Below are 226,454 nucleotides of genomic sequence, written 5' to 3' on the forward strand. Positions count from 1 at the left end.
TGCTCTGCTGAACTCCAATGAAGAGCTGCTTTCCCACTTACTGTTCAACCTCTGTCAACAAAAGCTGCCCATCCTATCACAAGCAGGCTGTGTGGGCACACACACACATGCCCTTGAGAGCTCCAGACAAGAATTAGCACAGCATCCCATCAGAATATGCATCGGAGCTTTGACATGCTGTCTATTGACATTTCACGTGCTGCGAGTGCGGCAATCTTCCTCGAGTTGATGAGATGAAGATTCTATCTGTCCTTCTATGTGGCTTTTCTGTTTCTGAGTTTTATGTAAACACCTCCTCTCTCTCTCGCACACACTCTCTCTCTAATTCTCTCTACGTACGCAGTGTATATAACTCTCTCTTTCTCTCTCTAATTCTCTCTACGTACGCAGTGTATATAACTCTCTCTTTCTCTCTGTCTCACTCTCTTGCTCCCTCTTTCAGTTGATGTATGGTCTTGGTGACAGGTAAAACAAACACTGGGCCAATCGATGCTGTAAACAGGATCTGAACGAGGCTGTAAATAAGGTGTTGTGCCAGGGGACCAGACGGCCAGGAAGAGGGAGGCTGACGAGGAGAGGAGTTCATTTTTCATTTCCTGCTTAAATATCTCATTTGCCTGTCAATGCAATCAATAAAATCACACGGCATACGCTAAACGTCTCCCCCTTTTTATTACCGTCGCAATCACTCTGCAGCGCTGCGGTTCCAGCAGGCCTGAGGGACGCAACAATCACATCGCGCCACTCGCATATCGCCCCGGAGCAGGAAGTCAAACGAACATTTGACTTGATTGTGCCTTTCGGAACTTGATTAATGTTACTGTAGAAATATGATGCAGCCTATAACCATGAGGTGAATAGGATTCATCCCAGCACGACTCAACTTCTGCGTCTGTCTTACAACACTTCCCACCAGGGACCCTTGTTGCTGCTGCTGTTGTTGCTGGGGGGAAAAGAGACAACGTGACACCAGGGCTACCTCCAGGGAAGGGGGTGGAGGTGGTGGGGGTGGAGGTGGTGGGGGTGGAGGTGTTGGGGGGTTTGGGGTGAGTCAGCTAATACCAACGCACAAATACTTAGACGGCTTACATGAAGAATTCCAAATGAAAGCATATGTTCTGCAGTGACAAAAGTGAGAAAACATTGTTGGGCCTCGGGAACAGAGGGAAAGAGAAAGATGGAGAGAGAGAAGAGAGGTAGAGAGAGATGAGAAAGATGGAGAGAAGAAAGGTAGAGAAGAGAAGTAGAGAGAACAGAGACCAAGGAGGAGGAGGAAGTCTCCTGGCTGGAGGATGACTGACAGGAAGAGAAAGCCAGCCCATAAAGAAGGCAGAAGATGGAGTGGAGGAGTTACACCACACCTTCTCTGTTTATGGGAACCCCCTCACTGAGCCTCAATTATTCTCAGCACACACCTCATCCCCCACAGACTCCAAAGATGTGTGAAATTACTAATCAAGGATTCCTTCTTGAAGATTCCCAATTAGAGATCTAATTTTCCACACCACTGGGTCGCCTCACTTCGACACGCGGCAGAGGCCATGGAAACGTTGGAAGTGGAGGAGGTTGGAGGAGTTGCCATAGATACATATGGCTGGAGGTGGCGTGTGTTTTTTTTGCTGAGAGAAAAATCTTTCAGTGGCTCCAGCTGGATGTGCTTGGATGCGTTCAGAGAGGAATGCCAAGTCCCAGACACAAAGAATGACACTGAACAGCTGACTGGTCTCTGGCACCGGCTGGGCAGAAGCTGACATCATCCTGATACTAAAACCTGTATTGGATTACCATGACAACACCGCAAATCAAATCAGAAACGGCACGCTGTAATTAAATACCACGATTCTTCAGTAGGACGTTTACCTTTATGTCTATTCCAACCCAGCATCCCTCCTGTACAGCTGTACACTCGACTGGGCCATATGCTGAGGAGCGAGTGTTTCAGGACAGTGCGGAGAGACACACTGTCCTACAGAAACACTAGTATTGATGTGTGCCTGGATGCTCTGCAGAGACAAACAGCTTGCTAGTTCCTCCTGGTTGACAGTTCTTCCTTACTGGGTGTGATTACTGTGCTGGCAGAGCAGCAGAACACATGTTAGGTCTCCGCTCGGAGGATACAGTCTATGTTTAGACCCGCTGACACTGTGTACACACTGGCTGGTTGGGGAGGAAGGGTTACCATGGGGACAGTGTGTGTCTGACGTTCTGGTGATGCTGGGTGCACCTGCTTTGTCCCGGGGCTTACCACTTCCTGGTAATTATTTCCTGTTTCCTACTTCCTGTTTACCACTTCCTGTTTAGCCCTCTTTGTGTTTACCCCATGCTGTTTTCTCCTTCCTGTTGACCCTGTCGTTCTACATATTAAGCATGCCCCTCCTTGGCCTAGCTCCAGCACTGGTTCAATACACAGGATCGTAGAGAGAACCCTAATCAGGGGCAGGGCAGCGACAACCAGACAAGCCAGTCGATTGTGCTGCTTTTCAAATGGCGTCATCGCTTTCCTTTCTCCACCGTCTTGAAAGCCGCTTGACCCAAATCACAAATGGATGCGACAACGCAGGGAGGTTTGTCCTTTTGACTGCTCACTTTCCCCAGCAGACACGCTGCTCATTTCACAGTCTGAGTATCTGTGGCCTGCAGCACTACATCACAGTCTGCTCCTGGCCTGCCCCCTCAACATTCTAAGTTAGCAGACCCTAGGTCCCCTCAACACACACACACACATACACACACACACACACATACACACACACACACACTCACATACGGACGCACACATACACACACACACACACACACACACATACGGAAGCACATCACAGTCTGCTCCTGGCCTCTGCCCCCTCAACATTCACTCAATTTTTTTCCTTCTCAAAACGACATACAAATAGTGCATGCAAAAAGTCCAGCTGAAAATCAAGGATCAAAAGAGTGAAGGAAACTTCTGTATTTACCAGGCAAAGTACTAAATAGCATCTCAACTAGCAGGCACACTGCCAACTTTCAAATCTCAACTACAGTATTACATTCATCACTGCAACACGAACATCTGCACTACAGCATTAGTTAGTACAGTGCAAAGACATGAAAAGCTCATTCTGAACGTTTACATTTTAATCAACTCTTGGCGGCTCTGCAGATGAAAGGCAGGAGTACTGCAGATGAGAGGCAGGGGTGCTGCAGATGAGAGGCAGGAGTACTGCAGATGAGAGGCAGGGGTGCTGCAGATGAGAGGCAGGGGTGCTGCAGAGACAGAGGCAGGGGTGCTGCAGATGAGAGGCAGGAGTACTGCAGATGAGAGGCAGGGGTGCTGCAGATGAAAGGCAGGAGTACTGCAGATGAGAGGCAGGGGTGCTGCAGATGAGAGGCAGGGGTGCTGCAGATGAGAGGCAGGAGTACTGCAGATGAGAGGCAGGGGTGCTGCAGATGAGAGGCAGGAGTACTGCAGATGAGAGGCAGGGGTGCTGCAGATGAGAGGCAGGAGTACTGCAGATGAGAGGCAGGGGTGCTGCAGATGAGAGGCAGGGGTGCTGCAGATGAGAGGCAGGAGTACTGCAGATGAGAGGCAGGGGTGCTGCAGATGAAAGGCAGGAGTACTGCAGATGAGAGGCAGGGGTGCTGCAGATGAGAGGCAGGGGTGCTGCAGATGAGAGGCAGGGGTGCTGCAGATGAAAGGCAGGAGTACTGCAGATGAGAGGCAGGGGTGCTGCAGATGAGAGGCAGGGGTGCTGCAGATGAGAGGCAGGGGTGCTGCAGATGAAAGGCAGGAGTACTGCAGATGAGAGGCAGGGGTGCTGCAGATGAGAGGCAGGGGTGCTGCAGATGAGAGGCAGGGGTGCTGCAGATGAAAGGCAGGAGTACTGCAGATGAGAGGCAGGGGTGCTGCAGATGAGAGGCAGGAGTACTGCAGATGAGAGGCAGGGGTGCTGCAGATGAAAGGCAGGAGTACTGCAGATGAGAGGCAGGGGTGCTGCAGATGAGAGGCAGGGGTGCTGCAGAGACAGAGGCAGAGAGGCAGAGATGAGTGGTTCTCGCAGGAGCGATGGTTGTTCAGCTCATACCACACCAACCTGACATTTTGCTACTTTCTCTTTTCACCTCATATCCTTTAATTTGTGGTTGTGTGTGTGTGTGTGTGTGTGTGTGTGGTTGTGTGTGTGTGTGTGTGTGTGTGTGTGTGTGAGCAATCCAAGCAGCAGTCCAAACTGAACTGATGAAACCTCTCACAATTTTTGTTCAACGATTTAACATCACCCCCCCCCCCCCCCCCCCCCCCCGACTAGCTGGGCGACTAAGAGATGGCTCACATGACCATGCAGGAGATTGTACAGGGGATCTGGGGATCTGTTTAGAACACCAGGAAATACTTTACATCTCCAGTAACTTAATAAAAGTGTTAGTGAGCAGTAATAGGGTTAGGGTGGGAGGACTTGGAGCAGCCAGATGAGGATAATTGGTGTTAGGGATGGAGGTCAAGGGTCAGTGCAACAACACAGCTGGGGGGCAGAGGACGGAAAAGACTCAGAGGTCATCCCTCTCTCTCTCGTTCTCTCCCTCTCAAATGAACCAGAAATGAGGGGAATAAAAGGGAAGGGGTGAAAAGAGAGGAAGCGGGCAGAGAGGGATTGCGCCGGAGGGGAGGGCGAGGTTAATGGAATTGGAGTAAAGCGAGGGAGGGGGCAGAGGGGGTGGGGAGTGGGTTGAAATGGCATGTGAATTGAAAATGCCTTTTTAGCCGTCGAATCGATGCACTGATTCCCTGTCTGAGAGGCTGTCGCTGTCAGGGAGGGGGGAGGGCGGGGTTAGAAGGGGCTGGGGGGCTGGTAGAGGGGGTAGGGGGAGGATGGGGGGTGGAGGCGGCTGGGAGGGGGTAGGGGAAGCCCAATAGTAGGATCAACCCCTTTCCTATTGACTTTTAGGAAATTTGATTGTGAACGTCAACTGTCACATTTCTGTGGGGTCCCAGACATACAGAAGGCTGTGATTGGTTCAGCAGACCCAATGACCAATCACAGCAGCTTTACTCGTAAACGTTATCCCCCTTCAAAGACCAATCAACGACTGAAACTCCCAGGTTTATTGTAGTGAGCAGGCTTGGCCTGTAGAAGGTCAGAGAATGATTAATTTGCCCCCAGTAGTAGAATTAGAGGGTCTAATCTGTTAAAAGGCTAAACAATAAATTTAATCAACGCCCAAGGACCCCCCAACTGAGAATGCGAAGCTGCGAGCTCAAATAAACAAGTCACAGTCACACACACAGACACGCACAAACGCACCTCCCTCTACACACGCACACACACACACAGACACACACACGCATACACACACACACAAAGCAATTGACGCATTTTTTGGCAGTCTTGTTCTCAGCATCAACTTCCTTATGAAGCATTGATCCTGCATAATCATAAGACGTTCAGGAACACAAAATATGTTTTATGAAAACAAATGGAACATCTGTTGTCACTGAAGCTATTAGCACCCATTGTAAGAAGTGGATCATCACTTGGGTGACAGAGGAGAGAGAAGAGAGTGTGTGAGTGTGTGATTGTGCGTGCATAAATATACACACCGAGTCAGATGTCTGCGATCTACTCGCAGATGTTGACTGTTGCAATATTAAAGTGCCTTGTGTAAATGTCATTGAGGTAGAGGGGAAAAGAGAGAGGTAGAGGGGGAAAGAGAGAGAAGAGGGGGAAAGAGAGAGGTAGAGGGGGAAAGAGAGAGGTAGAGGAGGAAAGAGAGAGGAAGAGGAGGAAAGAGAGAGGAAGAGGGGGAAAGAGAGAGGAAGAGGGGGAAAGAGAGAGGTAGAGGGGGAAAGAGAGAGGTAGAGGGGAAAGAGAGAGGTAGAGGAGGAAAGAGAGAGGAAGAGGAGGAAAGAGAGAGGTAGAGGGGGAAAGAGAGAGGTAGAGGAGGAAAGAGAGAGGAAGAGGGGGAAAGAGAGAGGAAGAGGGGGAAAGAGAGAGGTAGAGGGGGAAAGAGAGAGGTAGAGGAGGAAAGAGAGAGGAAGAGGAGGGAAAGAGAGAGGTAGAGGGGGAAAGAGAGAGGTAGAGGAGGAAAGAGAGAGGAAGAGGGGGAAAGAGAGAGGTAGAGGAGGAAAGAGAGAGGAAGAGGGGGAGACGGGGAAGGAGAGAATGAGAGGAAGACTAGGGACAGGGGATAAAGAGGGTGAAGGAGGAGGAGGAGTAGAAAAGAGAGAGAGAGAGAGAGAGAGAGAGAGAGAGAAGAGAGAGAGAGAGAGAGAGAGAGAGAGAGAGAGAGAGAGAGGGAGAGAAGGAGGGATAGGGGAGAGAAGGAGTGTGATGAGGAGAGGGGACCAACATTTCAAATGAATATTTCCCCCCAAATGTCTCTTTCATGCCTCTACAGAGCCGTTTGCTTGCTTGTCAAGATAATTTCACTGTCCAGAATGAACTGCATTGTACTGTGCACATGATAAATAAAGCACTTTGACTTTTGACTTTTACCTTGACCTTGACGGGAGAAAGAGCTAGCGAGCGGAGAAGGGGTAGAGATTGAAGGAGAGAGAGACAGTGGGAAAAGGAGGGGCAGAGATGGAGGAAAGAGAGGGAACAGGGACAAACGCCAAGGATCACTCTTACTTCCTGTCGTTCACATGGCAGCTGGCTAATGCAGTATTCAGTAAGCCATCTCCCAAAGCATAAGGGCCTTGACACTGCCACCCACACTCACAAACAGTCACATGCACACATACACCCACAGTCACATGCCCCCACAGTCACATGCACACATACACACACACGCAAACACAAGCACCCCCACACAAGCATCCACCGAGACATACACACGCACATACTCACCCACACACCCTCGCAAACTCCACACGTGCACAACTTTCCTACGCTTTCATAAACTGTAACACGTCCTTGCATTATGAATCATTTTCATTCATGTCCAACGTTTCTTACGGAAACATTTCCCAGCAAAGCAGAGAGGCGTACAGAGTGCCCTCTGCATCCTGCCTACACTTCAGGCTTTATGTTGGCGACTGCAGCGTTTTGTGTCATAAGTGTGCACCAGTGTAGAACCAGACTAACCTTGCGCAAGGCCGATCCCTGCTCCTCTAAAGAGCTGTGTGGTTCCCCCTGCCTGACCAGCACGTGTGGAAGCGGGTGATCGGCGAGCCGAGTGTGTTGTATAGCCCACAGAAATCATGTTTAACTACTCAATAATAGAAGGCGTTTTTTGGAAAGCTCTTATTAAATTTTAATGGGAAGGAGTAGAAAGTGGAGGATCTGGCATGAAATCAACCTTGACACATCATCTGACACTAGTAGAGATACTCTTCCCCTCTCTTTCTCGGCTGGTTTAATTATTCAGAGGTTGAGTGGAAGAATGCAATAAAGTCTGCATGTGAGGTCTGTTCTTGTGGCTAAGAGGAAGAGTTTCCATGGTCCTGTAAAGGTGGAAGAACAGTGGTGTATCCGCACACACTTGTATCTCAACCGATACTGTGTGCGTGCGTGTGTGTATTAACTTGCCACGCACTGGCTCCTGCCTTGGGTCACTTCCAAGACCTGATTCTAATTGATGGAATGGTTTTGATTTAGCTTTCCATCTATATCCATCTGTGTCATGCTCAATATATCATAATTTCCTATGCAAACCACTCAGGGATAATGTGATTAATGGCTCAATGACAGTTGCATTGTACGCTATGATCCATTGGTTTTCAGTGGCTTCTATAGGGGGCTGCAGCTCTTCTGCCCTCTGGTGATAGGGAGTAAACCCTGCAGGACAGTTGGTGTTCGCCTACACTGTTTATGCTGTGATCCAGTCCACACAGTATGCTAAAGGAGGGATGGAGGGAGTCAGGTGGCTGAGCGGTTAGGGAATCGGGCTAGTAATCTGAAGGTTGCCAGTTCGATTCCTGGCTGTGCCAAAAGACGTTGTGTCCTTGGGCAAGGCACTTCACCCTACTTGCCTCGGGGGAATGTCCCTGTACTTACTGTAAGTCGCTCTGGATAAGAGCATCTGCTAAATGACTAAATGTAAATCTGATTAAAAGAGATTAAAACAGAGGTTTTATTTTGTAAAGCAATATTTATTTCGCACAATATTTTTAAGCTTCCGATAAAAACAATCTTCAAACTTGAGACAGTGCATTCCAATATTGAAAAAAAGCTTTCAAGCGAAAAGACCAAAAAAAGAAATACACGACATAATCAGATCATTCAAAAGGTATCTCAAAAACACAACACGGTATATCAATAGTAAAATGAAAACAAACAAGAGCAACAATCATGAAAGCGCATTCCAACATTAAAGTTAGTATAGTGACCAATAACCAATAAAGGAAGTGTTTTTTTTTTAATTCTTTTTTTTTTTTAAGAAAAACAACTTACTACGATAACTAAACAATGATGCAGAAAGCCCATTCACATCCCACTTGCACTCTGACAAACACTGCACACCCACTCAAGAATACACAAACACAACTTTAGAAAAAAAATGAAACATCAAAACCCGAGAAATGTAATAAATACTAGAAAGAATCACTGTCTTTAAAGCTGAAATGTGTATCACTTAATAAAAGACTACATTTGTGCGACATCCAGGTAAAAATCAACAAATTGATCAAATCCAGTAAAAACGAAAAGTTATAAATTCATCAGTGTGACATTCAATGATTAAAACTGTTAACTGACTTAGTCACAATCATGATTCAGACTAGGTCAGAATCACGTTTAAAACTTTTCACCGAACGAATCACAAGCATGTTTAACAGTCTTCTCTGACTGAGTCAGAGCCGTGTTCACCACACAGATATAGATAACATCAGACTCTCAGGTGTTCTCAAGATAACCAGTGACCCAACAGTTCCCAACTGACAACCCAACACTGAGGGCTCCTGCCCAACGGAATGATACACCATGCTTCAGTCAGCTGGTGTTTAACACCAACCAGGTTACTGTCTCTCACTGACGAGTAGAGCTTTCCTCACTCTCCATCTCCTCTCCATCCCCCTCTCCTGTGCCCTGTATCTCCATCTCCTCTCCATCCCCCTCTCCTGTGCCCAGTATCTCCTCTCCTCTCCCCAGCATCAGTGTAGCTAAGCCAGGGTGTGTCTCCAGCCCCAGCCTGCTTCCTGGAGAGTACGCCTCCACCACCAGGGCTCCACACACCTCCAGAGCCTTCGCAGGGTATGGCTTGTTCTCACACATGGCTTGTAACTTCCCTTTCTGCCTTAATGTTGTGAACTTGATTCTATGCTAACCCCCTTGACCCCCCCAACCACCAGCCCCCAGCCCCCCACCCAGCCCCCCACCCAGCCCCCCACCCAGCCCCCCACCACCAGCCCCCCACCCACACCCGCCATTCTGAGACCAAACAAGCAGTCAGGATCTCACTCCTACTGCATCGGTCTGGTAAAGTGATTACACCATATGTACAGTACTATGTGGACTCCCATAACATTGATCCATATCCTCTACGAACACTCTGCTCTGAAATTCAGGTTCGTTAAATGACAAGATGCTTCTGCCTCCAAGTGCAAAAGCACAGCAGATGGTAAATACAAACAAGCTGCGTTAAGGTGAAAACACTAATAGCATTGTTTTTTATAACAGCGCTGTAAACCCATCAATGCCCTTAAAGGTCTCACTTAAATAGACGACTCTAAATTTGTTCTTTCGGAAGTTCCCGTCATTTTGAGACTGCTTCACTTTGGACACTAGAAAACTCTTGGCGGACTGAATAAGCTTGTATCTCTCCTCCCACTATCTCCCCCCTTCCTCCTCCTCTTCCTCCTCCTCCCAAGGCTAGCTCTGTTTCGGGGTAACAGTTTGGTGCGGCGGTGCTTTGAGGCTGGTTGCCGAGGCGGACGAGGAGGAGGAAGAGGAGGAGGATGAAGAGGAGCTCCGTCTGGTCTCCACACCTGTGCTCGTCATTTTGAGCTTGCGTCGTTTGGCGAGCGGGGCGTTGTCGACGCTCTTCAGAAAGAAGCCCTCCCTCTTCCCCCGGTTGAAAGCCTGGCACGGGAGCACAACAGCAGGTTGGACGCACTGTAGTTGTTATAGTTGTACTGTGCCTGGCAGCTGAGATGTGGTTATTGTTGCGCTGTGCCTAGTAGCTGAGATGTGCTCATTCTACACTGTGCCTGGTAGATCCAGACCCTTCCTTGACTGACCACCGAAACACTGTTAGAACCTGCGTTTTGTCTACATCCATCTGTATGTCGCTTTGGATAAAAGAGTCTGCTAAACTGTAAACCTGAAGTAATCAGGGACAATACAAGATGAACAGCTGACTCATCCACACACACAGACATACCCACACGAACAAACAGTTTTACACACACACACAAAACCTCCCCCTCCACACACACACACGTGCGTTTCAAGCGTGTACCTTGTAGGTGGCGTTGACGTAGGTGCGGACGGTGGGCCCGCTGGACTCCAGGACGTCAGGGGTGCACAGGGGAGTGGAGGATGTGATGACCTCCCCCTGCAGCCAGCTGTTCTCCCTCAGGTCAGACAGCTTGAGACGCCTCTCTGGGTCCACCGTCAGCAGGCCTGGAGGAGGAGGGGGAGAAGGAGGAGAGGGAGGAGGGATAGAGGAGGAGGCGGAGAGAGATGATGGAGGAGGGGGAGAAGGAGGAGGAGAGGAGGGATAGAGGAGGAGGCGGAGAGAGATGATGGAGGAGGAGGGAGAGGAGGAGATGTATCAGCCTGAAAGAACACCATAAACCATTTCATCTCCCTCTGGCTCTCTTGGCTGCTCTCCGTACCTTTCACCAGCTCCTTCGCCTCCTCCGACACCCCCTTCCAGGCCTCGCCGGCCAATGAGAAGTCCCCCTCCTTAATCTTATGCATGATGTCAGCAGCATACGATGATGTCACCCCCCTCTGCTCACTCTGGAAGGGCACCTGGCCTGACAGCATGGTGTACTGGAACACACACACACACACATTACCACACACACACACACACACCCACTGACACGTTAATGATTGTGACTGGAGGTAATGAGAGCTGGAGGAGGGGGGGGGTGTACCAGGATGACCCCCAGGCTCCAGAGGTCACACGCCTGGTCGTAGCCGGAGCTGTGGAACAGCTCGGGGGCTGCGTACTGCAGCGTGAAGCACGGGGTCTGCAGGGGGGCACTGCCCGCCGGGCACAGGCGGGCAAACCCAAAATCGATCACCTTCAGAACCGAGTCTTCGCCCTCGTCAGCAAACAGCACGTTCTGAGAGGACGGGCAGAGACAAGAGAGGAGAATGTGATGGGAGGTAAAGGGGAGAGAGAGGAGAGACAAAAGTTGAGAGAAACTCGTGATTGAGACCAAGGCCAGAGAGAGACGAGAGAGTGGACTGGTGAGAGTGGGTTGTAATGGGTGGGCTGTGAAGCGCGGGTAGATGACCCACGCGTGTGGAGGCCTGGGCCCACCTCTGGTTTGAGGTCCCTGTGGACCACCCCGGCCTCGTGCATGAAGCTGACCGCAGACACCAGGCTCTTCAGCAGCTGGCTGGCCTCAGCCTCCCCAAACAGCTTCTTCCTCTTGATCCTCTCCAGCAGCTCCCCCCCCCCCAGCAGCTCCATCACCAGGTAGGTGTGGTACTGGGGGAGGGGGGAGGCACAGGAAGAGAAAGGTGAGGGAAGGAAGAACAGAGGGCGAGGAAGTGAGCAAGAGGGGCAGAGGGAGCGGGAGGGGAAAGAGATGAGCGACGAGAGAGAGGGGCGGGGGGGAGAGAGCGGGGGGGGGGGAGAGAGCGGGGGGGGGGGGAATATAAAACAGTAATGAGAAAATTGTCAGTTGTTGCATGATTGCTTAAGTTCCCAACTGAATTCTCTGTACCAGATATTAAATCATTAAAAATGAAATCATCCAGTCTCCTAGTTAAGAGCTAACAGTGGAGCCTCTCTCTGAAGCATGTCCGGGTGTCTCTCTCTGTATACCTGGTCTGTGTAGACCTCATGCAGTTTGACGATGTTGGGGTGAGCCTCACACTGTCTCAGGGCTGCTATCTCCCTCTGAGTGTTCACCTCCATTCTGACACAGGCAGGGGAGACAGACAGACAGGAGAACCAGGAAAAGACAGACAGACAGGAGAACCAGGAAAAGACAGACAGACAGACAGACAGAGAGGCAGAGGAGAGACATGAACGGACAAGAAAGGTCAACACAGCACCCCAGTGCCCTCCTGCTTCCCAGAAGTCATAGCGACACATTAAAAGGCATTAGAACACGTTGGAGTGTGAAAGGTGTCATTAATCACGGCGGTGCGGCGCTGACGTGGCGTGCCGCCAGCCTCCCCCACCCGCTCACCTTCGACTGATGATCTTGACGGCGTATTCCTGGCCGCTCGGGCGGTGTCGACACTTCCTGCAGACGGAGAAGCTGCCCTCCCCCAGCGGCGCCCCCTGGAGGCAGAGCTCGTACTGCAGGAAGAACTGGGAGTCCTGGAGGACACGGCAACACCACGGCAACACCACGGCAACACCACGGCGAAACCACACATGCGTCAGGGACAGGAAACCGAATGTTTCAACGTCTGATGCAACAGGAAATGTCCACATCTATCTCTCTCTCTCTCTCTGGCTCCTCTGATTGCAGAGATTTCCAGAAGCAGCACAGAAACAGGTCAGAGCTAGATCTGGATTCAACCCACACTTCAACCCAATCCCAGGGTGATGTTTCGCATTAATAACCTAGACTGGGGCTGTGCTCAATAGTCTAATTTCTCCAACGATAGTTTCATAATAAACCCCAAACAATTTTACACCTCTCATAATAACATGAAAGATCTCTTGGTTTTGTAACACACAATCGTGTTTTGCGCCGTTGCCATGGATACGTAAGATGTGCAATCCGTGCTGCCCCCGTACCTCTAGCATGGCACTGCGGCGGACGTTGGCCGAGCCGGGGCGCTCAGCCCCCACCTGGGCCTCCATGAAGTCCCCCATCACCACGTTCTTGTTGAACAGGATGGAGGGAGCCACAAACGAGTAACCCTGGGAAACAAGAGGGCACAGTTGACCTCCGACCCTGAGCCCAGGAGCATTCCTAGGTCAGAGCTAGTATCATTTCTCAAGACATTTCTCGTGGACACCAACATGGGGCTAGGCTAACTGAATGCATTACTGTGGATGGTAAGATTAGCTAACTTTGGTCTGTATTGGTGCTGGGGCAGGTCAGGGGTGCTGGGTGTGTGGCAGACCTGGAAGAGGCGGTCGGTGCTGGGAGGGGTGCTGGCGGGGGAGTAGACAGGGTCCATGCCGGTGAACTCCTCAGCAAAGTTCCCAGTGTCCAGCTCGCTCCTCAGCTCAGGCTTGAAGGGGCTGGCCAGCTTCCTCTCCGCCAGGTCCGACCAGCTCAGACCCTGCAGACGCACCACAGCATGGTGAGGAGAGTGTGTGTGTGTGTGTGTGTGTGTGTGTGTGTGTGCGTGCGTGTGAAAGTGTTTACGACTGCAAATGTTTGAAACGAGTGTAAACAACAGAGAAGGCTGATAGGCGAGGAGATGCAGAGCGAGCACCTTGAAGAAGGGATGCCCCTTGATGTCCTCTGCCCCGCGGGGCCCAGAGCCCAGCCTCTTGTGGGGGTCCTTGACCAGCAGCTTCCTCAGCAGGTCCTGAGCCAGGGGCCCGATCATGGAGGGGAACGGAGGCTCGCAGCGCAGGATACGCCTGGGAGGAACACCGCAGGGGAGCAGGGACAGAGGGAGCTTAGCGGATAGAGCATCTGACTACAGATCATGGGGTTGCTGGTTCAAATCCACTTCCAACCCCCTTAAGTCCCATACCCCTCCCGATCAAGAGGTCCCAGGGTTCAAATCTACCCCCTATCCCTACCTCCATATCAAGAAAGAGGTCTAGGAGTTCAAATGAACACCCCCGAATCAAGAGTTCTCAGGTGCAAATCTCCCCCTTATACATTGTGTCTGCTAAATTAATACATGACCCTACAGCCAACAGCGACAGTCATAACCCAGGACTCATTAGATGGCTTTCATCACCCTCAGGAACAACATGACAGGAGAGCACCATCTGAATGTTTAATCAGGCTAACACAAAGGGATACAGCGCCACTAATTCAGCTGTTATTATACACATTTGTATAGTCTGGCAGTTCCATAAAAGAGAAGGGTGAAAGGCCCCATCAACCGCGCCACAATGGATGTCGTTGGTGCTCATAAAGGGCCCCAGATGATGACAGAGGGGGAGGACGGCAGTCAGACTGACAGAGGGACACGGACAGAGAGGGCGACACATTACTCACTTGGACACCTCGCTCTGGGAGTTCCTCTCTCCCTCCAGGGTGAACGGAGACGCACCCGTCAGGAGTTCAAACATCAGGATCCCCAGGCTCCACCAATCAACAGACTGACAGAGAGAGAGAGACAGGGAGAGAGAGAGACAGAGAGAGAGAGAGAGAGAGAGAGAGAGAGAGAGAGAGAGAGAGAGAGAGAGAGAGAGAGAGAGAGAGAGAGGGGGGGGGGGGGGGGGAAGGGGGGGGTCAGAAATAAAATATTAAAATTCCATTGGGGGCGATTTAAACAGAATATTATTAATTTAATCAACTTTTATGAGTGTAAAACACATACAGCAGCACATGACAGATGTCTGGGTGCCACGCCTGCCCTACCTTGCCATGTCCAGACTTGCCCCTGATGATCTCTGGAGCCATGTACTCTATGGTGCCACAGAAGGAGTACGTCCTCTCCTTCTGTTATGGAGGAGAGAAGAACTTTACTGGACATCCAGGATTTACATTTTGTTCGTCTTTCACCTTCCACTGCACTGAACACCCACCCCCCCCCACACACACACACACACACACACTCCTAATAACCATTCACAAAGACCCACCTCCTCTTCCAGAAACTCTTTGCTGAGTCCAAAATCAGTCAGCACCACATGTCCATCGCTGTCCAGAAGGATGTTCTCTAGTTTGATGTCCCGGTACACGATCCCCAGCTGCCCACAGGAAGCAGGAAGTCGTACAGAGCCCAACATTACATTCATTTAGCAGCAGACGCTTATAATGACATTGACCCTAATCAAAGTGGAGGCTCTGGGGATGAACCGGAAGTGAAGGTCATAGGTCACAGGCGAGAGGTGGGATGCCCACCTTGTGCAGATGCTCCAGGGCCAGGATGATCTCTCCGATGTAGATCCGGACCTCGCTCTCGGAGAAGTGATCCCGCTGGTACAGGTGTGTGAACATCTCCCCTCCACTCACGTAGTCTACACACACATTTACATTTAGTCATTTAGCAGACGCTCTTATCCACAGCGACTTACAGTAAGTACAGGGACATTCCCCAGAGGCAAGTAGGGTGAAGTGCCTTGCCCAAGGACACAGCGTCATTTTTGCACAGCTGGGAATTGAACCGGTAACCTTCTGATTACTAGCCCGAATCCCTAAATGCTCAGCCACCTGACACACACACCCACACATTTAAACACGCCCCCCACACACACCAACACACCAGCAAATGAACACACACGCAGAGTACTTAAATAGACGGAAACACCCAACACACAGGGGCAAAACAGAAACACCCAACATTCACAAACAAAACACACATTTCCTCAGGCTCCATGACTGGGGGGTCAGTCACACCCGGGACTCACCTAGGATAAGGTGGAGCTTGGTCTGGGTCTGGAAGGCGTAGTGCAGGGTGACCAGGAAGGGCGACTCGCGGATGTGCTCCAGCACTTGCCGCTCAGTGCGGGTGTGCTCGGCTGTCTTCGCCTTCTGCACGATGGCGGCTTTCTTCAGAACCTTGGAAATTACATTTCACATTTTATTCATTTAGCAGATGTTTTTATCCAAAGTGACATACTAATACTGCATATAAGTACTGCCGAAGATCAGACCTGAAGTACATAGTTGTAACTGTAATTCTGTGGTCAAGGAATGACCTTTATTTACTAGCCCCATCACAAAGTATCCACAGCTACCAGGCTTGATGAGCAAAAATGAATACTGCTGTGCTGCAATAACATCTCAACAGTTGGCTCAGACTAACTCATCACTTGACCAGATGAGGTCTGTCCTTTAGCCGTCACCAGAGACCCCTGGCAGGGCGACCCACCTTCATGGCGTACAGCTTCCCTTCGTCATGTCCGCTATTCTTCCTCACCAGAAACACCTTCCCATAGGCTGGACAGAGACAGAGAGAACACAGGTTACCACAGCAACAGTCTATTTGTCTGTTGCTGTTAGTAACTTGAAAACATCCACGTTTAAGGTCCACTTCCTGTTAATTTGGGTGTAGGCCTAACTCTAATTTGGTTAAAGAGATCTCACCTCCTGTGCCCAACACCTTGAGAAGCTCGAAGTTCTCCATTCCCACTCTCTCCGTGTGGCCAGTTAGGTTTGCTGGCATGAGAGGAGGACATCGCAGTATCAGTGCTCGACTCAACACGTATGGAAAAAATTATTGCTCTAGCAATAATACAAAATAACACGGGTTATCTGTTCATTAAACATGACAAAAAAACTGGCAGTATCTTACACACAGTAGTAACCTACCATTCGTAATTTCATGTTTGACAGTGCAGGCTTTCCTCCGCGTCCCCGTGTCGGAGTCCTCGCTGCTACTACTACTGTCCGAGCAGTCTCCAGACATTATGTCCAAATCGTTGTTTACACTCAAATAAACAACTAGTGGATGCTAAATTAACCGATGTGTGGACAGCTCTCAAGTAAGACAAAAAAGTATCGGTTGATCTGTATTAGTTTGACGGAAAGCGGTATTGAGTTATAACAATGATTGTAAACATTGTTTTGCTGTATTGTTTCTTAATGTAATCCCTTTGACATCCTGTTGATGTTAATCTTTTGCTTTTCACTCCGGTGTCCGGGGGCTGGCGACCAATAAAAATCCACCAAAATCATAAATCGAAAGACTGGAGTCAGCGAGTTAATGGTCTGCAAGACTATGACAGTGTCTAGCTATCCTTTAGCGTTAGTAGTTCTGCTAATAAAACAATGTATGTAGCAATCGGTGGATTTTACGTCCTATTATTACAACAATCTGCTGATGCTAACGCGTTACCTGTCAAACGAGCTGTAACGTTAAAGTTAGCTAGTCTACCGACTTTAGAATGCATTGTAGCTGTTAGCTATACCATCTAACATCGTTGGATAGCAAACTAATAACATCAATCTGTGCTATCCGACAATACTGCGTTTTGGCCTGAATTGATATATCTAAATCCGTAACGTTAGTTAGGCCAGGGAACGCGGTAAATGAGCTACTCTAGCTAGTAGTATTACGCCTTGCTATTTACTCAGAAACTGAGTCTACCGCCTTAGCTGTTTGTCCAATAATATACAGGCAACAAGCTTTGTGCCACACTAAACTACAGTAACTTTGTTGCTAGCGGTGACACTAGACTAGCTAGTACTTGGTACGAATTGCAATTTAGCTAGCTCTCTAACCAGCAGTTGTCTGTTTATCAATTTACAGTGCTGTTGTCCTTTCCCAGTGGCATGTCGAGATTCACTTTATTTTCTTATTTCGTCCGGATAAGAGGATGTATACCTAAATGTAGAAAAAATACACTCCATATTTTAGGTGCATTTTCATTTAGCGCTATAATTGCGGACTGAAAAGTAGCAGTGGGCTAGTTGGCAGATGTGTATCGTAGCTAGCTAGTGAGCTAGACAGGTTTGAGTTTGAGGACTATGTTGTACGGATGCCTCATTGGCACAGTTTTCCAAGGACTTTCTAATCTAGAGAAGTGTAGGACAGCACCCTGTTGTAGAAGTAGCTAATCATATAGCATTTACTGTCAATTGGTACAGTCGACGACGACGTCGTCGGGTCGTGATATGTAGGCTGAATTATTGGTAGCCTATTTGCGATTCTGTTATCACCAACAGCAAAAGTGCGAATAATTTATTCAATAAGTCCGGTTTTTGAAATCACCTGTCTTTACCGAACTGTTTCCCATAACTTAGACTCATCTGAACTCTATTTATTATTAAAAGTATTAAACATATGTTTCAAACTTGGAACACAAATTTCAAACATTCTTCCTCCTCACTTGCTGTAGGCTATTTGTTTAAGGCCCAGACCTAACGAGATTACAATTGTCCTACAACACCAAAGCTTCAAATCCTGACCTGCTAACTTTATTCCATCGTCTCACATACACTGCATTCCTCTCAACAACTTCCCCTCCCTCCCATACCTCATTTATTAATAAAAAAACATTTAGATAAATTTAAATGTGGTCCTTTCCTCAATATCTGAAATCCTTAACTCAATGCTTCACAGCTGGGATACGTCACAGTGTGTCACCGTAAATAAACTGTAACCACAGCTGAAGATGATTGACAGTGAGTAGCACAGCAGCCAGTGAGTGTCCATGTCACCCCGTTTCCGACTTTACCGTGTAAGCAGCGCCACGACTGCTGGGTCAGCAGTTCGCCGCATTAATGTCTGGGATAAGCAGCACTTTGAAAGGTGTCAGGACAGAGGACAATCCTCACAGACCTGCTCACAGCTTCCACTGCATTACACACATCAGTCACCAGCCTCCGTAATCCCAGTCCCCCCACGCACACTCCTGCAGCTATAGCCCAGAGAAACGATGGGAGGAGAGCGTGTTATGAGCAGAATGAGGAATGGGAGAAAGAGATACAGCTTGTTAGTAGAGGATGTGTGTGTAGGGGTGCTGAGAGGAGAGGAACGGTGTAGGGAAAGTGGGTGTATGAAAGGACTCGGGAGTCAAAGACAACAAAGTGACAAAATCCCACGAAGCAATTAAAAACTTTCAACTTTAATATGTTTTCTGTCGTAGTAGTTATGTAGTGCAGTTTAGTATGTCCTTTACTTGGTTACGTAGCAGAGCATTCAGCATTGTCTTTCTATAGTCAGCGTTACACTGCTGTTTGCATTTTATGAAAAAAGAAGAAAAAAAACATCGTAATACTTGTTTTTGAACTGTTCACATTTTCCATTTGAGTAATTAAGGGTAACACACTATACGTGTTTAATTGTCTGTTTTGGAGCTTCAGTCATGATACTGTGCTGTATTCTTCTGAGCAATACACTGGTGAACTCGTTGCATAATCCGTTTATGTGATCAACATTGTATCCGTCTTAATTTAATCATTGAGCTGGTAAAACAAAGTAACAATTTGGTCAATGAACATTGTATCTCATTGTACCTTAAAAGGAAACATGTATTAATCAGAATTGTTTTGACTCTTAAACTTAAACAAGTCAAACAAGTCTATCAGTCAAAGAGGAAATTATTTGGGTTTGGAGTAAGATTACTGTTTATTATGTAAGCCTGTGTGTCATGTGTGTCTTATCTACTTAAATGTGAATATAATCGACCTCGTGGTATGAATCCTTGTCCAAGTGTTTTTGGTAATACTTTGTGCCTTACTCTGATAACTGATAGTGATACTGTTGACTGATACAAAAATATATATGCTCTCAAGTGCAACTGAAACAGATTACAGGATTCAGCTCCTTCATTTCAGAGCGACACAAGTCATATACGTACACTTACGAGTATCTTAAAGGAATGGGATGTCATAGAAATACATGATTCATTTGATTTTCTGTGTTGCCAAATGCAAACTGTCAACTGTGCCATCTGTGTCCCCTTGACAACCTGTTGGAACCCTCTAGACATTTCCTCTTTAACTGCTACTCCCAGCCTCAGCCCCGCCCGCCCCTGCTTCGCTGGACACCTGGTTGAGCATGAGGAGGGTCAGCACGGGGTTCATGTACTCCATGAAGGTCTCCTTCAGCCCTTTCTCCAGCAGGTAGCCCTCGGTCTCAATCTCTGTGTTCTCCTGCCCAGCCACGGCCTCCATGGCAGTCTGCAGGTACCGCAGGCTCACGATCACAGAGGCCTGGAGAGGAGGTGGAGGAAGAAGAGGAGGTGGAGGAGGAGGGGAGGGAGGAAGAGGAAGGAGGAGGGGAGAGAGAGGAAGGAGGGGAGGGAGGGAGGGAGGAAGGAAGAGGAAGGAGGAGGAGGAGGGGAGGGAGGAAGAGGAAGGAGGAGGAGGAGGGGAGGGTTGGGAGGAAGAAGAAGGAGGAGCATGGGAGGGAGGAAGAGGAAGGAGGAGCAGGAGGGGAGGGAAGAAGAGGAAGGAGGAGGGGAGGGAGGAAGAGGAAGGAGGAGGAGGGGAGGGGAGGGAGGAAGAGGAAGGAGGAGGAGGGGAGGGGAGGGAGGAAGAGGAAGGAGGAGGGGAGGGAGGAAGAGGAAGGAGGAGGAGGGGAGGGGAGGGAGGAAGAGGAAGAGGAGAAGGTGGAATAGAATAATGATCAAGAGAAGGAGAAGGAGGGGGAGGAGGAGGGGAAATAAATGGAAATGTAGAAGAGGTGGAGGTAGAAGAGGAGATGGGGTGAGAGGAGGAAGACATTGAGGAGGAGAAAGGGAGAATGAAGAGGTTGAACACATGTAGGACGTATACCTCAAAATCTAACCTCACACAACCTTACCTTGAAATCGCCACCACTCAAACACCAGCCAATCCAGATGTCCCGCTTAAACATCCCTTAAACCTCACAGTACCACACAAGACCTCATCGACTTTCACACCCTGTCTAACGGCCGCACAGTACCTGAATCAGGAAGACAGACAGCACCACAGCCCCGATGGTGTTCATCAGGCCCATGTAGTAGTTGACCAGGGCCTCCCTGCAGCCTCGGATGTAGAGGTTGAGCTCCTCGGTCTGGTGTTCGTAGTTGTAGTGGGCTGAGTTGTTGGTGAGTCGGTACTGGATGCAGGGCCGGGGGGAGCTGGGGTTGCAGCAGCTGAACGGGACCCCGTCCACAAGGTAGCGTCCATCCACATTGCTCTTGATGCGGCTGGAGAGGAAGACAGAAAGAGGAGAAAGGAGATGGAGAGGAAGACAGAAAGAGGAGGAAGGAGATGGAGAGGAAGACAGAAAGAGGAGGAAGGAGATGGAGAGGAAGACAGAAAGAGGAGGAAGGATATGGAGGGGAAGACAGAAAGAGGAGGAAGGAGATAGAGAAGAAAGAAAGAGGAGGAAGGAGATGGAGAGGAAGAGAAGGGGAAAAGGAGAAGGGGAGGAAAAGAAGGAGAGGAGAGTTCATTACTTCACTCCACCCCAGCCCTCCTTCCTCTCCCCCCCGCTGCCTCCCCACCCTCCTCCTTCATGCTTCACTCACTCCTTCACTTCCTTGGAGCTGAAGTCCAGGTACCGGTTGCTAATCCACTGGACCTCGAACCAGTCCCTGTAGTCATTGTTCCCACAGCAACGGAACTCCATCTGCAGCCGGTCGATGGTCTGCTTCTGGAAGCATCTTCCGGGGGTGTCGGTGTCCTTGTAGAAGCGGATGCCGTTCTTCAGGCCTATCTTCAGGGAGGATTCCAGGTTGCCCTTCATGGCGTAGCTCATGATCACTGCCATTAACATGAGGAAGCTGAAGAAGAGAGACACGCCAAAGAACGGCTGCAGGAAGTTCTTCCAGCGCGGGAAGCGACCGGCGTCCAGGGCATCCTGTCGGGGTTGAATGATGTTCAAGACTTACTTGGATGCAGTAGTAAGATCATTCCACCACCACCACTTAACTGTACTTAACTTAATTTAAGATTCGTATATGTTTAGTGTTTGCACCTCCTTGCCACAGTAAATTCCGTGTTTGTATAACATACATGGCGAATAAACCGAATTCTGATTCTGATTCTGATTCAGAACTTTATCAAGCATGGAGAGAAGGCTCAATGGTGTGATGTCACTTCTCTGCCAAATATCAGTGTTACATGACGTACTTGAACAAAGAAAATACATGAAATAATATGAATTTTGGTTAAGAAATGGATTAACTCCCAAATGATTTCAAGTCTAGTTAGTCTCCATAAAAACAACATTCCTTTACTGTCAGAGGTCTGCATCCATCTCAAGCCCTAAACCTGAACAAATCAGATGAGGCCTGTATCTTCACCTTCACGTGACTTGGAGTTCAGGTCAAGGTCAAAGATTTCCCCTCACCTGACAGATGCGGCCAGCAAAGTAGTTGATGCCCAGAGACGCCAGGCCCACGATCATGAGGGTGTTGGGCACGGCGTGGATCTCAGTGTTATCCATCACCTGTAGACAGACGCTATGCATTGGTTATGCGGCAAAACTGCACAGCGATGTTCCCTCATCTCATTATTTGATTCAGTATCCCAGAATATGCTCGCAAAATACCCCCTTTGAGCAAAACGTGTCACATTATCAATGCAATAATCTCGGTGTGTCATTTATTTTTCATATTTCTTTGTCAGGACTGTAATAGACGAGGAAGTGAAATCGAAAAGCTCAGTGGAATTGTACTGGTAACGATTAGACATTATGAATTCCAGAGAAGGGATCAGATGAACCATGAGTCACATCCGACAGCTCGGGCTGTCTACCCTCTCTAAAGACCACACAGTTTCAACAATTCATCATCTTGATCCAGGCACAGTGTTTCTGTTTATGTCACAAGTGTACAGGTCGATGGGGAGTACAAGTTATTCTTGTACTCATGGCTGCCTAGAAGTCCAGTGCACCATTGGTTGGATTAGCCGCTAGTCATCTGATCATTTCATTTAGGTCAGTTCATTTCAAGGATTGTTCCTAATCCCTATTATCACTCTGTGCATCATATTCTCACTGGCACAAGGAGATTGGTTGTCTCCCTTTCATATCTATTCAGAATAAACACTGTGCTTTGTGAAACTTATTTCCCAATGCGCTTCATAGTCTGAAGAGAAACAAAACAAACAACAAAAGTGCCTTTAAAACCTCATAAAATATTGCAGAGGACTTTCAGACAATTCCAGTACTGAGATTCAGAACTCAAATAGAAGATGAGATTCTGAATATCTGATGTACTTGAGGTACAGTACCACATGGGAGCACTCCTAAAACACAGACTAGACCCCTGAAGTATTTTCAAGTCTAGAAGTTTGTGTGTGAGTCGGTGTTTGAGTTTGTACTAAGTGTGTACAGGTGTGAGTCTGTAAATGTTTAATGGCATGTGGCCGTACATATCTGAGTGAGTCTGTAAATGTGTGAGTGCGTGTGTGTGCGAGAGTGTGCAGGGTACCTCCGCCCTCCTGCGTAGTTCTGTTTTAAGGAAGCATCCCAGTGTGAAGGTTAAGGCTCCGGCCAGGGTGGCGAACCAGGACAGCAGCCACAGCCCCTGGGCCAGCTTCACCCTCTTCTCAAAGGGAAATGCCATCTTCATCAGCACCATGTTGGCGTTGGGGTCCTCGGGGGTGTCCGAGGGTCGGGGGGGAAACTGAGAAGGTCTGAGGGGATGTACGAGACTGCGGAGGCTGGATTGAGGAGGATTTCTTGGAGAGGGAAGACAGAAGTAGGGTCAGGAAACAAAAAAAACGTTTGGAAGCGTAAACGTACAGGAAGCAGAAGAGGTTGAAGAATTTTAGTTCTTCAAAGAGAAGGGTCTGTTTTTTTCCAGTGAGAAAAAAAGAAGTGGCATCCAAAAGCGACGACGATTAAGGATGAAATAATGTAGTGGAAGCAGTAGAATTCAGAACAGAGTCGCCTGTTGAGTATCCCAAACTGTATTTCCTAGTTTTCTCGAGGTGGTGGTGTCAAAGTTCATCCGATTGATCCCCCTAAAAAGTGTTCAGAAGAAGTCCAGAAGTCCACCCCCCTCAGTCCTCTGTCCTCTGTCTTTGCACCTGTGTGCCCATGCTTGGGTGAGACACACTGGATTTGGCCAACTCTGGACGTGTGCTGGGTCTTACTGGTAATCCTCACCTATCCTATTAAAGTGACCTTCCCAATGGGAATCTGGGCCATTGTTTGCTCAGCAAAGCCTGCTACCCTCACACTCCAGGTGTGAGACCTGGATGAGCTCTGACACATCAAATTGAACCTGACAGGTAGACGGACATGTCACATGACACACAGGTACTGTTATGTTTGTAAAACTGTATGTAGAGATGCTTTCAGATGTGTTTCACATATCAAGATCATCCTCAACCAGTGTACTCGGTTTGAGATGAACAACTTCGATGACAGGAGAATTCCAATTGAAAGGCTTAATGACGGAATCAATTTCCCTGAATGGTGACTATGGGAGATAATGACATGCAGGACTGGACCGAACATCTCCTGATTTTAATACTCTGTTCCAAACCATTTCCCATAGCTCCTCTTCAGTTTAATGAAGCCGTGCAGGAGAAAGAGAGGGAAGTAAAGAGGGAAAGTGTGGATAATCTCCTCCAAAGCTCCTGGAAGAGGCTCAGCGGGGTGAGTTTAAGCCTCCAACGTGGATAACTATCCATGGCCTCCAGCTTTCTGTCTAGTCCTTGGCTGGTTCTGCCTGGTCTCTAAACCCTCTACTGCTACCCTGGTTCACTGTTTTCCTGTATCTGCTTCTTCATATTGCTGTACTGTGTAATCTTTCCCTTTAGTGAATGCATTATACAGCAATGCATCCCCAAGACCATCCCCAAGTGTAAATGTTCATTGTGCAGGGTACTACAACACTGTACCTTGAAGCAGACTGCCCTCTGCTGGTCGACAACAAAACCTCACCAACCTCATCGCAACTGAGTAGAGAAAGTTCAGACAATCTCAAAGACAACAGGGCTGATTTAGTTTTTTTGTTTTATTGATGGTTTTAAAAGATGCATACATTGCAAGTACATACGGAATCGTTAAGAATAATTTTACAGTTTAACAGTTTTAATATAAGTTTTGTGTGTCCAGAAATAAATACATAAATAATGACAATGTTAAGCCTTAATGACAAACACCAAACAGGAATAAATATTCAACTTTATTCAGATCTCACCATACAGGTAAAGCTTGAGGGTCGGTAGGCACTATGCACTTATATTACACATTGCTATACATTTGACAAATATTTAAATCAATTTCTCAATGCCCTTGTTTATATCAAACAGTAGGTGGTTAATGTGGGATCACAAGGGGTAAATACAGTTACATAAGTAGTTAAAACCAAATTACAATTTGCATGCATTGAAATAATAGGTGGAATAAGAATAAAGGTTTCAGTTTTTTACTATACATTTAAACAAGCTCTCAAAGATTAAAAACCTTGTATCTTTCTATCAGATGGAATCATGTACCAAAACACCTGGGACCCGTGTGAATGTGTCTCTCGTTTCCTCTGCATCATGTTCACCCTGGACGCACAGGCACGCCCTGACAGACAGATGGTGTACTCTTATCCCAGCTAACGTGATGGAGGTTCCTCAATGAGAGGATATCTCAGGTTTACTGACAAGAGATTGACTAGGAACTTAGCCCATTCTAGATCTATCCATAGTGTTTGTTTAGAAGACACTGTTTATGTATATGTCAGGTATACCTTTCGATGAAAGCCTTTGCTAAATTAATAAATAAAATGTAAAGACATAACCCAAGCGGAAAACATATAATACTGGAAGTGTCCTTACAAAGTAAAAATACAAACATACTTACATATATTAAATGTGTCCATAAGTATGTAAATATACCAAATCAGTACATTTTAAGTACACTTCCAATTAAAGAGAAAATAAATGAAAAAAAGATTCAAATAACAAACACATATTAAGTTCTCAATTAATGCATATTCATTAGATTTAAGCATACTCTTTTTCTCCTTGGGCATGTACATTGAGAAACAGAGACTGTACCAAGAAGTTCACAGGCGTATCTAGCGCTGGTTGAACAGCCCAGTACAGAACAAACACTGTGCATAGAAGTCCTCTCCTCTCTCCTCAACAAAAATGGATCCTGGCAAAAACACACACCAATATCTAGAAGTACTCACTAGAGCTCCTCAAAGGGTTTGTTATCTGTGAGACAGAGACAGGATGGAGGCTTGGTCTCTGGCTAGTATGAGATAAGAGTGAATTATAGGACAGGAGCCGCAACTGGGAAGAAGAGGAATCAAAGAGCCTTTTGTTTGATGTTACCTCAGGAGGACTTCAAAGCTGCTCTCTGCATACTGCTCTCAAGAAGACCTCAGGACACGTCTTTGATGGAGTACGGAGCCAAAATAGTGCGGAGATCAGGATCTCTTACACAGCCAGCCTACATTTACAGATATTTGCAAGGGCTCACCTGTCTGCTCAACAAGGGTTAGAAATACCATCTTTTTTTCCCTGAAGTGTTCAGCTCTGTGAAACTCTCTCAGCCATGCGGCTAATTAGACGCCCCTGTGTTATCTTCACGCCCAGACACCAATTGTGAAGGTTAGTTGAAAATAAAGAAATCAATTTCCTGCGTTTTATTCCGTGAATGAGATGAACCTGCTGCCGGCGTGACCCTGTGTCACAGCTGCGTCCTCTCCCCATTCAACACCTCATCTGAGACACCCCCTATCCAGCCGCACTCCCCCCTGCCCCGGCCCCGCTCCCCCCTGCCCCGGCCCCGCTCCTCCCCGTCCCCCTCCCCGGGCTGCAGCTGGGAGATGAAGTGGTTGAGCATCCTCTGGGCCGACTGCAAGTTGACCAGGTTGGTCCCGTCCTCCGCCCCCCTGGCCTCCAGCCCTCCCTCTCCCCCCAGGCCCCGGTCTCCCCTGGTCCTCCAGTTGTGGATGATCTCGTCGTCGTCAAAGTCCTCCATGGCTCCCTCATCGGGGTGGTGGAGGTCCAGCATGGCCTCCGTGCCCCTCAGCAGGCCCTGCTCCCCTGGGCGGTGATGTGGGGCTCGGCCCGTGGAGATCTCCTCCAGGCTGGCCGACAGCACGCGGACAGGGGAGCCTAGTCGTCGGATGGTGGAGACCCTGTACCCTCCCTCGCATTTCAGACTGGCGGGCGGGTTGTTGAAGCCGACGGAGCAACCCTCTGTCCCTGGGCCTTGGGCACTCTCAGGGTGCATGGTGAACTGGAGGTGTGGTATCTTCAGGGAGGTCGGAGGGTTTTCTTTGACGACATCCTCACTCCCAGACCCGCTGTCGGTGTCGCCCTCCCCCTGACCCGCCCAGTGGCCCTGCGCCTGCCTCCAGGGTAAAAATGCAGTGTCCCCATGGAAACCAACACATGACCCCCGCACTCCGCACCGAGGAGCCTCTTCCCCCATTTCCGACCAATCGGATTCCTCCTCCTCTGGAACAGGTCCCAGGTATTGGTCCTCGCCCATCGCCATGACCTTTCCATAGTTACGGCCGTCCATGAACTGGGGGGGAGGAGGAGCCACAGGGATGACAAATTGATTGATGGAATCGGACTGGAAATGCTTTTCAAGTTCTTCCTGCAGGACTGGCGTTACCTAAGGGGGGAGGGGGGGGGGTAAATCCATTCATTACATTTACAGTTAACATTTTATTTATTTAGCTCACGCCTTTATCCAAAGCGACATACAAATAGCACACATACAAAGTGGGATCCTTCAAGCATCAGAGTGTAGTTCTAACAGTATTTCTGGTGGTTAGAATCAAGGAACAGTCTGTATTTACCAGGCACAGTGAAAAGCAACACCATCATTTGGCCAGAAAAGGTCAAACCACAACAGATTGTCAACAAGGTTATTTGGGACTACCCTGACTCCATCTGAAATCAAATGAATTAGATTTGATTTTCAATAAGCCAATCAACAGATCAACAGTCGACAAAAACAAGCAGGCCAGGATCACAGGTTCCATCACTTCAACTTGTTATGCTGTTAACTAATATCTACTGTGTGTATGTCTTTGTACTTTGCCGCTCCACGCGTTCTGGGTTGTCTCTTGTTTCAGCTAGCTGTGTTGGTCAGGAGGAGGGTAGGGCGTTCTCACGTGTATGGTCTCCATGCTGTGGATGGTGGTCCTGGCTTTGGCCAGCTGATCCGTGAGGGCCGAGATGCGCTGGTTCAGACGCTCACGGTCCCCATCCATGTTCTGAGCCTGCAGAACACACGGAGGGAAACTTCACAGGGAGAACCGGTTCCTAAGATAGAGTTGGTTTCACATAACAAACCATGTTCCACAGAAGGAAACATCACAGAAATAACAGAGTTCCACAGAAAGAACTGATTTACATGATGGAAGAGCTGGAGATATGAATAAAGAGAATTTGTCACTGCTGGCTCACCACTGAATGCAGTTTACGCTCCAGGAGATTGTTGGTCTGTTGGGTGGAGGAATAGTTATCCTGAAGTCTGTGGATCCAGTAAGACAGGCAAATGTGTTAGGGACAACAAAGCACACCTCAAGTAATATTGTGCTATTTTACGACAGTACTGGTTTGCTGCACTGATTCTTGTCTCAAAACTCTTCCGTGTTTGATCTACGCTGTTACATCTATAGTTCACTTTGATAATAATAGTAAATAGTAGTTTTTTTATATAAAGCGACGGTGATTAACCTGTGACCTCTTGATCTACAATCAAATGCTCTAACCACTAAGCTATTCCCTCCACTGAGCTCTGACCTTTTGAATTTATCCAGCAGGCTGGTCAGCTCCACGTGGGTCCTCTGCAGTTCTGACTCCAGGAGCTCGTGACTGCTCTTGAACTCCTCTCCCATGCACTCCATCCTCATGGCCGTCTGGAGAAGACTGTGGTGCAGCTCCTGATTTTGCTCCTGAAGCATTCTGAGAGGAAGGAGGGACAAAAAAATGACTATTGTGAGTCGCTGCTGTGTACTGCAGTGAACCCCTGAGGTGATGAGTGTTAAATCATTTGTTCTTACTTTACTTAATTGGCCAGACCCAGACAAATAAAGCTTAATGATTTAAAACAAACTTACATTATTCCTTTTATCTCAGAGGCTTTATCCTGTGTCTGAAAAACAAGACATAATATGAAATTAACAAACTGAGATTGATTCTAGAACCAATTTTAAACACAAATTAAATATGGATAACCAATAAAAAACTTGTCACACGCCAAAATTGCGTAAGTACATGCCGTGTGCAATGTCAAAATCAATAATAGGTTGTCAATATTTAAAGAAGGAACACAAATGTATATTGAGTTTGATGCCAGGCCTACCTTATGTAATGATGAAGCGGAGCCTCTGCAGCTGGCCTGCTGCTCGTCCTGACTGGAGGAGCTGGAAGAGCCTGGCTTCATGATGAGTGCTTCCAGTTGGTGGTGATCGTCATGGTGATGGTGGTGAGTTGGACTGTGGTGATCGTCATGGGAAAGGTGATGAGTTGGACTGTGGTGATCGTCATGGGAAAGGTGATGAGTTGGACTGTGGTGATCGTCATGGGGAAGGTGATGAGCTGGGTTGTGGTGATCGTCATGTTGGTGGGAGTGGTGTTGCGTTGCAAGTGAGGCATGAGTTGGGTTGTGAGGAGATTCAGGGTGGGAAGGATGATGGGAGTGGTGGTTCTCGGAGTTGGTGGGGGAGTAAGCGTGGTGATGGGCTTCTGTGGGAGAGGAATGGTGGGATTCTGTATGGTGATGGTGGGAATCAGGATGGGAGGACAGGTGTGTTGGATTGTTATCATCTCCAAGGTGATGAGTTGAACTGTGGTGGTCACCATGGTGATGGGTTGGGCTGTGGTGGTCTCCATGGGGATGGTGATGAGTCGGACTGTGGTGGTGTCCATGGTGATGGTGAGGAGTTGGACTGTGGTGGTCTCCATGGTGATTGTGATGATCTGGGCTTTGGTGGTCTCCATGGTGGTGGTCAGTAGTTGGGCTGTGGTCTCCATGGTGATGAGTTGGACTGTGGTTGCCCCGATGGTGATGGTGAGAGGATGGGCTATGGTGGTCTCGAGAGTGATGGTGATGATCTGGACTGTGGTGGTCTCCATGGTGATGGTGAGGAGTTGGGCTGAGCTGGTCTCCAAGGTGATGAGTTGAACTGTGGTGGTCTCCATGGTGATGCTGATGAGTTGGGCTGTGGTGATCTCCATGGTGATGGTCAGGAGTTGTGCTATGGTGGTCTCCATGGAGATTAGTTGAACTGTGGTGGCTTCCATGGTGATGGTGATGAGTTGAACTGTGGTGGTCACCATGGTGATGGTGATGAGTTGGGCTGTGGTGTTCTCCATGGTGATGGTGACGAGGTGGACTGTGGTGGTCTCCATGGTGATGGTGATGGGTTGGGCTGTGGTGGTCTCTATGATGATGGTGGTGAGTTGGGCTGTGGTGCTCGCCATGGTGATGATGATGAGTTGGGCTGTGGTGTTCTCCATGGTGATGGTGATGAGTTGGGCTGTGGTGCTCGCCATGGTGATGATGATGAGTTGGGCTGTGGTGGTCTCCATGGTGATGGTGATGAGTTGGGCTGTGGTGCTCGCCATGGTGATGATGATGAGTTGGGCTGTGGTGGTCTCCATGGTGATGGTGATGATGGTGAGACGGAGAACGGGAATGCTGAGTTGTTGCAGACGGAGAATTATGCCTCAGGGTTGAGCTACTTACTGAACTGGTGCTGCCATCAGAGTGGCTACTAGGACTTCGGTGCTTGACTGGGACAGTTTCTCTTCCAGACTGGTGGTGGTGGTGGTGTTGATGCTTCCCACGGTGGCTGTGAGAGTGTCTGCTGGAATAGGAATGCTTGCTGACCAGGGAATGCTTGCTGGTAGTTGACTGGTTGCTGGATGTGACTGAGTCTCCACTGGCAGGACGGCTTCTCTGCTGTCTGGTCTTGTCCACCACTGTGTCCACCCTGGTGGACCTCAGGGAGGCCTGTCCTGGGCTGCTGGGACGGTTGGGCTGGGTGACCCCCAGATAGCTCAGCCTAGAGGGACTCAGCACCTGCCGAGTTATCTCATTCAGGAAGGCGGAGAACTGCAGTTTCTCTTTCACCAGTTTCTTCTTGGCTTCTTCCTCCCTCCTCCCCAGTTGCTCCTCCTCTACAGGGCTGTCCCCTGCCTCATTGTCATGGTGTCGGGAGAGGGCCTCCATAGACTTGGCCTTGCGGACTTTGCCCGCCCCGGAGGAACCTTTGGTTTTCACCTTCTCTTTCTTCAGGGTGCTGTGAGAACGAGGCTGTCGGGAAGACGTGGATTTCTTGGTTTTCTCCTTCACCAAATGCTTGAACAGATCTTCAGCATCTATCAAAGGCCTGGTGTCATCTTCCTCTTCCTCTTCATCACAGACCCTCCGTCTGGAGATGTCGATGCAGGACTGTGAGTGCTGTGGTTGTCGGAGCTTCCTGTCCTCCAGACACTCACTGTCAATACTGGACTCAGAAGACCAGGAGGAGGAGGAGGAAGAGGAGGAAGAGGAGGACGAGGAGGATGTGGATGAAGAGGATGAAGAGGAGGACACAGAGGAACTAGAGGAGGAGCTAGAAGAGGTGGCCGTCACCTCGGGGTGGGAACCGACATCTGGAGTATGGTCGTCATGGTGATGATGATGGTGATGATCAGGGGGAGATTGGTGAGACTTGTCACTGTGGTGCTGATGGTGGGGGTGATTGGGATTCCTGGGGTAATGGGGGTGAACACTGCTGTCCTCTGCTTTAGATTGGGGGCTATGGTGAGAAGAGAATTATGTCAAATATTCAGTTCTCTGCATTAATAAAGTCAGAATCATACTTTACCCTGCTTCAGCTCTGTTATTAATTAATAAATACTGTTTCATATACCGGTATGTAGCACAATCAATACATTCTTTGCCTTTTTTTAAGTTAGGGTTTTTGAAAAATCCTATAAAAAAATGGTTGTAATGAATTAGATCTTGAATAAAACCATCTAGTATCACCAGGAATACTTCAACTCTTCACAAAACTCACCTGTTACTATCCTGGTCATCTGATGAATGCGTGTCCTGATGGTGCTGGAGGCTGGGACGGTGGTGGTGATGATGACCGTGGTTAGGGTGGTGGTGGTGAGGATCATGTTTGTGGTGGTTTGGTTTTTGACTAACCCTTTTGCTGTTCTCCTTCTCTTGGTGGTTGTGGGGCTTGCTGACCTTCTGGCCTTTAGCTCCATGTTTAGGCTGCACGGGTGTGGAGAATTTCTCCATCATCAGCTGCTTTCTCAGGCAACCAACGTTCACTGCTTCGGTGTGGGGTTCCCACTGGACTAATAAACCACCAGGTTGAGATTGCTAGAAACTGCTTGCTTTCCAAATTCTGGGTGGGAATCTTAAGATAATATCTTTGCCTTCCAGTAAAATGGGCTCAACTGTATGAAAAGATACTTGCATGAGAAAAAAAACATTCAATATTGCAATGACCTGTGCCAAACAGTGTAGACAGTAAGGCAAAAAGAATACTATTAATAACAACTGTAACAATAATACAAATAAAATAAACATAAGGATAAGTCATGGATTTGTTGTCTCGTATAAATATATAAAAGCATCATCAAGTTACAAACAATTAAGTATATGAGTTACAAGCATGAATCTTTTGTCAATAAAAAAGCATAAGCAAGGAGACTGGCCGCGCAAGATCATGACTTACATTCTCAGAGGGACCACAGGAAATGACAGACTGTGATGCCCATTGAAGTTTTGTACTGGGAATCCACCTGCCCCTTCCCTCCACCCACTCACACTGTTTTCCAATTGCACCAGGGTGAGCGCGTGTGAAGTCACCTCCGCAAGTCAATAAGTCCTCGGCACCCATCCCATACCCTGGAGCGCATGTCATCTATTTTAGAAGCCATGTGAGAAGATATTCGCTAAACAAAGCAAGCTCTTTTTAATTACTGTTGTTGAGCTACAAAAAATAAATAAAAAAGCTTTTTCAGTTTGTACATTTAACTAAAAAGTACATGGAAAAAGTGTCACACCCTGAAGATGAGTTTTCATTTGGGATTAAGTCCAAGTACGACGTTTGTGTAGTTTCAAGATTTTCTCCAAACAGCAATGTTAATAAGTTTATAAGCCTTTGGTGCTAAGCACAATGTTATTCCCAAGCTGCTTATTGACGTACCTGCCCCTATTGTGTCACTGCGTGGGTAGATATAACTCAGTCAAGATGGAGTCATCCAGAATTGTATTGAACTCCAATAATATGACACAAGCAACCACATATCAACTGCCTGTCCCTGAACCATTCCTAAAAACAGTATCATTATATCAGACAGTACTGCAAACAGTGGATTCATAAAGTTTGCACAGAAAATAAAAAATCTTCAACTGTTTGAATCGGTAAGACCTGGAGTTTACAAATATAAAACTGTTTCATTGGTCATTAACCTTGCCCCGGAGCAGTTTCCCCAAATCAATAGTGTGTGAGGCAGCACCACCCTCCACCCACAATCGATGCCATCCCGACACGGTTGTGTCCCTCCAGCAAAGGGAACAGAAGGTTAAAGCAGAGAAGCAGAGGGAACACTGATGATGTAACTCAGAAAACACGCAAGGACCACCCATCAGTCGCACACGAGTTTAAACACAGTCAGCACCCCCATACCGTACTTTATGTGAAAAGGATTACTTCAACCACCAGGGAATCGTTAGTAGTGAAAAGCACAGATAAATTTGAAGGGTTGAAATATATAATGGAGCTGGGTTTGATATTCAAACATTTTTGTTTATTGATCAGAATTCCCTAACCAACTCAGAGAACAAACAATTTCTCATTAGGGTTCTGACTTGACTATTCTAAAAAAAGATTCAATAGTGAAATGTATGTTAGCTAATACAAGACAAAGCCACAAAAAAAAGAGAACTATTTCATCAACAACTATAGTTAGGACATAATTGCCCTTGTGCTGCCTTCGGGTCATTGTGACCCACCGTTGTGGTGCAAAAGGTGGCTCACAATGACCAGAAGGCAGCACAAGGTGTTAAACACAAATATTTATGGACTCATCTTAAAACAGGGATAACAGACCAGTAAATATGCCAAGATAACTGACATCAACTTATCAAAAATGAAGATATCAAATAGCAGAATAATAATACAGCGTAGATCAACACAAGGTTCCAAAACACTATACAAATTATTTTAGCAAACAGCCAAGTAAAAGACCCTCTGATGTGAATATCCTTTTCATGTTCCCCTTACTGTATACCATGTAGACATTTTGCAGAGATCAATATTGTGCCAGATGTACAGATATGGTAGATTCTTAAATGGTACACTTATTCACCACTGTTCTCCTCTTCCAGGACTTCAATGATAAAACAGAACGTGTCTGCAAGTCATTTCTTTCTCCAGTCTTGGCAATTCAGCTCTCAGGTGACCAACAAGTCTTTATGTGAACTCAAGAGTTCACTCTACCACTAATTCGAATCCCTCCGCTTCTTCAAACTCTGCGTTCATCTGTGCCGCGAGACTGTCAACTTCTGTAAGCTGATGAGAAGGAAGGTGAACAGGTAAATACAGTACATGCGTTCAGGTAAACTTATGCATACACAGAAAATAAGTAGGCTATACACAGAGAACCTTTAGCAACAGATGACAGAAAAGGCATCCTCTTGCTTTCATTTACCTTGAGCTGAGGAACTCGCTTCCTCCTTTTCTTCTCCTTTACCAAGGCCACTCCTGGGATGTTTACGTCTGGTTCCAGGGGGGCCAATGCACTGTCATCTCCGTCCAGCAGCGTGGAGGAACTAGAAGCCTGTAGAAGGCTACATAGCGACCGTGAAACCTCAGCGCCCACTTTGGAACGTTCCACCTTCCGTATCACCTCTGGGGTCTGAAGCTTCTCAAAGCCAAATAGAGACCTGCGCCGCCCGGAGGATGGGGAGGAGCTCTCGAATGACTGGTCGCTTTGACTGAGGCGGCTGTAAGATCGACGCACCTTCTTTGACCATACCAAGTTCTGTGGCTCTTCTGGAGCCTGGGGACAAGGTGACGACGGGGCCAGGATAGGTGAGAGGATGGTAGTCTTCGGTGGCAGAGCCTCTGTGGGTCCTGGTGCGGACTTTTTTGGATTCTTTTGCTGACTTCCGCCTGATTGTCTGTGTTTATTTTCTTTGTTGTCCTCTGGAACAACCTGAAAGACAATAATTTGGCATGGGTTAATGACAACTCGCCCTACTCATGAATTTGGTTCTGACGGTGGGAAATATTTGTTTTGAATACGAGTAGCCATTGAACCATGTTGTGTCACACTTACATTCGTTTTTCGAGGTGCAATCTTCCTTACAATTATGGACCGTTTCGCAACACCCAGAGGAGCCTGTGGACGTTTCACAAAAGTACTGTCAAAAAAAATAATACCAGTATGTGTGATTGAGACCTGAGAGCTAGATTATTTTGTCGAGATGGTCATCGTTGTGTGAACGGTTAGCGAAAAGAATAAGCTTTCCGTTGGAAGGATATGCCAGGTTAGCTAGCTGTGGATATTGCGAGCTACATCAAAACTTTGATAGAAACTTACAGATTTGGCGAGGTTTTCACCCGGGGGAGATAACCGCGCTGATCGTCTTCGGGGCGGACAATTAGTATCTGGACAACAGAAATATAACAGTTTTAATATGACACGAATCGCCGGCTAGGTTTGCGCAACATGTTTTGCTAGGTTGGTCCTTGGCGCAATGACTGAACAAATGGAAGCTATAGTAGCTAGGTATTTCAACGAACTAGCTAGACTAGCTACAAAGTTACTACAAATACTGACCATCCGTAACAGATAGGGGTGTTTTGTTACTCATCTTGGTCGTTTCTCCTAGTCACACATACAAAGCACATATATAACCCAGCTAACGAGTTGTTATAAGAGATTTTGCTGTAATAACTTGCACCCAGGTTTCAAAAATGCCCGCCTTCGTGCCTCTCTGTGTACCTTCAGCGTTTCCGGTAGGGTTGCCAGTTTTCATAAGTCTGCCTTTATTGGTTTACTTATTAAATACGTTGACAAAAAAACTCTGCTGGTACTTATTCATATGTCACGTTTCTTCGTACCTATTCATGTCACAATAAATTTCCAACATGGACGTTACAGAGCATATTAGTGCACGTCACATACTTATGAAATGACCAGATTTAATCGGAGGGTTATTTTGACTGGCAACCCATGCACTTTGAACTTCTCTCGCCTACGCAGCAAACCTCCGTCCATGGCTGTATACACTCAACAAACTAGCTAGAAAGCTAGAGCTAGATTTATTGATCTACAAGCTAGCGCAAAAATAACGCTGATTGGAGTAATCAGTCTACTGCACCGGTGTTCATTTGTATAGCTTTACCAAAATGCCACGCAAAGACCCTTGCCTAAAGCAAGCATGCGAAATTCAGAAGTGTCTACAAGGTGACGATTGGGAATGTATTGCACTTGCCGAAGTTGTATTTAGGTAACAACTATTTTGACTGACGTTTAATGTTTGGACGCGTGTACTGTGTGTATCTGTCCTCTAATTTCAGCGAACAAGTATGTTGAAAGTAGGTGCGAAGATGTCATGCGTGAGATGCTGCGTTGCTGTTCGGTTCACGCCGAGAACTCTGTCTGCTGCTCTGGGTTTGTGCAGGACCTGAAATCTACTGATGCTCCCAGTGTATAGGCTATGCCTAATTGGACTGTTGTGTATATTGATGGAGTCACTGGAAATTGTCATTCAGAATTTATTTTGATTAGAATGATATACCATGTATCATTTGCTAAATAAAACAATTCAAGTACCGCACATTCCTGATATGGTTTTGTTTGGCCACAGGTTGCATGGAGAACAAATGGATTAACATTTCTGTCAGTGCATTTCCTTCAGATATCCGTTCAGAACTGTCAATTGACAATTTGAAAAGTGTTTTAATTTGGAGGATTACTCCACGTTTGGGGTGGTTAACACTGGAGCTGTTTGTGATTATATACTTGTCTGGGTACTCACACAGAATCTAAACTTGCACTCCATAAGCATAAATCTAGTACAAATAGCCAGCCAATGCACAGAACATGATTGTCTTATTCAATTAAATACAATTCAAGAATAAAACATTTCTCAACATATGAAAATAGATCACCTAATTGATATCTGGTTGTTGAACATAGTCACTTTGGTATTAGGGTGAACTTGAGCATAAAACTTTTTAGTCACAAAAAGCCAAAATTATTCAATAAAAACACATAAGGGGCACGGTCGCTTTACCCGCCATCTTTGAATGAATAATAAAATGAGAGGCAGTGTGTACCAAAACAATACAATGCATAGGAAAAAATACAAGAGTCAATTGAAAAACGTGTAACATACAGAACACTACTGCAACTAGCTGCACAGACCAAATATATAGTAAGCCCAAACCATAACAGGTGAAATAGCACACAAGTTAGAGATGCACTATTGTATCAATGTTTCTGCTTAGTATTAAGATTTAACAACACATTGGCATGAAGATATTACGTAAAATAAAAGAATGCTCCTAAGAAGCCAGGCCCAGCAGGAAACCACCTGCAAAGCCTCCTGTGAGAACGATGTTCTTCTTCACAAATGTCTGCACCTGGGTAAAGATAAAATACAATATAAGGACAAGGTACAAAGAATACTCATATTGACGTATTCTAAGATTAACTTTAAATCCACTAAAGTTGCATGCTTTCTGAAAACACATTAATAATACTGATACATTGGTTATACTGAATGTTCAATGCTCCCCTGACCTCATCTATTTTTGTTCGGACTTCCTTAGTTGGCCTTTCTGTATTAAGCTTCAGTTGCTTCTTGGCCTTGTTCACGTCACGCTCCACTCTCTTCCAGTCCACTTGTATGTAGCCTGTGTGATTAGCAATCTGAAAGAGTTTACAACACAGCAACCATTCGTAAGGATTATGTGATTGGATTACTAACCGATTTTTCATTTTAAGGAACTGTTTCAGGTCAAATATTCTGTTGTAACTCCGTTAGGAATCATAGAACAATAATGTAAACATCAAATTACAAATTAAATCATTGCCTTTATAAGAATGGCAAACATCCACATACCTGTAGCAAAAAAAATCCTCCTCCCACAGCAGAAGCTGCCAGTTTCCCAACTTTCTGAAACAGAAACCCAGCACACCTACGAGGGAAGAGAGATCCAAGTCAACAAACAACAACAACCAACAACAATGTATTCATTTAATAGACGTTTTCATCCAGAGGCATTTTACAAGGGTCGATTGGAACCTGAGACCACTGGATCTGCAGTCATCTGCTCTACGCCCATCCCCTGTCCTCAGATGTAATGAGGATCCGCTCAGGCAACTGTCAAATCAACATTCAAATAGCTTGACTCACCATCCAGTCACACCTCCAATAGCAAGCTGAGTGGCAACGGTATACTTCTCTTCTATTGGCCCCGAGTTGTTCTTGCCAAAGACTCTATTCCACCACCTCTGTTTCTTGGCATATTCAGCAAGGTCCATGACATCAAACGTCTCATCTGATGGTGAAATGACCAAAGGGAAGTCAGAACAGTCGTGCGGTTTTGTCAGGTCTAGGCCTACCCTGTGAGGAATTTTTTAATTAAACCCATGGTCAACTCTGGTCAGTTAAGGTGCCTCAGAAGAGACATTAGCTTCTGCTAATACAGTATTAATATATATATATATATTACATCATTTTTTATTATGAAGCTTTCACTCTAGATGCCAGACAGCAGTAGGCTGCAACACCGACCTTCACAAGTCCAGCTTTCTGGCACCTCAAAAGAGAGACCAAAATAGCCCACTCGTTTCAACTAAGATGGGTATTAGTTTCACTTACAGTCAGACTGTTAAATTGTAATGGTGAGCCTGCTAATATACATTATTTGTCAAAACGGTCAAAGTGGGATAAATATATTATGAAAATATACAGTTGGTAAAATATTACTTGAGGAAGTGCGAGGGAGTAGTCTAGTTCCTAGGATGCAAGTGAATTTCTCAAAGGCTCTCGGGCGACGTATGGGCTATAAGGCCTAGGCCAATGTTGTTGGCTACTTGTAAATAAACGAGATTACCACCATGCACCATTAAACTATGGCATTAGGGGCCAGATGTACATTTTACAACATGCCTAACAGATACATTTTAAGAATACGCATAGCGTAGCTGTTTTGGCTGATTATGGCTCTGTAAGAATGTGCGACATTCTCAGTAGTCGGCTATCTTATCGTGTGAGCTTGCATACATTTATAGACATGGATAAAATATAGATATAGTTGAGAAAGGTAGATTAAATATTTGCAGTAGAATATGTCGAACTGAAAGTTAACTTGCTATTGTAACTTCTTGAAGGACAGGACCGACATGCTTGGACAGTAAGTAGCAAGCTAGTTGGATAACCTGTCATTACGCTCATTTTAGGCAAAAGTGTAATTGGAAGCAAAATATGACAGTTATGAAACCTCTCAGTTTAGCAAGAAAATTATTTAACGTTCTTGTTTCTCACCTTTCTTCTTCTTATCAGCCATTTTTCCTCAATAAATAAACTGAGAATGATGTCATGGAATTACTGTTTCAGCCCGGACGTACATAAACAGCGCACCTCATTGCAGGGGTTGTTCACGAGGATCAGAACTGCGCAGTTTGGTTTGTACCATAGACTGTGGTTTGCACCTATAGACCACTGGTAACCAATAGATCCTGTCCATAAAAGTATTTTACGGCTGGAACGTATTCGACAGAATTGTCTTAAAAAATGAATATAAAGTTATGGGTTGTATTATGAGACTCTTATACATTTTTTATCATTAATGCACATTCTGAATTATTAATGGTGTGTACCTTAATTCAAGCCATTTTTCAGAGAATATTGAAGCAACATCATAAAGCAATTTACGCAGATGTTTATTGAATTTTGTTAAATTAAATTGAGATGTTGCGCATGGGTCCATTTCATCTGTCTTGATATGTGAAGGTTGTTAACGGAGGTTATGATGCCATTACTGACCCAGTAAATAAATGTAGCTGTATCTTGTTCACACAGATCATACATTGATTACTGAGTGAGCCATGGACACCTTGGTAGGAACTCTGTGCGAAAGGGGATATCAGCCAGGTAGCAATTAATGTCAAATCAATGACTCAGGAGCTATTAAATGGCCTGTGAAAACAAAATTGACATTTATTGAATAGAAAATTCATGTGAAACAAAAAATAAAAGAGATAGGCTACAAAAGGTTGTATGCTATGTTGAAAAGTACATACTTTTCTGAGTTTGTGGGAAGGAATTTGTTTATCAAACTCTTTAACAGACTGATCAGTTTGCTTTAAAAAAGCTCAAAATCTTTACAAATACTTGTTTTCTTGATTTGTTTTCAGTGAACAGAATTCAGTGTCCTCATTTATGATTATCCACATCTGTATGCCAGACAAATCATATTTAAATAACCAAGAAAATCAACATGTGCGTTGAAAGCATGGCTACTGTAAAAGGGCACAATGGTACATAGCCTACCTTGAATGTATTCCTGTACAACTAGTCAAGATCAAGTCAGAAACAGATCAGATAAGAATTCTCCTCTCACCATGAAACCATGCAATGCATATCCAATGGGATATGATTGAAAATTGCATTCAGAGTGTACTGTAATTGCCTTCCACACAAGTCCTCATTTGGTGCGTGTGTGCATTCTATTGCTCCACTTCCTTCCTGCTTCAGTCGACCCTGAATTCTAAGAATCTTAGATGAAAAAGCTACTTCCTCAGCTGCTGACATTCAGTCTGTTCTGCTGCTGTCAAATGAAATATTATCTAAAGAGAACAGGTTCATTTAAGTCTCTTTAGGAAGTGTGTTAATCAAAGAGAGGTGCGTTCACGCTAGCCCAATCAAACTAATTTTCCCTAAAATCCCCCCATGTGACTAAAATTGTTTCATCATATGTCAGGAAATAAACTGGATTTTAATTTTCTACAGAATCATATTTTAGTCATGGATTGACAGAACTTGTTCACTGTTGAACAGTATGACTATCTGTGAAGGTAGTGGCCTGCATATCAATTATCCAACCATGCCATTCAGTCAAAAAGTAGGTCTGAGTGATGTCATAATCTACTCAGGAAATCAAATTTTCCAATGATCTACAGCACCTTATTTGCATAAGCATTTAGGTAAATCACCCACATTCATTGAGGGGAAACTTGGTATCATTTTAAGACCCAAGACACTGTCTCTGCTGCCACTCACTTCAGTGCCATCCTGAGTGAGAGTGGCACTTTCACATTTTTGGACTGATTTACTGACGTAAGTCCTCATTTCACAACATTTCCATTTGGTGATTTACTTTGTCCAAATTCCCCATTTCTATGGAAATTAATTCAGTCTCCCCTCTTTTGTTATTTGTATTTAAAGCTGCAGGCAGAGATTACAGCCCCTTTACCTAAGGACGTTTTTTCAAGGGCCAAATGTATTGATCCTATAGGTCAACAACAAACTATAATTAAATATAAATGAGTCTGTGTACACCAAACAGTTGGAGGGCTTTAACATAGATAGGGCTGTGGGTGGATTACCTAGATGTAGTTTGCCCTTCCCTGTGGTCTCCATCTAGCTGAAATTAGTCTAAGGCAATCCTCATAGACATTCCCTATCCACTGACTCTCTCACTTGTTCTTCGCCAGCTTAAAACTTCCCCACCCTTCATATGTCAACTCCATTTATTGGATTAATATTGGATTGGTGTAGGATTGCTACAAAAGAAGCCCATTTCACACAAAACTAGTCCGTTTCTACAGTTTGTTTTACACACAGAGGACAAGAGCACAAACATGGGGTCTGAGTTTTCCCACATGCGTTTAAAAACCACTGGGGGGCGTATGCACACAAAATTTTGATTAGGCCTAGATATTATAGCTAAAAATAACAAACTATTACGACATACATAGGCCAATACTTTGTTTCAATAACAGAATATTTCCATTAAATTTGTGTTTCACAAAACAGCAGGTATAGACAATATTACAACTTACTGAAGGATATATTTTTTCCAATGTACTACCTTATGTGATGTATATTATCACGAGTAATTTGTAAAAAAAAAAAAAAAAAAAGAACCTTTTTTGATCATTTTGATTTTGATTTGGAGATTACACAATACCCGGCCTCTTGCTCTGTAACAGACACTGCAGGAAGACGCTCCCCTGTATACAGGAAGTGCTAAACGACTAATTGGCTAGTTCGAGGTGAAAATCTGTATGGATTTGAAAGAAATAGGTAGTTAGTAACCCGGCTCCTATTTATGTAGAGAAACAAACCACGGAAACTACACGCAAAAAAACCCAAGACGATTACCAACAACTCAAAAATACATCGACCCAGGACTTAATGGAATAATAGTGAGAAAAATACAACTAGCTTTGGAATGTGCCAAACCTTAAATAGATACCATATGTGTCGCGCCTGTTGATGGAGATCTAATTCGCTACTGTACTGGTCGAGACGGGTTTTTTGTACTTTTTTGTATACGTTTTAGCTATAATGTTGCATCTGACTAGGGCTCTTCTAGATTTTCAATAACGTGAGTGTAGCTGGTTGGATCGCATCATCATCCCACGGTCTCTAGCTGTTCATGCCATCTAGTCTACTGTATGCTTGTTAGTTAGCCATCTTATCGCTAGCTGAAGCTAATTATATAATTGGTTTGCAGCGTAGCTCGACTCACTACCGCAACTAACCTAGCCTAGCACTACTGGGTCTAAGCAATAATCGTAGCTCTAGCTAGTCAAGAAAAAATATATACACGCCTTCTGCTGGACTAGTTTATTATCATTCACGTGGCTGGTCATAACCTCCGTTATCAAACGTTATTTAACGGAGTTTATGCAGCTGTCCCGCAGTGCACTGGACAGCCAAGAAATGATGTGCTTTCTTGGCTTTACACATTAGCAACTTAAGTTGCCTGTTGACGAAGTTTGTAGCCGGGATAATCTTCAGTTTCTAACGATAGCAGGTTATGTTGAAGCATTGGCTGCCTTAAGAAATCATTGAATCATTTCAATGTTTCACTGATTTTGTTTCATATTAGCAAGCAAGCTGGCCAGCTAGTTTTTACAGCTCCAGTTTGTGATTAAACTCAGCCAGGAACAACGCACATAGCCACCTGTTAGCGCGAGCCTGGGACAGGAGACAGTTAACGTTAGCTACTTCAGCTAGCTAGCTTTTTAACGAGTTAGCTGGTTGTTACTACCTGTCAGTGTGTGGAATAGGACTAGGTTGTGTGGCAACTGCGGTGGATTGAGTTCTACCGCTCTGCCTCAACGGGTCAACCCTTAGTTGCAATCCTGCAGTTCATGTTTCGACAAGAAGTCAGTGTATTATCTTTTATTCCGTCTTGTTCGTACCTTTTCCAATACGAGAAGAGGAATATGTCTAGATACAACATCTACAGTCTTTTAGACTGGGTTTATGGTGGAGTGGACCCAAAGTTCGAAGGCAACGGGGGACCTGAATGTGCCGCCTTCCTGGCACCTCAACAGCGTATGAGCGAAAGTCTTGTCATAGTCCTGATTTCAATCGTGGAGATTCTCCTTGCACTAAGGAAAATTAACGTTTCTAAAGACCACAAATATGTCGCGAAAGATGGGACCAAGACAAGACAAGACAGTTTAGGAAAGAACCTTTTGCTGGTGGCTCTATGTATGACTTTTGGAGTAGAAGTTGGATTCAAATTCGCCACCAAGACTGTGATATACCTACTGAATCCATGCCATGTCATGACAATGGTGCAGGTAAGATGACCAGTTCTTGATAATGCATTAATTCTATTTTATTTGTGTGCACTTGTAAATACAATGTATATTGGTTTGTATTTGTTATTCAAATTGAACTTTGTCACTCATATTTATTAATCACTCGTATTCATTAATCACTCTTGTTTAAGTCAGATAATAAAACTTTCATACATTCTAACATTGCATACAGTCACTTATTACGGCTGTTGTTGATCTCAACTCAAGGTAACTCAGCGAGCAAATTTGATTTTATGTTGCTAGACTGATAGAGGTGCCGGGCCCATGGAGGGAAATCAAACACGTGTTGGCTACATTAACATTTATTCATTTAGCAGATGCTTTTATCCAAAGCGACTTCCAAGAGAAAGCTTTACAAAAAGTGCATAGGTCAAAGATCATAAACAATAAGATAGCCCCAAAACATGAAGCATACATTGTGATAAGCAAATAAGTGCCAATGGGAAGAAACATAAGAGCATGTAGTTAAACAAATTGCAAATTAAACAACTTCAAAAGTGCAAGGCTAGACTTCTTATCACAAGTAACAGGTTCTGTGTCTCAATTATCACATCAAACACAATAAACACACAAGCAATCTGTCACATTTGATGGATTGAATTAAATTAAAACCGTATTCCACAGACTGCCAATTGTTTGACTTTGCATGGCCTGTTTGCATCAGACATATATCTGGAAAATAATGAGTAGAGGTTGTGGAGCTCCAACATCAACACTGTTCAACCTGCAGGTTCTGCAGCCCCAAGGACTATGGTAGAATGTCACTTTTTTGCGTATTATAATTATTTTGTTTGAAGCTTTCAAAAGACTTAAAGGGCCCACTAAGGTCTTTGGTTACCTGGCTACCTAAAACATCCATGTCAGCTTAGAGCTCCTTTTGTTTAGGGAACAAAAGCCTCCAAGACACATCCAGTGTCTTTCGGAAGAAGCAATATCTTGCTGTAATGCACTTTCAGCTAGGTTTGCCCAAGACATCACAGCAAATATGGATGGTAAGGAAGGGTGGGGCGCCCGGAAGTAGAGGCCATCTGTTTGTCATTAGCTTTGCAGAGTCTGGACGAGCTCCTGTGTTTGTGCCTGGAGGTGGGGTAAGCCTTCTCTATGGTAACCACAGCAAAGCAACAACAGAGTTCTTTCTCTCTGGTGCAGCTACAACCATGCCCCATGTCCCCTGGCAAATCTAGCTTCGCACTGTCATGATTTCTGTGTTAAAAGACACTTCCTTTCAGTGAAGCAATGCACAGCATCCACTTCAATATCCTGATTTTCACCTAAAGCGCTGTATGTAGTATTTTACTTCTGTATTAAGACTGTGCTGCACAATATAAATGGTTATGTTACTTCTTTATCAGACCTGGGCCATTGATGTGTGGATTGTTTTGCGTAAGCTTCCTGTTTGTTTTACAACACTGTTGCTTCATTGGACCAGTACAACATGTTCTCCCCCCCCCCCTCCCCCAACAGCAGAGCACCAAAAACAGCTTTCCTAGTCCTGCTGGTCTTGGAAGAGGCCTCATCTTCCCTCTCCTCCTCCTCCCTCTCCTCCTCTTCCCTCTCCTCCCTCTTCCCCCTCCTCCCTCTTCCCCCTCCTCCCTCTTCCCCCTCCTCCCTCTTCCCCCTCCTCCCTCTTCCCCCTCCTCCCTCTTCACCCTCCTCCCTCTTCACCCTCCTCCCTCTTCACCCTCCTCCTCCCTCTCCTCCTCCTCCTCCTCCCTCTCCTCCTCCTCTTCCCCCTCCTCCTCCCTCTCCTCCTTTTCTCTTCCCTCTCAATGTGTCATCCACTCGGGTCATTGCTAATCTACAAACCAAACACCTTTTTCGAGTTTCTTCATAGCAGTTTCTGGCGATTTCAGCCATGCCTCTCTCATCAGCACCACCCACCTTCAGCTCATTTGTTAGATGTCCCACCAGAACTTTGAACTTTGTTATGCAATTATAATATTTTTTCGTCTTTATATTGATCTTTTTGGTGTAAATGTTATTTGTGCCGCTGCTGTTGCATCGGAATTTGCCTTTGGGGATAAAGTTCTGTCTAATCTAATCCTTCTCCTCCGCTTCCCTCTCTTTCTCCTTCTCTTCTACCCTCTCGCCTTTCATCTCCTCCTTTTCTTCCAACTCAACAAAGCAGCCAACAACAGCTCTGCCCCTTAATAACACCCGAGATGACTGGAAAAAGAATTTCAGAAGTGTCTCAACATGTTAGGTTGGGTTTGACTGAATGTCTCCCAGGGAGTAGTTTACCCTCACACTCAAGGGCCAGTCACAAGGGGGTAGTTTATCTGTAATGTACCCAGAGGGTCAAACTAGGACAGCTTGGGGTTTTAATGATGCTCTTTATCTAAGCACGCATCAATAACATAGCATAGCAGAGCTTACCATCAGCTAGCAGGGCCGGCCTCTCCGGAGGGGTTAACCTAGCCTGGAGGAGGACAGGCATGGGCTTGTCTACCTGGGACGTGGTACCTGGTTGGTATGCAGTCACCTGCCTTGGCCTGTGCGTAGTATACACCCTGTGACCGCAACATGATGTGGGATGTATCCCTATTTGAATGTGCAGAGATGCCACTGACATACTGTATGCAACACTAGTTCCTGTTTTAATTATATTTGCATAATGGAAAAACAAACAATAGGCTGTTCATCAGTTGTAAAGAGTCTCATGTGAACGTGTGGTTTGGCACTACTTGTGAGTTACTGGGTTTCTTGCCGGGCAGGTTTCCCTTGTTGTTCTTTCCTGGCGTGGTCTGTCGAGACCCTAGCTGTGCCCTTTGACCACCTTGGGCCGGTGAGCCTGCCCTGCTCACAGTCAGGGAGACGCAGGCCTCACACTGTAGCTTTGCCCTTTGACCCCAGAGGCTGCATGCATCCCCTTATCCTGTGGAAGTCAGGCAGCTGGCTGGCTCTCTGCTCCAACAGTGAAGTAACCGGAAATGTTTGTTGGACTGAATTCGATATGTTTTGCTTTCAAAGCTTTTTTCCTTCTTGTGTTTGGGGTGCTCTCTGAGCTCTGTTCTTTTTTCTTTTTTTAACTTGTAAAAGATGAGTCTTGGGGTATGTATTGGTCTGAGGCTGCAGTTCCTTACAGTGCGTTGTTTGTGGTGGTGGTATCAACAGCTGCAGGCACACTGGCAGCTGGGGTGTCTTTGAAAAAGGAGATGTTCTTTCTCCGAGAGGAAGGCCTATCTTGGTCTTCTCACTACGGGTCTGAGCGGAGCAGGAGAGGCTGGGATCCGGTTATGTAACCTCCCCCGATCATCTCTGGTTTTACTAACTCATGTGGGATTCCTGCTGACAGCCTCCTCTCCCCTCCCCTCCCCTGTCCTCCTCCTCTCCCTTCTCCTCCTCTTCTTCGCTCTCCTTCTTCTCTTATTTCCTCTCCTCCTCTGCCCTTACCATCCCACACCCTCTCCTGCTCCCTCCTCTCTTCCTCCTCTTGTCCCTCCACCCTTCCTACTACCCCTCTTCTTCTCTTCCTCCTCATCCTACTTTCCCTCCACCACCTTCCCCCTCCTTCTCCCCATCTGTCCAGTAGCTGTAATTAGACGGTTCTTCCTCGGCTAGTGGCTTCACGTTACGCAGATGGTCTGTGTTCACTTCTAGAGAATGCATCTCCCTTACCCGTTCCCACTACCTACCTTCGCACTAACGCCAATCCCTCGTGGCTGCCTAGAGACAGGAAGCTTAGAGAGAGTGAGTGACTGATCCTTGTAATCAGGTTAGCTAAAGAGATCCCCCCCCCCCACACACACACACAGGTTAAATAGCCCTTCAGGACTTGTTGAACTTGGCAGTGCCCTCACTAATCATCTCACCAAGTTCATTCACTAGGAAACGAGGTTTGTTTGAAAACCTGAAGGTCTTAATCTTATCTGGGATGATTGTGTTTTACTACACTTCCGATAGACTTCTCAATAGAGTAGATAAGACCCTTGGACATTGTACTGTGGCGGAGTAAAAACAACAATTGCAAGAAGTCCAACATCAATTGTCCTGAGCACTTCACCACTGCTTCACAGCACAGATAAACAACAACCGCCCTGTCAAGAAATCATAGCATTGCATACTGAGGTTGATAAGGATAGTAGTATTATTTCTAGCCATTTAACCCAAATTATGAAATGATCATTACTTTACATACTCACATATTTCATCAAACTGAATATGTTGAGAATTGCTTTCATGACATGGTGTATCTTACACGTGTATCGAACATACAGGAAGGAAGGTTTGCTTTGCATATAGGAAGGACTATTATTCTCTATGAAGTAGGAGTTCTGATAGGGTTTGTAAGTCCTGCTGTGTTGGTTAACCTGTATTATCACTAGGATTCATAACTCACAGAAATAAGTCTAGCATGAGAATAACTGCTGCATGACTCCTCTAACCACTGATATTGTCTCATTTACATTCACAGATTTTCCTTCTGGCATGCCCGCCATGTAAAACAGCCATGGTCATCTTTAGGTGAGTACATTCCACACACACACTCCACCTACCACAGAGCTGTGGTTCAGCTATGCAGGAACACACTGGAGACAGTGACAAGTGCCACGGGCGGAATTGTGTGAGGGTTTATTTCAACCAACTGACAAAATCCTCCTCAAAATAGCCCGTCACCCCGTCAACACTTTGTGTGACTTCTCACGCTGGCTTGCAGAAAGGGAGAGACCAACCTTTTACACCAGCAGAAGAAGGTTGACAGGGGAAGAGAGATACTTACCTTTTACACTCTCCAGATAGATAGATAGATGGAGGGAGAGAAAGTTAGCGAGATAGAGGGATAGAGTGAGAGGGACTTGCCTTTTACACTAGCCAGATTGATGGAGAGATAGAAAGAAAACGACTTTCAGCTCTGGGACATGGTTGCATTTCAGTCTGATTGGGCAGCCAAGGTTTTCCAGCAGTTAGTTTTAATTGATTCACTTAGGACCTGTCTGTCTAGCTGGATAAGTAGGGGAGAGAGAGGCAAAACGCGGCCTGGAGACTGCAGTCATGGCTCAGAATATATGCTAAACACATTAGTGGCTGCTGAACCTCTTTAAAACCCATGTTCTCATGTGGACCAGAGAGAAGGAAATGGAGCATGTGGAGCACATTCTAATGTATTTATGAGGCAGAAACATTAAACTGGGTGTTGTTCTTTGTTTGAATTTGTACGCATTTGTAGAAAGAGTCTGTTGCTTTTTTTGTTTGGGGGGGAGTAATGTCTGCTCTCTCCAAATGATCAAGTGTGTCTTGACGTGCCTGCGGGAGATATTTCTCGCCTTGCGCATGTCTCTTTATAGACTTAAAATTAAATCTTGACACATTAGGAAGCCAGTGTGGAATGTCCCACCTGTAAAAGACACGTTGTGTACAGCCAGTCCAAGACACCAATAATCATCAGAATCAGAATGGAATTTATTCGCCATGAAAGTTTGCACAGACAAGGAATTTGCTTTGGCAGGAAGGTGCATACAATAAACATATAGGGACCTAAAATTTAAATATGTGGACTATCTATACTAAGGGTACATAAACTAGCAGTACTAAGTGGGATTAGAATATAATGAAATATACAATAAAATAAAATATAAGTTGCCGTAAATTACAATATAAAAATACAAATATTACAAAAAATACAAATGTACAAGATACAATTTTGTAATGCAGTGCAAAAAGCAGTCTGTTTTAAGCAAGAAGTCATTAGAGTCAGTGTGGTCCCTTGGCCTTGTTGAAGAGGCCAACAGCGGAAGGGAAGAAACTGTTTTTGTGGCGTGAGGTATTGGTCCTGATGGACCGCAGCCTTCTGCCGGAGGGGAGTGACTGAAACAGGGAGTGTCCAGGGTGGGAGGAGTCGGCCACAATCTTCCTCGCTCGCCTCAGGGTCCTCGAGGTGTGCAGGTCCTCGAGGGTAGGCAGATTGCAGCCAATCACCTTCTCAGCAGTGCGGATGATACGCTGCAGTCTGCTCTTGTCCTTGGCAGTGGCAGCAGCGTACCAGACGGTGATGGAGGAGGTGAGGATGGACTCAATGATGGCTGAGTAGAAGTACACCATCATTGTCTTTGGCAGGTTGAACTTCTTCAGCTGCTGAAGGAAGTACATCCCTCTGTTGTGCTTTTTCATGAATCCACATTGACGGTGCATCTCCTGCATGTAATCATCTGACGTCTCCGTGGTTACCAGCTTCAGGCTAATGTCCCCTGGGCCTAGCCCGCTGAGGGGAAGGAAGGCGAAGCCAAACTCCACACAGTGGGAGAGATGCAGTTGTGTTGGGGGTGTGCTGTTCAGTCAAGCCTGAACACGCTGGATGAGTGGAGCCCCCCCGACATTGACAGTCCCAGTGGACAACTCAATAATGAGTAGCTAGTAAAGAGCAGGGTGACAGCTATGTAGCCTATTCCTGAACAGGCAAACAGCTGTAGCTAACAGTTGAGCTGGCTAACAGCTATGTAGCTAACCGCTGAGCTGGCTAACACATCTAACCACCGGCATGTTTAAAAAGTGTTGAGGGAGTAACTGGTCTTTTAAGTGGGAGTCAAATGGCTGAGCGTTGAGGGAGTCGGGCTAGTAATCTGAAGGTTGCCAGTTCGATTCCCGGTCATGCCAACTGACATTGTGTCCTTGGGCAAGGCACTTCACCCTACTTGCCTCGGGGGAATGTCCCTGTACTTACTGTAAGTTTCTCTGGATAAGAGCGTCTGCTAAATGACTAAATGTAAATGTAAGTGGCAGAGGCGCTCGTAGAATGTTAGTTGTTTGGTGCCCGGTGTTTCCAACGTGCTGATGCAAGGCGTTTGTTCCTGGTCTGACATAAACAGGACAAGCCTCTGGCCTGTGCGCTCAGGTGTCCTGTCTGTTCTCCTCAGCTGTCTGTAGGAAACAGGAGAAGAGAGCCAGGACGGTGTAACATGAGACGTCACGACAGTTTGTTGTGTGAACAAACTTAAATACCAAAGTCTAAGAGTTTTAGTTACTCTACCCAGACATACTCTACAATGTGTGGATTTAGGTCGTTTGTAATTTTTTTACTTTTGAGGTATTGCCCGTCACCTTTTAATGTGTTCGTTTAACTGTCAAGTGTAGCAACGATTGCAAGGCATCAGTTTCAAACGTCAATCGCAATAGTGTGGTCAACTGCCGCTTTCCTGAAGCAACCCCATCCCGCCGCTGGTACACGCTGGTACACATTGAGAGAACAGAAAAGGGGAACTCTTAGTTCAGTGGAGCTCGGTTAGACAGAACCATCTTCTCCTCCTCACTTTTTAGACATCACTGTGTAGGAAGACACACGGGCAAGTCAGCTTCTGAGGGAAAACGATGGTTATTCATAGTTGTCAGTGAATATAATTGTTCGGATAAAGGACACAAGGCACCTTTTTTATGCATCCATTTTTGTATTCTCTATCGTTTACATAACTGCACCTAATTGCTCTACATACTTTGTGCAGGGTACTACATATGAGGTACCAGAGGTTCGGAACTGGGTGAAAAAGAAAGATGGGTGCTGGTGGGAGGGGAGTTCAGTGGGAAACTGGCCCAGGGCCTGACACTCTCACTGGGGAAACTGGGAGAGAGTGGGCCTGGAGCCACACTAGCTGGCCCTACTGTGTTCCCATGGCCTGGGTCATTGTGCTGGGGAGTCGAGGGAGAATTCTTCCAGCGGATACATCAGTTGCCACAACAACTCACCAAGGTGTCGTTTTCCCGAAAGCAAAAGTAAAATGGCTTCAGAGAACTGTAAAAGTGGGTCATATGCCTAAAAAACGAAGGGAAAACAATGCTGCATCTGTTCGTGTTGTGTGTTGTTGCTGTGAAAGGTGTTCTAATCTGTGTTTCCCCCCCTAAGGCTTCAGGTCCACATGCTGAATGGGGCGTTACTGGCTCTCGTCTTCCCTGTGGTCAACACCCGACTGGTGAGTAATCTGGACCCCTGAACTGCAACCTGCACCACTACACTGAGACCGTGGTGGATGGGTGTAGCTCAGTGGTAGAGCATTTGAGACTTCACATCAAGGTTCGATTCCCCCTCTGTACATAGAACCTTCCCTATCCTCCTCCTTCCTGTAGCGCAGGGGTTCATCGCTGGCTCTGTGTTCAGGTTGTGTTCCTGCACGCAACCCAGCTGTCTCATTCCAGACTAATTTGTTATTGTCTCACTTATCTCACAGCTCTCAGGTCAAAGTCACATTCATCAGGGATCTGAAGAGAAAATGGTAAAGCCATTGACTTCGGATCAGGAGGTCGCAAATAAACACATTATTATTGCTATAAACTTACTCACTGATAGTAAACTTTTTGCTCAAGGTTTTTAACCAGAAAAACCAGTACGAAAAAAGTATTCCATTGTTAAAAATACCTAAAAACTCTACCGCAAAATATCCTCTTCCTTTCAAGACAAGATCACAAAGGTAAACAATCTTTAACCTAGCGCTGTGTTTCCTTATAGCAGTAACATCAGCATGAAGACCAGCGGACAAGTAACAAATTAATTGCTGTGAAGCCTTTTAAGAAACCTTGCCAAGCTGTTTACCGTCTGCTAATGGCACTGTCTGTCAAGGCCTGCTGTCAAGTGGTGCTGTCAACTGTATTACATGTAAAGGAGAGGGAGTCTAACAGCAGTAAAGACAAAGGCAACTTATGTAAGCCTCATTTTGTGGCTTTCCCCTCCCTCGTATTGAGCACGCCTGAATCCCTCTGAATAGCCCTCCGAGTCACTGTCCACCAATCACAGCCTCTCTTACTGCCTGGCAGCCAGTCCAACACGCAGCTTTTACTGTGTTGTCCTGGTAACCACGTCACGTGACCATGCTTAGGAATCCTGTTCAAAGTAGTGTCTCTCCAACAGACACTTACCTCTGGAGGGTTTAAGAGAGCTATTCTAGAGAAGCCATGTCTGTCCTCAGGTATTGATTTAGTGTGTGTCTGCAAGATTGATGATGTCATAGTGAACTGTTCTAGCCAGGGGCCTAATGATGTGGCCCATTGAGATGAGAGTACAGTATTCATGTCCTGGAAAAGAGATTAAAACCAAGTTATCACATAATTCTTTAAAAACAATCTCTTTAATTCAGTGACATGCTACATAATAACAACCAAATAAATCCACTTTGAGGACAACATTTTGCAAATCCCCCCCACCGTAATGAGCATTGCCCAGGCAATGTTCCTGATTCCATAGGGGCCCCTGATCCAGAGGGTAAAGTGTACATGTCCTGGGTAGGAGAAGTGTAGCTTGTTGTCCATCATTCCTCAGGCCAGGCTGGTGCTGTGGGCCTCCCCTTCTACCCCCTTCCTTCCTGTTGGCTCCTCCCAGCGAGTCCTTGGCCTCTCAATCATGTTTGTGCACATGGCAGTGCTGCACAGGCAGTGTCACCACACCCTGCTTCTCTCACAGGTTCCCTCCTCTGGGAAGAGAGGGTTCTGGCAGACGACCCACAGTTACGTCATCCAATCACCTCGTGTACCGTACAGGATGATCTGTCTGATTGATACTTGATATCTTGTTTTGTATTCTTTAAGACCACTCTGTCCCTAGGAAAACAATCCCAGCTTCATTTGAACCCTCCGTCTTTCTGTGGTGAAGTGAACCCCTAACCCTGTAATCAGTGATGATTGAATGTTACTACATAGTTGCAGGGCTGTTTTTCTAGCCACAGGTCTCCACACTGCAGGTGAAGTAGATGTAGATTCACTAGATTGTAAAGTGCTACAATAGAGGTAGATTGACCAGATTGTAAAGTGCTACAATAGAGGTAGGTTTATCAGATTGTAAGGGGTACGGGTAGATTCTAAAAGCTGTTGTCTCTGTTTCCCCTCCAGCTGCCGTTTGAGAAAGAGATCTATTACATCCAACACTCCATGCTGTATCTGGTCCCTGTTTACCTGTTCAGGAAAGGAGGTATGCTACGCTTGCTCTGCACACTGGCATCAAACCACTTCCTGGTTGTGTGAAGGTCCAGCAAGGACATACTGCCATCTAGTGTGCAGAAGTTGCTAATATTTTCTCTATTATTTGTGGTCATTTTCATTCATTAAATCTTTGTTTGTGTATACTGTACCTTTTTTAACAATAACCTACTTGTGTGGACAAGAAATTGATTATTGGCAATAAACACTAGCTTGGCTTCACAGAAACAAAGAGTCTGTTGTTTGGACATTATAAAGATTCCCACCCCTATTGGACATGGAAAGTAGAACCAGGCCACAAGTCAGAGAAAGGCTCTTTTTAAAACATTTTTTTTAAACATTTTTTTAAAACCTCCCCGCAATTGAGAGTTTAGATGCCGCAGAGCCGTAAAACACATGTAATGAGACTCAGATGTGAATTAGAGGATGGAAATTCTGACGGGAGTGTCCCCCCTCAAAACAAGACAGGAAATATCCTGCTCGTTCTGCTTCTGGCTCCACTGGTCAGAGAGAAAGATAGAGAGAGAGAGAGGGGGGGGGGGAGAGGGGGGGGGGGGAGAGGGAGAGGGGGAGAGGGGGAGAGGACAGCTGCAGAGGCCTAGCGCAGCCATGCTGCTGGGGGAGAGAAGGAGTGTTGTCTGGCACTGGGCCTCTTATCATCAGGATGTCAGGGGATTCATGGAACCATGAAGGGTGTGATTTGTTTTCTCTGCCTCTCCTCCCCCCTGCCCCTCCCTGCCAACCGTAAAATAAATAAATACAGTCACTGTCTATCCAGGACAGTACACTTGTAGTAATAGTTCCATCCATGGTTGTGTGAGGTAGTTGGGACAGCCATCCTGTCAGCTGTGGTTGATCCAGTGTGTGTTCTCAGCCTGGGGCCATGCTCTCGTAGTAAGGCTGGTGTTTGTGCCTCCTCTCTGCAGGCGTGTACAAGCCAGAGCCTCTGGGGGACATGTGGTGGGCACTCCTCTCCACCGGCATCCTGTTTCTCTATCACTTCCTGTTCCTGCAAAGCCTGGGCCTGGTAAGACACAAGCCCCCTGCTGGACACCAGCTGCAAGTTCACTCTAAAAATTATGTAGCTTTGGAGTATTATTAATATAAGGCTGATTAGAAACTTGCTTACTGTTTACCTACCAAAAAAATGTCAGAAGAGGGTTATTGATAACACACAAGACTTCTCTCTGATGTCATAATGACGCTTACAAAACACCCCTAGGGAAGCCTTTGTCTTGTCTCCTTGACTACCGTGACCGTCCTTGTCTCCAGGTGACGGAGGTGAACCTGAACAACATGCTATGCCCGGCGGTGTCAGACCCGTTCTACGGCCCCTGGTACCGGGTGTGGGCCACAGGCCACCAGACCCTGCTGACTCTGGTCCACGGGAAGGTTCTGACCCTGCTGTCGCACCACACCGGCCCCACCTGCAGATACATGCTGGACACGGCCCGGCTACGCAGCAAGAAGGTCGACTGAAGACACATGCCGTCAGACACCTGGGACACACACAGAGACCTGGGACACACACACACACAGAGACCTGGGACACACACACACAGAGACCTGGGACACACACACACACAGACACCTGGGACACACAGAGACCTGGGAAACACACACACACACACAGACACCTGGGACACACACACACAGAGACCTGGGAAACACACACACACACACACAGACACCTGGGACACACACACACAGACACCTGGGACACACACACACACAGACACCTGGGACACACACACACACACACACACACAGACACCTGGGACACACACACACACACACAGACACCTGGGACACACACACACACACACAGACACCTGGGACACACACACACAGACACCTGGGGGGGGGGGACACACAGAGACCTGGAACACACACTGCCTCACTGTACGCTGCCCTTTTTCTGCAGGTAACACACACACATACTGTCGCTTTGAATAGAAGCGTCTGTTAAGTGAATACACACACTGCTCTATGCTGCAGGTAACACAACACACACACACACTGATAGAGCCTTTCACTCCAAACACCTGTTCTGATGTTGGAAAATGTTATATCAGCATTCTTAATGCACCATGTTCTCCTTATCATATTTGTTTTTACAATGACAACAAAACACCTTTCAGGGTCAACTGAAACGGTGTCATTCTAGTTAGCGTTCCAGCTGGCTTGCATACGTGCTCACACATAGTAAAGACTGCTTACGTGTTAGTGTGTGGATAGCCAGATGAAAAGAAATTGCCTTTTTTCCAAGAATTGTTTTCACAAATTTATATTGTCTTAAGTTGCCTTTTGTTGAAGTTATATTTGTTTTACTCGAAATTGGTCTAACCCAAATGTCACAACTGTATTATCTTTGTAATACTTTCACTTCTTAACTTTAGCTAGCCATGCCAGTTGCCATTATATGTTTGTATCTCAAAGACATCTCAGATGGCTGTTAATGTTAACAGCATAATTGTTCCGAGTCATTACTTTGGGATGTGATGTCTATTAGAAGCAATGTTCAAGAAATTGTGAGCAGTCTGTTACAACCTCAGGACCTTGGAAGGAGAACCTTTCACCGTGTAGCAAAGGTGGGCAGAGTTTTCCCGGAAGGCCGAGGGAAGCAGTTCAGAAACGGGAGACATCAAAAGGGAACCTGTGCCCCTGTCTAGAACCTGCCCTCTCGGTGGATATCGCTATTTATTAACCCAAACTGAAGCAAGGGAGCAGAGGGGACAGTACCTTCCAGTACTTTCTCTTAGTCATTTCAAAATCGGTTCTCTGCTGAGAGACCCATGGATGTTAAAAGGGATGTTTAAAGGATATGACCTACAGATAAATGTAGATAGAAATGTAACAATGTATATATCATACTGACATGAAACTCGGTTTTATCAAATCGTGAACTGGGCTTGTCATTGTACTTTAAATCTACATTTGTAGCGTCTTGATCAATTTCAGTCTAAGTACTCCATATGTTATACAATCACATACTGTATGTTTAATGTATTGGATAAACTGCTTCCATTGATAAAAGAGCTGACAGGGATGTCTTTTTGGAACCCTGTTTTAAGGGATGTAATGAGCTCTCTGATCATTGGACGGCGAGGGATTCTATTGTTCGTCACTGAATGAGAACATGTTTCAAAAGAAAATGAGATGTTACGTTTTTGTACTTTTTACCAGGTTAATGTGCACTTGTTCTGTATAGAGAATAAAAAGGTGTTTACTCTTTTGTCTTTGCCTCACTTTGGATTCAAGCGTCTGCAAAATGAATAAAATGTGAAATCAACATCATACAAAAAAAGAAGCATATAAAAAACGAACACCAGACACGTTTCTCTTTTCAAATGGTTTTGTATTTTTTTATTGGATAAATGATTTTAAAAGGTAATAACAATGTTTAAAACTACATTATCTCCACAGCCATCGCTCACATACCCACCCATCTATATATATATATATGTGATTTTTTTCTCCCATCCCACACTTCATTTAATTTTTGTTTTTACTTTTTTCATTTTTTTTTTTTCCATTTTTTTTTTGAGCCATACTAATCATAATAAATGCCCAAGTCTCATCACACTAAACAGCAATTCAATGGGAAGGAAGGATCTAACTACAGGGATTTTTTTCATTTTTATTTCCCAGTTCGTATTATTCCATCAAAGTTTTTTTTCAAGTTACTAAAGCAGAGGGAGAGAAATTAAAAGAAATAAAGACTTGCTGTGAGGGAATACGCCAGGTACATGATACCTGACCAGAGACCATCCCTCTGCACAGCATCGCAGTGGAACGCCTCCCAACATAGAAAACCACTCAAATAATTTAGAAACTAGATCCAAAATATTTCTTGAAAAGAATTGATTTTCATTTTACAAAAACAGTCATTTCTTTCCATTTTTTTGTGTACTTTTTTCTTCTTTCCATTAAGTACATTTTCTACAAAAGTTCCAAACAAGTTTTTCATAGTACTTATTTCACTTGTCAATATTATCATTATTATTATTGATTACTTGATTCAGTTTTAATTGTATTTATTTTTTTATCTATCAGTGCGATTGTATACCAGTGCAGCTACTGGGTCCAGAGTAAAGAAAACAGGCTTTTCATCTTTAGATGGCATAAAAAACAAGGGAAAAACTCATCTTTTATATAAAGTATAACTGCTGGTCTTCAGGAAAAACACATTTAAAAACCCATAAATCTAGGAGGCACGCTATGGGATTTCCTTTTTTTGTAACATTACAATAATAATAATCATAATAATAACAACAATAAAGAAAACAAATGACATAAAACAAACTAGATATGCAACCATGTAATTGTATTGTCCTTGATGCCTAGTAAGGCATCACAGAGAGAATCAATGAAAACTCATGATACAACAGGTCACTTAAGAAATTAAAATACAGGTTAGAAATCGTACAAAAAAAAGAAAAAAACATAAAAAGAGAAAGAAACATACAGGGAGGGGGACATGTGGTAGGTTGTTTTTGAAAGGACAGGAAGCCAGGCCTGAACAGCAGCATTTAGAAATGGCCGGAGGCATCTTTGGTTCGTTCAAACATACAAAGGTAATTGAGGGTGGGCATTCCACGAAAATACATGCATGGGCACAGTGAATGCTGGGCCTAATAACCCTAAACTGGTATGGAACCAAATTACAACTGTCATTATAGAATGCCGTTACACTAAAACCCTCCCTGTTTCAAGATTCATGATGGTAATGGTCACTGGGGCATAAATGTTCTTTTGACTGAAAGGGCACATTTTGTTTCCGTGTTATAATATTCTCACAACTGGTAAAACAATAACTCTGTTACAGATGGTTAAATTACAGGTCAGATCAAATGGACTTGTACAGGATGAGTGTAAGGGAAACATGAATGTCTGTGAGCTTCCACAGGGCCACACCAGCTTGGGAGAGAACGCCCTCCATGACGCTGCTACCTACCAGATGACGTACTGCACCTCTAGCCCCCAGGCCACGAGGCCCCCAGGCCACGAGGCAGGTTGAGGACCAGATAAGGGGAGGAGGGATGTTAAATCATTGACTTCCTGTCCTTTCACACTTGCACAAGTTACAACCCAGTGGTAGAAAAAAAGAAAAACACCTGTTACACAGATCTGCATATATCAAGGATAATAAGTCGATATGATAGATGGGTCCGCATGACTAGTCACAGTACCTGTGACCGCCCCAACTAGAGGTCTGATAGCACCATTTATGTATTTTTATCTCTTTTAAAAGATTAAGAATAGTTTGTGAGCCGAAGATCAAGCATGTCATGAACCACAGGTCTACAGGTACACGTACACACATGCAACAAAACACATTGCATATGTGTAGCTATACATGTAACGGAAAATAAAGTGTTGACAATTTGGTTTTGCAGCAGGAAAAGCAGGTTGTGCTGTATTTGATAGACCAGTAAATAAGTGCTTGACTGTTCCAACTTGGAGAGAAAACTATTCCTTTGTCTTTGAGGAGGGGGTGGGAGGCTTGTTTGACAAACATAAGTGAGCAGGGGTTTTCGTTACATGTTGGTCCACTTCAAGGCTGTGAAAGGGTAAAGTTTGCCCAGGGACAGTCTTTAACGGTATAAACATGTATTATTATACATGATTTAAATCCTTTCCATTAACTGAGCTGCAAGGTCTGAACACCAGTCGACACCCAGAGAGCTGAGCAAATATTACCAGAACAGAACACCTCCAAAATCAAACATATGTGAGAACTTGAGAAGTGACAGACAGGTTGGTTCATACACTTCACAAGTTAGGACAAGAGGGTATGAACATATACCTTCCTGTCTACCTCAAGACTGTTTCAAGAGGTTTTCAAGGTTCAGAAGGTAACTGTATTAACTGTGTGTCGTATTGTGTTCAGGGCTGTTCACTGATCTGTGTGTTCTGGTTGGGTAAGACAACACTGAGGAACAGTCGAAAGCTCAATTTACTGGTCCGTCATTTATGAAATCATTTATTAAGGCAACACAACTGAGATCTGGGTCATTTCGGGTTACTGTGGATGGAGTGCCAGAAGCCCTTAACGTTTGCATATGAAAAGAAAAATAACCGGCCCATTAATAAAGGCTGTTCCGGAAATATCTCTGTCGAGTACGAGCACAAAACGTCAACCTAAATGGGATGGATTTGATCAGCCGGTGATCTTCAACAACACTGGACTACAAACTAACCTACAGTGTGTGGATGCAACTCATGCTAAATCAAAGACGATCGTAAGAGAACGGCTTGGCAGGTACTTAGAAAGCCTGGCTCTGAAACGATCCTGTTCAAATGATAACAGCAGCTCCTCTGCATTCTCTCCAACCAATTCATTTCTGGCGGGGGTGAACTGCCGACAGTTCACAAAACTGCGAGGTATTCAACCGCTTCAACCGGAGCATACAGCCACACCGCAACGGGTCTTTGACAACGCCACAACCAGCCCACCAATCAGCAGCGCGGCACAAAGAACAGCGTGGAGGTGAATTTCCCCAAGCTAGGGAGCCCTCGAATGCGCACAACAACAGCAACATCCGGCGAGGTTATGTCGTCATGCCGATGTAAACAACGATGCCGCCATCGTCGAACGGCAGCGGGAATAGTGGTGACCAGCGCAGGTGGTGGAGGACACCGGTGTAGGTTTGGGGGCCATCTGAGCTTCAGACGGCACCAGAGAAAATCCGAAGGACAACCAAAAACCCACGTCCAAATACACCCCGAGGCTACCGTCTTGAAAAGTGTGGGGAAAGCACCTCAAGCCTATCAACAAACCACATATACAAAGCATGCATTAAATAGAGAATATGGCTTTTAGTTTAAATTGTAGCATGTCCATCACTAACCTCAATACTTCCTCCCCCCCTCCCCCCTACTCTCACACTAAGACAGGACAACACAACATGACCACGCCCCCGCACCCCCCACCCCCCAGTTTGAAAGAGAACGCGAACGACAACAACATGCTATGTCAAAAACCCTTAAGTTCAGGTTTCAGAGTTCCCACCTAATATGACTCCATGACCCACCTGAGGCCTCTTACCATCGCCTCCGGACATCATGGGGAATATTTTGGCATGATCCAATTTCTAATTTAATCTAGCGGTTTCAAACTCCAGTCCCGATTTCTACATATTCCTAACCACACACAGAAAAGCAAACACGTGATTTGGAGCAAACACGATGACAAAGACATTGTGTCATCACAACCCTACAATCTACATCTGGGAGCATAAGAATCCCAGCAGCTAGTTCAACTACTTCACTGAAAAGGTTTTCAAGGCCAAAAACAATCCTCACAGTCAATCATTTTTGGAGAGGAATCCCAAAAGTAAAGGAAAAGATACAGCCTTATGTTGTTGGCTTGCTACATGATACACACAATGCCAATCCGGCTATGAAGAAATGATGAAAACTTAAGAAAAATAGCCCGTTTCCCTATGAGAAGAAACTAACAAAGCCTACGCTATAATAGAACACAAAATAACAGAATAATTAATCCACCATACATTTATGACTTGCTTCCATCCACAGAATCAAAAACCTGATTAGGATTGTTGAAAAAAAGTTAAGAAAATCTTTTTTTTTTGAATTTCCAAAAATATGAATAAAAAGGGGTGTTATAGATATATATGCTGCAAAAACTAAATCAATTGGAGGCAAAAAAAAGGGGTTATTTTTTTATATATATATATATTTTGTTTTTCCAAACATTATCAAATTATGCTTATTCGCCACCCGTTGCCATGTCAACATCTGGGAGACTGTCAGCATGGCAACGGAAACTATCATCATAAAATGGTACAGTAGTAGAGATAACTAGACCAGGAGGGGGCGGGCTCTCCAGGGAACAGGCCCGCGGAGAGGTCCAGTGATTGGTCATGCGGCTCGCTGTCAGGAATAATGGTTGTAGGGTGGTAGAGGGTGGGTCATGCCGTTCTGGTAGTGATGGTGCTGGCGATGGGTGATGTAATCAGCATAGCTCATTGTCACCTTCTCACTCCGGTACCTGGGGTGGAGGACAGGTGTGTTAGTGACCACAGAGAGAGGTAGGTGTGTGTGTGGGGGTGGGGGGAGGGAGGTGTGGAGCAGGCGTGTTCACAATACTCTCACTCATCTGGGGGGGGGGGGGGGGGGCAGAATGTTTGTCCCATACGCAGGATCCACACAGCTTTGCACCAGTGGATGTCCACAACCATTAATTAAAACCTAATTTACCACTGACCAAGAATGCATCGGGCGTACGATTAAGTCTGCAATGGAATGTACCAACGTGAACAAAAATACTACGAAGATAAATAAATATAGCTATTCAAGTCAAAACTCGCGTAAACTTCTAATTGTACATGTTCGTGAGGTTTACGAATGTATACGTTCTCATAACTTTCCAGGCCTGCAAATAAAACATTCCATTTGGCCTTGCTGCAGGTGACTAGGCCACTCCCTGCCCTCCTGTGTATGGGAGTGGCCTCTCTTACCTGGTCAACTTAATGGTCTTCCTGAAGTCGTTTGTGATGGGGGCCTTGTAGCCTCCTTTTCGTAGTAAGGAATCTATGGTCTGTATATGGTCCCATCCTGCAGAGAGAGGAGCATGTGTCCGTCATGTCACCTCTTCTTGGAGGTCACGTGACCTCCGCTTGGATGTCACATGACCTCCCCATGGATGTCATGTGACCTGAACTACAATCAGTAGATCACCATAGTTAACCTATGCTGTTAGAGGTAGCAAAGCTGTGTGCTTGGGGGGGTGGGGGAACTAGTTGTTTCATTGGTAGGGTCAAGAGTTCCGAGTTCTTTCTTCACTCAATCCCTGACACGTCATATAAAGCAAGGTTTTTCATTTGTTGTCAGGTAAAGTAACGGCTCTCTCACCTTGCTCCTTAGCCACCTCTGGAAGGTAGGTGGCAGTGCGCTTTGATCCTTTTTCATTGAAAAATTCTATCCTAATGCCATGAACACCCACCTACACAGGAGAGAGAGATAGAGGGAAAGCAGTGATTACAAAGAAATATGACAGTTGGTATCAAGAGAGAACGGTCTGACTGAGATATGACCACTACTACAAAACAAGGGAATGGTGATGTGTCAGGAATATGGAAGAAGAAAAAAACGATACTGAGAGGTAGAAAGAGAGAGAGGAGACAAGTGGGAGGGAGAAATAGGGAGGCAGATCAAGACAAAGAGAGAGAATGAGGTAGAGAGAGAGAGCAAGAGAGGAGGGAGACAGAGAGGGCGACACACAGATGGAGACAGAGCGAGATGAGAAAAGGCTGATATTAAACTAAGACTTGCAGTGCGTCCGAGGGGCACTAGGACCTGGGCAGCTCGGGGGGAGTTCTGAGGATGACACACAAGCCTTTCCCACCTCCAGAACCAGGGGATGACAGACAAGCCCTACCCTCTAACCCTCCAGGGAAGCTAGGCTAGGCTGTCTGGGTCAACAAGGTCCCTGCTTACGTCTAAGCTGCTCCAAGTCTGTGCGTTTTTGCGAGTGTGTGCGTGAGCGTCTGACCCAATCACTCTTGATTGGTTGGTATGGTTACCAGACTGCATTAAGGTCAAGTATATTCCAGACCAAAGGCTGCCATAACAGCGCAAGAGCCTGTTTCCCACCAGACGCCCCTCCCTCTCTCTCCCCCTCCCTCTCCCCCTCCCTCTCCCCCTCCCTCCCTCCCTCCCCTCTCCTCCCTCTCCCTCTCCCCCTCCCCCTCCCTCTCCCCCTCCCACCTCCCTCTCCCTCCCTCCCTCCCTCCTTCTCCCTCCCCCAGGAGAGCAAGAACAAAGCCGTCTGTGTGCTGGCTCTCTCGGCCCTGGCTCTCTCTGTATCTATGCCAGAACCAACATTGTGTGTGATGGCCAAACGTTAACTCTCATGATCACGACACAACATTGTTAGTGGTCCTGAAATGGGTGAGATGACAGGAGAGTGCACACAGGGCTTCGGGTACGGCCTGCCTTAAGCCAGAGAGGACGAACAGAGACACCATAAAACTCTCTAAACAGGCTGATGGTCTTTAGCACGATATACAGATATGCATTTCTGTGGCACAGATCTATGGATATTTTCCATATCCCTTTACTGCTGTTTATTTACCGTTTAGTTGTTTTCTACTAAAAACCTGTATCACCCGAGAGTGCCTTGACAATGAAGGGCGCACTATAAGTAAAACACATTATTATTAATATTACTACTATTATCATCCCGAAGGGCTTCCATGGGTTGAATCAGGGTTCCCTCGACCATATATGAATAAGAACCAGGCAGCCTCTGGGTCTGGTCACAGTGTTAAAGAAAAGTACTATGAGTAAGTAAGATATAACGAATGAGGCCTCGTCGGGGTGTTTAACAAGAGTGTTGGAGAGATGGGAATAAGACGTGACGTCATGTGAGGCCTCGTCGGGGTGTTTGGAGGCGAGCCCTACCTCCCAGTCAAGGTAATCTCCGACGTCCTCGAAGTTGGTGAGCAGAGACACTGAGCAGAGCAGGCGAGGCAGCTCGTCCCTCGACATCGGGGGGAAGCGGCTGTCTTTAAGGGCACTGTGGACACACACACACACACACACACACACAGGCAGGCAGACAAAGACAGGAGGGTTCATTAGTCAAGGGTAGTCAAATTCACATCTGATTTGTATAGCCCTTTTTTACAAGCAATGTCCCAGAGGGCTGCACCTTCACCCACAGACCTGCAGCGTGTCTGTGTGGACTGGCTGCTCCCTGAACACTAGTCTGCAGACAGCGTCAACCAAGGATCACTCACGTATCATAAAGGCGCCAATATACAGTAAGGATCTCATCCTCAAACACAAAACACTGCCATCAGATCCCGTCAGGACAGGGAAGATCACGTCTACAGCACACGAACGGATGGAGCCCCACAGGCAGGACCACTAACCACACGTGATGACATACGGCAGCGACCAAACGTACGAGAATTATTACACACCACACCCGGATTCCTCAGTTAACACACTCCAACCTCCTGCCCATCCTCGCAGTCCACAACTCTACAACATGGAGACGTTGATCGTGCAGCATCTTGATCTGCAGTCAAACGCTCTCTACCACTAAGCTTCTGCAGCACAGTTACAAAACGGGATCCCTAAGTTCAGCCACTAGGGAAAACTGGTGTTCAGCCCCTGTTAGCGTGTGTGTGTGTGTGTGTGTGTGTGTGTGTGTGTGTGTGTGTGTGTGTGTGTGTGTGAGACTAGCCAGGGGTGCAGCAGGTCTGAACACACTGAGAGAGCCTGTCTCTGGGGACTACTCGCTGTTGGCTTGGCTATGAGACTGCTTATCACACACACACACAGTCACACACAGTCACACGCACTCGTACAGACACACTCGGTAGTTTGTGAAGGAGAAAACTGACACACTGCTGAGTGACTAACACAGAGGAATGTTGACCTCTAGAATGACCTTCTGACGAGGCTCGCTAACAAACAGGCCAGACCCCCCCCTCCTGTCACATCATACTAGTCCCTTAATACACACACCATTTCATGTTTGGAGGTCACAGTCGTTGACCTATGACCTCTACTGATGTCTTTCTCGCTAGCATTACTAACTTAGCTTAAGGGGCTTAAAACAAAAAAGTACAAACACGTTGACCTCTCACCTCAATCTGCATGTGCTGTGATGGGACTCTTCTACATGCCTCTCATGTTACACCTCTCAACTGTGTTAAGGATCACATAAGCTTCCTTCATGTGTTCATAGGACACAGGCCAGCCCAGCCCCGGCAGGGGCTGACAGGCTGAGGTCAGAGGAGCTGTGTTTACTAAGGGAGAAATGACAGAAGCATGGAGAAACACAGTCATGTAGCCGTGACAACAGGCTGGCGTGGCCGTGACAACAGGCTGGCCCAGCCTGCCAGAGACTCCCAGCAGACAGTGCATTACTCCTCCCAGTCATCGGGATCTGAGGGAACGCTGATGTCATGACAACCAAGAAATACCTGATCAGAAAGCAGAGTACCTGGTAGACTAGGTGGAACACGTGTGTGTGTGTGCAGGTGTACTACAACTGTGCGCACCGCAAAGACAACCGTCCAGGTAACATTCCAACCCCCTGAACCCTACGCCCCTCTCCTTCCAGAGATACGCATCAGGGGCTCTAACATCCAGCCCCTCTCCTTCCAGAGATACGCATCAGGGGCTCTAACATCCAGCCCCTCTCCTTCCAGAGATACGCATCAGGGGCTCTAACATCCAGCCCCTCTCCTTCCAGAGATACGCATCAGGGGCTCTAACATGCAGCCGGAACCTTCCAGCTCAGAACAGAACCACAGAGGAAAAGGACCCAATGTGACGTGCAAATGGTGCATTCAGCCGAGAGCAAGCACAGCAGAGGTCAATTAGTTCTAACAGTATTTTAGTGGTCAGATTTTACACAACGTTGCCAGCAGGTCTAGTCCACAGGGCGTTCCCCAAAACATGCTGATGATCTCATCAAACCCCAGTCCAGCAGGATACACACATCACTGACATGCAATACGTCCCTGGGACCATATCCTGCCACGCCTGTCCATGACAGAGATAATGATGATAAAAACGATTATGATGCTTTCATCAAGCTGATACTTTGATCCAGTGACACACAGGGCAAGTTTGAACCTACAAGCTCTTGATCTGCAGTCAAATGCCCTTACCACTGAGCTAAACCTTTTGTAGGTTCAATGATAGAAAGTTAACAATCAACATGGCCTCGCAATCTTCGGCAGTTAGCTCACAGTTCATTAAACTGGAAACGGTACTCAACCATATATGAATTTCCCATGCTGATGCTACAATGCTAGTAATGAGCGCAGTCTTAACGTACAGTATATTTTTATACTGTTCCTTCACAGCTGTCTGAGAGACAACTATTGTTTGGAGGAAATGTTTTATTTCCAAAAGATGTTATGAAAAGAATTTTGTCTGAAAACCTCAACAATTATATTACACAACGGCTTTGATAGAAAACTGGCCTGCTTTAACAGAGACGACAACATCAACAATAACTTGTTGTTCTGCGGGAGATAATGGTCTGAAATGTTTTTTACACAGAACAATGAGATAATAATAAAAGGCGGTGATGACGCAACACAAAGTGACTCCAGAAGCCGCATGTGATTAGAGATACCCACCCCGTAATGGATGACTTCACTGTCTACACGCAAACATGCAGGCCAAGTAACACCCCAACCACACACACACACACACACACACACAAATGGCAACTACTCATTCCAGAAAAAAAGCCAGAAATTATTACAGCCATCTATAATTTGTAACACCTGTTATATTGTTTTTAGTCTTTTACTCTACACTACAAGAATACAGAGTACAATTAAAATAAAAACTATTTAAAAACACACAGAAAAGATTTTGAATTTTTCAAGTTATATTATTATTATCATTATTATATTATATGCTACGAGGAAAGGAAACCGCATGTGCCAAGGTTTCTAAAAATAGGCTGGTGAGGCAAAAACGCTTTATGATTCTGACTCCTGTACTGCATGACCTCCTCTCTATACCTCTGTGGAATCATCCTAGCAACAGCTGTGACCAATCACAGGCAGGCAAGACACTTTACTCAGAGCCAATGGGAGTGTGTTTCCAGATGTCAGTGTGTATGTGCACCAGTGGATGTGTGTTTGGGAGGAAGAGTGACACAGGCTGAGCGCAGTCCTCTAAATTCCTTCCTGGCCAGTCTAATGTAGAGGAATTACGGGTTATTTTCCTGATATGACCCAACTTAACAAAGTCACTCATTGCTTGTACTTGGTTTATAGCACACATTACTGAAGCACATGTTCACAAAAGCCGTCAAGTAATCGAACTACTTAGCAAATGTTCATTGGAGATTTGTTTCAGCAGGTATCTTCAAGTTTAAACACAAACGTTCGAGAAAGTACACTAGCCATTGACTTCCCGAGAGAAAATTGTTCTGTATCACAACATCCCAAAACAACCATAGTCCAAAAGGCCACTCAGAAGATTCTCCTAAACAACCATCTTTTAACATCACCACAACGGCCGCCATTATACATCTGCCCTTCATCCTTCATTTCTGATCCACTCCCCTGTCTGTGAGACTGATTTGCAACAGTCCATCTGGAAATCTCAGCATAGGACGGGGAGGGGGGATTGGTGCGCACACACACACACACACACACACACACACACACACACACACACGCAGTTATATCTCTTTCCATCCTACCCTCCTCTTTCCTTCCCATACTCCTCTCTCTAAACAGCTCTAATGTTACATTTACATTTGAGTCATTTAGCAGATGCTTTTATCCAAATGGAAGTCAAAAATATATTTAAAAAAAAACTGCATATGAAAGTACAGCAGAAAGAAATGATCGGAAATGCATAGTCCCATTAGTATTTCAGCGGTCAGTCACATGACGTTGGAAGGGAACTACAGCTCAATAATCACATCTCAATGACTTGATTACAATGCAACAACAACATCTCAGTTACAGCAGTTACACCCTCGTACAGTTGAACGAGGGAGGTCTACATATTCGTAAGCCTGACTACACAAATCGTTTTTTAACAAATGATTTAACAAAGCATCACTAAGAGACATGGTTAAAAAGACAGTTCCCTCTAAATAGTAACATCATTTATGTTTTCCTCCATTTATTTTCCTGTACTTGCCAATCCAAAACTACTGTTAAAATCAAAATTAAATGTTATTTTCATAGCCCCTTTTTACACACGTCACAGAGGGCTTCACAGAGCAGAGCTAAAACAATGATGTTGTGTTCTCCATGCTGGCTTACCTGGTTAGGGTGTACTCCCTGAGTCCTGAGTGGAGGTTCATGGCAGAAAAGGTACCTATGCAACCCCTCAACCGCTTGTCTCGGCCGATCTTCCATGTGACAAACAGGGGGCTGAAAGACAGACGAGAGAAAACACCTTTTTACTTTCAGGTGGTGCTTTATTCATTTTAAATAGCAGTAACACGTGCAAAGACTCAGGGAGTCAGGTGGCTGAGCGGTTAGGGAATTGGGCTAGTAATCTGAAGGTTACCGGTTCGATTCCCGGCTGTGCCAAATGATGTTGTGTCCTTGGGCAAGGCACTTCACCCTACTTGCCTCGGGGGGAATGTCCCTGTACTTACTGTAAGTCGCTCTGGATAAGAGCGTCTGCTAAATGACTAAATGTAAATGTAAAGATGGTCAACTTGGCGCAGGCAGCTGTGATGAAGAAGGAGCGAGGCCTGAGATATTTGAATATTCAGAGATGGAGAATTTCTCAACAAAGGAGAAAGAGTAGATGTGCTTCCAGCCCATAAACAAATATTATCCCTAACAGGGGACCATAGAGGAACTTTAAGTTAAGCCATCGGACGCTTCACTGAACAGACCAGTCCACCATGGTTTCAGGTCAGCAGCCATGTTATCTGTGGAGGCCCAATGCATTCTGAACATTAACAAATCCCCCCCCCACACACAAACACACTTGAAAGATTTGAAGTGTGTTCGAGTACTATGTGTGTCTGTATCTGAGCTATCACATTGCAACACCTCACAGCTCCACCTCTTAGAACATCTTCAGCTTCACATAAGAGCAGTAATGATTTAGTACCTTCTCATCATTACGGGAGGATTAGGACTACATCTATAGGATCTTTTATAAACTCCATTACACAACAATGCTGAGAGCTAAGCCCTGGCCTCGTACAGCCCCTAGGCCTATATATATATATATATATACCTTTACCTTTGTTCAGAAAAGCACAGACAGCTCATTCACATAATGGCTAGTCACAAGCTTGGCAGACAAGGGTGGAGGTGGCCTCATTTGTGTGTGTGTGTGTGGATGGGTGTGTGTGTGTGGATGGGTGTGTGTGTGTGGATGGGTGTGTGTGTGTGGATGGGGGGTAATAATTGCTAGGATGATAATAATTGTTTCAAATCAAAACAAATTCACTAGAAATGGAACAGGTTGGCCAGGAGACCAACTGCCGTGACCAACTGCCAAAAAAAGACTGCCCGGAAAAAGAAACACGCCTATACTTAGTCTCAGTCTCCTGTTTGGGGTTCATGTATTTTTAACTCCCAAGTACAAAGATGGAAGGGGTGGGGGGGAGAAAAGACCAAATCTGTAGGAAAGCTGCTTTCAGGTTAACGTGTCAGATTCCAGCCCCGTCGTCTTGTCTGTGGAAAGCTAAGAAGCAGTCAGCCAGGAGTCCACGTAGGCGACACTCAGATCTCCAGACAGCACACAGAGAGCGCTCCATGACGGCGTCTGAAAATAAACGGTGTTTCAACCCCTCACAGTAACCTCTAATCTGAGAGATGACTGAACACAGGTGCCTTCACACCACACAGAGGGGAAAGAAAGAGGTTGCAAGCAGGATAAGAAAAAAGGGGTTTCTGAAGACTCATATCTCAGAGTCAGAGCTGTGATGGGTTAATTTGCTCCAGGCCCATGAGGTAACTAGCTCCAAAACGACTGACTCTACAGAGTCAAACCTGCAGGCTCCGACTCTGCAGCAGGGCCCCACCCAGGCCCGGAGAGGTCTGGCAGCAGCCTGCAGTGGCTCTCAGAGATTAATAGCTTTTAAACTGTGCAGCAAAAACTGTTGGCACATCGGGTGAGCAGCCCCTCGAAGGGTTGTGTTAGCCAAGCCGCTAATGTAACGTGAGGAAACCAGGGCACATTAGCATGGGCGCTAATGTGCATGGGCTCCAGCTCACCCATGCGAGAGGGACCATGGGTCTGGTGTGAAACCTATGCTACCGTGAGGATAGTTCAATTATCCATCATCATCATTTGACATATCGAGCAGGACAAAATGTCAATATGGCATTTACATTTATTCATTTGTCAGAGGCTTGTATCCAAATTAATGTACAAGATAAATCACACAAAATGTGTTAAAAACATATCCATGAATGAACTCCATGCTTTTGAGCAAGCAACTGTTGTGTGTAGTTAGTCTGGCATGCTCAGTAAACAATGGTGAGCGTTAGCTACCAGTCCTGGAGCGTTGAGGGAGTAGAGGGGAGAGAGGGGGAACTTTGACAAACAACAACCAGGGTTGCTGGGTTCAGTACATTACCCAAGCCAGACTGCTGTGAGTCAATATTGATTTCTCTTAATGACATAGAGATGAATCAATCCCACCATGAGGTTTCGGCAAACAAGGGGATCTGACCGGTCCTCTCAGCTGAGTCATGGAGATAGACAACAGGACAGATAGGCGAGGGCAGGGTAGGGCCAGCTGAGATAAACCAGCTGTACCCCTCACTGTTGACACAACCTGATCTCATCATGGTCTAGATGCAAATCACAAAAGGCCTGTTTCTGTCTCAGTCAAAGCCTGGTGTCCTGGCCTCCTACGCTCCTGCTTGCTGGCCAGGATCGTTTCCCCGTATGTCCACTGCTCCTTCTCCCCGGGCTGGGATCCTGAACAGGCCAACGTGCCCATTCTCAATTGTAATTCCAAAGACCGCCTGGCACATTCTAAAGGGATGTCCCAGCTCATCACGTGCCGTGCTGTGACCTTCACAGCTCTCCTCATCCACCCCCACCCCTGGGACTAGCACCTACCTCACACTAACCAGCACAAACACCCATGGCCCAATCAATTGCATGTGACAGCAGTAGTCACACACTTCTGCCTGAATCAAAGATAGCATTTGTAACACTGTCAAAGCCCACTGTTTGTTTCATCAATCAGTGAGCGGAAGACAGGCGGTCATGTGACCCCAGGGTTTTTCCTGCATAGAGAAAATGTTGGCGCGCGCCAAAGCCGTTTTACCGAGCGCCAATGACAAATCCCGAGCGCCAAAGGCAAAAAAAGTCTGCGATGAAGAAAAGAAAAAAGCTGTGTTCATCACGCGTGCAATGCATGTCAGCGAATATGTTCTCAATAGTATGTTTCAAGTAGGCTACAGCCGAACCCTCGTTCTGTTTTGATCATAGTAATCGAGTTGATAAGCCTGTCTTCTTGTCTGATCAATACGCAACTGTGAGGTGCGCGAATGGACAGAGTGGCCACTAAACTGTCAATAAATACATTGATTAGAAAAAAGAGAAAAAAAATAATATATATACATATGTTTTTTTTTTTTATGGAGCACCGAAGACCCATTTTGACCAAGGAAAAACCCTGGACCTTATGACCATGAGATAGCAGTGGTTTTCAACCCTGGTCTTCAAGTACCCCCTGTCCTGCATGTTTTAGATATCTCCCTGTTCCAACACACCTGATTCAAATGAATGGGTCATTATCTAGTTATGCAGAAGCCTGCTAACGACCATTCATTTGAATCAGGTGTGTTGGAACAGAGAAATATCTAAAACAATGACTGCTTTTGTAGTGTTTTCATAAGCATAATTGTGCCGTTTGTGACCATGTTACTTAAGACAAGCGTACACCTTGGGCTGATTTGAACTAGCATTAAACGGGTCAGGAAAGACTCAAAATGGAAGAGGGAGTGTCGATGTGTTTTTACGAGGGGAAAAACGGACCCGTGTCAGCGAGCACTGAAATGACTAGAAAAACCTGTAGGGTGTCCCAATTCTTCCCATTCCAACACGAGAAACCTAACCCTACCCGACAACTTACCCTGCAGTCTGTCGGAGGATCATAACAACACTATCAAAAAGTGCCTGCTCAAATGAAATTGGAAAAAATTGGAAAAATTGAGGATGCATGAAAGCCAATAATAGGCTACTTCACATGCACACAAAAAAAACTGTGGCAGTAAGCGGCCAATGGCGCATTTACTACACATTTACTAGGTTCTAGGACACCATTTCTCAAGCATACACGGCCTATACGGGTCGTGCTGTGTGGCGGAAACACATGAGGAGTCAGGTGGACGGGGGATGGGGGGGTGTCATGTTCCTCAGATCATCAATTCCTGAGGCAGGAACCACATGACGGTGCATGCATGGCACTCACTCTCAAACTAAGGGCCTAAGAAATTGAACCAGGGCTTGTACGTCAGGTTTGCTGTGGCGTGCAGGAGCTTATGTCTCCGTAAGCCAAGGGACATCAGTCTATCAAACCAGCCAAGACTAGGGGCCAGGAGATGACAACAAGCACTCGTCTTCCTGGAACAGATCCTGGCCTTCAAGATGGTGTAAATCCTCAGAGCACCCAGGCCTGAATCCAAGTACTCCTGCCAATCTGAAAACAAGGATAATGAAGGCATCTGATCCTATCTGCTATCAAAGACACAATACAGCAACACATCTAAGGGTTCTCTGGTTTAATGGCTGGTTGATTTTAGAACGGTAGAGCAATTCAAGACTAGTTATTTTCTGACAGCCTAAAGACTTGATGAGAATAAACTTTATCCAATCTTTTTTATTTTGGGGGATTATTGAATTAAAATAAATATAATAAAAATAACAATGTAAAACTAAGTAAAACACAGAGTAGAATCAGCCCTTTAAAGAAAAATGTGTCTTGGTTGCAAATCACCACCCCTCTCCCCCCATCTGCCACTGTCTGCTTGGATTTCCTGTCACATTTCCCAACATGGGAGGGGGAGTTTCCTTGAACCCTAAATCCAGGGATCATGGTCACATCAAACAGATCAACAGATTTCAGCACTATCGCCATGGCCCTCAGCACAGGCTGGTGGACGTCACACACAAAAATGCAGCCTTGTGACAGTGTGTTCCTCTTCCATGTGCTAGGACGAATGCTGAACATTCACATTTATGAAACCCTGTGATGCTGCAGCGTAGAGACATTGTGTTTCACGGTTCCTGTTCAGAACAGAATGAGATATATTGATACAGGGAAGCAGCTTTGAAAACAAAAAAGGACCATCTTAAACTGTGCTTTTAATCAATCAGAAATTACCTTCGACATGCTAACATAAGGACTGGTTCACTCACTAGTAAGACTATTAATAGCCCTGTAATTCAAGAAATCCCTGTGCGTGTAAACTCAGACATGAGATCACGTGTCAGTCTCCAAACCAATGGCTTCCTGGCTCTGTCCAACGTTTACTAAAAGGAATGTATTGAGTACTTTTGTGTAATCTGGGGTAAACCCATGTTTGATAGTGGGGGAGAGGCAAAGAAAATAGATAACTGTTAATGCATCTTTTACCCTTTCACTTGTGCAACATATAAAAACTAATTTTGTTAAGACAATAATTTATTAGGTAGTCAGAAAATCTAACCATTGGTCTTGAAAGCAGATTCCCGGACATTGGCAGCCATGTAAATAAACGAGTGCTAACGTATAACATTTAGCGCTATATTACAAATTATCTTATGTTTCTAAAGCAGTATAACCAATTCTCTCTAGATTGAAAGATTTGGCTTAGTATAACATCCGAGTATTTCGTATCAGTGACATGTTGCACTTTTTGAGGTTCGTGTTGTTTAATTTGTTAACTACATGCTCTTATGGTTCTTCCCATTGGCACTTATTTGCTTTTCACAATGTATGCTTCATGTTTGGCTACCCGCAATGTTTTGGGGCTCTCGTTGATCAGTGACCTATGCACTTTTGTAAAGCTCTCTCTTGGAAGTCGCTTTGGATAAAAGCGTCTGCTAAATGAATAAATGTAAATGTTGGTAAACCATCAGTTTTGTTTCCAATTAACAAGGTAACATTTGACACCCTGTGTCACCAAAAGTTAACACTGACAGTGACAAACATCCACCCACCCTTCACCATAAAACAAATTAACTCAACGGTGGTCGATAGGTAAGCTTCGCGAATTAGCTAGGCTATTGTACTCAGACTAATAACGTTTGGTTGATTTCAGTGATTCTTGCGTGTACTTATGCATTTAACACACTGTTTCATGAGACTTTAATTAAAGTTTGTAGCAAGTTAACCCCCACCTTTCGTCCTTCAAGAAAACTCAACAGCTGGTATTCTGATCCAAGTTCAGTGGCAATAGCACGTTAGCCTAGCACTTTTTTTCTTTGTTATCAGCTAGCTAGCACAGTGAGTTAGCCTTCTAGCAACAACCACCCTTGAAAGAAAATTGGAAGTTTACGTGCATGACTTGGTTAACACACTCGACACCCAACTAGTTATTTCACACATATCAAATGTAAAATGAAATATATTTAGTTCGTAAACGACCCTCGTACGTTATCAGTTTCACAACTAATATTCAGTTTGCTAGAGATAGCTATGCTAGCAAGGCCAAGCTAATGCTTCCTCCTGGATCTAGCTCTGTAGCTGGATAAGATAGCTAGCGTTAGCTTACTCAAATTGGCCCACATATAAGCTTATTTAGCTTGATAGCATTAAAGCTAGTTCTAAATGGAATGCCCGCATATTTTCGTTCGCCGATTTGGACACAGATTCATTGACAGATATACGCACGTGTCAGCACAAACAAAATAACAAGAAACTTACTAGGGATCGTTTGTAAACCTGGGTGTTCTGGGAGGCTGGTATCCATACAGATGGCAATAAAGCACGTCGAAACAGAAGCAGCACATCTCCGCTGAGACAACCATCTTCCTGCCTCCACTTCCCGAACCAGATCCAGGGCTGAGATTCGGGGAGAGGCCAGTTGAGTTGTAGCCTCCCGGTGTAGGGGACAATGCGTTGGTGCTACTACTACTACCTCCAGGACCTCCCAGGCCGTTCACTCGGTTCACGTTCCCCGCCGCAACAGTCGACGAGGAACCAATCCCCAAGTCCGATCCACAATGTCCGGTCCCTGCCAACCCGTTTCCAGCCCCCACCCCGCCAGGACCCCCCGACCCGGGGGATCCCGACAGCTTCTGCTTCTTCACCCCGCAGCACCCGGCCGCCATCTTGGAACAATCTGCACCGACACACCGCTTCCGACCCATCACCGTCACCGCGGGGAGGGTGGGGGGGAACGGCGACCAGACGTAGAAATCCCACTGCGTTAATACGTATGACGGACAATGCTCCACTTTCACTTTTTTATCGGACGACGTAATATCAAATTGTTAAGAGAGACTGCAATGTCACCCTAGCTAGTTACACCTATACGCAACCTCACGTAACGAAATGTCTTAGCAATGGGTGATTTCCTATAGAGCCAGATGTGGTGAACCAAATTAAACGGTTCGACGGTCAAGTTACCGGTAGCTATAAAGCTAGTGCTAGCTAGAATACTTGATCAAGATACAGGCCCTTTCTTAGGAACAAGATGGCTAGCAAGCTGTATAGCTACCCATCGATGGAAGCCATCTCAAGCAGTCTTTGTTTAGTGCAGAATCCCATTCACGGCACTACCCACCAGGCGACAGTTTTTTTTTGCTAGACAGCTATCCAGGCAGTCCAGATGTGAAGCTGTCAGATACGTACTGCACTGCACCCCCCCGCAGCACAACGACAATCCTTTTTGTGTGGGAGTCGAGAGCTTGAGTACGCAGCACCCATATGCTTCAACAGGAACAGTACATTAACGTTACGCCTCGGATAGTGTAACGTTAGTTTTACTTTACACCAGCTGTCGACTACTTTCATCCGAACTATTAGCTTGACAGCAGATTCTATATTGTAGTTCCAAACGTCAAGTCAACGCTGAGTAAAATGGCATTAGGCAATGCAGTTAGAGTCAAACAGCGTCAGTACCGTCCAAGTCATTTCAGCGCACTCGCAGCTGATCAGACTACACCTGCATAACAGAATGTATATTCTAGTCAAATCGAATGACCCAGCGACATATATTCTAGCGCTGAAAGTTTGAAGTAAATGTTGCAAGTTGTCATCCGTTTATTGGGATACATGTTAAAGAGCATTCTGTTCCATCCGTCGGAATCCTCCGGGCTTGTCCAACCCTCGCTCCGCACTCGACTCAGTGGCTAGCATGCCTCTGCCGTTAAAAAAAAAAACCTTGTGATCATCTGTAGCCTATCACTCCAGCGCCGTATTCGCCTCCACGTTGAACCAGAATTCAGAAATGTCCTACGCATAATACGTAGCAAACATGCTGGCCGGTTGTCAAATGTTATTTGGATTCTTGAAATAAAATACGTTTCAAATCGCTGCGCATCATGCTCCTGCATTCATTTAGCGCTGACAAACTCTACTACCGCACCGCATTGTTGCCTGTCAACGTATTCAGCCAAATAACGACTACGCTTACCCGAGTTATAGACAGAATAATATATTTTGGTTAACCATTTGAGATCACATCCGATTGCACCAGATTCGACGTTAAGCTATGCAAGAATCTGAGCTGTTGTGGGAAAAGGCTGACCTAATGACCCTTTCATAATAACCTAATGATCCATTACTCAAAATATCAACCTTTCTAAAGGAAAGCTGTCTGGTAGACAGCAATGCTTCAAGGTAGTCTCAAACGCATTTCCCTTCACCAAACACCGCTAGTAGAGAGTCAAATATTGTTTCACAGAAAACATTCACAGTTTCATCATTTATTAAAGAGAATGTTAAAATTGGGAAAACATTTCCAGTCGTAAAAGCATATTCTTAAGGTTTTTCATCTTCATAAAAACATTCACTATAGACCAATCCAACATCTAAATTAGTGCATTTAATCCCTCATAATTAGAACATCTAAGGTAGTTCATCAGTTATACTCTCCAGTCACTTCTCTCGAAGATTCCTCACAAGAGTGGTGCCCAATTTACACTTTATTTAAGGAACTACACACATACATCACATTGACAAAAGACTTACAAAACAGTAAGACCATACATAACAGGACAATCCTACAGAGTGCACCACAACGGTGGAGTCACTGCTAGTCTGCCTCCCGTCCTTATGACTCCTCTCTGATAGGAGTACAACCAGAGAAGAAACTGTTCTGACAGCTGGTCAGGACTCGCTTCTTCTTCTTCAGGAAGCTGACGGTGTTTCGCTCTTCCTCTTCCTCATCCTCTTCCTCAGTGACAGGTTTCCTCTGAAGTCTGAGGTCCGCAGGAAGGTATCCTATGTCCCCGATCTGCAGAACCTGGACCAACAGAGATTGTTAATACTGATCATAAAAAGTTCATTTAGCAGACGCTTTTCTCCAAAGTGACTTAAGAGGGGAAGTTGAACGCACAACCTCTTGATCTTAAGTCAAACACTGTGCCACTCAGCTTTACCCAATAAGGTCATTATATTTCACGTTTCCTTAGTCACCTCAACACAACTGCTGCAAAACAAGCAACCACAAAGGCTCTGGCATAGCAGCCAAGGCACTGGTGTATTGTCTAAAGCAGGGGTGTTCAATCCTGGTCCTCGAGAGCCCCTGTCCTGCATGTTTTAGATGTTTCCCTGCTCCAGCACACCTGATTCAAATGAATGGTCATTACCCAGCTTCCACAGAGCTTGATAACAACCCATTCATTTGAATCAGGTGTGCTGGAGCAGGGAAACATCTAAAACATGCAGGACAGGGGCTTTCGAGGACCAGGATTGAACACCCCTGGTCTAAAGCTACTGTCTAGTGCTCTGAGAAACAGCAGATGCATCTAGTATGATGGGAGCCTACCTTCTTGGTGGGTGTGACGCAGGGCGGCTGGAAGAAGGTGGCATCCCCGGCGGTGGCGGCAGTGGGATCCTGGGGGATGGAAACCGAATCTTTGGACCCGTCGTCTGTTTCGTTGGAGTCCTGTGAAAAGCAGCAGACAAGGGCACGACATTACGCAACATTGCCCAGATCACAACCACATCGAAACCGATGCTGAGATTCAAACACAGGTGCCCTACTAGTGAGGGAGATAGGTCTTTGGTGTGAACAGCTGTGAAAGTTACTAAAACATACCAGGTAAAACCGTTTTTTGTGTGAAGGAATGTTAAGGAAAAATTATAATCTTAGCCTTACATGCGCATTTGTGGATAAAGGTTTTAAATCTAAATCACTACATTTTCACTTATAATTAAACTGTTCTGTATCAGATCGCTCTTCAGTCAGTATGTAAGTGGAAATATAAACGTTGACAACCTGTAAAAACTGATTAACTGCTTCCTGCTGGTTTAGGCATTTATGGAAATGTGACTGACCCTTGCTCCTAACTCACCATGCTCTGGGACATTTGGGCCTCCATGTTACGACATTTCTCATGATCACACTGGCAGTTCTCCCCACACGTCATCTTGCCCTTGCGACACCGGCACAGTCTGTTGCCACAGCGACCCTTACAAGCACACTAAACAGACAGGAGCACAGAGACCATGAATGTTTTGTCTTCTACATAAACATGAATACGTCAAGTAAGTATACACCCCTAGTTAACAGACTGCTGTACTGGTATGTTGCCCAACGTGATGTAGAAACGGTATTAGGCATATCCTACACATACAGTCTAGATACATTAGTATAATGTTTAGACTATCTGCTGCACTTAATATAAACGCCTCTGTACCGTGCCTTCGATGAAAGCTGCTAAATCAATACACCTTCTAACAACCCTTTCTCACCCCCATTGCCCTGGGCTTCTTGAAGGTCTTGCGGCTTTTGTCGTTCACGACAGGGCGCCATTCTTCCTCCTCCTCTTCCTCCTCCTCCTCTTCCTCCGACACCAACTCGTCCAGGTCGATAGCCATCTTTGTGGGGGCCCGTGCCGTGGTGAAGCGCCTTCCTTTGGGCTGCAAGAGGGCAAGGTTAGGATGTTATTGCTGCACTGTAGTTGAGATTATTACGGTTATGTACCATACCTGGTAGCAGAGATGTGGTTACTTGGCAGTGTGCAGAGTAAACACAGATCGTTCCTTTACTCTGACCACAGACATACTGTTTCCTGCTGTTCTTTCAAAGTGCACTATCTGTACGTCGCTTTGGATAAAAGCGTTTGCTAAATGAACAACGTTACCATCTTCAGGCCAGCTGTGCAGCTGGCGTGTGGAGACGCACGGCAGGGTCTCACCTTGGGCGGGACGTACTCAAAGGAATCGTCAGGAGACTCCCCAGGCAGCGGGAGGTTATTGATCTTTCGACCACTGGCTAACTGGAGCAGTGTCAGTTTCTGCAGACACGTGAAAACACATCTTTACTCTTAACTCAGGTGATCACAAAACGTAGGTGGATGTACATGCTGACCGCGTTTCCAGGTTACGTGGCGGCTCTTACCTGTCGGAACTGTTCATTTTCTTCCGTAAGTTTCTGGTTCTTGTCACTCAGTTCCCGCATCTTTTCAATCTCTTCTTCCTGAGGATGGAATAGTGGGTGAGAGGGAGACAGGCAGAGAGAAACAGACACAGACAGAGTGAGGGGTCAGGACCTTAAAATCCCACCAGCCGAGGAGCGTTGATCAGGGAGCAGTCAGGAGGTCAGGTGACTCCCAATCAGGAGGGCAGGTGACTCACCTGGAACTTGAGGCGCTGCAGCAGCTCTCTCTCCCGTTTGGAGGTGCCGTCGTCCTCGGGCTGCTTGTCCTCCTCCTGGGCCCCGTCAGGCTTGTTCTGCAGCTGGCTGAGCAGGTACAGCACCTGAGGACGACCCAGATGTGAACCACCAACACACATTCAGTCATCTAAAACAGTGGTTCTCAATCCTGGTCCTCGGGACCCCCTGCCCCGCATGTTTTAGACGTTTCCCTCCTCAAACACACCTGATTCAAATGAATGGGTCGTTATCTAGTTATGCAGAAGCCTGTTAACGACCATTAATTTGAATCAGGTGTGTTGGAACAGGGAAATATCTAAAACATGCAGGACAGGGGGTACTTGAGGACCAGGGTTGAGAACCACTGATCTAGGACACAAATTCTCCTCAAATTAAAAATCAAGATAAATAAAAAAAGAAGTGCATACACAGTGGTTCGTGCAGCACACAATCAAGGACTACAAGTGCACAGTTGTAATTCTATTACAGCGGATAGTGCCAAGAAAGTCTAAAGGTAAAAAGACGAGGTTGAGGACAAAAGGAAACCCCCCCCAGAGTGAGGGTTGCTGTGACGACGCTCACCTTCTCCTGGTGCCTCAGTTCCAGCTCCACCAAGCGCTGCTGGTGCTCCACCTCCATGGAGGACATGAGCTTCCTCTCGTCATTCAGCATCTTCTGTAGGTCCAGCAGGTTGGCCCGCTCCTGCTTCAGGTCGCTCTCCAGCTTGGCGCTCGCCGTCTTAGCCGACACCAACTGCGGCGAGGGGCAAACGGGGGGGGGGGGGGGTTCAAATCAATGCTCGTTTAGCAAATGCTTTCTATGCAGAAGGACTACTTTGTGGTTCCTTTAACCGTGCAATAAAAGTGTGGGGGAAAAAAACACCACACAATTAACATAGTAGAATCTGTCAAATAAGAGGCTTGTGTGCAAGTCATGTGCCTCTATGACACGTTATGAATGAATACAATATGAAAAGTAAAACGAATTGGGAGACTTGAAGTTTTCAAACCCATGATGCTCAAAGGCAGAGAGAGAGAGAGAGGGGGGGAGACGTGCGAGGCACCTACCTCAGACATGAGGACCTTCAGGGCACACTTGGCCTCCATGATGGTGGTGATGGTGTCCCAGCGCTGCTTCATCCGCACCTCCCCGTCCGCGTCCAGAACCTTCTGCTGCAGGTCGGCTATCTGGGCGTTCCTGTAGACGACGTGAAGGGAAGCCAGTGTAACCGAGATTCATTATAATAAGCCATTAAAGTCAGTATTAATGGGGATAGAAGGCCAGTATAGCCGAGTTAAGCTGGTTGAACACTCCTCGCTATATAAATGGGGATAGATATAGCTCATAAAAAAGGTAGAGCATTTGTGATGTTGCATTAACCATATCGACTCATGTTTTATGATGCCTTATCATTTGATTCGATTGTACAGCAGAGAAAAGGAAAACCAAAACATCTCTCCGTCTGTGTTTACGTGTGTTTTCTGTATGACGTCTAGGTCCTCGTAGGAAGGACTGGCAAGGCTTTACACCTCCTGAATGGGAAGGGCTGGAGCAGATGGGCAGGCATGTGTCTGGGCCTGGGTGTGAAGCTCTTTAAGGCGGAGCGTCTGAATGGTACAGCGCGGGGAGCCGAGGAGGGATCCCCCCCCAAGGTTTCCCGCAGCACTTTTCAGTTAAGGCGGCCGCCTAAGCAAAACCCGCCTGCCGCCTTACCTACAACGTTTTTTTTGTTGTTGTTTTTTGCGATATCCGCGTTATCCTGTTTTCTCCCTTCGGCAAACCCCGCCCTACCACCTTAACTAACACATTTTCTGCGGGAAACCCTGCCCCCGCAGCGAGGCCCACTCACCTGAGGCCCATCTCCGTCTCCAGGTTCTCCACCTGCTTGCCCAGAGACGCCTCCAGCTGCCCCTGGCTCTCCAGCTCCGACATGATGAGGGTGCGCCGCTGTGGAACGAGAGAGAGAGAGAGAGAGAGAGAGGAGAGACACCCCCACGTTTATTGTTCCTTTCCACTACTGAACAGTCAAATCAAATCCAAACGGCCTGTGTGGTCCAGTACAGCAGAGAGAGGGTCCCCGGGAGCTCTGCTCACCCTGATCTTGGCAGCCGGCTTCTCCCCTGCGTCCATCTGCTGCCTGAGCTGGCACACCTCCTCCGCCAGGATCTTCCGGTCCTCCAGCAGGTCCCGCAGGTGGCGCCGGGCCTCTTCCGTGCTCACTAGCACCTCCACCTCGTTCAGGAGCCAGGCCTGCCCACACACACACACACAAATCATTTCACAAAACTCTCAACCATTTTCCCAACACACCACAGTTTGGAAAAGCAGCAAATGACATGTTCAAGACCTTGGAGCCAGGTCTTTCCACACATACGCCACACAAACGCCAAACACACACACACACAGCAAACAGACGTCTCAGGACCTTGACTCTGCCCGCGGCTCCGTCGATGCCCTTGTGGATGTCCTTCCTCTTCTCGGCCACCTCGCTCCTCTTGTGCAGCGCGTCCTTCAGCCGCTTGTTGGCAGCGGCCGCCTGGAGGGGCACAGCTGAGTTACCCCCCGGACAAACACTTCCCCAGGCCTCCACACACAGACGCTGACCCCCCGGACAAACACCTCCACAAGAATGTGGGACTTTAGGTTCAGGTTTTGGGTTTTTAAGTGTTAGACCACCAGCTGACTGGAGGGAGAGGAACGCGCACCTGACAAGAATTATGACTAGATCAGATGGTCCTAGAATAACCTCTCTGGAGGTGATGAGGGGCAGAGGACGGTATTCATATTTATAGTGAGGCTCACAGATGGATGAAAAGAGTAGAGCAGATGCTGGCTGCCTCACCTCCTCAGTCTTGCGCCGCAGGACGTTGGCCTGATTCTGGAAGTCTCTCTCCAGCTTCAGCATCTCGTACTGTCGCTTCCGGTCCTGTCGCACAAGAGCACGCTTTAGTGTCACGTTCAGATCATCTTACAACTCAGAAAAGGTTACATGGATAAACTTCCATCAAATCCAGCCAAGTTGTTGAAAACCAGGACATGAGGAAGTGTTTCAGAGGCCACAGTGAAAGGGGGTGTTGTCAAATCCGACACAACGCACCTTTTCCTTCAGCTGGAGCACCTCCTTGTCCTTCTGGGTCTTCCAGACCCTGAACTTCTCAGAGTCCTCCTTCATCTGCCTCATCAGCTGCACCCTCTGGGCTTTCATAGCCTACAGGAAGCAGGAAACAGGAAGCAGACAAGCCACCATCAACAACCACACCACGCATCTTGGATTTCAGGATGAATTCTGAATTGTGTTACTTGAATTTAATTAGTACAATACAATGTGTGTCAGGAGAAGGGGACTAAATAAATCCCCGCCCAATGGGAGTACCTGAATTTCCACATTGAGCTTGTTAACGCTGCGAACGGAAGACTCTTTGATCTTTAGGAGCTTGGATTGTTCCAGAAGCTTCTTCTTCATGTCCGTGATCTGTCCCTCCAGCTCCTGAAGCCTCTTCCTGCGCTGCTCACTCAGCCTGGGAGGAGGGACGAGCAGGAGGGAGGAGGAGGGGGGGAGGAGGAGGAGGAGGAGGAGGAGGGAGGAGGAGGGGGGGAGGAGGAGGAGGAGGAACATGTGGAGGGAGGAAGAGGGCGGGAGAGGAGCAGGAAGGTGGAGGAGGGGATGAGGAGGGGGGGAGGAGGGAGGAACATGAGGAAGAAGAGGGCGGGAGGAGGAGGGGGGGAGGAACATGAGGAGGGAGGAGGAGGAGGGGGGGAGGAGCATGAGGAGGGAGAAAAATAAAAACCTTGTTGTTTCCTGCTTGAGGCACACTGGAGTCAGACAGCTCATTTCAAGTAAAGACGACCCTGAACATTTTCTGGTGACGTGAAGCTCTTCCTACTTGGCCTGGTTTGTGTCTTTCTTGGTGGAGTGGAGAACCATGATGAGATCCTCCTTCTCCTTCTGAAGAGACCCAACTGACACCTGCAGGCTCTTGATGTTATTCTGCAATGTAACACCACAGTGCATACATAGAGCGTTTGACTACAGATCATAAAGGTCACAGGTACAAAAACTTGTTTTATAATGATAAATTATGATAAAATTCATGTAACAATATTAATAATTCAGTTTTAGCGTTTGAACACCTACCTGATGTTCCACTTCCATGGGCTCCAGCTTGCTGTCGTTCTGACACATCTTCCTCACATACGCCTCCTTCAATGCCAGCACCTTGTTCAGCTCAATCAGCTCCTTGGACATCTGGGCTTGACGCAAAGCATGCTGGGTAGTGAAGCCTTCGGGGGAGTTCTTTTCATTCATGGCACCAGCGCTCTGTGTGAAGTAGACAGTTGGAACACATCAGTACTCTACCCACCCCCCCACACACACACAACTTTTTCGATATAAAAAGAAGAAAAAAAAACAAGATGGCGTCTGAAAGTGACGCCAAAACGTACGCCAGGCGAGCCGTCTACTGGGGTGTTTGTTCCACTCCCCGAGGCCTGGCCGTCCTCCCCCTCCTGCCCTCCTCTAGCCGACAAGGCCTCGATGCTGGCGGCAAGACCAGCCCCCTCATCCTGAGGGGACAAGGAGACAACAGTCACACACAGAGGACCAGGGCTGAGGGGACAAGGAGACAACAGTCACACACAGAGGACCAGGGCTGAGGGGACAAGGAGACAACAGTCACACACAGAGGACCAGGGCTGAGGGGACAAGGAGACAACAGTCACACACAGAGGACCAGGGCTCACAGGTCACTTTTTTTCCTCACTGTCCCAGTATTCTCGAAGTGCAAGATTAACCGTTCCAAACTGAACTTGACCTGTCACAAAATGTAAATTCTTGCGTTTTTGGCTACAACAGCTTGTTTAGAACACCGTACAAGGAGGAGGGGAGAGGAACCTGCTGTTTTCACCTGGAGATGTATGATGATCTGCTGCAGACTCTGGATCACCTCCACGTTCTCCTTGAGCTCCTGGTCTTCCAAAGTCTCCACCACCCTCTGCAGGTCAACCTTACACCTGCACGACAAATGCATTCGTTTTTTTTACTAAGCGAATACAAGTCGCCCTCAACTTGACATGAGCAAATACCTTACTTCCATGGAATGATTCAGTATTTCTAACTGAAATTGTGTTTGAAATGGTTCTGTTTGGCGTAAGCCCTCGCGTCCGTGCGCTCATGAGCCGGTGGAACGGCAGGCGTCCGGAGGCCAGACTCACGCTGCGTGTTCCTTCAGCTCCTCCAGCTTGCACTGCAGTCTGTCGTTCACCTGCTCGGTCTGCCAGGAGACAGGAACACACGTTCACACATTACCTTCACCTTGTTAGATATTGTTGTTGCTTGCTTTCCCACAGGTACGCTCTTGCACTTTTTGAGGTTCATGTTGTTTCATTGTTACTTGTTTAACTAAATGCTCTTATGGTTCTTCCCATTGGCACTTATTTGCTTTTCACAATGTGTGCTTCATGTTTTGGCTACCCGCAATGTTTTTGGGGCTATCTCGTTGTTATGATCAGTGACCTATGCACTTTTCTAAAGCTCTCTCTTGGAAGTCGCTTTGGATAAAAGCATCTGCTAAATGAATGTCCTGAAGCGACATTCAAAATACTGCATGTAGGAAAAGTAGGAACAAACAAAACGTTAACAGTAAAAAAAAAAAACCCGGCCCGCCTCACCATGATGATCCTCTCGAACATGAGGGCGGTCTGTCCGGCCGACTCGCTCAGCTCCCGGCTCAGCTTGGAGTTCTCTTCCTGCAGCACGCGTGTCCTCTCCAGCAGCTTGGACGTGCTGTCCCCTGGCTCGTACCTGGGGGGGGGACAGGCAAGGGGGACATACCGGAGTCAAGTCTTCGAGTCTCCCGTTAGTGTGCTGTTCAAGCTCCCTTACCCTGAACACAACGTGGTTAGATAAGAGTGCTATGTATGAGTGTGGAGTCAGATTGCTGAGCGTTTAGAGAATCAGGATATTAAATCAGAAGGTTGCCGGTTCGATTCCCGTCCGTGCAAAATGACGTTGTGTCCTTGGGGAAGGCACTTCACCCTACTTGCCTCGGGGGAGAATGTCCCTGTACTTACTGTAAGTCGCTTTGGATAAGAGCGTCTGCTAAATGACAATGTTAAAAAAATAATTCTGCAGTGCTGCAGGTGGAGTCGGCCCTCACCCAGAGACCGCAGGCAGCACCCCTCCGCGCGCGTGCAGAAGCATGACCTGCAGCTCCTGGACCTGCAGACCAACAACAAACCTCTTCATTACACAGAAATCAAATTCAAAACACTTTTTTCTGTGAGGACTAGTTTGTTTTGGACTGAAGAGCAGTCTGGAGCGTCCGTGTACCTGCTGCTTGAGGTGCTTCATCTCAGCAGCTCTGGGGTCAACATTGACCACGGGCTTGTTCTTGATCTTGCGTGCTCGGTCGGCGTAGCGCAGGGTGTTGATGGTCTCCTCCATGTTGGAGTCGGCGGGGCTGATGCAGGCGATCATCAGGGTGTGGCTGTTGCCTCCTAGAGCATCTGGCAGGGGGGGAAAACAATTGGGATGTATCGAGTCCTTTATTCATGTTTAACACATATTGATCACAGCTCGATTGTTCGTGTGAATTTTTTAGTAAATAGTGAAGTTGTCGTTTCTCCAAAAGTTTTTGATCAGTGTTATGAATCTTGACGGAACTTTATCTGTTATATTTGACTAATGCAAGATCTCCCTCAACACACAGCATTGTCATGTCAGGTCTGATAAGGAAGTCTTTATGGAAGGACTGTAAGCACAATGCAATTCCTGATCCTTGATCTTGTGCTGTACTGTCTGAAAGCACCATTTGTACATCACTTTGGATAACGGCGTCTGCTAAATGAATTAAATGTATAATGTAACAGGCATTGTTGTTTGTTCTGAGTCCTTACCCTGCAGCAGTCGAGTGAGCTTGGAGTCTCTGTAAGGGACAAAGGTCCCTTTCTTGCTGTCATCACCCAGGGCACTGATCACGTTCCCCAGGGAAAGCAGGCCTCGGTTGATGCTGATGCCTGCGACACAGGATGACAACACAATGCTATACCATAACCACTCAACTCATGCCTATGTTGCATTTATGAACTAATAAGTAAGAATTACAACATTTTGTATAGGCCTTTTTACAAGTGATCTCAGAGGGCTTCAACAATTCCCTTAGAACTGCACCCTAACCAACCTAAAACCCTCAAGGAAGATGGGGGGAAAATTCCATGGAAAACTGGGAGGAGCAATTCAGTGGGGGATCTCCTCTTCCAGAGACAGTTGGTGATACCGAGAGATGCAAATTATAGGCTGAATACAATTATACAGTAAGAAAAGATCAAAGTAGAAATGTAGTGGATGGTAACATGGGGGAGCTCCTGCCCACCTTCCTTCAGGCGGTCCCCCTCTGCTTTAGTCTTCTTCTGCCTCTCCGAGCCGGCCAGATCCACCAGGTGCAGCTTCGACACGATGGAGTCCGTTCTAATGATTTGGACACAAAAACAGTTAGTTAAAAAAATACAAAAATAAAGCTACAGTCTATATCTTGAACAGCAGATGTCAGTGTTGCACATTTTTCACAAAACTTGAAGTAAGAGCAAGCCAATGTCATCCAAATAAGATGAAGCATATTGAAGCGACTACATGGGACAAACTAAAAGTCGCTGAGAGGCTGAGGTTGGGTTGCTTCATAGGCTGACGCGCTAGTAAAAATAAAAGATTCCCAGAGATCCAAGAAATGCGTTGACGTGACTTTTATTGCTGAAAAGTATTGAAGTATTTGAATGTTCAGAAATCATAGTCAAAAGTAATATATACAGCAAGATGTCTAGATCTTTAGTACTATCCACTTCTGATTCTCCCTCTTCTGAATATGTACTTTCTAAATGCACTATTCCTACATCGCTGTGGATGAAAGCGTCTGTTGAATAAATAAAACGTTAAAACGTCAGATGTGGTGACTCGAGTGTGTGCGGTGGATCAGCCCGGCTGACTGACTTGTCTCCGCCGCGGCGCTGCTCCAGGGTGATGGTGAAGATGGCATGCGAGCGGGAGGAGGCTGCGTTCATGGCCGTGGAGCCCACGGTGCGGGCTGCGTTCCCCAGCTCCAGGCACCCCACCATCTCACCAGCAGACAGCACCTGACGCTCAGTCAGGCCCACGATCTACATGGGGACACGAGCAGAATTATTACTTTTTTAATATTATAATTGTATTATTGTATCATTTTCTAACTATTCATGTGGACATGTACCTAATAATCAAATGTAATCTTGTATATCTATAAAAGGTTCTCTGGACAGTCATTTTATAGACATTCTGTATTCTTTGAATTGTCAGCACATATCTTTTCAGATTTATCTGGATTTTCCTTGAAACAGAATGTCCCTTTTTGAATATCCGACCATTCATATGTTTAATTAGCATTCAAGGCAATTACTTATTCAGACTCGTTCACCAAGCACCTTTCAGTCAGCCACTAACCTTTATTCCCTCCTTTGGGTCCTCGCGAATGCTTAGGGCTGGTTTATCCTTAGCCATACACAGCAAGTCCAAGACGTCCTCATTATAGATCTACAAGAAAAGGTTTCAAACCGAAAACCCAAACCAAGTTACTCACAAGAGGCTGCCTCCACGATAACATCTGACAATGTTTCCTAAGGACAAACATAAACAGTCACACAAGAACTAAAAACGTTCTCGACCAAGAATACTAACTTCACCCATACCTCCAAATAAGACACTGCCAGACTAAATTGACATTCTGATCTCTTGTCCTTTTCCTGGAAGATCATTCTGACCACCCTGGGGATCACCCCAACTGTAGGCTCACTCTCCTGGGCAGAGGTGTAGGTTCCTCCCATGGAAAAGGTTTTCCCAGACCCGGTCTGTCCATAAGCAAGCACTGTGGCGTGATACCCTAAGAAATGGCACAAATTTGTCATCAAATTTCTACTGAAAGAAATGCAATGGGCGTCATCAAATATGCATGTGGACATATTTTGATTAATCAATGTGTCAAATGTTGTATGTGGATAACACTTGAGTCTGTGTGCACAACTGAGCGTGTAGCAGGGTAGAAACAAGTAATGACTTGGCTTAATTACCTTTGAAAAGGCCAGATAACAATGGTGAAACGGCGACGTTAAATACTTCCTCTTGTTCAGCCATTGGGTCAAATACATAATCGTATGTGAACGCCTTTTCGGAACCGACAATTACCTGAATTGAAGATGGCAAGTAAAACAGTCACTCTGGAGTTCCCTAACAAAGCATGACAAGTCTGAAATGGTGTTCAAAAAAACAGATGCTGACCTGCGGCTCCCCAGACACGAAAGTGAGACAGCCCTGACATCCCTCGTTTATTTCTTTTGGCACCAGCGGACGACACCGCAAGGCAACCCGCACAGGAATCCCCTTATCGTCGTCCTTTAACATGCTGCAAATTCTGTCAATTAGAAACCCAGATTCTGTAGCAGAACATTCATTTTTGTTACTTAGCTAGCACTAACAGCAAACTTTCTTAAACTTAAAGGATGGAGACCACATTGGTCAGCAAAACAACGTCTACAGTAGACGTGTTGTGATAATAAAGCCTTGGACCAGAGATTACTGACATGCTACTTAGTAGCAGCAAAAACGAGAAATCATCAATAATCTCCGACAGGTAGCGGTCAAGTTGAGGGCCCAACATGAGTAGTCTACTCTAGCTAGCTAACGCGTTTGCTACCTTTCTAAAGTTTTGCTGGTTACTAGCCTGTAAATTGTCATACCACTAATCAGCAATTTACAAAAAAACTTTTGTTAAAGAGAAACATTTCGCAAGGTATTGTAAAATCATGAATAGTTCCTTACCTTTTTCCTTAGCCAGCTGCCAATTTATATTTACTTTACCGTAGCAAAATTGTGCCAGAAACAACCTCCAGTCTTGGCTGGGTATGGGACTAGCAAAAACGTTTGTCTTCCCAAATCAAGTGGACAACGTTTTTCTGGGGATAATCTACAGAAAGATCCTTGTCAGTTTCCTTTACCGTTTAACTACTTTAATGATACTAAAAAGTAGTAATGCGTTAACATTTAGCTAGAGTTCGTCAGAAACATTTGACTCGCTGTTGTTTTGTCTAGATAATCCTTGCAATGGTTTTCATGATTCTGCTGCCCGCCACTTTCAAACACCGCTCCGCCTTTCCGACGCGTCTTCCGTCAAGCGTAGTTACCACAGGGTACGTTTGTTCTAGGCACTGCAACATCCCACTGGTGCACTTCTAAACTAAAGATCGCGAGTTTTTAGATCGGGGCTGAAATTAACGGTATGGTTTTTCATGGTGTTGTTGCTGTACCTAGTTAAAACGTGTATCTAAAAACGTATACTTTCATATCTGAGCGACCCTTCTTTGAAAATAATTTTCTAAGCAGTTATAACATCCTTGACTGAACCGTCGAAAAGTTGGTAGCAGTGGAAAAGTTATTTCAGGAAGTAGAAGTACTACCATTGATTTGTTTCACCACTCAGTCGGCGGATGAACAGGTAATCTACTCTAAAAACGGCCAATTATAAGGTGAAGGAGGTTGGAATAAAATGGCTGGCTCCACGAATGGGTCAAATAAACACAAACAAATACCCACTAAACTTAAACTTTTCACCTCTGAAAATAATTGTCAATATTAACTTGAACATCCCAAAACACTGGAAAAAAAACAAATACAAGGCTTTTAAACACAAAACAATTACTGACAAGAAAACATGAATTTCACTGAAGATTTATTATATTTGAATACATACATTTTATGTACACACATTGTATGAGGGGCTTGGATGTTTCAAGTGCAACCAATCACATTTAAATACAAAAATGACGTCTTCCACAGAGCACAGATTGCTCTGTTCAGAGAACAGTTTCTATCAGAAACAACCTCCCATCCTTTCTGCAGCAGCCACCAGTCTCCGGTTTGTCTTGTCGTGAGCCTATTGCTTCTTCTTCACAACATGAGCACAGTCATATTTGCCTCTGATTACAGTAAGTTTCACTCCTGGAAGATCCTGTGTCCTCCCCCCTTGAACCAGCACAACATTGTGCTCCTGGAGGTTGTGTCCCTCCCCAGGAATAAAAACAACTGCCTCCTTCCCGTTGGACAGACGAACCCTGGCACATTTGCGGTTGGCGGAATTTGGCTTCTTAGGTTTCCGGATGAGCGTCTTCAGAATCACGGCCTTCATCTGAGGTCGTCCAAACATAGCGCTCACGCGAGGGAGGGGAGGGGCTGGTTTCCCCCGGCGATGCATCTGATTAAGGGTTGCCATGGTTCTGGAGAGGACTGGTCCAGTCCATGATGAGAGAGAATGCGACACTGCATGAAGACACACACAAGAAAGTTGTAGTCAGCAATAAAGGATAAGCAGAGGACATGCATTATTCTGAGTTAACTGATGATGGGTTGCTACAGTTTAAAATGAATAAGGGACAGTTGTATAAACGTATTTGAAAAAAATCATTCACAACGAGGGGGAAAAGCTAATAATTAGCCTCTTACCTTGTAATAATGATGACAGCATTGGTCTCAAACTCCCTGCCAGTGAAGCCATCCCTGATAAAGATAAGGTCATGATAATTTAAGGTAAAGTAATAAATGAACATACCACGATGATATCACGCTAACTTACTTCATGCATTCTATAATGTATATGACCACTGCAAACTTAAATTTGGACAACTGGAGGTTTCAAACTCGGTAACTAGATACTGCCAGTGTCAGTGGTCCTAAACTATACAGTGCAGTGCTGTAAAGTATTGGCTAGTAGCAGTAGCGTTAGCTAAGGTTATTTGTTCATTTGTCAGTATTCTCAAACCCTGAAGTTACTTACTTGATTTCTTCTAACAGAGTAAGCGACGTATATCATGAATGGTTAACTACCTTAAAAACGACCTAAAAAGCTAATTTACACCCGCTTAAGTGGAAAATAACGTAGATGTCATTCCATGTCTTTTGCCTGGCTAGCTAACTGTGCTCGCGTTTTAATTCATGCATTTACGGACGGAAGTATGTTAGCAAGTTCTTCCGGTTACGCTGGGTCAACATTAGGTACGTTCGTTTTAACTTTATCGGCAGAGTATTTGAGTAGAGTGCGTAAGCGATTTCAGTTCTCCCTCAATGGGTTTATTTGCTCTGTAAATATATGATCTGTGCATTGTTACAGTCGTAGGTCGTAACTGTCATAGGTTTCAGACAGCTTGTCTGGGTCGGGTTTTAAATTCAATGTCAGCCACCGCAATTTACTTGTTAAAACTAAAAACAACCTTTCAAACTCTTATTGTATGACCTGTAGGCCTATTCCAAATGGAAGACAGGACACCAACTGAGCATAGTTTTGTCTGCAGATGCAGTCCCCTCACCACCAAACCATGACAGACAATCTTTTTAATATTCACATCATGACATCATATGTGATATAATTATTATTGTTCACAGAAAGGTGTAATTCTTCACTCAACCATTCATAGAGATAAAGAGAGAGAGAAAGAGAGAGAGATATAGAAAGTGGCCAGAGGACTATTGCACAGGGGAGAGGGAGGAGAGAACAGTGGAGTGGATGGGTTCGAGGATAATGACTCATAAGGAGATGGTTTCCATGGATGAGGTAGGGATGAATGGCTAAAACATAGATGTGTCAGAGAGAGAAGATGAAAGGAAGTTGAGTGGTCTGAATGGGTGTGTGGGAGGGGGTAAAGATGGAGCAGGAAGAGGACATGGATGGACAAAACATCTCAAGTCTGCCTTGTTGTCCTTCATACTCCTTTGTCATCTATGTTTGTCACTCTTCTATTTCTGGAACCTATTCAGTCTTTACAAGAATGAAGCACAGGATCCAGAACTCTGGAAAATAAAAACATGCAGTTTGGAATAAAGTGTTGGAGCAAGACCCAACAGGTTGAGACAAAAAAAACAAACTGACAATGCTTTTTTAGATGAACCAAACAAATGGTAATCAGGATTTTAGGAAAAGGGGAATATTTAAATAAGATGTTTGCAGGGCTTGTGCACTTGTGATAACGGATTAAAAAAAATGTCATAAATGTTATGTTCCGGAGTGTATTTCGTTGGCATGAGAGAGATACAGAGAAAAAGTCAATGAGTAAAAAAAAAAAAGATATGAAGAGAGAGTGAGAGAAGTAGATGGTAGGAAAGAACGAGAGAGGGAGAGAAAACATCTGCCACAAGGCTGCAGAAGAGCGTGGGCAGATGATTGTGTCCAAAGTAGAGATCAGGAGAGAGACGTCAGCGCGCGCGTCAGAAGTGGCCCTGACAGTTCTTCCACAATGGAGGGAAGTGAATAGCAGAGGGAACAAGCTGTGCTACGGTAGATGAGGTGAAACATTGGTGTCTTACTCTTCTTCAATAACACACAGACTCACTCAAGATTCTTTTTAATTCGTTTCTTTGTACGGATTTTCAAATATATGTGACAGCAACAGGAGAGGACACTTATACACAATCCATTCCTGTAAAAGTAAAACTGTACAGGTACACTTTTCAAAGTAGTCAGGTCAAATTTCAAAATATTATTTGGACATATGCACTGTGGATAATCTGGTAATGATGTTACATTTAATAATCATAGACATTTAAAATGTCACACATCTTTTAAAACTGTACAATTATAACAACACATAATAAATATGTATCTGATCAATTAAACATATATAACAAACTACCTTCCATAACATAGGAATCAATACATTACTTAATCAATCCAAAACTGACAACGATCAACTGACTCCAGAGACAATGTTCCGTCATTGGAAATAGTCCTTGGAAGTACCTTCAGTATGGATCTCCTTCCTCACCATAAGTGACAATACACATGTCACTTATTTTCTGTCTGTACACACATTGAATCCTTTTCATCTTTTGAAATGTCTTGTATCTACATTTTTCACTTAACCTTTCCAGGAAAAGCTAACGAAATGTGGCAATATGCCATACTTGTCGAAGTAAGTCACAGACTTATTTTAGAACGCAGGGTCACGCAGGCTTCCTCCTGGAGAAGGAAGAAGGAGATAAGGTAAGGAGAGACGTAAGGATACTGTCACATAACAACAGATGTATGTTTGCATGCTATTTGCATGATAAAGACCAATAAGAGTCCTAACAGAATGATCCTCACCTTGGCGGAAGCTTCGTGAAGCCAAGGTGGTTGAGTGGGAGTTGATACAACTCAGGTTGTTACCCCAAAATGGGGAAAGAGAGACATCTGCCTCAAACACTTGATCCATGGCAACCAGTTCTTCCATGAGGAACTGAGCATGGGGCACGGTGTGGGGGCGGGCGGGATGGCCCAGGACAGAGGCAGGCTCCTGGGAGGCAGTGAGAGAGGCGGACGGAGGGAACTCTGACGTGTCCATCATCACGTCCTCCGCCGTCTCGTTCATTGTTTTCGTAGTCGCTGCCCCGTCGGCCATCGTAGCCCCCCCGCCCACCGCCATGCAGTTACAACGCGTCGATTGGACGCTACTGAAATGGTCTACGCCAATAGAATAGTCTCCGCTCATGGGGGTTTGCGGAGAACAGGGGGAGGAGGAAGTGGAGGGAGAGACAGAGCCTGTGGAGTAGGAGGACGGGGATGAGGGGAATGAGGAGAGATCGTCATATAAGATCTCCAACAACGCACTCTCTTCATACAGAGAGACATCTTGCTGATGAGATTGCTTGGCCCCCGTCCAGGAGTGGCACTCGCCTTCACAAAAGGGACTCTGGGATCGGGGTTTCGGGGGAGGTGAAGGTGGGAGAGTGGACAGGGGTTGTTTAGGAAAGAGAGACTCGCAGGAGAAGCTCTCGGCTAACGAGCAGAGGTATCTGGCCAGGGTGGAGATCTCCTCTCTCTCTCTCTCCTGCTCTACGGCTGAGGAGAAGAGGAAAGAGCCCGGATGTTGTACGGGGGAGTTCTCAGGGGTCAGGAGCCCATTGGGGGGACCATTCATGGTTTCCTGGGGGACGTCCACATACAGGGACCCCTGAATCTCTGAAACGTTCATGGTGTCGCACTCACCCTCTCTAAAACCATCAGAGGTCACCTTCCTGTGGTATTCTCTAGGGAGCATCAGTGTGGGTTCCTCAGAGGAAATGGACCGTGAGAATCTGTGTGTTCTCTCTGTGCCTCCTAATGTGTGTAGCTTCTGGCAGGAGGAGGCAACTGTTTTGGTCGAGTCTAAACTGAGGTGTAGCCTCTCACCAAAACTAAAACCCCTGGAAAGTTGGGGGGTGTGAGGGGGAGTACAGGCAAACAGGCCCATCTGGTGAGAGAGGGGCATGGATACAGGGGTGAGATACTCGGAGAGGGACACTGGCTCTGACAGGCCGACCGAGTGAGAGGGAACTCTTTGGTTCAGAAAGTCTGATTCATTCAGGGAAGCAGGAGGAGAGATGGGCGCCGGCCCTGATTTCTCAATGTTCCACTGCTGTCGTCCACGTGTCAAGCTCTCTCCCTCCAGAGATGACAGGCTGGAGCGGGGATGCTGGTCAGCTGGCTGCATGGCCTCGTCAGAGAAGCTCGAACCAGACGGCGCTGTGGTGAAGTCGAAGGACTGGGCAGACAAGCCAGCGCTGCTGGGAGTGAACACCTGGTCTGGGCTGGACAGAGACGAGTGCCGGTGCATGCAGTCACCAGAACTGTAATAACCAGAACTGTGACTCTGCTGTTCCAAACTCAGCTGCTGGCGCAAGGACCACGCCTCTGACTCACTGATGGAGAGAGAGAGAGAGTTGGAATTGCAACCTCTGATTGAAAACTTTTTTTTACATGAAATGCCTTAGCAGTGTACCCCCCCCCCCCCTCCCCCCCTAGGCCAAGTCCCCAGGCCTACCCGATGACGTAGTTGTTGCAGGTGATGGGGTGCTCCCCACCCCCCATCTGGAGGACCATGTAGAGCCAAACCCAGGAGTGGTCAGCTGTCTCCACCTGCACCACCATCTCCACCTGCTTGTCCCCACCCTCACTCACTGCAAAGACAGAGAGAGAGAGAGAGAGAGAGAGAGAGAGAGAGAGAGAGAGAGAGAGAGAGAGAGAGAGCGAGAGAGAGAGAGAGAGAGAGAGAGAGAGAGAGAGAGAGAGAGAGAGAGAGAGAGAGAGAGAGAGAGAGAGAGAGAGAGAGAGAGAGGGAGAGTGAGTGAGTAAGAATGAATACACTGGTTAGCTCACTAGTAGGCCTATCTTGTGTTTTTTTCACACCTACATGTGTGTAGGAACTGTGATGGGTATGTATAGATATGGATGTTAATTCCTGGTGTGGTACTCACACAGGGCACAGTGCTGTGTGGAGGCATGGGCGAGATCTCTGGGATGGAGAAGGCTGTACCAGGAGCGCGAGCGAAGAGCTTCCACATCATATCCCAGGTACACCGTCACACTAGTAGAGAAAGTGAAAACAGTGTTCACAATACATCCTGCTAGATAAAGAGCTTATGTAGACAGTATGTTCCTAGCACATCCTGCCAGATAAAGACCGCAGGGTTGCTGCTCACCTGTCCTGGGCATCCCAGACCGTCATGTCCCGGAGGTGCTGAGAGTGGAACGAGGCCAGAAGGAAGGATTGCTCCGGCGGGGGGGTCAGAGGGGGGCCCCCCAGGGCAGTGTGGGCGCTGGGTTTGAGCCTCAGGGGTGTGCAGAAGCACACCCACACAGGGGTGGAGTTGCAGTGGGAGGAGCCAGGGCCGGGGGGGGGCAGGCAGCGAGCCCTGACCAGCATGGTCTTGTTCCCTGAACCCTGCCTCCGGATTAACTTGGAGGTGTTGAAGTGACATCGGAACAGTCGGTCTGGAGGAGAATGGACAGGCATAGCTAAATGTTTCAAATATGAATAGCTACTTATCATCTGCCAAAAAACGATTTCAGATGTTCATCAGTAGCATTTAAAAAAATAATCTTTGGTCGATAAATCTCTAGTGTTGATAACAATGTAGATGTGTTCATTTGATTGACAGCAGATTACTGGATGTTTACCTTCATCGCCAGTGACAGCTGGTGCAAGGCTGCTTCTCATGACAAAGTGGTCACTGGGATCAATGATATCATACACACTGTCACTCTGAGCAACCAGGTCCACCTTTAAAAGAAACGTTTTAATATTAACAAGACATAGCCTACATTCAATGTTCTCCTATTGACAAAGTGATACAAATCACATTGACCTTGACTGACTTTCAATCAGTCAAATAGAACCTTCTATTTGTCAGCCTTTTGAGAAAGCGTACTTACCACACAGAGACCGAGGTGGTCTACGACGTTTTCAGATAAAAACAGAAGCTTTCCTTCTCCTGTCACGACCACCATGAACCCAGCCAGCTCGTGGACTAGCTCTGACAGCTCGTGGAACGACATGAAACCGCTGATCTGGTCGCATGAAGTGTCTGTGTATACCAGAGAAAACGCAACAGGGGACTTTAGAAAGTGAAATTAGAACGCTAAAACGTGATATCTACAATCGACTTCGTGTCGCAATGAACTAGCACCACAGACAGCGCCAGAGACTTTCAGAACTTCGGACAGTGAACAACTCATATGCTACGCGGTTAGGCTACACAAGACAAACTTCTTCATATTATATTTTGGAGGACCAAAATCGTAAACTTACCTTGGGAGAAGAATAACGACTTTCTGGTGTACATGCAAGCAAGCGACATGATGTGTAGATAGGACAGCCTAGCTTTGTCTGTATCGGTGATAGGGAGAAGATCCTTCAGGTTGCGAATCTCCGCATTGATTTGATCCCTACGCGCCTTCGATGCTCCCTTCGTTGACCGATACATTGTCGATGGACGGCGAAAACAGATCAACAAAGTGATCACAATTAAGTAAGATAACTTGTTCTTTTTGTTTATCTCTCACCCATGGGAGCGTTATGAATTTCCAGTTGTACTGAAACTCGATCACTTGAAACTTAAAGTAACTGATTCCAATCCTTTCTACTCTAAATCATTTACTGACTGTGAGTACGCTTGTGGAGGTCCTTTATAGGCATTGCCTGCCCCTCTATCCCTGTCTCTCTCTCTCTGCACCCCCCCTCTCTCTCGCTCTCTCTCTTTCTCTCTCTATCACACACACTCTCTCTCTCTCTGCACCACCCCTCTCTCTCGCTCTCTCTTTCTCTCTCTATCACACACACTCTCACTCTCTCTTGCGCACCCAAACACTTAAGGTGAGCGGTGGCCGCCCACGCTCTCCTCCCTCCCATTCTCTCTCTATTGGAGATGCTTTGAGAATTTAGCCTTGTATTTGTACCTTCTCTTTACATTTCTTTATCTCTCTAGATTATTTATAGAACACGGGGCCATAAAATACATGTTTTGATGGAAAAGACCGTCTTTTTTAATAGCTCTCTTCATTCCGAAACTGACTTGCATTGAGGACAGGTGTGGGCTCGCCATGGCCTAACCTTAACCACCGTGATCAATGTGAAATCATGTTTTACTCCTGAAACAACTGAGCCTTGGTCCTTGAAGGATACATATGAAAACAGGCTACTGCGGAATGAAGTTATTACTCTTCTCAGGTTGATCTAGTCTTAAGGGAGACGGGCCTGCTGTTTATACACCTTCTCCTCTCCACGGGGAGCTGAGATTTTTCGTGGGTGGTTAGACCATCTGGTAAAAAAATTTAATGGTGACGAGAGTATTTTTCTCAAACACATGTCTTTTTTTTTGCAACGTATAAATATACATATATAGATGCATATGGTTTGTCTTTTTACTAGGCCTGCTTGTTATTCGATCATAGACTAAACATTTTCGAGTCTCTGCAGATGTCCTTTACCTGTTTGATCCTTTCTGTTCTGTCTTCATTCATCAAGTTGCTGCTTGTATCCATCCATTTATGTGCCCATGGCAACAGTCCTTCTGTTACTAAGTAACCACATTGGTGTTCACAAAGATATTCAAGGAAAAATGAAATATCTCATGGACCCAATGTGAGCTTCTATTTATGAGTTTAGATCGAAATATTTGACTCTTAATGGACAATCAAGCATTGCTGCTCTAGCCCAAGATAGACATAGTTGTCTGAAAATTAGATATTACTTTTTATCTGATTGTGCTGTATTGGGTTTTTCTACAAATTATTATTAACATGCACATCCATAAACTTCTTAAAGCAGATTTTTCTCTCTAGACATAACATATTCAAGTATTACGATTATTCAAAATCACTCTTTCATTCAAAGGAATACAATTAATTAAATGAATTAATCAGCAATTATTGCTCATCCGATTTACCTGATTACCAAGCACATTATCCCTTCAAAGAAATGAGCTCAGAGATCCGAGTTTAAAGTCGATGCTGTTCATATATTCCGTTACTGAAAGCCTGTTCTGCTTACCCTGACCTTTGAACCCTACCCTCCATTCCATGGAACCCAGTGGTGAAGTCCCTGTCCCAGGTGTGGTCTCCTGTAAGTCCCACCCACACCCATCTGGTTCTCTGTTCCTCCTACAGACCGTCTGTGCTTCGCTAACCTGCCTCAGAGCGCACCAACACCCTTTCCCTTGCCTTCACGGTCCTGGTACTCCACAGCAATATGGTCAAAGCCTGGTTAAGTAACAAGAAAACTGGTTAAGTAGTTATATGAGGGGAAAAAAAATAGATACGTATATGTTTTTGTTGATTTAGGTTCACAGAGTGCTGATGAAAATAAATGCAACGGTTGATGGTTTTAGCAATCCTCACATGTTCTCTAAAACATAATATCTCATTGTGACTCACTCTCGACAGTTTCTTGGTGTTGAATGAGCTAGCTGCTATCACTAGATGTTTGAGACACTATCTATATGTAGGGACAGTGTGGGAAATCTGAGAAAATCTCACCATGTGACTGAACAAGGCCCTCATGTTCACACTTCACATCCATCTCTGAGCTGATTCAGCTCTGAACACTGCACTGGTGGAGAATAATTGGAGTGGGCCATTTGAGCAATCTCACCTTTCAGGTTTCTATGACTGTAACTTTACGTGGAATTCTTAGACAATCTTGGGTGGTTGGATGTAAAGTATCAAAGGAAACAATAAACAACGTACACAAAAAAGATCTGTTCTCAAGCTAGAAACTTGGTTTCATCTTGCAGTTTGATGAACACACGGCACAACAGACTGTGATCTCCTGACATGGTAAGAATGCACTTGGATTCTAGAATCCAGAATCTAGAACACAAAATCCAGAACCTAGAACCCCAGAGATCCTCCCATTCCACAGGCCCTCTCCACATGACAAGAGGAACAGAAAAAACAACAGCTCTTTGTACGCAAGACAATGAAGCCGCAACCAGAGAGAATGAGGAGCGGAAGTTATTGAGTAATTCAGTGTCCTAAAATAACCTGGAGAGTGTTTATAGCACAGCGGTGAAGTGTATATACACTCACACACAGCAAACACACAGTCCCAAAATGTCTGTTTTAATATCTTAGGAGCATATTCTTACAAATCAAACACAACATTAATGAACGAAACACTAGAAAATAGTTTTAACCATCTAAGGTAAAACTCAGTTTTGATTGGAAAGATTACTGTTGGATGGGTGGCAGAATATTGGCAGGTGAACTGAGTTTGTACAGCAGATGTGATCATCTATCAGCAAGGTAATAGCACTTCGTTAACCGCTTAAAATTCAGTGCACAGTTAAAGTAGTATTGCAAAGTGTTTAGTCATGTTTTTGTGAACAAAGAGTCCTACTGTTAGCAAAAGGTTATTCTCATTGACTCAGACTATGTGAATGAGTGACTACGAGATTATGAGAGAATGATTTCACTGCTTCGGCTGTGCTAGCATGTTAATTTTTTTTTTCTTCTTCTCCTGTCAGAACAGAAGTGTCAGGCCAATGTTCCAGTCTCCATCACTTCATGGCACCCTCTGTGTCCCTGTTCCTGTCTTGCTATCAGAAGGTGTAAGGCCCCACATAGACTGCCAGGCGCAGGACGGAGCTGGTCTGGTAGCTCATCAGAGGGTTGGCAGACACCATCTCCAGGTCCAGGATGTACTCTCTGGGTCCAGTCACCGCCCGAGCCAGGACCAGCATGGCACTGATGTTGTTAATTTGCTGAGAAGACCCAAACAAGAACACGTTTTACTTAAAGCATACTTACAAAGTACATGATTTAAAGTAGTCAATAAGTATTTAAATATGCAAAATCAGTACATTTGAAGTACATTTGAAGATAAACAATAATATCTTTCTGCTTATTGACACAGGGAGAGGTGGTGATAGAGAGCTGGTACAGAGACTACGGTAGGTTCAAAGAAATGAGCTCAGAGATCCGAGTTTAAAGTCGATGCTGTTCATATATTCCGTTACTGAAAGCCTGTTCTGCTTACCCTGACCTTTGAACCCTACCCTCCATTCCATGGAACCCAGTGGTGAAGTCCCTGTCCCAGGTGTGGTCTCCTGTAAGTCCCACCCACACCCATCTGGTTCTCTGTTCCTCCTACAGACCGTCTGTGCTTCGCTAACCTGCCTCAGAGCGCACCAACACCCTTTCCCTTGCCTTCACGGTCCTGGTACTCCACAGCAATATGGTCAAAGCCTGGTTAAGTAACAAGAAAACTGGTTAAGTAGTTATATGAGGGGAAAAAAAATAGATACGTATATGTTTTTGTTGATTTAGGTTCACAGAGTGCTGATGAAAATAAATGCAACGGTTGATGGTTTTAGCAATCCTCACATGTTCTCTAAAACATAATATCTCATTGTGACTCACTCTCGACAGTTTCTTGGTGTTGAATGAGCTAGCTGCTATCACTAGATGTTTGAGACACTATCTATATGTAGGGACAGTGTGGGAAATCTGAGAAAATCTCACCATGTGACTGAACAAGGCCCTCATGTTCACACTTCACATCCATCTCTGAGCTGATTCAGCTCTGAACACTGCACTGGTGGAGAATAATTGGAGTGGGCCATTTGAGCAATCTCACCTTTCAGGTTTCTATGACTGTAACTTTACGTGGAATTCTTAGACAATCTTGGGTGGTTGGATGTAAAGTATCAAAGGAAACAATAAACAACGTACACAAAAAAGATCTGTTCTCAAGCTAGAAACTTGGTTTCATCTTGCAGTTTGATGAACACACGGCACAACAGACTGTGATCTCCTGACATGGTAAGAATGCACTTGGATTCTAGAATCCAGAATCTAGAACACAAAATCCAGAACCTAGAACCCCAGAGATCCTCCCATTCCACAGGCCCTCTCCACATGACAAGAGGAACAGAAAAAACAACAGCTCTTTGTACGCAAGACAATGAAGCCGCAACCAGAGAGAATGAGGAGCGGAAGTTATTGAGTAATTCAGTGTCCTAAAATAACCTGGAGAGTGTTTATAGCACAGCGGTGAAGTGTATATACACTCACACACAGCAAACACACAGTCCCAAAATGTCTGTTTTAATATCTTAGGAGCATATTCTTACAAATCAAACACAACATTAATGAACGAAACACTAGAAAATAGTTTTAACCATCTAAGGTAAAACTCAGTTTTGATTGGAAAGATTACTGTTGGATGGGTGGCAGAATATTGGCAGGTGAACTGAGTTTGTACAGCAGATGTGATCATCTATCAGCAAGGTAATAGCACTTCGTTAACCGCTTAAAATTCAGTGCACAGTTAAAGTAGTATTGCAAAGTGTTTAGTCATGTTTTTGTGAACAAAGAGTCCTACTGTTAGCAAAAGGTTATTCTCATTGACTCAGACTATGTGAATGAGTGACTACGAGATTATGAGAGAATGATTTCACTGCTTCGGCTGTGCTAGCATGTTAATTTTTTTTTTCTTCTTCTCCTGTCAGAACAGAAGTGTCAGGCCAATGTTCCAGTCTCCATCACTTCATGGCACCCTCTGTGTCCCTGTTCCTGTCTTGCTATCAGAAGGTGTAAGGCCCCACATAGACTGCCAGGCGCAGGACGGAGCTGGTCTGGTAGCTCATCAGAGGGTTGGCAGACACCATCTCCAGGTCCAGGATGTACTCTCTGGGTCCAGTCACCGCCCGAGCCAGGACCAGCATGGCACTGATGTTGTTAATTTGCTGAGAAGACCCAAACAAGAACACGTTTTACTTAAAGCATACTTACAAAGTACATGATTTAAAGTAGTCAATAAGTATTTAAATATGCAAAATCAGTACATTTGAAGTACATTTGAAGATAAACAATAATATCTTTCTGCTTATTGACACAGGGAGAGGTGGTGATAGAGAGCTGGTACAGAGACTACGGTAGGTTCAAAGAAATGAGCTCAGAGATCCGAGTTTAAAGTCGATGCTGTTCATATATTCCGTTACTGAAAGCCTGTTCTGCTTACCCTGACCTTTGAACCCTACCCTCCATTCCATGGAACCCAGTGGTGAAGTCCCTGTCCCAGGTGTGGTCTCCTGTAAGTCCCACCCACACCCATCTGGTTCTCTGTTCCTCCTACAGACCGTCTGTGCTTCGCTAACCTGCCTCAGAGCGCACCAACACCCTTTCCCTTGCCTTCACGGTCCTGGTACTCCACAGCAATATGGTCAAAGCCTGGTTAAGTAACAAGAAAACTGGTTAAGTAGTTATATGAGGGGAAAAAAAATAGATACGTATATGTTTTTGTTGATTTAGGTTCACAGAGTGCTGATGAAAATAAATGCAACGGTTGATGGTTTTAGCAATCCTCACATGTTCTCTAAAACATAATATCTCATTGTGACTCACTCTCGACAGTTTCTTGGTGTTGAATGAGCTAGCTGCTATCACTAGATGTTTGAGACACTATCTATATGTAGGGACAGTGTGGGAAATCTGAGAAAATCTCACCATGTGACTGAACAAGGCCCTCATGTTCACACTTCACATCCATCTCTGAGCTGATTCAGCTCTGAACACTGCACTGGTGGAGAATAATTGGAGTGGGCCATTTGAGCAATCTCACCTTTCAGGTTTCTATGACTGTAACTTTACGTGGAATTCTTAGACAATCTTGGGTGGTTGGATGTAAAGTATCAAAGGAAACAATAAACAACGTACACAAAAAAGATCTGTTCTCAAGCTAGAAACTTGGTTTCATCTTGCAGTTTGATGAACACACGGCACAACAGACTGTGATCTCCTGACATGGTAAGAATGCACTTGGATTCTAGAATCCAGAATCTAGAACACAAAATCCAGAACCTAGAACCCCAGAGATCCTCCCATTCCACAGGCCCTCTCCACATGACAAGAGGAACAGAAAAAACAACAGCTCTTTGTACGCAAGACAATGAAGCCGCAACCAGAGAGAATGAGGAGCGGAAGTTATTGAGTAATTCAGTGTCCTAAAATAACCTGGAGAGTGTTTATAGCACAGCGGTGAAGTGTATATACACTCACACACAGCAAACACACAGTCCCAAAATGTCTGTTTTAATATCTTAGGAGCATATTCTTACAAATCAAACACAACATTAATGAACGAAACACTAGAAAATAGTTTTAACCATCTAAGGTAAAACTCAGTTTTGATTGGAAAGATTACTGTTGGATGGGTGGCAGAATATTGGCAGGTGAACTGAGTTTGTACAGCAGATGTGATCATCTATCAGCAAGGTAATAGCACTTCGTTAACCGCTTAAAATTCAGTGCACAGTTAAAGTAGTATTGCAAAGTGTTTAGTCATGTTTTTGTGAACAAAGAGTCCTACTGTTAGCAAAAGGTTATTCTCATTGACTCAGACTATGTGAATGAGTGACTACGAGATTATGAGAGAATGATTTCACTGCTTCGGCTGTGCTAGCATGTTAATTTTTTTTTTCTTCTTCTCCTGTCAGAACAGAAGTGTCAGGCCAATGTTCCAGTCTCCATCACTTCATGGCACCCTCTGTGTCCCTGTTCCTGTCTTGCTATCAGAAGGTGTAAGGCCCCACATAGACTGCCAGGCGCAGGACGGAGCTGGTCTGGTAGCTCATCAGAGGGTTGGCAGACACCATCTCCAGGTCCAGGATGTACTCTCTGGGTCCAGTCACCGCCCGAGCCAGGACCAGCATGGCACTGATGTTGTTAATTTGCTGAGAAGACCCAAACAAGAACACGTTTTACTTAAAGCATACTTACAAAGTACATGATTTAAAGTAGTCAATAAGTATTTAAATATGCAAAATCAGTACATTTGAAGTACATTTGAAGATAAACAATAATATCTTTCTGCTTATTGACACAGGGAGAGGTGGTGATAGAGAGCTGGTACAGAGACTTGCGAAACATAACCTGACTGTATTTCAAGGTCAAGGTTACATCATTCGTACCCAAAGGTAAATATGTTCAGCAGACGAGAGATTCAGCAATCCATAATAATCCATGAAAAAAAACTAATCGCCGCGATCAAGACCAGCAGACGTTTCCCCGGCCCTCACCCGTATGTACATGTCCCCGTGCTGGTCCCCGGAGCGGATACGGAAGGTGTTGTAGGCCCCGGGGTAGACTCTGTTGGCCTGGATCTGGAACACGTCGGAGGGGACGGAGCGTCCGGAGGTGATGCTCATGTAGCGGTGCACCACGGAGTACGGTAGGTGGGCGCACTCGGGCTTGACCACCGGACACACACAGCGGCTGGGGAGATGGGGAGATGTGTTGATGTGTTTGTTGATGTGTGTGTGTGTGTGTGTGTGTGGAGGCATGCGTGCCTTTGTCTGCATGTGCACATGTGTGTGTGTATGCATGTGTGTGTGTGTATGGATGTGTGTGTGTGTGTGTGCATGTGTGTGTGTGTGTGCATGTGTGTGTGTGTATGCATGTGTGTGTGTGTGTGTGCATGTGTGTGTGTGTGTGCATGTGTGTGTGTGTGTGCATGTGTGTGTGTGTGTCTACACCCGCGTGTTGAACACTTACCTTTCGGACACCTGTACGTAAGGCTCCTGACAGTGGTTGGATTCCAGGCACCGACTCCCTCCATGGATGTTGAGGCAGGTCTGACCCTGTTCACACTGCTGTGTGTCTGACTCACACTCATTTACATCTGGGAGAGGGGCAGTAGCAGGACACAAGAGGGAACAACATTATGTGTGTTTGTGTGTGTGCGCGATGTGTATGCATGTGTGTTTAGGTAAGACTTTAGGTAAGACAAACTGTGTTTGTGTGTGAGTACGTGTGTTTGGATGTACGGTTTTTGTGTTTGTGTATTAGACTGGGTTTGGACGTGTGTGTGTGTACATGTTCTGTCCATCTCTGTGTGTGTTGGTAGCGTTTCTGCCGGCCCTCCTCCTCCCACCATGAAGTGGCTCTGAAGGCCTGTTTACCCTGGCACAGCCTGGGCCCCTGGAGCTGGTAGCCCTCGGGACACACACAGGAGAACCCCCCGGGCTCGTTCACACACTGGAACTGGCACATGTAGCTGGAATACCTGCACTCATCCACATCTGGAGCGGAGGAGTGGAGCCACGCAGGGAGAAATGACACAACAAGACTTCAAGATCCTCCCAGTAAAATCCCTCATGAGTGCTTCAGCTACAAATAGTGTGATGGCACAGCGGAGAGAGAGAGAGAGAGAGAGAGAGAGAGACAGAGACAGAGAGACAGAGAGAGAGAGAGAGAGAGAGAGAGAGAGAGAGAGAGAGAGAGAGACAGAGAGAGACAGAGAGAGAGAGAGAGAGAGAGAGAGAGAGAGAGAGAGAGAGAGAGAGAGAGAGAGAGAGAGAGAGAGAGAGAGAGAGAGACAGAGAGACAGAGGGAGAGAGGGGGGACAGAGAGAGAGAGAGAGAGAGAGAGAGAGAGAGAGAGAGAGAGAGAGAGAGAGACAGAGAGACAGAGGGAGAGAGGGGGGACAGAGAGAGAGAGAGAGAGAGAGAGAGAGAGAGAGAGAGAGAGAGAGAGAGAGAGAGAGAGAGAGAGAGAGAGAGAGACAGAGAGACAGAGAGACAGAGAGACAGAGAGAGGTGGAGAAACAGAGAGAGATACAGAGATACAGAGACAGAGATCCATGATCAGACCATCGCATGAGTATCCATCGTGTCCCAGCTCGTATCCCTGGTCGCAGCGACAGAGGAAGGAGCCGTGGGTGTTATAACACCCCTGCTGGCAGGGGGCGCCCATCTCACACTCATTCACATCTGGATGCAATCAAAGGACACCAGAGATGCAGCCAGGGAAGTGAGACAGGCAAGTACGTTTTGTAAAGGTCAAAGGTGACTGAAGGGTAAAGTAGGTCAATACTACTATGACAACATCGTTATTGATTGTTGTTGGAGGTGTGTCATTGATGCGAAGGGGGACTTACCCACACATGAGCGATTGTTTCCGGCCAATCGAAATCCAGACTCACACTCACAAGAAAAAGAGCCAGGAACATTGACACAGTGATGCTGACAGTATCTGTATCTGCACTCGTCAATGTCTGTCAGAAGGGAGGGAAAAAAAAGAGAAAAATAGAGATGACAGGGGAAAGGGAAGAAGAAATCAATAATAGAGGAGAAGAGATAAAAACTGTAAAAAATGAAGGCAAAAAAGAAGACAGAGAGGAATGTTTACAGATGGAGGCATGGACAGTTTATCCAACTTAGCCTGACATGACCCTGAGGATGGGCTGGAGTCGGGCGCCTCACCTGCACACTCGATGCCGTTCTTGGTGTACCCGTCTGGGCAGTGACAGCTGTAGGTGCCCACAGTGTTCACACACACCTGGCTCAGCTGGCAGTCATGAAAAGCCTGTTCACACTCATCCACGTCTGCGAAAACGCACACACACACACAGACCACACACACCGACCAAACATACACACCCACATACATACGTTCAAACACACAAACACGCGCACACACACAATCACGCTCACACACAAACACACGCACTCATCATTTGATTCATAAAAGTGGACTCCGCTCCCACATATACTCACTCACACTCACTGCCCCTTCTTCAATTGAATGTTGGCAATATTCCTTCCCACCCTACTAGTGAGCTAACCAGTGTATTCATTCTTACTCACTCTCTCTCCCTCCCTCCCTCTCTCTCTCTCTCTCTCTCTCTCTCTCTCTCTCTCTCTCTCTCTCTCTCTCTCTCTCTCTCTCTCTCTCTCTCTCTCTCTCTCTTTCTCTTTCTCTTTCTCTTTCTCCCTCTCTCCCTCTCTCCCTCTCTCCCTCTCTCCCTCTCTCTCTCTCTCTCTCTCTCTCTCTCTCTCTCTCTCTCTCTCTCGACGTGTGACTCACCCACGCAGACCTCCCCCCGATCCTCATAGCCCACAGGACAGGGGTTGAAGGCCTCGTTGGGATCCACGTTCACACCCTGGTTGGGGGGTTCGGGTGCGGTGATGACTGAGGCGGAGCGGGGAAGACACAGGTAGCCCCCGTAGTGGTTGAAGCACTTCCTGTCCCCCTGGCACGCCCCTGGGATGGTCTTGCACTCGTCTACGTCTAAGAGAGGAAGGATGAGAAATGAGGGATGAGATCCTAACTTAAGAGTGGACAGTTCAGCGGAACCGACTGACATTTTGGCATGCTATTATGAGAACAACACCATGGGATCACAGTGAGCAGAGCGACAGAACTCTCACACAGATCAGTGGTGCCATGCATGACATTACAGCCAGAGTCTCATCCACCCACCTTTACAGTGCTGACTCTGAGGATCCCACTCATAACCATCTGTGCATTCCTGGGAGTGTGTGTGTGAGGCAGGATGGAGGAGGGAGGAGAGAGAGATGGAGAGAGACAGAGAGAAAGGAGGGGGATGGAGGGAGTGAGTGAGTTAGACAGAGAGTGACAGAAGGATGGAGAGAGAACGCGGAGAGAGGGATGGAGAGAGAAAGAGATGGAGAGAGAGAAAGAGAGGGATGGAGAGAGAGAAAGAGATGGAGAGAGAGAAAGAGAGGGAGGAGAGAGAGAAAGAGATGGAGAGAGAGAAAGAGAGGGATGGAGAGAGAGAAAGAGAGGGAGGAGAGAGAGATTACGGACACGCACAAACTGTAATCTTGGCAGTGTGACCAGTGACTCATTTAAAATGCAAGGCATGGGATGGACAGAACCATTTAGGAATTAAAAAGAGAGGAGGGAGGGGTGGCGTTTATCCTTACCATGTAGCTGTCACTGTACTCCTCAGGGGACTGAGCGGAGGTTTTGTGGATGAGGGACAGACTCAAACACACACAGACAATCACATATGCTACCTGCATACTCTCTATACTCCACTCCACGCACAGAAACGAAAACACACAGAGTCACTAGATCACAGTCACCTACAGTTTTGAAGAGAGACCAGTAACGTGTGGAGGAATATTCCAGAATCTGTGAGAGAAATGGGGAAGGGGAGAATACAATAAGACTTGAATTGATATCAACATGTTACATTTTATGACCATATCTTTACCAACAACTAAAACTTTGTAAGATCCTAAGAATGGCTATGAATGAAAAAATTGTGTAACAGGCTTGTTTCTGTAGCAACCTCTAAACGCATCATATGACACTTTAAGAAACAGACCCCATCGCCTCCTCTTGGCAAACTATTAAAAAGAAGTTAGGAAACTCAATGTTTCATACTCACCCAGAAAGGTTTGGGTTTGTCTCTGATTGAAGTTGGGTTCACCTCCAGATACAGTTACTGTTCACTGAATCACAACAACAGTTGATGAAGAGTTTCTACTGAGAAATAAACTCGACAGTTGTCTGAGGACTTTCACAAATAGTTCTCTTCGCCCTGCCCTTATCCGACATCTACAAACACCGGCAGTGTGAAAGTGTGTGTGTGCGAGAAGCTCTGTGAAAGTGTGTTTTGTGGAGAAAAGGGGGTTGGGGCAGATGAAGAGGAGGGGGAGGCAGGAGGGGGAGGAGACAGGCATCTCTCCCCCTCAGGAACCTCCCAGTGTCCCCACTATCCTTCCTCTGTTCATCTGTCCATCATTCTTCTTATGTTTAGTCAGAAGTTATAGCACAGGACAGCATAGGACAGAACAATAACTGAAATTAATTCAGTCATTCAATGCCGTATTCATAAATCCTACCACCTCAAGGGTAAATAGGCAAAGTAAAGCTCTCATTACACTGGCCAGAACCTGTGTGTCTCTCTTGCCACCTCCTACCTCGCCCCCCCGCCCCCCACTCAACCTCTGCCCCTCTTCTAACAACACAGTTGGAGAGTTGGATATTTACAGCCAGGGAAGGGGGGCCCAGAGGAATGCAAAGACAAATTAGAGAACAGGAATCAGGAGCCAAAGTTCTGCGGAAAGAAAAGCAGGCACTCATTTCTTCTGCTCCTGTTAAAAACATGGACAGTGTCAGATCAACTGGTTCCAGAACACGACTGATTCTAGAAGACGGTTTGTTCTAGAACGCAACTCGTTTGTGCCTGTGGTCCCATGTTGTCATTAGTAAGACAATCTCAAGGGAGTCTTCAGGACCATTTGGTGGAGCGGGGCAAGGGGCCGTCTGACAGCTGCCCCACTGAAAGAGTTTTATAAGTCTCGGCTCAGTCACAACCCCCTCAACAACAGCCCTGGTCAACTGTAGCCCCCTGTGGCTAGCCCACCCCTTTACACACACACACACACTCACACATACACTCTCACACATATACACACACATAATCACACACACACACATAAAAACACACACACACACGTATACACACATAAACACACGCTTAAGTAACTGACACATCTGTGTAAAACAAATAACTTTACTTCGTATCAATCAACACATTAGAATAATTAATCCTGTATAAATACATATAGTAAACAACTCATACTAGCGCAGCATGATCAGGAGACTGTGGTGGCCATGGGCCATGTGAACACAGCATCAAAGTTATGTCAAAAGATATAGGGAGATATTCCAGCACTACGAACGGCAGTTGGGTGAAGATATTCAGTAGATATTCATATAGGGAGTCAGGTGGCTGAGCGGTTAGAGAATCAGGCTAGTAATCAGAAGGTTGCTGGTTCGATTCCTGGCCGTGCAAAAATGACGATGTGTCCTTGGGCAAGGCACTTCACCCTTCTTGCCTCGGGGAGAATGTCCCTGTACTTACTGTAAGTCGCTCTGGATAAGAGCGTCTGCTAAATGACTAAATGTAAATTCAGCGAGGTGGATGGATCAGACCCACACCAGGTCTACTTATTCGTGATACATCTTGATGATGCAGCTTCGTATGACGCCCATGTACCTGTCCCACACCAGCTGGTACCTGTGAGGAGAAGCCAGCTTTATGACATCACCACTAAAAGATGAATCTTCACAATAAAAAACACAAGAAATTTACATTTTGGGACAGGTCAAGTTCAGTTTGGGATGGTTAATTTTGTACTTCGGGACGGTACTGGGGCCGTGAGGAAAAAGGTTAGTTGCGAGCCCTGTATCAACGCATACACACACAAACATACGCACAAAGTCACACACACTAACCTGAATGTGCCAAGAGACTGGGCTGCATTAGTGTAGTGAGTGAGGAAGAGTTTGAGTTCCCCTACTGTCCATCTGTCAGATCGACATGGCTCAATGAACTGGGACATGAAAATGATTCTGTTAGCAATACAACCCCATAATACAGCCCATTCTGCCCTCTGCTAATTACAAAGAGATGTTACATTTACATTTTATTAATCTTCACACCACTTCAACGTCTATGTTAATATACAGACAAGAACCAATAAACACAGTTATAGATAGTATCTGGTTCAAAGATGTACTTTTTACCTTCTCCACAAGGTCAATGAATAAATCTCTGACATCTTTGGTGTTGTTTAGCTTAGATGCAATGTTAACCAGTGCTCTTGACAGATGCTGTACATAGACAAAGTAAAACAGAAATGATTCCTTTGTACAAATGTAGGATTGTATGTGTGAGAGAGTGAACCAGGCATAATGGAGACTTACTTTGAAATTAGCCTCCATCTCGTTGAAAACTTTGATCTTCCCACGAAGAGCAGCACACACCAGACTAAGGACACAAACATCAGAGCTAAGTGGCTAACAGTTTTGTGTGAACCTGCATACAAATGTACCTTTACTGTAATCTCGTATGTTTTTCATACCTTTTATGCTGGTCCAGCAAATCTTTATCGTTGATCAAAATCTTGATATCTTTTAGTTCATACAGAAACTCCTTCTCTAAATCAACATCCATGTCATCAACCATATTGTCTGGGAAGAGTACAGAGAAAAACAGGTATTCGTTTATTGTACACTTTTTATTTTGTTATGTACCCCTATATAGACCGTCCTCTGACCTCCAGGCCTCAGAGAGAGTTTGCTACCACCACTATGTGTCTTAACCCTTGTGTTATCTTCGGGTCATTCTGACCCATCAGTCATTGTGACCCACCGTCGTATTGCGACAGATTTACCGCATACAAAGACAAAGTGAAGCATTTTCTTTTAACAGCTAGGCTGTCTCAGACCCCCCCACATTGCAAAGGTTAAAAGAAAATTATTTTAATTTGTTTTTGTATTGGGTAAAATTGGGTAAACACAACGATGGTTCGTTATGAACCTTTGGGTCATGTGACCCGAAGGCAGCACGAGGGTTAACTGCTCATTTTTCGTATGGAGGTATACGCTAACTCTCTCTCCAATCAACTGGTTGTCTTATACATACATGTGTAAGTATACCTATTACAACAGAAACTGTCACATTGTTCCCGTGGAGACGGACAACAATATCCACAACAAACTTACCCACAGCTCCTACGGTCCAGTAGCTGATGAGCTGGCCTGCGCAGAAGGCAAAGTCCTGGAAGGAGAGGTACTGAAGCTTCCTTTTTCCCGTCTCAAAACGACTGTTTGCAAAGAAGACAACAGCAGCGTAATCCCTGAAGAGAAGAGAATACAACGTCAGAGATATTGATGATTTATCAGTAGAAATGTAAGTAAATTGTTCAAAAATGACCGATTACCAATAACATGAGTGTGATCATCTTTATCAGACATTAATCAGACATTTAAAATAGATTCAGCAATAATTCTTAGTTTAACTTATTTTTCACAGAAATTTGGTTAATTACCTGGCCAGTGTGTCAGACAGCAGGAAGTGATTCTGAATGTTTTCCACAAGTGGGCCTTTCAGTTCCTCCACCACTTTGAACACTCGCTTGAAATTATCAAACTGGAAACAGTAGGAATGAAATGGGGGACAACATCAGACTTTGGATTTGGACCGTACAAACCACACTAGTATCAATCAAACAGACACTGTAAGCCATAACACACAATTTTAAGGCCGGGGACAAATTAATATCCATGGCAACATCATTCAGAGTTGCGCTGATCCAACACACAAATAGATGTTCCTCCTCTTCAGGGAGTCAGTCCCACCTGTCGTCTGCAGCTCTTCAGAGCCACCCCTGTTTTGGAGCTGACATCCTCCAGGTCTCTCTTAGTCCCCTTAGACAGCTTCTTACCCAGCACCTCTCTGGCAAACGCACTGTCAAACTCATAATACCTTCGGTGAGAAATGACAACCAACCACACAGGTGGTGTAAAGTTCGACAGGTGAGGGAAAACACAGAAGGTGAGGGGGCAGTTCAGTGGTCCACAGGTTCAAGTCCCCCCTTGTACTGAACATTGCTTTCAATGAAAGCATCTGCTAAATAAATACCTTACATTACATTACATTAGAAAGATGTATATTAAACCACACCACGCAGCAGTCCACAAACCTCTCAATGAGCATGCTTTGACTCTGAGGCGGGATCTGAAACAGCAGCTGGTTGGACAGTTTGACGGGGCAGTGAAGGAGACGCTCACACATGTGGAAGGTCCTGAACTGGTCCATGGTGTCACTGTGTAGAACTTCTGCACTCACGTCGCAATCCAGCATTGCTCGGCAATCCACACGCGCTCTAACTGCATCTGCCACTAGGGGGCAGTGTGGAGACCGACAGGTGGTAGAAAGAAGTCGCAAGATATTAGGTCAGTCGAACAACAAAACATTTGCATGGCACAACCGTGGGCACTGCATGAATAATGACATTTCTAATATGCTTTAAGGTTAACAGAGTCTTTAGTATAAGAACCCATTATTGAACCTTTTATAAATAAATTTTATTTTGAGGTATGACAGAAATCACTCAGCAGTTCGAATACAAACCTGTATAGCCGTCCAACCAAAGATGATAGACAGCAATATCGATGATTGTTGAGTTCCCGACAAACACGTCGAGTTCCAGAGACATATTTAGCTGTCAGAAACACAATGTGTTAGTTGACTGACTTCTTCAACGTGACTGCATATTGTTGTTTATTATATAGGCCTACAGTGGCTATTTATATAAACAAACAAGACGTTCTATGAAGGCCTATACCACACTCTTGTCCGCAGAGAAAAAACTTACCCGGATTATATATGCCGTTATGTTGCGGAATTAAGGTCAGAAAGCAACCGGCATAGTTTAAATCCACTAAAGTGACAGTCTGTTAAACTGTGAATAGATTGTACAAATCCAAAAGATCATTTTGCAAACATAATACGGCTGTTAGAAACGCACACATCTTATCTGAACTGAACAGTAATACCAAAAAAAGATTTGCGTTCTCCCATATATTAGTCACTTGAATTGCTCTCACCGAGGTAAACCTACACGGAATGTTTAGGGATAATCCCAGATTGTGCGACAGAGCTTCACTGCCACCTACTGCAGTGGGGTTTACAAATTCGAGTTATTTGTAGACTACCATGTCATCTGAAGACTATTTTGCCCCAGCACGTAGATGACGGACCATAGTCAAATTACACGAGCTGTCCATGGTGCTGAAAAACACTTTAACCTGCTACAACAACAAAAAAGATACGATGGGGAGTGAGTCTGGGGAATAAATGTAACTAATTTTGACAATTATTACAAGTTGATCTAAATGTACACGCAATAAAACAAGGTTTCGTTTGTCCATTTGTTTTTATATTTTGGATAACTAATTTCCACGCATCGTCATACTCAATGTCTGTTGGAAAAATGAATGTCACATTCACAATTTATTCCATGTTCTAAACAACAAAACAAAATACTTCCGGATGTGGTCTCCTTAACATCACAATACAACATATTGCAGTTGAAAATTAGGCCTAATGTTACAATGGTCTATAGGCCCCGACGGTAATGTCAAACAGTTTGGGATTGTTCAGTGTCCCTTCCTTATCCAATAGGAAATAGAACTTGTGGTCTTTCATCCGGAGCGGAATGAAAGATGGAGACTCCTGTCTGTGGGCATGGCAGGTCACAGATGATAGGGGGACGGTCATTCGCCTGCCTCTGTCTGCTCCCAGAGGGGACTGGGTGGTGACTGTGACCATTGAACCTCCCTTGTGCAAAATCACTTGACTGACTGACCGGCGACAGAAAAGGGCACCAAATCCCCCAATTCCTCCTCCTGGTAAACAAAAGAAATGACACACAAGGAGAGAGATGAGAGATCTACCACACATGTACCAGCAGTAAACCATAGTGATGGGTGCAATTTGTACAAATCGTGCATAATATAATTAGTTTTTTAATGAATTATCGAAGTAGCAGGCTGGATGTAAGATGTGGACTGTCTTGCGTTGAAAAGCAGGGCATCAAACCTATAACCTACCAATAACAAGACAAGTCAACGTGAAACCGTATCTCCAAGCAACAGACCCCAAGTTCATTTCAAAACTCCAAAAGCCTGCCAAACCAGTTGTCTCTACTTTTTTTCCACTTGTATCTCGTAGGCCGGTGAAAGCAAAGTAGGCCAGGTATGTCCAGAAAAGAACCTGACCGCCACAGAAGACTGTTAAGAGGCGAAAGAACCTGGTTCGGTTGTGTTCAAACAGAATGACATCTTTAGTGACAGCTGTAGAGATGGAAAATGGGCGATAAATAGTTTGCTGTTTGTTGGTCTTTAGTAAAACGTTACATACGCCTGGCTTTGTTTGTACATTGAACGATCTTAAGTTGGAACCGAAACTAAGCGTGTAAGTCGTCATTGACTTTAACAGTTTTTGGCGTGCAACGCTGGGGCAACACAGTAAATGATACAACCCCATAGTTCCGCTTCCACGTCCACTACGAGATCCCTTTCGTTCTTCAACGGTTCAAAAGTTTTTATTAATCAACTACTATCAGCTATTGCTTTCAACATATTTGTCCCCAACGCATCATTTATCCTTGCTTTACACATGATGTGTTGAAGAGAGCGGCGCCATGTTATATTACGGATGCAAACTACGGACAGCGCGGTCGTACAAAAATGATCTGCCACGAATTAAAAAGCGCAACAACATTAGTCCTAGTACACGCAGTTTTGGTCACATACTCTTGAGTAATAAACTGACAGACGTTTTGCTTTGTGTTTGAATAAACCGTTGATAATTCGTTTTTCCTTACTCTTGCGACAGTTGTCTATTATTAATTGCCTCACGAATGGTAGACTAAACACACACAGAGCCAATTTGTGTGTTTTATTACAACATATTTCCCGTTTCATCATTTTGTTTCCAGTCTTTATCCAGTACCTGAAAAAAAACCATGCCTGAATGACTTTGCACAAGTGGAAGTTGGGTGCGGTGTGCGTCAAAATTCGTTTCCATATTTGGTAGTACTCTCTACGAGACTCATTGTGGAAGTATTTGCAATAGATTACAGTTGATGGAGTGTGTGGAAGCGTACTGTACACAAGCAATTTTGTTTTTGAAATGATTACACTATGGGAAGATTTATGGTGATGGACTCAAAGCCATGTAAACTAAAGAGAGGTAGCAGGTGACTACTGAAAAAAAAATACAGCTCCCATAACTCCCTTTGCTTTATCAATGCGCGTGTCCGCCTCTTGGTGGTATGTAGAAGTTGAATGCGTGCGAGCACCAAACGTTCATTTTCGACTCAGACTGCGATACAAAAAAGAACCAACTATGGTAACGTTGCGTCAATGTTTCTTGTAGCTTTTTATAGTTTAACATTTTAGATATTGCACCAAAAAGTGTTGCTACTATTGATATATTTTACGTCAGTTGTTTGATTTAGCTACCTAGGTAGCTACTACAAGGCTATAATTGAGAAAGTAGTCAGCTAGCCATAGCTAGATAGTCCCAGCGAGCTAGCTCCAGCTAGGCTAGCTAGCTAACGTTCGTTTAGGCCAGCACGAATATTCGTGCAAGACGTATGTCCGCTTACAGTAGTTACCTACGCTCAACGTTGAGCTAATGTCACTTGACTTGCATAGCAATGAAGCTTTTTGATATTGTTTGCTCGATGGTTTAGATTTGCGTTGGTGCTAGTTGGAATAGCTAGCTAGCAAGTGTAGTTCAGTCTAAGTGTTGCTGTTGCCATAGAAGGAGACTATGTACTACTATGGACTATGTATGTACTATCTACCTAACTGGTGGCCAGCAATAGTTTCTGACCAATATCCGGAATATTTTATTACTTGTCTACTTGGATAAGGTTGTGTGACGATGAACAATTGTGCTCACTTCCTCTATGATGTCGTTCAAGGCCTGGTCGCTGACTGCTTGTCTCAGTCGACCCCACCCTTAAATGCACAAGGAAGGGCGCCGTTTAGCAGCTAATAAAACAGCTTCGTAGACCAGTTGAGTTCAACAATGTGGACATTTTAGTGTTAAGAGTTTGAGACTCGGCAGGAAACGGCGGTTAGACACGCACGTGCCATATCAAGTGATTTAGATTTGCAGGACATGAGTAGCTCGAGCCTCCGGAAGGTGTTTTGCATAATGAATACCGAACACCCCAGCTGTCTCTGCAGTGTTATCTTTTGACCCTTAACTGGCTCTTACCAAGTATTTCTCCTGCTCCATCGTGGATAAAAATTGATAAATCTAGGCTACAACGCAAGAGTCAGAAAGCAAATACAAAAAATGTGTTAATTGTACCGTTTTCATCTCCAAATGGACTAATATTATTCCACCTATTAGCTTATGTCCTAATAAATCATTTTCTTTCGGTCAGGATAATGCATGAAGAAGAATTAGGACTGATTCAGGGTGTGATATTTTATATCCATTAATCCTTTTTGGTTTAAGGCCCAGATACCACTTGTTTATTCTCGATGAAAACCACCTGCTGACAGGAAGACAATGCCTCTGTGTCTGTTATTAATGGGTTTAATGTCTGTCTGTTGGGTGGAAAACGTGAAAAAAGGATTAAGTGGGTTAGGCTAAGACGTATCAATCTGGTTAAATCTGGCAGTTGTCTGGATACCAAGTATAAGGATCTTCTCTGGAGATGTGGTTAAGTACAGAACAGGATCAAATGACGATATTTAGGATGGTTGTCGCCTATTCATATTGACCTGGTGGCCTCTGTTCACCCTGCTTAACCTCCCACATTGACAAGCCCCCCCCCATTCTCTCCCTTAGGCATCCGGGGTGACAGTGACCGATGAAGTTATTACCGTCTTCAACGAGATGAAGGTGCGCAAGGCCCAGGTGAACGAGGAAGACAAGAAGAAGAGGAAGAAGGCCGTGTTGTTCTGCCTGAGTCCAGACAAGAAGAACATCGTTCTGGAGGAGGGGCAAGAGATCCTGGTGGGGCAGGTGGGCGACACCATCGACGACCCCTACCTGCACTTTGTCAAGATGCTCCCTCCGGACGACTGCCGCTACGCCCTGTACGATGCCACCTACGAGACCAAGGAGACCAAGAAGGAGGACCTTGTCTTCATTTTCTGGTGAGGGATCGATTGACATTTTATCACACGTAAGATGGGTGTGGCTCAGGGGGTAGAGCTCTTAACTGCAGATCAAGAGGCCGCAGGTTCAAATTCCCCTTCTGTACGTTGGATAAAAGCGTCTGCTAAACAAATACGTTTCATTTTTTTTTAAAGCATGCTAGTTTCTTAGGTTAGGAATGCCTCCCTGCTGAAGCACACCCACAGAGTATCCACCGATATAGATTACTGTGTTTTTTTTTTTTCCCCTCCTTCAAATCGCTCGATGGCTAAGCCCTGCATGCATCAGCATGGATCTAACAAAGATACAAAAGCCTACATTGATATCAACAGATGGGCTAGTCATCCAAAACAATGATCTCATACATTACTGTGTGCTGATATCAAGGAGACAAATGACATTCTCCATGACCAGTAACAGCCCCCCCCCCACCCTCTCCCTCCCTTATCGGTGCATGCTTAATGAGCCATATTTGGTGAAGAGAATCTAATCTCCCTGTATTGTGTATTTTCAGCTCTGTATACTTAACCTTGCCATGCATAATTTCTGTTTCCCCCATGTTGCTTTTCTGGTGCAATGCTGCTTTTATATTCAGAGAATGTTGATGGCAGTGGTAAAAAAATGACAACCTATACTTTTTTTTTTTTTTGTCACCTTCCGTGAAATAGGGCGCCAGAGAATGCTCCCCTGAAAAGCAAAATGATCTATGCCAGCTCCAAGGATGCCATTAAGAAGAAATTCACAGGTAAGTGGGTAGTTTTATGGATGTAAAAAAATGATATATATATATATATATTTATTTTTATTGTGATCATGGAGTGTGCTATGAGATCACTCAATTACATAAATTCTGTCCGGTCTTATAGGGATTAAGCATGAATGGCAAGTCAACGGTTTGGAGGACATCAAAGACAGGCGCACCTTGGCAGAGAAGCTGGGAGGCTCCTGTGTGGTCACCCTGGAAGGAAGCCCTGTATAAAATCAGCCATGACTACCGGGTCCTGTTAAAGAAGAGGAATTACCCGACTTTAAAAATCCCAGGGTTCATTCCAGAACGCGAAGGAATTGTGTGGGAGGGATTGTGGGTTCAAATTTTACTTCATGGTTTAAGTTGCGGTCATTCCACCTTACAGCACTTCTCTAAATGACGGCCCCCTGTTAAACTTGTATCTCTGTTTTATCCATGCTTCAGCTGAAGATCATTCCCATGTTGTCCTTGCTATCTGACGTCCAGTACTGCTGGTTCAAGCTTACAGTTCCATCAGTTAATACCCATGTACTCCATTTGGACCAATGGGCTTGCTTGTTTTTTTCTACTTAAAATTTCCCAGCATCAATTGCACGTTTTTTCATGGCCCAGATCCTTTGTTATACAATAAAATAACTTGAAACTATTTTGTAAGCTTGGAACTGAATCTGTATGGGAAACTGAAGTAGCAGGTCAACGTTTAGAAGCTTTGTTAGTCACATTTGTATGTTTCTCAAATAAATGTGTCACTAGAAAGTGTATTGTTGTGCAGAGATGTATGACGCAAAGAGAGGTGTACAAACTCATGTTGAAAAATGGATTCTCAAGAGATACAAGTTTAAACAAATGCAATCGCTATGAATAGCAATTTGTGGGAAAATGGATCATAAAATGTATGCATTTTTTTCATCAGACATTCCAAGAGTGTCCTTTTCACATTTATGAAGAACCTAATGTATTGATTTAATGGTTAAAACTGGGTATTTCATTGCACTTCTCTGAATGAACAACAGAAAAGAAGTCTTAAATAGCTATTTGTGATCAATAATTACACAATGTTTTTTGTCAAAGGCTGTCCATATAGTTTCCGCAACTAACAAAAACTGAAAAATAAGAAAATAAAAATCTTTACAGTGTAGTGAATGGAAGTTTTATGTTCACCATTCCATGGTTGTCCCTGAATATTCTCTAAAACGTTGTGAACAACTGTGGATTACATTATAGTGAGTGGTGCTTTAAAAAATATATATCTGGATTAATTACAGAGATGGACTGTGTGTGATTGTACAATGAACCAGAAAGCTGTACTCATTACCATAGTTTAAAATAACTATTCTCAAGGTGAAAATGTAGATTATTGGTCTAATTGATCAGTTGATTTCTTCATCCACTATACACGTGTATCTTGGTAATCTATGAAATTAATTAATTGATTTGCCTAATTTACCAGTTAATCCTCGTTTTGAACACATCTTGTGTGTTGATCAGAACTTTGATCAGCGCTTGTTTATGGTTCATCCCTGCTTTTGTATTTTTAACGGTGCGTTATGCAGCCTTTCCAATATATAATTAGCTCGAGGTCTGATGTATTTGTACTGTAAGAAAAAACTCTTAAAAACAATGAATTGTGACATCACTTGAAACTTGGAAGTGGCCTGTGGGTGAAATAATAGTAGGCTATGGTTTTACCAGCCTTTTACCAACGGCATTTGTCATGGTTTACAGCGGGTTATCACCCCCAGAGGTTTGGAATATGATGCACTCTTGAACCTACCAAGGCTGTATTCGGATTCATGAGAAAAGGGTTACTAAGATTAATGTTTTGATCATAGGCTAGTCTTAATTCCATGTATTTGCACCTTTAGTAATATAGTAAAAATAAATATATAGGCATACAAATGGTGCGTAGTGCACTGAGGATATAGCGAGAATATAGTTTATTTGCCAAATTTAGCATGGTTATGGTCAGTGAAACTGTATCTTGAGCTTTCTGCAAACCTTGATTATAGTAAAGTGTGATAATTTAAAGTGCTTAATAATACATACGGAGAATTAATTCCTTTTGCTCCCAAATGAATTTTTGGACAACTTGAACGGGGATTTTAAAGTGGGTTAATTCATTGAATTTAGATAGAAAATGGGATATTGCAGTTGGAATAAGCCTTCAAGAGGAAGTTGCGGTTAATATTGTGGGTGTTTTTGTCTTCTGTCAAAATAAATAAAATGCACTTCCGTTACTCTTTGAGAGACATTGATTATTTACTGCTGATTGTGCTTTTTCCGGTGTTGTATCACCCGATGCATGACTCTGGATTGGCACCCCCTCGCGGGAGCGCGCGCGAATCAAAGAGTGAAGGATTTCGTCTTGATATCGCAACCAAACGAAGGGGAAACAGAAGTCTCACATTATACTTCCTTTGTTATAGAATGCAAGAGAAGAATGTCGGTTATCTGTGTAAATATCAGATGCTATTTTCAACACAAAATCCTTAAAATTCTTCATTCAAACCATATAGTAACGAACGCGAACTAACATTCTTGCTCCACGACATCGCATTCTGAGGAAATATAACCCAGTTTGATTACCAAAGGAAATGTATTTTGTGTAGCAGGTTCAAAGTATTTCACATGGCTCTTCATACTAATGTATAATAGGTTCAAAGGCATGCGATTTTAATGCAGTTAGCCTGCGCGTAGGGTGGGTTACTCAGACAGGTCGAAAACAACAGCCTTCTGATCCAGAATAGGCTATCAGCTGTCCTGAAAAGGGACCAAAGGTTCACACGCCTATAGCTAACAAAAGACAAGTAATAAAAACGATGTATCAACTATGTATCAACATCAAAAGAAATGTTCTCACCATTAAAATCCTTTTTTTAAACAGGAAATATTACTCTTATTGTTTAAGTCAATGAAATAAATGAAAAAATAAAACATAATAATCCCACACCTACCATGGACTATTCTGATTTCAGACCTGTCCACCCTATACATACATATGTATTGGTATTAAATTTATGCTAAATGTACATAATGCTGGAGTAGAAGGGAAAAAACGTATGCAGGGGGAGAGCATTTCATGGCAGGCCTTGTTTTCCATTTGATGTAAGTGCAATGCACTCCCTGCTAACACTGACTAGGAAAGTGTCACATGCCTGACACTTACTCATACTAGTGCCCTCATTGTACCGTATGAATCATTTGATGCTGGGATATACAGAACAGACAATAGAGGGGGTGCATTTCATGGCAGGCTTAATGCACCCCCTGCTAACCCTGACTAGGAGAGTGTTACATGCCTGAAACTTACTGTGCTTACTCATACTAGGGCCCTCAGTGTACAGTAAGAATCATTTGATGCTGGGATATACAGAACAGACAATAGAGGGGGGTGCATTTCACGACAGGCTTGTTGTATTCCGTCTTGCAAAGAAATGCACCCCCTGCTAACTCTGACTAAGAAAGTGTCACATGCCTGAAACTTACTGTGGTTACTCATACTAGTGCCCTAAGTGTACAGTAAGAATCATTTGATGCTGGGATATACAGAACAGACAGTAGAGGGGGTGCATTTCATGGCAGGCTTGTTGTATTCCTTCTTGCCATGAAATGCACCCCCTGCTAACTCTGACTACGAAAGTGTCACATGCCTGAAACTTACTGTGGTTACTCATACTAGTGACCTCAGTGTAGAGTAAGAATCATTTGATGCTGGGATATACAGAACAGACAATAGAGGGCGGTGCATTTCACGACAGGCTTGTTGTATTCCTTCTTGCCATGAAATGCACCCCCTGCTAACTCTGACTAGGAAAGTGTCACATGCCTGAAACTTACTGTGGTTACTCATACTAGTGCCCTAACTGTACAGTAAGAATCATTTGATGCTGGGATATACAGAACAGACAGTAGAGGGGGTGCATTTCATGGCAGGCTTAATGCACCCCCTGCTAACCCTGACTAGGAAAGTCTTACATGCCTGAAACTTACTGTGCTTACTCATACTAGGGCCCTCAGTGTACAGTAAGAATCATCTGATGCTGGGATATACAGAACAGACAGTAGAGCGGGGTCCATTTCACAACAGGCTTCTTGTATTCCTTCTTGCCATGAAATGCACCCCCTGCTAACTCTGACTAGGAAAGTGCCACATGCCTGAAACTTACTGTGGTTACTCATACTAGTGCCCTCAGTGTACAGTAAGAATCATTTGATGCTGGGATATACAGAACAGACAATAGAGGGGGGTGCATTTCATGACAGGCTTGTTGTATTCCTTCTTGCCATGAAATGCACCCCCTGCTAACTCTGACTAGGAAAGTGTCACATGCCTGAAACTTACTGTGGTTACTCATATTAGTGCCCTCAGTGTACGGTAAGAATAATTTGATGCTGGGATATACAGAACAGACAGTAGAGGGGGTGCATTTCATGGCAGGCTTAATGCACCCCCTGCTAACCCTAACTAGGAAAGTGTTACATGCCTGAAACTTACTGTGCTTACTCATACTAGTGCCCTTACTGTACAGTAAGAATCATTTGATGCTGGGATATACAGAACAGACAATAGAGGGGGGTGCATTTCACGACAGGCTTGTTGTATTCCTTCTTGCCATGAAATGCACCCCCTGCTAACTCTGACTAGGAAAGTGTCACATGCCTGTAACTTACTGTGGTTACTCATACTAGTGCCCTCAGTGTACAGTAAGAATCATTTGATGCTGGGATATACAGAACAGACAGTAGAGGGGGTGCATTTCATGGCAGGCTTAATGCACCCCTGCTAACTCTGACTAGGAAAGTGTCACATGCCTGAAACTTACTGTGGTTACTCATATTAGTGCCCTCAGTGTACGGTAAGAATAATTTGATGCTGGGATATACAGAACAGACAGTAGAGGGGGTGCATTTCATGGCAGGCTTAATGCACCCCCTGCTAACCCTAACTAGGAAAGTGTTACATGCCTGAAACTTACTGTGCTTACTCATACTAGTGCCCTTACTGTACAGTAAGAATCATTTGATGCTGGGATATACAGAACAGACAATAGAGGGGGGTGCATTTCACGACAGGCTTGTTGTATTCCTTCTTGCCATGAAATGCACCCCCTGCTAACTCTGACTAGGAAAGTGTCACATGCCTGTAACTTACTGTGGTTACTCATACTAGTGCCCTCAGTGTACAGTAAGAATCATTTGATGCTGGGATATACAGAACAGACAGTAGAGGGGGTGCATTTCATGGCAGGCTTAATGCACCCCTGCTAACTCTGACTAGGAAAGTGTCACATGCCTGAAACTTACTGTGGTTACTCATACTAGTGCCCTCAGTGTACAGTAAGAATCATTTGATGCTGGGATATACAGAACAGACAGTAGAGGGGGTGCATTTCATGGCAGGCTTAATGCACCCCCTGCTAACCCTGACTAGGAAAGTGTTACATGCCTGAAACTTACTGTGCTTACTCATACTAGGGCCCTTAGTGTACAGTAAGAATCATTTGATGCTGGGATATACAGAACAGACAATAGAGGGGGGTGCATTTCACGACAGGCTTCTTGTATTCCTTCTTGCCATGAAATGCACCCCCTGCTAACTCTGACTACGAAAGTGTCACATGCCTGAAACTTACTGTGGTTACTCATACTAGTGCCCTCAGTGTACCGTACGAATCATTTGATGCTGGGATATACAGAACAGACAATAGAGGGGGGTGCATTTCACGACAGGCTTGTTGTATTCCTTCTTGCCATGAAATGCACCCCCTGCTAACTCTGACTAAGAAAGTGTCACATGCCTGAAACTTACTGTGGTTACTCATACTAGTGCCCTAAGTGTACAGTAAGAATCATTTGATGCTGGGATATACAGAACAGACAGTAGAGGGGGTGCATTTCACGACAGGCTTGTTGTATTCCTTCTTGCCATGAAATGCACCCCCTGCTAACTCTGACTACGAAAGTGTCACATGCCTGAAACTTACTGTGCTTACTCATACTAGGGCCCTCAGTGTACAGTAAGAATCATTTGATGCTGGGATATACAGAACAGACAATAGAGGGGGGTGCATTTCACGACAGGCTTGTTGTATTCCTTCTTGCCATGAAATGCACCCCCTGCTAACCCTGACTAGGAAAGTGTTACATGCCTGAAATTTACTGTGGTTACACGTACTAGCCCCATCTTGTGCAATGCACACACTCACAAAACTCACTCATGTAGGTAATCCCTAAATATAAAGGAAGCCTTTGTTCCACAAAAGTATTATTTTAATGTAAATAAACCAGCCTAACAATGATTAATGCCAAAACAAATAAAGTATAATGTGAGACTTCTGTCTCCCCTTCGTTTGGTTTCGATATCAAGATGAAATCCTTCACTCTGTGATTCGTGCGCGCTCCCGCGAGGGGGTGCCAATCCGGGGAGTCATGCATCGGGTGATACAACACAGGGACCAGACGGACTGGGTTTGATCATAAAAATAGCTCCAAAAAGCAAGGGTTGGCTACAGCAAGGTTGCGATGCGATTACATTTCTAGTGCGTTTTAAACGAGTGCACATAACAGGAGAGCAATATTAATGTGAATAAACATCTCCAAGATAGTATTTGCTGCGACCTCGTTTAAACTAGAAAGGAAAACATTGTGTAGCTTCCATTATAGGACTAGATCCAGGTTCTACCTTTCTGAAGAGTCACTTATTCACTAGATTCACCAGGGTTGAAGAGTGTAAACCTTACAGGAAGGTAGATTTCCAGGAGCAGGGTTGGACTGTAAACCTGCAGGAGGGTATCTCTCCTGGAACATGGATGGAGTGTAGCTCTCCAGGAACATGGATGGAGTGTAGCTCTCCAGGAACATGGATGGAGTGTAGCTCTCCAGGAACTGAGTCCTGCCACCAAGATTCTTATTTGGAGGCAGCTCTGGCACCGCTGCTTGACGTCAGCTTTTTAACCATCGAGACGAAATGTGCAGGTAAATACTCGGCTGTTACGTGACGTAAGGGGCGGAGTGAGATTGGAATAATCATGCGAGATTTATTTCTTAATGGAGATTCGCACGACAGTATAGAGAATTGACATACAGCACAGTTTAGGCTACTGGCACAGTGAGCAAGGCTATTTTCTGCCTCCTGTGTCGATTTTGGTTACAAATGAGTAATGTTGGAAGAACCACGGCCGCTACGCAAGCTCTTGGGATATCATCACCGGAAAAGATGATCACGCTGAAGTGAGAGGTTTGGAACTGAGGCGGCAATGCCGTTTTAGTCGAGAGAACTTGGCTAACCAGGAGACTGCTTGAGAACGTCGGCTCGTGGGGAATCGAAATTAGATATGCAGAATGTTGACACAACATATGCTAAAAGAAATCTGGACACTGTGCCCAATTTCGTGGGTAACAGAACTCCGATATCTACTGCCAAACCGTAGCAAGTGAGGAGCGAGCAAAGATGCCTGCAGTGACCGTGACCGGAGAAGCGCCCTTTCTCAACGGGGGTGGGAGAGAAGAGGTAGAACGTTGGTTTGTCTGTGTGTCTACGTGGGTTCCTGTTTTTGTGTGCGTGCACGCTATATGCGCTTGAGAGTGTACTAAACATGTAGCCTATGTGTTATTTTACCATTTTAACACTCCCTTAACACAGTCAAGTGGCAACAAAATCCTCCACTCCGAGACCAACATGTTGAGCGCAAAAAGCTGTGCAGTTTGAGATGGGGGTTTGAGTGTTGAGCTCACATCAGTTTCCAGCGCAAGACCATACGCTCGTAGATTTTAGCATTGTGCCCCACAAGGTGACTAGAAGAGTCGCCCTTCGTTAACGGAGAGACTGAACTGCAATGCAGTTGGAACATGAGGAGAAATATTGGATATGCGACATGACTTATCTTACAAGAGGAACCATTAATCACTAAAATTGTATTGATAGATTAGCAGGTTAAAGGCTTCAAATGATCATTAATCACCGTATGGACCTTAAAGACGAGCACAGGTGACATTTATTAATGTTCCTTGCTCCATAATGCTAGCCGTCTGTAATGTCTTGTTAGCCGTCTGTAATGTCTGGACGTGCAGTGACTGCATCCATTTCTCCACCTCGCAGTGCCCCCAAAGATGGGATGCTTAGGGCAGCGCACATATTCTGGTCAAATCTTTCCCAGGACATTTGACAATGTAATCTAACTAACAAGGACCACGAGTCAGCTCTTATATTCCATCTAACGCCTTCGAGTAAGTAAGGAAATCTTGCTCGATTCCAAAACAGTGGCAGATGTAGCCTACTAGTGCAAAGCGGTTGGCAAAACTTTTAGCATTATTCTGTACAGTAAACTTTGTTGTGAAGCATCATTGCCTTAGTTACGCCGCCAACCGACACAGGGTATGGATGAGCAACACTATTGTTTTTTATTGTAGACATTAACTAGCATTAGACAGAGAGAACGCGATTAGACCATCAGGACAGGATAATAACTGTCTCTTTAAAGGAAGATTACTCTGATCAATGTGGCACAAAGTCGTTTCACGATCCTACTGTCAATACATTCAGTGGAAAAGAGAAGTATTTTTTTTTTATAACTCCTGGTCCCACTCCCTTTCTCTCAGTTTTTTTTAATCTTCCTAGCTAATTGGCTTTTTAGTGCAGGGCACATTGAGAGATGGCCCATCATTAAAACACTCCCACACACACGCACACATTATTTCTGTCTCTCTCACTGTAAGTATAACATAGACGTTCTATCTGCGTTGCTCTCCAGACCACGACTGGCAGTGCAATTAAACCCCTTTCACCTCCACTAAGCTGAATCCATATCCTCAGTCGTGGCATCAGCCTGCCCTTTTACAGAGCACACACGCAGCAGGGGGACAGAGGGGGTCTTTTTGAGAGGGTATAGCTCGGTGGTTAAAGCACTTGACTACAGATCAAGAGGTCATAAGTTCAAATCACACCCCTATACATCTTTAGATGACTTTGGATAAAAGCATCAGCTAAATGTATATGTTATTGTCTGACTCCTCCCGGAATCCTTCTGATTCTTCAGAGTCCTACCACTCCCTCTCTTCCTTCACTTAGTCCCGTCCAGGAGCCATTCTAAGCATGTACTGCTTTATCACTCTGCCTGTGCCACGGTACCTTTCACTGCCTCTGGCAGAAGACTGCAATCTGCACTCTCCCCCACTCTAATGAGGTCTAAAAGCATCAGGCTTTTCCAATGTCCGCTAAAACCCTGTGCTTAAGAGGGGCTGTGTGTGGTATGGGTTACACCCTGCCAGGAAATGTGAACACGTCTCCAGAGACTGAGATGATGCATCTAGTTTTCAGCATGAGAAGGGTGCGGGGCAGGGCAGTCCAGATGGGGACATTGGGAAGCAAAATGTATTGACTTTCATTCCCTATCAGAAGCAGAATATCAGGTTTTAATCCTCTCCTTTCCTTGTCTCTCTTCTCCTGTTGTTTACCACCCCTCCCCGCAATCCTTCTACCTATCTTTCTTTTCCTCCTCCCTTTGGCAACTGTAACTCATCATCATTTGTCTTGTCCCTCTCAACCACAACGCTTTGATCGACATCCCATTCACAACTCTAACGATACTCAACCCATTGTTATCTTTCCTGTCATCCTCTCAAACTTTCAAACATCATGCTTTGTCCCTGAGCCTTGACCGTATCTCCCATTTATAACTTTCTAATGAAATATCTGTGTGCCTACCTCTCCCCCCCGCCCCTCTCCCCCCGTTCTCCATACCTTGTCCCCCCCCCCCCTGCCCCTCTCCCCCACCCCCTGTTCTCCAAACCCCCACCCTGTACCCCGTAGCAGCGTCCCTGTAAACCCTCCCTCCCCGGCTCCCTGTGTCGAGAGTCCCACTGGAAATGCCTGCTCCTCACGCTACTCATGTTCGGCTGCTTCGGCACGCTCAGCTGGTGCTCTCTCTACCGAGTCACCGTCATGGCCGCCGACGACCACGGCCTCTACTACGGCGGCCGAGCCCGGCTCTACCACGACAGCCCCTGCTCAAACGGCTACGTCTACATCCCCGTGGCCTTCCTGGTCATGCTCTACATCGTCTACCTGGTGGAGTGCTGGCACTGCTACTCCAAGACGGCCTCGCTGGCAAGGGTGGAGATCAGCCAGGTGTACGACCGAGTCCAGAGGCTGCAGCAGGCCATGCCCTGCATCTGGTGGAAGGCCATCAGCTACCACTATGTCCGCCGGACGCGTCAGGTGACGCGCTATCGCAACGGCGACGCCTACACCACCACGCAGGTCTACCACGAGCGGGTCAACACGCACGCCTCCAGCTCCGAGTTCGACTACACCCGGCACGGCGTGAAGGACGTGTCCAAGGAGCTCCTGGGGCTTCTGGAACACGCCGCCACCCGCCTTCGCTTCACCAAGTGCTTCTCCTTCTCCTCCGCCCGCGCCGAGGCCGCCTACCTCACCCAGCGCGCTTGCTTCTTCGCCGACAACGAAGGTCTGGACGACTACATGGAGGCGCGCGAGGGCATGCACCTGAAGAACGTCGACTTCCGGGAGAACATGCTGGCGTTCCCCGACCCCGCGCGGCAACCCTGGTTCTCCCGACGACACGTGTTCTGGCTGGCCTCCGCCCTGCTGTTGTCCTGGCCGTTGCGCGTCATCTCGGAGTACCGGACTGCCTACGTCCACTACCACGTGGAGAAGCTGTTCGGCGAGAACGAGGACGCCAACGACAACAACAGCGCCGAGGCGGGGAGCTACCGTCATGGTCTGGGGGCGAGGGAGCGCGGGGGCCCCAGGCTGCGCGTCATCTCCAGGGTCAACACGGTGGACATCACCGAACTGGAGTGGCACATTCGCTGCAACCAGCAGATGGTCCCCAGTTACTCCGAGGCGGTGTTGATGGACCTCAACACCGGCGCGCTGGCGCCCACGCCGCACAACCTGACGAGGAGGAACTCCAGCTACGTCCTCCAGAGCTGCCCCAGGTGCTGCAGGTCCACCAGCAGCTCCTCGCTGCCCTCGCGCGTCAGGGGCAACGTCGCGATGGGCGCCGGGTCTTTGCGGAGCGGGACGGTGGGGAGGCTAGGGGGCGGAGGGAGGCTGGCTCTCAGCCGTAGTGTGTTCTCTCTGGGGCGCCTGCACACGGTGCGTCAGGCCTGCCTGTTCCACTCCAGGAGCCTCGGAGGAGGACTGGGAGGCCGGGGGGACGACGGGGGAGGAGGGGGTGGGTTTCTGGGGCTGCGGAGGACCAACGAGGAAGGCAGAGGGGTCCTGGTGGGAGACGGAGACGAAGAGGATGAGAACGAGGTTCGGCTGCAGGAAGACGGGGAGCAGGAAGTGGAGGGAGGGAGGTCAGAGGTCAGGGAGGGGATCACAGAGAGGCCTCCAGCCTATCAGGAAGCTCTCCACTTCCCTGTTCTTATCGTCCACGGTGAGGAGAGCTGTCATGGAGGTGGAGACCTGGACGCGGGATAGTCCCCTGTGATTGGCTAGGGTGATATACACTGCGATTGGCTAGGGTAATATACACTGCGATTGGCTAGGGTGATATACACTGCGATTGGCTAGGGTGATGTACACTGCGATTGTCTAGGGTGATATACACTGCGATTGGCTAGGGTGATATACACTGCGATTGGCTAGGGTGATGTACACTGCAATTGTCTAGGTGATATACACAACTGAAACTATGGAACGAGAAAGAGTAGAATAAGGAAGTAGAGGGACGGTCTGTGTGTGTGGAGGTGAGGACATGATTGGAATGCTGTTAGATGGTTGAATTGAATGGTTTAGTCACGGTGACCGGAAAACAGTCTGGACCTGTAAGGTTGACCTTCCTTATCAGAAAAACGGGTTGAAGTTTGAGATTATAACAAGACTGTTGTGAGGGACAATATATGTCAAATGTCTTGTGTGGCGCACAGTGCACGAGTTGCACTTTATTTTATAGTACAGAACCACACACAACTATGAAGTGAATACCAGGGCAAAAAGTACCATCAGAACAACAAAATGGCCGTCTTGGTACGAAACGGAAGCTGTTCTTTGCATGTTTCCTCCAGCATCAACAGATGTGTGACTCCGTGAAATGTTAGGTGATCTAAGAGGCTTTCTGAATTTAGAGGTTTGGTGGGAGGTAGGAGAAGGTAGTTGTGAAGGAAAGACAAGTTTAACTTTTCAAGCCGAATCTGCAAATTGGTCTTTGTAAAGAAAACAATGTGGTTATAGTTAAACGTTCAGGTTGCACATGGACAGAACAATTATAATGCAGTAGATTTACCTTCAGTGTATCAATATTAAAACATATTTAACCTAGATAATATAGTGACGTCATCAGAAGCAGCATGATTGCATAGACAGTCCAAAACTCAACAATCCTCTTATAACTATACCTGCCCAACAGGATGGCAGTAATGACATGTGATCAGAAATACACAGTATAGGAACATCTAGATGCAAAATGTTCAACTTTAGGCGTATTAGTTTAGATCATTCAGTAGTATCTAATAGGGAGTCAGGTGGCTGAGCGGTGAGGGAATCGGGCTAGTAATCCGAAGGTTGCCAGTTCGATTCCCGGTCATGCCAACTGACGTTGTGTCCTTGGGCGAGGCACTTCACCCTACTTGCCTCGGGGGAATGTCCCTGTACTTACTGTAAGTCGCTCTGGATAAGAGCGTCTGCTAAATGTAAATGTAATAGTATACAAACGTCCTCCATAATGATGCGATGAGTCCTGAAGGGTCCTACTGGAGATCAGAGCTGGTGCCACGGATGTTTGGGATCAACATGAAGACGCGTGCGGTCCTTCCTGTCCGAGCTGGACCAGGGGGAACACGGCAGGCGGAGCAGGGGGAGGACCAGGCGGGCAGAGCGGGAAATCAACCGCACCTGAGCGACTCGAGTTGCTCCGTCTCTGTTCTTCCTGAAACGAGACAACCCCTCCCCCCATGAAACACGACACCCCCTTCCCCCCTTTTTCAAAATCTCGGCCACGTGTCCTCCACTTTTATAAAGCAGGGGGGTTCCTCCAAGTCTCAGGTATACCCACTGTGACATCACCGTGTGAGGTCAGCTAGGTTGCAGTCCCATACTCACATTCTCTCGTCTTTCTGTTGGTCCCATCAACAATACTGTGTGTGCAGAAACCTTGACGCATATCAAATATCGTCATATTTGTTAATGTTGCAAGTAGACAAAATGTCTCCGAAAATCTCTTTGTCTGTCGCTGTCAGATAGCTCTGGTAATTCTGATATTTCTGAGGAATTGGTATAGTTCAGTGAGAGAGTATTTTACTGTGTAGCTAGGTTAAGATTCCACTCTGCACATCCCTTTGGAGAAAAGCACCTGCTAACTATCTACATTCATTGTCGTGATCTAGATTAGTTTACTCGGCACATAAATCAGCATTACCCGCTCAGTGTAATGTGGTTTAAATAAACGTATTGTGTCCAAGCACAACTAAACACAGTAAATACCAATACCGAGATACAGATACAAACCAGCACGCTAATATGTGCTCTGCTGTTCATACAAACAAACCTACTGTAGGTGCACGTTTTAAGCACAATCTTGCTTAAAGTTGCCACGCAATCTCCTAGCACGAACATTTTAACAGGTAATTTCCAATATTGAACAGTAATAATGTACTGGCATCGTTAAGCACCACAGTGAAGTCAGTGTGTGTAACGCTAACCCTAGTGAAATACAAAAGCACATCGAATCATGACAATGACTGTGGCAACTCCTTAATTATTAACTATTACAAATCCATGTTGAATGTGATCATGTTGAGTATGGTGGTGGCACAGAAGCACTAATAAAGTCTGTCAACTTTAATGTTTTCTCATTGTCTTTTTTTGTTGATAATATATTTGTCAAATAATATATTTGTAGTAACAATTTATATTATTATGATGACCAGTAATATGTTATTTAACTGGTGGATTTGGTTCACATGAAAACTATGGATGATGACATGAAAGTACATTCAAGCCACAGTATTTTGGCTGCTTTCCCTCTCCCCCTCCCTTCCGTCTCATCTTCCCCCTCCCTCCCTCTTTCCTCTCATCTTCCCTCCCCCTCCCTCCCTCTTTCCTCTCATCTTCCCTCCCCTCCCTCCCTCCTTTCTCTCATCTTCCCTCCCTCCTCTCTCTCCCCTCCCTCTCCCTCCTCTCCTCTCATCTTCCCTCCCCTCCTTCCCTCCATAATCTGGATTTGGGGCGGGGCTGTGACCCATCACGTCTCATGTGAAACACAAGCTGGACATCCACTGTTTTGGGACCTGAGAGATGAGGGAATATCTCGGGACAGGAAACACTGTGCACGTTTTCCACACGTGAAACGGTTCAAGTTGTGGTAAGTAACAAATAGGTGATTTTTCCATTCTTGGTTTCTTCTCTAGATTAGTGTAAATCATTTGTGGGTACATGGATAATACTTTCTATTTGGAATTCCAGTTACAGAACAGGGACAAAACATAACATTGGTGTGATTATATTTATAGTCAGTCACATGTAAGCCTCTTTAAATTAGAATACAAGTAGTCGCTTATTCCATTTCGCTGTTGACACAGCGAGTAGTGGGAGTTTTGTCACCAGAAAATAAGCCAGAAGAAATAAGATTAGCAGTAAGCTGCTTGCAGATGATGATCAAGACAATGGCTGCCGTCAATCATAGTCTTCATTCACAAGAGGAGGGCTGTGGATTCGAAAGTGGTTTTAATGTGAACTGTACGGCGACGTTAAATCACGCCAGTCAAGTTCAGTTTGTATTCCTCCTAAGGGTTGGCTAGTTCAGCTCTGTGTTTGAGAACTCGTCTTCCTGCTCCCACCATCCACTAAACTACCATCCAACACTTCTCTCCCTGTCCGTCACCCTGTCCGTCTACCCCTCATGCTTATACCCCTCGAGTCTGATAACTCTTGATCGTTTTCTATGTAACCCTCAACCTCCAACAGTGTCATATCCCATCCTGCCACCCCACCCAGCCGGATCCAACCGTGTCATACCACCCAACCCCCCCACCACTCCACTAAGCCCAACCCAACAGCCTCCGACCCCCCTAACCCCCCCCTTCCCTCCACCCAAACAACCTCATAACCCCTTACAACCACCCCACCCACCCATCCCGATGTCTAAGGAGCAGGTGGACTCAGTGGTGCTCAGCGTGGAGGCTGTGCTGGCAGAGGCTGCCAGGCTGCAGGACCGGTGCCAGGCGCAGAGCGGCCAGCTGGCCGTGGTGAGTGCCCAGCTGAGGCAGGAGACACTCAGCCTGCGAGAGCACAGCCAGGCCGTGCAGGCAGACATGGCCGCCATGCGCAGGACCCTGGAGAAGTTGCTGGACACCAAAGCGGCTTTCGAAGCGAAAGAAAGACAATGTCGTAAACTGAGCAGGCAACTGTGAGAGAGTTGGGGGGTTTGATGAGGGATGGGGTGAAAGTGGAGTAGTGAGATTTTAGAAATGACATGAGAGGCTTTTATTTGTTCAAATAATCTTCAAACACACTTAAAATATCATGGTAATGAGTGGAAATGAAACCATGATTGTCTATCATGAAACAACAATTTTGCACCAACCTTCTTTCAATGAATTGCATTTCCCTAACAGAATGTATATATTTAGTTTCAGACGATTGTGAAAGTTTGAGTTAGAGGAAAATGTACCCTGTAAATAAAAAAGCGTCCATGTGTGTCAAAAAAAGAAAGTCTGACTATGTCATGTGAAGACAATTATTGATTTTGATCCTATTAGTCTTTGGCAGTTTGTTGATATCATGTTACTTATATCACTATCTCTCAATCTCATCTACAGCCAAGCTGAAAATAATATTCAGCACTTTGCACCTCTCAATTTCTGTAGCAGACTATATTACATCTGGATAAACCTGATTCACAGTGGTTCCCTACCACATCTCAAAACCCACACTCAGCTCAGACCCATTCTGGAGGGTTCCCATGCAGGATCCAGGGTGCGTTGACCTGGTGAAGAGGTCAGGGGTCAGACAGGGCGGTGGAAGAAGGGCTCTCTCTCGGTGACACGCCATAGTGACTCAGACTGCATCTCCTGACGTCTCTGCACCAACACCACCACCACGATCAGAACCCAGAAGAAGAAGTTGACCCACACTGACCGCTGGAAAATACACAAAGAAGAAGAGAAGAAGAAACCACATTTTCCAAATCATTACATTTGGTTCGGGTAAGCGCTTATTAAGCAGCACCATTCAAAATGTTCAAATGTGTTTATTAACAGGCGTTTTGAAACTAGTTTGGGGCAAGGTTTGAAAGTGGGAATGCCGAGACGCACCTCTGAGCTGCATAAACCTGAGTAGAACTGCGTCCCAGTATTGGGGCTGGCCCAGGTTACATTCTCGGCCTCTTCACAGCTAAAACAAAACCAAATCAGTTACACAACAGAACACGGGACAGTGGGGTGGAACACATTTGACATTGGATTCATTTAGCGGATGCTTTTATCCAAAGGGACATAATAAATTGTGCATATGGAAAGTACGTTTGAAAATCAAGGATCACAAATGTTAACAGTATTTCAGTGGTCGGGGCCAATGAACGATGCACCACAAGTGATAGTGTTTCCCCAGTGACAAACGTCTCTGAAAGGAGGAATCCGTTGCGTATGAATCCGTTGCCGTGCCCTCACTCCTCACCCGTGTAAGGATGGCACGTTGTGGCGAGCCGACAGACACAGACGCTCTCTCCCAATCCTTAAGGTGCATCCTGACACCACCAGGAAGAACAGCACAACCCCGCAAACACACAGAGTCACGTTCAGCCACACTCTCTCCCTGAGGACGGCCGGAGGGAGGAATCAAACGTGACATTCAGGATCACAAGGACACAAGTGCAACTAGGTTAACATCCTCTTTGTTATTTTTTAATCCATCTTAAGTAGGCCTAAATGTTAATTATAACATAATGACATATATAATATAATTATAAAAGGTGAAAAATACAAATAAATATAATACTCTTAATATGATTGAATGTGATAATTACATAATTGAATCAATAATATGATCATACGAGGTTAATAAACCATTAATGATATTTGTTGTCGATGTTAGACTCTCTGGCGCCCCTGTTGGTGGTTGCGGTACTTCACCTGTTGACCTCCTCGTCCACACAGCGAGTGTAGATCCAGTAGAGCGTGAGAGAGAAGCAGTAGATGGACACACACACAGAGATGGCCGAAATAAAGTAGCATAAGGAGGGGTGACTGGGGCTCTGTAAGACCAAGTTTCTGCCTGTAGTGTTGTATAGAACTGTCCCGTATAAAACGCACTGGCCATCAAAGTGACCCTGGAACACACAAAAATAGATGCACAGAATTACAGTTTTACAAACATATTTGCCATTGTGCTACTCTAAAATAATCCATATGTCCACTGATTAGAGTAAGTTTATTTTTATGTATAAAAAAAAATAATCTAAAAGTCTAAACCCGGTAATCTGAAATAATCATAGACAATGATACCGAGACGGTGTTGGCTCAGGGGTGGGGGAAACACACGCTTTCCAATTAACATGCCTACCAGACAGCCGTGCTAAAGCAGCCTTTCACACAAAGGGTCTCTCTGTCTCCTGCCCTGAATAGATACAGCTAGGAGCCTAATTCAATAGAGATGGAATTCCAGATTTTGTTTTTACATCCATGATCACTCTCATTCTCTAACCCATACAGTTGAAAAGGTTCCACCCTCCTTGTTGTTAAACAATATGGTCTAAGTATTTAAAACGCACCAAATTCTGTATAGGGAAATTCAATCTAGGCCTATATCATATCCTCCGGTGTTACATAGGGAAACTCATTAGTGTTTATGATAACGTTAAATATTGGATATTAATAAGGATGAATAAGGATATAGGCCTTCGGAGTTAATCCAGGTTACATGTTTAAAATATAGTCTATTTGCAATGTAAATAGCTCAAATGATAAAACTATAGGTTATAGGCCTACCTGAGTGATGGTCAGCGAGGCAGCTGTTATTATTCCACATATGAAGCAGCCAGCATACAACACCATCTCCAGAATAAGGAGCCACGGCAAGACCATCCCGGACATTTGTACATTTGAACAAATACTTTCGCTGGTTTATAGAACCAATCTAGACGCGCCTTGTGGACCAAACCATCTGCAATAGACAGACTCTCAACCGAGAGCCTTCGTTTCCTACAATGTTGCAGTTTTTGCATATATTGCAAATCATTATTAGATTAATTGAAAGAATACGATGCATTCATAGGCTACTGCACTGTTTCTTGGAATGTGATTGTCTTGTTAGTTTTGCATGCGCAAGACATTAGAGAAGGGACCAAATCTGCATAAGTAAATTATGAATATATTAAACGATAGTCTGCATATCATTTTTGTTATACAGTTTTATATGACATTTACAAGTAAATTGTTTATAAAATTAATACTCAAGAACTCACGACTTTCTTTAGCCTGCATCTACAGTGCTGACCACAGAACGGCGCTGTGTAACCAAGAATCACCAATTCGGAGCAACAGCAGATTTAGACTGTATGTAGGCTAAACGAATCGGATTCACACAACCATTTTGATCTACATGCTTGCAGGTCGCCATTGTAAAAAGTTAAATACTGTCTCTTCACCCTCAGCAATTTAGAAAGTGATTAAGGATGATCTAATATTTTCAGAATTAGCTACTTAAATTAATTTCTAGGACGTTCTCAGATCTAAAACTACCCTAGCTCTAGCCTCTAATACATTCGGAGAGATTTGACACTGTATAGAGGCTATTTTGTCAGATATAATGTTTTTGCGACAAAATAGAGCCTGGCTCGACTTGAACGGATCTCTGACATGTTAATATCCGTTCTGCCGTACGAGCAAAGGAACAACATCAAATCATAACCGTACGCATTATCATGACACTGTCGAGCGATGTGAATTTGAATACCCAATACAGAGTCAGGGATGGAATACAAATGCAATTCAATATCCCTCACCCTGTGATTTTGCACACATTCATAGAAGGCTAAACCTGATCCGATGAATGAGGTTACGTCCAGACGCAACATGCCCAATCCCGTATTGTAGGTATAGGCTACAGGTCAGATAGCCAGTATCAGCAGTATCAGCACAGAGTTACCCTCTGAAAGTTTAAAAAGGAGTTGTAAGGTAAAGCTGTCTGGAGGTGTAATGGTAGAAATTCAAGCGGCACTGTGTAGATCTGAGCAGTCAAGAGATGTGGGTTTATTACAATTTATTTTGCTTATACAGATCATGATTTAACAAAGTACTTTGTGATCAGTCATAACGAAGGAGGTGCTAGCCACAGGTCGTTCGCCAGAGTGATGAAGAACAATCATAAAACCCTGCCTTATATAAACTTTAGATCAAATGATTCCTCTGAACTCTGTTGATTGGTCAGCACTGCTCAGTGACAGTTTGAAACAATACATCTCTGGTGACAGTTTGACTTCATATCAAGTTCCCACGGTTCTTTATTGTGGCCTCTCTCCCCAAACCAGTCAAATGGTCAACTTTCCTTTGTGTGGGCACTTCAAACAAGTATTTGATTAACCCCACCCATTGCAACAGGAAGGGTCAGAGCAGCAGATCACAATAACAATACAGTTGAATCCACATTGTCTCCAGACCAACTGTCTCTTCCTCCCAGGTGACAAGAACTCTTTCAGGTCACCCAGACTTCCCGTCTCTTAGACTTCACGTCTCCTAGTTATAAAACTGCAAATGGCATCTCTACCAAATGGAGTTGACTCTTAATCAACTTTAGACTTCCGTTAAAACACATTCCTCATATATGAAACACACACATTATAACTGTATTCCAAAATTTCCACGACAGAGGAGAGTGCTTTTGTGCTTTTCATATGGGACCTAGAATGACAGTTTGTCTGTTAATAACAAAAGTGACATGTTCCAAGTCAGGGACCTGCCTTTTTGTTTTAATTTCGTAGGTCCTTCCACCGCTTGACGAGATCACAGACTATATTAGGAACACTGATCTAATCAGAGTATTTCTACAAAGGAGAGCACCATCATTGATTTATGGGGTAGAGCAGGAGAAGCCTGTAATCTGGTCCCGCATATCTTGCTAAACAAAATGTTGTTCCTGTAGTCTGTCTTTTTAAGAAGACCAAGGAACACAATGTGCTCAGCCGTGTTGACATGACACCAGACACCCCTGTCTCCCTGCCTCCGCCGCCCACATGCAGAGACATAAACACAAAGTTTTTTGTTAATAACTGGTCTCTGTACACTGCATATTAACACAGAAAGACAGGACACTTACTCAAAGTATACCTGACCTACCCTCCTGCATTACTTTAGCATGTACTATATTAAAACCCACACTATATATCAACCACCATACATGGACCTCCTTTCCAAGGAACCCACACCCCCTCCTCGCCTCACATGCTTCAGATTGCAGAGCACATGTGCGGCATGTTTTTCTACAGCAGGGGTACAGGGTGTAGGCAATGGACACAAACAATGTTCATGTACATCTTCAGGTCCTGGGTATAGACCCTGGATCAAATCCTAGAACCGGGAGACCTAGACATATTTCAGTGGTCAGAACAGTCTGGATACTGACTTTAGGGGCCCTGGTGGGACTAGGTGGAGGTGGTTTCAGTTAACATGGTTTGCATTGATCTACATTGACTACAAAGAAATGCAAAAATTGATTGCGTCTGTCTGGATTGTGTCTTGATTAGTTTATCAATAGGGCATTTCCCAATTTTCTCTTTGCGTAAATATGTTATCTTGAGTAATTATACATTATCTTAATAGCTGGTAGAATAAGAATGCAGGTCATTTTAACGTGGTCAAAATTCCAGATCTACACAGCCTGGATTAGAAATTATTTCAGACTTTAGATTTTAATCATGAGGTAGGAGATTATTGAAACAAAGAAGCTTTGAATGTGTTAGACACAATTTGGGAACCAGTTCTTCTCGTTAAGGGGGGTTAGGCTTTTTTGAGTTTTAAATGTTATGCCACTTTGGAACCATGCATTCTCATTCAACTTGTTTGCATGTTCCTGAAATGTTATCTATAGCCTACATTCAGTTAAAAAGATTTGATAGAAATTACATCCTTTGACGTTATAAAATACACGTGATTTCTTGAAGCCAATTCGCAATTCAAAACAAAAACAAGCTATATCGGCTTTGGTTTTATGTTAGTTTTTCTGGGTATTGAACAAAGATAGCTACATCAAGTACAGCACTTGTTTGTCACAACTCCAAAAAAAGAGGACGGGGTGGGGTACACGGAGGTGACTAGTTAAGGTCGTATCCATTGTTAGGATTCCAGAAGATAATACGCACTGATGTTGCGACTTTCTTACGAGATGGGCGTCGTTATATAGCATAGATAATTGTGTGAAGGCTCACTCAGGATAATTAATTTAACTCTTTAACAGAAAATAGCTAAATAGTTTTAGCGTTCGTGGCAGCGTCTCCTTAATTCTTTTGGGCAGTTGTCGGCTTGAGGACATGACGGCTTGCTATAAAACCACTACCATCACTGATGCTTCGAAATAAACATTTTCTGAGCTATAGTAGCAGGGAGTACCATCACTATAATTAACATCCAGTCAACCTCTTCAGGTAAACCATTGTATTATATTCTGCTCATTTATATTGCCATGTACAAACAATGCATTCTAGAAGAGAGTCGTTTTTATTTTATTCTTTTGAAAATGTGTATTGTTTAGTTAAATAGACCAAAATATTGTTTATGTAATTGTAATATACAAATAATGGAATAGTGTCTTTTTGGTGGTAAGCAGAGCTGCACATTTTATTCCTATTAAGGTTGGCAATAGTTTTAGCGCGTTAATACCAAGCAAGCACGCGAATTGAACTAGATTAATCCGGTTTGCCGTGCCCACGTTGTTAGCGGGTTTGTTAGACGAAGCATAACGCTTCACATTTATCGAAAATATCTAATAGAAATTGTAGTTTTGTTGGGTTTTGTGTGGCATTTGGGCTTTCAACACATTGTGCCTATTTCAGGTGATGCAATGTCACATTGACGTTACCTCCTAGAGGTTGATACCATTGCGCATGTGTCATGACTCAAACCGGTTTATTTGCTCAGTTTGACAGCCACGAGAAAATGTCTTGACCTGCAACGTTGTCTATAATTTCCCCTGTATTTTTTTTCTCTGAAGAAATATTAAGTGAGACTTACGTAGGACCGCCACAATGAGCAAAGACGCCGAGGTAGACCTGAAAGATGTGGAGCTCAACGAGATGGATCAGGAGAAGCAGCCCATGACTGCCGACGAGACGGGAAATGGAGAAGCCGTCTCTCCCACTGGGACAGAGAAAAATGGCAGTGTAAAAGTGAAAATCCCAGACGAAAAGGAGAGTAAATTTACTGGCCTGTCCAAGGAGGAGCTTCTCAGGGTAGCTGGCACCCCAGGGTGAGAACCTAATTATATACGTAGGCCTATTTTGTTCGGATAGGAACAAAGACGGACTATATTTACCATTGACATTGTATCCATTCATCACTACATTACATACATTTAACCAAATGTATTATAAATTGATGTTCAATCAATATGTAATTTAATCTCCCTTAATCTTAATCCCCACCTCCTTCCCTCCCTTGTCTCTACCACAGTTGGGTCAGGACCCGCTGGGCCCTCCTGATCCTGTTCTGGCTGGGCTGGCTGGGGATGCTTGCCGGAGCGGTGGCCATCATCGTGCAGGCACCTCGCTGCAAAGACCTCCCTGAGATGAACTGGTGGAACTACGGACCTCTGTACCAAATTGGGGACGTGAAGGCCTTCTCAGACTCTCAAAATCTGCAAGGTACTTTCACCCAGGCTGAGGGCACTGATTTGTTTGTGGGGGCTCTTGAATAAGGATCTCTGGAAAATTCGGGCGAGGAGGAGGAGGGGGGGGGGGGGTTGCAGAAGGGTAGTGTTGATTACTGGGATGAGTAGCGTTCACGTGTTGTCGTGGCTGAATGCTGGAGCACTTAATCTGAAGCCGCAGCTGTCACCTAGCAACTCTCGAAACGTGCTGACCTCTTCCTATGACTCGGACGAAATTCAGGCAAAAAAAAAACCTCCTTCCTCGTGTCTTCCACTCTTCCTGCTAAGGGTCACAACCTTTTGCATTTGAAACGAAGGCCCTTGTGGTGAAACATTACCCGCTTACCCACCAGCACTTTTATTTTTGTATTTGTCGTAACATTTTTGTTCTGCTGTCTGACAGGTCTGGAGCAGAAGATCGACAGTCTGGGCCAGCTGAAGGTGAAGGCACTGGTGGTGGGGCCAATCCATGTTGCCCCGGCCAACAACCCAGAGACTCTGAATTTCGAGGCGGTATCATCTGAGGCCGGAACCCTGGAGCAGTTCAAGGGTCTCATACAGACAGCGCACAAGAAGAGTGAGTTTTGCCCTTCTGGTCCTAAAAATATAAATTGATTTTCCTTTGCTTTGCCAAGCACAATTTGCGTGGTGAATTAAGGCCTGGTATTTGGATTTCTATCTTATCTATCTTGTTGTTGTTCTTGTTCAGGCATTAATGTGGTCCTGGATCTGACCCCAAACTACCAGGGCAGTGAGCCATGGTTCTCTAACGTCAGTGTCACAAACGTTGCCGAGCGACTCAAGGTGAGAATCCACATGCAACTGTATATGTATGAGAAAAATTATAATCACATTTTATAATTTTAATAGATTATTATAATTGTGTGTGAGAAATGCCTGTTTGTTTATATAAATATGTGTATACATGAGTGAAGGGGGTGGGGATAATCTTGGCGCATTGTGAGTTGTGAGGGGTTGTTCATGTTTGGCTCCTCTCCCCAGGTTGCTCTGATGTTCTGGCGGAGCCAGGGTGTGGACGGGGTCCAGCTGTCCGGGGTGGAACGCGTGGCTTCTGTGGTTCCTTCTCTCTGGGCTGACATCCGAGCTATTGTCCAGAACAACGGGACGGATGTGGAGAAGAAGAGGTATGTCATCTACATTAGTCTGTCTATAGGTGTTGATCTGTGGGCATCAGTGAAGCCCTGGGTGACTGCAGATTTATTATCCTATTGCTCCTTGAGATGGTTCATTCATCTAAACCAATTGGTGTTCCTTTGTATAATTGAGGAATTGTAGCTCTGCTTACTGATTCATCATATTAGTTTTACTGGTCACCTTGTGCCCTCTAGTGGCGTTAACTAGAACCACAGGGAGTGAAGTCATTTCTCTGACATGCTTCTTCAGCGACTGTAAACTTTACATTACATTTACATTTAATTTACATTTATTCATTTAGCAGACGCTTTTATCCAAAGCGAATTCCAAGAGAGAGCTTTACAAAGTGCATAGGTCACTGATCATAACAACGAGATAGCCACAAAACATTGCGAGTAGCCAAAACATGAAGCACACATTGTGAACAACCAAAACAACCAAACTTTATTTCAGATGATGAATAAATGTGTCCTTTTTCCCCCCTTTTAGGATTCTGATTGGAGTTACGGACAAATCCTCACCCATGGAGGTCAGCGTCCTACAGAACTCCACTGGGGTGGACCTGCTCATGTCAGGAGTCCTACGGTCTGCCGGAATGACAGGGATGGACTGGGCCCAGGTGGTTCAGTATCTGTATGACACCTCAAAGCAGACCCAGCTGGCCTGGGGCATCGGGGACAGGACCCAGGGCCACCTGGCCTCTCTGGTGGGGTCCTCCAAGGTCAACCTCCATCAGATGCTCATGTTCACCTTGCCTGGGACCCCTGTCTTCAACTATGGAGATGAGATAGGCCTGGAGGACGAGGTGAGTCTCCATGGGGGACTATACAGAATGATTGTGTGATTTATGTGTGTGAGAATGGTGAGGCGGGGTTGTCAGTTGCCGTATTATAGGTCTGCATCCTGTGCTGGTTCTCCTGTGTTGAGGGGTGTGTGACGTATTGCTTTTCTCTTCTTAACAGGCGACTTCCAAGGTTCCTATGATGCTGTGGGATCCTCTGGAGGAACCTGAAGGGCTGAACAGCACTCTCAAGGTATGCTGATGTATTTAATTTTCTCTTTTAGAAATGAGCTGCACAGTTATTTTTATTACAAAAAGGATATCCCATTGGGGGGGGGGATTCCTTTGAAATTGCTAGACTTGCATGGCTGACACTTTTTTGTCTTCATAATTGACTTCCCAGGAGGAGAGGAACCAGAGGCTGTCGACCCGCACCTTCTTCAAGACCCTCAGTGACCTGCGTGGGAAGGAGCGATCCCTTCAGCACGGCAACTACATCCCCCTCTTCAACTCCACCTCCGCCCTGGCCTACCTCCGCGTGTGGGACCAGAGCATACGATACGTAGCTGCCGTCAACTGGGGCGGGGAGGCCGTGACCCTAGAGCTGACCCACCCCGAGCTGCCGAAAGAGGCCATGGTCCGGGTGAGCACTGACACGCGTGCTCTGGTCCCAGACAGCTCAGTTGACCTCTCTGCACTGGTGGTCGGCCCAGGGCAGGCTGTCCTGCTCCACTTTCCCTATCTGGGTTAGAAGGCTAGAGGAGGTGTCATTTGTGTGTCATTGGGGGTAAATAGTGTTTTATTTTTTAGGGCATTCTGTTACATTTTAAATGTCAAGTGATGCACTGTATTGATCGTACACTGGCTCTGGGTCTTGTTTTTTCCTTTTGCAGCATGTACATTGTTAGTTACTTGAACACAGATGTGAAATGTGCTGTTACTGAAACTACATTCCATGTTCGCTGGGGAGGGAAGCTTTTTAAAAGTTTGGATTTTTTAAATATTCTTTAGAAGATGTTTAAAATCTGTTATGGTGTCTTGTGGTAAAATTCTCCTTTCTGATGTTACAAAAAAAATGACTGCTCCGTGTGACTAAAACATGTACATCAGAGCACAATAGCCACAAAAAGGCTACTGTTATTCACTTCAGAAGCATGACAAAAAAATAAGGGGAATTAAAAACAAATTCACTTTAAACTTGGTGTCTTGCTATTTATTTTAGGCCCACTCTTGACTGGATTGAGCATATTTCTCCATCTCCAATGATGTGAAGTCAACCTTCACTTCATCATTTAAACCTTCACCTCATTGATGTCGACTGACTTCACACTTCAATGGTTGTGACTGTGTCAGGTGTCTCTCAGGTCATTCTTTATCCACGTCTATAATGCAGGATGGAACCTCGGTCTCTCCTGGTTATTTTAAAACATCTTAATAATTTATTCCCCACTGCTAGGAGGGTGTGGGAACTTGGTGACTGCCTTTCACACACTTAAGGAAGCAAAAATGGGGTGACATTTTATGACACATTTAGGAGTAGGCTACCGGTGTGCTAGAGTGCACTGCCTCTTAATGCATAATAGCACAAGGGCACTGCTTTAATTTGATAAGGCTTTATGTGGACATGTTTCAAAGGTGAAAGTAGGTCAATGGTCAATGGCAAAATAAACTAACCCACTGTAAAAACCCATGACAATCACAGCATGTAATATAAATGTATGTAGTTGAAACAGTGAAAGACTTATAGGCTACCGTAGCATAGTACACCAGCATGCCAAACATAAGTAACAAGTGATTGGCACCGGTGAAACCACATATTATCAAATGAATGTTAAGGTGGTTTGTGTGACTAACACGTGGTTGCCACATTGCGGTCGCATGTAGGCCACTGGCGGAGGATTTAGTAGAGTTGTGTGAAACGAAAACCGAGAGCCTAATCTGACAGTTTTTCATGACGATGCTATTTTCACGAGAGCAAGACTGGTATGTATAGTGAAAGAGGGATTTTATTTGCCTTTTTCTATGTCAAAAATCCCATAAAACTATTTAGTTGGTGGCTTACAGTCCTCGGTTCAAACAAGAATCTACACAGTCACATTTGTGCCCAAATTTACAGTGGACACTAGGCAGATATGTTTCAAAATAATGTTGACCTTACCTACTCTAATCGTTGAAATACAATACGCTTCTATACACTTTACGCTACTGTAGCTTTAACATGGTCCGTGCCCCTCCACCACGAGAGGACTCCCTGACGCATTGCAGGTGGCCGAAAACCAATCTTGTGCTGCTTACCGGGTCAGCTGATGCGCTCCCATCCGTTTCTCTATTTCAAGTCCCTAAGAACCCATATGTGAGAATATGGTTTAATATCCTACACAATAAATATAAGCTAAGACATAGGCCTATGCCAAGAAGAATAGTCTTGCAAATTGGCGGAGCCATGTAAAATTACAGGTGAATGTATTTCAAACGCACATACCGAAAAAGAATGCAAAATAACTGTGTTAATCGACGTTATTTACAGAAAAATAGACAACATGGAATCTTTCATTATTTCTCTTTTTACCCATTGGGTCGGCGCATGGAGACAGTTCAGTTGCTAGGGAGTGCAGTGTCTCGCTTGACATAAACCAAAGCGGAGTAATACCAGATATCAGGCACATCGGTACAGTGGCGCAAAGCGCGGAAGACCTGTGAGCCGGGCGGAGCATCAGAAATCCATACAGTCGATTATTTCTTAGCCGCACACATCTACTAAACACACTAACCATCATCTTAAAATGGTAAGTTATAATTTATGCAATTAACTGGCATTAGAATGGTTATACAAACACAGAAAAGACTGGCAGCCCTAGCTAACAATAAAGACAGCTAGACAACATTATGTAGCTAGCAAGCTAGCCTGGCTCGAGCTATCTGACTTGCTAATATGACTTGCTAACGTTAGCAAAATAGTGGACTTTAGGTTGCTACTTAGACTAACATTAACTATTTTGGGCTTAATCTGCTTTTTAATCGATTTGAAGCGCCAGTCAGAATGTTTTAATAGTTTTTAGTGAGCTTGTTGGACATGTAATCTGTAGTGGGAAGCAAGTGTACTGTAGGCTGAATGCCCGCCTTCGACGTTGAGAAGGCCTGCTTGTACTAACTCTCGGACTGAAAACTTGCCGGCGATTGGTACCTACTAGCTAGCACTATCTACCAAGCCAACCAGGATACATGTATTTATAATTTAAATACTATGCGTTCTACTGAACGGTTAGTGTGTATATATGATTTACCATCCGTTTTAAGTTATCTTGTCCTTATCTACTTAAACATCATTTAAGGCCGGGTTACATGCTAGCTAGTACCGCTATTGCTAGGCTAACTACCTAGATAGTGATTGTCAGCGAGTGCAGCGCATTAAACAGCGGAGCTAACTTTAATGAGACATTGCATGGGCTCGGACGTAGCTAGTTAGTTAATGAACTTGAAATATTCTAATACATTGACCAGTAATATCCTACCTGGTCTAACTACTCTTTCCGCACAGTCTTAACTGTTGACATTTTAGATGCAGAATGACATTGCAAGCCAACGTTCCCCGTACAATGTGTTTTCTAGGACACCGAAGCCATACATGGGAAATAGGATGCAGCGCAAACCTGACTTATTTTAGACGCTTGCAGCTTTTGACAATGAAGAGATGTGATCTGTGTCCCTGCCAGTTCTAAATCTGATTCGCATGCCATAATTTGATTTTCAGGCAGACCAGCTGACAGAGGAACAAATTGCTGGTATGATGCCTCCTTTTTTAACACACAATATTTTTGTTGGCAAAATAATGCCCAAAAAATCTTTTTAGTACACAATTAACTTTTTTTTTTAATCTTCAAATCATGCAGAGTTCAAGGAGGCCTTCTCACTGTTTGACAAGGACGGAGATGGCACCATCACCACCAAGGAGCTGGGCACAGTCATGCGCTCGCTGGGCCAGAACCCCACAGAGGCAGAGCTCCAAGACATGATCAACGAGGTGGACGCTGATGGTGAGAACGGCACTTGTCATCTGTCTCCCTTCTGTCACATACAGATAACATTATCTATGTCTGAAGTAGATCCATGTAATGTTTGATGTTTTTCTTGCTCTGAGGCATGCTGTGTCACGCCTATAGGTGTGCTTTGTCACCCCTATAGCCATGCTATGTTACTCCTGTTAACATGCTCGGCTTCATGTTACATTTACATGACATTTATTTAGCAATCGCTCTTATCCAGAGCGACTTACAGTAAGTACAGGGACATTCTCCCTGAGGCAAGTAGGGTGAAGTGCCTTGCCCAAGGACACAACGTCATTTTGCATGGCCAGGAATCGAACCAGCGACCTTCTGATTAACAGCACGTCTCCCTAACCTCTCAGCCATCTGACCCTCCAATGTTCCACAGGTAATGGGACTATTGACTTTCCTGAGTTTCTGACCATGATGGCGAGGAAGATGAAGGACACCGACAGTGAGGAAGAGATCAGAGAAGCCTTCAGAGTTTTTGACAAGGTCAGCTGCTTAAATACATTTTACATTTAGTCATTTTAGCAGATGCTTTTATCCAGAGCGACTTACAGTAAGTACAGGAACATTCCCCCAAGGCAAGTAGGGTGAAGTGCCTTGCCCAAGGACACAACGTCATTTGACACGGCCTGGAATCGAACCAGCGACCTTCTGATTAACAGCCCGATTCCCTAACCGCTCAGCCATCTGCTTACATTTAATATTCCTAATGCTATTACTCTGCAAAGCATCCTGACTATAAAATATCTGCTCAATTGGCTGCGGGTACCTTGCTTAAATATCTAAATTGATGGATTCTCATTTAAAATGTAATCTTTTCTGATTGCTGTATTGTAAGAAATGACAACGATGTTTGTTGTGCTACAGGACGGCAACGGCTACATCAGCGCTGCAGAACTGCGTCATGTGATGACGAATCTGGGTGAGAAACTGACTGACGAGGAGGTGGATGAGATGATCAGGGAGGCTGATATTGATGGAGACGGCCAGGTTAACTACGAAGGTCAGTTTCTCCATCCTCTCGTTCTGATTGGTACAGCTCAGTGATCGAGCGAAAGGGACAGATGAAAAAGACAGGAGTCTCTGCGGAGCGAGAGATCGCATGTTCACCCCCGATGATTAATAAATCACATTATCATTACCATCTCGTTCTATTTAATTGGTAGCAAGCTGAATGCACTCAAGACTTTGCACTCAAGCTTTTTGTAGTACGTGTTGTCTTGCAACACTGTCATCAAGAACACATCCAATCTGTGCTGTCAGTGTTAATGAAGTCTGTTGCTTCATCTTGTCTTGCAGAGTTTGTCCAGATGATGACTGCAAAGTAAATCGGAAAAAGCAAAGGACCTTTCACCACAAGACCAAACAGTGGGCAGCACTCACTGTCAACACTCAACAAGCATTCAACCATCCTCCTAATTAATATTATTTTTTCCGCTTTGCATTTGGTTGCCCCTCCTGCCCCTCCCCTACATCAGTGTTTGCTTGATTCAGGTGCATCAGCTGTGTTTTTATCTTTTTTATATGCTCAAGGTTTTTTTTCCATTAACAACATACGAGCATACAGATTCTAATGCGTTTAATCAAGAGGAACAAGTGAACAATATTTTAAGATGATACATATATATACATATATGTATGTGTGACGAAGAGTATTGCATGCTTAATTTCTTTGGGAGTGTTTTTTGTGCTTCTCTGCTTGAATCCTTTTTCTATTGTGCTTTCTCAACCCCTTGAGAACATTGCATAGTCTCTTTCAACAGACGGTTGTAAATGTTTGCTCCAAACTGCCCAGGACAGGATTATAAAAGACATGTAGTAGATTATAAAAGACATTTAGTGTTTTCATTGTATTGTATTTCAAGACAGATAAGCAAGTAATTTCTGACAACATGAAGTTTCTTTTAAATGGTTATACCAAGCAAATTTGTTCAAAACCTGACTGACTTATAAAAACGGTTAGTAATTATAACATGGTTATTTAAAAGCTTGGTGGGAAGTATTACAATTCAATAATAAGATATTCAAATTGATACACAATGAGTTCATCACTCAGTCAAGTTAATTGTTTTGAGATTGTCAGTTTATCCTCTAAACATGAAATTGCCCAGACTCAGTTGTCTGTTTTCACAAAGTGGTGAAAGAGACCTCAATCCGTTCACCACGTGATCCATTTTCAAACTCAGTGGTGGTTTTAAAGGCATCCTTGCAAAAAGAAAGGGACATTTCTCATCTTACCGGTGGAAGGTTGAATTCAAGATTTTTTGAGATTGTGCTGCTTGTGGTTTTGTACCTAACTTGTGTTAGTGAATAATCTTGTGGTCTAATGTGTCGAAGCTGCCCTATGCTTCTGGCCACACCATACTGCATGTTCAGTTAGACAGCTTCTTACTTTGATGTATTTTGATTTCTTTCTCCCATTCCCTAATGACTTTTTTTTTTACTGTTCTGAAATGTTTCATTTTTGAAGACTTTGCCAGTTACCTGTTTCCCCCCCCCCCCCTTCTCCTGTAAAGTCATACACTTTTGGGGTGAATGAGAGATTATGCATTCCATTGGCTAAACTCATGTCAGTTTTCTTGCTAAATAAACTCTTTGACCAGTGTTTCTACACCAAGTCTCCTGTCTTTTTCTTCAAATTACAAGTCTACATGCTGTTTATCATTCCTCACTTTTTATATATATAATGTCATTTATCAAGGAAGGGTTCATTGAGATTTTACATTTTAGTCCTTAAAGACAGAAGAACATATAAATCACAGTAGTAATTTGAGATAATCCAAAAACAAATGCAAACACATTTGGATCTTCTATTTTTATTTAATTCAAGAATAATTAAAAAGTCAATACATGGGTGCAAATAAATCATGTGTATTTTGAACAAATATAAATGAAATGGACACCTTTCAGTACTCTATGGGAATTATGAACGAGCCACGAGTTTTACCGTGTGTATGCTGAAAATGTATTTGTTACACTTGATCCATGTGAACTGTCAGTACACAGTACACAGACAGTTAATAATTTAACAATTATTTCTATCCTTCTCCACAAAGACCAGTGGCCAGAGATACACAACCCTGCATGGATTCCGGGGTCTGCCGGATTCGAGACACAACGGTTTTGTCGTGAAGAATGACACAAATGCAATATCCGCCCATGTGGTCGATTCTGGCTGCCTCTTATTTACGAAAAAAGCGTACTCTGTAGCTGCAAAGCAGGACAGAACGTTTTATATGCCCGGGTACTGGAGCGGACGCCGTTGTAGGAGTTTGAATACTGATTTACGCCTTGCACGGAACGCTCCACAGAGCCGGGCCGTACTGATTTCCATAACCGGGTCTTCGTAGATAAGCCAAGTGAAGTCTCCACCATGATAGTCGTTTTGGTGCTGCAGACCAAATATAACTTTTAAACCACGTGCAGCCAGGTGAAGGCAACGGTCTGACTAGTGCACAATACTAGATAAAAAGCCAGACAGCGACCCATCGCGAGCTACGTGCTGGTTGGTTGACTTTTTCACCTCATCAACTCAAGACATTTTTACTGTCTGAATCGGCTTACCAGGCTTTTGACACGACTCACTGTAAAGGTAAGTGCGTTACACAGGCACCAATAAATACGACATCACAAGTAATGTAGTGTAAACCAACATCCGTTGCTGTGATATGCATATCCCAATTTTTTGGACTGCTGCATCTAGGATGTGGTGCTGTCCAGATAGCAACGCTTGTTCTCAATGAAATGGTAGCCATCCAGCTAGCAAGAGCTGACTGAGCTAACGCTAGTCTAACTTGGGTCATTCATCCCATGATGAATGGCTTTTGCATTGCACATAATTGTATAACTGACGTTAGTTGGCTAAATGGCGTTAGTTGACAGTGATGAAGTTGTCAAGAAAGCTGAATTTTGAAAGCGCGTAGGCCTAGGCTAGACTACTTCTTTGCTACTGGAAAATGTTTGAGTACTCTAACTTAGCCAGAGCTAGCTCTAGCTAACCAACGTACAGTAGTCATTTGTAGACTACCTAATCAAATCAAGCAAATTGTTGGATAGCTTTCATTAATTGTTTGCTCTTCATAAGCTTGTATGTTATTTTTTTTGAATTGAGACTTGTGACTGGTAAAATGTTATTTGAGAATAAGTGGTTAGAGAACTGGATATTTTAACATGCTTCTAAAAACTTTCTTGGTTTGGGATTTTTACAATGAGCAGGGGTTGCTGTAGAAACCGGCTGAGCCAGTTTTCCTTCCAAGACGTCCCCAATGTGCTTTTAGAGGATCAATGGTCGCTGTTGTCATTGTCTCTAGTATGCAATTATAGAACAACTGTAAAGTGATGCGGCTGAGTTGGGGTTTTATCCTTACATCAATCTTTTGCACCAGCGAGAGGGTGTGTTTACAGTTCCCTCTTACACACTTCAGGGTTCATATCTGCACACTGTTGCTTTTGACAACAAACCCAAATAGTTACAAAGGCGCTCATATTTCGCTTTGCATTAGTAACTTCAGTTTACTACAGAGAATACTCTCATCGGAACATAAAACGTAATTTACGTTCATAATGGTTTGTGTTGTTGAGAAGAATACGAAACAGACAATCAGTTGTTCAGCCTGCTGCAATAAGGTTTTAAAAACAGCCCTCACGTGCCATTAAAATTCCCTCTTAATGAAACACTTCCTAATCTATGTCAAGGCAGAACAAAGCCTGTGCTGTACTCATATAAATCCTACAAGGTCAGTTTATTTCCTGAGCACTCAATAAACCAAGACCTACAACTCCTTATCTGTCTGAAACTAGTCAGGCCTAAAGGTATTTAGAACACCAAAACTATGGTATAGTAGTAAAACAGGTGTAATCGTTTACCAATTAACTTGTGGCAGAGACTACAAAGCATGTTCCCTTACCTCAGTTTTAAAACCATTTCACAATTAATTTGATTTATTTAAATAATCCATCCATTTTATTAGACTAGGGGTCATTGTTTAGGTTGCACCTTTGACAGTTTCTAGTCAGATATATTTGCCATACGTCATTTTTTTTATCTTGGATAGTCAGATCTTGCGTGGTCAGATACGTTCTGATGTTGAGTTGGACAATATTTGTTATTTGACGAAATCTATAGGCCCTTCAGCTAGTCAGTTGAGGACTGCTGCCAAATGCCATCCCCCATCAGTGTTTTTATGACCTTTGAACCTCTTTAGTGTTCACTCACTAACTTGTGCAATTCTTTTTTTTGTTTAGTTTGAGCTGTTTCTGTTTGATTTCGGACCTGGTGTTCAGTGTAGCTTTGGTTAGGGTTCCTGTATTGTTTCATTTAGCCTGAATATCCGTACGGCATCGCCACTACTGAACCCAAGGTATCTAAAATGTCTCCTGCATTCAGAAAACGTGGGCATAGAGGACATTTTTCCATTTGATATGTTGGACTTGAAGGGTCTTTCGAAGCTTAGTGACCCCTCTTCCTTTATGTTGGCCATGTGATCAACTTGACCTCGTTTTTTTGTAGAGCTAATGCTGTTAGTCGTACAATACTGTGTATTGTCATTGTCTTTATTCTTAGTCATGGGACGGTATGTTCTGTGTGGGAGCTAGAATTGTGTAATGCTAGTCACAAGCATAAACTAGCATGTTGGATGCTCAAAATAGTTTGGAGATTTTATTGTAGATGAGATCTAGTGCCAGGAGGTCAGTTGGGCATTATATCTTTCATCTGGCCTACATTTAATCTATTAAGTTACTTGTTGATGTTGGACTGTCTCATGCCCTTTGATCCCTTGAACTAGTCCTTTTATTTTGAGGCACAATCAGACCAAGCTAAATCATTTCCCAGGCCTTCTTTACTTGGATTACGGCCCTGAGGATTGGAATGTGTCTTGTCCTTTAACTGTCTGGGACCCCATGCTGTGTTGAAACACTGTTGACTGTTTGTTCAGATGTGAAACTTTTCTTTTCTTCTTTCTTTTTGTACGGTTTTAGATTTCTGAAACTGATGTGGACGTTGTCATATTACCAGAATATAATAAAATAATATAATATAATAATTGCCAGATCTTAATGTTTTGTAACGCATGTCTTTCTGTAACTCATCTCCCCCAGTAGCAAGGTCTAATGGAAGTAGACCAAGTCTTATCTTGTCTGGGTGTGCAGGGCTTTTCCTAATTAATAATTTAATATTTTAAGGCTACTGTTGCATAGGCCTAAGCAAGTCTCATCCTTCTATTACTTCCTCATATCACAAACTGGGGTAGCTCCACCCAGTTCCTTAAGATCTGTAGCTTCTCAGTCTAACCCTAATCCAGCACACCTGTTTGACATGCGGAATCATGTTTGTGATAACTGTCAGATGTGTTTCTCATATGCAATTATCACAAACATGAATCATCTAATTATTAGTACCAGGTGTGCCAAGCCCTTCCATACAGAGTTCTCTTACTGAACCCTGCACCCAAGACATGACTTAATCTCAGAAATAGTCGACCAACCACAGTATGCCCAGTCTTGCTATAAGGTTGACAATTATGACTTTTCCTCCAGAGACTCCTTGCTAGATCAGAAGTTAAGGACTGGCTGTGCTCTGCTTCTTAACCACAATGAGTAACTGTTGAGTTTCTTACATTTACATTTAGTCATTTAGCAGACGCTCTTATCCAGAGCGACTTACAGTAAGTACAGGGACATTCCCCCAAGGCAAGTAGGGTGAAGTGCTTTGCCCAAGGACACAACGTCATTTGGCACGGCCAGGAACCGAACTGGCAACCTTCAGATTACTAGCCCGAATCCCTAACCGCTCAGCCACCTTACACTTCTTGACTTTTCTTCTTCTTCTCCTCCCAGATGATACTGCAGGTTGGAAGCATGCGTGGCTCAGCTGTGGGGCTGCTGGCCGTGCGCCGAGCATGCTTCCTGTCCCGCTGCACCCACAGCGCCCCCCAGGCGCTTCAGTACAAACCCATCAAGAAGGTCATGGTGGCCAACCGAGGTACTGCACCCACTGGAGTACCCTTCACTAGGGACCGTCTGCGCATGTAGATGTTTCTTGTTCCCTGTCACTTTAAATCACTTAGTCACTAAGTACTTTTTAACTTTTCCCCCTGTCCTGTAAGACCCATAAACCATGCTCTTCTTCTAAGTAGTCCCTTAACTCACCCATTTTGGGCTGATCAAGAGCATTTAACGTCACCCTCAGGTGAAATCGCTATCCGTGTGTTCCGGGCGTGCACTGAGCTGGGGATCCGCACCGTGGCGGTGTACTCGGAGCAGGACACGGGCCAGATGCACCGGCAGAAGGCGGACGAGGCCTACCTCATAGGGAAGGGCATGGCACCTGTGGCGGCCTACCTCCACATCCCAGACATCATCAAAGTGGCCAAGGTCAGTGAGCTTGATTCCTCTATATTTGATTCCGTTTTATCTTTTTCGGGGGGGGATTTGTTTGTAAGGAATGATGGTACATCTTCGTGTGTGTGTTTATTTATTTATTGGTAAAGCAACCATTGTTTAATTTCCTGTTTTTGTAACCTCCAGGAGAACGATGTGGACGCCATCCACCCTGGCTACGGCTTCCTGTCTGAGAGGTCGGACTTCGCCCAGGCATGTGTGGACGCAGGGGTTCGCTTCATTGGCCCTGCTCCTGATGTTGTTCGCAAAATGGGGGACAAAGTGGAGGCCAGGGCGATCGCCATCCGCGCAGGTCAGTTCACCCTCGCACACCCCTCACTGGGGTCTCGTCCTGCTTCTTCAAAGACCAGTTCTCAACCTCCTCTCTCTTACACTTCACATGTCAAACCATTCTGGATACACTGCGCTAATGTGACCGATGGGTTGACCATGGTGCAGTTGCTATTCAACTTAGGAGCTCTCCTGGACACGACATGCTGATGTGTCCAGTGGGGCCACGTTCTTGGCAGACCTTTCACCCGTGTTGTGTTTGGTCCTTCTGCCAGGGGTGCCAGTCGTACCCGGCACCGATGCTCCCATCGCCAGCCTCCACGAAGCCAAGGAGTTTGCCAACACCTACGGCTACCCGATCATCTTCAAGGCTGCCTACGGGGGAGGAGGCAGAGGCATGAGAGTGGTGAAGGAGTATGAGGTACAGGTCTCAGAGACGTGGTGATTTTAGAATACTGATCAATAAAAGAATTGGGCACCCAGTTGCGAAGCCCACACGCGCACAGACACAAAGACAAACATTACGCTTATCATTTCCTAAATACCCCCATAACTACTGGACCCCTCTGTCCCCTGCATGAACCATGTTCTGACTGCGCCACTGACGGGTTCCTTGACCCTTTGCAGGAGCTGGAGGAAAACTACCAGCGGGCGTACTCCGAGGCGCTGACGGCCTTCGGGAACGGGGCTCTGTTCGTGGAGAAGTTCATAGAGAAGCCCAGGCACATCGAGGTCCAAATCCTGGGTTAGTGTTTTTGAGAAAAGTTGTAAAAAAAAATTAGGCCTGTCACATCCTAAACCATAATAAGATGTTTCTTTTAACTTTTCTAAGTGATGAGTTATAGCTATGAGCAAGGGAGGATGCATGTCGACAATGTTCACTTTCCTGTTTGTCAGATGTAGTTTGAGACTCCAACCCTAATCCAGCCTATCTGATTCTAATAATGAGCTGCTTGACAAGCTGAGGCATGTTTGTCTCTCATTGGAGTTAAAATTTACAAGAGGGTAGATCTCCAGGAGCAGGGATGGACATCTCTGTGTTACACTAATAATGCTTTGCATGCAGATCATTGTTTTATGCCGACACGGTCAATACTGGAATCATCTTTAATTGTAGCTTAAATTGATATGAACCTAACATCATTATTATACATTTAATCCCAGCTATGTAAACATAAATATTCAATTTTTTTGACAAACTACATTCAAATGCAAGTGTGAGTCGACAATGCTGTAAAGCTTGGTGGATTCTTTCCTCCACAGGTGTACCAAGGAAGTGAATGATCAAGTCCAGTCTCTGTTTCTTACACTACACTACCCTCTTTGTTCTCCGTCCACCCTTTTTGTCCTCCCTCCAACCTCTTTGTCCTCCCTGCAACCTCTTTGTCCTCCCTGCAACCTCTTTGTCTTCGCTCTAACCTCTTTGTCCTTGCTCGCAGGCGATAAGTACGGTAACGTGATCCACCTCTACGAGAGGGACTGCTCCATTCAACGGAGGCACCAGAAAGTGGTTGAAATCGCCCCGGCAACACAGCTGGACCCCCATCTCCGAGACAGGCTCACTGCTGACTCTGTCAACCTGGCCAAACAGGTACGAGGACCCTTGTTCACCAGATCAGAAAATCTAATTTAGCTTGCTTGTGAAAAATGGGCTGTTCAATGTCACAAAGGGCGTCACAGATGCCCACAGATCTGCACTTATTTATATGAAATTGTACATTTTATTCATTTTGCAGACGTTTAAAAAAATAAATAATCTAACGCGACATGCAAATGGGGCACATTGAAAGTACAGCAGAAGGTTTATTTGCTCAGTGAGAACATCTAAGGAACTGAGCGTGAGGAAATTGAACCGGGCCTTCCAAGGAGAGTAAATAACATGGCGTCCCTTAGCTGTGAACTAGTCTGGATTCAAGATTAGATAAAAAGCACAATTTCGTTTTTGTTTGGGAAGGAAAAACCGGCATTCGATAATGCCGGAATGATTACGCCTGCATACTGCAAAATACAGTAAAAGAATCTTGTTCAAAGGCTCTTTGTGTCCTTCAGAGAATAAACAAGCGGCATTAACTGTGAGTGACAGCTGGGAAGCATTCTGTGTTCCTTGTTAGGCAGTTAAAATGCCTTGGATGCCAAACCATCAATCCTCTCTCGGTTACTTCCTGTTCATCATACTCACTGCCTGAAAACGAGAACAATTCGATTTTGGGGGAGGGGGGTGATAAAGGGCAGGGCCTTAAAAGATAAAGATGTTATTTTCAACATGAATGATTTTTCTCTCGCTCTATGCTATTGTGCACAGAGAGCTCTGTAGCAGCCTGTGACAGGGATGACATTCTTCAGAAGGAAATATCGGAGTGTAAAAAGGGATTTAGGGAAAACGGAATAGCAGCAATTTAGCAGGGGAGGAAGTTGCCTAAAGGGATAAAGACGGGATCAAAGCAAGACTTGAGCTGTAATTAAAGCAGCTGTACTCGATTTCCACCTGCAGTTGAAGGAGAGACCCACTAGATGGCAGTGTTGAGCTGAACAGGTGGGGCCTGCTGCCTCAAGCAAGCAACGAGTGAAACTGTCACTCCCACAAACAATAACGAACAATTTACTGTGGTGTCATGTAAATACGTAATTTCTGGCTGTCTTGATTGCAATCAAGAAGGGATCCTGTTAATTGTTTGTTGAAAATAATTACATTTATCTCTGAAGAATTACTGAATTAGTATCTGTTGCATCTTGAGATATCTCCTTACAGCTGGGTAAGGAAGCTAATGAGATTGGGAGAATGACTGCCAGTCTCTACTGCTCCTCATGTCTCCGAAGTGCTTAGCTTCCGACTGTCTTATTCAGTGTTTCTAATCATTCAGTGTGTGTATAAATGTTGATATACATTAACTGGAAATGTATAACAGAGAGAGGGCTTTTATAAAAACAACTTTCAGGGAGAACCCTGGCTGTGAACAAGCCCTAGTTTCTTTTGCAGGAAGGTCTGTGCGTCCACCCTGGGTCTCAGGGACGCTGCTGTGCCCAGTCTCCCGCTCCATCTGCCATGTCAATCGTTTAACACACTGAAATGTACAAGTACATTAGCGTGCGTGTGTGCGGGAAAATTGGTGGGTTGGTAGGAAGGGCGGGGTTTTGAGAGGCCTGTGTGTGTGTGTGTGTGTGTGTGTTAGAGATGAGGGAGAATGGGAATGAGGGGCGAGAGGGGGATGGGGAGATGTGTGAGAAAGGGAGTGCTGGAGGAGGGGGGAGTAGAGGAATGAAAGGGAAAAAGAAACGGGTGTGAGGGAAGCAGAGAATTGAGAGTTCTCGTCCCATCTGCTCGGTCATATGGCAGATATGAGATGAAGACGAGCTGAAATCGGGAGATAACATTTGGAGATGCGCTTGGAGTGTCAGAAACTAAAATCTGCCACCGGCCTGATTACACAAGCCCACATTCTGTTTACCTGTTCCTACCCTTGGCCGAGAGCTGGTTCCGCATTGACCTTTCCCCTCTACCGATCAACGTTTCTCCTATAGTCTCCACGGTCCGCAGGATCTTGGGTTTACTTCATGTGATTACTTTTTCTGCTGCATCATAGACCGGTTCAGTATTCTGGGATTATGTTATCACAGCTCCAATTCTCAGCAATTCTCGGTTTCAGTCAGAGGGGCCCCAGAGTGACGCGAGTTGAAACGAAATGTGACTGTAGCAATCAGTGTGGGTTACCAAGCTTGGAGGATCGGTGTGAGTTTTCCCTGGGAGATGCCTGCTGGTGCAGGGTCAGTGTTGACTGACTCTGAGGGTTATCTTTGGGTTATCACTCATGCATCGTTATGCATCCATGGAGGTCAGACTGTGAGCTTGCTTAGACAGACTCTGTGGCAAAGGGTTAGTGTGCCAGTGGATGAAGGCTGGTTATTGTTAGATGTTTTTTTTATAGATGCTTTTTCCCCCCAAAACCTATTTGCTAACACCACCGAGCCCTGCTGCTAATGAAGAAAAGTATGAAAGGGGCTTTTGTTTTGTCTTTGGAATATATAAAATAATAGATTTTACTTTTGCGTAGATATTTGAGCATAAGTGCTGATAACCAAATTCCATGATGTTGTTGTGTGCTGGATCTAGGCTTGTTTCTCCGAGTCTATTGTTTTTCCTTGTTCGGTTATACCGTCCACGCAGAACTCTCAAGGTCGGTGTGATTCAGAGACTAAACAATTCAGAGGCTTATCGAAGCCCTGAACCCGCTGAATCAAATGCTTATTGAATAGACGAAAGGAAACTAGAACTGAGAGCTTACTTTAAAAAAAAAAGTCAAATAAAACAGGAACTCCATATGGCGGCCCCCAAAAAACTCAACACCGTCACCATTTATTATGTTTTATGGCGCCGGTCTCCATGGTGACGGCAGCCGTATCCAGAGACGATTTAAACACAGGTGGGGTTCACAGCCTTGACCGAGTCTTTCTTCCTCTTGTTCACGCACGCATTCACTCCCTCCCGCTCTCGTTACTTTGCCATCCGACCTCCATTCAGTCGAAAAACAAATGTTTGTTTCCAGATTCAGTCTTCAGTGACACACCAGAACCACTTTGAAATAGCCAGTGTATATATGTGTATATATATATATATATATATATATATAAGGATGACTGGAGTTTTTATTTATTTATTTATTTATAACATTTTCTCCTGTGTTTTTCCATCTCGGTGCTCTCCTTTTCTGGTCCTCCCTACCTTCCTCCCTCGCTCTCGATCTCTCACACTTTCTCTTTCTTTCTTTTTACCTGTGTGTGGTTCTGTCTGTTCTCCTTGCCTCCTGATCAAAGCTCTGTCCAGACTGCTATCTCCCAGGACCCTGTGGTGCTGGAAACCAACATCCCTGCCACCCTGCTAATACCTTCCACATCACACCACTTCATTAAAAGACGTGTGAATAGCTTGCATACAAAACCGGTTTCGAAATAAATCGAAAAATGCTTTATTTGAAGAGCAAATACAGAGCCAAGCACACTTGATGGCTTTCCATCTACTGAAATAGACTGACATTTGGTGTAGCGATTGCCATAAGCCCTTTTGGCGAACAGCATAAATACACCATGTGTCCCTGTGTTTGGTTCCATATTTATGCCGCGTGATCTGATATTGCATGTCGGATCTCTACTCGTTTTGCGCCGATTCACATTGGGGGAATGTGAATGGATGATACTGTCTCCTTGGCAGAGATTGGGGGTTTTGGAGCGAGGGATGAGTCTGTGATGACTTGGATGAGATGTGTGAGTGTTGGCTGGTGTCGTCTCCAGTCCTGCGGCAATGTGGACGAGAACTGGTCCTGCTGGCTCCCTGGAAGTTCAGTTACAGCTGCCATGACGACAGACAACACTGACATGAGAGATACTGGAGACATAGGGAGTCAGGTGGCTGAGCGGTTAGGGAGTCGGGCTAGTAATCTGAAGGTTACCGGGTCGATTCCCGGCCGTGCCATATGACGTTGTGTCCTTGGGAAAGGCACTTCACCCTACTTGCCTTGGGGGGAATGTCCCTGTACTTACTGTAAGTCGCTCTGGATAAGAGCGTCTGCTAAATGACTAAATGTAATGTAAGAAACTCAATACTTCTAATACTTCTAGTACTAAATGTACTGTGTGTATCTAGTTTCCTAAACACTTCATGAACCATAACTTGCCACAGTGTAGTGTCCACGGACCTTAGCTGTTATCACACACTTGTGTTCCTTTTATCTTCCTGTGTGGTGCCATTGAGTTGTTCCTGAACTCCTGTTTGTAAAAATGACCTGTTCAGCCTCAACGATATCAGCAAAGTCACTCAGAGGCACCAGGGTTAGAGGACAGAATTTCAAGAAAGGAAAAAGGGTATAAAAATACATGCCAACAGGTGTTCGCTATTACAAGCAAGCGGGGACAGAGACGATCACAGTTTTCTCCAGAAGGATCCCCATATCAGGAAAGAGGACAGCTGTGCCTAAAAGGGTCAGCTGCAATTGTCAGCATGACCCCTGACCCCCGGCACTGAAGTTTCATGCCAGGCACTGATGTCCATTTGCTCAGGCTTGTAGAGGATTAAATGGGCCTGACATCTGGTTTCCTTTAGTCTTTGTCACACGATTTACTTGGTGTTGATCACTGTAGGAATACAATACAATAGGAATACATTATGTGAATGATTAATGGGATACAATACAATAGCCGATATACTGATTTAGATTAACATAAGCACCGAAGGAAATCAAGATTTCTCCTACACAGCTGCAAATGTAGTTAGTAAATTAAGATTATAATCATTTGGTCTGTAAATCACCTGTGCTTTTAGGCCATAAAAATGAGATTTTACAAGGCAAATTTATTTTCAGCAGACACTTTTATCCAAAGGGGGACAAATGATTAACCATATTGACGTGTTTCTGACTTGTGTTTTGCTGTGCTCTGTCTGTCTGCAGGTGGGCTATGAGAACGCAGGCACAGTGGAGTTCCTGGTGGACAAACATGGCCGCTACTACTTCATCGAGGTCAACTCCCGCCTACAGGTGGAACACACCGTGACCGAGCAGATCACAGAGTGAGTGACAGCCTACCTGCCGTTGCCTAGAAACCCCTCTCCTCTCTCAACCCCTAGCGTGCTCGCCCATCCTGGGAAACCCTTTCCATGGGTTAGGATTAGCCCAGTGAAACAGTGGATCAATATAATGGTATATTCAAGCTAGGCAGTAAGTAATCCCTTTTGTTTATAGGTGTTACGGATGCCGCCATGGCTGTATCGGTTGAGTTTGGGTTGTGGTGGTCATTTGAACTTTGTCTTCCAAGGCTTTTCAAAAGCCATAAAAATTGCCAAATAAATCGTCCGTCTTTGTATATAAATATGATACATGGTTGATCTAGATACAGTTAGGTCCATAAATATTTGGACATTGACACAATTTTCATCATTTTGGCTCTGTATACCACCACAATGGATTTGAAATGAAAATGAAACAATCAAGATGTGCTTTAAGTGCAGACTTTCATCTTTAATTTCAGGGTATTTACATCCAAATCAGGTGAACAGTGTAGGAATTACAACACATTTTATATGTGCCCCCCCCCTTTTTAAGGGACCAAAAATAATTGGACAAACTAACATAATCATAAATCTAATTGTCACTTTTAATACTTGGTTGCAAATCCTTTGCAGTCAATGACAGCCTGAAGTCTGGAACCCATAGACATCACCAGACGCTGGGTTTCGTCCCTGGTGATGCTCTGCCAGGCATCTACTGCAACTGTCTTCAGTTCCTGCTTGTTCTTGGGGCATTTTCCCTTCAGTTTTGTCTTTAGCAAGTGAAATGCATGCTCAATTGGATTTAGGTCAGGTGATTGACTTGGCCATTGCAGAACATTCCACTTCTTTGCCTTAAAAAACTCTGGCTGCTTTCGCAGTATGCTTCGGGTCATTGTCCATCTGCACTGTGAAGCGCCGTCCTATGAGTTCTGAAGCATTTGGCTGAATCTGAGCAGATAATATTGCCAGAAACACTTCAGAATTCATCCTACTGCTTTTGTCAGCAGTCACATCATCGATAAATACAAGGGAACCAGTTCCATTGGCAGCCATACATGCCCACGCCATAACACTACCTCCACCATGCTTCACTGATGAGGTGGTATGCTTTGGATCATGAGCAGTTCCTTCCCTTCTCTTCTCTTCCCATCATTCTGGTACAAGTTGATCTTGGTCTCATCTGTCCATAGGATGTTGTTCCAGAACTGTACAGGCTCTTTTAGATGTTTTTTGGCAAACTCTAATCTGGTCTTCCTGTTTTTGAGACTCACCAATGGTTTACATCTTGTGGTGAACCCTCTGTATTTACTCTGGTGAAGTCTTCTCTTAATTTTTGACTTTGACACAGATACGCCTACCTCCTGGAGAGTGTTCTTGATCTGGGGTTTTTCTTCACCAGGGAAAGAATTCTTCTGTCATCCACCACAGTTGTTTTCCGTGGTCTTCCGGGTCTTTTGGTGTTGCTGAGCTCACCAGTGCGTTCTTTCTTTTTAAGAATGTACCAAACAGTTGATTTGGCCACACCTAATGTTTTTGCTATCTCTCTGATAGGTTTGTTTTGATTTTTCAGCCTAACGATGGCTTGCTTCACTGATGGTGACAGCTCTTTGGACTTCATATTGAGAGTTGACAGCAACAGATTCCAAACACAAATACCATACTTGAAATGAACTCTAGACCTTTTATCTGCTCCTTGTCAATGAAATAACGAACTCCCATGAGGGAATAACATACACCTGGCCATGGAACAGCTGAGCAGCCAATTGTCCAATTACTTTTGGTCCCTTAAAAAGGGGGGGGCCACATATAAAATGTATTGTAATTCCTACACCGTTCACCTGATTTGGATGTAAATACCCTGAAATTAAAGCTGAAAGTCTGCACTTAAAGCACATCTTGATTGTTTCATTTAAAATCCATTGTGGTGGTATACAGAGCCAAAACGATGAAAATTGTGTCAATGTCCAAATATTTATGGACCTAACTGTATGTGCATGACATTTGGCGTCACGTTGACAAGTGATTGATGCGGTTAATGTTATTTGGATTGTTGTGTGGTAGGTCTGATGAGGTGATGAATATGAGTTAATACACCTTGGCTCAAGAGATGTATTTTCAGAGAGGTGCCAGACAACAAGGGAACTGAAACAAAACGTTAGCAGTGTAGTGTGCCAGGGTACTGACAACCTGCATGGCCATCGCACCTGTCTGCCCAAGTTCTCACCTTCCTGTTCAGTTGTGCGTGTGTTCACACCTGTCAGTTCAGTGTCTGGTCTGCTATGCCAGAGGACACCTGCCTTGTTGCTGTTGTGCCAGTGTGCACCTGCCTGTCGTGTACAGTGTCTGGTGAGAGTGTCTGCTGCGCTCGTCCATTAGATCCAGAATGCCGGAGGGGTAAACATGGGCTCCAACTCCATGTTTTATTTGCATCCATACTGCCAATTTAATTAGATCTTTTTCTCATAATATTCAGTGTGGGGGACCTAGGTCTAGTTTGGGGTGATTGGGAGGATTTTTTTGGTTGTAAATAAACCGTAGAAGTAGAGAGAGAGAGAGCCAGATCAAGACTGGTCTCTCAAACTCTTCTAATTGAACAAACATGCCAACATACTCATCACATGGGTTTCCTCTACAGCAAGACCCCCCCAAACGTAGGGAACAAATAGCTCTCCAGCACTTGGACTTGGTGGCTGTTGATATGGCTGAGCACTGTTATTGCCTCCACTTGGAGGAGAGAGAGCCAGAAGAAGATGGGAGGGAAGGGAGAAATTAGGAGAGAATTTCTTCAGTGGACACTTCAGTAAGTGTGTGTTCTGGTGTTGCCACTCTCTAAACGCGTGCGTAACGTTGTATGAATAATACAAATTTATTCTTAAGTCATCCAATCCAGTGATCTGTGATTGTTTGTGCACTTACCCACACAAGAATAAAGCACTTGAAACGCCGCCGGCTTTTTCCTCTTTGCCTGAATGATTGAGTGAAGTGGTGCTGAACGGTAGTCCCTGTCAGTGTTTGCATTGTACAATCTGTAGCACAAGGACATCTGTGGTAAGTAACATGCATCGACTGGTACATGCCTGTGTGGCGTTGTCAGTCCTGTGTGCAGGTAGGCTTGCTGCGAGTGTGTCTGAAACCTGCGGCAAGGTGACATACACACCGGCTTTGTTACAGGCCCTCAGAGACGGGAGATGTTCAAATAATTAATTCGATCATTAAACGGCCTTGTTATTGTTTGGGCATGTGTGCACACAGCCAGATGGATCTCTGTGTGCTTTTGTTGTTGTTCGTTTTGCTCCTGCTACTGACTGTGGGCCTCTCTATTTGTGCGTGTCTGCCCCTGTGGAAGGAATGGAGCTTCATTCATTATAAATGTCCATCGTGTTGCATGAAATTGAAACTGTCAGGCGGCAATTGGCATTTTGCAGGAGCCCCGTTCTGAATGATTGGGTGTAGAAATGCACATGACTGTAATGCACTTGATTCTGATTTAGAAACGTCTAAAGGGGCATGTTTTCCAGATGCCACAGGTGCCTTTTTTATTTATTTAAATACATATTTAATTTGTTCTCCTTCTGATATCTGGACTTTGCCCCAGTGGATTCGGATCACAGCTCTGTCTAGCAGTAAACGCCAGTGCTGCATCATGACTTTCAATTGGTCAAAGCGATTTAGCATAATTTACAATTCCTCTGTAAGGGGCAGAGCATTAAAACCATTAGAAGCAGCCTATCATGTATTCCTACATTTAATCTCTTAACAGAATAAATCTGCAACATGCTTTTAATGTCATTGCACGTAGCTTAATGGATTTCTCTTTTTTTAGCTTGCGTTGAGATGCTATTTTTGTTTCATAACCATCTTATGTGGAGTCCTTTTGAAACCTGTCTTACGGGTCCATTATCTCGTCTGAAACAGAGGCCGCACCCATTGGTGCATTATCTAGTCTACCGTGTTCATTTCCTCCTCTCACTGCAGGGAAGTCATTACAATTACAATTCTCTCAGCATTTCGCCACCTCCAGTACTTCCCACTGTTGTGTGTGTGTGTGTGTGTACGCTCTCACTGACCCTGTAATGGCTTTCTAATCACCGGGTTGTGGCTAGATTGCAGCTGTGTATTTGTTCATCCTCTGCAAGAAATTCGGGGGAAAAGGGGCTTGGGTGGATGAAAGACGGGTGGCTTCATAACTGGCAGTGAAGGGGCTGAGGAGGAGGCTGGTTCCCTCATGACCTGGCAGGCTGCCAGGCTGAGATGATGAAGAAACGAGAGCCGTGTTTTTCTCAGTGAAAGTATTTCTGAGGAGAGATGGAGGGGCATTAAATCCTGCGACACGTGCAAACTGCCACCTTGTTTGTTACTTGGCATCAGCAATTAAAGTGGAATTGGAAGTTGGACTGAATTCTCTCTCACATCTTTCTCTTCATGCCTCCTATTCCCCCCCCCCCCCCCCCCCCCCCCATCTATTTTACACTATTTCTCACCTCACACACACTAGGGCTGGGCGGTATGACGGTACATACCGTGCGACGGTAGAAATGTGTCTACCGGGAGAGATTTGGCTATACCGTTTCAACCGCGGTATACTTTTTTTTTTTTTTTTTCCTGGTTGTTGTATTGTATGTAAGCCATCATATAAATCGCATTCTTGCGATATTTAGAATTGTAGTTAAACTTTTATTTGATTTGCTATTTTCGTTTGACCTTGAAGCACATTTGCGTTGGTCTGACGGAATTTTCGATGTGGAGCGTATTTTGTCTAAGCGGACCACATTCATGCCGATGCTAATTAATTATATATTTGATGACCCATTCTGCAACCAATTCGATTTGTTGTTCAAGTTTGATGTCTTGTGCTGTAAATTTATTGTTGTAAAATTACACTGGTGGCGTTGCTAGCATTCTTGATCTAGGATGACTAGTGAAGGCTAACTACTGAGAGTGAGGTCATGCCGGGAAATATCAAACTGAGGCTTTAACGTATCGACCGAGCTTTAACGAGGTTGATACGCCGAAACCGAAGTTAGATATGGATAGTAAAACTCAGACTGATCGCTTTTGCTCTTTTTGGCATTATGGATTCGTATTGAGCTGTGAGTAGGTCACCACGCGGATGGCATGACTGCGCATCAGCCAATCGGAACGCTCGTACTGTCGTTGCCTTTTGTTAATAGCCAGTAACGTCTTTTACATATTTACAGAACAATTACTATACCGTGATATATACCGTGATATAAAATTACTCATACCATGATAGAAGATTTTGGCCATATCGCCCACCCCGCACACGCACACACGCACACACACACACACACACACGCACACAGAGAGAGCTCATACCCCAGTTTGGGTTTTGTGCAGTGCAGTCTCTGCCTCCTCAGCTCTTGTCCTCCTTGTCTCTTGTTTTTATTCCCCTCTCTCTTTGTTCTCACTACCACCCTAAAAACAGTAGGACGCGTTGGAGACGTCAGTGGGAGAACATCAGTAGACTCTGAGGAGGTAGCAGGGAGAAAGGAGAACGTGTGACGGGTTGTCACGACTGATGCGAGTGTGTGTGTGTTTGTTCTACCTAAAAGTGTCTCTAGATATTGGCTAATCTTGCGTAGTAGAATGCCTGTTTTGATTATAAAAAACGCAAAAAAGAATTGAAGGATTTCTCCTCCAATCTGAAAGTGATGTCTAGTGAGTCTACTGGCTTTGGTTAGAGGTCAACCTAACAGACAAGAGAGAACTGCCTATAATTATACTCTTTCTACCCCAGAATTTCTAGTGCCAAAATAGGGTCTGTAAAGTTTGCCCTAATAATGAGTTGTAGTCAGGCATCACTGGGTGCTGGTGAACTGCTATGGACAGGCAATTTGATGCAGCATCAGCAAGCTAAAATACTCTATTCGCAGGTCTGTAATTCCTTTTGTTATGCAAGTGTGTGTGTGTGTGATTTACCAAAAATATATAACATTTAATGGGGTGGGGGAGCAACTTGGATACGGTACTTCTTCTTTAGATACTTCAGGAGTGGAGTTACTGATGTTTAACAGTAAAACTAGATGTTTTCTTACTCCTTGGGGCTTCAGGGCACCAAACATGGTTGCATTATAATAATAAAAAAAAACACCATTTAACAGAAGTGTTGTTATTTTAATACCAATTTGTTTTATTGAGGTTGGAACTTGTGCCCTGTAGCATCACTTTCATGTTCCTGCATGTTCCTGCAACGCTTTCATTCGATTGTTTTAGCCGAAAAACATTTCTATGGCAACGTAAAAATTTATCAGTTTGTTGCTGTGATGTATGCGAGTTCTAGGCGACTTTTCACGTCATTACGGACGAGTGTTAGATTGTATTCCCGTCAGAGTCCGTCTGTCAGTCTGGCCTGGGTCCCTCTCGGCCTCAGACTGTAGTTGGGTCTGAACGGGTGTCAGTTATCTCTTACCCTAAGGACCTACTCTCTTCGCTCTGTTCCCCTCGAGTTGAACCAAGCTTTTCTTTCACTTTCCTCTCTCAGGGTGCGTGTGCGCACGTGTGTGTGTGTGTCCTGATTCCATCAGGGGATATTTTCCAGTGGGGGAAAAACTTGTGAAATCAAGTCAGAGCTGTGAATGTCGATGGGCTATAAGATTTATTTGTCTGCGGAAAATAATGTTAATGTGATCAAAGTGTCTGTTTCAATGGACATTGAGTATTACAATGTGTTCTCCATCTTCCCCCAGTGTGGACCTTGTGCACGCTCAGCTGCGTGTGTGTGAGGGCCGCAGCCTGCCTGAGCTGGGCCTCAAACAGGACAAGATCCGGATCAACGGCTACGCCATCCAGTGCCGCGTCACCACCGAGGACCCCGCCCGAGGCTTCCAGCCCGACACCGGCCGACTGGAGGTAGGCCTTTCTCCAGGCAGCCCTCTCTCCTCTGAAACAACCCCCCTCACCTCCACCTTTCTCTGACTGTTACTCCCCCTCTCCGGCCCAGTCCAACCCAGGGTGGGGTCTTTAGAGCATGGGGCTGTTTGTTTTGTAGTTGCTGGAAACCAACACTGTTCCCACAGGACAGTGCAACACAAAAATCGTTTCCTCAGGCTTTTGTCGATTCATAATACTGCTCAGATTCATATTCGATCCCGCCTCCTGGCCACGTCTGAGAAACGCAGACCTTGAATCAGACCTTGAAATCAATCATTTAAACATAACACGCTCTCCACATATTCATTAAAACTGCAGGTGAGGTTAGTTTGGGTTACCACGAGTGATTTTCCCCCTGAATGTTATAGGAGCCGTAGCTCTAAACTGCACCAAAGCTGATCAGAGAGGAGCGCGTGCAGACATGCTAATACCTGCCCTGGTTTCTGCCTCTGTCTATGGGCCTCTCGGACTCTCATTGGTCGTCGATGTTAGTTCCCAGTGAGGCAGGACATCGCTGGGTCACATTCAAAGAGCTGCAGGGGGGAAACCACTGCCAAAATGGATAATAAATTAGAAGAATAGATTAATACATTTACATTTAGTCATTTAGCAGACGCTCTTATCCAGAGCGACTGACAGTAAGTACAGGGACATTCCCCCCGAGGCAAGTATGGTGAAGTGCCTTGCCCAAGGACACAACTTCATTTGACACAGCCGGGAATCGAACCAGCGACCTTCTGACTACTAGCCCGATTCCCTAACCGCTCAGCCACCTGACTCCCTAATAATAATAACACCATAATCCACACATGCGTTCACCCCCCCCCCTCCCCTCCAGTGATTTCTCTCAAGGTTTGAGAACACTTGCCACAGTGTCCCCCCCTGTAGTGTAGAGGATCGGTATTACAAACCTCGAATTAAATCATTTTGGAAGAAAAAAATGTGCGTTCTGCATTCACTGTTTCCCACCTGTGCACGAGCTACAAAGGATGTGTGACGCAACTGTGTCATGCAGCGCTGCAGAGCTCTGAGGACAACATTAAACATGTTGGTCTAACGGCAGACATGTTTAAACCCCCGTTTGATACAGTTGTGTATGAAATGAAGTGTTGTCGATACAAATAAACAACTCTGGCGTCAAAGTGGAATGATGGAATTCTCCCTCCGTGGCGCTTCTTCGATAAGGAGAAATCAGAGAATCAGACTTGAAATTGTTATTACTTCAAACACTTTGGACCCCTGGCAGAATCGAAGGGGAGAGAGAGAGAAAGAGAGAGGGTGCGAGAGCGAGCAAGGGGATAGATGAAGGCAAATTGAATAGGCCCTGACCTCTACTGTGGTAGATGTTTGGCTGTGGTTATTTCCCAGGAGTAAATAGGGAGATATTGAAGGTGTGTTGCAGGGGGGCCAAGAAGGGTTATTGCTGGAGCAATAAGATGGATGGATGAATAAATGCATCCTGGATGCGTGTGTGAGAATTAACCCCAGTGAATGGAGGCTTTGTGGTCTCACGGCAACCGGTAGAGACGAGCGTCTGAAAGGCTACGTGTTGTTACTCCTCTCGGCTCGGTGTTCTGATTCTGATTCTAGGTGTTCTGATTCTGATTCTAGGTGTTCTGATTCTAGGTGTTCAGATTCTAGGTGTTCTGATTCTAGGTGTTCTGATTCTAGGTGTTCTGATTCTAGGTGTTCTGATTCTAGGTGTTCGGCTGCAGGCTCCTTTGTGAAAGGGTTCTACACTGACACCAGGGTTTGTAATCAGTTCCCTGAGGTACACAGGACAAAGTAAGACTTCTTCACAAAACAGAATGCTGAGGATAACTGAGGACAAAGTAGGAAAGGAGGTTGGGAATATTTGAGGGGAATGTTTGAGGCCGTGCGAGGTGAGGAGATGGGAGCGGTGCGAACGACACAAGGGAAGTGACTGCTTTCAGACGTGCAGGAAGACTGTTGCCCTTTTTCACGAGGAGGAAGAGCGCCTTCACGCTCCTGGACATGCCTGCGTAGGCCTTGCCGGTCTCCATCCCATGCGCCTCCTTCCTCTTCCTTAATTACCCCGTCGTGACTTTGATGCCTCTCGCTCAGGGCAGGTAGTCGATGAACAGTCCCGAAATGTGAAAATTACATTTTCGAAATCAGACGGGAGAACCTTCATGTGCCAAGATCGTCTTGAGTTAAAGACACATGCTGTCTCTGAGCTCCTTTGTGCGTGTCGTTAATCCATGATTTGACTTTTTCTTATCTCTCCAGGGCTGATCAATAGTCGGATCGATCGGCCCTCTTCCAATACGTTTGTCCAGGCTAGTTCTATATGTTTATTTCCATTGAACAGTCGGGGGGGGCTCATCTTTACTTGACTGTTTATTGAACATTGTGCCTGGTAGCTGAGATGTGGTCATTGTGCACTGTTCCTGGTAGCTGAGATGTGGTCATTGTGCACTGTGCCTGATCTGTGCCTGGTAAATACAGACCGTTCCTTAACTGAGACAACCAATACGGATATAACTATGCACTAATGATGATACATTTGATTTATATAGCAAGCTGTAGTTTCCATATGCACTATTTGCATGTCGCTTTGGATAAAAGTGTCTGCTAAACAAGTCAAATGTAATGTTCTCTGCTGCAAGGTTAAAGCTTTACATAAGATGGGTTATATTGCACTGTGACAGATGTTTTGGTATTTGTCAGCTTGAAGGAGATTTGCAGGAAAATAATACAATTTAGCTTTTATTGCCTGAGTGTGTAACCAAGGGGGAATAAAGAATTTATTAAGCTGTTATATTTTTTGTCCTTCACAATGTTTGTGAGAAAGTAGAATGACACTCGTGAACAATTGCTTCCTACGAGGACGGCAGGTTTGTGCTGGGCAAGGAGCAAGCTTACTCCTGCAGACATTCAACCCTGCTCTAAACAGGCAGTGTGTGGTGTCTGCCTGCTCTAAACAGGCAATGTGTGGTGTCTGCCTGCTCTAAACAGGCAGTGTGTGGTGTCTGCCTGCTCTAAACAGGCAGTGTGTGGTGTCTGCCTGCTCTAAACCGGCAGTGTGTGGTGTCTGCCTGCTCTAAACAGGCAGTGTGTGGTGGTGTTGGTCTTTGGCTGCTCAGTAGATGTTCTTGGCTGGAGATGCAGGAGCGTTCAGGACCTCTCTGCTCCTCTGGGTTCAGCGCCACTACAGTCCATCTGCCAAACAGACGAGATGGTGCCAGTGGAGGAGTCATTACTATTTCACTATGGTTTTGTTTTTTACACAGAATGCATTGGTTGGGTTGTGCAGAATGCATTGGTTGGGCTGTGCGTTATTTATTTAGCAATTACATTATTGTGGAAGTAGTTGAGTCAAGATGGTGTCTTAACCAACTACTGCTGCCAGCTGGTCCTGCTCCAGGGCGCAAGGAACTGAGACCCCCTCACCCCCTCCACCCACACTATTCTCAGTCAACTCAAGCGCCTCCACTCCCCCCAAACCCAGACTCCCTTTCCTCAACCACCACCCTGACCTTTCCCAGTCCCTGTCCCTGCAGTTCCACGGTATGGAGAACACCCTGTCCCTGAGCCACCGCGAGCAGCTCCTGGTTACCAGGGATGGGCACCATCTGCTCTGACCACACACCCTTACTAGCTGTCCATGGCCTGGGCGGCTCCCCTGGCCCTTGGCCCCCCCTTGGTAAACACCAAGCCTGCCACCCAGGGACCGTTAATGGTCCACGGCTGACTAATCACCTTGTTGTCGTTGCGGGAAAGATTCATGTTAAAAGCGTCGGATTCAGACCGAGGTGCTGTTTACCCCTCGCTTCAGTTTCACTGAGGTTGTTTATTCCGCCCCGCTCTGTTGAAATCGGTAGGTCCACCGTTAAGCGTGATAAATTGCCCTAACCGCGAGGGTGTCGGGGGGGGGGGGGGGGGGGGGGGAAGCCGACTGAAGACACGTTAAATGCCCTCCCCTGAGGACCACTGGCAGTCCTGGTGTTGTCTGGACCTCTATTGGTTCCTAGTAAGCTGTGTTGGTGACTGAACTCAAGCTGCTGAGCTGATGCTCAGGGGGGAAAAAAGGGAATTACTGATTTAAAAAGATGTTTTGTAGTTCAGTTGCTTAGCTGCTTCAATATTGATTTTCTTGCTGTGGAGGAAGTTGTTTTTTTTTTTCCTCCTGTTTTGGCTCTCATACACCTGTTCAGGTACAGCTGTGCCCCAGTAGTTTCTCTGAGAGAAACTGTTGTGAAATCAGCCATGTGGCGACTGATTCAATTTCAATTTCCTGGTTGTCAGCCTGTTCCTGTTTTGAGTTAGAAGGCTAGAGTGCACGCAAGCTCTTAATGAAGAGATACTCATAGAAAATTCCATTGTGTCTAAAACCAGTCCTTTTCATGTGGCCTTGTTCTTAATGTCCACTTAGACGAGCGCGGCGCAACAGGAAAAGACCCAACTGTGGTAGAGATGAAACTCGATATCTTCACCTTCATGTAACCAAACCCACACATGCTGCCCGAAATGGGGGAAGCATTTCCCATTTGCTGATATGGTAAAATGGATATCATTGCCCATCTTCTCTCACCTCTGGCTCTGCACCTAATAAAACCCATCCTCTCTAACTATGATGGACATTGTATTCCAAATGAAAAATCGCCATATCGCTATGCGGCTGTATCTGTTTTGGAGGTAATAAAATCCTACCGCTGTCTCGGCCGTTTTGTAACCCATACCCATTTCACCATGTTTTCCTTTCCTCCTCTGGTCGTATTTTCGTAGCTGCTCTTCGTATCTCTCCTCGCTCCTCCGTCCTTGGGGTTCCATTCTCTCCATTCCTATTACTCTTTCTCTCATTCACTTATCCTTTCTGCTCCTTTTTTTTTTTTTTTTTTTTTTTTACGGTTTCTAATTTTCAATTTTTGTTTTGCTCTCCAGCTCTTTATCTTCCTACACTCTTTGTTACTTTATTTTTCTCCTTTCATATCTCTCTCTCTCCCCCCCCCTATCTCTCTGTTCGTGTCTCCATCTATCTTGCTCTTGCTGTGTGATGCATTACTATTAAACAGCCTTCCTCCTTCTCTGCAGTTTTTTTTTCTCTCTCTCTCTCTCTCTCTCTCTCTCTCTCTCTCTCTCTCTCTCTCTCTCTCTCTCTCTCTCTCTCTCTCTGCTTGACATTTTTGCTTTTGCGAATGCAATTCAATCCCCCTCCTCTCCCCCCTCTTGTGTTTTGTTTTTTATCTTATGTTTGTTTTTCTCATTCTTCTCTCTGCATTGTATCCATGTCTCCCCTTCGGTTTGTGTTCTCCTGTCCCCTCTACCTGCATCGCCCACCTGGCCAGCTTCAGCCACCCAGACAGCCCTCCTACCCTCCCTGACTCTCTCTAATGGCCGCTCTAATAAGACCGCATGACTCACGCACGCACCTTTTTTTCCCCCTCCGTATCCCAGCCAGGCCCTCTCTCTCTCCTTCCAGGGATCATGGCTCTCTGATGTTCCCTCTAAGTTACAGCCGAGCCCAAACCTAATTAACAGTAACGTTAGCTGCTGAACCAGGCCGACAGGTGCTGAGTCCTGGCCCGCCCCCCCACCCCCGCCCACCCCGTCTCCTCACGTGGCGGGCGTGGAGCCGTCTCCTGTCAGACGGGGGCAGGAGCCGGTGCTCGTCTTCATGCAGTCTTGTGTTGGCTGCTGTTGAGAGTGGTGTGTTTGTACAGTGTGTTCCCCTGCCTCTACCCTGAATTATTCAAGCTAATGTCACTTTCCTCTGCCTCGGAAGTCACAAATGTTACGGGAACATGTCCGCTAAAGTGTGTGTGTGTGTGTGTGTGTGCTGTAAGGAGATGGAGCATGGAGTTGTTGGCTGAGGAGAGCAGAGTCGTGTGGAGCTTGTACTTTGTTCCTCCTGATGTCCTCGTTTCTGAACAGCAGCTGAGGATGCTGCCGGTGTCACCCAGATTTCTTCCAACTTTTTTTGTATCCGTGTATTTATGTTACTGCTGTTAATGTCAGACTGCCTTTCAGGATTCATGCGGCAGCATTGATGAACATGTTGTATGCAGCTACATCTCTCTCTGTGTGGACAGTGTGATCCCATCTAAGACAATTGTTTCTTACCTCAATAATAAGCCCTGGTTATCTAAGGAATTGAAAAATCTGTTGAGGAAAAATACCATTTTTAATAGTGGCGACAAGATTGCATATGCTGAAATTAGGAAGGTTGTGCGGGCTGAAATTGTAAAGGCTAAACTTAAGTATAAGAGTAAAATCAAGTCTAAATTCAGTGAGTCGGACCTCAGATCTGTGTGGAACGGCATGAAATTGATGACAGGCCTACATAAAGGCAGTAACACTGTCTCCTTAAATGGTTTTAATTCAGATGAGCAGCTAGCAAATGAATTGAACAGTTTTTATATGAGATTTCCTAATAGTGATTGTAGTGAGAGAATTAGTCACATGCGTGATAATCTTACCAGTGACTCCTACAAATCAAGGTTAGGAAAAGTCCTGGCCCTGACAACATCTGGTCGTGTGCCAATCATAATCATTGGCCATTATGGCCATTATGATGGATTCATGTTGTAGGCTACTGTCCCAATTGGACCCTGTCATTGGGTTTGGGGGAAGGTGTGTCTCTATTGTGTGTTGTGTAACGTTGTTGGCATTTGGTGATGCTGTTCTGTGTTTGTGTATGTGTTATGACCCCTGCTGCACACTCATTTACTTTTGAAGGATAAATGAAGTTGAAGTTGAGACTCCAAAGACCAAGAAGGAAATCGACACATAAAATGTAATTCATTAATTATTAGTTAGTTTATAAGTTATTTATAAAAAGAAGAAAGAAAGAAGAAACCGAACCGGATCCACTGAAGTTGTAGAGTAAATCCATCCTTTGGTCTTTGCTGACCATTGTGGTTCTCAGTTGGTAGTTAGTTGTAGCTTGTTAGAGGGTTCATTGCAAGGTTTGTGGAGAGGGGTGGGGGGGGGGGTGGGGGGGGGTGGGTGGGGGGGGGGGGTGGGGGGGGGTGGGTGTGGGGGGGGGGGGGGCAGCAGGGGGGCAGTTAGACGTTGGTTGTACTGAGCTGAGTACACATGCTGAACACAGCGGCGAGGTGTAATGCCCTCCTCAGGAGAGCCCCAGCGCCGCCTGAGCCTCCTAGCCGTCTAATGCATTTTCCAATTCTCTGTAGTGTGGACGAACTCGCCTTTCAACTTGTCAAACTGACGTGAGCGTTTGAAGTCCGGCTTGAGTGCTGGAGCCTGTGAGGTTGTGCGGGGGGGAGGATGGATGGATACCGGGCCTTACAGCCGGGCTTCTCAGTTTGGGAATCGATACGTGGAGGGCTTTAGAGAGGTCCAGGTGCAGGGAAGATTCCGAGGAGCGTTTGACAGGGAGGTTTAGGCGGGAGGGGGGGGATCAGCGGAGGTGGGGTGACCTACTTTTGGAAGAAGCTGTCGAGCCTAACGAAGGATGGGAGGGGGAATGTATTGGCAGGCCGCCATCTTTATTCACCCTGTTGCCTTGGCGACAAAGGTTGACTCGTCACACTCTAGATCTGGGCAAAAGCTGAGAGCTTGTTCCCTGTGTGCCTCTCTGTCTCTCTCTCTATCTCGTTTCTCTCTCTCTCGTCTCTGTCTCTCTCTCGTGTGTGTCTCTCTCTCTCCGCCCCCTCCTCCCGTCTCATATGACTCTGCACTCTCAGACCACAGGAGCCGTCATCCCTGATCCTTTCATTCTCACGTCTGTTCACCGTCGCCACACCAAACTACAGGAAGTCGCTGTTCCATCGCCTGCCAAAGTCAGTCAGCGTAGCAGGGAGGGCTGAGATTCAATCCATCCCTGCAGACGCGTCGCCTCCATTAGGCCTCGCCGGGTGCCTGAGAGATTGAAGCTCTTGTCCAGGCGTTCGGCGAAATGAAAACCTGCACTTTAAGTGACCCTAAGGAAGGGAATGTGAGAACGTTCTCTGGGGTGTAGCAGCGGGGCGGCGGGGGGAGTGGGCGGATCAGACGCGCTCATCCCGGCCCATGCCTGACGGCGTGACGACAGCGGGGCGTGGAAGGCGCGCTCAGGGGGCATGGCCTGACGGCGTGACGACAGCGGGGCGTGGAAGGCGCGCTCAGGGGGCATGGCCTGACGGCGTGACGACAGCGGGGCGTGGAAGGCGCGCTCAGGGGGCATGGCCTGACGGCGTGACGACAGCGGGGCGTGGAAGGCGCGCTCAGGGGGCATGGCCTGACGGCGTGATGACAGCGGGGCGTGGAAGGCGCGCTCAGGGGGCATGGCCTGACGGCGTGATGACAGCGGGGCGTGGAAGGCGCGCTCAGGGGGCATGGCCTGACGGCGTGACGACAGCGGGGCGTGGAAGGCGCGCTCAGGGGGCATGGCCTGACGGCGTGACGACAGCGGGGCGTGGAAGGCGCGCTCAGGGGGCATGGCCTGACGGCGTGACGACAGCGGGGCGTGGAAGGCGCGCTCAGGGGGCATGGCCTGACGGCGTGACGACAGCGGGGCGTGGAAGGCGCGCTCAGGGGGCATGGCCTGACGGCGTGACGACAGCGGGGCGTGGAAGGCGCGCTCAGGGGGCATGGCCTGACGGCGTGACGACAGCGGGGCGTGGAAGGCGCGCTCAGGGGGCATGGCCTGACGGCGTGATGACAGCGGGGCGTGGAAGGCGCGCTCAGGGGGCATGGCCTGACGGCGTGATGACAGCGGGGCGTGGAAGGCGCGCTCAGGGGGCATGGCCTGACGGCGTGACGACAGCGGGGCGTGGAAGGCGCGCTCAGGGGGCATGGCCTGACGGCGTGACGACAGCGGGGCGTGGAAGGCGCGCTCAGGGGGCATGGCCTGACGGCGTGACGACAGCGGGGCGTGGAAGGCGCGCTCAGGGGGCATGGCCTGACGGCGTGACGACAGCGGGGCGTGGAAGGCGCGCTCAGGGGGCATGGCCTGACGGCGTGATGACAGCGGGGCGTGGAAGGCGCGCTCAGGGGGCATGGCGTGACGGCGTGACGACAGCGGGGCGTGGAAGGCGCGCTCAGGGGGCATGGCGTGACGACAGCGGGGCGTGGAAGGCGCGCTCAGGGGGCATGGCCTGACGACAGCGGGGCGTGGAAGGCGCGCTCAGGGGGCATGGGGATTGTTTATTGTGATGCGATTCCTCGCCGGGCTGGATGTTCTGGGGTCGTGTGAGATCTTAGTGTCTCTGTCTCTCTCACACACACACACACACACACACCCTGCTCACAGAGGGTGAGCAGGGTTAACTGTGCTTTAATACCCGTGCATGGAGGGAGATGGACGGGAGAGAGGTCTTTGAGGCAGTAGGATGAGAAGCTCACTCTTATTGTGGACCTTACTCTGATTTGTGCAAGCTGTCTTAATTGTGATGTGGTCCTGAATTAATCTAGCTTTTTCTCTCCCGTCTCTCGTTCTGTCTGAATTGGTCTCTCTTTCCACTCTCCCCTCTCTCTGGTATATGTTATTCCTGTAAGAGATGTCTCTATGTGCAGCAGCACTCATACTGTAACAAGGAGCTGCTGGATACACAGCAGTAGTTATAAGATCAGGAAGAGACCCCCTGCTGGCTGTGAGGGGGGGGGGGGGGGTAGGGGGGGCTCTGGACCTCTATTGTCTTCTCTCTTTGATCCCCCCCCTCCCCTGTAACCATGCCGACGCCTTCCTCCTCCTGTGGTGCACCTTGTCAATCAGCCTTTTCATTTTCCTTCCTTCGTAACGGGAGTTGGAAGTCCTGTCCTGTTCTTTGATGGAAAAAAGAACCTCAATCAAACTGGCCCTGGTGTAAAATGTGCCTTTTGAATCTTAATTGGTTGGGGAAATGATGACGGTTAATGGATACGAGCTAATTAAAGCTCAGCTGGGCTGTGGGGAGGGGTAGGGAGAGCTCAGCTGGGACTGGGGTGACATTAACACCCAGAACCAGGCATGAGAGCTGGGGTGTTTCACAAGTGATAAGACTGTTTATGGCTGTGTGTGTGTGTGCGTGTGTGTGTTGCTTTCACTACCAAGGGTCCTCTGCACAGGTGGGCTTCCGTTAGGACAGTACCCATCCCCTCATCCCTCTCTCCTCTCCTCCGTCCACAGGTGTTCCGCAGCGGCGAGGGGATGGGCATCCGTCTGGACAGCGCGTCTGCCTTCCAGGGCGCCATCATCTCCCCGCACTACGACTCCCTGCTGGTCAAGGTCATCGCCAGCGGCAACGACCTGCCCGCCGCCGCCGCCAAGATGAACCGGGCGCTGGCCGAGTTCCGCGTGCGCGGGGTCAAGGTGAGGTGCCTAACCACGTCACGATACACGTGACGGTCGATGTTCCACGCGTCATGGAATAACATCATCCATCATCGCGTCGACCTCATCCTTCCTGTGAAGACAGGACGATGATGAATGAAGGCCTTATATGATTCCCAGATGTATCCAGTCATCAAGAAAATATAGTGGCTTCAGTGTGAACCGCTGTTTAAAAAAGTGCTTATGGAGCACCTTTTGGTAAAAGCTCACTTTTGGCTTTCCCTATAACACTCTGAGCTGCTACAGTGGCGCTGGTCAAAGATGAGTTGAGCACAAGAACCTTAGTAAGGGGAAAGTGGCACAGGGGAAAACGCTGAAATTGGCAAGTCTGAAGGGAGAGTTAGAGAGAGATGGAGAGGAGAGCTTCAGAAAAACCACAAAGGGTAAGGGGGGGGGGGAGAGAGAAAATGGGAGAGCTGGAGAATAACAGAGAGGATGAGAGCTGGAGAGCTCCTGAAAGGGGTGAGAGGAGAGGCTAAGTGAATAGCAGGAGGGGAGCACATCGTCCAGGCTTCTCATCCGAGTGCTTCTGATGAAAACACTGTCTGATTAGACCTGGTTCTGCCCTCCAGAGAAGCCCTGGGCTCGACATCCTCCTGGAGAACAAGGAAGGAGATGTTCTTTCATCTGCTGGCCACCGCCCCTTGTGTCATGGCCGTGGTGGAACACAAACGCTTATTGAAAAGCGGAAGTATTTTTATCTCCCTTTCTTGTCGCATGTCCTTTTTTAAATGGCAGCGTTGAAAACAGTCAATAATTTAGTAGCAACGGGAGCGAGAAGCTAATTATCTTGCGTGTGTGTGTGTGTGTGTGTGAGACGAGAGTGAAAGCTTGAAAGTCTGACAAATGAAGATGGAGCTATTCTTTTGAGGGACAGATTAAAGAGGAGGAGGGTTTGGTAAAAAGCAGATCAAGTTGTTTTAACTGCATCGTCAATACCAACATATGTTCATGGGAAAGCTATGTGACAATCACGTTTAGCTTGATGCTGCCTGACGGTTTCGTACAAAACCTCAATGCAGTTTAGTTTAGTACAGCCCTGAAAATGGTCTCTATTTTAGGCCCCTGTATGACATTGTTTAGCAGGAAAGAACAGGTATCTCTGTGTGGAATGGATCACATGTGCACCGCTGTGCCCACCTGTCTAATATCAAGGCCAATGTCATCATCAGATCATTAAGACCTCCTGTTTCATCAACACTCTTCATTATCTTCTGGCCTCGCTCGCTCTCTCTCTCTCTCTCTCTCTCTCTCTCTCTCTACTCACTTATCCCATCTCTCGCTCTCTGTCTACCTCCTTCCCGCTCTCCCTATCTCCCCCAGTATGTATGTACCCTTCGTATAGTTAGACCTCATAGTTAAAATAAGATTCCTATCCCAGGTTGTAGATTTCCTGCCAAAGCAAATTCCTTGTCTGTGCAAACTTTCATGGCGATTAAAACCCTTTCTGATTCTGGTATTTACATTTAGTCATTTAGCAGACGCTCTTATCCAGAGCGACTTACAGTAAGTACAGGGACATTCCCCCGAGGCAAGTAGGGTGAAGTGCCTTGCCCAAGGACACAACGTCATCTGGCACGGCCGGGAATCAAACTGGCAACCTTCTGATTACAAGCCCGCTTCCCTAACCGCTCTGCCACCTGACTCCCTGGTATCCCAGTCTGTCCATCCTCTCCGTGCCTTGCCCTCTTCAGCCCCCAAGGTATGTTGTTGGCACGATGATTTGCAACGGCAGCACTCCAAAATCTCCAAGCCGTCCACTCTGCAGTCCTACAGGATGGCATTCAGCAGCTCCCAACGTGACTGCACAGACTGTGCTGCTGGTTGGTTATCACCTTGAGGTGGCTCAGCCACTCTAAACCCGGGAATCCACTCCTCTTCCTCCCTGTCTCCCTGGCGCATGTTTAATTAATCGTTCTCTCCCTTAACTGAACCACACTCCTGCCTCCCTCCCTCTACCTCTTTGTCGGGGGGGGGGGGGGGGGGGCAGCTGAACCTCCCATCTTCAAATAGCTGATTTATTTAGCTCTTGACGCCACAAGAGATTTAATTACCTGTTCAAATAAGAGTAGAAGTTCTCTTCCTCGCTCGCTCCCTCCTTACATTTACATTTAGTCATTTAGCAGACGCTCTTATCCAGAGCGACTTACAGTAAGTACAGGGACATTCCCCTGAGGCAAGTACGGTGAAGTGCCTTGCCCAAGGACACAACGTCAGTTGGCATGACCGGGAATCGAAGTGGCAACCTTCGGATTACTAGCCCGACTCCCTCACCACTCAGCCACCTGACTCCCCTCCTTCACCAGGCAGAGCTGCTGACTCACGAGATGGAGACATTTCTTTTGTGTCTGGCTCCTGGAAAATTCTGTGTCATACAGTTTGTAGGTTTGACCTTTTAACCTTTTTTTTACTGTACTGTCTTGATGCCCGAGCGCATACACACACACACGCTAGTCTAGTGCCTGTGAGTACTTTGAAGCCTTAATCTGTTATTAACTGTACCCGGCTATTGAGTGGTGAACGGCAGAGGGAGAGTGGTGGGATGGAGTTGAGTAGGAGGATACTTACAGATGACGATCTGCTTCCTTCTCAGGATAGGCAACAATAGTACTTACTTCCCTCCCTGCTCCGTTTAACACATTCAGCACGTGATTAGCATTCACGGATATATGTATATAAAAATGTCCTCAGTAATTGGGCTTTTAAAGCTTTTGATGTACATTTAAAAGGGAGTTGAGAATGTGTAGGGAAGATTTCACAGCTGTGACGGTTATTGTCGTTACACTTCCTCCTGGTTTCCTTCCCACTTATCCCTGTTCTTAAACCCCTCACACCCTCCCTCACGTCTCCCCCCCCCCCCTCCTTCTCGCCCGCTAAATCCTTTCCTGTCACACCCTCACACACCCCCCCACACTTCACATGTAGCACTCCAGGCACCCTCGTCTCACTCTCTCTCCAGAGAGATGAGGCCTTATGTAGGGCCGGGGTACCAAACAAACAAGGATTCCAACTCTGCACAGCAGAGTCTTAATGGCCACTTAAACATTCATATGAGTCATTTGACTCAATGAGTGTTTTGAGGGTGTCAGGACTATTATCTCTGTCTCTCCTTTTCGTTCTACCTCTCACTACATACCTCTCTTTCTGTTTAACCTCCTCTTTCACTCACTTTACCTCTTTCTATCTCCCTCCCTCGGTCACTTTTTCCTCTTTCGCTTGCTATTTTTCACTCTGTATTTCTCTCTCCTGCCATTTGACTCTCGCCATCTGACTCTCTCTATCTCTTCTTCTGAGATACAGTGACCTCAAGTAATAATGTGCCACCATCATACCTTTCTTGGCTTCCCTTCAAGAGAAAATGTTACTAGAATCGTAATACTCCACATAGTTTGACACCAGTGAGGAAGCCCCCCTAAGAGATTCAGTTGAAGATTCAGTTGAAGATTACAAACGGGCTGTGTTCCGTTTGGATGAAAATGTTTAGTGTGCTGCAGACACCCACACAGCTCATCGTAATGAAGGCTAGTGTGTTGGAGAGGAGCTGAAGAGAGGGAGAGAGAGCAGGGGAGAGAGAGCAGGGGAGAGAGAGCAGGGGAGAGAGAGCAGGGGAGAGAGAGCAGGGGAGAGAGAGCAGGGGAGAGAGAGCAGGGGAGAGAGAGCAGGGGAGAGAGAGCAGGGGAGAGAGAGCAGGGGAGAGAGAGCAGGGGAGAGAGAGCAGGGGAGAGAGAGCAGGGGAGAGAGAGGGAGAGACCAGCAGAGCCAGAGCTGGAGAATCCTGTGATTAGAATACAAATCTGCAGCGTATGAAGTATTGGATGTCTTGTCCTTGTAAATTACTTGAGCTTTTTTTTTTCCCCGGTATAGAGAGGGAGCGGGATCACCTTGGCCCTTTCATCTGAGTGAGGTGAATAACCTAAAATCTCCCCCTCCCGGCCCCAATCTCTTGGTGGGGCGATAAGCGAGGCTTTGCGCTGCAGTGTGGGATAGAGGCCAGTCATCCAGGCGGAGGGCGGAGGAGGGGAATGAAAGGAGACCGGTGAAGGGACCCACAGCTTCAGATGCTGCATACTGGGACCGTCAGCCATTCTACACTTACATTTACATTGGTTGGGGGTTGTCGGGGAGGTGGCGGGGTGGTTGGGGGAGGTGGCGGGGTGGTTGGGGGAGGTGGCGGGGTGGTTGGGGGAGGTGGCGGGGTGGTTGGGGGAGGTGGCGGGGTGGTTGGGGGAGGTGGCGGGGTGGTTGGGGGAGGTGGCGGGGTGGTTGGGGGAGGTGGCGGGGTGGTTGGGGGAGGTGGCGGGGTGGCAGATAGGGTGTGGAGAGGGTTCTGGTGGTCTACCTTGTCTAGATCTCTCATGTTAATTGGACTTGTCGGCATGTGATGTTAACAGTCGACGCTGAACTGCTGGTCAGTGAGTGCAGCTGTGTGTGTACATGCTAGTGTGTGTGTGTGTGTGTGTACGCGCTAGTGTGAGATCAGCATTTTTTTAATTGGACAAACGAGGGCAGCAGTTTTGCCACCGGCGACCGAAGGAAATGTCTGCCCTTATTCCTGGCTCACACTGTGTCTCTCCCTCACTGCTGTTAACCCTTATGTGTAAATAGGAATCCGGTTGTGTCGCACAGCTATCACTAATTAGACTCTCAGAAGGCAGTGTGAGGGGAACGGATACCTCCGGAAAGGGTTTGATATGACACGAGATTTATCATTTAGCTCTTCCTCCCTTCCACTACCCATCCCTTCTCCCTCGTCTCCCTCTCCTCCCTGTCTACCCCCTCGTCTCCCTCTCTACCTCCTCCCTGTCTACCCCCTCCCCCTCCTCTCCCTCCGTCTCCTCTTAGACAAACACTGCTGCTACTGTAGATAGCATGCATCCTGCTCATGCATCCTGCTCATGCTCGCCAAGCGTTTCCAAACGGTGACGCATCACCACAGTGTACGTGGTGACTCACTAGGCCCCTGCTCTCGTCGTGCATTCAGACACTGACACGCTGGCATCGAATAGATTGTTGCTTTATTTACTGTAGTAATTCACCATTAATTGTTTGATTAATCTTGTTGGAACAGAAGTCTCAGCTTGTTACCCCCCCCCCCCCCCCCCCCCCAATTATGTTGTTCAGGGCCACAACCAGTAAAGTAGTTCTTTTGGAGCACATTCGCAGTCTTGCACACTTTGTCCTGTTTTCGCCTTCAACCTTTTCTCTGTGTAAATGTCTGCTGCTTTCATGAGTCATCATGTGCCATGCGTGCAGCGTCGGCAACCAGCGTCGGCAACCATCCGTCAGCCTCCAAACAAAACGTTCTCCTCTCAGATCTCCCCCCCTCCCCCAAAATATATCCCATCTGTCATTCCGAACGCACACGGACACGTTTACGTGTCCTCTCTGATCCTGTTCAGATTCCGGGTCTTTCCGGTCCCGCGTCCCTTCACACGACGCTCTCCTCCAGGTCTCCGGGGTTGGCCCTCACGTTGGAGTTGGAGTTGGAGGTGTTGTACTCGTGCAGGTACCTGTGCCCGAGGCCCTGCGCCGGGGCCTCGCTGCCCGCGCTGCTGCCCGCGCTGCTGCTGGTCGTGGAGGCGCACTGGACCAGCATGCCTTGCAGCGACTGGCTCCGCCGGTTCCAGATCATGCTCAGCCTCTTGGCGTAGCCGTAGCAGGTGGTCGTCGCGGTGATGTCGCCCACGTCGAAGGAGCTGCTGCGCGTGGGGCGCAGGGTCGGCCTCCAGTCCGTCACGGCGCCGGGTCCGGACGACTCGGAGCCCAGGCTGTAGCGGGAGCCCAGCATCTTATCCAGGTCTGGCTCCCCCTTCTCGGGCTGGCGAACCTTCCGTCCGCCCGGCTGCCTGAGGGCCTTGTGGGTCCGGGGGTTGGGCAAGGTGTGGGACGTGTTCCCTGGGGTGTAGTACAGCGTCAGTCTCTCCCTCTCGGGGGTGAAGGGAGGGAACTTCTTCTTCTCCCTCAGCGCCACCTCCAGCCCGCTGCCCTCCACGCCTCCGCCCTTCTCCGTCTCAGCCCTGTCCGTCTTGGGCGGAGTCCGGCCGCGGCTCTTGACCTGCGGTTTGGTCTTGGGAGGCGTCGCTTTGACCTGCTGGCCCAGCATCCCGTTGGGAAGCGCCACCATCATCACGCCCCCGTTCCCGTTGGTCTGGGCGTAAACGTCCACGCCGCCTTTGGCGGGCAGGTCGCCGTCGCCGCGGTGACCGCCGGGGTACTGGCCGCCGTCGTCCTGGCAGTCCCCGCAGGCGCGGTGCCTCACCATCATGGCGACGGTGAACACCAGGAGGGTCACCACGATCACGCCGCCCACCATCACCGTCAACGTGCCGCCCAGGAAGTGAGCCTGCAGCGAGCGACACTCGGAGTAGTCCTCCTTGGTGCTGAACTGCGTGCAGCCCAGCACCATGGTGGTGGAGAGCGAGGCCAGCCCGTCGTCAAAGATGGCCAGGACGCACAGGCTGTAGTCGGCCCCCGACACCAGGTTCTTCAGCAGGAAGGTGGTGCTTGTCGGAGGCAGGATCCTATCAGGGGAGAGAGAGAGAGAGGGGTAGGGAAAGAGCGGGAGAGAGAGAGAGAGGTAGGGAAAGAGCAGGAGAGAGAGAGAGAGAGGGGACAGTGATGAGTCATTTGCTGACTAGCGAAACAGGATATCTTCGACTGAACAGGAGCAGGAGATGAATCCAGTGAAATGCAATCGGCTGCAGAGCAGCCCCTGAGTACTAATGACTATAATGTGCTGCCAGAGGGGGAGACTGATGGAGGGGAGGTATTGGCCCTGCTCTGCTGTTGTCCAGATGCCCCAGTCAATAATACCTTGCAGCAGAGGAGCAGTAGTAAGTGGTCAGTGAGGGATATTCAGGCAGGCAGAATGCAGACTCGACAAGCGCCTTAGTTTATTAAATGTGTTTTTGTCCTTTTTGAAACATGTCGTGCCAAGTGATGAGGTATTCAAGACGAGGTGACACATCCGCTTACCCCCCCCCCCCCCCAACTGTCTGTCTGCCAGGCATTAAACTGTCTGTCTGCCAGGCCTTTAACTGTCTGTCTGCCAGGCATTAAACTGTCTGTCTGCCAGGCCTTAAACTGTCTGTCTGCCAGGCCTTAAACTGTCTGTCTGCCAGGCCTTTAACTGTCTGTCTGCCAGGCCTTTAACTGTCTGTCTGCCAGGCATTAAACTGTCTGCTTGCCAGGCCTTTAACTGTCCTCTTTGATCAACTGGTGCATCCTGTCATCCGACAGACAGACAGCCCTTATTGATGCTACTGCTGCTGACTCAGGGGAATCCCGCTACAAATGTAAAGAAAATGTTTTCCGGAACGGCTCTGAACCAGGCTTCTCCTGGTGTTTACCGTGGATGGATACTAGCGAGCTCTTGGGAGGAAGACCTTGAGCACTTTCTAATCTGGTCCGTGCTTGCAGTTAACCTTCCCTTCGCCCTCGCTTCCCCGCCTCCCTAGTCCCTCTGACGCTCAGCTCCCCGAGATCCTGACTTCCTGGTGTCTCAGTGCTTTGTGTGCCCCGTGTAGAGGCGCTCGCTAATGACAATGAGAAGTGGAGGCTCCGTTTGGAACATTAACTCGGGACGTGCAAGCTATTATCTCCATGGGGTCTGTTAAATATTCCGTTGGGATTATGAATTATAAGCCCTATTGAAGCCCCGTCCATTAGTCACTGGAGAAGAATCAGGGATTGTATTAGTGCGTGTTGATTGTTTGTCGTAGGGCCAGTGAGTAAGAGCCACATTGGGTACAGATCTCTCTCCCGTGTCTTCGCTGGGAGACCTGGAGCTTGGTGTTGAGGTTGGAGGAGAGGACAGAGGCTGCTGTTTGGAACACTGACCAGCCTCTCCCGCCTGCAGCCTCACCCTCCCTCCAGCCTGCATCCTGCCTGGGCATCACGTTAATGCTTTAATTCATTTCCCTGAACCTCCCCCCTGTGCCTCCTTGCCCCCCCCTCCTCCTCCACCTCCCCCGGCTGTGCTTGTCTACACACGCAGCCTAGATTCTAGGCTAGCGAGGGGGAGTCGATTTGAACAAATGTAGGCTAGCTTTTTTCTGATGTCTTATTTGATGCCGACTGCAGATCTGTAATTCTGCTGTGTTGGAGAGAGGTGGGGAAAGAGAGGCAAAGAGAGGTGAGGAAAGAGAGGCAAAGAAAGAGAGGTGAGGAAAGAGAGGCAAAGAAAGAGAGAGATAAAGAGAGGTGAGGAAAGAGAGGCAAAGAAAGAGAGAGCGAGAGGTGGGGAGCGTTCCCTGCTAGGAGATTGAACATTGAGAGTTTGTTCTTGCTCATTTGAAAAGAACCGTGTTTTGTGTGTAGGCGTGCGTGTGCGTTTTAATGCGTCCCGAAACGGATCTGTTTAGACGCGTCTTGCAGCGGGAGAGGTGTTTCATAACCCCTGCATCTGCATTACTGTTCGCCATCCCTCGTAGCTCTGGCTTTGGAGTAAAGTCGTCAGCGCTCCCTAGACCCCCTCTCTCCCTATTTATCTCCATTTCAGTCAGAGGGATAGGATGTGACACTGTCTCCAGCTCGGCAGCCCGGTCTCCTTAGCGGAGTTCATCCTGGTGTCCCCTGAGCCTTGAAACCCTCTCATCCCGTTAGCCGGTCTTGCCACACATCGCTCTATAAATACACACCCCCCCACCTGCCCCTCTGGGATGCCTCTGGAGTCGGCTTTGGTGCCTCTGCCAGGTAACATGTTGTGTTAATCACTCTTGATCTGGTCGAGAGCACTGCTGTAAAGCTGTTTGTTGTTGTTTGTTGCTGCAGTAGTGTGTTTTGTTCGGTTCACTGTACTGGGGTATTGGTAGAGTGTTTGTCTGCGGATCAAGGGATTGCTGGTTCAAATCCCCCTCTTACGTCAGTTTGGAGAAATCAAAGAATGACTAAATGAATACATAAAAGTACAAAATACGTAAACAATTCCTAGCGTTGTGTTTGCGGTGTCTGCCAGGTGAGGCCTACCTGTAGACCAGAGCGTCGTCGGCGGTGCAGTTGTACTGGATCTGATACATCCACACCAGGTAGGGGCCGGACGCTCGGCCCATGTGCCAGCGCACCTGGGCCGAGGTGGCGGTCACCCCCAGCACCCCCACCAGGCGCTCGCTGGCACTGCTCTCGCCGTCCACCCTCTCTCCGCTCTCGCCCTCGCCGCTGGCGTTCCTGACGGTCACCACCCCCCCCCCCCCCTTCCCGTGTCGGCCCTCCCTCCCGCTGGTGATGTCGGAGGACCCGGGGTCTCCCCGGGGGTTGGTCAGGGGCACGGTGTTGTTGCCGCGGTGCGGGAGGGGGATGATCTTGAGGTCCACCAGCGCCGTGGCCTCGCCGGCGGCGTTGATGGCGATGCAGGTGTACGTCCCGTCGTCGCGGGCGCGCGTCACCAGCACGTCCAGCGTGCCGTTGTAGTGCGAGCGCACGCGGCTGGAGTTGGCCACAATGCGGTCGTCGGGGGAGATCCAGTGCATGACGGGCTCGGGGTCGCCGATGGCGCGGCACCTCAGCGTGGCCCGCTGGCCCTCCAGCACCCACAGCTTGTTGGAGTGGCGGGTGATGAGCGGAGGCTCGCAGGTGAATTCCTCCTCGGGGATGGACCAGAAGTAGCGGCCGGCCAGGTGCGCCGGCGTGGCGCACGTCTCCATGTCGTCCCCGCGGACCAGCCGCCGCAGCCAGAGCAGCTCGCAGTTGCAGTGCAGCGGGTTCCCCCCGAAGCTCAGGCTGATGAAGGCGTTGTAAGGGGTGGGGCTGACCACGCCCGTCTGCGAGCGCGAGAACAGGGGGTCGGGCGGCAGTGTCTGCAGCCGGTTGGAGGTCATGTCGAGGCGCGCCAGCTTGTAGAGCTCCCCGAAGGAGCCCTCGGCGATGTGGTCGATGAGGTTGTGGTCGAGGTTGAGCGTGTGCAGGCTGGCCATGCTTTGGATGGCTTCCCAGGGCACCTTGCGCAGGTTGTTGTAGGACAGGTCCAGGTCCTCCAGCGTGGGGAGGAAGTCGTCGAACGCCGCCGGCGACACGAAGGTCAGCTGGTTGCTGTTGATGATGAGGTGCTGCAGGTTGAGCAGGCCGGCCAGGTCGCGCGGCCCCACCGCCGTCAGACGGTTGGTGTCCAGGTGCAGCGAGCGGAGGCTCTCTAGGTCGGCGAACGCCATCGGCCGCACCGTGTGGATGGTGTTCCTGGACAGCGTCAGCTCCACCAGGCCCGTCATGTTGGCAAAGTCCACCTTCCCCACCTCCAGGATGAAGTTGTCCGCCAGCCGCAGCTCCACCGTCCTCCGGTCGATGTCCGGCGGCACGAACAGCAGGCCCTTGTTGACGCACAGCGTGCTGAGGGACTCGGACAGGTTCCGGCACACGCAGTGGAAGGGGCAGATGGACACCACGCCCCAGGTCTCCCCCGCTGAGACCCCCGGGCTCTGGACCAGCACGACCCAGGAACAGGTCACCACGGCCAGCCACACGGCCGAGCGCGGGGCCTGGGGGCGGGCCGGGGGCCTCAGGGATGGTTGGAGGGCGTTCCACGGGGAGGGTGTGGAGAGCGGGGCGGGGGGTGGGTGTGGCGCGTGAGAGGACTGGTGTTGGGGGTTGGGTTTAGGCATTGTTGAGACGGTCGTTCATGAACCTATGGAGGAACAAATCATAGGATTAGCGTGCTGTATTTATGGAGTATGTTGCTGTATTTATGGAGTATCTATTCATTTTGTCCTAAAAAAAAAAAAAATCTTAAAATGTGTGGATCTGGTGCAGTAACTTGGCAGAGCAGTCACAAGATGTTGGTGTCAACATCTTGGCACCGGTGTTAGTGCACCAGATGTGAGCAGGATCCTAGGTGAAGGAACAAACAGGATGTGATGTCGGCCCCAGGCCAGGGCCGCTCTGGCAGGACCGTGTTGACTGGCTGTGACGCAGTGGCTGGGACTGCTCAGTGTCAGGTTACTGAGCCCCTCCGCTTGTTCTCACTCTCACTGCCCGCTCTGCTGCCACAAGACTGATTGGCCCATTAACCTGATGCATTGCCCCTTGTGCGTGTGTCTGTATTGTCTGTCGTGTGTGTGTGTGTCTGTGTGTGCGCCTGTGCCTGTATTGTGTGTGTGTGTCTGAATGTGTGTTAATCCACTCACACCACTCCAGTGAACGCTCATGAACACGTTTTATCTAATGAGAAGCAATGACATGGGCTTGAAAACCGGTGTAGAGAGGTCTGGCTGCTAAACGAAGCAGAATGAGGGCTATGGTGTGACTGAGGCTTCAGGTCGTTGTGTACAAATGGACCTTGAACGCAGGCCTCGACGCCCCGGATTGTTTGACTTCCATTACGGGGCGATGATGATGATGATTAATGTGACTGTGTCATGCCTCGCCAGCACCGCTGCATCTCAACGGGTTTTGGAATATTCAATTTGTGCTCGTTTGAGCCTTATGTAAGGCTTCTACTGCTGTCTCGCTCTTCTCCAAGTACGGGGTGGGGGGGTGGGGGGTGGGGGGTGGTGAGGGGTGTGTGTGGTGTGATTTGCATGTGGTGTATTTATGTATGTGTGTGTGTGTGTGTGAGAGGTGTGTGTGTGTGTGTGTGTGTGTGTCAGAGAATGAGAATAGATGATGAAGGGCCCAGAAAGAGACTAATGATACAGCCTATAAATACCCAGACGAGTACGACGTATAAACTGGGTTTGTGCACACACTGGGTCCTGACTTGCAGACTATTTGACAGCCCCAGTGTACGAGCATGTATGGGTTGGCTTTATAGGACTGCGTGATGGATGATGCCTTATAAAACAAGAAACAAACCATGCAGCCTATGGAGATGACCTGCAGTGTGCCAGAGAGAGAGGAGGAATGGAGGGATGGATGTTGACAGTTAGTGACCACTATCTGTCTGGGTGGAGGGGAGGGAGGACTCTGAGAGGGTTAGAATTACAGGTGTGTGTGTGTGTGTGCATGTACTCTGGAAGTAAAAGATGTCAAGGCTGTGATTTCTAAAAGGTAACTGGATGGTAATGATTGACTTTCCTGATCCGAGGCTTCTGGGTGCCATGTTGCTGTCAGGAGTCCTGAAGTGATCTCCTCACAGCATGAGTCCTCCCTCCCCCTTTGTTGCCATCGCTGTCTTTCAAACCCCAACATTACCAAGCTGACAGGACCAACAATTCTCGCCTTTTATTTCCCATATTCCAATTGTTATCCTTTTCAGGTTTTGTCATTCTTTATGACCTGTTTTAGGCTTTATTGTCAGTCTCTGAGTGATTCACTCCGTGCTGTTGATAGGTGAGTTTTCTTAATCCACAATATGAGCATTCCACAGACCAGCCAAGAGACAATAGGATCATTATTTCATTTGTCACAAAACTAAACATAATCAGCCTGCACCTTATTGTGCACTGTCAAAAATCTACAGTAAAACCAACCTAATTTTGAAACTATACGAATGAAGACTTCCAACTTACTTAAGTTGCTTGGGTATTTGCTGAGAAAGCCACATCTATTGATTCTTCGTGATAACTGGAGCATGAATTGAAATAATCCGATTTAGTTGAGCCCTCAGGATACACAGACGGGCTCGCTTCCTCCCCAGAAGGATGAAAGGTGGGAAACATTTCTCTCGTCTCCTCGACTCATCTTCAGCTCTCTGTTCGTCCTTTCACCAATTCCCCGACTTGGAGGATCCTCTCCTCGGATTGCGTTTCCTCCCCGCGTCTCATAACTCCAGAGTTATTTGTATTCCACCCCTTTCCCTGCCCGCCCGTCGCGTCTGTCCTCAGAGGCAGAACAGTGAGGCTCTTCCACTTCCCAGACTCTGTGTTATCTGTGTTAGAGCAGCGCAAGTCCTCTCAGCCCCCCCTCCCCTCTCCCGTCTCTGCCCCTCTCCTCCTCTTGACTGGCCGCCGCCGTCCCTCCCCTGAAAGGCAGGAGTGCACCCTCCACTTCTTACTCGCCGACTCCTCCCGCTAGTCCTCTCTTCCTGCTGACCGGGGTTGGGCAGAGGAAAGGGCTCTCGGCGTCTGATTTCAACGACCTACAACGATGGCATGTTTCACCCCTGCCGTCCGAGCTCGCTCTCAACTCAAATCAGACGCTTGTTTCGACGCACGTCTCCTCTTCCACCATCCCTGTGCAGCACGAGTCGTGATTTGTGGCTTTTGGTGCAGGGAGAGCGAGCGTGTGTGTGTGTGTGTGTGTGTGTGTGTGTGTGTGTGTTTTTGTGCGCGAGAGAGAGAGAGAGAGATGGGGAGATGCAGAGTGAGACTGCAATGTGTATGCTACTGAGAAGAGAGGGAGAGAGGAGAGGGAGGGGAGTGGGAGAGAGAAAGAGAGAGAGAGGGAGAGAGAGAGAGAGAGCCCGAAGCAGTCCTGCCTTTCAGTAGCGGCGGAAAGGAGGGAAATGAAACGGAGGCAGCGAGGAAAGAAAATGAGCATGCAGGACGGGTTGGGAAGAGGATCCGAAGGGTGTGAAGGTGTAGGAGGGTTTGGAGGTGGCAGTGTCTCCCGCATAACATTCCTACTACATGATCATTATAATCATCATCCATCATCTGCCAAGCAGCCGAACCACAGGGACTCGCTTCCTGTCCTCCTCTGGGTTCAAAGCGACACGCTGGTTCCTGCGCCCCAAGGGGCGCTGCCACGGTGCTGGGGGTGTCCTCCGGGTAGCAGGCTCCCGTCGCCCTCCGTGTCGCCATTGTACATGACATCAAGGACGCGTTGCGACCAGGTGGAGGAAGAGTAGCGGTGTGCTGAGACGTCTGGAATTAAGACTCCACTGTTATAATAACAACAACGTATTCCTTTGCCAGAGGCTTTCATCCAAAGCAGAGTATAGAGGGGACCTCCTGAGAGGCAGTCAAATGGTCTACCGCTGAGAAATGCACACTAAAGTCCCCCACCAGGCCTATTAAAAGTCAATTGCCATCCACAATTTCTTTAAAAGTCTTGAAATTACTTAGTATTAATTATTTAGCATCTGATGAAAGCGGGCAACTTGATCTTAATGTTGTGGGAACCTCGAGTTATCATAGTAGGAAGACGTTTTGTTATTCAGCGGTCTTGGGAGTGATGGTGAGTGTTTACATGCTTGCTTGCAGTGCTGCTCTAATGCTGCTCTAATGCTTTTCAATATGAGCTAAACACGCACATATGAGCCAGGTAACCGAGCCGCTAAGCAATGGACTTATAGAGCAGCTTTGTACCCCAAATGATCGAAATGAGGGCTGGGTACAGGTTCAATCCCACTGTAGTGTAGAGCGGGATTTGAGGCGTACTTTTCACCCTTGAGTATACGTGAAGACGAGACGACAGAGAGGGGGGAGGAAGGAGGGAGGGAGGGAGGGATCAGTCCTCCCGTCTATATTCCTCCTCTCTGTCCCCCCGGGGTCTCCTCATTCCTCCGTTTCTCCATCGTGTGTTTTGCTTAGGAGAGTGACTCACCCTCACCCAGACCCAAACTCTAGGCTATATATAGAGGACAGTGTACAGGCATGCTTCACTGTGGCGCTTCTGACAGGAACAGGCTTGTAGTCTCTTAGTCGTTCACTGTCCAGCAATGCTCGCGCACTTTAAATCCACCTTTACCGGATTCTATCATGAATGGAGCCCTATTCATTATTGTACCCTGATGTCTTATGCTTGTGTAAAAAAAAAATGTTTTCATGTTTTTGCTACACATTGCTAATTTGCGGTATTTACGTTTTGTATGTCTAAGGCTAGTCCTGGAGCTGCTGTGTGTGTGTGTGTGTGTGTATGAGTATCCATGCCGACAAGTTATCTGAGACGGTGAGGGAGGATGTCATTGTGTCCAGCCATTCAGGATGGACAAAAGGAGCAATGTGGGCAATGACAGAGAAGCAGAATCTATTCAGCCCAGTGGATCTGAACAGCATTTTACAGACTGGGTCTGAAATCAGTGGGCTTGGCTGCTTTAGCAGGGCTATCAGAACTCATGCCAGTTGACAAATTGGGTGATATTTCAAAACAAATGACCTTGGCTTTTATTTATTTTATTTTCCCCTCTCTTCTTCTTTTTACGTAATCATGAAAGGCTAATTTGGAACAAGTGTCCTGGATGCATAATTGATCATTGGACTTCAACAGCAGACTTTAATCACATCCCAGTTGCTTTGTGCTCAAACATTATTATTTTAATGTGTTTTCCCTCTTCTGACGCCCACTTGATGCAGTCATTATAAAATTGGTGCTTTCATAAAACTGGGTTAGCTAGTCATGGTGGTGAGGTTTCCACCCTGAAATGATCACCTGCTTCCAGCTGGGAAGGGCTAGTAGAGGCAGACTAGTAAAGTAAGGTGTCCTAGAAAATCTTCTGCTCCGCCCCTCCATCTCTCCACTGGAACATCGTTAGAAAAGGTTGAACAGGAAGATGAATCACTCCCCATCCTAGCCCTGTGTCCCTCTGCACACTGTCACACTGCGTCGATGCTCTATAGCGGTTGCAACACAATTTCTAATTAATCAACTTCAAGAACAAAAAATACAAAGAATTATGTAATTTTTTCCAAATCTGACAATCGAAAGAGAAAATCATTTTGTTATCTGATTTTTGTTCTTTGTATAGAACATTGGCTCCATCAGACCTGCTGCTTGTTGTATGCGCAATGTACAGCAATCTGGGTCAGCACTCTAGTGCTTTGAAATGCTGTTTGAAAATGTATGGATTGACCATGAAATGGGGATGGACTAAGGGCGTTGGAACGTGAGCAGAACATTCACCCACTCATTTCAGTCTCTCTGTCACACACACACACCCTCTCACACACTCTCTCTCTCACACACACTCTCTCTCTCACACACTCTCTCACACTCTCTTTCTCACACACACTGTCTCTCTCTCACACACTGTCTCTCACACACTGTCTCTCTCACACACTGTCTCTCACACACTCTCTCTCTCACACTCTCACACACACACCCTCTCACACACTCTCTCTCTCTCTCTCTCTCTCTCTCTCTCTCTCTCTCTCTCTCTCTCTCTCTCTCTCTCTCTCTCTCTCTCTCTCTCTCTGTCTCTCTGTCTCTCTCTCTGTCTCTCTCTCTGTCTCTCTCTCTGTCTCTCTCTCTGTCTCTCTCTGTTCCTTCCCTCGTCCTCCTTTTCTCATTTCTTGGCGTTTCCACTCAGCTGTTCTCCGCAGCTCCTCTGGCCCCCAGGGCACCTGAGACAGATGTGTTAGCAGGTCTCGGGGAGTGTGCAGGGCATATGTAGGGGGATTAGCCCCTTCCCCGGGATTGTTTTGCCCAGTGATTTGAGTGTGTTCTCTGCCGTGTGCAGGGCTCTGATAGCGCTCACACAGGATGGGAGCATGGTGTGTGATAGTGGTATTATCGAGCGCTGGGAGACATTGATTTGGTATTGGTCAGAGAACAACGACCTCACACAACCCTCAAAGACCATTTGCACTTCAGCTTTGGTTTGATCTGTCCCCTGTGTCACAGATCACACACACAACTTCTTATGGATAATCCCTCCCTCCCTCCTTCATCCTCCATCCCTCCCTCCTTCATCCTCCCTCCCTCCCTCCTTCATCCTCACTCACTTCTTCCACCTCCTCTTTGTCTACACAGACCAACATCCCCTTTCTCCAGAACGTTCTGAACAACGACCAGTTCCTGTACGGCACCGTCGACACCCAGTTCATAGACGAGAACCAGGACCTCTTCAACCTCAAACCGGTTCAGAACCGAGCCCAAAAGCTGCTGCACTTTCTGGGTAAGGGAGTTCTCCCACCTCCTCCTTTCTAGGCCTGGAGCTTCTGCTAGAAAGACTGTGTTGGAGTGGAAGATAATGTTCCTGCTAGTCCTTTATTAAAGGTTGTTTTTTACACAGCACTATATCGGATCTCGTTGGTATTTACCCAATCATTTTCAGCTAATGATCTTGACTCATCGAACAATTACAATATCCCTCCGTACATTCAGAGGTGAGATAATTAACTGAATTCACGCTTGGCTGGAACCACACACCTGCTGCTATAAAAGCTCTAGAATTGCCAGCCCTCAAAGTTGTACTTCTTGATGTTCTGCTCTGTTACTGTCATGTTGGTACACAATAGATTCCTTTTTAGTCAAGCAATTTGTCAAAATGTTCTTGGAGCACTCTCGTGCATAGTGCGGCTCGCTAATGTCTGACAATTATGAAGGAGCTATTTAGAGACGCTTTCGGATAATGGATTCCAGGCACGACTTGCTTCTGCTCCTCGTCCCAGGTCACGTCATGGTGAACGGTCCCACTACGCCGATCCCGGTCAAGGCCAAGCCGTCATCCATCGACCCTGTGGTTCCTCCCGTCCCACTGGGTAACCCGCCAACCAGCAGACAACCTCTTAGTACCATCCATTTAAAAACCATTTGTCTTTGAGATATTATTAGAGTTGCGCCATGCGTGGTGGCTGAGATGTGGTTATTGTTGCACCGTGCCTTGTAAATACACAGACCATTTAGTTGATTTGTGTGTCGTTCTAGATAGAGGTGTCTGCTGAATTATAAAATGGAAATGTTTTGCTTTGAAAAACGAGCAACTGGCAGAGTTTTGACGTGGTGTCTTTGTTTCGAACTCCCAGGCGAGCCTCCTGTGGGTTTCCGTGAAGTGCTGCTGAGGGAGGGTCCCGAGGGCTTTGCCAAGGCGGTGCGTGCCCACCAGGGCCTCCTGCTCATGGACACCACCTTCAGAGATGCCCACCAGTCTCTGCTGGCCACCCGAGTGCGCACCCACGACCTCAAACAGATCGCCCCTTTTGTGGCTCACAACTTCAACAACCTCTTCAGCGTGGAGAACTGGGGAGGTAAGGAGATGCATTCAGGGAAACCATGCAGTTAATACACATGCAATAAGTATTTGTCTCTTTTGTATTTCTCTCTCTCTTTGTCTCCCCTTGCTCTCTCCGTCTCTGAGTGAACCTCTGTAGTCTCTTTTGCGATGTTGGGTTTCGGAAGGTCGCAGAGTGGGAAGGTCACGTAGAACAAGCTGCCTGGTTAAGTAGAAATGTGACACGGCCCAAGGGCTAGTCTCACATTGTTCAGCAGTGCGGGTTATTCTGGGGAACTCAGGAGGGCTCCCTGCCTCGGTCTCAGAAGAAAGCAGGATGACGTGCTTGAGGTAGATGAGAGATGACTGCCAGCTCATCTCGAAGTAAAAAAACGGATAGAAAACCGATTTTCTACCTCTGTTGCTAAGTGATGTGTCAGATCTGTGTCAGAATTTTTGACAATGCTCCTTTTGTCTTCCTGCCTGTGCTCACGACCTTTCCTTGCCCTGTCTTGTCAAGCTTTGTGTGGAAGTCACATTTGATATGTCATAGGAGCGGGTAATGAGACCACTTGTTTCCCAAACAGGAAAAGAGAGGAATTGCTCAAATGGATGTTGTGTGAACAGTTTTGGTCTTATATCTTGTTCAGTTACGTGATTGCTTCTAGTGAAGGCTACAGGTTAAATTGATAGAAAAGATTTAAGACTTTTGAGTTGAAAGGAAAACATTCTTCTGGTTAACGTTTATATATTTTCCCATAAATCTCCCCATTCATGTGAAAAATATCACAATTTATTCTGTGAACTTGATTTATACAGATTTTGTGACCCCCACACAAGTTTGTACATGCAAATTACATGCAAATAAGCCAATGAATAATTGTCACATGTGCCCACTAAATAATTACTGTACTGTGGATTGATGGAAAACATTATGCTAGCTTGAATAAAGTGCCTTCTTAAGCACAGTCCCTACTATAAATTCAATTTGAGCATTCCCTACAGTATACATGTGTAAAGTGTTCTGGATGGGAACTACGGTATATAAGGGGAAAGTAAACGAACCCTCGACTGAGATGAGTCGAGGTCTGTGGGCTCTTCCTGTCAGTGACGTTCCCTCTCCCGTGTCCAGGCGCCACCTTCGACGTGGCGATGCGTTTCCTGAGCGAGTGCCCGTGGCGGCGGCTGCAGGAGCTGCGGGCGCTGATCCCTAACGTTCCCTTCCAGATGCTTCTGAGGGGCGCCAACGCCGTCGGTTACACCAACTACCCCGACAACGCTGTGTTCAAGTCAGTGTCTGCACTGTGTCACACACACACACACCAAGTTTATCAAATGGGTTGGAAAAACTCCCTTTGGACGCTTTGCCAAAAGGGTCACAGAACAAGGGGGATTTGAACCTGAAACCTCTTGGATCTCCAGTCAGGTGCTGAGATTATACCCTACTCTCTAAACGGATGGGCATAGCTCAGTGGTTAGAGCATTTGAATACAGAGCTAAGGTTCCCCTCTGGACGTCTTTAACCTACAGTATGTAAACACTGTATGGTATTTATCCACTATGAAAAATATTGATCTAAAATGGAACAGAAAATACATAATCCCCCCCTAACATCATACTGTAGTTTGGATTAAATGGAAAGTCTGTATGCTTCTGCCACTTGCCATGTTATTTCACTGCACAGTCAGGAATCCAGCAGAATACTTATGAGGAGATTCTTCACTGAGGGATTCAAATAGTGTCACCTTTTGAAGAGAGTAAGGATGTTGCCTTGGTACCCAGGTACTACCAAAGGGAGAGTTTAGAAATATCGGTGTTGCTTAGCAAAGTGGACTTGGGTGTACTATCTATGTATTGAAGATACACATTTATTCAGTCTGAAACTCATTAATGCAGATTGATAGGACTTGCTTTATTTGTAACCCTTTCCCACTCAAGGATTCATCTTGATTACGTAAGCACCTCATCTAAACCCCTAATTCTGTAGTTCACCCTACCTTTAACATACTCTACAATATATATATAAAATGTATTATATCGAGTATATTAAATTATTCATATATATATATAGGAATAATATACATAATTTATTATACTCCATCTCATGTCCTCAACCTAAAACACCCTCCCCCCCCCCCCCCCAGGTTCTGCGAGGTGGCCAAGGAGAACGGCATGGACATTTTCCGGGTGTTCGACTCTCTGAACTACCTGCCCAACATGATCCTGGGCATGGAGGCTGCGGGGGCAGCTGGGGGGGTGGTGGAGGCCTCCATATCCTACACAGGAGACGTCTCCGACCCCATGAGACAGAAGTACTCCCTGGAGTACTACCTGAACCTGGCGGACGAACTGGTCAAGGCCGGGACACACATACTGGCTATCAAGGTAGGGATACAAGCTGGGAGCTGGGACGTGCATGCTGACCAGGAATGTTAGTGACCACAGTTAGGACCACAGTCAGTGCTGGTTCAAGGTAGGCCCACACCAGACGGTGCTGGTTCAAGGTAGGCCCACACCAGACGGTGCTGGTTCAAGGTAGGCCCACACCAGACGGTGCTGGTTCAAGGTAGGACCACAGACAGTGCTGGATCCAGGAAGTGACATCCCTGTCAGCTCCACTCAGCCGTGTTATCTCTGCTGCACACATGTTCTGCTTGTCACTGTGACTGGGGATGATGAATGAGCCACGGATCCTGTCATTGAATGTCACTGTCCCCTCCCCCCTTTCCCTCCCCCACCCTCGTGCTCTCCACCCCCCGCATGCCACCTCTCCTGCCCCGAACCTCTCTCCCCCACCTCCCTCCCTCCCTCCTCCTCTCCAGGACATGGCAGGGCTTCTGAAACCAGAGTCCAGCCGGATGCTGATTGGAGCTCTGAGGGACCGCTTCCCCGATATGCCCATCCACGTCCACACGCACGACACGGCCGGCGCCGGCGTGGCGGCCATGTTGGCGTGCGCAGAAGCCGGGGCAGACGTGGTGGACGTGGCGGTGGACTCCATGGCGGGAATGACATCACAGCCCAGCATGGGGGCGCTGGTGGCCTGCACTAAGGGGACCAAACAGAACACAGGTGAGCCCCACACACCTGACACTACACAGCTGAGCTCTACTTGAGGACCAATCAAAACTCAGGGGAGCTGAGCTCTACTTTAGGACCAATCAAAACTCAGGGGAGCTGAGCTTCTACTTGAGGACCAATCAAAACACGGGAGCTGTAGGCCGTCAGCTAGGTGCTGATTTGTGGGCGTAGCCCTCTGTGACACTGCTAAATAGGGCTAAAATAATCAAGTTTAATTTGATTTGAACCACCAACGCTGGGTTATATACAACAGCAGGTTGGGAAAGGAAACTGTGAAAAAACACATGTCAGCGGTTTCTTCGCTGAAATTAATTGGCTGAATTACTCTCACACACAGAGGGATGTGTTTTGAACTGGGACTGTCTGGAATGGACTGAAATCCCAGGCAGTTGAATAATGCTGGTCTTTAAACGCACACTCATTATGCCTGGTCTCCAGAGCTCAGAGATGGAGGGATGAACCGTCAGCACTAAAATAAGCAACACAACAGAGAACACATGGGAAGTGGTTTAGAAATTAAGCATGTCTGACGTTTTTGGCCAAGATGAGATGGCAAGAACAAGACAGAGGGAGCAAAGGAGAGGCAGAGAGAGATGTAGAGAGAGAGGGGAGAAGTAGAGACAGACCGACGTGGAGAGGGAGAGGTAGAAGTAGAGAGCATACCAGAAAAAGAACAGAGTGGAGAGACGGGGAGAGACCGGCGAGAGACCGAAAGAAGGGATGCAGGGGAAGGTCACTTACAGACACGATTTCTCCTACAGACACCACTCAGTGACCTTTCTTTAATTGAGACGTTACGGCATCAACTGATCAGGCTTAACCTCCTGTAATGACCTGACCTGCCCGCCTCTGCCGCCCCGCCTCCTCCCCTCCCTCCAACCAGGCAAGCGGGGGGGGGGGCGTTCTGCTGCCTCCGGGTTGCTAAGGTAACCGGTGTGAGGCCTGAAGTGGAAGCCCTTGTGTTCGGCCGGCCGGCCGGCCAGCGCCCGATAGCTGTTCGCTTCCTGAAACGGCACAGGCTGAGAGAGGGAAGATTCCGTGTTATGAGTCAACGTGAGAGGTCTGTCTCCGTGTCCCAATTTGCTCCACACCCCCTATAGTATACGTTGACGTTGGTTGTCGATGGAATTTAAACTCTCTAGAACTCTTTTATAGAAAAATAATTCCCACAAAGCAACGCGGAATGTTGTGCCCAGCACAACAATGCAACCCCTAGCCTCTCTTCAAGACAGCCTGTCATCACAAAAGCAACCAGGCACTAGCTATTCCTTGTGATGCCATTGGGTACACCAGATAATGAATGATGTCATAAACACATTCTAAAATATTCACTGGGTCAAAAGAATCCAATCTCTACAAGATCAAACGATAATTTAATATCTCTTTCTTCCGTACACAACAAATGCCACTTAATTGCTTTTGGAAAGCCCTCAAGAACTCGTTTTGACAAGAGGGCAAGAGGGTGAATTAATTAGCTTGACGAGTTGCATCTGATTAGAAATTACCTGGACATGTATCGGCATATAAACAACGGAATAGTGTTCCTCTGCAGTTACCAAAGCAGCTCATTTCAAATACATGTTCACTTTTTAACCTTCCTACTTGACGAGGAAATCGAGCATGTAACGCTGGATTACGCATCCCTCATGCTTTATTCCGAGGACTAAAAAGTTCTCAACACTGTGAAATTGAGTCGTTTTCTAAATGGAAAAAATAAATGCCAAGACACTGGCTGAAGAGAGTTTTGGGTCTACATCTGTGCCTTCAAACATATTTATTTAAATTACATCTGCACCTAGTTGTTTGGACAAAATGGAAACCCGAGGTGCACTGTTTATCGGTATGCTTCTCAACCCAACCCTGTTATTTCACAGCGCTTTTAGAAATCCAGCAGAATAATTGTGAGGACTCCATCCTGTCCTGGGCCCTAACCTTTTTGAAGATGTTGAAATGTTTCCCCTTAAATGTTTTATAATATAGTTGTTAAGGAAGGACTGTTGTGTTGTGTGTAGTAAAAAACAAAAACAAAAAAATTGTACGACTCGAGTGGTTAGCGGTGAGGCGACTGGACTGGATTCCTCATGGCTCTTATTGTTCGATTAACGGCTCAGCTCATCTAACCTTTGTAGGAGGCGGTTGCCTTGGTACCCAGGTACTACTAATAGGAAGTTTAGGAAACAAGAAATTCATTCATTCATTGTTGCTTAGCAAAGTGGCCTTGAGTGTAGTATCTATAAAAACAATGTCTGTTCAGTATAAAACACATTGCAGCTTTATAGACCTTTCTTTCTTTGTAATCCTTTCTGACTCATGGATTCATCTTGATTATGTAAACACTACTAGAAAAACCCAATGTGAGATTCAGCCCATCCACAAGACGGAATAGCAAGGTTTTATAGCCTATGTTAATGTCCAGGCTTCTGCAAACCTAATAACAAAGTAATGAACAAACCATTGGGTGTGTGGATGAAGCACATTCTACCACTGTGCTTCTCTCTGTGTCGTCAAAAGATTTAATTTTTAGTACCTGATCTATAGTCTTTTATTTATCAGAAAAGTTGTTTTTCTTACCTGTTACTAGGGAGTTCTTTCAATGTTTTCTCCATCTCAAGCCAATTCTTTTTCACTTGACACTTAATACCTTTTGAGCTTCTTATTCCTTCAATCTATCAATCCATACTTCTTGGTACTCTGCATCAGCAGAGCTCCCGAAGCCAAGATCCCTTATTCTCCTCCATGATGATTGTAGATCATACTTAAGACAGCTCCAGCCTTGGGTGACTGTTCGTCCATCGGCCTGTCAGTCTGTTTGTGTCTCTGTCTGTCTCAGAAACAGACACTGAAACAGTTTGTCCATCTGTCTGTCTCAGGGCTGCAGACAGACAGGGAAATCTGTCTGTCTCTTTGTCTGTGTGTTTTTCTGTCTGTCTGTGTCCCTGTCTGTATTCATCTGTTTGTTGCCAGATGAAGTTAAGACTTAAGTAAACACGTCTTCGCCGACTCCCACACCTCCATGTTAAACACAAATCCATGCTTGCGCTAGCAGCTGCATCTGAGCCGGTCGTCTCCCCCCCCCCCCCCCCCCCCCTGTCCCATCAGGCATTCCTCTGGAGAAGGTGTTTGACTACAGCGAGTACTGGGAGGTCGCTCGTGGGCTCTACGCACCTTTCGACTGCACGGCCACCATGAAGTCTGGAAACGCAGACGTTTACGAGAACGAAATCCCAGGAGGCCAGTACACCAACCTGCACTTCCAGGCTCACAGCATGGGCCTGGGACACAAGTTCAAGGAGGTGAAGAAGGCCTACACCGAGGGGAACAAGTTGCTCGGTGACCTCATCAAGGTGAGACAACCGTGTAGTTTTCACTTCCTGTATGATGTAGCAAAATACTGTATGTTTGTTTCGGTTCAGATATTTTGAGGCGTTTTACGTCCTGTCCGTATCTCCGCATGTTTTTTTTTTTTTTTCCTAGTCTGATCTGATAGTCAGATTTATAGTGTGAAAGAGAGTAAAATCTTATTGAAGTGAATTGTTAAAGGCCCACTTATTCTGCTGTACTCCTCATTCTTCCCTCCAGAGCATATATGCGGGTCTCAGTTTTGTATTCAAAAATTGAATAAAAAGAGGAGAGGACTAAGTTTGAAGGGAGTAGAGCTGCTAATCTCACTGCTTTCTGTCTGGGCCCTGAGTCAGACCAGCTGAGGAGCTTTGAGCAAAGCTTATCTGTTCTGTTCCTTTACGCTTCTCTCTGATCTCTCCAATCAATTGCATCTTCTAGCTTTTGGTCTCGCCTAGATGGTTTTCATTTCCTACAGCTTAATTAAATGATCAGAGATAGTCGAGTTTGTGTTCCTCTTCCCTTTTCTCCTACTCCGTTTTCCCCGCGCTGTCTAATATTGCCCATATCACAGGCTTGGTGAATCAGTATCGGCGTTCGTTCAATAGACGACACGCTCCCACTGTTGTCACTATCTGCTTCTTTCTCTCCATTCAGTCTTCTTGTTGTTGTGGCGTCTCGCTGTCCCATCGGCGACACTAACTTTCTCTCTCCACTCCCCTCTCTCTACTCCCCTCTTTTTCTCTCTGCTCCACCCTTGCTTTCTCAACCCTTCTCTTCACACCTCTTTTTCTCTCGCGCGCGCTCGCTCTCTCTTTCTCACTGTCTCTCTCGCTCTCTCTCTCGCGCGCTCTCGCCCTCTCTCTCTCGCCCTCTCTCTCGCCCCCTCTCTCTCTCGCCCTCTCTCTCGCCCTCTCTCTCGCCCTCTCTCTCGCCTTCGCCCTCTCTCGCCTTCGCTCTCTCTCGCCCTCTCTCTCTCGCCCTCTCTCGCCCTCTCTCTCTCTCGCCCTCTCTCGCCCTCTCTCTCTCTCGCCCTCTCTCTCTCTCGCCCTCTCTCTCTCCCCCAGCCTCCTCTCTTTTAATCTAAATCTATCTCCAATCCTCTCCTGGCTCTTGCTCAGTTCCTCAGCAGTTGGAATGTTTTGAAAGGTGAAAACGGAGTATGACGCTGGCGTGGTAGCATCAGTTTCAAAACTCCTGTGTCCCCCTCCCCAGGTGACCCCCTCCTCAAAGATCGTGGGCGACCTGGCCCAGTTCATGGTGCAGAACTCTCTGACGCGGGCGGAAGTGGAGGAGCGTGCGGACGAGCTGTCCTTCCCGCTGTCAGTGGTCGAGTTCCTGCAAGGACATATCGGCATTCCTCATGGAGGCTTCCCAGAGCCCTTCCGTTCCAAGGTAACGCCAACGCTAACAAGCCAAGCTAACGCAAACAAGCCACTCTTAATTCTAATAATTCTCTGGATAAGAGTGTCTGCTAAATGTAATAAGCCACGCTAATTTCTTCCAGCCATGCTAATGCTAACAAGCTAATGCTAACGCGCCCCGCTAACGCTAACAAGTCACACCAACGGTCCATGCTAACAAGCCCACCAACATTCCACGCTACCGCTAACAAGTCCTTCTAGGGCGCCTTGCTAACGCTCCACGCCAGCGCTAACGAGCCAGAATAACGCGCTGTTGGTTTCCCAGCAGAGAGCAGGTACTGTACAGTAGGCCTAATGTTCCCTCCGGCGTGTTCCCTCTCATCTCACCGTGTTATTGGACATTCCGCATTTCCTTTTACCCACGCTACTAATGCTTTCCATTGAACTGCTGTGATTTACAATCTGCATCTCTCAAAGAGCAGCTTTTAGTAATCAATAGCCTGCCCTTGGGGGGGGGGAGTGTATTGTATTGAGTGACTATGGAGACTGTCTGCTCTCCACTAGTATGTTACAGTGAACCTCAACAGTGAGATTGTTATTTTCCACAGTATTAAAAGATGATTAGCTCACTGCTATATGGATTAAACATTCAGAGTGCATTTATGTGTACCTTATGAGGTCATTCAGGAGAGCTGGGGAGCAAAAGCATTTTACATTTCCTACTCAAGTTCTGCTGAAATGAAAAACTTGTTTGTTTAAAATGTTAGCCTATTTGCGTTATTTTTCTTTCTTCTGTCTGTACGATCCCTCTTGATACACTGCACTTATTTCTCGTGTATGAATTTTTCATTAAAAAAAAAAAATATGTCACCGCTAGTATTGCTCAGAGAGCATCAGCCTGCATGAATTACCCCAAAGTATTTCCTTCAGAAGATCAATTGTTTTCTAGGACAAATGTGTGCCTTACACGGCCGTTACACAATGCAGCTCCCCCTCGTGCTTTGTTCGGTTCTGGACGCACGGTGGCACTTGTGTAATTTATTTTGCAGATCAGTTCAAAATAAATGGGCCATCTGCTTAGCATACATCATGTACAACAAAGGAGCACTACAGCTATTACCAAGCAGCGATTTCTCATTTCCGACAGAGATGTGCAGCATTATCTCTGTTCATTATTACGCTCCTGTTTGCTTGGTAGGTTCAAACGCTTGGTTATAGCCTCTGGTATTTTTGTACATATTTTCAAGGGCTTGCTTTGAAGTCAGAAAATCCCAATCTGTATGAACTGATTAACTTCTAATTACAGACGATCTGACTAGCCATGCTGATATAGCATTCTCTGTTGGTATCTATCTGACTGGTCCCCCTCCCCCCCAGGTGCTCAAGTCTCTGCCCCGCGTGGAGGGCAGACCAGGTGCCTCTCTACCCCCCATGGATTTCGAGGCCCTGGAGAAACGGTTGCGAGAGGCGCACGGTGATGACATCACTCCCGAGGATGTGATGTCAGCGGCCATGTACCCGAAGGTGTTCCAGGAGTTCAAAGACTTCACCACCACCTTCGGACCGGTGGACTGTCTGAACACTCGCCTGTTCCTCGACGGGCCCAAGATCGCTGAGGAATTCGAGGTCTTTAGCGTAATCGCCGATGTCATGATTTACTCATAATGACACATACATTAGTTTCCATGGAGTATGTTAATGAATCCAACTATTTACTTTCAAAAACAAAAACCATGATATCTGCTGTCGCGATCTATCCATAATAACAACGCATTAATTCGACAAAAACATTTAAAACATTGAATGTATTTATCAGCGCCCTCTTGACCTGCAGTCAGGTGCTGAACCACTGCGTTGTACCTTGTTGTTTCCTGATCATCTCTTCTTCCTGTTTGACTCAGGTGGAGCTGGAAAGGGGGAAGACCCTCCACATCAAGGCACTGGCCCTGGGAGATCTCAACAAGGCTGGCCAGAGGGAGGTGTTCTTCGAGCTTAACGGCCAGCTGAGGTCCGTCCTGGTCAAGGATACGGTGGCCATGAAGGTACATCCAGAGCGCCAGACTAGCCACTTCCTGTTTGTTGACTGTGTGTGTGTTCGTTTGTCATATGTAGTTCCTGGTCTCTCTGAACAACATCAAAGGGACCGTTGCTGCTTTTGGAGTTGGTGTGCACACGTGTGTGTGTGTGTGTGTGTGTGTGTGTGTGTACACGTATGTGTAATACATCTGCCATGTATACGTTAATCACAGTAAGAATCCACGTAACGCATCCTTGTGCGCCCCCCCCCCCCCCCCCCCCAGGAGATGCATTTCCACCCCAAGGCCCTGAAGGACGTGCGCGGGCAGGTGGGCGCGCCCATGCCTGGCAAGGTGGTGGAGGTGAAGGTGCAGCAGGGCCAGAAGGTGGAGAAGGGCCAGCCTCTGTGCGTGCTCAGCGCCATGAAGATGGAGACGGTGGTCAACTCTCCCCTCGCGGGCACCGTGGCCAAGGTGTACGTCTCCACAGACAGCAACCTGGAGGGAGACGACCTCATCCTGGAGATCACAGAGTGAGAGGAGAAGGAGAGGATGGGGTGAGAGGAGGAGGAGGAGGAGGGGGAGGAGAGGATGGGGTGAGAGGAGGAGGAGGAGGAGGAGGGGGAGGAGAGGATGGGGTGAGAGGAGGAGGAGGAGAGGATGGATGGATGGATGGAAAGAGAGGAAGAGAATGGAGAAAGAGGAAAAAGGAAAAGAGGATGGGGTGAGAGGACGAGAGGTTGGGATGAGAGGGAGAGAGGAAGAGGAGGAGAGGATGGGGTGAGACGAGGAGAGTAGGACAGGTCTGAAGGGAGCCTCTCACCCCAAGCACAACCTCTTCAGCCCCGACCAGACACACACACAGACACGTATCAGTTGTCCAGCTCTGTAGAGAAGAGGGAGGCAAAGGGATAGATAGATCTATTTTTGAAATTGAGAATTTGAATCAGCTGCGAAGAATAAGAATTGCTTTATTCGTTTTGACTGTGTTGTAATGTAGCTTATCGTCTGAGATATTTCTAATCTGTGCATTTGTATGAGCTGTAGTCCACTGTAACTATTAGGAAAAGCACAATCCTTAATCATGGCTTTAGAAGAACGCTAAATATGTATGTTTTCTTGATTTCTAAAAAAAATCTTATTTTGTCTAAACAGTTCATTTGCAGTGGCAAATACAGTATCTTGGAAATATATTATGCAATGACTGAAAATGAAGCAATGGTTGAGCAATTGACTTTCAGCCATTTAGTGCAATAAAATGTAATGAATTCCTAACCTTACTTTATCATGATGTAACTTGCACAGATCGAATCAGATCATAAATCAAAGGATTAATTCATGTCTTACTTGCGCATCTCCTCATCTTCGATACCGATAGTCTGTCAAAGCGAAGACATACCTTCCTCAACACTTAGAATCTGTACTCATCACTGTATCGGATCTCTGGATGTGTCTATGATCTAGCCTAACCTGCTTTTACACTCTCTCCCATAGTTAGGTCTCTTGAGGTGTATTATCGCACCACAAATGACTCAGTCAACTTAAACCCTGCTAATGTGTTACTATTTTTGACCAACTGCCTTGTACATAAACACATCTACATTACTTGAGATGTCCTAATCTATGTGAATTAACAACATTACATGGTGGAAACCTATAATGAAATAATTCTGGAAATATGTAGTTCTCGTCGTAGTAATGGGGATTAACTGCACTCATCGATTCCAGCGATCAGCTGTTTAATATTGTAAAGGGGATAGTTGAATGTTCTCAGTGTGGTTATAATACCCAATGACGCCTTAGGTTAATTAGAAGAAAGTTTACTGTTCAGTGTTTCAAACCTTTTTTTCTTACAATTTTGTCTTTTGTGTGATTTCTTTGGGATTTCTGTTTTCCCCTCCCTTAAATGTCAACGTGACATGTTAACAAACTAGAATTACAAGATTACTAATTTATAACATCCAACCGGGGCCATTTTCAGTGCAGATAAGTGTGCTGTTCCTGCTGCTCATCTCAGATATTAATGGTCATACATTCTTATATTCTAACTGCTGTCATGGTAACCCCTCATAGTGGTGGCCACCATGAGTAGGGCATTATGACGTGTAGTATTGGCAGTACAATGGGAATGGAGGATGGTCATCAACGTTTGTTTTTTTGATACGATCATTATGAAATCAAAGGCTTGTCATTTCAATCATTTGAAATACGACTGTATTTTTCACTGAATTACATTTTTCAGTTTGCTGTGGTCTCCTCTAACATTTCCTCTGTGAAAACACTTGTTTTTGCTTTTGAGAGGGTTTAATGTACTTGTATGTGGGGGAAAAAAGACTAAACGTTTAAGGTTGTTAACCCATTTTAAAAGTGGATGGATAAAATTAGTTCTGGGAGATTGTGATGAATACGATGAAAATGAATGTTGGTGAGCTAAATATGCAGAGGAGATGTTAGCATTAACATTGGGATTAGATGAAGAGCAATGATATTAATATATATTCTATATGTACACTAATGTTTGGGTGGGAATTGTCTTTGTTCATCTTTCTACAATGTTTTTTTCTGACATTTTCAATAGCATTTGTCTTAAAATATGCAACAACTAATTCAAGTCATGTTCTTTGTAAAGTGAAAAATAATAAAGCATAAAGTAACAAATAAGATGAGGCCTTTGTTTTATTGTTTTACTAATGATGATGTGTGTGAGTGATGAATTACATTAGTGCTCAGTGCTTACTGAACAAAGGTGTGGTTACAATATCATTTAAAAGCCATTGACCTAAAATCTTGCATTAGTTTGTTTGGAAACATATAAACCAATTATTGAGACACTTCTTGAGGAAATTGGAGTCCTAACTCATGGGTGGTTTTCAATAAATAAATAATCGTAATTGATGCCAATAAGGATGCCTGCATATTGTGAGGTGTTTTCATCCTTTTCCTGACATAGTTTCAGTCCCCGGTTGTGAGATTTGACATTTCACCTCAATACAGTTAACAAGTGTGACATTTACCCCTCACTGCTTACATCTACGCCTCACCTTCCATCTCTCCTGCAGTTGGTTTGTTTATACAGCCTTGCGTGCAGCCCCTGAGTAGTGTAGTATTATATAGCATTACTGCAATGATGGATGTTGTGCCTCAGAGCTGCCATATGCTCGTTTATGAGAGAAATGGGGGGGTATCTTCGCAGGCATTGATTGATGGCTCTGTCTTGGGGTACAGTACCTGTGGGTGCCCAACATGGCGGAGTGGATGGTCTGACATGTATCAGCTTGGGACAGGTACACTGGGAGTCAGGTGGCTGAGCGGTGAGGGAGTCGGGCTAGTAATCTGAAGGTTGCCAGTTTGATTCCCGGCCGTGTCAATTGACGTTGTGTCCTTGGGCAAGGCACTTCACCCTACTTGCCTCAGGGGGGAATGTCCCTGTACTTACTGTAAGTCGCTCTGGATAAGAGCGTCTGCTAAATGACTAAATGACACTGGGAGGCTGAATGATTGTGCAGGAGGAAATGAGCTGCCTTATTGCTTGCTTTTGTAGGCGACTTGAAATGCCACCGTTAGGTGTTACGTTGACACAAGAAGGATTCATTCACCTTGAGGTTTAACGCTAGACCTGTGGGGTTGAGGAAACCTACAGTGTTCTTTAACTGTTAGACAATCCTGCTTGTATGGCTGTCTTGTGTACACCCAGACCTTCCCATTATAGTTGTTAAGAATCTATTCTATAACTTCTGTCTTCTTTCCTGCCCCCAGGTCATGCTTGCCCTCTAACTCTTAAAAGCCTTTCTTTTTCGCAGCGTTCCCGCAGCATCTTAGCAGTTCAGCTCTCTTCCAAAAGATTTCAGTGGATCAATAGGCAGTCCTCCAAGGCAGGACACAGAAAATCAGCCACAAGGATAACGTTTTTTTGTTTTTTTTAAGTGAAACATGAAATCTATTTCAGACTCTTCCAGTATACTCTGATGAGTTGTTTGTGCTGTTGCCTCTCATCCTCCCAGTATTCCAGAGGAATGGAAGATGCAGTTACCCTCACATAAAGGTATTAGAATAATTTATCATAAATATTTAGAATATACACTTATATCCATCATCCATTTTCCTATATCTACCTTTCATGTTTATTTCAAATGGCGTTCATCAGATTACCTTTATTGATTTTACTATATCCATGTCCATACATTGGTACATTTGTCTTATTACATGGCTTGGTGTTTAGTTTTGATCAATATTACAGTTGATAAGTGGAGTCAGGTGGCTGAGCGGTGAGGGAGTCGGGCTAGTAATCTGAAGGTTGCCAGTTCGATTCCCAGCCGTGCAAAATGACATTGTGTCCTTGGGCAAGGCACTTCACCCTACTTGCTTCGGGGGGGATGTTCCTGTACTTACTGTAAGTCGCTCTGGATAAGAGCGTCTGCTAAATGTAAATGTAATGATGATATTTAAGTTTGCATATTGATGTCATGACAGACCCTAAACCATCCTAATGTGAGATTGAGGACCATAGTTGTCACAGACTAACTGAAAATGCTATACTGATCAGGATTATCACTAATACAATTCAAGTTTTACTTTGCAGTAGCTAGATGTTTCGTGTCGTATAACACTGGCTTTCAGACTGGCCTCAATATAAGATTATAATTAGTCACAAGGGAAGTCATTAATGAAGTTAATCTTTTTAGATACAAATGTTGCTTGTTTTTGTAAGGAACTGAGTAAATATCCCATCAGGCCCATGGTATCATTATTACAGAACAGCCATATTGAGTCAATTCACGCTTAACTTTAAATTGTTTACAGAAGTGGCTCAGACTGTATAAGCCTACTATAATGTTAGCCTTTAATTTAGGTCAATAATGTCATTGTTTTCTTTTTCAGGTTGTTTGTTTGTTCTCTTTATGTATTCTGTGATACCCTACAAGAGCATATCTGCCAAAGTCCTGCTCATAAGGCCAAGCAAAATAGTTGAAGATTTTAAAGGTCTTAAAATGTTTTATAAAATGAGGAAGTATGCTCCATGGCAACACACATATGTAATCTCCCCCACACGCTGTGTGGGAACACCCTTTATTCATGATAATATAAATATTGAATGTGTTTTCCGTAAGGTGAAAGCTATTTAGCATTCTATTGCAATCATCAGTCACTGATTAAACTGTCATCCTTTCCATCCTAAGAGGTTTTAACTTTTTCCACTTTGCACGTTCACCACAGCTCAATTCTACCACCTGCTGGTATAAATAAATGACAATTATATCCCTATAAAAATAAACTACATCTAATCTAGTACCGACATATAACTATTAAATGGCTAGTTACACATGCCTATCATTGCCTGGCTACAACCGTTTATTGTATTGTATCACATCAGGGCTTCAAACCGCTGTTTTGGACCAAATCGAATCGAATTAACTTTTATTTGCGTCTGCGGCCTAAAGCAATATTACATTTAGTCATCCTCTTCAGCAAAATACCAAACGGTTAAATATAATATTACAGTTATCCTAACCCTTTTTTGGCAACTAAATTAATGAACATTCATAATTACATCTATAAAACAGCAGACAGTTGAAAGCTACACTCATTCATTCATTCATTTTCTTTCAGATTCGTAAACGTTGCCTCTATAATGCTCATAAGCGTTTCCGATTACTCCATCCCTTCAAAATAAGTGTGTGATTGTGCCCGAATGGTTTGAAATCGGTGGCAGACCCCACATCCTCTAACAGGTAATATACTTTCTCACATCAATCAGTATTTTGCTCATATCATCGTTTCGTGGTCTTAATATTTGCTATACCAGTCCTAACTTAATCTGGTAGAAAGTTTTTCAAAGGATCGAAAAACAAAAGGCGATCGTTTGTCGTGATGTTTATTTTGAACAGGAAGTAGAAATATTCGCTATTGAGCTTTCCTTTTTCACACTGTTAAGAAAGGTCTGGTCTATTGCCTGTTTGTCTGCAACGCAGGTACGGTGGTAATCTGTAACACTGCAACTATTTTGACTGTTTACTTCTTTTAGCTATGTGTAGTGGTTGATTATTTGTAGTGTGCTGATGCTGGCAGGGAAATAGATCATACTGTAGCTAATAGTTAGCGCTAAAAAGTTCTGCGCTGGTGACAATAGGAACTAGCACCATCTTGCTAGCGCAAGGCTGGTAGCTATGCTCCACTATGGCACTGTGCTTCAGAACATTTTATAGTTAGCTGCTAGCTGGCTCAGACAATTAAAGATGCTGAACTGTGCTGACAGTTATAAGACATCTGGTTACGTTAGCCACACAGCGCTATAAAGAGGAAATGTTAAACCTTGGGCCAACGAAGCTAGCTAGCGTGCTAAGTGCACACCCGCTCGGTGTGATGATGATGATGGCTAGTTTAATACTTTCGAAATTTTTAGTGTTAGCAACTCCCTTGATGATCCCGAAAGAAACTGTCAAAGTTCTGCTTTATTCTGTGTCATGGCGTGTTTTCTACCAAAGCCATGTTGAAAACTGTTATTAAGCCTTTGCCCACTGTACCATGCCAAGTGCCCGAATTAGACCGTGATTGATGACGTGTAATACTAGTGTGTCTGCTATCAAATGGTGGGTACGCGTTCTATCCATTTATTAACTGGACTGGCAATGTCAGGCGCACTTAGGTGAGGATGAAGTATCGAAAGAAGGCCTACTAAAAAGATGGACGTGCTCTGGCCCAAATCAACCACTTGGCGTCTAGGAAGGATTGAGGGCATTTTATGTGTCATTAGTACCTCAAACGTTCACACAAAATGGATGATGAATGTCACAATTGAATAGCAGCCCACTCAAACACTTCTACGTGCACTTCGAGGTTGATTGGAGGCTCTGAGTAAATTGAAAAGAAAACAAGATGGTGCAAATTGCTTGCAAAATGATAGAAGAGATGAATATCTCAGGCATGGTGTTGGCTACCATGCAGTTCTCATCATCCCTCACACCATCTCTCTATCTGCTCGAAGGTATGCGGCTGTTTTTTCTGGTCGCGGTCACGCTGGTGTCCCTTGCTCCCGAGGTGGTTAGAGGAGGAGAGAAGAAGAAGCTGCAGATTGGTATCAAGAAGAGGATCGACAACTGCCCCATCAAGTCCCGAAAGGGGGATGTGCTGAACATGCACTACACTGTGAGTAACCCAACCCAGCCAAAACAACTACGTAGTTCTTGTTGCTATTGGATACACCCTATGATGTGCGACCTATGTCTTTTAATGCTTATTCTGCGAACACATACATTTTCATTAGGATTAATAAAGTGAATTTATATTGGAATATTAAGGAAGACACCATCTCCTCGTGCCTCAATAATGATGGTGGTGTGTTTCCCCCTGTAGGGAAAGCTGGAAGATGGAACGGAGTTTGACAGCAGCATTCCCAGGAACCAGCCGTTCACCTTTACCCTCGGTACCGGCCAGGTCATCAAAGGGTGGGACCAGGGCCTGCTGGGGTAGGGGCCTTTCTTATCCCCTTTCACTTAAATAGGGAGTCAGGTGGCTGAGCGGTTAGAGAATCGGGCTAGTAATCAGAGGGTCCCTGGTTCCCTGTACTTACTGTAAGTCGCTCTGGATAAGAGCGTCTGCTAAATGACTAAATGTAAACATTAACTCTTTTAACAGATGCTTTGATCCTAAACTACTTATAAATACTGCTTATAGGAAGTTTAGCAGATAAGCAAGGATCAGAAGGTCAACGTTCTGATATTGGTTCAGTGGTTAGAGCCAAGGAACTGTTTATTTAAATGTGTGTATATATATATATATATATATATTTCAATTATTTACCACAGTGATGCATCCTGTAGCGAGACAGAAGTTGTTTAGAATTGTTGACTGACTTCCTTTCCTCTCTGTTAGTATGTGTGAAGGTGAGAAGAGAAAGCTCGTCATTCCGTCAGAGCTTGGTGAGTTTTCCCAGCAGTGTCCTGTCATGCTGATCATATCACATTTCCAGGCTTTGACACTGTAATTACGATGCTTCATTACCTGACTTTAACAACGTATTCATGATGACACTATCTGGTTCTGACATCGTAATTATGTTGACACTTTATCCGGCTTGAACAACTTAATTATGATGTCGCATTAACTTGCAAAGATACATTATTTATAATGTCATTTTACCTGGATTGAACACCTTAATTATGATGTCACTTTACATCCCCTCAACACCTTAATTATGATGTCACTCAACCTGTCTTGGCCTTATCCTAAATAGGATGATTTCTAGCTTGTACTCAAAATAGTTCAAATGGCAGCTCACAATTAAATTGCCCAAAACACACAATGTATGCATCACAGACAGCTTCTTGGATTCTGTTGGAAAATGACAGTTTGATTCATTTTAAGGATATGGAGACCGAGGAGCCCCCCCTAAAATCCCAGGTAATTCAGTATTTAAAATGCTTTCACATTCCTTTTTTTGTTTGTTTTAAACGTTCTCAAACAAGTCTTGTTTGATTAGTCATAATATTGTCTATTACACTTTTCCACCAGGTGGCGCCACACTCATTTTTGAAGTTGAACTTCTGAGCATTGAACGTAGATCTGACTTATAGTGATGGCAGACCAACATCAAATCAGTTACCTACTCTGTTTCTAGGTTACAGTGATCTACTAAAGAACTACCGATAATATCAGTTGAAGCCTAGAACCAATACTTGCCAAGGAACATTGCTTAACGTCACAATTAACCTTTTTATGAGCGATCAATAACTGTTGTAGAAATGTTACATGTTGCCGAAAGACCTGTCAAGCAACAACATGCTAGTAATGTTGTGGCTGATTATGAATAACAATTGGTAAATACAGACTTCACTGGCATAATTCCCCTTTCCTAATTTTTCCAACCTTGCTCTGGTTTATGGTTGTAGAGTTTAGAATAAATTTCTTATCTACAGAACCCACTGGATCCAGTCATGTAATACGTGTCAGTGAGTTTTGACAACATTGTTCATTGTGTATTCAATGTGTTAGGTGGACACGTAAGGCATTGTTTGTAACAGTATTCCAGCTCTTGATTCAAATGAGTTTTCAATGAGTACAACTTTAGTAAGTAACAGCCTTAAAAAAATAATTTAAAAAATAAAGGTTTTGATTTTCAGTGTTGAATGGTGCATTATCTCCTCTGCCTCCTTGCATTAAAAGTGAGGAGACTCAGAAAACAAACAGAAGTAAAACACTTTATTGAGTTGTCATAAAAAGGTAACAAATTGGCAAACAGCACCATTGAGTATTGCTACATTACATCACTACAGTTGTTGTAATCACATCTTGACCACTCACATGCAGCTTGACCATCATACCAGCAGCACTAAAGTTAAGTCACCCTGTTGACCTTCATGCCCAGCCATCGATACATACTAGAATAACATCTGACTACCTAAGCCACAATCTGACAAGCTTTCAGCAACCAAGATGTGCCCTTAACTGTTGACAGAAATTTCAGCAATGAACAACTGTAGCTATGTGCCTTGGCTGCAGAGACAGTTGGAGGTTCGTCCAATGTTCCGTTCTGATTTTGTAAATGAAGCTGCAACGATGGTGCGGTATTTAAAAAAGAAAACACACAGTTATGGCTGTTTACCTGTAGGCTTAGCCATTTCCATAGGACAACATATTACTGAACAGCACACCTAAATGTTAGCCCAACAGTGGTTATTAGGTCACAGTCTAATGTGTATATATGTATTTCATGATGCAGGAAACAGTCAAATGGCAGGTGAGGGAGACAGCTTGATCATTAAAATGTGTGTTTTAAACGGACACACAACCCACTATCTAATATCACACGCACACACACACACTGTTAGATAAAAAAAAAGTAGGCTAGTCAATACAATCATCAAATATGCCCTCAGGTCTATCAGGTCCATTCTGCAGTACTTTTATCAAAAGCAAGCATATTTTTCTATTTAGTTTAAGAAACAAATAAAAAGCTATGTAAAAAAAGGCCTAAACTCCCCCAGGTCAGGTCAACATTTAGTCATTTAGCAGACACTCTTATCCAGAGCGGCTTACAGTAAGTACAGGGACATTCTCCCCGAGGCAAGTAGGGTGAAGTGCCTTGCCCAAGGACACAAGGTCATTTGGCATGGCCGGGAATCGAACTGGCAACCTTCTGATTACTAGCCCGCTTCCCTAACCGCTCAGCCACCTGACTCCCAATGACTCAACAGACCTGACTTGGGGGTCAACAGGGGTCTACAGACCTGACCTCCTTACAGTTCCAGGCACGGTACACACTATCAGGATTATAGTATATAGGGTTTGCAACAACTCTATGGGGTTGACAGTATGCTACAGTAATCACAGTTCATTTCAAAAAGTTAAAACGTGTTTTTAGTATGTTTGCCTGTGTTCAACAGGCCAACACATTCTTCTCCAACATAGAAAACACACTTCCTATTTCAGAATAGAAGTTTGAAAAGATGATGACTTTAGTAACAGCCTATTCTTTACCTACAGTACTATCGTGAAGTCGTAATACAGGACTTTCACAGCGTTAACTACCTTATTTCACGTATAGCATCCTTAGTCAACAATGACAGAAATGTACTTGAACTACGACTCTCATAGTTATAATGCCACAATACTAATGTCTGTCACTTTTTGACTTGAAAGCGAATTATATAAGAATCTTAATGTTATAAGAATGTATAGTTTTAGGACAATTCGCCACTTACTGAGATTTAATTGGGGGTTCTGTCATCGCTCGCTATGAGCCGTGAGCTATTACACGCTAAAGCAAGTATCATGCTTATAAATAATTATTGATTCATAGCTCAAGTAAACATTCTCTTCTTCTCAATGTCAACTCATTGGTTTATTAATACAATGCTAACTTATGCTATTGATAATAAAACATTGATCACTGACACCTGTGTATGTATGTTTATAAATAGACAAGACATAACAAAGAAAGAGACTAAGTAATCCCTGCACTAGAGATTTGATTGGTTGGTCCTCTTCCCAATGTTGCTGACTGAGAAATTCTGGGAGTAGCTGGTCATCCCTGTGTTGAACTGAGTTGTTTTTAAGGAAGCAGAAGTTCTTACGAGGTTATGGAGGGGTTTTTTCACTCTTTTTGGGGGGAGTGTTGAGTTTCTGAAGACCTTTGACCTTCTCCAGAAGTGCCGTGATAAAGTCCTGCGATAAATACATCGAGTTATTTAACTAGCTGGGAGGTTAGTTTTAATATTGTGCTATATTTATGATGGTTACTGACCAACACCAACCCCAGAATTAACTTACATCTGAAGGTTTGAAACAGCCGACCAACAAACCCTGGAAAAGGAATAGAAAAATAAAATGAATGCTACTTGAAAATAAGGAACATTCCACTTCATACATTTTTTTCTGCAGTCTAAACTGCTCGGAAAAATCTGTTATCTCATGTGTTGTCCCTTCATAGTGGACTGCTTTGACAACATTGTTAATGTATATTGATGCATAAAGAATATTGGATTTAATCAGTGAAGGGGCTGTCACCTTCACCCTCAAGGCCCTGTCTCCATCTGTGGGCATGTCCAACAGCTCATCCACATCTATCTCCAGCTCAGGAATCTCCTCCTCCTGGGAAGAAGACACAGGGAGGGAGAGGGAGAGAGACACATCAGGAGAGAGACACGAGGAGAAAGATGGAGAGTGTGGCAGACAAAGAGAGATGGAGACAAACAGAGAACAATGGTGAATGGACCACACTAAGGAAAAGCATTAAATCACACTTATTTTTAGGTCTTTCAGAACTTCCTCCATGTCCTCTGCCTCCGTGGTTCCCTCACAATATAGATGATCAAAACAGGATGGGCTGAACGCTAACGACCATGTACAGGCCTTCCTGACCAACACTGACTCTGCTAGTTTCTCATTGTTCCCCGACTAGGAAGGGGCCTGTTGTGAGTCTTTTCCAGGTTTCATCGACTAAACAAACTTCTCTTTCAGCTCTGGGTATAGTGTATTGGTTTTAGCAGACGCTTTTATCCACAGTGGTATGGGTGGGGTGTGTGTGTTGGGACCTAAAGCTGGGATCTCCGTTTCTTCCTCAGTCAAAATCTCTACCGATATGCTAATCCTCCTGTTTGGGTCCCCCCAGCCCAGCACTTCAGCTGGGTCATGGACCACGTCCCACCTTGCTAAACTGCTGGCTGGTGCAAATTACAATCTACCAGTGTTTGTTTCCTACAGCCAGCCCTGATCAAACACATTTGTATTTCTCACCATATGCCGCCCTGTACTCCGGCCAAGGCGACATGAATCTAATAATTGGTTCTCGTTTGCTCGGCCATATGTTCGCGGAGAACCGTCGGACATCCGAATGAAGTCAGTTTCATTAATAGCCAAATTAGGTGCAGTGTGCCAGATAAGGCATTGCTGCTAACCGGCTACCTGTATTCAGTATGTTAATATTGTACAGTATTTTCTTACTACACTTTCCTATCTGCAATAGCCTACTTATGCATCTTTGTCTTATTGTGATGAAAATGACCTGGCCTGTCAGAAAGACTTGCCCCTGATTCTCCTCGTGGATTTAGCAACACGCAATGTTATTCATTACATTCCTTGAGAGATAAAGGCGTGATGAGCTAATTGATGTTTCGAACGGTCATTCAATACACTGTCTTCAGACAGGCCGTGTGTTGTGTAGATTGCATCATGGCAGCGGTGTGATAAAACAGATAGGGGGATTCTATTTCTATAATACGCTATCTGGACGATTATTGCATATGAATTATTAAAAGCCAACCAATCTTTAGACTAAAGACGTTCAGACGGTCAAATTGCCTGTAATCAATTTTAAGTGTGGCCTATACTACGCTTTGCAGGTTCAGTCAAGAGAGTGGTGCTTAGTGCAGCTGTTTGACACACGGCCCACTTAACAATAGGCTTACATGATATGCTCACCTTTTGTTGGGATCACCTGATTATGCTGACATGGCATAAGGTTGGCAATTTGTACAATTTCACAAAAACTAGAAGATGGCCACGCCCTACATTGTGTCTGAAATGACAGTTTCCACTTGCAAATTGTTGAATAAAAGCCTGAGACACTCAAGCTATTTATTTCCAGTCGGTAACCTATAATAAAATATGTTCGTCTTTGACGTAAAATGCAAAAGAAAGGAAAATATATCACTACATACCTCACAGTCGTATAAATCCGTTAACTGATCAATTATCCACTCTTCCAAATTGAGTCTCTTTCTCAGTTCTTTTCTGTCGTATTTGACGGTAACCCGCCCTTGCTTTTGCACTACTTCAGAATCTTCGGTACCGGGAGGGGTTTTGAAATAAACCCTTGCTTGGGCGTTTGAGTCCTGTTTAGTGATCGTCGCCATGGTCCAACTATGCGAGTCAAAAAGAAGGGATCCGTTTAGATGCGGTTGTTCGGTGTATTTCTGAGGGCAGTTTAAACAGCTGCCGTGCTAACCTCTATTGTTCTCCCAGGGGTAACTTGCATTGTAGGTAAGTTCTTCTCCAATTGTTACAGCAGCCTCCAACCTAAAGTAATGGTCTATTAAATGACAATTGATAGTCGATTTTATTGATTGCAGAATATTGTCCTTAGGATAGAAAGGAAATAGGCAACTGCTGCACTCATGACTGTCGCTCTCTCTCAGCAGTTAAGTATAGCATTAGATCATATTCAGTCTATTATCCCTGTCCCTGTCATGTAAAATTATTCTCAGTATAGAAGATACCAGTAACATACAGGCAAACCTACAATAATGTTATTCACCTCTATTGCTGATGCTTCTTTGCAACAATCCCTCACTCTCTCTGTCTCTCTCTTACACTCACTCCCTCCCTCACCCTCTCATTCTGTCTCTTACTGTATCTCCTCTCTCTCGCCCTCTCATTTTTCATTATTAGACATTGGCCCAACCCAAGGTGAACCAGAAGTAGCTGTGTAAAAGGAAGTTAACACAATAGCAGACATTTGGATAATACCAGACATAGGCCTGAACAATCAGGTATGTCTGGCTGGGTGGAATGAGGAGACAGCAGAGGCCTTCGTGATGATGTCACACCGTCGCTATGCAACTATTGACCGCTAGAGGGCAGACAGCCACCGTGAAAAAGTCCCTTTCGATTAGCGGTCCCGTTAAGGAGGGAAACAACCACATCTGGCATTCTGTACTGTTCTCAACTCACCACTAGGGGGCAGAAGTAGATACAAGCAACGCCACGATGATGTCTGAGGCTGGGTTTAATGAAGCCACGGTTTGGAGAGAAGAATCTAGAAGGTTTGGAGAGCATTGGGACAGAGCAGGAAGCAGTTGAACAGCTCTGGGACTGTGAATCCAGAGGATATGGCCACGCTTGGAGGTTGGTGCGATCCATCACATTGGAAACATGGGAGATCTCTTGTGGGTGTGATTTAGGGCCATTGAAACATCGTTATCTATCTAACAATACCTTTAGAAGCACAGTAGGATGTGCCCCAGCCTCTGTACAGTCCTCTCCATGGCTGATGTTGTAACCGAACACACATACAGGAAGAGAGGAGACTAGACCTCCTGCAGGACCACTAAATTACATCTGTCTCATCCCTCCATCCCTCTATCCCTCCTCTTAATGCAGCGTAAAATTGGTTCAGCAGCCTTGTGCATCAGGCCCTAATCCAGACAAGAGCCCTGTGGTTCTCCAGGGTGCTGCCTCCTCCCTCAATCCCCCCTCTCCTTCCCCCTGTTCCCCCTGTTCCCCATCTCCTTACCGCCTCCCACTGTTCCTCCTCTCCCTTCCCTCTGTTCCTCCTCCTTTCCCCTCCTCCCAGTTACTCCCTCCTTCCCTCTTCCTCATTCCTCCTCTTCTTCCTTCTCCCCTCCTTCCGTTCCTCCTCTCCCTCCCTTGGTTCCTCTTCTCCTTCCCTGCTTTCTCTCCTCCTCCTCTCCCTCCCTCTGAGGATAGCATGTCTAGCGATCCCCATCCCACTGCAAAGTGTAAAAACAAAAAGTAATCATCTCTAATAATTTATTTTAAGTGAGTTGTGGTCCCTAAGGGAAATATAACAATACAGAAAGCCTTTTTGCTTTAAGTTCTCCTCTTGCTTTTAAGCCATAAAAGGCTACACAAACATTACTGTCTTAAGCGGCATATGAATCCAAATCCTCAAAGTTGTGAAAGACTAACAGGCCCCATCCCCCTGACTTAGATGACAGGTCTCCTCTGCTCTCATGCCTCGTTGTACACATCAGTGAATGCCATTTATCTCTAGTCTATTCACTGGTGATAACAAGGGAAAGACATCACAAATATAATTAGATTAATTTGGGAGCTCCATAAAAGATGATTACATCTAGTTTTGAAGGAAGGCTTTCTAATTGCAAACCTGCTGGAATATGCTGTGTATTTACCTAACCATGACAGTGAGTCTCAAAATTCCAGTGGTGATACTCCAAGAAGCAGGATCCAATTATGTGGAAAATGTCTATTACGTTGTTTTGGTTCATGTACGGTAATATCGCAAAAACTAATCTCGTCTTGTTTTGCAATATCTGTGGCAGTTCTGCAGTGTCAGGAGGCTGCAGCTGTGCACATGAGTTATATGAAACATGACATGCTTAATTAAACACAATTGAATCAATTATTCAATAATAACTGTACTGACAAGTGATGTGCTGACCATTAAGTTGACCCTGGAGGCATGTGTGAACTGCTACCTTGGCAACTGTGGTCAATGATTTATGGCATAGCATGACTGTGGAGCTATGGAGCACTCACATATCACCAGAGATGACCAGATATCACGTACCTAGCACAAAATATCACATACACACTATATCACATTCATATCCCTAACATGTAACATACTGTACATATCACATAATATCACTAGACACGATATACATACCACTAGATAATACAATACATGTCAATATACTGTATAATATCACCTTCACGTTACTAGATATAATTTCCATATCACATACATATGATGAGATATCACTTACATATCAAACATTTCTACAAAGGGCTGTGCAAGGGGATTTGAACCTGCAACCTCTAAATCTGCAGTCAAATCCTCTACCACTGAGCTGTAGCCATCCTGCGTATTTACTGGATTTCACAAAGTGATCTGTACAGATCACATGACATCACCGGCGACGTGTCCCTTCTCTTCACCTGGGTGCTTCAGTGAGTTTAAAATATGAATTACAATAGCGGTTAGAGCATCGGGCTAGTAATCAGAAGGTCGCTGGTTCGATTCCCGGCCGTGCCAAATGACGTTGTGTCCTTGGGCAAGGCACTTCACCCTACTTGCCTCGGGGGAATGTCCCTGTACTTACTGTAAGTCGCTCTGGATAAGAGCGTCTGCTAAATGACTAAATGTAATGTAAATAACAGGCTGTCTGAGGTCACAATGCTGTAAAATAAACACTGACAGAGGTACTTCACTGCTGCCACAAACCACCGGCAGACTCTGACTTAACAACTTACTGTTAAAAATGTAGCTGCACACACACACACACATACCATTTTGAGTGAAATCCCTGTAGCTGTAGTTTTGTACTATATTTGGAACTGAGAATTACATTTCAGAGACCCAGCCATGCACAGTGCTTAGACTGACGGCCATGTTGCGTGAAACAGATAGCTAGTTTGTACAGCAACCTCCCTCCAGAATCCTCTTTCATTTGTCAAGTGAAGAATAGAAGAATATCTTCTCAGTGTCTTGCTGCTGGTACAGACGAGGAGAAATGAAAACGTGGTTACGCAACCAGATTAATCCTGAACACTGGTGCTGAGAAGCATATGGATAAAAATGCTTAAAGTGACTCGGATGATTCTCAGGGTGATGGTTATGGATTAGATGTGCTTGTGTTCAGGGATGGAGAGAGGGCGCTGAGGGGAAGGGAGGAGGAGAAGGTGATCTACAATACAGAGCTGCCTCCAGGCTTCAGACAAAGACAGGCTCACTTGACAGTCCAAAAGCGCTTAACGGGCATGGGGTAAGCACTGGCCTTCCTTTGGGTGAGGCCTGGGATATTAATATGCAGTGAGTGTGATTCAGCTCAGATGCATTATTAAACACAAAGCCTCCATCGGAGTTCAAGCCCCCCCCCCTCCCCCCCCTCCCATCATTTACTATTCTGGTGCTTAAACATCATTCATTCAAGGGTGATCTGCTTTCTACACACAAAAGGTAATGAAACAAATATTTACGGATGTCTGGAAATAATCCAGAACAATATTTCTTTTGTTTACTTTCTTGCATCATTGCTGTGGGGTTGTAAGCTGCAGAACACCATATCTGAGCTGGGGTTTTAGTGTGTTCGACGTGCTGTTGACACCAAATTGACTTGCTAATCCAGCAGGGTCAGTGTTTGTATCCTGTAATGAAACAGAAGGTTGTAGCATTATACCTTACCCTCGGCTCCTTGTTATTACTCATGGGAACTCGAAGCTAAAGGCCAACATGCATGATCACTTCATTCACTTCCATGGATTCATGAACACAGGATAGCTTTCCTTCCTTCCGACTAGCAACAGCATTTCCACTAGTACTGCTTGCATAATCTATATTGTTCATACACCAAGATCACCAATCTTTAGAGTAATGTTTTGACAAGGCTCAGCTGCAGTGTTTTGAAGTAATTGAATTAATAGAGGTATTTACAGTTCCTCAGCCCAGGGAGAATTTCCTCATGTTTTTTCTGTTTTGTTTTTGTGTTTTCTTTCTGCTTCTCCAGACATGTCTCTCTTCCTGCTCCCCTTACTGTGTCTCGCTAATGACGGCTGCACACTGCTGTGTGGTTCTCCTGTCTTCAGGGGAATAAGTTTGGATTTGGAACCATCTGTCAAACATTCTGGTAACACCGGAAACATCTTGAGAGCCGGGAAATTGTGATGCTCATTGCTCAAGCGTGTTGTTTCTGTTCACGAACATGTAGTTTCTTCTGTACCAGAACTTTGGAAACGCCTAAATGACCAGATTCTGAACCAAGGAAATTCGGATTTGTCTCAATGTTTAATTTGAAAGTGTTTTTCCCCATAGCCGGTACACAATATAACATAAGCACTCGTATGAACAAGGTCTTAACTACTAAAGATTGCAGCAAAATTTGTCACAAAAGGGTAATAATATGCAATTGCCAAATTGAATGCAGGATTCTATTCACACAATTGAAAAATACAGCAAGCATAATGTTGAGAGAATATCAAGAAGTTTACAATTCAATATAACTCATTGGAATGTGAGATATACACTGTTATACAGTTTACAGTATATAGCCTACACACAAACATGTGCACAAGCACACACACACACACAGGGTAGCAGAGTTCAGGTCACACCAGAATGTACCCGCTTTGATCATAATCATATATGCTGTATAGTACAAGACAATGATTGAACAATTATAAAATGTATCTTTTTTTCCCTGCATGTTAAATAGGCCTAGGTATTTCTGTCCGACTTTTTAACGTAAACGCACAAGATGTCAAAGCAACAATGTATAGAAAAGACAAGCTACCAGGCACAGTGAAGCGCATGCAAAGCACAACACTGGTGCAATGTTACACAGATAATGGATTGAGCCTCTACACGTCTCATGATTGTTTAATTCTATAGCACATCCTGTCTTTTGGTCATAATGTAGGTTGGTGTGCAACATGGAACCGTCTCATGACTCACAGTCCTGGGGCAACCTCACCCGAGCACACTGTGATTCTGTTGTCTCGCGGAGAGAGAGCGAGACAAACACACATCTGCACGGGTATTACAGTTGGAACAGTGGTGAACTTCTTCCCCGGTAGCCCAAATGGAAATTACAACAAGCCCCCCCCCACGCCCACCTTGCGACACTGACACCAGACAACGCGATGACAGAAAGACAATGACTCTTTGAGGGGTTGCCTAGCAACAGGAAGCACTAAAAATACATACAGAGGTGAGTACTTTATCCGAGCTCCGTGTTTGCCACCAAACAATATTATTATTACATTCATATGCGCACTTGTGCGATGTGTAAGCACATCGACTTTTTTTTAAACTTTTGTCTCAAGACCAGTAATTTACTTGAGAGGTCCTTGTTGCAGCAGGACTAGTAGGCCCTACTTCGTTCACTAGCCTACTACTGGAGGGGCTCATCTTGCCTAAGTACTCTACCAAAATAGTAATGTTTATGATTATCTAGCTTCTTAAAGTCCATATTGACAACATCAAAACGACAAGGATTCTAGTGGGATATTTTCCCCATTGATATCCTCTGAGGTGTAGACTAGAACCTTTGCCTTGGCTTGATGTCAGAGACTATGGATAGCCAGACCGCGGAAGGTGAAGGAAAAACGTCATACAGTCAGAATAACCTACTAACAACCCAACTTAGCCGTCGCTTGTCAATCACTAGGCTACTCATATTGTGCGAGTTCAGGCACCCTTCCATTAATTTGTTGTCGCTATCCATTTATCAATTTTCCGCAACGCTGTACACGAGATGTACACTGCCTCCCCACCCCCACCCCCCACGCTTGACAACTGATCTAATTCTTTGTTACCAGCAACATTTCCCATCAGAGAAGGCAAGCCCTGAAAATGATCTATTCCCTGTTCGTAAGAAAGTTACCTTCTGGATGCCGAACAACAACAGCCATAACAAGCACCATGAACACTTCCTGTAGCATATGTCCCAGGTCGAGACAGCCAGATGGTGGGTGCCATGGAAACAGAGCGCAGAGACACCAGTGAATAGTTATGTAACCTAGAAAAAGTTGTGAAAGGGGATTTTCTGGGGGGAAAAGAGAGATAAATTGAGATAGACGATGGCTGCAGTGCATTTTGAGAAAACATTTTTTTCCAAAAA

The 226,454-nt window shown here is 45.7% G+C and overlaps 24 protein-coding genes across 45 annotated transcripts; 8 read left to right on the forward strand and 16 right to left on the reverse strand.

The window, feature by feature from the left end:
* Positions 1–9,322: 9,322 nt before the first annotated feature.
* On the reverse strand, positions 9,323–17,653 carry rps6ka4 (ribosomal protein S6 kinase, polypeptide 4). Its single transcript, XM_062485547.1, has 18 exons — positions 16,505–17,653; positions 16,280–16,351; positions 16,065–16,132; positions 15,601–15,751; positions 15,095–15,210; positions 14,833–14,940; positions 14,609–14,689; positions 14,243–14,346; positions 13,500–13,650; positions 13,182–13,343; positions 12,850–12,975; positions 12,290–12,423; positions 11,920–12,013; positions 11,410–11,580; positions 11,018–11,209; positions 10,751–10,910; positions 10,372–10,535; positions 9,323–9,992 (listed from the first exon to the last, which is right to left on the reverse strand). The coding sequence occupies exons 1-18, from the start codon at positions 16,599–16,601 to the stop codon at positions 9,783–9,785; spliced, it is 2,361 nt and encodes a 786-aa protein (XP_062341531.1). The 5' UTR covers positions 16,602–17,653; the 3' UTR covers positions 9,323–9,782.
* A 1,089-nt stretch (positions 17,654–18,742) lies between these two features.
* On the reverse strand, positions 18,743–23,712 carry rom1a (retinal outer segment membrane protein 1a). The gene is made up of 5 exons (XM_062486118.1): positions 23,047–23,712; positions 21,963–22,061; positions 21,139–21,470; positions 20,568–20,814; positions 18,743–19,852 (listed from the first exon to the last, which is right to left on the reverse strand). The coding sequence occupies exons 1-5, from the start codon at positions 23,194–23,196 to the stop codon at positions 19,637–19,639; spliced, it is 1,044 nt and encodes a 347-aa protein (XP_062342102.1). The 5' UTR covers positions 23,197–23,712; the 3' UTR covers positions 18,743–19,636.
* A 2,593-nt stretch (positions 23,713–26,305) lies between these two features.
* Positions 26,306–28,684, reverse strand: si:dkey-273o13.3 (uncharacterized). The gene is made up of 6 exons (XM_062486279.1): positions 28,654–28,684; positions 28,337–28,498; positions 27,998–28,064; positions 27,703–27,810; positions 26,357–27,197; positions 26,306–26,325 (listed from the first exon to the last, which is right to left on the reverse strand). Exons 2-6 carry the CDS (start codon positions 28,495–28,497, stop codon positions 26,306–26,308), a joined length of 1,197 nt encoding a protein of 398 aa, XP_062342263.1. The 5' UTR covers position 28,498; positions 28,654–28,684.
* Positions 28,685–31,083: 2,399 nt separating this feature from the next.
* Positions 31,084–31,990, reverse strand: LOC134040088 (hepatitis A virus cellular receptor 1-like). The gene is made up of 2 exons (XM_062486313.1): positions 31,603–31,990; positions 31,084–31,341 (listed from the first exon to the last, which is right to left on the reverse strand). The coding sequence occupies exons 1-2, from the start codon at positions 31,799–31,801 to the stop codon at positions 31,172–31,174; spliced, it is 369 nt and encodes a 122-aa protein (XP_062342297.1). The 5' UTR covers positions 31,802–31,990; the 3' UTR covers positions 31,084–31,171.
* A 1,442-nt stretch (positions 31,991–33,432) lies between these two features.
* On the reverse strand, positions 33,433–35,606 carry cdca5 (cell division cycle associated 5). Of its 2 annotated transcripts, none has more exons than XM_062485392.1 (5): positions 35,558–35,606; positions 35,153–35,220; positions 34,889–34,951; positions 34,259–34,765; positions 33,433–34,119 (listed from the first exon to the last, which is right to left on the reverse strand). In XM_062485392.1, the coding sequence occupies exons 1-5, from the start codon at positions 35,589–35,591 to the stop codon at positions 34,039–34,041; spliced, it is 753 nt and encodes a 250-aa protein (XP_062341376.1). In that variant the 5' UTR covers positions 35,592–35,606; the 3' UTR covers positions 33,433–34,038. The 2 variants fall into 2 exon arrangements, with proteins under 2 accessions (XP_062341376.1, XP_062341375.1); XM_062485391.1 differs by having other exon boundaries at positions 35,393–35,580.
* A 201-nt stretch (positions 35,607–35,807) lies between these two features.
* cmc4 (C-x(9)-C motif containing 4 homolog (S. cerevisiae)) lies at positions 35,808–36,792 on the forward strand. The gene is made up of 2 exons (XM_062485394.1): positions 35,808–36,022; positions 36,136–36,792. The coding sequence occupies exons 1-2, from the start codon at positions 35,965–35,967 to the stop codon at positions 36,270–36,272; spliced, it is 195 nt and encodes a 64-aa protein (XP_062341378.1). The 5' UTR covers positions 35,808–35,964; the 3' UTR covers positions 36,273–36,792.
* On the reverse strand, positions 36,318–39,271 carry fundc2 (fun14 domain containing 2). The gene is made up of 5 exons (XM_062485393.1): positions 39,114–39,271; positions 37,980–38,124; positions 37,686–37,761; positions 37,364–37,492; positions 36,318–37,203 (listed from the first exon to the last, which is right to left on the reverse strand). The coding sequence occupies exons 1-5, from the start codon at positions 39,133–39,135 to the stop codon at positions 37,126–37,128; spliced, it is 450 nt and encodes a 149-aa protein (XP_062341377.1). The 5' UTR covers positions 39,136–39,271; the 3' UTR covers positions 36,318–37,125.
* Positions 39,272–41,764: 2,493 nt separating this feature from the next.
* Positions 41,765–56,534, forward strand: LOC134039855 (transmembrane protein 164). Of its 8 annotated transcripts, none has more exons than XM_062485982.1 (7): positions 41,765–43,390; positions 47,826–47,875; positions 51,243–51,309; positions 53,216–53,294; positions 54,229–54,329; positions 54,575–54,801; positions 55,042–56,534. In XM_062485982.1, exons 1-6 carry the CDS (start codon positions 42,953–42,955, stop codon positions 54,779–54,781), a joined length of 942 nt encoding a protein of 313 aa, XP_062341966.1. In that variant the 5' UTR covers positions 41,765–42,952; the 3' UTR covers positions 54,782–54,801; positions 55,042–56,534. The 8 variants fall into 8 exon arrangements, with proteins under 8 accessions (XP_062341966.1, XP_062341967.1, XP_062341963.1 ...); XM_062485983.1 differs by having other exon boundaries at positions 55,077–56,534; XM_062485979.1 differs by having other exon boundaries at positions 54,575–54,820; positions 54,953–55,060.
* A 339-nt stretch (positions 56,535–56,873) lies between these two features.
* On the reverse strand, positions 56,874–76,100 carry ammecr1 (AMMECR nuclear protein 1). 2 transcript variants are annotated; one of them, XM_062485975.1, is made up of 6 exons: positions 74,670–76,100; positions 68,095–68,205; positions 63,734–63,848; positions 62,183–62,273; positions 61,789–61,885; positions 56,874–61,319 (listed from the first exon to the last, which is right to left on the reverse strand). In XM_062485975.1, exons 1-6 carry the CDS (start codon positions 75,113–75,115, stop codon positions 61,205–61,207), a joined length of 975 nt encoding a protein of 324 aa, XP_062341959.1. In that variant the 5' UTR covers positions 75,116–76,100; the 3' UTR covers positions 56,874–61,204. The 2 variants fall into 2 exon arrangements, with proteins under 2 accessions (XP_062341959.1, XP_062341960.1); XM_062485976.1 differs by lacking the exon at positions 61,789–61,885.
* Positions 76,101–76,659: 559 nt separating this feature from the next.
* kif4 (kinesin family member 4) lies at positions 76,660–89,784 on the reverse strand. 2 transcript variants are annotated; one of them, XM_062485972.1, is made up of 31 exons: positions 89,411–89,784; positions 88,871–88,994; positions 88,663–88,777; positions 88,285–88,475; positions 88,040–88,129; positions 87,554–87,720; positions 86,943–87,037; positions 86,467–86,586; positions 85,901–86,076; positions 85,728–85,789; positions 85,240–85,372; positions 84,784–84,842; positions 84,477–84,582; positions 84,016–84,135; positions 83,708–83,890; positions 83,457–83,560; positions 82,946–83,090; positions 82,670–82,780; positions 82,415–82,498; positions 81,998–82,108; positions 81,667–81,822; positions 81,422–81,519; positions 80,640–80,769; positions 80,155–80,325; positions 79,554–79,676; positions 79,318–79,395; positions 79,115–79,213; positions 78,669–78,836; positions 78,269–78,397; positions 77,740–77,859; positions 76,660–77,214 (listed from the first exon to the last, which is right to left on the reverse strand). In XM_062485972.1, exons 2-31 carry the CDS (start codon positions 88,991–88,993, stop codon positions 77,023–77,025), a joined length of 3,759 nt encoding a protein of 1,252 aa, XP_062341956.1. In that variant the 5' UTR covers position 88,994; positions 89,411–89,784; the 3' UTR covers positions 76,660–77,022. The 2 variants fall into 2 exon arrangements, with proteins under 2 accessions (XP_062341956.1, XP_062341955.1); XM_062485971.1 differs by having other exon boundaries at positions 88,871–89,003.
* Positions 89,785–90,300: 516 nt separating this feature from the next.
* On the reverse strand, positions 90,301–91,594 carry mrps12 (mitochondrial ribosomal protein S12). The gene is made up of 3 exons (XM_062485356.1): positions 91,419–91,594; positions 91,088–91,141; positions 90,301–90,904 (listed from the first exon to the last, which is right to left on the reverse strand). Exons 2-3 carry the CDS (start codon positions 91,137–91,139, stop codon positions 90,522–90,524), a joined length of 435 nt encoding a protein of 144 aa, XP_062341340.1. The 5' UTR covers positions 91,140–91,141; positions 91,419–91,594; the 3' UTR covers positions 90,301–90,521.
* Positions 91,595–94,100: 2,506 nt separating this feature from the next.
* Positions 94,101–97,430, reverse strand: npas4b (neuronal PAS domain protein 4b). Its single transcript, XM_062486280.1, has 9 exons — positions 97,183–97,430; positions 96,807–96,958; positions 96,552–96,654; positions 96,074–96,365; positions 95,849–95,958; positions 95,416–95,551; positions 94,883–95,293; positions 94,489–94,642; positions 94,101–94,154 (listed from the first exon to the last, which is right to left on the reverse strand). Exons 1-9 carry the CDS (start codon positions 97,355–97,357, stop codon positions 94,101–94,103), a joined length of 1,587 nt encoding a protein of 528 aa, XP_062342264.1. The 5' UTR covers positions 97,358–97,430.
* A 6,513-nt stretch (positions 97,431–103,943) lies between these two features.
* Positions 103,944–109,384, reverse strand: LOC134039470 (EGF-containing fibulin-like extracellular matrix protein 2). 2 transcript variants are annotated; one of them, XM_062485357.1, is made up of 11 exons: positions 109,072–109,384; positions 108,602–108,812; positions 108,135–108,183; positions 107,739–107,942; positions 107,135–107,257; positions 106,810–106,926; positions 106,523–106,642; positions 105,833–105,952; positions 105,426–105,552; positions 104,951–105,146; positions 103,944–104,605 (listed from the first exon to the last, which is right to left on the reverse strand). In XM_062485357.1, exons 2-11 carry the CDS (start codon positions 108,698–108,700, stop codon positions 104,444–104,446), a joined length of 1,317 nt encoding a protein of 438 aa, XP_062341341.1. In that variant the 5' UTR covers positions 108,701–108,812; positions 109,072–109,384; the 3' UTR covers positions 103,944–104,443. The 2 variants fall into 2 exon arrangements, with proteins under 2 accessions (XP_062341341.1, XP_062341342.1); XM_062485358.1 differs by lacking the exon at positions 109,072–109,384 and having other exon boundaries at positions 108,602–108,945.
* An 806-nt stretch (positions 109,385–110,190) lies between these two features.
* LOC134039889 (acidic fibroblast growth factor intracellular-binding protein B-like) lies at positions 110,191–114,268 on the reverse strand. Of its 4 annotated transcripts, none has more exons than XM_062486040.1 (12): positions 114,087–114,268; positions 113,855–113,941; positions 113,611–113,701; positions 113,180–113,378; positions 112,836–112,962; positions 112,526–112,626; positions 112,200–112,333; positions 111,557–111,665; positions 111,399–111,462; positions 111,219–111,305; positions 110,928–111,025; positions 110,191–110,709 (listed from the first exon to the last, which is right to left on the reverse strand). In XM_062486040.1, the coding sequence occupies exons 3-12, from the start codon at positions 113,693–113,695 to the stop codon at positions 110,640–110,642; spliced, it is 1,074 nt and encodes a 357-aa protein (XP_062342024.1). In that variant the 5' UTR covers positions 113,696–113,701; positions 113,855–113,941; positions 114,087–114,268; the 3' UTR covers positions 110,191–110,639. The 4 variants fall into 4 exon arrangements, with proteins under 4 accessions (XP_062342024.1, XP_062342025.1, XP_062342022.1 ...); XM_062486041.1 differs by having other exon boundaries at positions 113,825–113,941; XM_062486038.1 differs by lacking the exon at positions 114,087–114,268 and having other exon boundaries at positions 113,855–114,080.
* A 211-nt stretch (positions 114,269–114,479) lies between these two features.
* tmem223 (transmembrane protein 223) lies at positions 114,480–115,757 on the reverse strand. The gene is made up of 2 exons (XM_062486042.1): positions 115,092–115,757; positions 114,480–114,887 (listed from the first exon to the last, which is right to left on the reverse strand). The coding sequence occupies exons 1-2, from the start codon at positions 115,525–115,527 to the stop codon at positions 114,589–114,591; spliced, it is 735 nt and encodes a 244-aa protein (XP_062342026.1). The 5' UTR covers positions 115,528–115,757; the 3' UTR covers positions 114,480–114,588.
* A 571-nt stretch (positions 115,758–116,328) lies between these two features.
* On the forward strand, positions 116,329–120,053 carry LOC134039365 (cofilin-2-like). The gene is made up of 4 exons (XM_062485184.1): positions 116,329–116,394; positions 117,856–118,166; positions 118,836–118,912; positions 119,034–120,053. The coding sequence occupies exons 1-4, from the start codon at positions 116,392–116,394 to the stop codon at positions 119,144–119,146; spliced, it is 504 nt and encodes a 167-aa protein (XP_062341168.1). The 5' UTR covers positions 116,329–116,391; the 3' UTR covers positions 119,147–120,053.
* Positions 120,054–125,686: 5,633 nt separating this feature from the next.
* Positions 125,687–132,726, forward strand: LOC134039846 (transmembrane protein 151A). 4 transcript variants are annotated; one of them, XR_009932832.1, is made up of 3 exons: positions 125,687–126,425; positions 128,724–130,483; positions 130,558–132,726. XR_009932832.1 is itself a non-coding variant. In XM_062485965.1 (2 exons), exons 1-2 carry the CDS (start codon positions 126,366–126,368, stop codon positions 130,362–130,364), a joined length of 1,701 nt encoding a protein of 566 aa, XP_062341949.1. In that variant the 5' UTR covers positions 125,687–126,365; the 3' UTR covers positions 130,365–132,726. The 4 variants fall into 4 exon arrangements, 2 of the variants coding, with proteins under 2 accessions (XP_062341949.1, XP_062341950.1); XR_009932833.1 differs by having other exon boundaries at positions 128,724–130,458; XM_062485965.1 differs by having other exon boundaries at positions 128,724–132,726.
* Positions 132,727–134,887: 2,161 nt separating this feature from the next.
* tmem179bb (transmembrane protein 179Bb) lies at positions 134,888–137,083 on the reverse strand. Its single transcript, XM_062486217.1, has 5 exons — positions 136,868–137,083; positions 136,013–136,209; positions 135,558–135,695; positions 135,197–135,275; positions 134,888–135,022 (listed from the first exon to the last, which is right to left on the reverse strand). Exons 1-5 carry the CDS (start codon positions 136,970–136,972, stop codon positions 134,888–134,890), a joined length of 654 nt encoding a protein of 217 aa, XP_062342201.1. The 5' UTR covers positions 136,973–137,083.
* A 3,283-nt stretch (positions 137,084–140,366) lies between these two features.
* Positions 140,367–144,870, forward strand: slc3a2b (solute carrier family 3 member 2b). The gene is made up of 9 exons (XM_062485563.1): positions 140,367–140,517; positions 141,084–141,338; positions 141,542–141,732; positions 142,141–142,314; positions 142,447–142,541; positions 142,740–142,882; positions 143,382–143,697; positions 143,855–143,926; positions 144,077–144,870. The coding sequence occupies exons 2-9, from the start codon at positions 141,118–141,120 to the stop codon at positions 144,422–144,424; spliced, it is 1,560 nt and encodes a 519-aa protein (XP_062341547.1). The 5' UTR covers positions 140,367–140,517; positions 141,084–141,117; the 3' UTR covers positions 144,425–144,870.
* Positions 144,871–146,312: 1,442 nt separating this feature from the next.
* On the forward strand, positions 146,313–150,338 carry calm3b (calmodulin 3b (phosphorylase kinase, delta)). The gene is made up of 6 exons (XM_062485034.1): positions 146,313–146,459; positions 147,425–147,455; positions 147,564–147,707; positions 148,105–148,211; positions 148,593–148,728; positions 149,025–150,338. Exons 1-6 carry the CDS (start codon positions 146,457–146,459, stop codon positions 149,051–149,053), a joined length of 450 nt encoding a protein of 149 aa, XP_062341018.1. The 5' UTR covers positions 146,313–146,456; the 3' UTR covers positions 149,054–150,338.
* A 719-nt stretch (positions 150,339–151,057) lies between these two features.
* Positions 151,058–207,237, forward strand: pcxa (pyruvate carboxylase a). 2 transcript variants are annotated; one of them, XM_062485177.1, is made up of 21 exons: positions 151,058–151,317; positions 154,563–154,707; positions 154,915–155,099; positions 155,253–155,418; positions 155,672–155,817; positions 156,024–156,141; positions 156,836–156,987; positions 161,834–161,952; positions 168,639–168,801; positions 178,895–179,077; positions 195,659–195,803; positions 196,300–196,389; positions 196,654–196,875; positions 197,971–198,127; positions 198,983–199,223; positions 199,661–199,910; positions 203,019–203,263; positions 204,474–204,653; positions 206,000–206,248; positions 206,524–206,664; positions 206,923–207,237. In XM_062485177.1, exons 2-21 carry the CDS (start codon positions 154,563–154,565, stop codon positions 207,172–207,174), a joined length of 3,549 nt encoding a protein of 1,182 aa, XP_062341161.1. In that variant the 5' UTR covers positions 151,058–151,317; the 3' UTR covers positions 207,175–207,237. The 2 variants fall into 2 exon arrangements, with proteins under 2 accessions (XP_062341161.1, XP_062341162.1); XM_062485178.1 differs by lacking the exon at positions 151,058–151,317 and adding an exon at positions 152,952–153,085.
* On the reverse strand, positions 184,122–192,265 carry lrfn4a (leucine rich repeat and fibronectin type III domain containing 4a). 2 transcript variants are annotated; one of them, XM_062485930.1, is made up of 4 exons: positions 191,536–192,265; positions 188,066–189,713; positions 185,187–185,619; positions 184,122–185,153 (listed from the first exon to the last, which is right to left on the reverse strand). In XM_062485930.1, the coding sequence occupies exons 2-4, from the start codon at positions 189,688–189,690 to the stop codon at positions 184,527–184,529; spliced, it is 2,685 nt and encodes an 894-aa protein (XP_062341914.1). In that variant the 5' UTR covers positions 189,691–189,713; positions 191,536–192,265; the 3' UTR covers positions 184,122–184,526. The 2 variants fall into 2 exon arrangements, with proteins under 2 accessions (XP_062341914.1, XP_062341913.1); XM_062485929.1 differs by having other exon boundaries at positions 184,122–185,619.
* A 5,106-nt stretch (positions 207,238–212,343) lies between the features above and the next one.
* fkbp2 (FKBP prolyl isomerase 2) lies at positions 212,344–215,752 on the forward strand. Of its 3 annotated transcripts, XM_062485293.1 has the most exons (7): positions 212,474–212,606; positions 213,620–213,780; positions 213,988–214,100; positions 214,507–214,553; positions 214,999–215,034; positions 215,146–215,212; positions 215,252–215,752. In XM_062485293.1, exons 2-6 carry the CDS (start codon positions 213,622–213,624, stop codon positions 215,205–215,207), a joined length of 417 nt encoding a protein of 138 aa, XP_062341277.1. In that variant the 5' UTR covers positions 212,474–212,606; positions 213,620–213,621; the 3' UTR covers positions 215,208–215,212; positions 215,252–215,752. The 3 variants fall into 3 exon arrangements, with proteins under 3 accessions (XP_062341278.1, XP_062341277.1, XP_062341276.1); XM_062485294.1 differs by lacking the exon at positions 212,474–212,606 and adding an exon at positions 212,344–212,366 and having other exon boundaries at positions 215,146–215,752; XM_062485292.1 differs by having other exon boundaries at positions 215,146–215,752.
* A 65-nt stretch (positions 215,753–215,817) lies between these two features.
* ppp1r14ba (protein phosphatase 1, regulatory (inhibitor) subunit 14Ba) lies at positions 215,818–220,320 on the reverse strand. Its single transcript, XM_062485291.1, has 4 exons — positions 219,792–220,320; positions 218,140–218,223; positions 217,903–217,935; positions 215,818–217,797 (listed from the first exon to the last, which is right to left on the reverse strand). The coding sequence occupies exons 1-4, from the start codon at positions 219,984–219,986 to the stop codon at positions 217,711–217,713; spliced, it is 399 nt and encodes a 132-aa protein (XP_062341275.1). The 5' UTR covers positions 219,987–220,320; the 3' UTR covers positions 215,818–217,710.
* Positions 220,321–226,454: the final 6,134 nt, after the last annotated feature.

This window comes from Osmerus eperlanus, chromosome 19 (assembly GCF_963692335.1).
Source record: "Osmerus eperlanus chromosome 19, fOsmEpe2.1, whole genome shotgun sequence".
Lineage (NCBI taxonomy): Eukaryota > Metazoa > Chordata > Actinopteri > Osmeriformes > Osmeridae > Osmerus > Osmerus eperlanus.

Coding starts and splice junctions, on each gene's coding strand:
- rps6ka4 (XM_062485547.1), bottom strand. CDS start 16,601: ATGTCTGGAGACTGCTCGGACAGTAGTAGTAGCAGCGAGGACTCCGAC. Junction 14,347..14,608: donor GCAAGTCTGGACATGGCAAG/GTAGGGCAGGCG, acceptor TCTCTCTGTCAG/TCTGTTGATTGGTGGAGCCT. Junction 13,344..13,499: donor AGGGGCATCCCTTCTTCAAG/GTGCTCGCTCTG, acceptor GTGCGTCTGCAG/GGTCTGAGCTGGTCGGACCT.
- rom1a (XM_062486118.1), bottom strand. CDS start 23,196: ATGGTGCTGATGAAGATGGCATTTCCCTTTGAGAAGAGGGTGAAGCTG. Junction 21,471..21,962: donor TTGCTGGCCGCATCTGTCAG/GTGAGGGGAAAT, acceptor CAACCCCGACAG/GATGCCCTGGACGCCGGTCG. Junction 20,815..21,138: donor AGCTCCAAGGAAGTGAAGGA/GTGAGTGAAGCA, acceptor CTTCCTCTCCAG/CCGCATCAAGAGCAATGTGG.
- si:dkey-273o13.3 (XM_062486279.1), bottom strand. CDS start 28,497: ATGCTTCAGGAGCAAAATCAGGAGCTGCACCACAGTCTTCTCCAGACG. Junction 28,065..28,336: donor CTGCTGGATAAATTCAAAAG/GTCAGAGCTCAG, acceptor CTGGATCCACAG/ACTTCAGGATAACTATTCCT. Junction 27,811..27,997: donor AGCGTAAACTGCATTCAGTG/GTGAGCCAGCAG, acceptor TGTGTTCTGCAG/GCTCAGAACATGGATGGGGA.
- LOC134040088 (XM_062486313.1), bottom strand. CDS start 31,801: ATGGAGCTAAAGGCCAGAAGGTCAGCAAGCCCCACAACCACCAAGAGA. Junction 31,342..31,602: donor GATGACCAGGATAGTAACAG/GTGAGTTTTGTG, acceptor TTCTCACCATAG/CCCCCAATCTAAAGCAGAGG.
- cdca5 (XM_062485392.1), bottom strand. CDS start 35,591: ATGAAAACTGGCAACCCTACCGGAAACGCTGAAG. Junction 34,766..34,888: donor TTGCACCTCGAAAAACGAAT/GTAAGTGTGACA, acceptor ATTGTCTTTCAG/GTTGTTCCAGAGGACAACAA. Junction 34,120..34,258: donor AGCGAGTTCCTCAGCTCAAG/GTAAATGAAAGC, acceptor CCTTCTCATCAG/CTTACAGAAGTTGACAGTCT.
- cmc4 (XM_062485394.1), top strand. CDS start 35,965: ATGCCACGCAAAGACCCTTGCCTAAAGCAAGCATGCGAAATTCAGAAG. Junction 36,023..36,135: donor AATTCAGAAGTGTCTACAAG/GTGACGATTGGG, acceptor CTCTAATTTCAG/CGAACAAGTATGTTGAAAGT.
- fundc2 (XM_062485393.1), bottom strand. CDS start 39,135: ATGGCTGATAAGAAGAAGAAAG. Junction 37,762..37,979: donor ATTGGAGGTGTGACTGGATG/GTGAGTCAAGCT, acceptor CTTCCCTCGTAG/GTGTGCTGGGTTTCTGTTTC. Junction 37,204..37,363: donor TCCGAACAAAAATAGATGAG/GTCAGGGGAGCA, acceptor ATCTTTACCCAG/GTGCAGACATTTGTGAAGAA.
- LOC134039855 (XM_062485982.1), top strand. CDS start 42,953: ATGTTTCGACAAGAAGTCAGTGTATTATCTTTTATTCCGTCTTGTTCG. Junction 43,391..47,825: donor ATGTCATGACAATGGTGCAG/GTAAGATGACCA, acceptor TTACATTCACAG/ATTTTCCTTCTGGCATGCCC. Junction 51,310..53,215: donor CTGTGGTCAACACCCGACTG/GTGAGTAATCTG, acceptor TTTCCCCTCCAG/CTGCCGTTTGAGAAAGAGAT.
- ammecr1 (XM_062485975.1), bottom strand. CDS start 75,115: ATGGGTCGGAAGCGGTGTGTCGGTGCAGATTGTTCCAAGATGGCGGCC. Junction 63,849..68,094: donor AGGGAGTACACCCTAACCAG/GTAAGCCAGCAT, acceptor GTGTGTCCACAG/TGCCCTTAAAGACAGCCGCT. Junction 61,886..62,182: donor AGAGGTGGCTAAGGAGCAAG/GTGAGAGAGCCG, acceptor CTCTCTCTGCAG/GATGGGACCATATACAGACC.
- kif4 (XM_062485972.1), bottom strand. CDS start 88,993: ATGTTAAAGGACGACGATAAGGGGATTCCTGTGCGGGTTGCCTTGCGG. Junction 88,476..88,662: donor GTTATCTGGCCTTTTCAAAG/GTAATTAAGCCA, acceptor GCCATTTCTTAG/GGTATCACGCCACAGTGCTT. Junction 87,038..87,553: donor CAGCGCCGCGGCGGAGACAA/GTCAGTCAGCCG, acceptor CCAAATCATTAG/AACGGACTCCATCGTGTCGA.
- mrps12 (XM_062485356.1), bottom strand. CDS start 91,139: ATGGCTTCACTGGCAGGGAGTTTGAGACCAATGCTGTCATCATTATTA. Junction 90,905..91,087: donor GCTGTCATCATTATTACAAG/GTAAGAGGCTAA, acceptor GTCTTCATGCAG/TGTCGCATTCTCTCTCATCA.
- npas4b (XM_062486280.1), bottom strand. CDS start 97,357: ATGTATCGGTCAACGAAGGGAGCATCGAAGGCGCGTAGGGATCAAATC. Junction 96,655..96,806: donor ACCACCTCGGTCTCTGTGTG/GTAAGTACGCTT, acceptor TTTCTTTTAAAG/GTGGACCTGGTTGCTCAGAG. Junction 94,643..94,882: donor GAGCCAGTGTCCCTCTCCGA/GTATCTCACCCC, acceptor GATGCTCCCTAG/AGAATACCACAGGAAGGTGA.
- LOC134039470 (XM_062485357.1), bottom strand. CDS start 108,700: ATGCAGGTAGCATATGTGATTGTCTGTGTGTGTTTGAGTCTGTCCCTC. Junction 108,184..108,601: donor AGTACAGTGACAGCTACATG/GTAAGGATAAAC, acceptor ACACACTCCCAG/GAATGCACAGATGGTTATGA. Junction 105,147..105,425: donor TACGTACAGGTGTCCGAAAG/GTAAGTGTTCAA, acceptor CCATCTCCCCAG/CCGCTGTGTGTGTCCGGTGG.
- LOC134039889 (XM_062486040.1), bottom strand. CDS start 113,695: ATGTCTCTGGAACTCGACGTGTTTGTCGGGAACTCAACAATCATCGAT. Junction 113,379..113,610: donor TTGGTTGGACGGCTATACAG/GTTTGTATTCGA, acceptor ACTGCCCCCTAG/TGGCAGATGCAGTTAGAGCG. Junction 111,463..111,556: donor TTGCTGGACCAGCATAAAAG/GTATGAAAAACA, acceptor TTGTGTCCTTAG/TCTGGTGTGTGCTGCTCTTC.
- tmem223 (XM_062486042.1), bottom strand. CDS start 115,527: ATGGGGTTGTATCATTTACTGTGTTGCCCCAGCGTTGCACGCCAAAAA. Junction 114,888..115,091: donor GTTGACTTGTCTTGTTATTG/GTAGGTTATAGG, acceptor TTTGTTTACCAG/GAGGAGGAATTGGGGGATTT.
- LOC134039365 (XM_062485184.1), top strand. Junction 118,167..118,835: donor GACCTTGTCTTCATTTTCTG/GTGAGGGATCGA, acceptor TCCGTGAAATAG/GGCGCCAGAGAATGCTCCCC. Junction 118,913..119,033: donor CATTAAGAAGAAATTCACAG/GTAAGTGGGTAG, acceptor CCGGTCTTATAG/GGATTAAGCATGAATGGCAA.
- LOC134039846 (XM_062485965.1), top strand. CDS start 126,366: ATGCCTGCAGTGACCGTGACCGGAGAAGCGCCCTTTCTCAACGGGGGT. Junction 126,426..128,723: donor ACGGGGGTGGGAGAGAAGAG/GTAGAACGTTGG, acceptor TGTACCCCGTAG/CAGCGTCCCTGTAAACCCTC.
- tmem179bb (XM_062486217.1), bottom strand. CDS start 136,972: ATGTCCGGGATGGTCTTGCCGTGGCTCCTTATTCTGGAGATGGTGTTG. Junction 135,696..136,012: donor GTGGACGAGGAGGTCAACAG/GTGAAGTACCGC, acceptor GGCCGTCCTCAG/GGAGAGAGTGTGGCTGAACG. Junction 135,023..135,196: donor CAGGTTTATGCAGCTCAGAG/GTGCGTCTCGGC, acceptor TGTATTTTCCAG/CGGTCAGTGTGGGTCAACTT.
- slc3a2b (XM_062485563.1), top strand. CDS start 141,118: ATGAGCAAAGACGCCGAGGTAGACCTGAAAGATGTGGAGCTCAACGAG. Junction 141,733..142,140: donor AGACTCTCAAAATCTGCAAG/GTACTTTCACCC, acceptor GCTGTCTGACAG/GTCTGGAGCAGAAGATCGAC. Junction 142,542..142,739: donor ACGTTGCCGAGCGACTCAAG/GTGAGAATCCAC, acceptor TCCTCTCCCCAG/GTTGCTCTGATGTTCTGGCG.
- calm3b (XM_062485034.1), top strand. Junction 148,212..148,592: donor CCTTCAGAGTTTTTGACAAG/GTCAGCTGCTTA, acceptor GTTGTGCTACAG/GACGGCAACGGCTACATCAG. Junction 148,729..149,024: donor CGGCCAGGTTAACTACGAAG/GTCAGTTTCTCC, acceptor CTTGTCTTGCAG/AGTTTGTCCAGATGATGACT.
- pcxa (XM_062485177.1), top strand. CDS start 154,563: ATGATACTGCAGGTTGGAAGCATGCGTGGCTCAGCTGTGGGGCTGCTG. Junction 199,224..199,660: donor CACACATACTGGCTATCAAG/GTAGGGATACAA, acceptor CCTCCTCTCCAG/GACATGGCAGGGCTTCTGAA. Junction 203,264..204,473: donor TGCTCGGTGACCTCATCAAG/GTGAGACAACCG, acceptor CCCCCTCCCCAG/GTGACCCCCTCCTCAAAGAT.
- lrfn4a (XM_062485929.1), bottom strand. CDS start 189,690: ATGCCTAAACCCAACCCCCAACACCAGTCCTCTCACGCGCCACACCCA. Junction 185,620..188,065: donor GACGACGCTCTGGTCTACAG/GTAGGCCTCACC, acceptor CTCCCCTGATAG/GATCCTGCCTCCGACAAGCA.
- fkbp2 (XM_062485294.1), top strand. CDS start 213,622: ATGCGGCTGTTTTTTCTGGTCGCGGTCACGCTGGTGTCCCTTGCTCCC. Junction 213,781..213,987: donor TGCTGAACATGCACTACACT/GTGAGTAACCCA, acceptor TTCCCCCTGTAG/GGAAAGCTGGAAGATGGAAC. Junction 214,101..214,506: donor TGGGACCAGGGCCTGCTGGG/GTAGGGGCCTTT, acceptor CCTCTCTGTTAG/TATGTGTGAAGGTGAGAAGA.
- ppp1r14ba (XM_062485291.1), bottom strand. CDS start 219,986: ATGGCGACGATCACTAAACAGGACTCAAACGCCCAAGCAAGGGTTTAT. Junction 217,936..218,139: donor ACAGGGCCTTGAGGGTGAAG/GTGACAGCCCCT, acceptor TTCCTTTTCCAG/GGTTTGTTGGTCGGCTGTTT. Junction 217,798..217,902: donor GCTGTTTCAAACCTTCAGAT/GTAAGTTAATTC, acceptor TATTTATCGCAG/GACTTTATCACGGCACTTCT.